Consider the following 251675-nt stretch of genomic DNA (forward strand, 5'->3'; position numbering starts at 1 on the left):
CTTAAAAAAAAACAAACAAACACCAAAACCCTTTAACTTGTGCAACACTCCATTCTTCACATACATGCAGATCAGTGATTTTCAATCATTTTTATCTTATGGCACACAAAATAATTACTAAAATTCTGCGGCACACCAAAAAATATATTTTTTGCAAGTCTGACGAAAAATATATAGCTATAATTTTGATCCATTCACACTGGATGGCTATTGTTGTGTTGGCTGTTGTCATGATTTATTTATCCATTGATTTGAGAGAGAGAGAGAGAGAAACACCAATCTTTGTTGCTCCTTTATTTATGCATTCATTGGTTGACTCCTGGCATATCAGGATGATGCTGTAACCAACTGAGCCACCCGGCCAGAGCTGTTGTCTTTTTTATTTGATGGTCTAAGGGAAAAGAGGTCACTGTCCCTGACTCAATAGTCAGGTATTGCATGCTGTAAAAACTCTTGCCGCACACCAGAGAGACAGACCATTGCCTACTCAAGAATGGGATTTGGCAAACATTTTCTGTAAAAGGACAGAGAACAAAGATTTCAGACTTTGAAGGCCAAGAGGCAAAATCAAGGATATAATATACAAGATACACCATGAGAAGAATGGATTTTTTTTAAGGAATAACACTTTACTCAATTCCTGCTCAAATCACTTGCAAATATTCATCCATTTAAACCATCTTCCCTCCTGAGGCCATGCAAAAGGCAGGCCAGATGTGGCTCTTGGACCTTTAACATCTTCCTTCAGTCCATTAAATAGATAAGAACTGCCCCAGAGCCATCCCTCTACCCTCGAGGCCAGTTCCAGGTTGCAGTTCTTCCCTGCTCTTCAGTGACACTGGCCACAAATGTACTCAGGGATTCTGTTCCAATTCCAAACCAGCTTCCAGTGATTCCTTTGTGTATTTACATAATAAAAAGGTGTCATGATAAGGCGCAGAAAATAGGAAAGTAATTTAAAATAAGTAGTAATTCCTATTTGACTGTAGTATATTTACAACTAAAGGGAGTTATAAAGAACATACTCTAGTAAATTTACATGTCTCACAAATATAATACAAAATATCAAAAACATTAAAAAATCATTTGTAGTTAGTTTTAGTATTCAAACACATTTTTTTAATCCATCACACTTGCTTTCCTCTTTTTATTCTCATTTCCTTATTATTGATTTATAGTTGTCTTTTCTAAGGATACATTGTCTGGAGAATGGTGACTTATAACATAGTAATGTGCTAACTACTTAGAAAAAGCCAATGTTTAACAAGTAAAACTCCATATGCCCAAAATACAAACTACCAATGGAGCATTTATTATATTAACATTGCATTGACTATACTGGAAAGAGCTCCAGATTGTAATCCCGGAGACCTGTCCCGAAATTCTGATGATAAAAATAATTCAGGATTCATTTTTATCAATGGCAGATAACTGCACATTTTTATTTTTTATTTTACTTTGAGAAATATTTCAGAAATAATCTCAAACATGCTGAAGAGATTAAGTACAGCGCAAACCATTCTTTTCCTCAGCTCATTTCAAACAGCAGATACAATGCCCCATCATTCCCAAACATTTCTATGTGTTTTCTACAAACAGTGATATTCTCTGAAATAACTACAGCACAACCAGCAAAAGCAGGAAATTGACAATCATACATTTCTACTACCTCAGACCCCATTGAAATTTTACCAACTACTCCAGGACTATCCTTTGTATCGAAGCGCGTTTACCATTTTAACTATTTTTAAGTGTACAGTTCAGTGGCACTGTACATCTACACCGCTGTGCAACCATCACCGCCGTGCATCTCCAAAACTTTCATCTTTCCAAAATGACACTTCATACCCATGAAACAATAAGTCTCCATATTCCCCTTTGCCCAGCCCCTGGCAGCCAGCATTTTGTTTTTTGTCTCTATGAATCTGACTGCTTCAGGTATTTCATATGAGCAGAAACATACAATATTCGTCCTTTTGTGCCTGGCTTATTTAGTTTAGCATAATGTCTTGAAGTTTCATCCATTTGGTTGCATGTGTCAGAATTTCCTTTCTTCTTAAGGCTGAATAATATACCACATTTTGTTGATCCGCTCACCAATTAATGGATGCTTGAGTTGTTTCCAGCGCTTAGATATTGTGAATGAAGGGATTCAGAACAGGTCTCATCAACATGTGCCACTTTTGGAAATTTATTTATTTATTTATTTATTTTTAGAGAGAGGGGGAGGGAAGCAGAAAGAGAGGGAGAGAAACATCTATGTGAGAGAGAAACATCGACCAGTTGCCTCTCGCACACCCCCAACCAGGAACCTGACCCACCACCCAGGCATGTGACCAGGAATCAAACCAGCGACAGTTCTCAGGCTGGCAGTTCTCAGGCTGGCACTCAGTCCCCTGAGCCGCACCAGCCAGGGCAAGATGAGCCATTTTGGCATAAGGGTTATTTTGAACTAAAAACAATTTTGTCCCTGCAGGCTCAAGAGAAACTTCACTTCTCTGTTAAAGAATTTCAGTGGAGGGCCTTGTCCATAATTAGAGTTATTGTCAGAAATACATTTTTATGACCTATGTATAACGCAGGGAAAATACCTAATTACTGAATATCTGCTCTTCCTATCATCCCGTGTGTGACCCTGATTCCTGCCTGACGCTTCAGGCCCCTGTCCTGTTCCTTGGCTTGTGATAACATGGAGGTCTCATTTTGCCTTCTGTCTTCAAACCTCTCATGTGTGTGGGATTTCCATACACATGAAGTTAAATTTCTTTTTCTTCTGTTACTCTCTCTCACGTTGATTTGATTATTAGACCAGCTGAAAGAACCTTTGTATGGTGGAGAAAAATTTTTTCTCTCCAACATGAATAATGCTGCTGTCAACATTGGTGTAAAAATACCCACTTGAGTTCCTGCTTTCAATTTTTTGGTGTACACCAGGGTGGTATTGCTGGATCACATGGTAATTTTCAGTTTAATTTTCTGAGGAACTGCCGTACTGTTTCCCAGAGTGGCTGTCCCGTTTTACCCTTCCACCAGCAATGCACAAGCGTTTCTATTGATACTCCATCGCCAACACTTCTTTTCTTTTCTTTTTTAAAGAAATCATAGCCATTTTAGATGTGCTTGGAATCTCATTGTGGTTTTGATTTGCATTTTGTCATTTCTTTTTAATCCCCTTCAATCTGGAACAGTTTCTCAGTTTTTCCTTGACATTTATGGCCTTGATACTTTTTTTTTGTTCCTCCAAAAGAATTGTGGCTCAAGCAGAAGTTTTATTATGACACCCATACATTCCAAAATCAATGTTCCTGATCAGTAGGCGGTGGGTGAGTCAGCAGCCCAGGCGCTTCCCATTGTGCAGCTTTGCCATCTTCTTTCATGGCTTCCAATTGGCCTTGAAACTTTGGAAGATGAGAAATATTTTATTTTGTAGAATATCCCTGAATTTGGTTTTGTCTGATGTTTCCTCACAGTTAGATGCAGGTTGTGCAATTTTAGCAGGAGTATAAAAGAAATGATTCTTCATTCTCATGCCATCCAAACACAGTTTTAATTTGCCTCATTACTGGTGATTTAAATCTGATTTCTTAGCCCTGGCTGGGTGGCTAAGTTGGCTGGAGCATCATGCAGATACGCCAAGGTTGCATGTTTGATCTCTGGTCAGGGCACGTGCAAGAAGCACCCAATGAATGCATCAATAAATGGAACAACAAATCAATGTTTCTCTCTCTCTCTGTCTCTCAAAATCAGTAAATTTTTAAAAAATTAAGAATTTCAAATCCTTGATTAAGGCAGTGTCTGCTAGGCTTTTCTACTATAAAGTTCACTCATTTTCCCTTTGTAATTAATAAATATTTTTTGAGTAATACTTCAACACACATGTAAGTATGTAAATGAGATAGGAAATTATGCAAATATGTAAATGTTGAGGCCATGTTAATAAAATGTCCTCAACAAACTTTTAATTTATTCACTTATTTTTATCAGATTGGCTTCATAGTTTTCTATTGTATCCAGTGGATTATAATCTATTACTATCATTATTTATTATGATACTCAAAATTGTTCCAGATTTGGCTAATGGGAGCCCAACAACCTTTTAATGTGTTGCCATCATTCTATGAGGACTCCTATACTTCCTGCAACAGCAATATATTCCAGGTTTATCTTGCATTTCCCCTGACCTTGCCTTGGATTCACCCATTTCACCAAGGGGCTTTAGTTCTTTTCAAAGAAGGTTATTTAGCCCTAGCTGGTGTGGCTCAGTGGATTGAGCACAGGCCTGCAAACCAAAGGGTTGCTTGTTCGATTCCCAGTCAGGGCACATGCTTGGGTTGCGGGCCAGGTCCCCAGCAGGGATGCACGAAATGCAACCACACATTGATGTTTCTCTCCCTCTCTCTCTCCCTCTCTCTCCCTCTCTCTCTCTCTCTCTCTCTCTCTCTCTCAAAATAAATAAAGTATTTAAAATAAATAAATAAATAAAGGAGAAGGGCATTTAAAAGCCACAATCTGGCCGGCAGTATTTGTTGCTCTTGGATTACTGTTGCTCCTGGGCCTGTCAGTGGACAAGCTTAAGAATGACATGTCTTTACATACATACACATTTATGCACACAAACATATCTTTATAAAGGGTGGCCGAATATGCCACCTCCAAATATGCCACTTTGGCATATGGATTATTTTGAACAAAAGGCATTTAAAAACAGCAGGTGCAGGAAGGGCACTCTGACTTCCCTTTTTCTTCCTGAAAACAGAAGATGAAACTCCAATGTGAAAGATGCCCCCCCATATCAGGAGGAAGAACCATTTTATCACCAGAGACAGAGAGTTAAGGCTGAGAGAATTCTATGCAAACAGATCTTGTGAAAATAACTTGTATTTTCTTTTAGCCTCCGATATATTTTCATTACTTTTCCACAGTTGCCTCTCTTTCAACCTAATACAGTAGCCTTCAGGCTTTCTCACTGCTTCGGTTCTTTATTTCCTCATAAGGGCTTCCATGTCACATAAAACTTAAATAAAACTGTATGCTCTTCTTCCATTAATCTGTCTAATGTCAATATAATTTTTGGGCTCAGCCAGACACCTTAAGAGGGTAGAGTGAAAGTTTTTCTTTCCTTTACATATACAGATATATACAAACATATTTATGCCTGTATTTATTTCTGTAACTATCCCTATATTTTGACACCCATGAGGACAAATAAATACCACAATTCCAACCGAGCATTGCAGGGTCCATTCTAGTTTTCTCTTTCCATATTTGTAGCTGAGGAAGTGTTGCGAGTAAATGTTTTGTGATACAGTCTTTCCTGTAAATCAGCCCTTGCCTTCCCTGCTTGGGTCGTCTGACCTGGGGCTTAGGAATCAAAAGTGGTGGGCCACCTATGTGGGCCACCTATATGGCCACCAGCACCACAGGTAACACTGGCACCAACGAATAACAGTGAATCAATGTTGGGGGGAGCGATGCGTTGCAGTGAGTGCGGGGTTCCTGGATCTTAGGGTTACTGTCAGGAGCCAACTGAGGAGGGAGCAGGGCTCTGAATCCCGCAGAGATGTCCCAGGGTTGTCACGGACTGGGGGAATAAACACGAGTTGTCGCAGACACTTCTCTGTTTGCCAGGAGACGGGGCATGCCTCTTCCCTCCAGTGGAGAAGGCTCTGAGCCCACATGTCCAAAGGATTTTATTGAGAACCATATGCACAAGGGTATACAACAAAGCTCATTAATCAATGTCAAAAGGCTATGTTTACAGAAAACAGAGATCATCGATGACAATTGGAGGAACACAAGAGATCTGCCTCAGGTCAGGGTCTATGAATACTGTAAATCTCCCTCCCAGTATGAGCTGGTTATCATAGCTTTTGAGGGAAGAACAAAGCATGCTTAGAGAAACTTACTTCAAGGCCTGATTGTCCCCAGGAACCACTGGATCCAGTTTAGAGCTGTACCTGCCTTTAGTATTGTTTCAAGCCTGAGCCAGGTGGGCAGGGCAGAGGCACCAAGAGATAAGGAGACTTCTTTGAGATAGAATGGGGACTCCCCGGCCAGGTCCAAGCCAAGCTGAGGGGTGTGGGCTTTTTGCCCTTTCTCTGTGTCCCCCCAAGTCCTTGTCCCACTGCCCATACTGGCCAGTGTCTGTCTTAGGTCATCTCTCCTCGCAAGAGAACTTACCTATTATCAACAACCGACCATCACAGGGCCAAGCAGGGTGATGTGAGGGAGGCAGGGGCTGCGCCCTTGCCAGGGGGACAGGTTTCGTTGCTTCAGTGGCCTGTTTTCCCAAGGCCTCCTTGATTATTTACAGCCTTGGGGCCCTCTCGCCTGTTGGCGAGGCTACAGCTCCTGAAACTAGGTGGGACAGTTCCCAGCAGGTCAACACAGGTGACTATGATATTCATTCAGCTTTTATTAATGCAGATTTGATCCAAATGTATAATAACCTAACAACACTAATAATCTGAGGGCGCGCCCTGTCCCACAGAGTCCCCCCAGCTTCCGCAGATGAAGAAATAATTTGTTCCAGACACTTTTGGTCTGCCAGGAGAAGGGGGTGGTGATTCCCTCTAATGGAGAATGGCCCGAGCCCTTGTCTGAAATGGCTTTTATTGAGAACGATATGGGTAGGGGGATACGGCATACATGCATGCAAAGCTTATCAATCTACTTCAGAGGGCTACAGATAACAACAAAAGGAACACATAGGTCAGCCTTGGGTTAGGTTCTGTCAGACATACAGATGCCAGATGTTCATTAAGTCATGGTCCAAGGACTTGGGAATTTTTTCTTTCAGCCTTGATGTCAGGCACCTGGTTTTTTCTTTATCAGGGCAGTACTAAGCAGAGCAAGCTTCAGTAAATATAATGCATTCCTTAGGCCAGATCTCCCTGTGGAATACTTGGTGCTAATATTGGGTCATGTCTGCCTCCCAGCATTCCTGGCTCTCCAGTCAAGGCTTACAGGCAGGGCCTAGCTTGCGCGGGGCTGCAATTCCCAATACCACACAAAGTGGTCCCCAATAATGATCACTCAGAAACAATCAGCCATAACACTATATGAGAGAATTGGGGGATAACGAACCCAAGTCCCAAGACTCCAGATCAGAGTCCGGGTCTGGGAGGCAGCCGGTCAGTACCTTGCAAGGCAGAGCCTGCGGCAGCTACAGAGTCAACTAGAGGAAGCGGGGGCACTCAGAGCAGCACCTGCCATTATCGCCCTCTCAGCTGTCTCAGCTGCCTGTTCAAGCCCCTTGCGTTCATATTCTTGTACTATGTAAGGCCGCATCAGCTTTCGATTAACACATGTTGCCATCTCAATAAGCACATGTTGATTATGTCACTCCACCGCGCATGCTCTGAGAGGGCGGTGTTACCCCTCAGATAAGTACGCAGTGTCCATGTCGCTCCACCGCGCATGCTCTGAGAGGGCGGTGTTACCCCTCAGATAAGTAAGCAGTGTCCATGTCGCTCCACCGCGCAGGCTCTGAGAGGGCGGTGTTACCCCTCAGATAAGTAAGCAGTGTCCATGTCGCTCCACCGCGCATGCTCTGAGAGGGCGGTGTTACCCCTCAGATAAGTACACAGTGTCCATGTCGCTCCACCGCGCATGCTCTGAGAGGGTGGTGTTACCCCTCAGATAAGTACACAGTGTCCATGTCACTCCACCGCACATGCTCTGAGAGGGTGGTGTTACCCCTCAGATAAGCACATGCTGTCTATCAGGTTGAACTGTACATGTTGAGGGGTTGCACTATCCCTCTGAGTCATTGCTCCACTGCTCATGCTCCTAAACATGGCTTCTTAGTTGACAGGGCTGACAGCACCTTAGTTCAGCCCTGCTTTCCACAGGAAGGTACTTTCTTTTTAATTGTTTGCTTCTTTGCTCAATCTTCCTGTATGTCAACAATCGCTTCTTGTGGCAGTTGCCTCTTCCACATTGTGAATGTCCTTCTTACCCTGTTAGGACTCTGCCATGTTATCAGGGATCTTGTTCCTGCACTGATACGCTCCTTAATCTCCTTGAGTTCCCTATGCTGGCATAAGCGCCCCCAACTCAAAGCTGCTCTCCTACTGGATGTCTTCCTCACCTGCTCAGGCTTTAACATCCTTAACTGGGCCTTCCTCCCACACAGATGCCTTTCTTATCCATCTTGGGCTCTGATACCAGGGCCAGGCCATCCCCTGCTGGGTCCCCCCTCGCACTCCATGTGGACATCCTCCTTACCCTGTTCTGGCTTTGACTACCTGTGCTGGACACCCCCTTCATTCTGCTTGTTTTCTAAACTCCTCGATGGCCCACTTTCCTATGCAGAAGCCTTTCTCCTCACCCTACACAGATTTGGCACCTGCATGAGGATGACCCTTCTCTTCCCAAGGACAGTCTGTTCGGTGTCGGGCTGCCTGCTCTGGGCCACAGCTGCTCTCCATCTCAGGCATGGGCAGCTACATTGTTGATCCGTGTAATGGCTTCCAGGCTGAATTGTTGGGGAAGAAAAGAGAAAAGGGAAAGAAAAAGAGCTTAGTGACTATTTTTAATATTTATCAGTTGTAACAGACAATGTTGATTATCTTCTCAATAACAGTTCTTCCCACATCTTTCATTCCTTGCAGCCAAAAGAATTCTAACTGCCCGACTGAACTTACTGATGCCTCCTTCCCCCAGCATGCACCTGGCTCTTTCTCAGACGCTGCAGCCTTTTCCTACTCTTCCTTTCCACATCTCCTAAACCACAAAATTACCTACATCTCCACAGTAGTCTCCTTTCCCAAACTTTGAGGCGGTGATATTCTTTCTCTCATCCCATCTGTGTTCTATGCAGTGTGTCTTATTTTCTCCCAGATGCTTAGGGAAATTGCTTTGTGAATAAGTTTACTTTCTTTATTTTCAAACTCTGGATTAGTGTTAGTTCTTTCCTTTAAGGAGTAACATGGTTAAGTCTCTTCCACTTATTAACAAAATAAATTCCCCTCCAAACATTTGGATAAGGATCAGAAAATATTTAATATGTGCATTTTTTTGATCCAATAATTCTACTTCTAAGGATCACTTACTAATTTATCAAATATTTATGAGCACCTTAGTACCAGGCACTGGGAATAAAATGGTAAGCAGAAACATATCATCCCTTGCTTTCATGGAACTTAATGAGAGAGACAAATATCAATCATTAATCACACTAATGAATGCATTACTGCAAACTGAGACCTTAATGATTAAATGAAATCTTATTTACTTATGTTTGCTGGTCCTCATTGAGAAGTTTTTCCTTGTATTAATCTAATCATAAAAATTTATTGTATACAGTATAATATATGTATAGTTTTATTACAGCCACCACTATTATACCTACTTGCAGACAATGAGACTGAGGCAGAGGGAGGTTGAGTAACTTACCCAGAGTCACATTGCCAATAAGTGATAGAGCTGGAACTCAAACTCAGATAGTCTGTCTTCTTACAAGTAGCTATGAAGGATAGAAACAGGGATCTATGAGAACATCTGACAAAGAAAACTGATCTAAACAGGAGCTCCCTGAGGAGGTACTGCTTGAGCTCAGACCCCAAGTTTGAGTAGGCATGAACTGTGCAAAGCACGTGGTAGTAGAGAAAATGATCATTCTAGTTAGAGGACCGAATGTCCAAAAGCCCTGAGGCAAGAGAGAACATGGCACTGTGAAGAAATTGAAAGGGAAGTATAGCTTGAAATAGAAAGCAAGGGGAAGGTGGGACATTATCCAGGCCAGGTGAAACAGGGTCTTACAGGTGCTTAAGGATTTTGTTTTCATTGTAAGAGCTGGGGAAAGGCATGGAGGTGAAGGTGGAGGGAGCAGGGATCCGTTTCCCTTTGGAAAGATCACTCCTACTGCAGTTTAGACAGAAGATTGTTGCAGGGGAGTCAGTGCAGGCAGAGGTGAGGATGGTGGTATCTGGAGGGCCATAAATTGATTAAGGGTGGTGATGGTGGAAAGAGAGACAAATGTCTTCGCCTTCCCCCCACCACATTTCCCTGCTGGGGAAGGTGGAGACAAATGTATTTGAAAAAATAAATCAATTAATTAATTAAAAAAAAAATAAAGGTTTTAGTTGCCAAAAAAAAAAAAAAAAAAAACCTCACAAAAAACCCCAACAAACCCCAAACATAAAACAAAAGCGTTTCTTTTTCAAAATATTACATTTTTAGGTTCCAGGTGGATATGTCTTTTGATGGACCAGAATGCAACTCACTTTAAGCTCTGTCAATACTCTCTCCTATTATGTCTGCTTCTTCTTACAGGCTTAATGCATTTTCATGTTTCAATATTGCCAAGTTGTGGATACAAATTTTCTAAAACAAGTTTTAGTTGTTGTTCTTGAAATAGAAAATTGTTGCTTCTTACTTTGTTTTCTAATAAATAAACAAGAAATTTCATGTAAAAAAAAGAATAGAGACAAATGGAGGGATTTGGAGAAATATTTAAAAAGTCAAATGGACAAGACTGGGTAATAGGTTGGATAGGTGGTGTGAGAAGTTTTAGGTTTCAAGGATGATATCTTCCTATATCCAACCTGGCAATCAGTTCTAGAAGGGCCCAATTTGCTTGTGGGGAGCAGGGCAAGTGACTGAAAGTAAGGAGAGAGCTGAGCAAGCAGCATTGTTCCCTCTTGGACCCATCCATGACATGCAAAGTCACAACACAGGGACCTGGGTTGCCCTGCCCTGGCGAATACCTAAGACTCTGCCCCTTCCAACATAGCAGGTGCACTGAGACAAAGAAATATGGCCCAAATGAAAGAATAGATCAAAGCTCCAAAAATAGAACTAAGCGATGAACAGATAGCAAACCTACCAGATACAGAATTCAAAACACTGGTAATCAGCATGCTCACAGAAATGGTTGAGTATGGTCACAAAATGGAGGAAAAAATAAAGGCTATGCAAAGTGAAATAAAGAAAAATATACAGGGAACCAACAGTAAAGGGAAGGAAACTGGGACTCAAATTGAGGACTTGGAGCAGAAGGAAGAGATAAACATTCAACCAGAACAGAATAAAGAAACAAGAATTCAAAAAAATGAGGAAAGGCTTAGGAACCTCTGGGACAACTTTAAACTATCCAACATCTGAATCATAAGGATGCCAGACAGAGAAGAGGAAGAGCAAGAAATTGAAAACTTAATTGAAAAAGTAATGAAGGAGAACTTCCCCAATATGGCAAAGGAAATGGACTTCCAGGAGATCCAGGAAGCTCAAAGAGTCCCAAAGAAGTTGGACCCAAGGAAGCACACACCAAGGCACATCATAATTACATCACCCAAGATTAAAGATAAGGAGAGAGTCTTAAAAGCAGGCAAGAGGAAAGGAGACAGTTACTCACCAAGGAGTTTCCATAAGACTATCAGCTGATTTCTCTAAAGAAAACTTGCAGGCAAGAAGGGGCTGGAAAGAAGTATTCAAAGTCATGAAAGGCAACGACCTATATCTGAGATTACTCTATCCAGCAAAGCTGATTGTATCAACTAAGAACAAGCAAATCTTATTTAAATAAAGACTGCCCAATAAAAATATTCTATCAGCCATACATGATATGAATTTTTGTGTATGAGGTCAATTTAAATACATTACATGTAAAAGAAGTCAAGACATTCCTGTTTTAAACAAATAAGGCAATGGCCCACTATTACTCATTAGTACTTTGAGATACGCTATCAAGTCTGCCCTTTCTGCCTCCTTAATGCCAGCTAAGAGCGTTTTTGTCCCAGGGAGATCCTTCTTGGGATTCTCCATACATTCTTCTCAGGTGATGTCTTTGTTTTTGTTGGTGCGAGTGTAAGAGAATCCAGGGGACTGACTTATCTTCTGCCCAAATGGACCATGATTTCCATTCTTTTTTTAATTTTAAAGTGTATATTTTTAACCCTCACCCAAGGATATATTTGTTGATTTTAGAGAGAGGAAGGGAGAGACAGAGAGAAACATTGATGTTAGAGAGAAACATAAATCTGTTGCCTCTTGTATGCACCCTGATGGGGGATGAAACCTGTACAACCTAGGTACTGGTATGTGCACTGACTGGGGAACCGAACCCCTAACCTTTTTGTGTACAGGACAACACTCCAACTGAGCCTCCTGGCCAGGGCCAGACCATGATTTCTCGTGCTTGCCTTTCTTTCCATGGTGTGGCACTGGCCACACTTCTAAACAAAAATCGTGCCCTTTACAACATTGCCCATTTCCAGTTGGCTCTTTCAACACGTGCTTAGGAAGATCCCTGCTCTGTAGCCAGACGTCTCCTAAGTCCAAGGACACATGCACCTATGTACCTCGTTCAGAGAAGTGAACTTGAAACCACAAAATGTCACCTTTATACCCACAGCATCATCCGCACGTGACTCTAAGTATGGCACATTAATAGAAATGCCCCATATCTCAATCGTAGCTAAACGTTCCTCTGCTGGTCCTCATGAACTCTTCCACTCCTGCTATGGACCATGGTTGCTCTGTCCAAGAGTTGCAGAACTGGCCTTCCTGCTGCAAACCTCCCATGCCCAGCTGAGGAATTACGCTCTTACCATTGCTCACCTGTATCACTTCCAGTTCTCTTTCTCTTTTCTGAATAATGGGAAAGTTCCTTCCGCTTCTGGTTACTAGCAATTTCTGGGTGTTTTTCTCCATGGCACAGCTCCTAGGTACCTACTGATAGCTCTTTCATTTCAGAAATGTGTTTTTCTCATAATGTTCAGGCAGGTGGGTGGGGGTAAAAGATAGCCTGTTAGGGGAATGGCTGGATATGGCCTCTACCTATAACTGTTGCTCAGTTCAGCCCATCTCTGAGGTACTTTTGTTTCTCCCTCCAGATGTGTCCCTTTCAGAAACCTTTGGGTCTTCTTTACATTCTTTTCATGTTTACCCTATTCCAGGTACTGATAGCATTTTATGAATATTTAATTGTCAAACTTGAGGTGGGTCCTACTAGTAACAAATGCTCTTTGACAAATGAGGAAACTAGGGCAAGTTAAATACATTAGCCTAAATCACATGGCTAGTAGGAGGTGGAACCAGGCTTCAAACTCATAATTTTGCCTTCTAAGCACAGATTCAATCTTCATGCCATTCAGTCTCTCCACCACAGATTTATCAGTATTTCAGCTACAAGAATGATTTCAGTTTCTCCTGCAAGCTTTTTGGGCTTCTATTACAAATCAGGGATGTAGCTAGTTATCTGTTTCAACATCCCCAAGTACTCCAACAGTTCAATTCCAGGCACTGCCTTCTCAGAGCACATGATAAATTGCATGGAGGAAGGGGGGACTAGTCCTCTCTATAAAATTATATAGTTTTCAAAACAACACTTTTATACTAGAGTTTATTAAAGGGAAGCAGTAGTAGGCATCAAAAGGTTAAGAAAAATCAAAAGGTTTAGGTTGAGAAGTTCAACGCATTAACTTTTTTTTTGAAGTCAATTTGGAGAAAAGTACTTGCTTTTTATTATATATGCTCCATATTTTTTCACCACCTGCCCAGAAACCACCCTGGTCCAATCAACCATTATTGGGTTAGCAGCCTAACTGGTTTTCCTTCTTCCACTTTGACACCCTGCAAGTGATTTCTCCCGGAAAGCCACAGTGATTCTTTTAGACTTTGAGTCTTTGCTCAAAACTCATCTAAGACTTCCCATCTCACTCAGCATCTTAAAACTTGGGAATGAGTACCTTGGGTACTCCAGTGGAGGAAGTTTTTCCAAGGGATACACAAGCATGTATATATCTATAGTTTTTGAATGCAGTGCTTATGTGTATAAAAATGAAATTGATACAGGACCCTGTCTCTTAGTAATTCTGTATATACCCACATCTATGTAAACAAACTGAAAACAAACCAAACTACCAGCCATTTCATTAAAACATTCCCAATAACACTTTACCCTTTATGTTTATTATTTATTTAACAAAACACCTTTTATTATGTACCTTTAAAACGGATGCTAGTGTTTGTTAAGCCACTTTCGTGTTTACTTTCCCACTGGATAGATTTAAAAGTAATGTAACAATTTAAAAATGTTAGTATTGCAAAACTATTTAGATTCATGATGAAAATTTTAGAGTCAAGTTACAATGTTTGAGAGAAGAAAATATTTTTTCAAAGTTTAAGGGCATAAAAGTTAAAAAAAAATTGAAGAGCATTTCTGTGGATGACCTGGTCCCCTTAATTGTCTTATGTTCTCCTACTCTTTCCCTTGGTCAAGCCACTACAGCCATACTGACTCCTTGCTGTTCCAACAATCCAAGAATCTCTGCCTGCCTCAGCACCTTAGTTCAGTATTTACTGTTTGTTTCTCTGCTGCAGAATGCTCTTCTGCAACACAGCCACAGGCTCATTCACCTATCAACACAACCTTTCCCTAATCATCTCTAATCTCTTACTCTGCTTATTTTTTCTTCATAGCATTTATTACTCCCTGGCACATGTTTATTTTCATTCTTCTCCCATTAGTGTTGAACGAACTAAAAAAGTTTGGAGGCTCTGGCTAGAAATAAATGACAGATTTATTCAAGGGCCTTGAGGTTTGCAAACTGGAAACACAGCTAGGCAAAAACCGGAAGTGGTTGGAAGAAGAAAGAAAAGTTGAGTTCTTATAGTAAGAAGTGCATTCTTGAGTATAATTAGTCCTGTGATTCTTAGCCCTAAATTTGGTCCAGGATGGTTATCAGTCAGATGTCAGTTAGTCCAAACTGGTAAGTTCTTCAGGGGTAATCAGAGGGTGATCTGGAGGTCTGTTGCATATCCAGGCATTGCTGCAGGGCTAGACAGTTCAAAAGTTTAAGCTCCTAGGCTAGTTAAAACAAGAACAGAATCGTTTCCTCATACCTCGACCTATTTGACTTTAGTCATTTAGTAGCTTGACCATAGGGACTCCGTTTTATTTCTTCACTCCGTTCTTCATGATCTTGAAACTCCTTGAAGGCAAGGACGTCTTTTACTCTCTGCTGTTACCCTAGAATCTCTAAAACACTATCTGATACATAGTAGAGGTCGGTATTTTTGAACAAACTAAAAATGTTTCCAAGTGGCCTCCTTTAAGGATTTATATATCAGCTCAAAGACTAAGTTTTTTGGGAACACTGTCAGAACACAAAAGGAGTTCATGATTCCAACATTAAAACAATCGTTGCATTACACAAAAATCCTCAGAGTACTTGTTTGTCAAATAGAGACAACCCTTTCTGAGAGCATCTGTTACCAACATTGCTAGGGCATTCGTAATCCTTAACACTGGTGACTCCCCAAACTGACGCACATCGCAATCAGACCAAGAGACTTTTCAACATCCTTCAGCCTCCCCATTTCCTGATGCAGGTCTCGGGTGTGGTCCTGCTATCTCGGCTTTGAAAGAGCCCTCAGTTGATTGGTTTTCTGATAGGAAGCCACGTCTGCGAATCAGTCACCTTAAGAATCTAAACAGAGCTGTTAAAGAGTTTCTTCCTCACCAGGTCTTTTCAGCTTATCTATGGTAGGCCCTCAGTTTAAAAAAGGCAAGCAAGCAAGCCCCTTAACTGCTCCCTTGAGGTACCACCACTCAAGGGCACCGGGTCGCTTAAAGCATAGACCCATGAGGTCAGCACCTCAGAGCCGGGCGGGCCCGGCGTCCGACCGTGCAACTGAGGTCTCCGCGGAGACGCGCCCTCCTCTGGGGACCGCGCCACCCGGGAGACGCTCGCTCTGCAGGAACCCGCCCCGGACTCCTACCCCTCCATCCTTTTCACTTTTCTCCCGGCTCCACCTCTGCGTCCCAGCTCATAACCAACCCCAGCCCTAGCCTAAGGTAGTGCGGCGCACACCACCCCTGGCTTTAAAAGCGAGCTGAACTGCGGCGTCGCAACGCGCAGGACCGCAGGTCCGGAGGGGCTGCGAGGACGGCTCCGAGCCCGCGCCCGGAGTTCCCGCCTCCCTCCGAGGACGTCCTGCGTACGTGCGCGCGCCGCGCCGGCCCCTCATCCACAGCACGACGCGAGGGCGGGGGTGCCGCGTGCGCGCGCGTTCTCGTCCGTTCGTTCGCTTGCTCGCTCTCGGCGGCCGCTCTCGCTGCGGCTGCGGCTGGGGCTGGGGGCGGTGGCGGCGCGGGCGGCGGGCGGCGCGGGGCGGTCCGGCGGGTTCAAAGAGGAAAACATGGCGGAAAACAAAGGCGGCGGCGAGGCTGAGAGCGGTGGCGGGGGCAGCGGCAGTGCGCCGGTAACTGCCGGGGCCGTCGGGCCCGCGGCGCAGGAGGCGGAGCCGCCTCTCGCCGCGGTGCTGGTGGAGGAGGAGGAGGAGGAAGGCGGCAGGGCCGACGCGGAGAGCGGCGCGGCCGGGCCCGACGACGGGGGGGTGGCCGCGGCCTCCTCCGGCTCGGCCCCGGCTGCTTCAGCCCCTGCGGCCTCAGTGGGCCCTGCAGTTCCCGGGGGGGCGGTATTGACGCCGGCCCCGGCTCCAGCCTCAGCTCCCGCTCCAGGTCCTTCGGCGGGGCCGCCTCTTGGACCGCCAGCCTCGCTCCTGGACACCTGCGCCGTGTGTCAGCAGAGCTTGCAGAGCCGGCGTGAGGCGGAGCCCAAGCTGCTGCCCTGCCTTCACTCCTTCTGCCTGCGCTGCCTGCCGGAGCCGGAGCGCCAGCTCAACGTGCCCATCCCGGGGGGCAGCAACGGCGACATCCAGCAAGGTGAGCGGGAGGCCCTGCCCGAGGTCTGGGCTGAAGGGGCTTGGTGGGGCCGAGGAGGAGCTGGGGACGGAGGTGCTCGGGCCCGGGGCTGCTCGGACCGGCGCCGTCTCGAGGGTTGTAAGGTGAAAGACACGGCCCCTGGGACAGTTTCCAGAGCAGCTGGACCGCCAGAGATACGGGGACGGTGGAGGGAGGGGTGCCAGCTGCGGGAGACTGGGGGAGGGGATGTTGCTCCAGGGGGGGTTTGTGCGGTGCGAATACTGGCCGCCAAGGCGTGGACTCGGGCCGGACGCAGGTTCGGGAGAGAAGGGGTCTGGGAAACGGCTGGTGGGAAGCGTTTGGGCAGGGAAGGCCCAGCGCCGGGAGAGGTGTTGAGGAGGGAGTAGGTAAGAGATGAGGGCCGTGAGGGGGAATTGTTCTAGCGGAGAGGACTTGACCTGTTCAGATCTAGAGGAAAGAAGGACTAGGATTAAATAGAGGATAAAGGGCATTGGAGAGTTTGGAGTTAAGAGAAGGCGTCTGGTAGAAAGTAATTTTAAGGTGACATTGGGAAGGAGAAACTCTGGCAAGAAAATAGCTGCGAGAGGCCTGCATGGTTAGGGAAAAACACTAAGGTTTAAGGGTGAAGGAGAAACGAACTCTGAAGGGAATTGGAAATAAGGGAGAGCCGGGCCTGAATTTCAGTTCATTGTACGTTATTGAGCCTCTGGTGTTCCAGACACTGTAGGATTGAGTAAAACACTCATTGAGGAGCTTATTCACAGCCTAAAGGAAACAAATATAGAACCTATCGCAATAGAGGTGGGTACTTGCTGCAATGGTGTGGCACAATTTAGAGGTCAGAGAGACCTCGCTAAATTGAAGACCCTTGAGCAGGTTTCTTGAAAGGTGAGTAATGCACAGGGCACCTTACACATCCCTGCGGTGAAGGGATGTGTAAGGTACTTAGTGGAAATCAAGTTGGATTCACGGGCTGAATAGGTAAGGGATCTGCAGTCCCTTATCCGAAACCCCTCAGAATAGTTAGGAAATTTTTCTTCCTTGTAACGTCTCTAATACTCCAGCACGGCCTGGGTTAACAACACATTGATATTTCTGTAGTGAAACATACAGATATCACACTAATATGGTAGACAGTAAATAGCCTTCCACAATTCAGGGTGGGTTTTGTTACAGATTTGTGAGGGAAAAAAATTCACAAAGCTTTTGAGTTTTGGAGCTGCAGGTAGTACGGGTTTCTGGATCTGCATTAAGGATTTGGGATTCATCCTGGAGGGTGTATCCTGTACAGTGTAGGCTAAAGGGATTCCTGAAGGACTTTGGCACCTTGAAGGGTAGGAGAAGGCAAGGCTGGAGGCAGGACCAGTTAGGAGGATCCTGGAAGTAATCGAGGTGAGAAATTAGCATTTGGGATGGGTAGTGAAGGGCTGATGTCACGTATTAAAGAAGGGAGCATTTTGCTGTCGGGGAACGGTATTGACTTCGGGGGACATATTTGGGTTTGGGTATTTACTTTGACACTTCCTACTTGTGACTTGGACAGATAAATTTTTCTCAGCCTAAGTTTTCTCATTTGTGAAACAGGGACAGAATCACTTTCCTCATAGGGTTATTTCATTGATAGAAGAAAGTATGTATAGTGACTAGTACATGATAGTTGCTAATGAAATGGCAGCTAGTTTATTAGTAGTAGTAACTAATTGTAAGTAGCTGTGGTAATGGAGATTGAAGCCTTGAGAGTTCCAGATTTTTTAATTTAGTTATTTATGGCTTTTTGTGAGGGGGGAGGAGAGATTTGTTGGTCCACTTATTGATGCATTCATTGGTTGCTGCTTGTATCTGCCCTGACCAGAGAGGGAACCCACAACCTTGGTGTATGGGGATGATGCTCTAACCAGCTGAGCAACCCAGCCAGAGCCCACAGTTCCAGGTTTCTTGTTTGATGGGTGGCAGTGCTGTTAGTGCAAATAAAATAATTCAGGTACAGAACGGGGGTGGGGTGTGTGTGTGTGTGTGTGTGTTGTGGGGGGCGTGGAGAGGGGTGTATAATGGTTGTGGAAGTAACTAACTGCTCATGGCCTCATGGGTGTATAAGACAAATGGGATTCAGCGTTCTTGTGGGAACCTGGATTAGGTGAGAGATTCAGAGGGCGCACAGGATAAAAATTGGGTTTGGCTGCTGTGGCTGAGGGGCTGAGGTAATGCAGTTGGCTCTCTGATATTTATGCAGACGAGAGAATAATAGTCTGTAAATTCCCTCTTCTTTTCTCTATCCTTTGTTTTGAACTAGGAGAAATAAGTAGATGGGACTAAGTACTGTTCGTCTCAAGGAAATACTGCTTTCTAACCAGTGTATGGAACAAACTAAGTCTGGCAGCCACCATGTTTTTAGGCAGGGAGTCTAGGAAATAATGTTAGTATTAACTCCTGTTTTTATCTTTCGCTTTGCTCTTTAAAGTAGTGAGCATGCTGTTCTGGAAAGAACACTGACTGGATTTGGAGTCAGGGGACAGAGGTCTACCACTTGTTTCCTAGTTCCCAAAGGTTCATAATGTTTCTGTCCTTCAGTTTCTCTCTAAAATGTAGCTAATAGTCCTTCACTTAATATCTCACTAAGTCAAATTAAATAATAAATGTGAAAATGCTTTTATAAATTGTGAAATGCTTTGCAAATGCAAGGTTTTATTGAACAACCTGTGGTTCCATATCTGGTCTTGGCAGCCATAGCTGGTAGTTTAATTCATCTTAAGTGGTTCTGAAACGATGACAGGTACATTACCCTCCCTTCTGACTGACCTTTTTTCTGTTCCTCTAACACACCAAAGTTACTCACATTCTTTAGCCGTTCCCTGTAGATTGAGGGTTCTCCAAGTGTGGCTTCTGGACCAGCAGCACCAGTATCATCTATGATCTTGTTAGGAATGGAAATTGTGTGCCCACTGAAGGCCTTCTGACCAGCAGTCTGTTTTAACAACCCTCTAGATGATTTTGATGCACACTAAGTAAATTCTTCAGTGAAGGGTTCCTCACTTCAAATGTTGCCTCCTGAGAAAGGCTTTTTCTGAGTACTCTTTTATCCCCCCCCCTTAAATGCTTTACTTTTTAAAGGAAGTATTGGGGTTATAGCAACATTAAGAGGAAGATATGGAGCTTTTAAATGAAAATTAGAATCTTGGAAAACTTTATCTGCTGCCATGAGCTTGACAACTTTTCAACATTTAAAGGCATTTATGATGAGATTGGTAGTTATATTAGCACTTTTTTTCTGGAATATTGTGCAATGAAAGGTTAACATAGTGAACTAATATTTTCCAGATGACCAAATGCATGATATTACAAAATCATGCATAGAAAAGAGATGCAAAGTGCAAAATAGGCCAATAGATAAGAGAGTAGTAAAAGTTCACCAGTATGGTTTGAAGTTCCACATTGCTGCAGATGTTTAAGAAATAAATACACTTTTTGCCCTGGCCTGTGTGGCTCGATTGGCTGTCATCCTGCACCCTGAAAGGTCTCAGGATTTGATTCCAAGTCAGGGCACATGCCTAGGTTGCAGGTTTGGTCCTTGGTCAGGGCTCCGTCAGGGCTTGTATGGAAGGCACCCCAGCGATGTTTCTCTCTCACCAGTATTTCTCTCTCTTCCTTTCTCCTTTCCCCCCTTTCTTAAGTAAGTAAATAAATACACTTTTTATATTTTTTTATTATATCAAAGAATAGCCACATATCTGTCTGAAAAGGCTACTAAAATAATTCTGTCCTTTTCTTAAATACATAGCTGTATGAGGCCAAGCTTTCGTATTTTTCGAATAAAACAACTCATCACAACAGATTTAGTCATTTTCTATTAAAGCAGACAGTAAAGAGATATTTAAAAATCTAAAGAGTGTCTCTCTTTACTAAAAGCTTTTTGTTTTGGAAAATAAAGTTACGTCTGATAATGTTATTTAAACAGGTCATGCGTTTATTTTTAAATAAATTAGTACAATATTTAATTTCAATAAAATGTTATTAGCAAATAAAAATATTAATAAAATATTTTAAAATTCTTACAGTTGCTTCTCCTACTGTACATGTTGATGGGTAAAACCCATCTAAATGAAAGCTCTTTGAGATTCTCAATAATTAAGAGTACAAGAGGGATCCTGAGACTAAAAAGTTTGAGGCCTGCTCTCTTAAAGGGACAATCAGAAAATGATAACGTAGAGTCAGTCATTGGGAGGAATGTCAGACCATGGAATAGTAGAAGATTGCAGATTCATACATTTAATATTTCTTCATTTTGGGGTACTCATTACAGTTTTTAAAGAGCACAGTAAAAAGAACATGAAGGTGAAAAAAGTACTTAATAACTGGTTGACCTTTTGCAAATTCCTCACTGTAGTTCTTATCCCCTTTCACCCCCACATGAAGACTGGTTGACTGGGTTGTATCATTTTACTTTCCTGAGCCCAAGATTGGAGGTTGGACTCATAGTATTGGATAAATTAACCTATGTCTCTTCTGTGGCCACAAACTACCTTTATCCTTAGCTTCTAGAATGGACATTGGTCATTGACAAGGGATAAGTGGGGAAAAAAGACCAAGGATGAATTAATATAAGTAGATTATTTTTAGAAAAATATTTGAAGCTTGTGGTTTAATGATGGGTAAATAGCATGAATTAATGTGGTACTAATGAATAACACTTGAATGCTGATTATATGCAATTTATGTTGCTGCTTCTGTGAATTGCTTGTCCCTGTGTCTTTTATTTTTCTTTATTTTGTTTGTATTTTTTGTTTTGATTTACAAGAATTCTTGGTAAGTTCCATATGCTAATTCTTTGTTGGTTATGTAAGTTGAAGATTTATTCTGAGCCTACCATGGCTTGGTGTGGTGGTGTGGTAGCGTGGTAGTGAGCCTCCAGATGCCCACATTCCTTTCTCTCCTATTCATGCCCTTCTGTAGTCTCAGTCTACAGTGACTTGGCTGGTCTGGGTGACCAAGAAACTACAGCAGAATTTACAGTGACTTCTGAGGCTAGGCCATTAAAAGCATACAGCTTTACTCTTAACTCTTTGGATCCTATGTTTTGGGTAAAAAACTGCTACTCTAGCAGTCCTATAAAGAGACCCATGTAGAGAAGAACTGAGATCTTCTGCCAACATCCAGCACCAACTTGCGAGCCACGTGAATGAGCCTCTTTGGAGCTGGATGGATCTTCTAGCGTGGTCAGGCTCTCAGATGACTGCAGTCCTGGCTGACACCTGACTGCAACCTCATGAGAGGCACAGGGACAGAACTGCTTGCCAAGTCACTTCCAAATTCCTGACTCTTAAGAAACTGAGAGATAATGAATTACTGTTTAAAGCCACTAGTTTTTGGGGTAATTTGTTACATAGCAATAGGTAACTAATACACATGACTTTTTTTTTTTATTCTTTAGAAAGTTGTCTTTTGATATATGGAAGATGTATTATTTTTTTAATTAAATCTCCCACCTCCAATTTTTCTGTTTTTATTGCTTATTATAAAGCTAAAGTAAACTTCGTTACAGGCGTACCTGGGAGATACTGCAGGTTTGGTTCCGGTCCACCGCAGTAAAGCGAATATCACAATAAAGTGAGCCACACAAATTTTTTGGTTTCCCAGTGCATTTAAAAGTTTTGTTTACACAATACAGTAGTCTTTTAAGTATGCAATAGCATTATGTGTAAAAAAGCAATGTATGTAGCTCAATTAAATATTGATTAAAAATGCTAATAATTATCTGAGCTTCAGTGAGTTGTAATCTTTTTGCTGGTGGAGGGCCTTAAACTTCAATTTGTAGAAAAGGCAAGATTTGTAAGGTGCAGTAAAATGAAGTCTGCTTGTGTTCATTAAGGTAATTTTATTCTCCTTCACATATACCTTGTTCATCATCAGGATTTGTCTTGACTGATTTTTTCCTCTTACACATTTTAGAGTCATATTGTAAATGTTCATTTAAAAAAATACTTGTCAGTATTTTTGTTGGATATATAGATTGCTTTGCATATATAGATAAATTTGGGAGAACATGCTTTCTTTACAATTTGGTTTCTGCCTATTCATAAACATTGTATGCCTTACCATTTACTTAAATCTTCTGGTTTTGAATATTATGTAGTTTTTTTCCTAGAAAGGTCTTTCACATCTTTTTGAGTTATTCCTATATACAGAAGGATATACTTCTACTTTACCATGGTGTAAAAATGAAACCCATTCAGTAGAAATTGGCTAGTCTAAGCTATGATGGATGGTAGGTTAAAAGCATTTTCACCTTAATATTTTATACTTACAATGGGTTTATTGGGACATAACTCCATTGTAAGCCGAGGAGCATCTGTGCCCCCTTACCAGGAATCAAACCAGCAACCTTTCAGTTACAGGATGATGCTCCTGTCTATCAACTGAGCCACACGGGCCACAGCTGTACTCTATATTTTTACTTTTAATATAAATGGTTTGTTTCAAATTACACCTAGCTGTGTTTGCTTTGTTTTCTTGTTTTTCATTCCACGTTTTATCTTTTAAATATCTAAAATATTTATTTTATATTTGTATTTGATAATTTCATTATCTGAGGTTCTTGAGGTCTTATTTTACTACTCTAGCCTCTGCCCACTCTTGATCATAATAGGGTAAATGTTGTCTTCCAATGTTTTACAGATTTTGATGGTAACCATGTTTACCAGGGCATTATGTATGAATCTGGTCAGCTGGTTTGCAGCTACAAGCTTCTGGAGAGTATTTTGATTTGCTTCTTTTGGGTGCCACCAACACAAAATCACTGAAATCAAGTTTGGTTGGTGTTTCTTAGAACTGGCAGATGTTGATTTAGGGTTTAACTTTGTAGGCTCACCTGTGTTGGGAAATTCTCAGGAGGGAAGTTCTTTCCTCGCTCTGAACTTAGGCAGTGACAATTTTTATTTCTGTGCTATTGGTCTGATTAAAAAAAATTACTACTGTTATTTGCTTATGCACCCTTCTGAGAGTGTAATTCTTGCCTGCTTTATGAAAAATCTTGGTTCCACCTACTTTGCATAAGCTCTAGTCTCTGATGTCTTCTCCATTCTTGGTACACTACCATGTTTGTACATCATAGCAGTTGCTAAGAGTAAAATTTCTGAGCCTTTGCATTTTCAAAGTTCTCTTTATTTTACTTCTACTTAAATGGTAATAGCATGACTGAATATGAAATTGTAGGCTGAATATATTTTTTTTCCTCAGAATTTTGAGGAAAACTCAAAGTGTTTCAAAGAAATTAGTGTTGCCAATAGTAGTCTGTTTTTGCTTCTTTGTACCACCTCAATTGAGGTTTGTTTTATTTACTGTTCCTGGAACCTTTTAATCTCTTTTTCCTTGTTCTGAAATACAGTGATATATCTCTATTGATTTTTCCTTTTCTATTGTTTTTAATAGTTCACTGTCCATTTTCTATTAATCTTGTGATCTTTGTTTGTAGTAACAAAACTTTAAACTTAAAAATTTTTAACCCTGGCCGGTGTGGTTCAGTGGATTGAGCCCTGGCCTGTGAACTGAAAGGTTGCCAGTTCCATTTCCAATCAGGGCACATGCCTGGGTTGTGGGCCAGCTGGGGACCTGCAAGAGGCAACTGATGGATGTGTCCCTCATACATTGATGTTTTTCTTTCCTCTCTCCCTCCCTCCCTTCCACTCTCTCTAAAAGTAGATAAATAAAATCTTTAAAAAGATTTCTTTATAAGGATACCCTCCTTCTCCCACCCTCCACATCCCCACACACACTTTTGGAACTGTTACTGTTTGGAGGTTGGCACATTTGGGTTCATACTTTCTCCTACCTCATCTCTTATGTTTTCCTTCTCTTTGCTTTCTTATTAACTGACTGACATTCTGAAAGATCTTTCTGACTTTATTTTCTAATCTTTTTTCTTTTTATGTTAATTTCTTTTTGCCCTTTTTGTTTGAGGCTTCCTCAAGTGGTGGATAATCCTTGTACTCTTCATTCAAGTGAGGCAAACAAACGCTGATTGGAGGTTTTGTTCTTGTTAATTGTTGGGCTTCATTTTAGATCAGGGGTTGGCAAACGATAGCCCATGGGCCAAATCTAGCCTGCTGCCTGGTTTTATATGGCTTATAAGCTAAGAGTGATTTTAAAATTTTTAAATGGTTGAAAAAAATCAAAAGAATATTTTGTGATGTGAGAATTATATGAAATTAAAATTTCATATTATATGAAATTTTTATTTAATTTCATATTGTATAAAATTAAAATTTCATAATTTCATATAAAACCATTTTTAAGAAAGACTGAATTTATTTTGAGAGAGGAGAAGGGAGGGAGAAGGAGAGGGAGAGAAACATCAATGTGAGAAACATCCATTGGTTGCCTCTCCTACGTGCCCTGACCGGGAGACAACTTGCAACCCAGGCATGTACTCCCTGCACGGCAGTCTAACAGACGACCCTTTGCTTTGTGTAACAACACTGACCCAACTGAGCCACACTGGTCAGGGCCATAATTACCATTTTTGGAATACACCTATGCCCATTTCTTTACGTGTCATCTATGACTGCTTTCATGCTGCAATGGCAAAATGAATAGTTGTGACAGAGACTGTATGTGGTACTCACTGCTTTGCATTGCTTTTTGGTGCCCTACAAATTGCAGTGATGCAGTTAATAACTTAATAGACGTATATGTGTATGGCTGTAGCATGACGTTTACAAAGATATTTTAATTATGGTTGCATACCTATCATTTGAAATAAGAAAAGTGGATTTCATATGTTACACTTTTAACGCACAGTGGAGTGTGGGTTATTTCTTATTTGAATTAGTTGGCAAAGTGTTTATTACTTTTACTATAGTTTTGTACAGCTATATTTATTTGCTTACATAACAGTACAGCATATGGACAATACCAGATTAAGTACTAGTCATGATATTCCCAACTCACAGGAAAGCAATGAGCAGAGAAATTAGAAAAAATTAAAAAAAATATTTTTTTTCCTTTATTTTGTGTGAGACATTGATGTGCGAGAGATACATTGGTCTCTCTCATACATACATTGAATGCTAATATCCAAATTAAACAGATTTCTCTTCCAATTACTAAAGAATGGCTTAAAAACTCATGTCATATAATAAATTTTTATGCAGAAAATTAATATCACTCAAAAAATCTCTGTTTTTTTAATTGGGAATAAAGCAGATACAAGAGTGTAGGGTATTTAGAATCATGTAACTGTTTTACTGTGTTTATCAGTCTGAGGAATTGGAAGTAATAATTCAGAGTAAACAGTGCATTTCAGCTGTCCTCTGCAAATTTGAAATCTGCTTTGTGTTGAGCATCACTTATATATGTTGTGAAGTATATAAAATGGATACAGTAAATCAACCTTGAAACCATTTAAGAAGACTCACTTTACTAGAGAATAATATTACTTTATTTTTAAAAAGATTTTATTTATTTATTTTTTAGAGAGGCGCGGGGAGAAGGGAGGGAGAAAGGAAGAGAAACATTGATGTGAGAGAGAAACATTGATCGGTCTCCTGTAGGCTGTCCCAACCAGGGACCAAACCAGCAACCCAGGCATGTGCCCTGACCACGAATCAAACCGGCAGCCTTTTGCCTTGTGAGACAACGTTCAACCAGCTGAGCTACACTGGTCAGGGCAATAATGTAAGACTTAAAAATAAATTAATAATCAAATGTTCATAGAAATATGGTTCAGAAGTAGAGAATAATTATGCCTGAAATGTACTGCTTTTGCTCTTAGTGTTGGTTTGAAGGTAATGAGCCCATTTTCTCATGTGCATATTGTGATTGATTTTGGCTCTTACAGTTTCGGCTATAATCCAGACTTTTAACATTGATCTAGTTCTTCCCCCTCCCCTGTTTTCCATCCCTAGTTTATGTTTTATAATTTCAAGTTAGATTATCTGAATTAGTAACTGATGGAGAAAATAAGATGTGGATAAATATATTTGAATCTGACTAGACTTTGTTTCTTACCTGTAAAGGAGCATGAGCTCCAAGTTAAAACTTTTTCATGTTGTCTATTTGCTTATAAAAGAGATCTCTCAGATAATATTATTCTTATTTTTTAAAACAATCGAGGCTACTAAGGCAGAGAGGTAAAATTTTACCTAAATGTGGCTGTTTCATGGAGATAATAGCAGGGCCTCAGATGGATGCTGTCAGGGTTCAGGCATATAAGACATGGAATATATGAAAGCTTGCTCAGCCTAAAAACAGTAAAATTTGAATTTAAAAATACTGCATTCTGGCTAAATACATAATACCAGATAGGCTATCGGTTTTCTACCTTTGTTGTAATCAGAATCTGATTAGTCACTTTTATTTGAGTTGGATATAATTATTTTATAGTTAGTTTGACTGGTTTCATAATTTTAAAGATTTTATTTTTTATTTAGTTTTAGAGAGAGGGGAAGGGAAGGAGAGAGAGGGAGACAAACATCAGTCTGTTGCCTCCCCCACCCTAGTCATATGACCTGACTGGGAACCAGTGACCTTTCAATTTGTGATGGGCTCTCAATCCACTGAACCACACCAACCAGGGCAATTTCATAATTTTAAAAGCTTAAATTTAAGTACTTACGTAAACTTTTTCCTTTAAATGTTTCAGTAAGCTGTTTTGTAATATTTTAGTAAGAATTAAGTATCATTAGAATTATCAGTATTGTTGGTAGACAAGAAACAAATGCAAGAGAATTTCCAGATTATCAATTTTGTAGTGCAGTTGGGTAAAGTGATTGAAATGTTGAATAAATGATGATTAGGAAGTTCACAAAAGCCTACTTAACCTATGACATAGTTGTCTTCAGAATTTTACCAATTCTCACCAAACCGTATAATATACTTCTGACATTTACCTGTTTTTCCCACCTCTTGAAACATTCAAGTTTTCACTGGAGTTAAAATTAAAATTACCACTAAAATATAGAAGAACAATCACCGAAAACTGTCAAAATCAAGTTGAATCAAGTCTGACAACTACAGAATAGAAGAAACCACATCCATTCAGACTGGTAGGAGGGGTGGAGATGCAGAATGAGCTGGTCCAACATCTGTGTGTGCTGGTTAAAAATTCTGGAGGGCCGGAGGAATATCTCAAGAGCTAGGAGTCCCAGACTGACATCAGCACCCCGCCCCCGCCCTCCCCGAGTTTCAGTGCCAGGAAGAGAAGGCCCCATAACTCTTCTGGCTGCAAAAACCAGTGAGGATTGAGTTGGTGGAAGAAACTTCTGGCTGCAAAAACCAGTGAGGATTGAGTTGGTGGAAGAAACTTCTGGAGTCCCAAGCAGTTCCTCCTAAAGAATCCACACACAGACTTCTTCAGACTCACTCCCCCGAACTACAGCACTGGAGTAACAGCTTAAAAGGCACCAGTGGCATACCAGGAGGAACGGAAGTTACTGGTATCAAGGCAGGAGCTGGGGGATAGCATTTTCCCAGACAGAAAGGCAGGCAGAGGCCACTGCCCCTTTTCTGAGCCCTCCTCCCACAGAGCTGGGGGGTGGGTACCATATCTGAGACTCCATCAAACCTGGCTATTGCTGTTTGCCCAATCCTGGAGATGCCACAAGACTTGTCCTACTCAACTTATGGAGGAACCAAACTGTTAACTGTGACTTTTCCATATGAATGACTGGCCTTGGCTCATGCTTCACAACTTCCTAAATCTTGTCAAACTAACAAAAACTGGGCTCAGTGAGCCCCTGGCCTCCATACCTCTTGCTAAGTGTCCTCAGACCTGGCACTAATAGCAGCAGGCAGCCTAGATTCATAGCTTGGCTTCACCTGGGATCTTCAAGCCCAGCACAAGTAACAGCCATCTCACATTGCTTTGTAGCTCATTCAGGGTGGCCATAGGCAGAACACAGGAGAGGGCTGACCTTGGTCTGCACTACCCAGGAAACCTCAGAGCCTATGTACCCAGTGGACAGCTACAGACCACATCACCCTTGCCCCTGCATAGCTGATCCTCCATGGAGGGTGGAGGTTGGTGGTCAGTGGATACAGCCAGTCCTTATAGCTGACTGGCCTGGGTAAATCCCTCCCATTGATCTGCCAACAGCAACCAAGGTTCAGCCACAAGAGAAGGGAGTGCTCAGCCTACATGAAGAGTGCACCACACATACTCAGTTTGGGTGGTAGGGGAAGCTGTGCCATGGACCCCACAGGACACGCACTACATTAGGCCATGCTACCAAAACAGGGAGTCGTAGCAGCTCTACCTAATACATAGAAACACAGGGAGTCTGCCAAAATGAGACAAAGAAACGTTGCCCAAATGAAGACCAGATCGAAACTCCAGAAAAAGAACTAAACAAAATGGAGATACACAATCTATCAGATGCAGAGTTCAAAACACTGGTTATAAGGATACGCAAGGCACTTAGTGAGGACCTCAGCAGCGTAAAAGATCCAGTCAGAAATGAAGGATACATTAACTGAAATAAAGAACAATTTACAGGGAAACAAAACTAGAGTGGATGAAGCTGAGAATCAGATCAATGATTTGGAACATGAGTAAGGAAAAACTAACCAATTAGAACAACAAGAAGAAAAAAGAATCTGAAAAAACAAGGATAGTGTAAGCAGCCCCTGGGACAAATCCAAGCATTTCAACATTCTCATCATGGGGTGCCAGAAGGAGAAGAGAAAGAGCAAGAAATTGGAAATCTATTTGAAAAAATAATGAAAGAAAACTTCCCTGATTTGGTGAAGGAAATAGACATGCAAGTCTAGGAAGCACAGAGAGTCCCAAATAAGATGGGTGCAAAGAGGCCCACTCCAAGACACATAATAATTAAAATGCCAAAAGTTAAAGATAGAGAATTGTAAAAGCAGCAAGAGAAAAGCAATTGCTTTGTAGTTACCTACAGGGGAGTTCCATAAGACTGTCAGCTGATTTCTCAAAAGAAACTTTGTAGGCTAGAAGGGATTGGCAAGAAATATTCAAAGTCAGGAAAAGCAGGGACCTACAGCCAAGATTTGTTCTATCCAACGAAGATACCATTTAGAATCTAAGGGCAGATAAAGAGCTTCCTAGACAAGAAGAAACTAAAGGAGTTCATCATCACAGACCATTATTATATGAAATGTTAAAGAAACTTAAGAAAAAAGAAGCTCAAAACTATGAACATTAAAATGGCAATAAATACATACCTGTCAACAATTGAATCTAAAAACAAAATAAGCCAGCAAGAAGGACAGATAGAATCACGGATACAGAGAGCATTTTGATAGTTGCCAGGTGGAAGGGGAATGTGGAGGAATGGGTGAAGAGGTTAGAGGATTAAGAAGTGCAAGTGGGTAGTTAAAGAATAGGGAATGGAGTAGTCAAAGAATTTATACGCATGACTGATGGACATGAACAGTGGTGGGGGGATTGCCTGAGGGAGTGGGGGCAAAAGGGGAAAACTGGGACAACTCTAATAGCATAATTATAATAAAATATAGTTAAAAAGTATCAACCAAAATGGAGTTAGATGAGTGGTTCTCAACTGATGTCATGATGTCATAGTAGCGTGTTACACTTGATCTTTTCACAGTCCTGTGAAATTTTGTACAATGCATGAAATTTATATTTGTTACAGTTGCGCATTTAATGCCTGTTAGACCTACTGTTGAGTCCAGTGAGTCATTTAATGTGGCACAAAACATGATGCCACTTGCTTGGGTCCTTAATGGCATAAATTCAACCTGATGGCAAGGAAAGTTGTCTGAACACTGCTCTTTTAGTAGAGTGCATGATCAAGGTAGTAAACATTTACTCATACAGAGTAGTTTTGTGAATGGGAAACTAAAATATTGGTATATTTTAAGTAATATGTGTAATTTTTAAAGTAAGCAACCTGTTGAAATATGCATAGACAAAAATGTAAAATTCTGAAGTATATAGTTCAGTGAATATGCATGAAGTAAACGTACACTTATAAATCCAGCACTCAAAATGAGAAACAGTATTATCACTAGCACCCTGTGAACTCTTTTTGTGTCCCTTTCCAGTCACTACCTATGATCTTGACTTCTAATGCCATAGGTTAATTTTGGCTTGATTTTAAACTTGATATAAATGGAATATACATAGTGTGACTGTGTGCTTTTGCTCAACATTGTGAGATTATTTATGTTGCTTATGATTGTTGTTTGTTCCATGTCTTCACAGCATTCATTCATTGTATGAATATGCTAAAATTTGTTTATTCATCAAATGTTTAGACATTTGTGATCTTTTTTTTTTTTACCATATGATTGTGTTCATCTCTACTTTAACATGTCTCTTGGTGAATATATAGACACATTTCTGTTGGTTATGTTACCTTAGAGTGGGCTTGGCGAGTCATGTTGCACGTAAGTACAGCTTTAGAAGATAATACTAGTTTTAAGTGGTTTCATCAATTTACAGTTAGTTTTACCAGTAGTGTTTCAGATTTTTAAATGCTTCATGTCCTTTCTAATACTTGATGATATTACCAGTCTTTGACATTTCAGCCATTTTGATGGACATGTAGACCTATAAAATTGAGCATCTTTTTGTATGTTTATTGGCCTTTAGGTATGTTATTGTGATGTGCCTTTAATAGTCATAGATAATAATGTAATACCTAGAATATATAAAGAATGCTTATAACGTAATAGTAAAAATAAAGACTCCAGCTTAAATGAGCTGAAGGTCTGAAGAGACAAGTCTCTGAAGAAGATATACACATGGCCAATAGCACATGAAAAGATGCTCAAGATCATTAGTTATTAGAGATGTAAATCAGAAGCACAAGACACCACTTCTAGGTTGCCTCTAATAAAAAAAATCAAAACAGTGTTAGCAAGGATGTGGAAAAATTAGAACCCTTAAACATTGCTCGTGGGAATGTAAAAAGGTGCTGCCATTGTGAAAAAACAGTTTGTGATGGTGAATGGTCGCATTACATTCTGAATGTAATTAACACTACAATAGTACATATGTGAAAATGGTAAAAATGCTAAACTTTATATTTAAACTTTATTTTGTCACAATAAAAAATACTTTAAAATTGTTTTTCCTTCCAGAGATTTTAAAACTTAATAGAATCATTTATTATTTGTGGTTCTGTGTTTTATAATTCACCTAGTCACTAAAATTAATTTGTAACTCTAAAATCGGTCACCGTGGCATTTGTTTTTTTAATTTGTGGACATGTGCAAAGTTGCAAAATACTTGAGTTGCCCAGTGCGTGTGTTAGCAGCTGAGGGGAGAGCAAGGTGATGCTCTGCCTTCCTTCAGCTCTCTTATTGGAAACTAATATCCTTTGTATCTTTATTTTGTGCCATGCCTTTCTCATTTTTGTACATTTTGTTGTTTTTACTGTTGAAAATGACCCTCAAGTGTAGAGCTGAAATGCTGTCTAGTGTTTCTAGGTTCAAGATGGCTACGTATGTTTCATGGAGAAATACATACTAGATAAGCTTTATTCAAGGCATTTATAGTGTTATTGGAGATAACACTATAACAGTGCTGATGGCTTTCTTTCATTGTTAATAAACCTAGAATACATATTAAATTGTGTTTAAAAAGAAATACACATAAAAGAAGGTTATATTTGATTGGCAGATGAAAATGTTGTGCCGGTGTCTTGCAGGAACCAACCTTGAATTTCCCCTAGTGATGGTTCAGTATCTGGCAATTTATTTTTTGTAGCAACTTCATAGAATATAACTACTGTGAATAGTGAGACTTGAATCTATGTAAATGCAAATAAACATTTTTCTCTTTTATGTAGATAGCAACATTTACTTCTTTCATTTAAAAATGTATCTTCGAGGAGACAAATGTATTTGAAAAAATAAATTAATAAAAAGTGTATCTTGGAGATACTTTGTTATTTGTTCTGAAATCTCTTTAACCTTAGTATAGCTATTCTTTAAAAAATATGAGGACTTTATTGAGGTATAATTCACAAACAATATAATTCACACAGTTGAAGTGTACAGTGGTTTTAGGTATATTCCCAGAGTTGTGCACCATCACACAGTCTATTTTAAAATGTTTTCATCACACTGAAAAGAAGTCCTGTGCTCTATTGGTGGTCACTCCGCTTTTATCCACAGTACCCTCTCCCAGACCTAGACAAGCACTGGTCCACTTTCAGTCCCTTGTAGATTTGCCTATTCTGAACCTTTCATATTAACGAGATCATAGAATATGTGGTCTTCAGTCACAGGCTTCTTTGATTTAGTACAGAACCTTTCATTTCAAGGTTTATATATGCTGTAACATGTGCTGGTACATCATTCTTTTTTTCTTTTCTTTTTTCTCAAGATTTATTTATTTTTAGAGAGAGGGAAAGAGAGGGAGAAAGAGGGGGAAACATTCATTACTTGCCTCTTGTATGCACTCGGAGTGAGCATCAAACCTGCAACCTAGGTGTGTACCCTGACTGGAAATTGAACCTGTGACCTTTTGGTTTACAGTCGATGCTGCAACCAACTGAACCACACCGGCCAGGGCAGGTCATCATTCTTTTTGGGCTTGAATAATTTTTTGTGTTGTGGTTATACCACATTTTGATTATTTGTTCATCAGTAGATGGGTGTTTGAGTTTCCCCCTTTTCTGACTGTTATAAATAAGCTGCTATGAACATTTTTACAAAAGTTTTGCATGAATATGTTTTCACTCTGTGCGTGTGTGAGAGAGAGAGAGAGAGAGAGAGAGAGAGAGAGAGAGAAAATGGAATTTCTAGTTTGTATAGTAACTATATTTACTCTTTGAGGAACTGCCAGACTGTTTGCCAAAGTGGCTGTACCATTTTATAAGTTATTCCTGTCAGCAATATGTGTGAGGGTCCCCGTTTTTCCATAATCTTGCCAGTAGTTGTTATATCTTTTTTATTGGTGCTATCCTGGTGGGTGTGAAGTATCTCATTGTGGTTTTAATTTGCTTTTTTCCTGATAGCTAGTGATGTTGGGTATCTTCTCATGTGTATTTTATTTGTATTTCTTCTTTGAGGAAATGGAACCTGACCCTCTGTAAGACTTTTGCCCATTATTGAAGGATTAAAAAAAAATTACTTATTTTTACAGAGAGGGGAAGGGAAGGAGAAAGGGAGAGAGAAACATCCATGTGAGAGAAACATCAGTCTGTTGCCTCTTGCATGTTCCCTGACTGGGGACAGAACCTGCAGCCTAGGCACATGACCCTGACCAGGAATCAAACCAGCGATCTTTTGCTTTGCGGAACGATGCCCCACCAACTGGACCACACTGGTCAGGGCCTTGCCCATTATTTAATTGGGCTATTTGACATTAACTTGTCAGAGTTCTTGTCTTGTATATTCTGAATAGTAGATCCTTATATCTGATTTGCATGTATTGTATCTTGTATTTGTGGGTGGTCTTTCATTTTTTTGATGGGTTCATGTTGCACAAATATTTTTAACATCTCGCTATTTTTAAAAACTTTATAATTGTGAAAAAATATAAGAAAATATGCCATTTAATCCATTATTAAGTGTACAAGTCATTGGCATTAATTGTATTCATAGACTTTTGTGTTCAGCACAAAAGTTGTGCTGAAGTCCAATTTCAGTTAGATGCAGTTTATTTTGTGTGTGTGCGCTTGTGCTTTTGTGTTTGATGCCATATCTAAAAATCCATTCCCTAGCCCAGGGTCATGAAGATGTACTCTTATATTTCCTTTTAAGAGCTGTACAGGTTTAGCTCTTACACTTGGATCCATGATGTAGTTGAGTTAATTTTTTATGTAAAATTTCTATGTGAGGTAAGGGTCTAGCTTCATTATTTGCATGTGGATATCTAGTGTCTCAGCATCATTTATTGAAAATACAGTTGACTGTTCAACAATATGAGGATTAGAGGCGCCAACCCCCTGCCCTTACCTTCACTCCCCCATGTGGTTGAAAATCTGGGTATAACTTTTGACTCCTCCAAAACTTAACTACTGATTGTGTTACTGATAACATAAACAGTAAATTACATGTATTTTGTATGTTAGATGTTTTACATACTGTATTCTTATAATGAATTAAGTTAGAGAAAAGGAAATGTTATAAAGAAAATCATAAAGAGAAAACACAGTTACAGCAGTAACTTACACCATAAGCTTACAGTGTCTGTACAAGGTAAATTGTCTGTCAGTATCTACGTCAATATTGTCTTATGTGTTAGAAGACCCTGTAGATGCTATACGTATTACTTAGACACCAAAAAGTGAAAAGATGATTAAAAAAGATACTCCTATTTATTTACAGGTATAATGATTGATGCATGGAAAATGAAAAAGCAGCAACATGACTGATGGTAGCCTAGTGTAATGGATATGATTGCTTCATGGTAGTAAGGAAATCTCCAAAAAAAATTTACACATATTTATTGAAAAAAGTCCACATTTAAATGGACCTGCACAGTTTAAACCTATGTTGTTCAAGGGTCAGCTGTATTATTCTTTCCCTATTGAATTGTCTTAGAACCCTAAGTGTTAACATTGAATTTTTATTTCTGGGCTCTTAATTCCATTCTGTGGATCTATATCTATATCCCTGTGACTGTAGGAAATTATCTTATTGTAGATTTGTATTAAGTTTTGAAATTGGTAGCAAGTCCCCCACCCCTTTTGGTAGTTTTTCAAGATTGGTTTAGCTATTCTTGGTCCCTTGACTTCCCTTACAAATTTTAGCATCAGCTTGTCAATTTTACAGAAAAAGCCAGCTGGGATTTTGATATCATATTGAATTTATATATCATTTTTGGGGACTATTGCTATTTTAACAATATTAAGTCTTCTTACTCATGAACATAGGATGTCTCAACATTTATTTAGGTCTTCTTTAATTTATTTCAACCGTGTTTTATAGTTTTCAGAGTATATGTGTTACACTTTAAAGTTTTATTTCTAAGTATTTTCTTTCTGATACATTGTAAATGAACTTGGTCTTTAATTTATTTCAACTGTGTTTTATAGTTTTCAGAGTATATGTGTTATACTTTAAAGTTTTATTTCTAAGTATTTTCTTTCTGATACATTGTAAATGAACTTCTCTTAATCTCATTTTTTTAGGTTATTTATTTACATTTATTATTCTTCCACTGCATAAAACTACAACTGAGTTTTGGAAATTGATCTTTTGATTCCTCAAGGATTCTGAGGATTAGGAGGTCAGGTATCTTTGGAGGGCCATTAGTCTGCCTGCTGAAATGAAGTATAGCCACTCCAGCTTTTCCCTCGTTGCTGTTTGCATATCTTTTCCCACCTGTTTACTTTGAGCCTATTTGTATGTTGAATCTAAATTGTGTCTCTTGTAGGCAGTGTATAGTTGGGTCTTTTTTTTAATTCAGCCTAACAGTCTCTTCTCTTTTGGTTGGGTAGTTTAATTCATTCACATTTAATGATATTATTTAGTTGGATTTATACCTGCCATTTTGCCTTTATCCTCCTTATATGTCTGATATCCTTTGTGCTTTCATTTTTCCATTTTCGCCTTTTGTGATACAGATCTCCCTATCCCTGGGGCTGCCAGTTTTTTGATTTTATTAGTAAGTTCACTGGGTCATTTTAGTGAGGTCAAGTTTATTTTTCACTGTAGTGTGAAGCCTCTGATGTCTCTTGTCAGAAGGCATAACCTTGGACATGTATAGTCACCCTGGAATACTATGGTTTTAGGAGGGCTCATTTCCTTGATCTGTGTTAAGCTCTCTGCCTCTGTGGGCATCACACCGAGCTGTTAGGCTCTGCTAATGGTGGTTTGGTTACTCTGTTTTTGACAGTTCTGTGGGACATAACTTTTCCAGTCTGTTGTAATTACATTCAGACCTCTTTCAAAGGTAGTTTTTGAAGTTAGTCTTTTGAGGTTTGTTATGACCCTAAGAGGGCTTCTTTTTAGATTCTTTGGGTGTGTAGTAAGCTAGCTGGCCAGCGGTTTAGCTTGTACTCAAGGAACTGCTAGCTTCCTCTTACTGTTTACCACCAAAATTTACTGTTTTTAAGAATGCCCTTAGGTTAGAACCTTTGCATACTCTTCCAAATAAAGTCAGTTCTCTTGGGAAGAGCTTCAATGCTGTCTTCCTATAATCTGCCTCTCCCCCTGGGCACATTCTCTGAGCCACTTCTCCTGGGCTGTAGGTAGGGCCAGTGAGTGACTCACTTCTTGCTGTGCTGGGGGTGCTGGCTGAGGTGCAGGAGCCTCTGGTCTTACTTGCTTGCATCTCCTTAGACATGAGATCTCTGCGCGACAAGCAAGTGAGCGAGTTGCCCCAGTATTTTTGTCCTGTGGTACCTCGGATAAAGTTGTACCCTGTGGATTAGGACTACATGAAGGAAGGAGTTTCTGATTTCTGGGCCACAATGCCTTGAATTTATTAGCTTTTGCAGTTCATAGCTGTGTGGGATCAGACATACCGGTGGCCTGCCACATCTTGGAGACTTGGAGCTGGTGGGAGAGGCCTTTTTGGCCATATATACTGGGACTGTTGCTTTCATCATGATGATTTGGTGGGGAGGGGGGGGAGTAGTGGCTTAAGTTCCACAGACATTAAAAAAAGTAGATATTATTTAGTTTTAGAGAGAGGGGAAGGAGGGGGAAAGAAGAGAAGAAACATCATGTGTGAAACACATCAATTGGGTTGCCTCTTGAACACCCCCAACCTGGGACCTCCTGGCCTGCAACCCAGGCAGGTACCCTGATTAGGAATCGAACTGGCCAGCTTTCAGTTTGCAGCCTGGTGCTCAATCCACTGAGTCATATCAGCCAGGGTGACTTTTTTTTTTTTTTTTTTAAACCAAGATGTAGATTTTCTTGAATAAATTTTCTTAGGATAATTGTCTTTTCTCATTTAATTGTAATTTTTCTGGTTTTGATTTCATGGTGATTTCTGAGTGTGTTGAATTTTGGTTATTAAATCTGATACTTGAGGTCCTATTTAATCTTTTTTTAGCAAGCAGTCTTCCCGTTGAAGACACATTGACGGGCCAGGTAGGTGTTTGTGTTCTCCTTCTCTTTGGGTCCTGCTGCTATTAACCAGCAAAAGTGGAGGCTGACTGTCACTGCCTTGTTGGAAATGGATGAGATGGAGTCGAAGCTCCCCCTTGGTTTTTCCCAACAAAAGTGGGATACCAACTCAGACAGCCACAGTTTTGTTGCAAGGAAGCTTGGTTCCACTGAGCCCCTCTGACACCAGGGATGGAGGAAGCAATGGGGATGACTCATGCCACCTTTCTGCTGCGGGATAGGGGTGGAATCCCAGCTCCCTCAGGGACCTTAGCATACCAGAGAGGGGATAGCTAGTGGAGTGACGATTTGCCCTGTCTCCCACCAGCTGTTCCTTTTTGTTATTGCTAAGGGGGGGGGAGAAGTTCTGTTCCTTGTTATTACCCATTGATATGGAGGGGCAGGAGGCTTTTTTTAGTAGTTAAGGTGTTAAAAATAATGTTAGTTTAATTAAAGTCTTTTATTTAAGATCATGGCAGTGCAGGCCCTGGCCAGGTAGCTCATTTGGTTAGTGCATAGTCGTGATAAGCCAAGGTTGTGGTGTTTGATCCCCCTTCAGGGAATGTACCAGGATCAACCAATGAATGCATAAAAAAGTAGGACAACAATTTGCACTCTCACCCCACCCCCAAATAATTTTTTAAAAAACCAACAACATGTCAGTGGAGATACTGAGGATTCCCCCCCCTTTTCTAGCTTTATTGAGGTATAATTGACAACATTTTAAGATATTTAAAATCATACATCATGATTTGGTATTCATATACATTGAGAAAGAATTCCTCCCATCTATTCAGTTGACACATCCATCACCTCACATATTTTAATATCTGTATTGGTGAGCACATTTAAGTTATACTCTTTTAGCAGATTTCAAATACACAATACAGTGTTACCAACTGTAGTCACCATGTTATGCTTTAGATCCTGAGATCTTAGTCATCTTATAGCACAAACTTTGTAACCCTCTTACCAATTCTCCCTATTTCCCCCATCCCCCAGTCCCTGGGAACCACTTTCCTACTCTGTGAGTTTGACTTTTTTTTTTTTAAACTTCCTCATGTAAGTGATACACTGCATTAATTGTCTTTGTGTGCCTTATTTCACTTAGCACAGTGTTCTAAAGATCCATCCATGTTGTTTGCAAATGGCATTATGTCACTTTATCCATTCTTCTGCTGGTGACATTTAGGCTGTTGCCATGTCTTGGCTATTGTGAATAATGCTGTCATGAGTATGGGAGTTCAGGTATCTTAATTTTAAAGATTGAAGGGATGATCAATGTAATTTACTTGTGCAAATGAAAAAATTACAGGTCAGAGTGCCTTAGTCAAGGTTATATAGCTGAGATGTTTTTCCTCCAATTCAGCTTTTATAAATAAGACATGGAAAATATAAATGTTTATATAGTGACAATTGATTTAAAATCACAAGTCTCTAAAATATGAAATGCTAGCTATATTATTTTATTAGAAAATTTAAAACAACATATTGGCTAGGAAGATTATAAAGAGTACATACAGTCTTGAAAGGTAGGCCATTACTTCATAGTAAGATGTTACATTACCTTATTCAGTCTCAGTTAAGTACAGTTTTGTTTAACATAACTGCCTCTTTAACATCCCTTCTTGAGTGGCTTGGATGCATCTCAGTTTCACCATGTCTAAAATTGAACTCATCTCAACCATTTCCATGCCTCTTTTTATAAGCTTATCTTACTGCATAATCATTGTGGTTTTTTCTAAGCCAGAAGCTTGGGAATGATCCTTGTTGCCTCTTCTAAATACATTTCTGCTCCCCAGTCTGTAATTTCTGGTAATATTTTGTTTGATTTGTCTTTTTCTTCTTATGTTTTTGGGAACAGGATAATGTTGGCCTCTTAAAATGAGCTGTGAAATGTTTCCTGCTCCCCTATTTCCTAAAGAGTTTGGGTGTAGTTCGTTATTTTTCTCTTTGAGAGAATTCACCATTGAAACCAGGTGAGCCTGGACTTTGTTTTGTAGATGTTTAATTACTAATGCAGTCTCTTTACTTAGTATCACTTTATTCAGTTTTTCTGTTTCTTGTTTAGTTTTGGTAATTAATATTGTCTAGGAATTTGACTTAAGTTGTCTAACTTATTGGCTTAAACACATTCATAATATTCCCTTAATACTTCTGATATCGGTAAGATCTATTGTATGGCCTCTGTTTTATTCTTTCACTGTTGATTTTGGTAATTTTTGTTCTCCTCTCTCCTCCCTACTCCTCCCCTCCCCTCCCTCTCCCTCCCTTTAAAAAAAGTATTTATTTATTTATTTACTTATTTTTATAGAAAGAGGAAGGAAGGGAGAAAGAGAGAAGCATCCATGTGAGAAACATCTATTGGTTGCCTCTCATACACACCCTCACCAGGGACAGATCTGCCACCCAGGCATGTGCCCTTGACTGGCAACCTTTCACTTTGCGGGATGGCGCCCGGCCAGCTGAGCTACGCTGCTCAGGGCTCCACCTTCCCTTTCTTACTTGTGCCTTCTCTTCATCAAGCTAATTGTGTGTCAGTTTGTTGGTCTTTTTGAAGAACCATCTTGGATTGCACCCCTGCCTCCCGCCCAATTCATAACTGCTCTTATCTTTATTTCATTCTATTTAATACAGGTTTGATTTGCTGTTATTGAGGTGCATATTTAGCTTATTGGTTTTAGACCTTTTTTCCTTTCGAGTTTAAATCTGTAATGCTATAAAATTTCCTCTAGTCCTGTGTTGTCATGTGTTAGCTAATATCTTATTGGTCTAAAAATTAAAGTAAAATAGAATTGCTTGAGTACCTCAGTCACTCTAGTCATATTTTAAGTGTTCTGTAATATTGCATCTAGTGACTGCCACATTGGACAGTGCAGAGGTAGAAAGTTCTGTTGACTCTAAGCACTTTGTAAACGACATGCTATGACATACATATATGTTTAATTTTTATTCAGTTCAAGATATTTCCAATGTCCTTGTGATTTCTCCTTTCACCATTTGGTTATTTAGAAAGTTTGGTTAAATTTTTAAATATTTGAAGCTTTCCAGATGTTTGTTTTGACTTTCTAATTAAATTTAATTCTGGTAGGAAAACAAACTATGTATGATTTAAAGCCTTTTCAGATTATTGAGATTTGTCTTAATTACCATAGGAGTTGGCAAACTATTTCTGGAAAAGACCAAATAATATGTATTTTAGGCTTTGTAGCGCACATAAGGTCTCTGTTGGTCTTTGTCACTGGTTCCTAACATAGAGCTTGTAAGACTGATGGGGTGCGAGGAACATCTTTTGTCATTCATAATAAGCCCCTTTTAGCTGCACTGGAGGCTCTGCTAAGAACATTACTCTTAGTGGGCCTCTGGATAGCTGCTTTTATTTTTTTTTATTTAAAACCACCAATTTATTGTTTCACTACTTTATGCATTCCTAAGTTCACTCTTGTGTGTGCCTTTACTGGGGATTGAACCTGCCACCCTGCCATATTGGGACAATGCTCTAACCCGCTGAGCTACCCAGCCAGTGCCTGGATAACCTCAGGATGGGCTCTTGGTAGAAGAAATCAACCACGTGATTAGAGGGTGGGCCTAAATGTTCCTGAACTTCTAAGGAGGGGAGAGGGGCTGGAGATTGGGTTCAGTCGTGCCTGTGTAATGGAATCTCCATAAAAAACCTTAAGCGAAGAGGTTTGGAGAGCCTTTGGGTTTGTGAAGCCATCCCTGTTTTGGGAAAGTGTGCTGTGCCTGGATAGGACACGGAAGCTGTGTGCTCTCCACTCCTCCCCATACCTCTCCCCATGGATCTCTTCCACGTGAATGTTCCTGAATTGTATCCTTTATAATAAATCAGTAATAGTAAGGAAAGCACTTTTTCTTGAATTCTATGAGTTGCTGTTGTGAATAAATGAACTTGAAGAAGGGGTTGTGGAAACCCTCTGAACTGTGACTGGCATCTTAAGTGGGGGAGGGGGACTGTCTTGTGAGACTGAGGCTTACCATGTGGAGTCTAATGCTAACTCGAAGGTAGTTAGGGTCAGAATTGAATTGTAGGACACCCAGTTGGTGTCAGAGTTAGAAAAGTTGTGTTGGAAAAGATACTAGGTATTTGGTATCAGGAGGAAAAAAACCTCTCATGGCTCTTTAAAAAAAACAAACAGTTCTTAGTTTGCAGGCCATACAGGAACACACTGTGCCTGATTTGGCCTGTGGGCCTTAGTGCGTCCTTCTCTGGACTAATAACTGATCTGTTCTTGAGAACATTCCCTTTGTGCTTGATAGAATGTGCATTGTACTGTTTTTGAATGGTGTGTTCTATATGTCAGTTACATCAGTTTGGAGAGTATGTTGTCAAACGCTTCTGTATCCTTACTAACACAGTTTTTGAAAAATAATTCCTGAGAGAGGAATATTAAAATCTTCAACTGAAATTGTTGAATTTTTCATTTCTCCTTTAATATATTAGATTTTGCTTTGTGTATTTGTTAGGTGCATAGACATTTATAGTTGTCACTCATGCCTGATGTATTGACCCTTGAACATATAAAATGTTTATCTCTGTGTGTAGTAATGTTCTTCACCTGAGAGCTCCCCTCACCTCCCCATGTCAATATAGGCAGTCCCATCTTCCTTATGGTTACTCTTTTCATGATGTATATGTCCACCTCCTTTTACTTTCAAACTGTTGTGTTTTTGAATCTAGAAATGCTTCTTTTATAAAGCATGTAGTTGAATTTTGTGTTTTATCCAGTCTGACAATGTCTTCCTTTTTATTGGAGTGCTTAGTTTATTTATATGTAACATAAGTAATGATATGGTTGCATGTAGGTTGGCCATTTTCATTTGTTTTATAGCTGTGTCATGTCAATTTTGGTTTTGGCCCTTTCCTTTACTGAGGCTTTTTTGTTAACTATTTTAGTATTCTTTAAAATTTTCTCTAATTTTGTTTTTTAGTTGTTGTTACAGCAATTAGAGTATGCCACTATCACAAGCCACTTTTGTGTAATACTTTTTTAATTTTCTTAAAATACAGCATCTTGCCCTGGCCAGCATGGCTCAGTTGGTTGAGTGTTGTCCCACAAACCACAAGGTCGCCGGCTCTGCTCCTGGTCAGGGCACATGCCTGGGTTGCAGGTTTGATCCCCAGGTGCGGTACTTGCAAGAGGCAACTGATCAGTGTTTCTCACATCAGTGATTCTGTTGCTTTCTCCCTCCCTTATCCTCTGTCTGGAATCGATTTTAAAAAATTAAAAAATATATACTATTTTTGTTCCACTATAGACCCAACCATCCTTTGTACTCTTATTGTTATATTATTCTATTTACATGTTTAAAAAGTTATCATTACATTGTTATGATTATTGCTTTAAAAAAATCTTAGGTTTCTTTTAAAGAAATTAAGAGGAAAAATAGTTTTTTATGTCTTCCATGTTTATCATTTCTGCTGCTTCTCACTTCCTTCCTGTGGATCCGAGTTACAGTCTGGTTGCGATACTTTTCAGCCTGATGGATCTCACATAGTATTTTTTGAGGTATAGATATGCTAGTGACAGTCTCAATTTTTGTTTTTCTGGGGATGTCTTTATTTTGCCTTCATTTTGAAGAATATTTTTGCTTGATAATAGAAATCTAAGTTTATAGTCTTTCAGTACTTTAATTATGTCATTTAATTGCTTTCTGGCCTCTAGTGTTTCTGATGAAAGGTCAGATGTTAATGGTATTGTTGTTACCCTTTTTGTGAATTGTTTTTCTCTTGCTTTCAGGATTTTCTTTGAAAATCTTGGTCTTTCAGTTCTTTGACTATGATATCTTTAGGTTTGATTCACTTTGCGTTTATCATATTTGGAGTTCTTCTGACTTTTGGAATCTTCAGATTAATGTATTTCATGAAGTTTGGGGCATTTTTGGCCATTCTTTCTTTATTTTCCCACCTCCTGGGACTCCAGTTATATTTATGTTGGAATTCTTGATGTGAGCCCAGTGGACTCTGAGAATCTGTTTCTTTTTCTAGATCTATTTTCCTCTTTTGGATTGGATACTTTTAATTTCTCTATTGATCCGAGATATGTAATGACATTTTTATTATGACATTATACATTTTGTCTATATAGGTATAGAACATTTTTAGTTCTTTCTTGAGACTTTCTGTATGTTGAGGTGTTGCCGTCGTATTTTGCTTTATGATTTGAAAGGTTCCTTTCATTCTTGGAAATAATAGCAGTTTTGAAATCTTTCTCTATTAACCGCAGTTTCTGGACTCAGTTGATTAGTGACTGATTGTTTTTCGCCCTGAGATTAGGTTACACTTTTTTGTTTCTTTGAATGTTTCTACAATTTGACATCTAAGATAATGTAGCAACTCTGAATTCTGTTTTGTATTTCTGTAGGTTGTTGATTATTTTTTAGTAACTTGCTTAAAGTATGGAATCTGTCTTTTGTATAATAGATAGTCACTGATATCTCTTTTCGGTATTTTTTAAAAAATTGTTTTGCCTGGCTTCCTAGGGGGGTTGCTCCTGTATCTGCATAGCTTGGTAGTCAGCCAGTGCTTTGGGCAGCAGTTGTGATCGAATACCTTGAACCTATCCTTACACTCAAAAATGACCGCTCTCTGGTTTTTTGGAATCACATTCCAAGTTGCAACCAGTTTTTAGTCTCACTTGGCCTTTAGTTTTTGCTGGGCTTTTTCTTGGGTCTCCCTTTCAGTTGGCCAGGTATGTGTGGAGAGCTTATCCCAGTCTTTCCGTGACTCTCATTTTAAGTATCTGAATTTTCTTTTGGGGTTGCTTCTTGCTCTCACTGTGACCTAACCTGAGGATAACAAAGCTGTTCTTTTCTGAGATACCTCTTTCAACTGGGAAAGCTTCTGTTTTCATATTTTCTCTCCTCCCCCCACTTGATTCTGCCTCACGTGGCAGCAAAGCTTCTGTTCTTATGGTCAGTCAACATTCTAGTGAAATTACTGATCTTGCAGACTAGACTGTCTGGGTGGAAGTAGGGAATCATAGGATCATTTTCAGGCAAAAAGTCCAGTACTGTACCTTCCACTGTTTTTACCTGAAACTCTAGCACTGTTTGTAGAATAAGCACTTACCATTTTGTCTGATAGTGGTTGTTTCCCCCTTCTCAAATAGGTGGTTGGGGGTGGGTGGGTGGGTGGGTGGAGGAGAGAGAGAGAGAGAGAGAGAGAGAGAGAGAGAGAGAGACAGCTTTGTCCAGTTTTATGCTTTGAAGACAGGATTAGCTTTTTATTCTGCCATTAGTTGAAGTTGGCTAGCTGTTAATTTCTTCTTTTGTACATGCATTTTGTTGTTAAATTATCTTTTTAATTTTAGTATTTTAGAAAATAAGTAACATCTCAATAGTCTACATTTTCTGGATCTACATTGTCCTATACTATTACCACTAGTCACTTGTGGCTAGTTAAAATATTAAGTTGCGCTAAGCCCCTTTCAGGTGTTCATTGGCCACCTGTTGTATTGGCTATTGTGTTGGATTCTGCAGATATAGTACATTTTCATTATTTTGGAAAATTCCATTCATTACAGAGTAATGTTCTAAAATCTTTGATACAAATAATAACTAATAATAATAGCTAATATTTTCTGCATACTTAACTGTGTCAGATATTGCAGTTATTAATATATGCAGTTTTCCAGTACCTCTTGAGATAGATACTATTATTATCACATCTATTTGTCTTAAGACTCCAGTTTTAAGAACTGCTAACCCAAAGCCACACAGCTCGGAAGGGGATGGGCTTGGAATTTATACCTAATTTGCCTGGTTTTAGAGGTTGTGTCATTAATTACTTTGTTGTATATGCCTCTGATAAATGGAGCTTGGGTTCTAACTTAAATTGAAAAGGTTTTTAATGTTTTGGCTGCTTTTGAATGCTGTTTAATTTTTTGGTAAGTGATTCTTTTCATATTTAAGTTGTTTGCTTCTATTTCTTAGACTTTTTATTAACATCTGAATTTTATCATACGAGGGGGAACCCAAAAAACCCCAGAATTTATTTATAAAAACTTAATGTATTTATTCTTACATGTTTAAACTTCAGTCACCTTCAAAGTACTCTTCATTTAATATAATACACCTATCAAGACTTTTTTTCCCACTGCTTAAAACAGTTTTGGAACTCATCAGTTCTGATACCTTCTAGTGCTTCTGCCATTTTTTGTTTCCCCCTTTCCACACTGGCAAAACGTTTCACTTTGAGGACTCTTCATCCAGGGAAACAAAAAATAAAGTCATTCAGGGTGAGATCTGGTGAATATGGAAGGTGGGGCATGGAGTCATGCCACTTTGGTCAAAAACTGCTGAACACTCAGATCTTGGGCAGGTGCGCTCAAAAGTCACCCATCATGAATTCGGGAAATGTATTGAAACAGTCTTTTAAAAAATTCACTGAAGCTGAATGCGCCTCTCACAGCAACGCTGGCTGGTACACTGATACAGATTGGTTCCTAGAACATGCACCTAGTTGGGGAAGCTGGTACTACAAGGGACCCCCACTCCAGAAGATGATTCTGGTTTTTTTTTGCATTCACCCCTCTTATACCACTTCAGCCTCTATTTATATAATCATGTGGTTTTCTTCTTTAGTTATTTTGATAGGATTATTATATCTGCTGTTGAATAAATGAATTCCTGATATAAAGCTTGGTTGATCATAATATTCTTTTGACAGGTTGACAGATTGATTACCAGTATTTCGTTTATAAATATAGAAATCAGTATATTAGAATATGGTCTGCACCTTTTGTCTTTTGTATTGTCTTTGGCAACTTTAAACAAATTTTTTTTAATCCTTACTAGAAGATATTTTTTCATTGCTTGGAGAGAGACAGACAGACATTGATTTGAGAGAAGCATTGATTGGTTACCTCTCATATGTGCCTCAGCTGGGGATCAAACTCAACCTGGGTATGTGCCCCGACCAGGAATTGAACCCGTGACCCCTTATCCTACGGACGACATTCCAACCAACTGAGCCACACTGGCCAGAGCAGCAGTTTCATTTTATGATGTGCTTTGACATGGTTTTATTTAGAGGTATTATCCTCAGGGATTATTGAGAGTCTTAACATCTCTGAGTTATTGTTTTTGTTCAAGTTGGAAAACATTTGGCCATTTATAAAAAAACAGTTTTCTGATTCTTCTTGGTCTTTTCCCCGGACTCCAGTTACACATACTGATGACCCTTGAACAACACAGTTTTAAACTGCACAGTTTCCTTATACATGGATCTTTTTCAATGAATACAGTTGACTCTCCAGTCCTTCCTATTCATGGGTTTCACATCCATGGATTCAACCAACTATGTATGGAAAACAGTATTTTCGCATTCTCTATTGTGGATTCCAGCTGTGATTGAAAATACTGGTTTGAATCTGTGGTTGGTTGAATCTGAGAATGCTAAGGACCGACTGTAGAGTTGAAAGTTACCTGCGATTTTCCACCCTGTGGAGAATGGCGCCTCTAGCCCTGTGCCGTTCAAGGGGCAGTTATGATTAACACTTGACGTTGCCTCACAGGCAGTGAGGCTGTGGTTTCTTCCCCCACTCTTTTGGTCATTGTCATGTTTTGTTTGATCTGTTTTCCTTAATTTTTACCAGGCTTTATGTATTTTGAAGCTGTTTTGTTAGGTTTACATATGGTTAGAATTCTATTTTCTTGGAATTAACGTTTTTATCATTATAAAATGTTCAGTTTTGTCTCTGGTAACCTTTTTTTTTTTTTAACTCCTTTATCTGACATTAGAATAACTAGTCTAGCTTTTTTGTAGTTACTGTTTTCATGACATATTTTTTCCATCCTATTTGAGTCTTTGATCTAAAGGGTGTATCTTCTAAGAAGCATGTAATTAATCTTACTTTTTCATAACCTAGTCTGGTGACCTCTGCCTTTTGATTGAAGTGTTTAAGTCATTCTAGTTTAATGTCATTATTGATATGATCAGATGTTTTTGCCATTTGTTGTTTTTGTAACTCAGGTATTTTTTGTTCTTTGGTTTTCTTATTTACCTTCTTTTGTATTAAATAGATATTTACTAGTGTTCTGTCACAGTTTTTTCCTCTAAGTTTTGAGTTAATTTCTTGGTGATTGCTCTAGGTATTTCAGTATGTATCTTAGTTTATTACTGTCTACTTCAGAATAGTACTCACTGGATTTAAGTAAAATATAGAAACTTTCTTCAATATGGCTACTGTCCCCCTTCGTCCTCTGTGCTGTTGTTTATATATATTAAATTTATGTTGTGAACCCAGCAATACTAGTATAGTCATTATTGATATACTCTTACGGTTTTTAAGGAAGTCAGGAAAAGAAAGGGAAAATATAATCTTTTATATTAACCTGCACATATTTACCACTTCTGGTACTCTTTGATTTCTGTGGATTTGAGTTACTGTTTGGTGTTATATCCTCACTCCACTATAACCCCATTTTTCCCTCTCTTCCTCTCTACTATTATTGTTCTATGCAATTTTCTTTTAAATCAATTAAAGAAAGAGAAATAATAGGCTTCTACTATGTTGTACATTTACCTGTATAATTAACCTTACCTCTACTCCTTTTTTCTTTTTCTTCTTTTAAATCTCCTTATACTCCTTATTTCCTTATATAGATTTGAGTTACTGTCTGATGTCTCTTCCTTTCAGCCTGAGATGGTTTTTTAGTCTTTCTTGTAAGGCAAGTGGACTTGCAATGAATTCTCTCAATAATGTTTTTTAGGGATGTCTTTTTTTCATTTTCATTTTTGCAGATTTCATGAACACAGAACTCTTGGTTGCTAATTTTTTCTTTCACTACTTTGAACTTTGTCGTTCTCTGTTTTCTGGCTTCTGTTGTTTCTGTTAAGTCTTTTAGTCTTGTTTTCTTGTATATCAGGAGTCACTTTTTTTACTTCTTTACACATGGTCCTGTCTTTGACTTTCATAACTGTAACTATATGTTATCTTTAAGAGATAAGTTCATGTCCGTTGATTTCTTACAGTTAACAGCCACAAAGATCAAATATTTTCCTGTTTGTATTTTGCTTTGTGATACTTTGTTATAAAATGTTAATTTACAAAATGTTTTCTATTTGTTAATTTCATTTAAAATTTTCTGTTTGAACCAGGATATTGTTAACTATTTAGCAGTTATTTCACTTTGTAGGGTGGAGAGGTCATTTATTTATTTATTTGGGTTATTTGATTATGTTCATATGTAATGGTTGGTAAAATCTTTTCTATCATGGCCAAGTTACATGATTAGTTATATGGACTTTGGAAAGTGAAATATTTTTAAATTTAAAAATTCCATTTATGGATTCAGCCTGGGATCAAAAGCATTTTGGGATGCGCAAATGTTCACATTTTAGAAAGGCAAGATGGTACCTAACCTTCCAGTAGGTCATGTGGTAGTACCATTGCAATCAAATACCTTAGTATTTCTGCTGCAATATTTACACTAAGTAGGGTAACTAAAAATACAAATAGTTTTATGCTAGTTCAGATCAGGTGCTATTGTTGTTGTTGTTTTCACTAAGTGCGTTTTGAAGCCAAACTTTTATCAAAATTTTCTGGATTTCAGAATTCAGATAAGGAAATGTGAGTTTGAGAGCCACTAAATTTTTTGTTTCAGCATTGCATTTTTGCATTTTCATATATTTTTGTTTTTTGTTTGTGGCTGACATTCTGTTTTTTTGTTTTGTTTTTTTTTAAAGATTTTATTTATTTTTAGAGAGAGGGGAAGGGAAGGAGAAAGAGAGGGAGAGAAGAAACATCAGTGTGTGGTTGCTTCTTGAATGTCCCCAAGTGGAGACCTGGCCCACAACACAGGCATGTGCCCTGACTGGGAATTGAACCTGCCAATGAAACACAAGCCTGCAATCAATCCACTCAGTGTACCAGCCAGGGTTGCCATTCTTTTTCTTATATAAAAGATTGATAGTTTGTGGATTGTATCCTTCATTGTTAAATAAAATTCCTTCTTGTCCTATTTTATACTTTTTGAGTTCAGTTGAATTTATGTCTAATGCTGATATCATTCTTCCTGTTTTGTTTTTATTTGTTCAACCCCCATCCTACTCCCCTCTGCTGGTATATATTTATCTTTTTTCTCTTTTAGCTTTTTTGGATTTTCTTGGTATGTTTCTTTTTTGAAACATTTTTTATTTATTGGTTTTAGAGGGAGAAAGAGGAAGGAAGGGAGAGAGAGGGACAGTGAGAGAGAAAAATCAGTTTGTTGTTCTATTTATTTATGCAATCACTGGTTGCTTCTTGTATGTGCTTTGACTGGAGATGGAACCTGCAACCTTGGCATAGTGGGCTGATCCTCTAATGAACTACCCCACCAGGGCTGTATGTTTGTTTGTTTCTTTTTGTATAAGTTTACCTTTTTTAAAAAAGATTTTATTTATTTATTCTTAGAGGGAGGTGAGGGAAAGAAACATGCATGTGTGAGAGAAACATTGATCAGTTGCCTCTCGCATACCAGCTGCAACCCAGGTATATGCCCTGACTGGGAATCGAACCAGTGACCTTTAGCTTTGCAGGATGATACTCAACCAACTGGGCCATGCTGGTCAGGACAGTGTATTTTTTAATTTGATCTTCCAAACTATTTGCTTCTTAGGAGTTGCCAGTTTTTCTTTTTTTCTTTTTTTCTTTTTCAGATCTTCAGTTTTTAAAAATGTGGAAATGATGTTCAATTCCAGCAGAACCCTGTTTCTTATATTTGTGATGTGTATTCTAATTGCATTTCTGAGAGTTCTTGTAACTTTTTTTTTTTTTAAACTCAAGTCCTCTTTTATTTCTGCCATTAGTTCTGCTTCATTAGGAGCCAGACAGCTGGTTCTGATTGTTCACCTTGGTCTCCTTCAAGTTACTGAACCTCTTCAAATGGGATATACCTGTTCTTTGCCTATTATGAGTATGGCTCCCTTTACAGGGTCAAGTTTGGCGGTGGTTGTGTGGTTGTTCGTGGTGAACCAGTAGACCATGGAAGACATGATAAACTTTGTTTCGGTGTCCCTGTACTGAATATGTTTTCAGATTAAATACCTTATTCCAAGAGTAGGGGAGCCTTGCTGTTTCCCGACCAGCTGGTACAGCTGCGGTTGGAGTAGTCTTCTCATGGGTCTAACTGATTGAGCTTCATCAGTGCAGAATTGAGATGACCTCCTAAAGGACAGTGAGGAAGCAGATGCAGCGGACCCAGGTAGCTATAGAATCCTGCATCTTCGTCATGGCTCCAGGCTCCCCTTGGCCTTTTCAGTTCCACACCTTTTTCACTCATAAAAAGAGAAAAGAAAACCTAATTGCGTTCAGGTTTTCTCACAATCACACATGTAGGTAACAAAAACTGAAGCCCTCTCTCCTGTGAACCTATATACCCTCTAAGATTCAGACTTCTTGTAGTTTTGGGTTTGAGTTCTTGATTTCAAGAAGTAATTGAATTCTTGAAGTTTCTGGTTATGTGGCATTGTTTTTACCTGGGTTACTGAAAAATCATTCATTTACATTAGATGTTAAATACTTTTTCTGTGAAGGACCAGAGAGTAGACACTTTAGGCCTTGTGGTCCAAATATATCTTCATCGCCTTTTCCTTCTTCCTTTCTTCTTTCCTTTAAAAATATAAACATCATTCTTAATAAACTGTTGGTTGAACTGTTTATTGTTGTTTAAAATTTCATTTTTATAGCTAGCCTGCTATAACTTGTCCATATCACCAGTGAAAACGTGTATTAAATACTTTTACACAAGTTTCTGATAATGTTAAAAAAACTTGAGTACCTTATTTCAGATAATGCTTTGTATTGGAATTAGATTGATATATTTGGTAATGAGCTTAGTCATCATTTTCTGAATAGGCAGGAGTTTTGAAATTTTTTTATTATTATTAAAGATTTTATTTATTTATTTTTTAGAGAGAGGGGAAGGGAAGGAGAAAGAGAGGGAGAGAAACATCAGTGTGTGGTTGCCTCTCAGGCACCCCCTACTGGGAACCTGGCCCACAACCAACTGAGAATCGAACCAGTGACCCTTTGGTTCGCAGGCCAGAGCTCAGTCCAGTGAGCCACACCAGCCAGGCCATGAAATTTTTAAAGACTGATATATCTTTAAGAATCAAGAAGCTTTATGATAACGTCCAAACTTAATGTATTTCCTAAATATGTTTTGTTTATATTCAATAATGTTTCAGGTCTTATATGTTTATATGTACACATAAGTGACCACATGTATTAACTAATATTTCAATTAAGTCAGTTTTGTATTTAGTGGTAAAATTGACTTTGAAAATTTCCTGAATACTTACCAGCATAATTTTAGATATATGTTACTGTATGGTGTTATTCTGTAGGAGTTAAGCTAATTTGATTATAAATTAATTAGTTTCAGTTTTCTATATTGTATCCAGTTTTTTCCTGCATAAAGCAACATTCTTCATTATTCTGCATCTGATAACAAATCATTGTCTTTGTTTTGATTGCCAACTTTTTCTAAGAGTGGGCAACATTCAACGTTCCATATCTCTGACTCCCCCATACTTAATACTAAAATCTTTCTGCTGCTATCTCCATTGCTGTAAAATTTCTGTAGAAAAGATCGGTGACCTGTTGCTTCATAATCTAGTTATTATTTTTCGCTTTCCTCTTAGCAAGTATATACTGCTTCCTAGGTGCCTGTTACTATGTGCACAGGGAAAAGGAATAGGAATGAACAGGAGACAGGTATGCAAGGTGGAAGGAGGAATTAGCCTTGGGAATGGTGGTGCTTTTCTAACTTGGGGCTCCTTGTACTACCTGATAAACATACTATTCTCTTTGGCTGCTTTTTCAGGTTCCTGGATTAGTCAGTTCAGACTTTCAACACTCAGCTCATTATTAGACTCTTTTTTGCTCTAATCACTTGATCTGGCCTCCTACTTAAGTAATCGGAAGCCATAGGTGTGAATTCCCCTCCACCCCCTCTTCCATCTGAAAGTGTATCATTATTTTTTCATTCATAATTATTTTCTAAGGCAGAGGAGAAGGGAGTTGATGATTGAAAGTTTTAGACTCACTGATCTAGAGAATGGGAAAGAGAAGCTAGAGCTGAATAAAAAGATTGTTAGGTCATACTGAGTCAACTGATGTTGAGGCGTTGTACGCATTTCTAAAAGTAAATTGGTAGAGTGATGAAAAGTCAGTCATGAGTGGTTAATGGAAAAAGTAGTTGACTCCATTTGATTCTCATTTGTTTCAGTTATGCATAGGTGTTTATGTACCATCTTTTGATGTAAAATGTGCTTGTGATTTACATTTGAAACTGTTTGAAATCTGTCTCATGAAATCCTGAGAACTTCTTTTCTGCTTGACTCATAAATGCTGGTGTACTGAAGGGTACTGTCCTTGATTCTGTCCTCACTAGTCTTAACTGCGTGTCATTTTTGAACTAGTTAACAATGCTGGTGGTTCACTCTGGAACTATGCTAAACACAATCTGTCTAAAAGTTACTATGTTCTGGCTAAAATTGCTTTTCTCTCAGTTTATGTAATTGTGTAACTGTCCATGAATTACCCACACCAGAAACTTGGTAATAGTTTAGAATTTAAAATTTTTCCCTTGATGTAACTTGCTATGTCTCCATGACTGTATAGTCATCATCAAGTCATTTGGTTTTGCCTCTAATTTATTTTCTATCTTTCTTTCAGGACTGCCTTAATTTAGTCTGTTATTTCATTGCTAATCGACCAGCCTTTTAACTAGAGAGCTAGTGTAGCATAGGTTTTAAGAGCAAGGGCTGTATATTCAGACATCTTAGTTTCTTGGCCCTTAGATCTTGACCTTTCCCCCAGCCATTATTTTCATTGTCATATGACCTTGAGAATGTTACCTGAGCTCTATGATCCTCAATTTCCTCACCTTTGAAGGAGTGATAGTAATTGAACCTACTTTATATAGCTGTTTTATGAGGACTCAATGAACTAATACATATACATTTCTCAGTAAATACCGATGGATCTCACAGTAAAACCTTACATTAATTCAGATTTAGATAATCTTTGACCATGATTATCTCCTCACCCTCAAACAGGCAGGTTCAAAATTCTTTTCGGAGTAAGGGCAGAAGAGCTGAGTTAGAACAAGGTTGAGTTGAGAAACATCAGAGAAGGGACATGGGTAACAGAGAGTCCCTGTGTCCCAGTGGTCTTCTGAGCCAATTTTTATGAATCACATGGGGGAAAATGGCCAACTAATAGATTCCTGGAATTCTTGCTGATATTTTATAGCCTGTTTTCAAAGTGTGATCCTTAGAACAATGGCTTGAGCCTGGTATCAAACTGCTGTCTTAGTTGTGTTAGTCTTACTTTGGCTGCCTAAGAAAGCTTACACACAGTTACTTTACTTCCCAACAACTGACTCTATTTAGTGCAGTTGAATTTTGGAGCCTCACTTAATTCGTTAAGGTAAGGCTTTACCTTATTTTTTCATGAACCTTTTATTTCAATTTTCCGTTAATATTGTTATTAGAATGGGTTTTATCAAGCTTTAGTTTAATTAGAACAGATTATTGTAGCTTATTATTTTAATTTCATGTTTTTCTACTTCCCAAATTAATATATATTTATTTTTAGTCCATGCATATTTAGATACCACCATATATTATTGATGCCTTTGCTAATTATTTTTAAAATTTCACTTCTAAATATTTTTCCATATTCTTAAAGTAAATACTAGATTGAGCCACGTAAAATTGCTGTATTTGCAGATGGGTTTACTTCTGTTAGGTTGGTTTGTTTTTTTTTTTTAAATCCTCATCCAAGGCTCTATTTACTGATTTGAGGAGCGGGGGAGGAGAGAGAGAGAGTGGTGGGGGGAGAGAGAAGGAAACATCGATCAATTGCCTCCCTTACATGCCTGACTTGGGATTGAACCCACAACCTTCTGTTGTACCGGATGGCATTCTGACAAACTGGGCCAGTTTTATATAGTTCAACTCAGTGCTTTATTAGATCTTATAACAATGAATAATACTTTTATAGGTCTGAAAACTTAATTTGCTTTTAGACTTGAGTAATAGTTTTATCAGGACATGGATTGCTAGGTTGACTGTTATTTTCTTTAAAAACTTTGAAGGTATCATACCTGCTATCTTTTGGTATTGTTTTTTACTGATGAGGTCTGTTTTTAGTCTTGACTGTCTTCTAGTACTAGCAGTTATGAAGAGTTTTTGCTCCATCTTTGCTTTCTTTAGATGTGGATTTATTTTCAATTATCTTGGTCAAGACTTTGGGTGGCAGTTTGAGAGCTCATTTATTCAGCTGTGAAATTCTCGGCCATTATCTCTGTAAATTGCACCTCTGCCTCATTTCCTCAGGAGCACCTAGAACATCTATTTGACACATGCTGGAGTTTCTCATCCAGTTGTTTAGCTTTCTTCTTGTTTGTAGTTTCCATCTCTCCTTATCTCTGCTAAATTCCATGTGATTTCTTCATATTTATGTTTTACCTTGGTAATTTTATTTTCATTTATCTCTTGTTTGCTGTTTAACTTGTGTTTTAGTTTATTCAATGAGTTAATTTTACTTCTCTTTGATTCTTTTTCATATTTACCCATTTTCAAAGATTGTTCCTTTATAGCCCTGAACATTTTACACATAGTTGAAAATCTTTCTCAGAGTGCTGTATTTTCTGTGATTTAGGTTGTTACTTCTTGGTTTATCAGTTTGTTGACTCACTCTAATAATACTGGGTTTCTTCATGAGCATTGTAGTTTTATTTTTTACTTGTGAGATTATCTTCATTGGGAACCCCTCTTGTGCCCTGGGTGTTCTGTTGAGATGGTTTTGTGTTTTTGTGTTTGTAAGGTTCCAGGCAAGCCGTTGCTGCTGCTTTTTATTTTTATTTTGTTGTTGAATGAATATGTGAACTCTCTTAAATAGGAATCCTAGGAAGAGAAGTAGATAGGAGGCATAGTTAATGACTTCTTCTTTATGGACATTTTGTTTGGAGTTCTGAGTTGATTAAAGATGAAATTTTATTTTATTTTTTATTTAATCTTTGCTGTATTTTTTTCCCATTACCATTTAGTTCCCTCATACCCTGCTCCCCCCTGCAGTCACCACACTGTTGTCCATGCCCATGAGCTGTTCTTACTTTTTGCTCAGTCCCTCCACCACACTAGCTGTCATCAAAGAAGAGATTTTTTTATTTTATATTTTCATTTTTAAAAAGATTTTATTTATGTTTAGAGAGAGGGGAAGGGAGAGGGAGAGGGAGAGAAACGTCAGTGTGGGAGAGATACATAGATAGTTGCCTCTTGGACACCCCCAACTGGGGACTTAGCCTGCAACCAGCTATGTGCCCTGACTAGGAATCAGACTGGCGACCTTTGGGTTCACAGGCCAGCACTTAGTCCACTGAGCCACGCCAGTCAGGGGAAAATGAGATTTTAAATTAGAACTTGAACTTAGGGTAGAAAAGTAAAGAGAAACATTGACTTCAGCCTTGGGGAAGATGACCAATAGTATGGACTGGATTCTTTGGGTTCCTTCTGGTTTATAGTAGATTTACTCCCAGTTTTCCATTCAGTGTCTCTGAAGTCTCAGCAACACTGGTGTCAGGACATGAAGATGCAGGGCTGCAGGTCACATCCTTATATGAACTTTCCCAAGTCATTAACCACTGGATAGAGTACCTGTCTGTTTGAATATTTTATTTATTTATTTATTTATCTTTATTTATATTGGAGAGAGGAAGGGGAGATGTGCACATACATACTGGTTTGTTGTTCCACTTACATATGCATTCATTGGTTGCTTCTTGTCTGTACCCTGACCGGAGATTGAACCTGCAACCTTGGTGCATCAGGACAACGTTCCAACCACCTGAGCCATCTGGCCAGGGCAGTACCTGTTTATTTGAAAAGGATATAGCTTAGAAACAGCCAGATGGAAGAGGTGCATAAGGCAAGGTATGTGGGAAAGGGCACGGAGATTTGGTGCCCTCTGAGCGTGCTGTGCCATTCTCTCCCAGTTTTCACAAGTTCACCAAACTGGAACCTCCCAGACAAGCTTCTTCTTAGTTTCTTGACTTGGCCTTCTATTCCGATAATATACACTTTGATTATATATCTGTACATAAAGCTTGTTTGGTGTTCTGACTTCTTGTGAATTACTCAAGGGATGACATGGATTTGAACCTGCTGTATGGCTTTATTAAGGGACTTCAGTTTTTTTGCCTTTAAACCTTTGTCCTGTTCCCAACAGCGGTGTACTGGTCAGCCCTGTGGCCCACCTGCATCAGTGCCTCACCACTTGGGTTTTGAGTTTTCCTTTTTTGTTTTTGGCACTTGAAAACTTTGCCTCCTTAGTTACATATTTGTCATACTACACTTTGTTATATTTTATAGCCATTTCTGTGTTTGAGTTGGAGGTCAGGTGGTCTTTCCCACATCTACTTAGTCATCCATCTTGAGTGGAAGTCCACCAGTCACTTTGCTGAAACTAAAGTCCACTTAACACTGTGGAGATAAATTAGTTTGTAAACGTGTGTATTTAGGCATTTTAAAAAGTCTCCCTCACTCCCTGCCCTTCCCTATAATTATACATTTTAGTAAATTGGCATTTAAAAGAAATTAATCTAATAGACATGAATGGGACTCTCAAAACTTGACCTTTGAAGTAGTTAAATCAGTTCTAGGAACATTATACGTAAAAGTGGTCAGAAGCTTTGGCTGTGGAGTTGGGTTTCAGTATTATATAATCATCAAAACTTACCATGACAACTAGCACCAAGAGAGGTTGACTCGGAAGCACTCTTACCTGAGCTACACTTACTACCAGGGCATACTTGCTCCTAAGTTCAAATGGTAAATGGCTCTCATTTTTAAAGCAAACTTTTGTATAACTTTAAAATTTATGGGTAGAGATGGGAGCAGATAGCAAAAAGTTCCTAAAGAAGCTTTAACTCTTTTTTTTCTTGGTGGTGAGACACCTTGATTGCTGGGTAATCTGACATAAATAGTCACCATAGGAGTGGGGTTTGCTGATGTCTACAGACTTTTTCCCTTTCTGTCTCTCACTGGGACTTATTTCATGCCTCAAATTTCTGAATTAAACTTCTCTGAAAATCTTTATGGCACATAAGAGTCTTTCTCAGATGTACTCCCCCAGTCTTGTGTACTCTGGGTTGGGTTTCTTCTGCAATGTTCAGATACCTTTTTGCATCTACATTTCTTGAAATTGCATTCAAGCAATTTCTGTGCCTTGTCCCTTCCTCCACTGAAAGTTTTGGATATTGTGTTTATCTTCCAAATTCCTTAATGTTCTTTTAATCGGTATTTGGAATGAGAAAAAGGTGAATTTGTCATTTACTGTGATGTCAGCTTGCCAGATTAAAGTAGAAGTTTTAAGACTCACAGTTAACTTACTGAGTTCAAAAATACCCCAAAACAACTGGTATGATTTGCATTAAATCACTCATTTATACAGGTATAATGCATACTTCTATAATATTGAGTCTTTTCTTGCTCAGAACAGAATGTCTCTCCATCTTTTGTATCCTGCAAAAATATTCTTTAATTTCGATGTTGCAAATTTCTTAACTTTTTAAATTACATGTATACACCAACTTATATGTAAAGTTATATTTCTTTTTTGTAGCCTCCTATATTTGTTTTTAGGATTTTATTTATTTATTTTAGAGAGAGAGGAAGGGAGGGAGAAAAAGAGGGAGAGAAATATTAATGTGTACGCTCTCCACCAGGGACCTGGCTCACAACCCAGGCGTGTGCCTTGACTGGGAATTGAACCAGTGACCATTTGGTTTGCAGGCTGGCACTCAGTCTCCTGAGCTACACCAGCCAGGGCTGTTAGCCTCCTATACTTAAAAAAAAAATAAAAAAAATTATTAAGAGAGAGGGGAAGGGAGGGAGAAGGGGAGGGAGGGAGAAGGAGAGGGAGAGAAAAATGGATGTGAGAGAGAAACATTGATAGATTGCTTCTCGCACATGCCTTCTAGGGTACCAAACCCGCAACCCAGGTATGTGCCTTGACTGGGAATCAAACTGGCAACCTTTTGCTTTGCGGGACTATGCCTGACCAACTGAGCCGTGCTGGCCAGGGCTAGCCAGGCGCCCCCCGCACGCCCCCCCCCCCCCCCCCCGGCCATTTCTGAACTCTGCACCGGCTCTTCTTGGTTTTCATGTTGTTCCTTTCCTAGTTGAGTTAGGGATCCCCAAGACCACCATCAGGGTCAATGATTGGCTAGGACTCAAAGGATTTAGAAAAACTATTAGACTCATGATTATGTTTAATTACAGTGAAAGGATACAGATTAAAGTTAGCAAAGACAAAAGGTGCATGGTGTCGAGTCCAGGAGGAAGCAGGCACAGGCTTCTAAGTATCTCCTTTCAGTGGAGTTGCACAGGGAGACACTTAATTCTCCCGGGAACAGTGTATGTCAGTATGCAGGAGTACTGCCAGCCAGGGAAGCTCACATGAGCTTCATGTCTAGGGTTTTTCTTGGGGGGTGGTGGTGGGGGTGGTTAGTCACGTAGGGTGCAGCCTTCACAGAACTGACACCACCGTACTTGGACTCCAACCATCCCCAGAGGTCATACTGAATACAGTGTGGCCCAAGGTCTCAGGCATACAAAAACAGGCTTATCAAGCATAATGTTCCAAGAGTTCAGAGGTCGTCTCCCAGAAGCCAGTCAAGGGCCAGTATTGATGACAGCCTTCCCGGGAATGTGCAGGGCTTGAGGAACGTAGGCCAGCCAAGTGAACTCTTTCTTGCATGTTAGTAAATGCATGTTAATCCCCCAAGACCGTATTTAAGTGTCGCCTCTTCAGTGAAATCTTGCCTGGTTCACGGTGTGAGAGTTAATTGCTCACTTATTTCTGCCTCTATAATTACTTACACTTATTTCCTATGTCGTTATATTGTACTCTTTATCTCTTGAAAGATTTTTAACTCAAGCCATTTCAAATGTAAAAATATTTATATTCTTTTTCCCCTTCTCACCTTTCCTTTGATTTGAAAAATTGTTTTTATGTATTTCCTTTGAGCAAGCAAGATCTTTGTATGCATTTTGTCTTATAAAAACAGATTTTGTTTTCAAATACACAATTATAAACTTGAGTTTGTTTTAACAATGTACTGGGAAACCGTGTCTACTGGGAGACTGATATTCCTACTTTTAGAATGACATTTTACTGATCTTTCCATTTTCCATGAGAATTGCTATGTAAGTTTCTGTAGTTTGTATATTCACAGCTCCTGGCGCCTCTGTTAACATCCTAGTCTCTTTATGATGCTTCCTATAGCTGTGCATGATATAAACGGTAAAAATTATGTACTAGCCTTGAACCCTTTCTTGAAAGCAAGGATGTGTCATTTATGCTGTGTCCTCAATTTTATGGCTGACACATACAGTAATCAGTGTGTTGTGTTGACTGTGGTGCTACATTTTAGTTCCTAACTTTAACTTCTGCATGTTAGTTACCTCAGCAGGTTTATCTGTTTTTGTAGGTGCTAGAACATTAGCCGATTACGGCACGGATGAGCTTTCTTCCCACACTAGCATGAATTTAAGCAGTTCTGAACCAAGTCAGAATTTATAAGATGATAGATTGTGCCATTCACTTGGGGCCTTAATACAATACATTTTATTTTCTTCCTATTCTGGAGGCTAAAAGTTTGAATTCATTTTTGGTGGGCTACAATCGGAGTGTCTTGCAGAGTCAAAGTGTCAGCAGCTCTGGTGCTTTCTGGTGGCTCTGAGGCAAGAATCTGTTTCTTTGTCTCTTTGAGCTAATAGGGCTGCCCGTATTTCTTGGCTTGTGGCTCCATCTTGAAAGCTTCCATTATCAGTTGCTTCTCCTTTTTTGTATTCTAATATTCCTCTGCTTCCTTCTTGAAAGATCACTTGTGATGGCATTTAGGGTCCATCAAGTAATCCAAGACATTTCCATCTTGAGAGCCTTAATTTAATCACATCTAACAAAGTCCCTTTGCTGTATAAAGTGACATTGATAGGTTTTCCAAGGGGTAGAACCTTCTGGATATCTTTTGGGACCGGTTGCTCAGCCAACCACATATTGTGATAAAGATTCAGTTTTAAACCTTTTTTTTTTTTTTTTTTTGCGTATACTTGCTCTCTCTTCCTAAATTGGATATAATATTTTTCCCCAATGGAATAACTCAGTGGATTATTTTACTCAGCTCTTAATGCTCATTTATTCCTTTAGTCTTGTCTGTAACATATTGAATGAGTAGTTTTCATATGGGCATCATGAACAATTTTCCTGAAAAATATTTCTTAATGTTGTCATTTTGTGTTGTAGTTGGTGTAATACGGTGCCCAGTATGCCGCCAAGAATGCAGACAGATAGACCTTGTGGATAATTATTTTGTGAAAGATACATCTGAAGCTCCTAGCAGTTCTGATGAGAAATCAGAACAGGTATGCTTCTCAATTTTTCTCTATATTCCTATCTTGATATCAAAATGTAGATTATTAGAAAAACATGTTTGGATTGTTACATAAATTAGACTAGTTCTGCTCTAGTTTCGTTTTTCAAATTGAAAATAAAGGATATCTTCTACATTCTCTGAGATCTGGCTAAATAAGACAAAAGATCATTACTGAATAATTGAAATCTTATATAGATTTTGTGTTCTGAGATTCAGATTTTTATCTACCAGAATGTTTGATCTGGAAGAAAAGGATTTGATTACAGATAAATGGTTAACAAAATAACTTTATTCTAGGTACAGTGAATTAGTATATTTGGAAGCAAGTTAGGTAGTTTTCACCTTTTTATTTTGTTGATCTCTATTTTGTAAATTTAATGTAGATTAGTATTTATTTCCTTTTTTAGGTATGTACTAGTTGTGAAGACAATGCAAGTGCAGTTGGCTTTTGTGTAGAATGTGGAGAGTGGCTATGTAAGACATGTATTGAAGCACATCAAAGAGTAAAATTCACTAAAGATCACTTGATCAGGAAGAAAGAAGATGTCTCAGGTAAGATAGAAGCAGTTTTAATGATTACTATTAATCTCCCTCTTTTGCCCCTATAGCATCTCTGCGTATTCTTTATAAGCTTTGGATACCAGTTTCAATGAAAATTTTGAAAGTTAGACAAAAGTTTTGTTTAGTTTAAAAATATATGTTTTATTTTACTACAGAGTCTGTTGGAGCATCTGGTCAGCGCCCTGTTTTCTGCCCTGTACACAAACAAGAACAGTTGAAACTTTTCTGTGAAACATGTGATAGACTGACATGTAGAGACTGTCAGCTATTGGAACACAAAGAACATAGGTACAGAAATCATAATTGCTTATCAAGAAATATTATAAAGAGTTCTTAAAAAGTTCTTATTTATTCTTCCTAAAGCAAATATGTACTCCATATTTTTGTTTGTTAGCATTTTCTCAATTTTGTATATTTCTTAAAATATGTTTTTGATAAGTTATTTAATGATTTCCACATTCATATCAAATAATAGTCTTATGATTTGTTAAAAATGTATTATAAGTGTTTGGGTTTGTAAGAATGGAGTTGTATTTCTTTGTTTTTCCTTGGTTCAGATACACTTATTTTTTCAAGCACTTGTGTCGTCCCTGTTCGGGCGCCATCTGGTGCGGGGAGCACCATGCGGGGTGCTCCTGGATCTGAGGGTTACTGTTCGGAGCCAGCTGAGGAGGGAGCTGGGCTCTGAATCCCGCAGAGCCCATCCTGGGGTTGTCATGGATGAGGGAATAAACACAAGTCATCGCAAACACTTCTCTGTTTGCCAGGAGAAGGGACATGCCTCTTCCCTCTAGTGGAGAAGGCCCCCTGAGTCCCCGTATCCGAAGGCTTTTATTGAGAACCATATGCACAGAGGTATGAGTGCAAAGCTCATCAATCAATGTCAAAAGGCTATGTTTACAGAAAACAGATAGAGATCATAGATAATAATGAAGGAACACAGGAGATATGCTTGAGGTGGGGGAGGGGTCTCTGCATAATGTAAATCTCCTTCCCAGTAAGAACCCGTTATCATAGCTTTTGAGGAAAGAACAAAGCATGCTTAGAGGAACTTACTACTAGGCCTGATCCTTTTCCTGCCCCCCAGCCACCCTATGCAGTTTCGGGCTGTACCTGCCTTAAGTATTGTTTCAAGCCTGAGCCAGGCGGGTGGGGCAGAGCCACCAAGAGACAAAGAGACTTCTTTCAGATAGAATGAGGACTCTGGCCATGTCCAAACCAAGCCGAGGGGTGTGGGCCTTTTTGCCCTTTCTCTGTGTTCCTCAAGCAAGTCCTTGTCTGCTGCCCATATCAGCTGTGTCTGTCTTAAGATTGTTTCTCCTCTTGAGGAGTCTTACCCAGCATCGACTACCAACCATCACGGGCCAAGCAGGGTGAAGTGCAACCCCTGCCAGAGGGACAGGTTTCGTCTCCTCAGTGGCCTGTTTTCCCAGGGCCTCCTTGATTATTTCCAGGCTTGGGGCCCTCTTGCTTGACGGTGAAGCTACAGTCTCTGAAACCAGACAGGGCGTTTCCCAACACTGTATTATTTAGGCTGTGAGCTGTCACCTAAAACTGTGGTATTCCCATGGGTATGGATAAATGGTACCCATTTTAACAAAACATAAATATGCTGATTTCATGTTAGATACTATACTTTGTAGAAAAACTAGAGATTCAAAGCAACTAAGTAAGAATAGTTACTGATTCCTTAAGAAATAGCTTAGTATATCAACCCTGTTATACCCTCAGAATTCAACAATCATTTATCACCACTCCATTACATTCTAACTGTTCTGGAAATGTACTGAAATTTTTAGTCAGTTGTGTAACAGAATCCTCTAGTAAATTTCCCAGTTGCTATGATGCCTATTTATTACAGTTAAAAAGATGGCCATGCTTACCTATGCAGCATTTTCTAAAGTGTTTTTCTTAGAGTAGTTCTGTTTAATTGATGAAAATCAGTTTTATGAATCTCCTGCCATAAGAAGAGTAGGTTAAGTTGAGCAACCATATTTAAATATGTTTCTTAACTGTAAGATGTCTTAGAGCTTTGAATTTGTTAGATTCATTGGAATTCATCTAGAATTCTCTTAAAGTAGAGGGGACACATTAGTCCCTAGTTTGTGCCAGGCACTTTTCTGAATGGTGCATGTTGGTTTAATTCACACCAACTATCCATGAAGTGTTGGTACTAGTATCATGACTGTAAGGAGAGGGAGTCTACTCCCACAAAGCTTTAGTGATCTGTTCCAGGTCTCATTGTAAGTGGTAGAGCCAGAATTTGAACACGGGTGCTCATACTCCAGACCTACTTTAGCTCATAGGCTTATTTTCTCCCATATGGAGTATAGAATGCAGTTTGTGAATACAATATATGGAATCTCTCAAAATTGACCATAAATAAAGGAAAAGCCCTTTGTTCAAGACTGCTCTTACTGTTTGACAGAGCATGTGTTTAGAAATCTACTTCAAGTTTTTATATCCTTAATTTGGTCCAGAATATTTCACTTTACCTGCAGGTGGGCTAACGTTTTATTTCAGGTTACTAATCTTGTGGCTGCCTTTACCTCAGGGCCAAATCTTACATTAATTGTTTTAAAATAATTTCAGTGAGACATCAGATGAACTTTCTCAAAGCTGTAGTCAGATCTTTGAGAAATCTTAAGTTTCTTGCGGCTTTTTAAATTGATGGTGATAAGCAAAAAGAACAGGAAGATGGTGTCCTTTTTCTCATGAAAGAATAGCTTCAACAGCCCCTCTCAAACTTTAACCAGGATCCTTTTCTTTGTGATTTTCCTTGACCACCTATATCCAAGTCCTGATAATCTTTTGACTATTTCCTCCCTTTTCTTTATTTCACACTTTATACATTTCCTGGATAGACTGTCGTAGAACCCATGTCACTGGAATTAAAAGCCTGGCTGTCTGTCACTGCACCACATTTATAATTGGTCTGGCTGCTTTGAGGTTTACCGTGTTAAATTCATTCTGTCCACAGTGCTGCCAGGATTGTTTTGCTAAGGTATAGAGGTCCCCCCACACTACCTTCTTTAAAGCACCCTTCAGTGGTTCCCCCATAGTCAAAGTTTAGAGTGTTCATTCAGTATAGCATACTTTATTGAGTCTTACCAGAGTCTTTCTCTTCATCCTCTGTATGAAGTTGGGAAACAGTCCACAAAACCACCCTCATTTCTTAAAACAGTTGCAGAGTTCAGTAAAAACCCAAACATAGGGGACAACAGCATGCAGTTCAGCTCATTGATATGATTTGCTCTAACATTCTTCAGTTAGAGTGGTAGATTTCCAGACAGAAGCTGAACCCTCACCTTGGAACTGCTATTCATAAATGAAGCAGTTGTCTGTTGGTTAATAGGGAGCTGTTCATAGGGCATCACCTGTGCAATGATAGGACTCAGCAGCGCCTCGAGTGGTTCCAAAGTCATGCTTAAGGGAAAAGAGGCTAGCTACCTGCTCCTAAGTGCCATAAATAGTCTTTGCATCCTCCTGGTTGCATGGTCCTGCACGGAACTATTCTGGGCACTGCCTTCCTTATTAGAGTGTACCTCCAACCAAGACATGAGTATTTCCGGTTTCAGGGTTATTTTATGTTCTTCAGTCATAGAGTCAGTCTCAATTAATGCCTAAAAGCAAGCCAGTAATTTGCTCTTAAATAGCGTATATTTACCAAAGCATCCGGAAATTTTCTGGTCAAAAATCCCAGTGGAGAGCTGCTGAGTAGCTCTCAAAGGCCTTTGCCATGAACTCCATCCAGGCTGCATAATCCATGTAGCTGACACTTCCAAAATCATGTCTGAGTGTGGACCATAGGGGCCCAAAAGCATCTGGAGAGAGACTAGTTTTTGCAGTTCAGACATGGCCTGCCCCCATTCATGTTAGTGTGGGAAGAAAGCTCATCCGTGCTGTAATCGGCTAATGTTCTAGCACCTACAAAAACAGATAAACCTGCTGAGGTAACTAACATGCAGAAGTTAAAGTTAGGAACTAAAATGTAGCACCACAGTCAACACAACACACTGATTACTGTATGTGTCAGCCATAAAATTGAGGACACAGCATAAATGACACATCCTTGCTTTCAAGAAAGGGTTCAAGGCTAGTACATAATTTTTACCGTTTATATCATGCACAGCTATAGCAAGCATCATAAAGAGACTAGGATGTTAACAGAGGCGCCAGGAGCTGTGAATATACAAACTACAGAAACTCACATAGCAATTCTCATGGAAAATGGAAAGATCAGTAAAATGTCATTCTAAAAGCAGGAATATCAGTCTCCCAGTAGACACGGTTTCCCAGTACATTGTTAAAACAAACTCAAGTTTATAATTGTGTATTTGAAAACAAAATACTGTTTTTATAAGAGAAAATGCATACAAAGATCTTGCTTGCTTCAAGTAAATACATAAAAACAATTGGGCTTCTTGTTTAGTTCTAGAAGTAGGTAGCAAAAGTGATTTTTTTTTTAACCTGTGGAATGTCAAGGGTGACTGCTGCCTAGGTTATTCCTGAGCACGTCATTGGTATTCGTAGGCTCTTGAACCTTTGCTGGATTTATTAACAGCCTCTGTTAGTCATGTGTGTCACCGATGCATTTAAGTCAGTCCTCCCTTTGTCTTCAGTTTCTGATATTGTCATGATTTCATTGATACAGTGTATTATTATACACAGGACCTACATCCAATCTAAATCCCTTTTAACCAAATTATACAAGTACACTGGTGAATGGAAATAACCCTGTGGCAGTATAGTAAATGTACTATGGCATCTTTACACAGGAAGGAAAATTGCTCTTAGCATTTTTTTGGCATTGAGGCAGAAACGAAAACATTTGCAAGATCAGTTACTGAATTCCACACTCCTTTAGCCTGCTATATATTTTTTTATTCTGTTGAAACCTTGTCAGGGACTGCTGATGCTATGGTGGCACTACTGTACCCCAGCTGTAATACTCTGGTAGTCTTGATTTGCTCTCCACTTCTTCACAATCTACAGAGGGTTATTGTATGGAGAATTCATTGGTGCTAGCAGTTTAGCCTCTGATCTGTTATTAAAGTTGTAATCTCTTTTTGTCTACCAGGTTTCCTTTATTGCCTCACGTTAACTTCTGTGAATTCAAGACACTTCTAGTGGTTCCCATTTAGCATGTCTAATCAAAACTGGCCTTCAGGTGAAATTATATACATTCTGTTTTACAGTACCATTCAGACATATTATCTGTCCCATTAATACATTTATGTAAAGGAGATGTAACTGCTTCACACAAAGTCTATTCAGACATTCCATTTTTTGTCCAAACTTTCACCTTAATCCTGTCTACCATTGCCTCGCTTCCCAATTTAACTTTAGCACCTGTTAGGATTTGAAGCATAGTGCATTGGTCTCCCATGTTAAGGAGTCCCAGAATGTTTCTTTTTCACCTCCTGGCTATTTTATCACACAAGGGCATATTGTCTCGGTTTTCCATCTTGGGGTTGAGGCAGAAAACTCTGGCCTCTCTTTCAGACTTCAGTCTGCTTAATCCATAGAATAATCACTCCATGCACGAGGTCAGGTTCCTCATTGTTGTGTTTTGTTTCCACCTTTTTAAATTGCTCCAATATAACAGAGTTGTTTAGGGCCCTTTAATATTGGGGAGCAGCAGTGGCTCCCATTGGTCCACCCAACCTTTCCATAGCACTGTGTTAAGACCTTTGTTTCAAGCCCAGCAATGTCTGCTTTATTCATACCTTTTTTTAATAGCCATCTTAAAATTTCTGTTCTACTGGGATAAATCTGTTGACTCTCCCCTTTATCTTTCCCTATTTTCTCATGAGCCATTCTAATTTTCTTAGTGTTTATAAGGCCCATAAAGGGAATTTGAGACAATAAATCTGATGCATGTCTCAGATTGTTGCTGGATTTTGCAGCAGTATGGTTACATGGGAGCATCCATGTAAAAGTGTTCCCTTTAATCACAGTATTTACTAGGGGCTAAGTAAGAGGCATACACAGTAGATGAATATCCTGATCTTCATCATGCCGATCCAGCATGGCTTGCATAAGAAACATGTCAGCCACTTCTGGTGAGTTCTGCTTGCCATTTATCAGAGAAGGCCAATCACTTGTCGTAGGGTAAACAGACTTTACAGGGTCTTTTATTCAGTCCATCAGGCTAGTTGTCCCCTCAGGTCTGACTTGCTTGTGTGTCTGAATTTTGTATAGCCTTGTCTGTGGTTGTTACCTAGTGAGCTGTGGGTCCTGCATGAACTCAGACATCGCTTTTCTATTCTGTAGCATTCAGACCAATGGTATTGCCTCTGACTAATCACTCTCACACTATTTTAGGAAAGGTTTTTCTTCAGGGAGTTGACAGTGTCAATTCACAAAATGAGACACATGCTTTACACTGTACTGTCTGGTTTCACTAGTTTCTTGGTTTTGTCTTTTCTGGACCTGGACTGCTTTCTTTTGACCAGAAGCAGTAGAGGTGCTGTTTTCAGAGCGTGATTCCTGCCTTAGGAGTAGCCCTGTGGCTGGTGGCTCTAGCTCAGATTGACTGAGATCTGAGGGGCTATGACCGGTGTCAGGGTCTGCCCTAACACATTATTTTCATTTTAGCTGCTATGGGTAACAGTGAGTAAGGGATTGTATCATTAGTTTGGTTCTTATTAGCTTGCCTTTCCTTATTTATCCAGTGATTCAGCTCCTAGGGAGTTTGGTCTACCATTTTTCTAAATTCCATTGGTAACTTTTACCTCTAGTAACTGGAGTTACGTAACATGAGTGACTAGGTGGTTAGGACCCAAAGGTTCATACACCCCCATGCATGCCCTCCTTCTTCCCCTTCCCAAAACACGTGCTTCCGCGAGTCGGGGTCATTCTAGTGAATCTCACTTAATGATGTCAAGTATGAAGTTAGACAGCAATCCACAAGTCTTCCCTTCTGACACCCACTACAGAATTTGGAAGTTCCCCAATCCACCCTCAACTTCTGGCACCAGTTGCAAGTTTAGGATTTCCCAAGACTACCCTCAGATTCAATAATTTGCTAGAATTCACTGAAAACCATTAGATTGACATTTGCATTCATTAAAGTGAAAAGATACAGATTATAATCATCCAAGGGAAGGATGCATGGGGTATAGTCTAGGAGAGTCCCAAGTGTATAGCTTTCAGTTGGCCTCTGTCATTGGAACTCTGGGTTGTAGTTAATGTCCCAGCAGTGATGTGTGACGGTGTTCATGGATATTGCCAACCTATGAGGCTCACCTGAGCTTTGATATCCAGAATATATTTTGGAGCTTTGTCATGTAGACATGGTTCACTGTCCATGTAACTGACCTGTCTGCAGCTCCTCCTGAGGCTGAACTGATACCCTGTGACCCAAAGCCCCCACTATAAATTAGATCCTTAGCAGGAGACCCAAGGGCCCCAGGTATACAAAGATACTTTTATCAGGCATTACATTTCAAGGGCCAGTAGCTGTGGTCCAAGGCTAGATCTTTCTTTGGGCAAAGTTACATTCTTTACTATGGTAGCCTGTTATCTCCAAGCTTGCACTTGGAAGTAGGAGATAACTTTCTCTGCCTTTACAAATGCTAACTTCTTAACTTATAGAACACTTTCCTTATCTGTCAGAACTATTTAACCTTAAAACCAGTTCACTTCAGTGTGTTATCTTCGTTAACACTTTCTGTTCCATCTTTCCCACCCCTTTTCCCTGTAGAGACTTAAGGCTTTTGAGGGGTAGTTCTTTAAGGGGCTTAATTTTTCCCATGCCTCTGATCAGGTCAGATTTCTCACCTCTTCTTGAGTCAATTATGGAATTGTGATATTTTCTTAGAAACTTATCTATTCAGTCGAGAATTTGTTTATTTTTTATTTTTTTAAAGATTTTATTTATGTATTTGCAGAGAGAGGGGAAGGGAGGAAGAGAGAAACAGCAATGTGTGAGAGAAACGTTGATCAGTTGCCTCTCTCACGCCCCCAACTGGAGATGTGGCCTGCAACCCAGATGTATGCCCTGACTGAGAATCTAACCAGTGACCTTTTGGTTCGCAGGTTGACACTCCAACCACTGAGCCACACCAGCCTGGGCTATTCAGTGGAGATTTTAAAAACATACAATTACAAAGCATTAAAATTTTGCAAAAATCTGTGGTTTTATTTCTTTCTTGTTCATAATGTTGTATAGCTGAATTTATTTCCTTATTTTTTATTAACCTGGCCATAGATTTGAGGCTTTTATTGGCCATTTTAGCAATAGGGCTCTTGAAGTCATTTATTGTTTAAAAGTATTCTAATTCTCACACTTCTCTCTTATCTTTATTCTTTCCTTAGTGTGGTTTTCTTTGTGCTTTTGATTCTTATGTTGACTCTTTAGTTTATCAAAAGGATATGGATTTTCTTCTCATTAAAATTTAGCCTCATTCCATAATTATTTTTCACTTAACACAGTCTGTAATTGTATTTTTGCCTCCTCTTTTAAAGATCATTACTATGTAGTATTTAGTGATAAAGATGATAAACTGTGTGTTTATTGACTTATTATTACTAACGTAGTGACCTACATTTTCTTTTGTCTCTTAAAAATTTTTTTAAATTTGCAAATATTTTTAAAAATCCTCACCCTAGGATATGTTCATTGATTTTTAAAGGGGGAGGAAGGTAGGGAGGGAGGGGAGAGGTGAGGGAGGAAAAGAGAGCGCAAAAGAAAGAGAAAGAGGAAGAGAGAAAGAGAAACATCGATGGGTTGCCTCTTGTGTGTGCCCTGACCAGGGACTGAAACTGCAGTCTAGGTGTGAGTCCTGACTGGGAATCAGACCTGCAGGCTTTCGGTGCATGGGGTGATGCTCCAGCAACTGAGCCACTTGGGCAGGGCTTTTTTCTTTTTTAAAACACTTTATTGAGGTCTTCAGTTTTTCTTCGTGGTCTTGTAAGTTCTCAAAAAATAAAGCAAGTATAGAACTTTATGAAATTTTGTACCTTAAACAATTACATGGTTTGTAAACTATGGGGTTATCTATCCCTTCATTCTCTAATGATTCTCTTCACTGTACCTGAATTAAAAAAAGTATAGACTTATAAATACCAAGAAGTCACCAGTGGAGATTTCAGTTAATTTTTCAAAAGCAGGGAAATGGATTGAATATTTAATTTTAAATATTTTATTTACTTATTTTTAGAGAGGGGGAAGGAGGGAGAAAGAGAGGGACATTAATGTGTGGTTGCCTCTTGAGTACCCACTACTGGGGACCTGGCCCACAACCTGGGCATGTGCCCTGACTAGGAATCAAACATGCAACCATTTGGTTCACAGGCTAGTACTGCATCCACTGAGCCACACCAGCCAGGGCTGGATTGAATATTTAGTGGATCCAATAATTGACATAGTTGAGTTGAATGAACCACAACCCAAGGCAAAGGACATAGAAAGGAAGCCACTTGATTTACTTCCTAGAAACCTATTACAGCTCAGGATCTGGAGGTAGTAGGTATCACAAAAGTTGGGCTTATTTGAATAAATAAAATGGAAGCTCTGGACTTGGGGATATTAGGTCTAAGTAGAGGATGGAGATGGGGGACTTGGCTGAAATTGGAAAGATTAAATGTAAATCTGCACCTTAAACTGGGGCCTTTACTCACCCTGACTTGCTTCCAGGTTGCTAGTAGTGATACCTTTTTATTTCACTGTTTCTCTTTGTTCCCCTTTCTGGAATTAGAGGCCTTTTTGTTCTCTGGAGAAAGTGAATGATCAGAAGAGGCCTCTAACTGTTGACATGTGGGGCCTATTTTAAATTAAAAAGATTGCCTTCAGTGAAGTCCACCAGTTATTAAGTTTTGCTCACTCTCACCCATGATTCTAAGCAGTTTTAAAATATATTTAAATATGAGTGGATGGAAGGATCATCTGACATTTGAAGGGAGCCACTGTCATATGCCATACATTGAGAACATATGTTGAGAATTCTCAACTCTTGTCTCTTGTCTGATGTCAAATATAGAGACTGGAAAAGCTAAATATTTCCTTTCTCAGCATTCCTGGCATTATGATAGCTCCGATCCACAGTTTATGGCCGTAAAACATAAGCAGAATTCTTTGTGGGTGATTTTTCCGAAAGCTTTTCCCTCCCTCCTTCCTCCCTCCCTCCCTTTATTTTTAGAGAAGGGAAAGGGGGGAGAAAGAGAGGGAGAGAAACTTCAGTGTGTGGTTGCATCTTGCGTGCTCCCTGCTGGGGACCTGGTCTGCAACCCACACATATGTCCTAGACTGGGAATTGAACTGGCGACCCTTTGGTTCACAGGCCAGCACTAAGTTCACTGAGCCATACTAGCTAAGGCAGCTTTTGCCTTTCTGATAAAAGGGACAAATGTGGATGTCAGTCTTTTTTCAGCTTTTCCCTTCCTTGAATTTCATTGTGATACTCTCACAGGGTATAGATTTATTTGATGTTGTTGAACTAGTGAACTAATAACATCAGCTGCCTGTGTTTGGTCTTGTCATGTCATACATTATTAGTCACTACAGCTGTACACCTTTCTGGTTGACACAGCCACCCACATGAAAGACGCCAGGGTACACTGAAAGAAAGTACACAAGATATATAGGAACAAAAGAATATGTTAAACAAAATTATGCATCCTGAAAGATAAAACAAGTTATTATTGGTTACAAAATAAGGACAAAATCTCTGGGGAAGAAGTAATTAAGAAAATGCTCTTGAACGTATGATAGCTGAAATAAAAAAATGATAGATTTGGAAGGTAAATTCTAGTTAGTCTTTTAGAAACTAGAGCAAAAAGAGAAGAAATTATCATATAAATAATACACGAAATTCTCTTAAGAACCTAGAGTTGCTAGCGTGAAGTGACCTATTTGGTGCCAAGTACACTGATTGTCAAAAAGACCTATATGAAGGCATACATCAGCATAAAATGACAGTATGTGTGGATTAAAATGATCAACAAAGTTTCCAAAGAATAGAAGTAGGTGACTTGCAACAAAATGGGAATTTAAATAGGATCTTTAAAAATAGCAATACCAGGAGATAGAGGATGCCCGAACAATGACTTCAGAAGTTGAGGGATGAGAGGGAAAGCTTTCCAACAGAGAATTCTGTAGCTTACCTATAAATCAGTGTGAGTAAGATGTAGACATTTTTCAGCATGCAATGATTCAGCAACTGCCTCGCCGGGACCTCCTTCTGGAGAGCTGTTAAGAGAACGTGATCCACAAAAACGTTAGTAAAGCAGGAAGGTGAACAGGAGTGCCGAGAACAACAGCTGTGTAGTAGCTAGTTTCGACTGATGCTGAGAACTGAGGACCCTATGAAGGATGTCTCCAGGAAAAAATGGAGCCACTTCTATTAAATTTGTTAGATTAGATGATTTGAAAAATAATATCGACAACTTCTTTATATATCTGATGGAACGTGAGAAACAGTAGGCATGTTGGAAATTAAGCAAATGAGAACAAAAGGCATTTATTAATTCCAAAAAAAGTTCTACAAGAAATTATTATACTTCTTGTCTCATTATTGGGCAATATTTACATACTCTTTTATTAACAAGCAAAGTTACTGTCCTCAAGGACATGATTTGACTGATTCTTGTTTTACAAGAATCATGCTAGCTGTGGTGAGGAGAGATTTCAGGGGAGCAAGAACTGAGTCAGGTGGTTAGTTAGTAGACTTTTCAATAATTTAGGCAAGAAATACTGGTGGTGTAGAGTGCTGGCATTGGAGATAGTAAGATATGATCAAATCCTCTATATAGTTCGAATTTGAATTTGAGTCCTGGATTTGGAATGTATGAATTTGCTGATTTATGGGTTGTATGAGAAAGAGATATCAAGAACACCAAGATTTTTGGCTTTCAAGTTGCTAAGAGTAACTGGGAGGAATGAATTGAATTTACTGAGGTGGGGAGGACTGGGGGAAGACTGTGGGAAGACGTGGTCTGTCAGCTGTATTTAAGGAACTGGTAGTTAAGTTTTGGCCATACCCGAGAGTTTATATGAGGGGACAACCCCAGAATTTATTTATAAAAAATTGTTTATTTATTCTTACATATTTAAACTTCAGTCACTTTCAAAGTACTGTCCATTTAATGCAGTACACTTACTGAGATGTTTTTTCTACTGCTCAAAACAGTTTTTGAACAAGTCCATTTTGATGCCTTTAATGGACTTCTGCTGGTTTTTGTTTCACCTCTTCCATATCACCAAAATGTTTCCGCTTGTGGACTTTTTCACTGGGTAAACAAGCTAACAAAACAGTCTTCTGGGGTTGAGATCCGGAGACTAAGGAGGGTGGGGCACTGATGTCAGGCCATTTTTGGTCAAAAACTGCTGAACACTCAGTGTGGTGTGGGCAGGTGCGCTTGTAAATCACCCATCATGAAATGGGCAAATGTGTTGAGTCTTCAAAAAAAAATCCACCAAAGCCAAACACAGTCTCTCACAACTGTGTCAGCTGGTGCACTGACACAGATGGGTTCCTCGAGCACTCACCCAGCCAGGGAAGCCTGTGCTGCGAGGGGCCCGCCCTCCGGAAGAGAATTCTGATTTTGGGGGGAGAGGTGTTTCCCCTCATGGTAGTGGAAGCACTGACTATTTTATGATAAAACTCAATTGGGCACGATAGGAGAGGTCAAGAGGATGGTAGTATGTGTTGAATTCTTAATCATCTAAAGCGGATAAAGCTTTTTACACATATTTTAGAGGCATTATTACATAGACCTGCCTCCGTCATGACAGGTAAAGAGGGTCCTCACACTCAGTCCACCTTCTCAGTTCCATTAACTGTTGTCATGGGGCAAGATGGAACCTACACATTTGGGGTGAGTTTGCTTCTCCTAAGTGAGGGTCATGAGTAAATCTGCACATTCTAAGACCATCTAGTTCTGACTCTTCTATCCTCATCTGGGGTGACGGTGTCGTTAAGTTGCTGAACTACAATTTCTTCTCCATAAACAGATGAAAAGAGGATGCCACAGGCCTCAGCCCTCGTTACCACTGACATTTGTTCTCCCTCCGTCATCATCTGCCTTCAGTCAGCTGGGGCTAATACTGAAGTTAGTATGTGCTTTATTCCTGTCCCCTGAGAGCAGTGCTGCACCCCCAGGTCTCCTCATCTGCCATACTTTAATTCCCATAAGGCTCTGCATGTGACAGTTTGTTTTGTCTCTCTCTGCCACTTTGCTCTCTGGGATTCATGGTTTGTTATCAGCAGGATCTCTATACTCAGCCTCTCCTTTGATCCTTTTCTGTACTTTGCATAATGGAAACAGAGCTCTAGGACTTTGCTTCCCCTTCAGCCCTCTTAACTGGTGGCTGGTTTTTCTTTGATATCTTATGTGTCAGTGGGCCTGGAAGCATGAAGTGGTCTTCTATTTGCTATTTTTTAGACTATACTTTCTAAAAAATTTCTGAATTTTAATCACGTCATTACTCATATACCTTGTTGGTGTTGTCATGTATTAAAAGACCTTGGGGCATCCCATTTCATCTCTTAAAGATTGTAGTTCCTAACTCAGTGGTAATCTGTGGTAATACCACTGCTGTCTTAATGCCTAGTATTTTTAATATTTGATCCATCAGACACCCTAGACTTCATGTTCTGTGAACTCCTTTCTAAGGTTGTTTCATTTACATTACCACTCACACTCATGTTCATATGCTAGACTGGCATTCCCAATAATTCTTTTCAGTTTCAAACATTCCTGTCTGTGATCACATCTATCATTCTAGCTCATACTGCTAAGTATCAGCCTTCCACAGTGACTGGAATTTTAATCCATTGCTAATATATCTTTCTTTTACTTCGTTTCTTTCTGTTCTCACTTAACCCTTTCCAGTTTAGTTTCAAGACCAATCCTGCTCACTCCCTTGGCATTTAACCTTGACTCCTGTATCCCACTTGGTTGAGCTCTCTTGGCAAAACCACATTCCTGGTGAAAACCGGCTTCCTTTGTATCATGCTTTGCTCATGAGGCTGATCATCACAGGAGGAAAAAGGGCATAATGACACCATTTAGTCTCATTTTCAACTGGTCTGCTTATCTCAAGTAGATGCCACTGTCAGCTGGCAGTCATGCTGCGCATTCACCCCTTTCCTGGCACGTGTGCCAGCACAGCATCCTCAGATACTGACACGCTTTCTATTTCATTGAAAACACTGAAGCAATCAAAAGAGAAGTTCAGCAGATTCTCTCTACCACGTCTACTTATCTGCCAAGCACTGCATCCACATTTCTATATTTCTGTTTGTTATCTTGCTTGAACTCTTTCTATAAAGTCAGTTTCTCCACTTACACACTTAGATTCCATCTCATATAGCCAAGGCCATTGCTTCAGCAGTTTGGCCTTTTCTGCTGGTGTCAGTTTTTCCATCTTTAGCAGTTATTCCTCTCAGTATTTCAGTATTCAATATCGAAATATTCTGCTATTTTTTTTCCACCTTTAAAAACAAAAGAAAACACAAAACCTTTTCTTTAGCCCACTTTCCCTGCCAACAGCTGTTCCTATTTCTCTTGGCAGCAAAACTTGAAAGGATTGCTTACAGTCATGGTCTCCAATTTTTTTCTGTCTTGTTCTCTCTTAAATATATACACATTTCACTGTTGGCATTCTACCAACATGGTGCTTTGCAAGGTCACCGACAGCGTTGCTTTACTAAATTTAGAGGTCATTTCTTGGTCATCATCTTAATACCATATATATATCAGCAACATTTGACATCGTCGATCATTCCCTTAATATATTTTTTTTAGTTGGCTACCAGGAAACCACAGTTTTTAGTTGTCTTCCTACTACACTGATTACTTCTCAGTCTGATTTGCTCATTTTTCTGGACCTCTTAGTGTTGGATGTTCCAGGTGTACTCCATTATCTACAGCTACAATCGTACGGCTTTAAATACCATTCATATGCTGGTGATGTCCAAATTTATATTTCTCTCTCAGTATTCTGTACTTTGAGATTTGTGTATTCTATATACTGTAACATCGACTTGTTTGATTTATCAAATATATTTAAAATCGAACTCATCAACTTCTCCAAACATTTTTTGCTGTCAGCCTTGCCCCATCTCAATTTGTGGCCATTGTATTTTTTTTCTGTTGCATAGGTCAGATATCCTGGCACCATTTTTGACTCCACTGTTTTTTCATACCCAAACCCAAATTCATGAGAACACTTTTTTGGCTCCATTTTTTATTCGTTGAGTCCCAAGAACCTACTAGAACAGGACAGATAGTCCCTGATTTACAGTGGTTCAACTGACAATTTTTGATTTAAAAATTTTGAATTTTGAATTCTGATCTTTTCTCGAGGTAGTTGTATGTGGTGCTGAGCAGTGGCAGTGAGGTGATTTTGCCCAACTGTAGGCAAATGCAGGTGTTCTGAGCACTTTAAGGAAGGCTAGGCTAAGCTTTGAATTCAGTATGTTAGGTGTATTAAATACATTCTTGGCATGGTATTTTCAACTTACAATGGGTTTATTGGGACGTAACTCCATTGTAACTTGAGGAATATCTGTATGACAAAGGTTTAGACCATTTCATTTACTAATAGATTTTAATTTAGATGTAGGGAAAGAAGAGGTAATAGAGCTGCTTGAATATAGGAATTACCAATTATATGTGTGTATTTTCATAGAAATCAACTTTAGTCATATAAATAGTTGAGGGCCCCCTGCTCTATCTCTTAATTGAAGGCCCTTGTTCTTTTAATTGAAATATTTTAACCCTGTTATATTTAATGTAATTATTGATATGGTTAGGTTTAAGTTTGCCATTTACCTTTTGTTTTCTGTTTTTTCTCTTTTGTGCTTTTGTTCTGTTGTTTCTTTTCTGTCCTCTTTTTAAGGTAAAACTTCTTGGCATTTCAATTTACATCCACTTTTTCCTTTTTAACTTATACCTCTTTATTATTTTTAGTGATTGTGCTAGGGCTAATGGTATGCAGCTTTAACTTAAAGTCTACTTAAAATATTGTACTGTTTTTCACTTCAGAATATAGTAACCTTACAAAAGAATAATTGTTTATCAAACCCTAATCCTTTGTACTAATGCCATATCAGTGATCCATACATACATTATAAACTTTACCTTAAAATGCTTTTTTTAGATATATATTTTTTTAATCCTCACCTGAGGACTTTTCTTTTTTTTTTTTTTAACTGATTTCTTTTTTTATGGGGGGGGGGGGGGGGGGGGGGGGAGAGAGAGAAGTATCAATCGGTTGCCTCACGAGGGAATGAACCCTCAATCTTTTGGTGTATAGGATGACGCTCTTTCAAGTGTATAAGTTACCATCTCTTACCATGTCCCTTTGTTGTGAAGCATATCCTTTGGCATTTCTTATTTTGCAGGTCTGCAAAATAATGAGTACTTTCAGCTTCTGTTCAGCAGAAAATCCTCAGTGTAGAAGAATGTTTGCACTAGACAATTTTGGATTTGACCTTTTTTTTTTTTTAAACATTTAAAAGCTGTCATTATTTTGTATTCTGGCTATTATATGTTTTTAATGATATCATTTATATTCTTCCCTGAATGTTGTATGGTGGGTTTCTGGCTGCTTTGAAGATTTACTCTGGTCTTTACCATTTTGACAATGATGTTGTTACGTAGCTATTCCATTCTATAGATTGTGTGTGTGGTTCACTGAGCTTCTTGTATCTGTACGTTTATGGTTTTTTTAATCAAATTTGGGAAGTTGGTCACTCTTTAAAAGAATTTCTTCCCCACATTCTTACTGTATTGTGGGATTCCAAGCATACATTATGTTAGATTATTTGATTTTGACACCTAGGTCTCTGAAGCTTTGTTCATTTTCCTTCTATCTGTTCTCTCGTTTTCAGACTTTGTAGCTTTTGATTTGTGTTCATTTTCAGTAACCCTTTCTTCAGCTGTCACCCATTTGCTGCCAACCCCATCCAGTAAATTTTTCCAATTATTATTGTACTTTTTTTGAATTTACATTTTTCTGTAGTTCCCTTTTTTTCTGCTGAGGTTTCCTATCAATTCACTTATTAAGAACCTGTTTTCATTTAAATTTTGAAAAAATATGTAATTTTTTCAAGTAGCCAATTTCAAGTCTTTACTAAGAAGAACATCTGAACTATCTTGGTGTCAGTTTCTGTTGAGTAGATTTTTCTTCGAGTCATACATTCCTTTTTCTTTGAATGCCTAGTGAGTCTTTACTGAGATTTGGACATTGTGGGTAATGCATTATTGAAACTCCAGATTCTGTCTTCCTCTGCAGACTCTTAACTGTCGTTCCAGCAGGCAATGAAATTAGTGGTTGATTGATTACCTTGATTATTGTAAGCCTGACTTTATACTTCGTTAAGGATGAGCTGTGAAAGCCCATTATATTGCCCAAGCAATATGTTGCTTGGGCTTGTTTGGACTCAGCTCCTAAACTGTTCCTTGAAAGATCACGTGAAAGTTTGGTTTTAGGCTTTTTTAGGACAGGGATAGGCCTAGGGTAGAACCCATTCCAACTATAGTTCTTTCCTTTAAGGTGTGGCCTTCTGGTTTCTTAGATGCCTGTAAGGTGAACAAAGTCTCTTCTGCCACTGGCTCAGTTGGAATTCAGTCGCCCAGAACTGCCTGGCCTTTAGGTTTTTGTCCTTCCATTGCCAGCTTCATAGCAGCTCATGACCTCATCCTGTGCATGAACAGCTCAGACATTGCGTATAGATTTGTGAGGAATTAACTTACTCCATATCTTCCCCTTCCCCTTAACCTCCCACTCCTCAACCTCATCCTGCACAGCTCCCTCTATCCCAGTTGGCTGCTCCATGGATCCCAGGTGCTGAGTAGTCCCAAACTCCGATTTCTGCCTCCTCAGCTCAAAGAGACTTTTGTACTTGGTTTCCAGTTCTCTTTGCCAGTTACCATGAAATTGTCTACTGACAGAGAGGCAGAGTGATTGTGATACTCTCCAAAGGACTGAAGAATTTCTCTGAAAATGTGTTTAGCAAAGTTCTCCAATGACTGAATACAGTTGGCTTATATATTTTAGTCTTGTTTTTTAGCTTTTGGTAGCAGGGCTAGCCTGGTGGTACCTGTTACTATGTCATGGCTGAGAGCGAAAGTTAGTTTTGCTTCACCTTAATATTTTTTATGCCAATTGCAATTCTGTGTATATAGTTAGAGAAGGATATTTATAGATTGTTTTCGAGCATCAGCATGGTTTAAGGGAGAGTGGTTATTTAAAACCTAATATCAGGCTCCCACCCCCTTTTTTACATTTTATTTATTTATTTATTTGTAGAGAAGGAAAGGGAGGGAGAAAAACATCAGTGTGTGGTTGCATCTCACAGGCCCCCTAGTGGGGACCTGGCCTGCAACCCAGGCATGTGCCCTGCATTGGAAATCGAATCGGCAACCCTTTGGTTCACCAGCCGGCATTCAGTCCACTGAGCCACACCAGCCAGGGCATATCAGGCATTTTTATTAAAGAGTAAGGTTTATAATGGTGGTCACTTGAATGGTACTATGTAAGTAACATTTCTCTCAAGTATTTTCCTAAAGAAACAGCTTTTCTTGGATTTAGGCCTTTAAACTAAAAAACAAGTGGGTAGATGAATATCCAGATGGATAATCCTAGATGTATATTAGAACTACCTAGAGACCTTTAAAAAAATACTGATGCTTTAGTGCTACTCCAGACTGCTGAATAAGAATCTTAAATTACATTTTGGGTATTAAAATTTTTTAATAGGGTTTTTAAAAAATAGGTTTTACTTAATATTTTTTAGAGAGAGGGAGAAAAACATCGATGTGTGAGAGAACCATTCATTTATGGGTTGCCTCCTGCACGCCCCTATTTGGGGACCTGACCCACAACCCAAGCATGTACCCTGACTGGGAATTGAACCAGTGGCTCCTCAGTGTGCAGGTTGGCACTTGATCCACTGAGCCACACCAGCTAGGGCTCAGAAATTTTTTTACAGTATTTTAAGAATACTGGTAAATCACTGTAGGTGTTTCTTGTTTTTCAGTGGAAGTTGAAAACCACTACTTTAAGAAGAACATTTGCCAAACTTATAGATATTTTTGTCCATGAATTCTTCTAAAGTTAAAAAAGGTTTTCAGATGAGATCCACATAGCTGGTAGAAATGACATATAAATTCATATCTACTATCAGTCCTCTTAGGGAGCTACTTTTAGAGCTGTGGAGACAAATCAAGGTTTCCTCTGTAAACATTTTTTTTAGAAGGTACATCTGTTGTCAGAACAAAAGCAGCTTGTTTATTGAACTTCTACTCAGTATTCATTAAGCTCAGTTCAGTAGGTATTTTAGTGCTCACTGTGTGCTAGGTGCCATACTAGCTAACGACTATATAGTAATTTAAAAAACTGAGACTTTGTTTTGCTATCTTGTACTCTTGCAGTCTGTATGAGACTTGGGATTGAGTATGTGGTTCAATAGTAGTTCATTTCATTGATGATGTCCAAAATGGAATTAATTCATTTTGGTTTTGCTGGGGGAAAAAAGCCTTGTAAATTGAAATATCATAGTTTGTGGGCCTATCAAACTGAGGAACTTATAGGCTCAGTGAGTCAGTCACCCAACAGAATGATTACTTTTATGACTAGGAAGAGGAGAATTGAGTATGGTGAAGAGCTAGCAAGAAAGAGAGGAATATCAGAAGAGAGAATTTGAGAAAGAAACATACAGAGTGGTCAGTTATCCAAGGGACTTACAGGTTGAGACTTTGTTGGTAAAATTGTGACAAAAGTAAAAACCCTGTTGGTTGGTATTTTCTATTGCAGCAATGGAAACCTGCCTCTGGTCATCTGTGGTTTATCTCTGATCTCTGCATGGTTGGTTCCTGTCTTTGAGATCTTAGTATAAATGTCATCACTCTTCCAGAATACTGTGTACCCAGTTTTTGCCACACAGGCCCTCCCTTACCACATCACTCTAAGTTTTTTCTCATTAATTAGAATGTTTAAAAAGGAAGAAAAACACCCTATTTTGTCTTTTTTACTCTGGTATCCAAGTCCTTTAATCCTTTCTGGCAAATAGAATAATTCAGTGCATATCAGTGCATACTTTTAAAAAGGTTTAAGTGAGAGAGAAAGAAGTACCTAAAAATACAATATAAGATATCTTTAAAAATCTGGATTTTTAGTAGGTTTTAAAAATTTTTACCTAACTACTTGATAAATGGAACTATTAGGTATTTCTTAGAGTTCTGTGAAAAAAAAATTGCTGGAACACTAAATGGCATCGTGATTCAAGAAAGTTTGGAACCCTGGTTGGTGTGGCTCAGGTGTTTGGAGTGTTGTCCCAGAAACCAAAGGGTCATGGGTTCAATTTCCGGTTATTTCCAGGTCTGGGTGCGAATGAGAGGCATCCAGTCAGAGTCTCTCGCATTAATGGTTCTCTCTCTCTCCTTCCCTCCCTCCCTCCCTCCCTCTCTCTACCCCCTCTCTAAAAATCAGTAAGCATATTGTCTGGTGAGGACAAAAAATAAAATATTTAAATAACAAAAAGAAAGTTTGGGAACTCCCTGGCTCTAGTTTTATCTGTTCCTTTATTGATAGTAACTTGGGTTGTTTCTAGTTTGGGGTGATGTGAAAAATCAGAATATTCCCTGTGATCTCCTGGGATACATGTACATGTGTTTCTGTGGGGTATGTATTTTAGGTAGGAATTTGTTGGGTATATTTATTTTTTATCTACAGGTTTCAGATGTTTCTGTGGTTACAGATTTTCTATTATATCAGTGTTGCAAAATTGTGTATTTCTATAAACTTGTTTATCTAAATTTTCAAATTTCTTGATATCAGGTTTCATGAATATCTTTTCAATGTCTTCAGATGTGTAATGTTGGTGACCTCTTTTAAGCCCCTGGTATTAGCCCTAGCTGGTGTGGCTCAGTGGATTGAGCGCCGGCCTGCAAACCAAAGCATTGCTGGATTGATTCCCAGTGTAGGGCACATGCCTGGGTTGCAGGCCGGGTCCTCACTAGGGGGCACGTGAGATGGAACCACACAATGATGTTCTTTCCCTCTCTTTCACCCTTCTCTAAAAATAAACAAAATATTTTAAATAAATAAATAAATCCCTAGTATTAATTATTTGTGCCTTCTTGGTCGGTGCGTGCGTGCGTGCGTGCGTGTGTTTAATCAGTCTTTTCACAGATTTGTTAATACTAGATTTTTCAAAAAACCAAGTTTTGGCTTGTTGATATCTACTAAATTTTTTTTCCAGATTATTTTCTGTATCCATCCTAATTCTTTCCTTTTACTCTTTTTGGGTTTATTTACGTTTCTTTTTTTATCCTTTTTGAGATGAATGCTTGGCTTACTAAATTTCATACTTTTAATTTAATTAATGGTAATTTCCTATTAAGTATTGCCTTAGCCCTATCTCAGATTTTGACGTAAGGTATTTTAAAAGTTCAGTTCAAAGTATTTTCTAATTTCCATTGTAATTTCTTCTTTGAGCAATGGATAGATTAAAAGAGTGCAGTTGGCCCTTGAACACCATGGGGGCAAGGGGCCTGACACCCCCCTGCCATGCATTTGGAAATCTGTGTGTAACTTTTGACTCCCCCAAAACTTTTAACCAGAGTCATCCCCTGATAGCCATGGAGACTTGGTAGAGGCTTGCTGGATACCAAAGAAAGCAACTGTTCAAGTGCTTTGTATAAAGTGGCATAGAACAATGCATACAGTCAGCCTTCCACCTCCGTGGAGACCCAGCTGAGTATCGAAAGTACTGTTTTTTAATCTGGAGTTGGTTAAATACACAGATGCAAAACCCAGGGTTATGAGTGTATATTTATTGAAAAATATCTCTGTCATAGTCAGATGCTTGCTTTCAAGGGTCAGTTGTAGGATTTTTTTTTTTTAAAGTCCAGATACAGAAAGCATCTTTTTTTAAAAAAAAAATGGACTTTGAATCTAATTGCATTGTTGTTAGAGAATGTGGCTTATATGATTTCAATCTTCTGAAATTGTTAATACCTATTTTATTAACAAATTTGTTTTGGTCTGTCTAAAAATATCTTTCTTTTACTCCCATTTTTGAGATATTTATGCTATGTATATATAGCATTTTATGTATAGGTTGTCAATTATTTTTTTGTTGTCAGCATATTGATCGTATAAGCATATTGCCTTTTTTCTCCTTAAGAAATCAGCAAACTTTCCAGTTATTCTTTTGAAGGTAACCTGTCTTTGGTTTTTGACTGCTTTTTAAGATTCCTCTTTTGGTTTGGTTTTCTCAGTCTCTGGATTGTGGCTTTATTCGGTAATCTCTCCAAATACTACATTTGTTGCCTTCTTGTCTCCTCTTCTGGAACTTTGGTGTGTGTATATGATCCCCTTGTACCATTCATTCTCCATGTCTTTTACCTTATGTATTTTTTCCATGTTTTTTAGCTCAAAATACAAAACAGAGGCATTTTCTTCTGAACAATATCAATTAATGAATATTTTCTTTAACCATGTAAAGCTTTCATTAAAACCAATTTGTTGCATTTAAAAATTTTTAAATCTGCCAATCACACTCCCCCTTGTAAAAAATGTTTCATTTTGAGATAAGAAATTATACAATAGATTCACAGGGAGTCGCCAAAGAAAGTTAGAGGCTCTTTGTATTCTTTACCTACTTTTTTAAAAAGTTGCCTGAATATTTGGCAAGTTGTGTTTCATTCTTCAAATATAGTAAGCATAGATATTTTGCTTTGTTGGTGGATCTTTATTTCCTCTTTGTTTTTCCCTTGATTTTTGCTCAGAGTGCCATGTTTCCTCATATATGTGATTATTTCAAACTGTGAACCTTTTTCCTTGAAAAATTATTTATGCAAATTTTTGTCTAGAATTACAATACTTTCCTCAATAAAGGATTGAATTTCCTTTTGCCAGTGCATAGAAGCATTACCAGGTTGGGACCATTAAATTTCTAGAATGGGGTTTGGCCATCAGATTATGTGTACTTTGTCTAAAAAAAAAAAAAAATCCACATGTGGGGTTTTTGGTGTCTGCTACTTCTATGAGTTCGTCCCACCTATCTTCCACAGCATTACTGAAACTTTCCTTAAGTCCTTTAGAGGTGGTGGAGGAGCAGTTACTCTTACTACATTCTTAAACTGAGGTCGTGAGTCTTTTAGATATCTGTCTTACAGTGGCATAGGCATACACTTGTGAAACTATCCTCACAGTCAAAAGTGGTGAACGTATTTTTTCCCAAAATTCTGCTGTCACATTGGAAAGACACTTTTGTAGATAACTAATTCTAGACCTACAGTTTTCTTTCAGTACTTGAAAGATGTTGCCGTATTCTCTATTCCTCAGTACATAATGTATCTTTTTTCCTAAAGCGACTTTCAAGATTTTTTTTCTTTATTACTGGCTTTAAGCAGTTTGGAAGTAACAATCTTTAATGTAATTTTCTTAATCTTTCTTGTGCTTGGAGATATTGAGCTTCTTAGATCTGTAGATACATAGTTTATATCAAATATGGAAAATTTTACTCCATTATAATTTTTTTTTAAAATTTCTTCCAATATAGTTTTCTTTTCCCTCTCTCTTCCCATTTGGGGATGCCAATTATATATATTAATGTTATGAAAGTAGTCCCAAAACTTACTTTTTTTGCTGTTATTCCCCGTCCCCATTTTTTCCTCTGATTTTTGTGTGGCATTAACAATAGGTCATATGCTGTGGAAGAAAAGATAAGTGAATTTGAAGACAGCAATAAAAGTAACAGCCCATCCTAACTGAAGTCTTATGTATGTGAAATAGCAGCTAATATCACCTTTGAGATATAGAGTTGATTCTTTGTTCTATTTACGTGACAATCTTAATGTCTTCCCTAAGTTTTCTTGAAATTTCCACCCTTTTTGGTTCTCATCATGGTTGCTTAGAGCTCCTACTTTCTTCAACGTTTTGTGAATTCTTAGGCTATTATCATCTTCCCTTTACATAGAACCTTAAATAAGGAACAAAACCTCATTTTAAATTATTCTCAAAAACACTTTATGTGCATAGTAGGCTTTTTGTTTTTGAAGGGTTGACGTTTTATATTGTCACAATGGAAATAATTTAAAATTACTACTAAAACTAGCAGTGATAACTAGGATTAAGCCCCTGTTTTGCTTTTGTAAGCAAAGTACTATGCTTAGTAAGTGCTTTATGTGTGTTGCTCAGCGTAATTCTTGGAACAGTCCTTTAAGATAAATAAGATTATTTCATATTTACCTGAAGAACTTAGAGGGTTATCGAAATCATCCAACTAGTACTATGAAGATAATAATATACCTAGTCATTAAGATAGTCATTAAGTTTTTCTAAAGATTAAATGAGAGTCAATGTGAGATACTTAGCACAGTGTCTGAAAACACAAGTTCTCAAAACAGGTTAGCTATTGCTAGCTATAGATGATAAATCTTTATATAAAATATGATGATTGGGGTTTTTTTCAGAGTAATCTTGAGGATATAGAGTGGGTGGATATTTTGACAAAATTGGCTATAAATGAATACTCTTTGAAAGTGGGAGAAAGGTTTAGTGGAATTGAACCTCTAATGTGTATTTGAAATTATAATGCAGTAAATTTTAAGGGGAATACCTGAATTAAAAAATAAACTGAGTTCAGAATTACTGCTTTATTTTTGGACACAGTTTGGATACAAACTAAGATGACTTATTTCCCTAGGGGTGACAGAGTTAAATCTTATCGATTGTTTGCATGCTGACAATTACTAAGAATAATACTACTGTAATTACTTGGCAAGAAGAGTAGCATTCCTGTGTAGCTCAGGACCTAATAAGATTCTAAATGTGCATTTAAAAGTTATAGTTTTAAGTTATTAACTAAGTGACTCTCAACCTTTTTAAAAACAATCCTTTTATTATTCATCTCATATTCTTGACTTTTGAGAACCAGATATTCAAAAACTTTTCAGCAAGCCGCATTAAATAATATATTTCTTAATAAGAAAAAAGCATAGAAGCATGGTGATTAATTCTATTCAAAATCAGAATAACCAGTGGTATATTTATTATACTGAGTTTTTATAATTCTAGCCAAAAGCACAAAGTCTTACTTAGCCTGTCCCAGCTAAATCATGGGCCTGCATAACTTTTACCTAGATATTTTGACACACTAAAAATAGCTCATTGTGATTAAGAAGCCTATGTTAAGAATTACTGCTTCATATGCAAGATTAAAATTTAAGAAATTGCTTTCATGTATTTATGTATTAATCAAACTTATGCTTAACCTGTTTATTGGTTATTCTTTCTCCCCACTTCTTAAGTATTTCATTTATAATTTTGATTAGTAAGAAAAGAAAATGCAGTGTTAGTGTATTCTATTAGCTAAGAAAATCAGAAGTAGGATGTAGCCAAAACTACTTTAATATTGCTCCTTTGTTTTGTAAGCTCCAGCTAGTATTTTTCTTCTAGTAATACAATTGAAATGTATTCAAGTGAGCAGAGACATACGATTATCATTTTGCAGTTAATATCTAGCTGGTTCACTATTATTTATCATCTGAATCCAACTTCAGCAAAATGGGTCTTTACTTCCCTACTCTCAGAGCTTTACCTTCTTTTCCAAGGCCTTTAAAATGATGAATGGCTTCAGAATTATGTATTTTTGCCCATTCATATTTTTTTCTAAGTGAAAGTACCTTTCTCCCAAGTTGTTTACCTAGAAAGCCCTTACTCATGTTTAACGCCCAACTCAGCTGTATACTCTTGTGCTAAGGGAGGAGATGACACATGCTCTCACCTAGATGGGTCCATAGTGTGTTCCCTGTTATTTGTTCATATGAACACAACAAAAATATTTCTAGAAAGAAGATTCTAAAACATTTACTTTGAGGGGGAAAGAGAAATGAATTTGTACAAGATTATATTTCTCAAATATTTGTGAATTATGATTCTAGTTGACCTTTCTATCCAGTGCCTTTTCATGCTGATATAATCAAACTCGGCATCAAAAGAGCTTTCTTCCTCACAACATAAAGCTTATTAAGTCAAAAGAGTTAGCATGGTAATCTCACAGTCCTACTTTATTTGTGCAGATTAAACCAAATAAAATTTTATTTTGGGCATGGAGAAATTATGGTAAAAAAAAAAAAAGTTCTTCAGTGAAGGACCAGTCTTCAGGCCACCTCTCTAACAATAGGACCTCTTTTTTAAAAGTACTTTAAGATACCCACATGCTTTTGTGCTGTTTAATATCTGATAGAAATTATAATGTGCTAGACTTTACATTATAGATAGGTTTTTTCCTTCAAAATATTCACCTTAAAAATTATAAAATGGTAAATTTTTAATGTACATTTTGTTACAATAAAAAATTCTTACTGTTCAAAATAAAAACCTCTCTTGCCAGATGTTCTCTGTAACACTAATTCCCATGGTCCTCTATACTTTACTGTTATACTACTTTTTATTTTTCCTTTACCTCTTGAACCCCACCACTAAACAAACCTCCTTTTATGTTTACAACCATATAGCCTTTCCTCCCGTATTTACCCTCACTGAGACTTTCACTGAAGACCCAAGTACCAAGATGCTCATAGTCTTCCTCTTCATCTCAGTTCCTGTCTGTAGCGATTTCAGTATCCATAGAGACAGTTATAACTTTGTCAGTACCTGGAATTCCTCAATTCCAGTGACACCTCCCTCCTTTTGACTCTGCCTTAGCTAGGCATTCAATTTTTAGGTTATACTGTGGATCTTAACTTTAGCTGGAGCCCTCTGAACTCCCAAATCACCAAAGGTGCGGATCTCTCTGACATAGTTTGTTGTTGAAGCTTGTTTGTTTAGCTATACCAGCTAGTTTTATACTTTGATATCTCATCTGAGCTACCATCTTAGATTTCTATTTCCCTTCTCTTTTCTTCAGATCTATCTTTTATATTTTTGTCCGATGATCGTCCTAGAATGTGTATCTGATTATTATTACATCTTGGTTAGAATTCTTCAAGGGTTTCCCATTACTGAGAAAACAAAAATTCAAAAATTAGCATGGTTATACTCAGCCCTTTACAGTCTGGTTCTCAAGTTTATTAGTTATTGTCTCATATTCTGACCTTTGCATGGTTTTCTTTGGCTAAACGGAATTATTTGTAGCTTCTCAGTATGCCTCTGTTGTCACTTCTCTGTGAAGCTTTCCTTTGTAGTGAGACAGAATGAGGTAGTGTTCCTGTTGCAAATTGTGTACGAGGTCTGTCCAGAAAGTGTCCAGCCATGCACTACTGAAAATAGACGCGTTTATTGAAGAAGATACAAGACACAAGGCACATTGTACAAAAGATGATGACACCTCAGTCCTCTTCAAAGCAGGCATCTTGGGACCTCACACAGTTCTCCCAATCACCAGAAGCTGCCCTGTCATATTTTCCTGAATCTTATCGATGGTCTGAAATCTCTTCCTTTCCAAAGGTGATTTTAGTTTTGGGAAAAGCCAGAAGTCACAGGATGCCACATCTGAGCTGTAGGGCTGAGTCACCTGGGTGATTCAGTGTTTAGCCGAAAAACTCTACAGGGGATGTGATGCATGAGTGGGCACATTGTTGTGATGAAGCTGCCAATCACGAGTATAGCTATGGCCTCCTGAATCATCTTAATAGTTTTCATGGTGGAATGTTCAAGCCTAAAGCAAAATTAAGTGCAGATTTGTCACTGTACTTGCTGTCACTTTGAATGCAACAGCTACACAGTGCACACGCTCACTCAACAAGGTCTGCTTGCCCGCCCCAACTAATACAATGAAGTCATTGTTCACGCATGCGTGTCCCAGTCCACACTCCTTGGCTGCTAGGTTACATTGATGTGCATACTGTTTTTGTTGTTTTAACAATGGCTGGACTTTATCCGGACAGACTTCATATACCTCCATCATAGGTCTTACCAGTTTGCTAGCTATCATTTTATATTTGTGCTGATTTATTACAAGCATATGAACAGTAATAGATTTTTTATCCATGTGTCCCTAGCATATAGAAGCCCCAAAATATCTGTTGGCTTAATAATTTACACAAAGGAAATGAAACTAGCAAAGAAAATTTCTTCTACCTTCCTAGTAATCAACGAACTGTAGTCTTTACTACCAAGTCTTAATTTTCACTATTATAATATTAGAAAATCTTAACACACATCACTCATGTTCACAGTTACAATAAAACTGATACCAATGATTTTTTTCATTGATACACTCTTTTTGGAAAAGTTTGACAATATAAAGCATCTAGAACTGAAAAATTATTTTAAGTGGTGATTGTAAAGACTAAATAAAGGCTAATAGTCGGATGCAAAATGTAATCATTGTGTGCGCATTATGATTACACTTGTACCTAAAGATGCATGATAAAAGACTAAGGAATTGTATATTACAGTGGTAGCAATTTTATGATGTTGGAAATATGGGGGGGGGGTTCTTAATTTTGAAAGTATTTTCTATAATGTGGTTATATTTTATGGTATAAAATGTATATAACATATGGCAGTATTTGGATTTTTTAAAAAATTTGATCCTGAATCAAAATTGTAATGTAAAGAGCTAGCATTTGAACAGTGTTTGAGTAATTTTTTTAACCTTATAATGGCTTTTCAGTTTTGGTTCAGATGGGGAGAGATTGTTAGTTAAAAATTGATACTGACATAAGTTATGTGTGACCAGAATGTTGATCGTTTACATAAGGTTTCTGGATTTACCCATGCAGCAATTCTTCATTTCCAAAATCTTAATCATAAATTTCCTGTTTTAAATGTAGTTTTTGTTTTGGTTTTAAGGTACCAGTTTTTGGAAGAAGCTTTTCAAAACCAGAAAGGTGCAATTGAGAATCTACTGGCTAAACTTCTTGAGAAGAAGAATTATGTTCATTTTGCAGCTACTCAGGTGCAGAATAGGTGTGTTGCCTTAAAACTATAATTTCACTTTAAGGGTTATAAACAGTGGGTCCATTTTGAATTTTTTCTTTTATATTAATATTAATCGTATTAAAATATTTTTGGAGAGGGGTAAATTGTATGAGTTTAAATTATACTTGTTAATTAAGTAAAACATAATAGACCAAAATTTTGAATAGCCTTTTAGGATCGATACATTTTTGGCTGATTTATAATTAATAAGACTCTAATCTTGATAACCCTTAGTTAAATGTAAAAAATGGAATTAATATATAGAGTTGAATTATAAAATTTTAACTACAGACTATTGAAGATACAGAATAGAGGAAAGTATGAATAGTGGTGGACAAATTTGTTTTCTCATTTGTAAAGCAAGCATTAAAAACAGTACCTCTTTTTAGTAATATTATAAGGTGAATATATAGTGGTTTATGCACATAGTAAACCCTTAAATTTTAACTGTTGCTATTGTTTTTATCAATAACACCATCAGTATTAAAAAAAATCCTATATTGGTCCACTTCTAAATAAACTAAATTTATTGATAGAGCAAGTGGGAATAAGTTCCAGAAGTGAACAAAATTAACAAAATGAGGACCTTTAATGTAGGAAGACAAACACTAGGAGCTGGCATAATTTAAACTTGTATATTCCCGGAGGTATGAATAAGGTTGATAATGTTTGTTCTTTAGATTCACAAATAATAGGGCTTTTAGTTACTTTCAGAATATTAAAAGTAATTCATGATTATTTCAAATTTCACATAACACTAAAAAAATACTAAATAGATGAATGAATGAATGGTACATTATAATGTTAGAAAATAATACATTATATATAAAACAGTAAGGTAGTAGAATTTTAATCTTAAGTTGCAGATATATGTAAATAACACATTAATCATGAATGGTTGGTTCTAGTGGATATGTCAGGATGTTTGGATATGCTGATAGATTGTGGGTGGTACTGGAGACAATAACTGTCTTCTCATAAATTACAGATGGATGTCTTTTTCAAAGAAAGGATAGTGAGTTGGTTCACATGGCAGTCTCATTTTTGTCTACTTTTTTATATATTTTGTATTTTTGTACATATTTTGTATATGCATTCCTCAATCCGTGCAGAGAACTAAAACAAGAAGTTTATGTTTTATGATTGCAGAGGATTGGGGAGATTATGGTTTCATCTTCAGAAAGCTTAAAAAAAAAAGGTGTTTAAACTCTCTTATGATACGTACCCTTTTAGACATTTTTGATGACCATCTTCAGTTTTTAATGTACATTCATTTTTTCTTCCTTCACAATTGGACATACAGTAGACATCCTTAAATCCAATGAGAGTCTGACTGTGGCTAACTATTCTCTGCTTTCAGCATGCTTAATGATTTTAGTCTTGGGTAGAATCATTTTGAGAACCCTGTGTCTTATTAGCAATCAGAATTCTCATTTTCAAAAAAATGTTCCCATTGACTTTAAGGACAGAATTGAATCAAATTTTTTAAATAACTTCCCAAATAAGCGCTGATATACGGACAAAAGAGGGAAAACTGTTATTACGATTGAGTATATTAAAGTTAATCAAATTTGATTTTGGCAAATTAAGGTCAATTTGGGGTTTGAAAGTGTGGGTTATATATATAGTTGGTACAGAAGCAGAGTGTATAAAAGTTGAAGGCTTCCTTCTTATGGTTAACATTTTATTTATTTATATTGGTGGGATTTCCCCCTTTCTATTTTGTAAATAGTAGGGTATCAGCTATTTGATATTTGCAACAAAAACTTTTCTACCATGGTGGGAGTTTATATCTATTTCTGGAACATCTAACAACTACTTTAAAAGAATGGATTAAAAATGTTTTATGCCCTTACCTATATACAATAAGAAACCATTTTGAGAAGATATATGAAGGGGGTATATTAGAATCCATATTTGAAGTGGTTTAAGTTACAAATGAAAATTACTGCTTCCAAGCTTAATTCCTGCTGTTTGAAAAGATAATTATTGTTTGCAACATTGTCTTTTTTTTGCACATAGTTCTTGAAAAGCATTAAGATTAATTAGAACCAGTGTGCCAGAATTGATACTAACCAGCAATTGTTGATGTCACATGTTTGTATATTATATTCATCATAGGAACTAAAGGAGATTGCCATCTAGGTTAATAAACTGGCCTTTATGAGTTTAATTTAAAATGACTGAATATTTAATCTATTCTTTGTCTATATACATAACTTGTTTGGACCAAATTGAGTGGTTAGGTCTGCTGAAATATGTTATACATTTTGACAAAGGTTTAATTTTAATTGCTTGGTTAAGTGCCCAGTTGGATGAATTTCTGTAATAGTTGATGATTTAGAGATAAATTGATAACCTAATGATGCATTTCTCTTATTCAGGATAAAAGAAGTAAATGAGACTAACAAGCGAGTAGAACAGGAAATTAAAGTGGCTATTTTCACCCTTATCAATGAAATAAATAAGAAAGGAAAATCTCTCTTACAGCAGCTAGAGGTACGGTTCAAAGCCAAAAACAAACAAACAACTGCTTCTGTTGCTCTTTAGCTGTTTTTTTGATGTTTATTGAAAGCTCTTTTAGATTGGTTGTGGGAGATAGGGAAATAAATTTAAAATCTTTTTTTTCATGTGCCATTGGAAAATAGGCCTTTTTTCAAGTTAGTTATTACTTTGTGCCACAATTTAATATCACTGATTTTAACTGTATAAATTAGGAAAGAGTGTTCTCTTCTTAGGAATGGAAGCATTATTACTAAAATGTGACGTAGAAGCAGGCAAGGCCAACCCATCGCATCGGTGCCCCTCCATCCCAATTTCACTTCTACATGCATATGAATGTAAATTGGGAGTCTGCTTGAGTCATTTGCATGTTTCATTTTAAAAATATCCCATAGTTTTGCAAAAATTGTTGCTCATTTTGAAATTTGTAAACTTTAAACTTGCTGATAGTTTTGTTATACCAGGTTTTTGTTTTGCATATTTGAGATTAATATGTAGATGTAAATTTCTAGATGTGATTCCAGTCAAGTTTTGAAACCCAAATTAAGTTTTACTCAGAAACTCATCTGCTAACTACAGTTGATTGGTTCTCAAAATTTTGTGCTGTTAAGTAGGCTTAGATGATACGAGGTTATGTTTTCTGCACCATTGAATAGGAACAGTTTAAACTGCTTGGTGTTTGATTACTTAACTTCATTACTGTTAACCTCAAATTTTCCGTAACAGATTTTTTTTCTCTTCCATTTCCTTGTAGAATGATCAAGAAATAGACATATAATTACATACAAATTACAGAAATTATAGTAGCTTGGTGTTATTTCTGAATTTCATCTTTTCATTGAGATATACAAGTACTCTAACACATATTGTTAAAATTGGTGATTTCTTTCTTGTTATATATCCAGCCAGTGGCACTTAAACCTGATAGATTTTTGTTTTCAAAAAGACCCTGTTAATAGAACACTGAGTATGCAACTATTTTTGATAACCTTTTAGCTTACTGTAAGTACATTTTTAACTATAGGTCTAAAATAATGTTTTTAAACCATTTCAAGAACTTTGGAATTAAAAGATGCCTCTTAATGCTGAAATATACATAAATACCTAGTAGTAAATCTGCCACACACTCCTAACATACTGATAATTTATTTATTTTTCAGAAGATTTTATTTCTTTGTTTTTAGAGAAAGGGAGAGAAACATGAATGTGTGGTTGCCTCTTACATGCCCCTAACTAAGGACCTAGCCTGCACCCCAGGCATGTGCCCTGCTTGGGAATTGAACCGGTGACCCTTCAGTTCGCAGGCTGGCATTCAATCCACTGAGCCATACCAGCCGGGGCACATGCTGATAATTGAAATAACAGATGTTTTCTAGTATAATGTGTTCCAAAACTTTGTAAAATAGAGTTTGTCCTAAGTTTTATAAGAGGCATGATTTCCAGTGAAGTTGTCAAACTTCTCTCAGTTGGATACTGTTATTCATTGATTTACGTTATAAAATGAAAAACTTGTCTCCTGAGGAAAAAATTGTCTAGTTAACCAAGGTGAATAAAGAGTATTTAAAAACGAAGTAGATAGGTTGTTTGGTATGCTGAACCAATGTCACAGTACAGAGGATATCACCTATCCTTTCTGGGAGTTTTACTTCCCAGAAAGCAGTTTATTTTTCCTTTGTAGCATTTCTTCCAAATTAGTCTTTCCTTCAACCCTCACATACTCACTTTTTCTTTATAAGCTTTTGTCAGATCAAAAGTTTCCCTAATCTCTACTCTTAGAGCTCTGGAATTCATCTTTCTCATTTTGTCTGAATATTTAAAAGAAGAGATATGAATACCACCCTCATGCCATACCAGGAGGGGGCACTGGTAACAGAAAGTTTTCTTTGGCCTGAGGAATATAGTAAGTTAAGATTATATAATATTATTTGTAAAGGTCAGCTCTTTATGCCATGTACTCCATATAATGTATTAATTAGCCCAGCGACTTTCAACTTTTTTCATCTCATGACACACATAAACTAATTACTAAAATTCTGTGGCACACCCAAAAATATTTTTGCTGATCTGACAAAAAAAAAGGCATAATTTTGAATCATTCATACTGGATGGCTATTATTGTGTTGGCTGTTGTCATTAAAATAAAATTAAAAAAAAAAATGTTATACTTACCCAAGGACATACTTACTGATTTTTTGAGAGAGGGGAAGGGAAGGAGACAGAGAAGGAGAGAAACATTAATGTGAGAGAGAAACATCCATTGGTTGCCTCTTGTACGTGCCCCAAGTGGGAAATGAACCCGCAGCCGAGGCATGTGCCCTGACGGGGAATCAAACCTACAACCTTCTGGTTTATGGGACAGTGTTCCAACCAGCTGAGCCATACCAGTGAGGGTATGTTGTCATTCTTTAATTTGACATTCTAAGGGAAAAGAGGTCAGTGCCCCTGACTAAATAGTCAGGTATTACATGCTTGAAAAATTCTTGCAGCACTCTGGTTGAAAATTGCTAGATTAGCATTAATAGAAAAACACTATTTTTAACAAAGACATTTCATCTTTTGAAGAAAAAAATATATAAGTAACAGTAATTTCTCTATATGGAATGTCCTTTTTAGCTAGAGAATTAAGTTTTAGTCCCATTTTTGTGAGTAACTTTTCCTTTGATTATTGGCTCATTGAATAATGAGGAGCTTGTTAACCCATTTTTAGCTTCTGTTTGTAACATTCGCATTTTAAAAAAGAAATAAGAGGTAATATGTTCATTTTCGATTGAAATTATGACTTGATTTTTTTTCATACAGAATTCTGTGGTGAACCTCTTGTTTTGTTTCAGAATGTTACAAAAGAAAGACAGATGAAGTTACTACAGCAGCAGAATGACATCACGGGCCTGTCCCGGCAGGTGAAGCATGTTATGAACTTCACAAACTGGGCAATTGCAAGTGGCAGCAGCACAGCCCTGCTGTACAGCAAACGACTGGTGAGACACATTGGATCTTTTTTTTAAGTTGACTTTATTATATTTTTAGTGAACTGCACCTGTTTGAAGTGTAGATTTTGAATTTTGGCAAATATATTCACTACCACATCAAGATAGAGAAATTCTCCATCACCCACGAAAGTCTTCTTGTTCCCTTCTACCCCTGGCTCTAGGCAACTCTTAGTCTGATTTCTGTCTTTTCTAGAATTTCATATAAGTGGAATCACATAGTATTCTATTTTGAAGATACCATCATCAGAACGGCAGAAATTCAAGCATGTGCATTTGATTGCTAATGTAGATAGACTTTTAAACACTGATATTGTCTCTTTTGAGACTGGCACTGTGGGGCTACATGAGCTTTTATGTCTTTATCTTGTATGTTTTTTCAAGTGATACTTAATTTTAAGACTAATGTGAATTTTTTCCCTTTAAGATTACTTTTCAATTGCGCCATATTTTGAAAGCTCGTTGTGATCCTGTCCCTGCTGCTAATGGAGCAATACGTTTCCATTGTGATCCCACCTTCTGGGCAAAGAATGTAGTCAATTTAGGTGAGAAATAATTAGTTTTATGAATATAACTTGGAACACTGAATTAGGAGGAGGAAGCATCTAAAGCAAATTTTAGATACTGAAAGTTTTTTAACTTCACTCTAACATATAAACTTCTTGGAAAATATGATTATCATTAGAAACGCACTTGAACTATGTTCATTATGTTTTTAAGAATGTTGAGTCTCCTGTATAGTTTTTAAAAATGTGTATCATTCTAAACATTTCCCCACATCTTTTAAATTGACATTGCCTGTTTCATATTGAAAACTTAGCAAACGGGTCTTGATTCTCTGGAAGAGTATGTTAGATGCTTAGTAGTTTGTATATTAATTGTACCAAATCGTCCTCTAACGGAGGATATCCAGGATGCGGATGTGTTCGAAAGTCATGTCCTGAGGAATGTTTGGAAGATAAGAGTAGCTGTTTTCACGTGGAAGAGAGATGGACTTTGCTTTTGTTACTCCACAGTGTGGACCTAAGGACCTTAGGTGATGGTTAGAGAGCCGCAGACCAATAGCTCAATGTAAAATAAGGCAAAACCCTAAAAACTTTTCTAGCAATTAGAGTTGTGTACAGATTGAGTAAACTCACTTTTAAAATAGTCAAATCCTTACCATTGGAAGCTGTAAAAGCAGAAGGATGGCCTTTTCTAAAAAAGTAATCTTTGTATATTCAAATTTGTCTGTAGCCTTAGATCAGGCATCAGCAAACTGTTTTTGTGAGACATGGTAGCAAAGTTTGTTTTTTACATTTTAAAGGGATGTAAAAACAAATAAAAAAGAATATACGACAGTTCTTATGAAGCCCAAACTATCTGGCTTGTTACAGGAAAGGTTTGCCAACTCTACCTTATATCAGACCTTCCTGAAATTTCCTTCTTTTTTTAGAGAGCAGTGACCTCTGTGAGAAGTAAGGAAAATTGTCATTTCTAAGGGCATAATTCCACAGAAGGACAATATTTCCACAGGAGACAGTTTTGTAGCAATGTAGTACTCTGCCCTGCACATTTTGGCAATTAAAAGGCAGATGGAATCAGCCATTGTAATCTTTAGTCTTGAATATTGTCAAGGGAGAATTGATTTAGATTGACTAAATGGGCCTCCTCTAATAACATCCCTTTTAGGTCTTTAATTTCCTGTACATTTATGTAAATAAAGAATATATTCTGAATAATCAAGTCAGTTATTTGGCTTTGGACTATATTAGATTTCTGATCTTTATCATCTTTAAACCTAGCTCCCATCCTTAGCACACTGTTGGAAGCTTTGAGTTCTGAGAGTTTTCAGAGGAAAGAGGAAAAGATAGTAATTAATCCACAAAGTAGATGATTTATTTGACTATATGCAAATCATTCTCATTTTTTAAATCTTTCAGGTAATCTAGTAATAGAGAGTAAACCAGCTCCTGGGTATACTCCTAATGTTGTAGTTGGGCAAGTTCCTCCAGGGACAAACCACATTAATAAAACCCCTGGACAGATTAACTTAGCACAGCTTCGACTCCAGCACATGCAGCAACAAGTGTATGCACAGAAGCATCAGCAGTTGCAGCAGATGAGAATGCAGCAACCACCTGCACCTGTACCAACAACAACAACAACAACACAGCAGCACCCACGACAAGCAGCTCCTCAGATGTTACAACAACAGGTGAGTGTTACATCACCACATTTCTGATGTACATTTTGAAGACATCAGGACTACACGCTGTCCTTGATAGATGAGCTTTGTCTTTCCCTTCTCTATAGACTAGGGAAAGAGCTTGAAGGTCAGAGTTTAACTATTTCTTCTGGGTATTACAAGGATGTTGGGGAACTGTGAGGAAGGACAGTGAATAACCGTGTAAAACAAAATTAACTCTCTAGTACGCAAGTTTTTGTTCCTCGTTACCAGATATTTTTTTGTTTTGCAAATGTGGTTTTGGGCCAAAGAGCCAGCTTATTTTTGCCTAATTTCTGATACATTCTTTTGGCATTTGTTGAAATCATTCCCATCACTGAACCTCTCCTACCCTCTCCTCCCCTGTCCAAATCAGACCTGTTAATCCAGAGCTGAGTAAGTTAATGCTTTAAATACATACATACACTGAGAGCAGATGCATAGAGCTAGAGATGAGAATGACTTAACGCTTTTTATTTTATGCTCTTATGTATCCTGACTGAATTATTTTTACCATAACATTTTATGTTTGAAATATAAATTCATAAAAATATTATTATATAAATGCAATTTCTACCTTTTGTAGCCTCCTAGACTGATCAGTGTGCAAGCAATGCAAAGAAACAACATGAACTGTGGATCTTTCCAAGCCCATCAGATGAGATTGGCTCAGAATGCTGCCCGAATATCAGGGATACCCAGGCACAGCGGCCCTCAATATTCCATGATGCAGCCACACCTCCAAAGACAAGTATGCCTAGAGTTACATTTGTAAGAACCATACAATTTTAAAACTAAAAGACACCGTTTTTCTTAATCAGTTGGTGGGAGGAGGGTAGGGTCTTTGATACCTTTGAGAATTGATTAATGCTGTATCTTCTTGTCCCAGAAAAATGCACATAGATATAACATTTTGTATTTAATTTTAAGAGCTTCTTTGATACCATTAAACCTTTTATACACTATGGGTTTAGAACCCCTGATATAGTCCAACCAGTGCATTTTATGGAATTAAACAACAAAGGAACTTGTTGTTTATCCACAACCACAGGATAGAGTAAGTTAATGCTTTAAATACATACGTATACTGAGAGCAGACGCATAGGGCTAGAGATGAGGAGAATGACTTAACGCTTTTTACTTTATTTCCTGAATTGTTTTTTTGCTCTTTTAAAGTGACATTTTGAACCTAATACATAAAGACTTTGAAAACAAAACTATGCCATTATTAATTTTATTTATGTGTATATGTATTTGCTTCTCTCTATGTATATTGTTTTTCTCAGGATACAGATATGCCTCCCCTTAAAAGTAAATATATTTAGAGACATCGTTTCTAGTATTTGCCTGAATAGTATTGTAGATTATCTTTATATAGGAGACATGATTTTAAAGATTTTATTTATTTATTTTTAGAGAAAGGGGAAGGGAGGGAGAAAGGGGGAGAAACATCAATGCGAGAAAGAAACATTGATTGGTTGCCTCCTGTTTAAGTACCCCAACCAGGGACCAAACCCGCAACCCAGGCGTGTGCCTTAACCAGGAATCAAACTGGTGACCCTTTCGCTTTGCGGGACAACACCCAACCATCTGAGCCACACTGCTCAGGGAGGAGGACATTATTTTGAATCAAGCTACTTTTACATGGGATTTTTAGTTATACAATAATGCAGTTCATTTTTTAACAGAGTGAAGTTTCTTTAAAGACATCTTTAGAGACCATCAGAATGACTCAGAGACCTTGTCAGAAATACCTTCTGAGCCATACGCACTGCATCAGAATTTCTAGGAGGGGGCACTCAGAAATGTGTAAAACTCTTAACTCTCTCAGATCAATCTGTATAGTAAAGTTGACAAATACTGTCTCAGAGCAGTGGTCCTTCAATTTTTTGGCCCAAGTACTTCTGGAAAGGGTTTTGAAAAGTACGTGCTACCTCATATTTGAAGATTGACATTTAAAAGTTTCATTTTAAGTTTAAGTGTAAATATTTGCAAAGGACATCATTTGTTTCTGGCATATTGTAAATACTGACATAAACTGAAACACGTTTTTTAAAAATTTCTTTTTTTATCTTGAGGATATTTTTTTTCATTGCTTTTACAAAGAGAAGAGGGGAAAGAGAAAGAGAGACACATGGATTGGTTGTTTTCTGTAAGCACCCCAACTGGGTATTGAACTGGAAACCTAGTGTGCTCCCTGACTGGGAATTGAACCCACAGCCTTTTAGTTCCGGGACAATGCTCCAACCAAGTCACACCAGCCAGGGCTAAAACCCTTCTTTTAGTCTAGTGAATGAATCCACTGTCCCAAATACCATGGCAGACTCTGTAATTCCTCATCTGAGGATGTGCTCATTGAATTTAGAGGGAGGACCAAGGAGGAAGAGAGAGAGGGAGAAAAACATTGATGTGAGAGGGAAACATCAATTGTTTGCCTCACAAGTGTGCCCTGACTGGGGACTGAATATGTAATGTAGGCATGTGCCCTGACTGAGAATTGAACCTGCGACCTTTTGGTTTACAGGACAACACTCCAGCCACTGAGCCACATTGGCCAGGGAGCAGAGTCTTTTTGAAATCAACATTTTACACTCCCTTCTTTCCTGGGAGTTGACTATCTTTTCTATTACTCCCCCTGTAGCTCATAATATGTATATTTATGTTTGATAAAGTTATAAATCAATCTGTTGGAATTTTTCTGTGGGAAAAATGTCTTTTAATTTAAAAATTCTTAAATTTCTAGTGATAGTAAGACTATTATTAAATTTTATGACTATCTTTGGACCCAATTTTTATTATAATTTTTCTTATACAATTGTGTAAACAACATACATGTTTACATGCTTGAAGAATATTAGAAAACATGAAAAATAAAATTCTTGAAGATCTTCATTTCTGTATGAGTTAAATGGAGCCCTTCCCCCCTTTCCAGTTATATGTTTGTACGCCTATTACTTATTGTTAGAGTAAGTCAGAATATAACATCAATTTTTATTACCAGCTTGTTTTTTGTTGTTTTTATGTGATACTTGGGAAATTTGTTCATAAAAATATGTATCTGGGAATTAAATGAATTTTTCTTAATTCTTTGGACATTTTCTAGGTTATCAAAGTTTAATCTCACAATGAGCTATGGGAACTTTAAAAAAAAATCTTACCAGTTGACTGCTTTTCACGTCTTTAATTTTTTTGCTCATCATATATCAGAACCCACTTAAAGACTAGTTGCACAGGTTTTGGAGATAGGCACTTGATCAACAGCTTGACAGCTTTGTACCTTTGCTGTTCCCTCACTCGCTTGTGTGTGCGGGTCTCCACTCCCACCCCCCAGCCCCCGGGGCTTTGTGCTAGATAAGATTAGGAATGCGTCAGAGGTTTGCTATTTTTTTTTTTTGTGGCAAAGGGTAATTGCGAAAGAAGTAGTGAAAAAGGACCCTGCAGACCACGACACATTCTTAGGTAAATTGGTTTTTCTTTAGAAAAAAGTACATAGAAAAGTTGAGGATCTAGGCATTAATTCCCTTAGAAGTGTTCACATACCCATGTATCCCTTAGTGTATGGAAAGCCTTCAAATACTGCTAGGAGGCAGGTACACCATTTGGAAGAGTGCAGAAGCTACAGAATCAGACTAACCCCTATAAGAACATTGACCTTATACTTTAGGGCCCGTACAGAAATCCCTGAATGTTAGAATTTAAATTTTTTATATTTCAAATGATTAATATGTGTAATTTACTTCCCAAAGATTTTAATCTGTGTTACCTTAAATGATCTTAATAACAGCTCTCACAATGAGACACATACTCGTTTTTATTCATTATTACCCACATTTCTATATTACTGAGTTGATGTCACACTGTATTAGAGTCAGGAATTGATGTCATATTTCTGTTTGTAGGTTTATTGTTCTAACATGCCAGTTATACAGTACACAATTACACAATTAATTACTTTTATTTTTAAAAAGACAAAAGAGTCAAAGAGGACTATAGACAGAACAGTAGTTTTCCTGGTATGCTGTATGGAAACTTGGCAGCTTCCAGATCATCTGTTTACATGCACCTTTGTTCTGAATAAGATCATGTTGGCAGACTGACAGGTTGAAAATTATTGCCAAGTCTGTTTTTCCTAAATACTACACAAAAATGAGTAGAAAAAGGAAAAGGCTAAGTTAGAATTACAATTTTTTACCTATGGAAGTTTGAGAAGGCTTCTTTGTTTCTCAGCCATAGGTATCAGACACTTGTATATCTTTCCTGAGTTAAAAACTGTTGTCAAGATTTATTCATATTAGGATTATCTTGGCTGGTTAAGTAATGACATCTTCTTTCCTAACAGCACTCAAACCCAGGGCATGCTGGACCCTTCCCTGTTGTGTCGGCACACAACACAATCAACCCAACCAGCCCTACTACAGCTACTATGGCAAGTGCAAACCGCGGTCCCACCAGCCCATCTGTTACAGCAATAGAGCTAATCCCTTCAGTTACCAATCCAGAAAACCTTCCATCGCTGCCAGATATTCCACCCATACAGGTTGGTATTTAAGTTGAATGAAAAGACTTAAAGCCGCGTGTTAATTAGGGAATTTGAGTATATTTTTCTGGTCGTTTTTAAAATTTAGGCAAACTTTTTTTTTGAATTTTCCAAAGAGTAGGTTATATTTGAATTTTTAGAAGTTACATGTACTAAAACTAGCACTCCTCAGTATTTTTAAGTTATTAGACGTAAATTGCTTATCTTTCTATCACCTGCCAACAGGTAAACCTTGTGTTAGGTGAAGCCCTCCTTGTGTGGTTTGGATCCAGAGAGGAGACCCAGGACCAAAATGTGGTCAAATCTTTGTCAATTTCTATTAGGTTTATTGTGCAAACAGGTTGGACTGAGGCAGGAAGAGGTTGGAAAGTCTAGACATCAGGACGCTGGGTATTTACCATGAGAGGACGTAATGGTGAGGAGAACGTGGGACCTGAAGGGCCTCTGAGGCATCCTGAACCTTTCACCGGTAACTTTTTACTGAAGAAAAGTCTTTTAGTGCTTTCTGAAATATCGTTAATTCATTTGATTCAAAAGCATTTTATATTTTTATTTTTAATTTATTTTTAAAATATGTATTTATTTTTAGAGAGGGGGACAAAGCGAAGGGGAAAGAGAAACATCAATGTGTGGGTGCCTCTTGCGCACCCCCTGCTGGGGACCTGGCCTACAACCCAGGCATGTGCCCTGACTGGGAACCGAACCAGCGACCCTTTGGTTCACAGGCCAGTGCTCAACCCACTGAACCACACCAGCCAGGGCAGCATTTTATAAATGTAAATATAACCTTTGAAGATATATACTGAGTCATCTCATGAGTTGCCATGGGAGCAAGTAGCAGTGGTGAAACTACTGAGACATGAGGGCCCTGATTGTCCATTGCTGCTATTTAATATTTTAATGTATTAATGGATTTCTATGATTTTTAAAGCGTGTTTCTATAATTCCAATATTGTTTCAAAACCACTAATTCACTGTAAATTCTCTTAATCTGATTGATTTCCTAATGTTAGGGGAGATCTTTATTGGCTAAGCAAATAGTTGTGTTGGTACTGAGAGTTCTTGACTATACATGAGGAAAATTTTGGAATACATCTATAAAAAAATGAAATTGTTAAGTTAAAAGCTTATAGTTTAAAAAGAATTTTCACAGACCGTTTATCAGTTTAATACTTGAAATCATTTCATATGATCGGCAGTATCTCTATTTTATGGATGAGAGTAAGAGGTTAGTGACTTTCTCAGAGTCGCTCAGTAAATGGGAAAGTTGTAATGAAAAGCCCAGCTCCTGATTACCAGTGCAGCGCTTTCCCTGCTGTTTGTAGAGAGAGCAGGAAGGTAGTGTAGTGTGGGACTGGAGACCTGGAAGGATAGCAGTATCGAGAGGCTTTGCGCACTCAGAGAGCGGCATGTGCAGTGTTCAAGGAGTCAGCCATTCATGTTTTACTAAGCATTTTCTGTGTGCTAAAGTCATTGGGCAATAACAATAAAAAGATAAACAAGACTTGGTTTCAGTTCTTAAGAAACTTTCAAAGGGAGAAGGGAAGTTGCCAATGTCAAACTTAACATAATTTGCCAGGGTCACTCTGGCCCTTGGCTCAGTTCTTTCTCACACAGACCAGATGGTGGAAGTGTAGATGCTCCATGTCCTTGAAAAGTTGGACGTCATAAGGGAAGTAGGCTCACTTTTCCTTGTCATCTTGCCCAAAAGGGCTGTGCAATCAAGAAGTTCAGGAATGTGTGCCCTCGCATGTTTCATTTTTTAAAGTGGGTAGGAGAATAGAATCCATGCCTCCTCTGATGAACTTTTTCTTCCTTGCACACATGCTAACCTAATTTTTATTTACAGATTTATTAAAGTATATACTTTTAAAAATTGAGATGTAATTCACATACCATAAAATCCAACTTTTTAAAATGTACAATTCATTGGTTTTTAGTATATTCACCATCACCACTAATTCCAGAACATTTTTCACCCCAGAGGAAACCCTGTGCTCATTAGCAGCCACTTTCCATTTCCCTCTCTCAACCCTTGGAAACCACTAATTCCCTTTCTGTTTCTATGAATTTTCCTATTCTGGACATTTTGTATGACTGGCATTATAGAATATGTGGCGTTTTGTGACTGGCATCTTTCACTTAGCATAATGTTTTCGTTGTTTTCTAGGTCCATTTATATTGTAGCATATATCAGTATTCAGTTCCTTTTTATGGCAGAATATTCCATTGTATGGATATACCACATTTGTTCATCCATTTATTAGTTGATGGACATTTGGGTCTCCAGATTTGGCTGATAGGAATAATGCTGCTTTGAACATGTGGACACAGGCAATCAGCTCTCTGTGCTGAATTTCTAGGAGTAGAAATTCGGGGTCATATTGTGAGTATGTTTATGTTTTTGAGGAACTGCCAAACTGTTTTCCACAGTGGCTGCAGCATTTTACATTCTCAGCAGCAGTGTACAAGGATTTCTGTTTCTCCACATTCTTGTTAACACTTGTTATTGTCACTTATTTTTAAAAGGAATTGGAGGAGTTACCACACAAGGCCAAACACAGTAAGAAATAGTTAACCATATGAACCAAAAATAGAAAGGGAAGCAAACCTATTATCTCTAGAAGAATCACTTTTTCTCCTGTCCTATAGTTACATGGTATAGTGAAAGGAAACCTGGGGGAAGCTCTACAGGAAGAGATGAGGTAGCATTAACCGTGTAACACAAACAGGCAATAAACACAAAGGCAATTTTGGATATTTGTTAACATATCTTAATACTGATCATTATGGCCACCCAGTACAGAATAGAATTTGATTTATGTACAATTGTCTCAACCTGAATTATTTTTTATTTTGTTCTACTACCTCATGATAATGCATGTTGTAGTTTGACTTTGAGGGAATATGTAATCAGCTTGAATACTTTTTGAATGTCTAAGTAGATATTAGATTCTGTTCAGATTATGATCAACAAGTATAATATTCTAATGATTTCTTTCATATTTTTGTAAAGAATATTTTGTATTTGGCATATTAGTAACTATTTAGATACTCTGTTGGATATTATGAAATTTGGGAGAACTGTGTTTCTGATATTTGCATGCAAATTTAAATATTTTAGAGTACTCGTTTTTATATTACATGTCCAGCATTGCCTAGATTAGTCTTCCGTCTTTGTCAGTGTAATAGATAAAAATGACATTGATTTTTATTTACATTTATTTTCATGGTTGGTTATCTTTTCTTAGGTTCACTGATTATTTGTATTTCTTTCATGGATTGTCCTTTTCCTTTTAATTCATAGAAATTATTATATCACACATGTTCTGTACAGCTATTCAGGACACTCAAAAATCATTGGTTTAGTGAGTAAATGAATTGTTTTTCTAGTTAGACTTCCAGCTTCATGGCGACTTGATCCATGTCTAATGAAATCTGGAGATGAATGCTTCAGTCAGCATCTCCCTGTTGGAGAGACAGTGGTCTCAGGGCAGCCCTTGTACTCCTGGTTTGCCTCTCCCTAATCTGTTCACCCTTCCAGCTGTAGGGGTGTCTTTCTGGCAGAGAGACAGTTGCAGGTTGGAGAGTATAAAGGAGTGGGAGTAGAGGTAGGTAACACGGGACTTCCATGTTTGTTTTGAGTCATTCCCTCTTTTATATTTAGGTGAGACGAGGCCCAACTTCCTCTGTGGCTTATATTAGTACAATAGCTGTCCCTCTTCCCAAATCCTCCAGGTGACTTTAGTTGCAGCGAGGGATTCTCCAGTAATTAGAGTTTCCAAGTAAATCATGGCTAATAGCTGTGACCACTGTGCAGGCAGAACTCCTAAAATGCCTTAATTGTCCTTCTTGTCAGCCTGTAGCCTACTCTCACAGTCAGCACTTTATGTCTCTGACATGAGGTTCTTTGAGGTGTTTAATGAAAAAGACTTCATTAATGAGAAAAGCCTATTTTTTAAAAAATTGAGGTATAATTGACATCGAACATTATATTAGTTTCAGATGTACTGCATTCATGATTTGATATTTGTATACATTTTGAAATGATAACCACAATAAGTTTAGTTAACATCTGTCACCATACATAGTTACAAAAGTTTTTCTTCTTGTGATGAGGACTTTTAAGATTAACTCTCTTAGTAACTTTCAAGTATGGTATTACTTGAGTATTATTAACTATAGTCAATATGCTCTACATACTGTCTCCCCATGACTTACTAATTTTATAACTGGAAGTTTGACTCCCTTGACCCATTTTGCCTACCCACCACCTCTTCTGTATCTGTGGATTTGTTTTTGTTTTCTTTTCTTTTCAAATTCTACATATAGGTGAGATCATGTAGTTTTTGTCTTGTTCTGTCTGATTATTTCACTTGGCATAATACCCTCGAGGTTCCTCCGTGTTGTTACAAAATGGCAAAATTTCATTTTTTATTTTTGAGTAATAATTCCATTGTGTGTAAATACACTTTTTCTTTATCCATTCCTCTGTTGATGGACACGTAGGTTGCTTCCAGCCTATTACTGGTAATGCTGCAATGAACATAGGGATTCGTATCTTTTCAAATTAGTGTTTCTGATTTCTTCAGATAAATACCCAGAAGTGGAATTGCTGGATCGTATATGGTAGCTCTGTTTTTAATTTTTTGAGGAATCTCCATAGTATTTTCCATAGTGGCTACACCAGTTTACATTCCCACCAACAGTATACCAGGGTGGGTTCCCTTTTCCTGCCAGCACTTGTTACTTACTACGAGTTATTGATGATAGACATTTTGACATGTATGCAGTGATTGATAGTTCATTATGGTTTCAATATGCATTTCTCTGGTGATTAATGTTGAAACATTTTTTTCATATGTCTGTTGGTCATTTGTATATCCTTTTTAGAGAAATGTCTATTCAGGTACTCTGCCCATTTTTCAATTGGATTGTTTTTTTGATGTTAAGTTGTATAAGCTCCTTATGTATTTTGGATATTAGCCTCTTATTGGATGTATCATTTGCAAATATCTTCTCCCATTTATTAGGTTTTCTTTTTGTGTCCTTGATGGTTTCCTTTGCTGTGCAAAAACTTTTTACTTTGATATAGTCCCATTTGTTTATTTTTTCTTTTGTTCCTCTGGCCCAGGGAGACATATCCAAAAAGAGACAAGTGGTGTCAAAGAGTTTACTGCCTATGTTCTCTTCTAGGAATTTTATGATGTTGGGTCTTACGTTTAAGTGTTTAAGTTTATTTTGAGTTTATTTTTATGTGGTGTAAGAAAGTGGTCCAGTTTTATATTTTTCTGCGTGTGTCTGTTTGGTTTTCCCAGTACCACTTACTGAAGAGACTGTCTACCCCATTGTATATCCTTGTCTCCTTTGTTGTAGGTTAGTTGACCATATATGCAAGGATTTATTTCTGGGTTCTTTATTCCATTGATCTGTATCTGTTATGCCAGTACCATACTGTTTTGATTATTACAGCTTTGTCGCATAGTTTGATATCAGGGCGTATGATACCTCTCATTTTGTTCTTTCTCAAAATTTATTTGGCTATTCAGTCTTTTGGGGTTCCACATAAATTTTAGGATTAGTTACTCTAATCCTAATTGATTTTGTATCCTGCAACTTCACTGAATTCATTTATTCTACCAGTTTTTGGGTGGAGTCTTTAGGATTTTCTATATATAATGTCATCTGCAAAATAAGGATAGTTTTATTTCTTCCTTTCCAAGTTAGATGCCTTTTATTTCTCTTTCCTAATTGCTATGGCTAGGACTTCCAACACTATGTTGAATAAAAGTGGCAAGAGTGGACATCCTTGTCTTTTTTTCCAGATCTTAAAGGAAGAGCTTTCAGCTTTTCACTGTTAAGTATGATGTTAGCCATGGACTTGTAATTTGTGGCCTTTGTTATGTTGCAGTATGTTCCCTCTGCACCCACTTTGTTGATAAATTTTATTATAAAAGGATATTGAACCTATTTACTTTTTAGGAGAGCCCTCCCTTGCCTGTAATATGTTTTGAGCCTCTTTATTCTGTTCATGTTTCTGTCAGTTCAGTTCTACGTTGGTGTATATATTTATAGTTTTTTCCAAAGTTTCTGCTTTGATGCCATGTTTTCCTGTGTTATAGTCAGGAAAATCACGATGTATTTTGGGAGGGAAGGAGAGCAAGTAGTAAATGTATGTGTTGAGTTTTCAAAAAGTGATATTGCCTCCAGTGGGAGAGAAGATTAAAAGGGACAAGTGTGGATGCAGTCCCATCAGTAAGCAAGGAGGTTAACAGTTATTTAAGAATAATTTGACCATTTCTTATATGGAAGAGTATAAATTTATACTTAAGGTGATTTTTATAATTAAATAGTATCTACTTATTGTTTCTTACATAAATATTTTCTCATCCTCATCACAGTTCTCAGGGTAGGGGAATGTTTCAAAGATAGGAAACTGGTGTTCAGTTAGAAAGCAGGTTAAAATCTCAGTGCCAGGTCCTCTTGGCCTTAGCCCACAGCCTGCTGACTACACCTTTCTGTGTAATAAGGGACCTTATAGCTCAAGCTAAGGGCTTTCTCTTGAGTATAACCACAACTCAAAGCTCTAAAGTTAGGTATTGACGATAAATTTCTGTTGAGGTGAATGATTCCAGGAGATCTTTGGATGTCGAAATAAAGGGAGGAAGATGGGACAAGGATGGAGGAAAAACAGGGTCTTGCATCACCTTTGAGAAAAGGCAAACATGTCAGAGTGTGTTAGCGCTGTTTTCATAATAGAACATAAAGAATTTAGTGGATTATTGGGTTTGTCCTGATCTGCTGGGCATTTGTTGAATACTGTTGTTACAGCTTTGTTCATAGAAACTTACACTGTGGGGTCCCTCCGGGCGCCTATGGAAGCAACAGTTAAACCAATTTAGATGCAGGATAATCTGTTTATTAGGAAACTGAGCATAAGTGATTATCCTAATAAAAATAATAACGTCTCTGTTTAATCAAAGCAAATTTATCTTTTTTTTTTCTTTAGTTGGAAGATGCTGGTTCAAGTAGTTTAGATAATCTACTAAGTAGATACATCTCAGGCAGTCACCTACCCCCACAGCCTACAAGCACCATGAATCCCTCTCCAGGCCCCTCTGCCCTATCTCCAGGATCATCAGGTAAAACCAGCGGAGGTACTGCCTCACTTCTTTTCCAAAAAGTATCTCTCAGTGTATGTATTAGTTAGGGTTCTTCAGAAAAAGAGAATCAGTAGGAAATGTGCATGTGTGTATGTGTAGGGAGAGAGAGGGAGAGAGTTTAAGGAATAAGCTCATGTGATTGTTAGGGCTGGCAAGCCCAAAGTCTGCAGAGCAGGCTGCCAGGCTGGAGACCCAGAGAAGAGTTGATGTTGCAGTCTTGAGTCTAGGGGCACAATTCTTTGTTCCTCTAGTGATCTCAGTCTTTTTCTGTTAAAGTCTTCAACGAATTTGATGAGGCCCATGCTCATTTAGGATGTTGATCATTTTTACTCAAAATCTACTAATTTAGGTGTTAATCACATCTTAAAAATACCCTCCTAACAATGTTTAGACTGGTTTTTGGCCAAACAACTGGGTACTATATTCTAGCCAGGTCGACATACAAAATTAACAGTCTTATACCGTATTTTTTCCCCGATTGCTCTTTCTAATTATTTTTCCTTCAAATACTGTTGGCAGTCTTTAGCTAACTTGAAGGGATATGGATTTCTATTTGTAGTTTATCTGTAGCTCAGGGCTCCAGCGTACTGCTCCCCCCACCCCCAGCTTTATTAATGTTCCTTTCTGATTCATGGAGGCATTTACTTCCCATGTCTTATGTTTCGTGATATAGATCATCAGTTGAAGAGTTCTTTGGTTTCAACCCAAGTTTAAAACACTTTGTAAAATAATGAAAAGTGAAAAAATTGTTTTAAAAAGTTACGGAAAGGCAAGTGAATTTTCAAATTGTAATTCTAAAACAAAAACAAATATATTGGAAACTGTTGAAATATGACTAATCAACTCCATGAAATACAGCTCTCTTCCAAAATCCTGGTGGTTTTATTGACCTTCTTGCCGTGAGTGAATGACTGAAGCAACATCCTACAAATTGATGGTGCCGAGTAGTCACAGAATATATTTTTCTGGTGAAAGTTCGCTGTTACTTTTTTCTTACTAAAACAGACCACCTCATTATTTTTAGAGTAAGAATAGTTCAAATTTCAATTAGGGTTTTGCATGAGATGCACCATTAATACATTTTTTTTGAATCATGTAATTTTTGAGGTTTAATTTAAATTATTCTAGGGCTTCTAAAATAAAGAATAAATAATAGGAATCTAAGGAGTATATTTACCAGATGTCTTGGGGCAAGACAGCAGATACCTTCCCCTTATATCGGCGTAGTTTTCATTGACCGGGTAGTGCTGCTGTGAGAATTCTGAGAAGGTGCTCAGCTGAGAGGGGCTGGTTGAGGGCTGCTAGCCGTTCCAGATACCGCACCTGGCTCTGAAGTCAAGTCTGTGTCTGATTTGTAAGAACTAATAAATTGTATTATGATTATCTTTAATTCTGTAATTAGTAGGTAGAATTCTGATTATTCTTATCTGCATTGATATTCATTTTAACTTGTTATTTGCAGGTTTATCCAATTCACACACACCTGTGAGACCCCCTAGTACCTCTAGTACTGGCAGTCGAGGCAGGTGAGTATTACATTACCAGTAGCTATATTTTTTCTTTTTTATTAAGATATTTCAAATGCATTTTTAAAAAAGCAGACTATCACAGTGAACTCTTACATACTTACCACCCAGCTTCAATAATTACCAGTCTTAATTCAACGATTATGGCCACTTTTACTCTTCTACACTCTGACACTCATTCTCTCTCGGTCTGGATTATTTTGAAACAAATCTCAGACATCTTATTTTACTTGTGACTACCTCAGAATATATCACTTAAGATACAAGGATTTTAAAAATGTATAGCTACAGAACTATTATCACACCTAGAAAAAATTTAACAGATAGTTCTTTAATATCATTAGAGATCCAGTTAATGTTCAGATTTCCCAATTTTTCCTATAAATGCCTTTAAAAAAAAGATTTCTTTGACTCAGATTCAAATAAGCTCTACATTGCCACCAACAGATATGTTGAAGTTAGAATCAGTGTTCTTTGAGGTGTACTGTTCTTCTTAGTGTTTCCCCCACTTTGCTGTTTGAACACACTGCCCGCTGTTTTTTTTCTCTATATTATTATTTAGATCAGAAGGTTTGATTAGATTTAGTTTGATTTGGGGGAAAGGGTAGGAGAGAATACTTCATTGGTGGTGGTGTGTACTCCCGCAAGGTGCACATAATGTCTGGTTCGTTTTTGTTTGTTTTGTGATAACAGCCATTAATATTCATTGTCTCTTTTAACTAGTTGAAAAATGATGTGTTTTAGATTATTGTATTATTTCTTCTTTGTTTATTATTTTAAACTATTTCTGTAAAGAGAAACTTTGCCGTCGTCTCTTCGGTTATAGGAAAGGCTGAATGAGTCAATTCTTTCTCTTTATTTACCTGTTTTTATAATGAGTTGATTTCCCAGCACCCTCCCACAGTGGTCAATGAGTTTAATTATTTTTAAATTTATCAACTCATATTTAAACATACTTTATATGTCCTAAATCATTATAGATGTTATTTTTATAGATGCTTAAAGTTTTCTATTTTTGGCTTGTCAGAGCTTTTTAAAGTTGGCCCCTTTAGTTGTTTTGTTATAACCCCAGAAGTCTCTGAAAGCTTCCTTGTTTTTTCATATGAAATGATGTTCCAGGTTCATTTTGAAAATTTCCTGCCTCAGACCTGGAATCAGCTATTTCTCTGAGAAATCTGGTCATGTTAGTGAGGAAATGGTGCTTAGAGACAATCTTCTAGGTCCTAGGGGTATTCATTATTACTGAATTGTTCAGTTTCTTCTGCCTTTTTGGTGGACAGTACTAAGAGTATGTTTAAGATAATATAATAATGTCGACTGGTTTTTACTCTTTAGTATAAATAATTTATTATAATGCAGGAAAGATTTAGGCTCTATGAATTTTTTGTATGTATATGTGTACCTGCATTTTTGAAGACTGGTCCTTTTAAACACTTGCTTGACTTTTAAGTTAATGATCAGTAGTTTTAGAAGAAAAGTATGAATTGAGTGGAAAAAAAGTTCATTATTAGAAGGAATACAGTCTTATCAGTTAATCACTTTGTCTTGCCAGTGGTTTTGCCTCATGGTCTTGATGGAACTGATTAGTCATGTATCATTACATTGATTTCAAATAAGGACTTTCTGGAGTCTTTATTATTTGTTTTCCTCTTTCCCCAATCCCCTGCCCTCAAACATTAAAGTGGCAGTTCCTTTGAGGAGGCTCCATGAACTACTGTTGATGTTATGTTCTTCAGATATTTGGGGGTAGAGAAGAATTGAAACTACTTTTATAGAGAGAAGCAATCACCAACATTCTATGCTATTAGCCTGGGGAAACTATTGTTGACTAGACTTCCTACATGATTTAGTGTAAGTGCCTCAGATCATAACGTGGTGTTTGTAAGGCCTTCTGAAAGTTTGATCTACATTTTTAAGAATTGGAAGCTAAGTTTATACCACAGTCCTCTCAACAACATTATGACGTGTCCTTATGATCTTAAAGTTAATACATTGTTTTCACATTAATGATCATTACTTTTATATACCACACAGTCAAACATATGTGGCCTTTGTTGTTTTTTTATTAGCTGTGGGTCATCAGGAAGAACTGCTGAGAAGACAAGTCTTAGTTTCAAGTCTGATCAAGTGAAGGTCAAGCAAGAACCTGGGACTGAAGATGAAATATGTAGCTTCTCAGGAGCTGTGAAACAAGAGAAGACAGAGGATGGCAGGAGGAGCGCCTGCATGGTAAAGTCCCCCGCGCCTGCCAGGGAGTCTCCGTCTGCGTGTGTTAGACGGAACAGTGCGTCTGTCAACGTTTATGTATGTTTGAATGTTTATGCCTAAGTTCAGGCCAAATATCTCTTCCTAATCAGAAAAGTCTGCACGAATTAAGGACTTATTTCAAATTGTCTTTTAGTTTGTAATTGGTCAGTATTTTTGCCATGATTCTAAATCAGGTCCTGTCTTACTCTGAATTTATTAATCATTTTAGTAGTCCCATTGAGTCTTAGGCCACAAATGGTCCTTTGCTATTTTCCACAGCATGTAAGTTCAGAATTAAGGCTGCTGACATGAAAGAAGTTTAACAATCAGAGAGTTTTGTGATGGGAAGATTGCCTTTGGCTTATGAATTATTAACCATTTTAGAGTTCCCAGGTGAAACACTACAGAATTTATAAGATAGTACGAAAGAAGGCCCAAGGACATCTTTGTTTTGATATTTCAATCTTGGTTTTTCTCTATGCCCAGACTTAAGCCTCATTTTCTGTGTGGTTGGCACATGGAAATCTCAGCTCGAGCTCCTATATATTGAAAGCAGTATATATAGATTTAGACAGCCACATATTTAGCCTTGGTTGGAGCAGTATCACCTCTTCATCCAGAACTTAGTTTGGAAAGTACCCCCAAAACAGGGTAAAAGATTTTTTTTTACATTGTTACAATCTTCCTACATTTGTAGAATGATAAGTGAGCAGAAGACTATTTCATAGTGCTTCTCAAAAGCTATGCAGCAGCTTCTTGTGTAAAAAAAATAACATACCAAAGTCAACTGTGTGGGAAAAGCATAACCCTATGCTTACTTCCAAATCAGTGTGCTTAACTGTGAAATTACTTTCCTTACTATCTGAGTGAACCAGTATTACAGAGATTGTTCCCTAAAATCATAAATTAATGTGCCTAAATAATTTGGGGGTTAATTTCATTCCTTTATGTAACTAGTGCAATTTCCAAAATAATTTTAAGTTAGTATATCTGTATGTATGTTGACGTAAGTATTAAATACACACATACTGCAAACAATAATGATTAAATGATTCTTCAAGAATTTGTCCTCGTTCTGTTTTAGCTGAGCAGTCCTGAGAGTAGTTTGACACCACCTCTCTCAACCAACCTGCACCTAGAAAGTGAGTTGGATGCATTACCAGGCCTGGAAAACCATGTGAAAACTGAGCCTACAGATACGAATGAGAGCTGCAAACAGTCAGGACTCAGCAGCCTTGTTAATGGAAAGTCCTCAATTCGAAGCCTCATGCATAGGTCGGCGAGAATGGGAGGAGACGGTAACAGCAAAGATGACGACCCCAATGAAGACTGGTGTGCTGTCTGCCAAAATGGAGGGGATCTCTTGTGCTGTGAAAAATGTCCAAAGGTCTTTCATCTAACTTGTCATGTTCCAACACTTCTTAGCTTTCCAAGGTATCAGTGAAAGAATTGATTTTTTTGTTGTCTATCTTCATATGCTAAAAAAAAAGTTATTCAGGGCCAATGGCCTTCTAAACCAATGCATACATAGTATTTCTGTAAAATGCGGGCCTTTTTATTATTCCTTTGGTGTTACCTTCTAGAGAAGCTAATAGCTGAATGATAAAATGTCCATGATCTAAATGGAGCATCAGTGATAAAAAATCATTTCTTGTCCTTCAGTTTATACTTAATATAAACAAATTAGATAAAATTCTAAATTATGAGGGGCAAGAGTGTGGGGTGTGGGAGAAAGTAGATTTCCTCTTGAAGCTGAATTTTTAAAAATCTATTGTCATTAATTTTCATATGGTCTACAATTACGATTTTATTTATGAATATTAGTTTCATGGAAACTGTTGGATCTTACCCAAACTTACTTTTGTAATGTTTGAAAGCTCTCAGAAGGCATTTTAAAGAAAAAACACCTTAAGTGTCTTGAGGTTTTTTAGCAATAACTTCCTCTTGGCCACTGGAAGCAGTTAATTGGTAGTGCCTGCCTGATGCACTGTGTGCGAATTTCTCACACCTTTCCTTTGATCTGGTTGGAATATCTTTCAGTTATCAGCTTTGGAATGGACAGTTACTGAATTACTCATTTAAAAGTGAATAATTTGGAGGATAATAATAAAGAAAGAAAGAGCATTGTCCTCAGACTGACCCCATGGCAAACTGAGATGCTAGCTAATGCAATGGAACAGATGTGTTGGGCTGGGGCTACAGAACCTGTAGTCTAGTGGTAACTGTAGTGAACTAACCTAATTCCTTTGGGCAGTTCACAAATTTTGGGGGATTATTGTCTACACCTGCAAGTGGTAGAGTTTGTTTTAGGAGAGCTCTTTTCTTCCTTCCATTTAACATTTTATGTTCACACAATTTTATCTTCAGTTGATTTCAGAGACCACAAAATAGTGGAGTCATACTTCTTTCAGCCTTTCCCCTTCCTCAGCCCTTACCCTAGGTTTCTTTTCAAGTGAAAGTAAACCGGTATTCTTGGGAAAACCCAGCTTCTTTTCTGTCTGTAGATGATTAGATTTCTTTTATTTTTTCTTCTCCCCTCCCCTTCTTTCTCACTCAAGAACATGCTTACTGATTTAAGAGAGGAGGGAAGGAAGGGAGAAAGAGAGGGAGAGAAACATTGATGTGAGTGACACATTAATCGGTTGGCTCTAGTATGTGCCCCGACCCAGGATGAAACCCACAACCTAGGCATGTGCCCTTGCTGGGAATTGAACCCATGACCTTTCAGTTTATGAGATGATACTCCAACCAACTAAGCCACACTGGCCAGAGCTCCGCTTAGATTTCTGAGAAACAGTAATTTTAGTGGAGTTATATTACCCGTTTTGAAAAATTCAATCTTGTGGCTTAAAAAAGTGGTAGATAACAGAAGTAGTACTAGAATATTTTTCTGAAGAATTGTAATTCTTACCTAAATCTTAGGAGGCATAATCATTTGCCAGAGATGCAATAATGGCCTTCTTTTTCTTTACCATTTTAGAAAAGAAAAGCATTGGCATTTTGGTCTTGAAATTAAGGCTTTTCATATTTTTTTTTTCTTTGAATAGTAACATCTGCTGGAATGTTAGAGTTCTGCCACCAAATGCTTTCTCTCAAAGGCAGATGCTTTGGAAGGAATCACAACTGTTGGCACATATTAGTAGAGTCTCTAGTCTTAGAATGAATTTATATATGGTTAGGGCAGGGGGAAGAATGAATATGAATGACTCGCTGGAGTTTATGGTTTGATAGAAATCCTGATGTAAACAATCTATAGACAGCAGATTTAGAAAGATTAGGGGTATATGTGCATGTGCTTGTACTTGTATAGAGGAGGGGGGAGAGAGAGAGATATCTAGGCTTTTGACTGGCCATGAGAAAACAATGTTTTATTTTGCATGTATTTAATACAGAACAGAATACCTGAGGAATTCCACATCCTGTATTCTTTTCTTGTTTGTGAATATGGGGTCATTATAGTTACTGGGGTCTGAGAATTGATCTTATGCTGCAAGTACTGATCATCAACTTTGTACTATGGAAAAAAACCTTTTGAATGCCAAGATACCAGTTTCATATTGCTTTCCAAAAGGTAATCAATTGAAGAATGACTGGGAAAAGTTTTCATCATACAACCTCATTTTATGAGATTTGACAAAATTAGAATACCGCGCCCCTCCCCCCCAAATAAGTAGAAAAGAAAGAAGAAAACAAATTAGTCTTAACCTCTAGGGAATTAACTTCTCTAGAGTGAGTTTTGTTATAAATATTTGAACTGATTGCTTGTTTTTTCTCTTTAGTGGGGACTGGATATGCACGTTTTGCAGAGATATTGGGAAGCCAGAGGTTGAATATGATTGTGACAATTTGCAACATAGTAAGAAGGGGAAAACTGCACAGGGATTAAGTCCTGTGGACCAAAGGGTAAGTGTCAAATAAATTGATGTATAGGGATTCTGTAGTTGTCTTGCTATACAGTTTTTTAAAGTGTAATATACATGTAACCTGACACATTTTCATTTCTTAAGCTCCCTATCTAATGGTGTATTGATGACTTCTGAAATCTTTAGCCCTCAGCTCTAGACTGTTATATCCATCTTTCTCTCATTTAACATGTCCCAACCAAAATCTTTTTTTTGCAGAGAGGGTAGGGTAAGGGAGGGAGAGAGACATGAGTGTGAGAAACATTGACCAGTTGCCAGGAATTGAACCGGTGAACTTTTGCTTTGTGGGATGACACCCAACCAATTGAGCACACCAGTGAGAGCCCCAACCAAAATGTTGATTTTTTAAAAATCATCTTCAAAAAGCAAAAGCACTAAACATGCAAATAATAGGAATAAACATGCAAATTCTCCCCCAGTATTTTACATTATTAAATATTGCCATCATTTATCTCTGTTGCTCAAATCATAAATCTGTGAGAAATAGAAGAACCAGGAATGCCTGTAATACTATTTTCTTACTTTCCCTAACCTTGACCTCTTGAGATGGCCGTCGCAACCTGCCATCTGCACAGCTGTGATAGTCTTTGCATGGGGCTTCCTGATTCTGCTCTGGGCCCTTGCAGTCCATTTCCTGTGCTGTTCATAGCGTTCTTTTTAAACCTGCACACAATGTGTTTAGAGTATACAACTTACTATTAAAAGAAGTTTAAGCAAATGAAAACTGTAAATATAAAATGCATTTCAATTTATTTCTGATTGTGTAAAAAAAAATTCTAGAATCAGATTGAGAAAGAGCTACACAGATAGTTTTTATTTAATTTTGACCCTGAGTGGAATCCTTTTAAAAAAGGGGATAACAACATATGTCCAGCCTGCCTAAGAGCATTACAATGAATAGCAACTGTGATAATTTATAGATTTCCAGGTAATTTATACATTGTTGTACAGAATGCTGTTTGTTGCTTTTCTCACTTCTTTCCATGTGTATAAATAGTTGAGTTAATAGCAGATAAGGACAAAGGCCTTCTGTCTTAGATAAGTTCATTAAAGGTAGAACAGAAGATAGTTTCAAAACTAAATGGGAAACCAGGCAGTTTTATTTGGGTGTATGTTCAGTTGAAGAGCTAGCATGTAGGAGGCTTATCGTCAGGTTGTAATGATAATACTTTATAGTGATAAAGTTCTTAAGAATATCTTATTAGGCAAAAAAAAACTTATTAGGAGTTTTCTTTTCTTTTTTGGGGCCAGAAATGTGAACGTCTTCTGCTTTACCTCTATTGTCATGAATTAAGTATTGAATTCCAGGAGCCAGTTCCTGCTTCGGTAAGTTGTTTACCTTAGTACCTCCCTGGTGAAGAAGTCAGACTCCTTGTGTTAAAACTCAGGCTTCTTGAATAATCTCCTTGACCTCTCCAAGGCTCGAATTTTCTTTTCTAATACTATTTCTTCCCTCATTGGGTCTTTAGAGGATTGTACATGATAAGCGATATAAAATGTTTAGCATAGTACCTCATCACATTTTAAGTGTTTTTTTATTAATTAGAAATTTCAGTAGGGCCAAATAGATGTGAGATGTGAGATTCCCTGGTTAAAACTGAGGTTTGTTTTTAGATGTCACTGTGATGAAAACTTAATAGATTGAATTTCCGTGTTCTCTTTTACTTTGAATATGGCTGTAAGGGATACAGGTATAATGGAAATAGTCTTAAACCTAGGAGTCAGAAGACACCTTCTTCTCTTAGTTCTGCCATTAGCCATCCTAATAACTTTGGGAAAATTACATAATTTTTTTGCCTTTTTAAACTGTACAGTGAGAGTATTGTACTAAATTATTTCTAACATTCTAGTTGCATAATACAGGCTTTGTAGGTTGGCGAGAAAACAATTTGTGCAAGTATTAATGTGAATAAACCTGTAAAATTGAATTTCACACTGGCTCTGCCTACATAAGCCCTCTTTCACGAGAAGTCAAGATTAAGAAAAGACTGGGAAAATTTTGTAAGTCAGTGCAGTTTATTTAACTTAAAGGGGACTTTTGTTAGGAATAAAGGCTCTAAAGTCCCATAACAAAAGCAATACAAGAGGTGCTCAGTGCATCATAAATGAGATGAGAATATGTTATGGCATTTATTTGTTAGCCATCAGTTGCTGAATGAAGATACTATTGAATACCAGACCGATTGTAGAATATTGACTAGTAGACTTGTATACTGTGTAGACTCAGAAATGAATTGTAAAGCACAAAAGGTCTAGACACAAGGAAGATGTTTTGTGCAAATAATAATCAGCTGATATTAGGAAATCTGTCTTTAAGTTCAGGGACTTTATAGTAGAAAATTTCTTTCAAATAATTATTTCTCATGCACTATTTAAATAGTTTCTCCATGTTCAGTTATTTTCCAAGGATACAAATGTTTGGCCAAGAGTGAGGGCCAGAAATTTCTAGCATGATCACTAAATGGTTAGTAAAAAAAATTTGGGGAGTGGCTATTACAGTTTTTTTTCTTCTGTTGCAATGTCCAAAGTACGTGTGATATAAAGTTATACCCTCTAAAAGATAATCATTGTAATAATAATACATTCTGTAATCATTTTTTCTCTCCTATTTGGAAATAACCTCTTCAGGAATCATAAAGTTCTGATGACCCAGATGGGTCCTTAACATTAGGGACTGGCTATCCTTGCTCTTTGCTTTCTTTCCAAATCTACTTATTAAAGATATAAATTTGGGGCCTTCATTAACATGGACACTGCCACACATTTTGAACATGATTTGATATTCATGATATGATTGGGGCCAAAGATTTAAAGTATATTCACTGTACCCCAGATTTGCAAGGAGCTGGTTCGATAATTAACACATTTTTTTCCTAAAATTAATATGCTATGCATTTTCAAATTAAAGTTTGACAGTTTTGGAGAATCCTTATCTAGCCATATTTGTTTTTTTGTTTTTGTTTTTTTTTTAGATACCAAACTACTATAAAATTATAAAGAAACCAATGGATTTATCCACTGTGAAAAAGAAGCTTCAAAAAAAACATTCCCAACACTACCAAGTCCCAGATGACTTTGTGGCTGACGTCCGTTTGATCTTCAAGAACTGTGAAAGGTTTAATGAAGTATGTTAGCTTCCAAACTATAGAGTTTTGGATTATTAGTTTTTGTTTGATTGTTTTGTTTGGATTTTGCTTTTCCTACCAAGTGATTTTTCTGATTTGATTTAAATTTTTTTCTGCTTCAATTCTGTCAAAAGTAAAATTTTCATCCACAGCTCCAAAGAACAGTGTTATTGTGTATAATTTGAAGTATATTCTTAAATATAATAAATTAGGAATATTATTGAATATCCCTTCCTAAACAAGTTGAGGATTGAGATAAGTATAGAAAGTAGTCTGTAGTTAAGTGTATTTTGTGGGAAATGATTACAAACAGTCTACATTTTGGGTACCTTTAGGAAAGACATTTGTAACGGTGTCCTTTGATTTTATTATTAATGATATAAAAGTAGAACCTTAAAATCATAAACTAATCTCTGGTAGCTCATTTTAAACAGTTGCCCAGAGTATATAATGTTGAATTTTTGGATTTTAGCAATGTGTGACCTTCATTAACTTGGTGTGTGTGTGTTTTTTTGTTTGTTTGTTTGTTTGTTCATTTTGAGGATAAGGATTTGGTATCCATACCTTGAAAAGAAATGTGATATATACCTCTTTAAATGAAATAATTTTGGTAATCTTTGGAAAAAGTCAAGTCTCCTATTGTTAAGGAAAATTTTCATTATAGGAGAATAAAATGAAATTGGATGACAATTCACAAAGTCTTTTAAAAGTAATACTAAAATCTCATATTTATTGCTGATAAAATTTGGGTGCCATATGACTATTACTAAAATAAATCATCGAATTATTAAAATGTACTCACAGCTACCTCTGGAAGTATCTAGGTGACTTTTTAAAATTTTAAGTTCTTATTAGGTGAAAAGTCTAGTCACCTTAAAAGCAATGTGCCACAGAGAACAGAGTAAAACTTAACACTTAATACAGTCCCAAGGTTTTGTCTTGTTTTCTAATCCACCTAGATTATTTTAAATAAATAAACTTTCATGAACTATAGCTACTGTTTGCCAGAAAGAAGGTCCATTTTATCTGCTTTAGTAATAGTTAAATAATTTATGATTAACAAATTGTCATACAGATGGAGTTCTCATTAAGTGGTTGGTTGAAAGTTGGCAGATTTTTAAAAGCAACATTTCTTCCATTATTCATTTCACAAATGTATTTCTCTTAAATAGATCGATGTATTCAGACCAGTTTTTATTCAGATTGACCTTAGTAATTCAGAATTTGAGGCATTATTAAGGTTTCTCAGTAGCTTTAGTAATATAACTTTGTAAAGAAAGTGGTTCCATGTTCTGTAGAATTTTAGAAAGCACTTATAATCTGGTTATAGCATTTATAATCTGTTTCCCCAGTATGGCTGACTTTTGTCGCCAATCCTATGCAGTTTTATAACTTTAGAAAGGATTATAATTTCCCTTTTTTTTTTTGACTCTGGTGTCCTTTTTAGATGATGAGAGTTGTTCAAGTTTATGCAGAAACACAAGAGATTAATTTGAAGGTAAGCTTTTCAGACCATGCAAACTTGGTGAAAGATTATGCATTACCAATAGGTGAATATTCCTATCTTTTGCTTGCAGGCTGATTCAGAAGTAGCTCAGGCAGGGAAAGCAGTTGCATTGTACTTTGAAGATAAACTCACAGAGATCTACTCAGACAGGACCTTCGCACCTTTGCCAGAGTTTGAGCAGGAAGAGGATGATGGTGAGGTAACTGAGGACTCTGATGAAGACTTTATACAACCCCGCAGAAAACGCCTAAAGTCAGATGACAGACCAATACATATAAAATGAAATGACATGAACTTAAATCAACTGTTTAAACAGAGAAGAGAAAACACTTTTATTTAAGTGTTTCTGGAATATCTGCCTATAGTGGGCACATCTTTGAAGAAGCTGATAGCTTTTACATAGTATTAGATTGAAATAATGGACAGAAAACACATTCTTGTCAAGAAAAGGGGAGAGAACTCTATTTGCACCATTAAAAGTAAAATAGAAAGCAAAAGTGAATTCATACAAAGATTTCTGTTACTAAAAATAAGAGTTCTGACCGTTAGAATTGGCAGGTGTTGATGCCTGTGGTATTGATTGGTACAGGATGCTGGGTATAAACACTTGAGGGTCATGTCGCTTGATCAGTTGTTTCTTTGGACCATCATGCGCAGTTACTAAAACAACGTGTATGCCTCCCCCTCCACACACACATGCACTGGCTTGTTTTCTAGTTAAAGTCAAAGTTGTTCAGATTCCATTTTTGATGTCAATGCACATGTACATTGAATCATACACTTACATTGTTTCTCATTTTGATGCCCTTGGGCCTTAGTTTTTATATTGTTTTAAAGAATTCAGCAGTAGTGTTATTTCTGTTCATACTTGGAGTCTAGGAAACATGACCATTGATCATCATTTAATCAACTTTAATGGTCTACTGAAATAAATATGGAAACTTTCCAGTAGCAGATCATATAATTACAATAATCATTTCCAGAAAACACTTCCACAGACTTGCACCTCAGCCAAATCACCGTTTCACACAGTTATTCCCATGAAAGGCAGAATGTTTGTTTTAAAATTAACCTAGTTTTCTGTGTATTTAAATTTGATTGAGAAGGTGACAGCTGGCTCTTATCCAGTCTTCCTTCGTACCAGTTTTCTGATAGACCACTATTGGCAAACAGTAAATCTGTCAACTACCAAATGTGTAAAATTTTCTGTATTTCACTTTGTCTTATTTGTAAATAGTGAACTAAAACTTCTGGCAGATCAGCAACATTTGCTGAGCCTGTTTTTTAAGCTAATGTGTATTCTTACTAATGTTCCTATCAAGAATGGATTTGTAATATATGCTGTCTATTTCTAATGTTCACATTCATATTTTGAAGTTCTATGTTATTTTAATAGAGAACAGACTTCTCAGAAAATCTTCAGAAGCAGCTTATTATTAAAATATCAAAATATTGAAATAAACCTGGTGGGGTTAGATTACTCATCTGTCCACCAAGTGGGACATTTGCATGGACTGGGAGCCTAACAGACAGAAAAGACCTGTAAGTAAATCCTGAAAATGCGCCAGTTCCCACTTAAATGGTCAGGGGAGTAATCCCACCTGTACGCCCTGACTTTGGCACCCGAGGCAGATAAACCACCTTGGCTCTGTTTCATTTTTCTCCTCTTCATTTCTAATGCTCATATTGAAGATGTGTGTTTTAGACTGCGTACCTACAGGCATCTCTTTTTTTTTTTTTTTGGATTTAAAATTTTAGTCCTACTTTTGTATGGACACATTAGAATATAAAGTGACCAAAATAGAAGACTCTCCATTAGATATTTTCAGACATCAGCAGATTTGTGGCAAATTGTTTGCCTTTTAAAAAAATCCAGTTTAAGCAGTTCAGACAGATTACTCAGAAGAAATTATTTCACATACTTGTCTAAGAGGTAAATATTTTTTAGTGCATATTGAATTAAATAAAGTGTTCTAAAGAAATTATTACGCAAACTCCTTTGGGTTGTTTTTCTTTTCTTAACAAGTGGTGGGGGTAAACAGGAATGTGATTCAAGCCTTCTGATGGTATATTTAAACAGTGTTGATTTTGTTACTGCTATTGACCTCATTCTCCAGCTTCCTTTCAGCTTCTCTTTCGGTTTTGTTGTAAGTTAAAACCATATCCCTAACTGTTTTATTACTTTACTCAAATTTCAAATTCCTATGAAGAGTTCCTTACAAGAAGGAGAAAATTGTTTAAAAATACTATTACCTAATTCTCATTCCCCCTTTCCTGCAATATCTGTGATTTCAATTTATCAGGAGACGTACCTTAAGGGCACATTTTTTTTTCCCGAAAGTGACGAGTAGCAGTATAGCTTTATTTTGTCTAACATTTAATACTCGCTCTTTCACAGTTATTAGATAAGTCATATATATATAGTTTCTACCAGTGGCGGAAGAAACAAAATTTTAAGTAAATACTTATTTCTCAATATTTGGGGCCTTAAAAGATAATGCGTTCCCTTAAAGACATTTCCATGTTAGATGGGGTTTTTCCCCTTTGTTTTAAGATTGGTTCTTAAAAAGCCACTTTATTGTCAACATTTAATGGGCTCCTTTTCTATTAACAGAAGATAATTCATACTGCTGAGGAATTACCGTTAATAAATAGCCATCAGTTAACTACCATCAAACGAAGGTGTTTACTTAGATTTCATTTAAAGCTTTTTTCTTGCACACTGATTAACTGATCTAAGCTGTTTCTAAGTTGATCTGTTCAGCGCTAATATAACTGTTGAAAAGTGTAAAAACTTGGTATCTAAGATGTCTTACGTGTTTTCCTATTAGGTTTTAAAAAGACAAACGTTGAATATCAGTTCCTGAAGGCAGTTTCTTTTGATACTCTCTGGCACTTGTATTCTTCATTAAAAGGTAGTATTTTAGATTTGGAGATGTTAATGTTTTCTTAAAGGCTTGCAAAGTTTTTGCCATATTTCAGTTTCTATCTCCTATTAGAACACTAAGAACAAAATGTTCCTTAGTCGGTTTCACTGGCCTAAATTTGTATACTTCAGCACTTACCTGAACTAATTCACTGTAGGAATTACTTTGCAAGGTAAAGCATGTGTGTGTTCCAAACGGTTAGATTGTAGGTCATGCTCTGTATAAAAACATCAAATCATGACCGCAGAGAAGTGATCAGGCATTGGATCCATTGTTGAAACTATCCTTTTTGGAATCAACAAGGTACTTTCTGACTTCTATTTCTTATCTAAAGGAATTTTAAATAAATTTTAAAGTCAGTTAATTCTCACTTTTTGTTAATGGTTTTTAAAAATTTTCGTTAATCCAAAGAAATAATGTTTTTAAATAGAAGCAACAGGTTTACAGTGTGCAAACTGTAGATTTATTAATTACCTCAGCAGGTATCCTGCCATGTAATTATTAGTGATTAGCATTAATAAGTTAATAGATTTAGGTCTTCTGACTATGCCCTTGGATTGTGGCCCACCATATATTACTAAACAGTCTCTTAGTGTCCAAAAATGGGAGCAGATGCTGTTGTTCCCTCTCCCTTGACCTTTTAAGTTCCTTACCTCCTCCCAACTCAAAATATAACACATGAAGTAATGAAATCTCACTTCTTGTTAGCACTGCTTATTTGCATAATCAGCACTGGATCAGTGAGTAGCTTCATAAAAATCTATCCACCCCAGCTCTCTTAATTAAAACAATTAAGTTCTGAATTCATACTATGAATTCTTAACTCATACCATCTGTATTAATAATCTGCTGAAGGTGATCCAAGGTTTTCAAGGTGTGTCACAGTCTGATCCTGTGCCGACCAGATGTTTTACTTCTCACAGTTATCTCCTCCTTGATAAAGCAATAACACTGCTTTAAGTCTGCTGCCTACGCATGTCATAATCCTTTCCTGGATGGTGATTTTATAGGAAAGTTTGTATGCATATCACCCAGTCTATCTTTTAAAAATTAAGAAAATTAAATGTATGCTGGAGCTAATGACAATATATTGTGGCATTTTATTTTAAAAATTGGGGAAAGTTGCATATTTTTTTAAAAGTAGGTGTTTGAGTAAAAAAAATTGAAGGTACTTTTTTAAGAAAATTTATATGCCTCAGTTTACATAGACATTTCAGATTTCAACATGTACTCTGGGATATAATGGTTTCTTTTACTTGGTCAAAATGCATGTATAGCATTTCTTCCATCTTGGTTCCTTGTGTTTGCCTTTGTGGTCTTTTATATATATTTTTTATTGTATCAGAGAAACACAGTTAACTCCATTTGGATATATTTGTCATAATCAAACTACAAAATGTACAAAATTAAGTTCAGCTATCTTGTAGCAAGTGATCTTTAAAATTAAAAAAAAGCTGTTCTTTTAAATTCACCAAATTTGTATGTGGAAGGCACAGAGATGATTTTCTGGGTGCCACTGCAATATTCCCTTTCAAGTGTGGCCTGAATTTCAATCTTAAGAACGAAATGCATGTCTGCTCCTGGTCTGAAAAATGTAGGCATTTACTATGTTTTAAATAAGCAAAAGATGTCTATAAGCCTATCAGAAAAGATTTGTGCAATCTGAAAGCCTGTTAATTTTCTATGTAGAAATAACTGACACACGAAAGGGTCAAATTCATAGCCTTACTAGTTCCTTGCTTCCAGTATTTCAACTGGTCTCCTTCCCTCATTATTTTTTTTATTACTACTACTACTACTACTACTACTACTACTACTATTACTACTACTACTACTACTACTACTACCACCACAACTCCTATTATTTTTGCACATAGTTAACTACCCTTCAGTATGATTCTTAAAGAAAAAGTGCTGTTTCTGTGGTATTGTATTCTCTAAATAATCATATTTAATTTTTTTTAAAAAGTTGCAGTTTCTAATTGTTCCGTTCCTGTGTTTTTTGCTGGTGTGTAATAAAGACAAGATTTTCTTTTCATGGTTATTTAATACATTAGCTGCCTGTAAATATTTCTTGTTATAATGCTCTGGAATGTGTTGTAGAAGTTGTACTAGATTAGTTTAAATTCTTGTTTGAAAGCCACATTGTTTTGGTTATTTCTATTAAATTAGAAAATTGAAAAAGTTTTCAAATGAATTTCTTTTTTTCTTTCTCATTGATTTGAGACTTAATCATTTAAATTCATTAAAAGTATGTGTACTGCATGCAGGCCCTGGAGACAGAGCAGCAAACAAGCATTTTGGACACTGTGAGAATGAGGAGTGCTGCGCTGGGGTTAACTCGGAGTAGCGCAGGACCACGTGGGGAAGGCCGGGGTGGGGCGGTCAGTGCTCTCTCATGAAAGGTAGAACAGTGGGCCAGGCAAAGAGTGAAGAGAGACTAAAATGCATAGAAGCCTGAAAAGAAAAGAGAATACGTTTGCATTTCAGGACCTGAAAAGTTCAGTTTGGCTGGACTCAGAGATGAAATTGGAGTAGGAAAACACTAAGCTGGGAGAAACGGAGGAGGGTGGGTCCTTTTCAGGCACTTTCTTGAAAATCCTGTTAAAGGGTTTGGCGCTTACCCTGAGGCCAGCAAGGAGCCCCTGAAGAACTGGAAGCAGAATGGGGCTTGGAGAGTTGATATAATCAGAGTTCCCTTTTTGGAAAACTGTTTGAACTGTGGAGTTAAAAGTGCTACCAAGCAGGTTGGAAATAGGCAGTTGTAGGCTGTGGGTAATGCAGGTGAGCCTAAACTAAGCTACCTGGCAGTGGAAACGGGAAATAGCAGTCAAACTTTAGGTTAAGAAAGTAAAATAGACCGATAATTGAAGCCATGGGGTTGCCCAAGCCATATTTTGTGTATGGTACCTATGAAAATAATAGAAAGGGGAGAAAGGAATAGATTGAGTGGAGCAGAGTGAGTTCAATTTGGAAATATGTGGAGTTTAAGGTACCTGTGGAGAATTGAAGAGCAGATGTCCATGGTTCTGGTATTTTTAAGAAATCCCTGAGCTGCAGAAGAGCCTGGAAGTCCTTTATTCATCACTGCGTGTGCCCAGCACACAGTAGGCCTGCGGTGGAGGTGAGCTGCCAGTGTAATAAGGAGGAACTGAAAACGGTGTAAAGGCAGTAGGACATTCACAGTAAGAGAAGAGCAGGATACTTAGGAGAGCGGAAGAAACATGTAAGGTGGACAAAAAGAAAAAAGACCATGGATTAGTCCTGGAGCAAAGCCAAAGAACTGTAATGGAAGAGAAGAGAAAAAGGTTCCAAGGAGTGTGAGGTATCAGTGATACTAAGTGTCAGGGCAAGAGATGAAGTAAAAATCCAGTGGCCACTGGACTTAGCAACATCAAGTCATGCACGACCTTGGTAAGGGCTGTTCTGCTTTGAATAGCAACAAGAGTACAGTGAATGAGTAGAGACTTTTTTTCCAAGAAATTTTACTTTGGTGTATTTTTTCTTTAGGTTATACATAAGTTGTGGCCATGAATAACCAAGTAAAACATCAGACTGGAACTTGCTAAGTGTTACCTTTCTAGATGCATTTTGTGTAGTGGAAAAAGCATAGGTTTTGCCCAGCGGGTGGACTGGTTTGAACCCTTCGGCTTGAAATGGTAAACAGGTTTACCAATTAACCTGTGTGAACTCCGAGTTTCACTTTGGTTATTTGGGAAATGAGGGCAGTCATATCCAGCTCATGGAGTTAATGTGGACACAAGACCATTTATAGTACAGGGTTGACCCATAGCCTCAACAGCTTCCTTTTTCCTATTTCTTCTTCCTACTGTTGTGAAAACGGGCAGGTTAAAAATGTAATTTTCCCCTTTTTATTGATGCAGTAAGAAAAGACTTGACTATAGGACCCCAAGACTTTAAATATCCTCAGCTCTTAAATACTTAGCTCGCCTTTCACTAATTTAATTGATCCTTAGACATCTATATTCCAACAAACACTCCTATTAGGCTCTAGATTTTTAGGGAATAACAGATTCAAAGATGAATTGGTAGGCTACAATACTTAATGCGTGGTTTTGTCTCAAGTTTCCCTTTTTCATGTTACCTGTCCTCAGGTGGTGGTAAATACATCACTATTTTACTTGTAAAGGTGTGGCTGCTGGTGACCTGGAAAGAATACAAAAGGACACCTGCTTCCAACAGTATGGCAAGAGAGCACTGAGGACCTCTCCTGATGCTGGATTAGATTAATTTTTTAAAATTGTTTTAATGTATTGCTGAGCTAGCAAGAAAGTAAGTTGCTTAATGCTCCACCTGATCACCTGTAGCATTTTTCCCAAAAGTATTTGACCTGAATCTTGTCATGTGGGATAATTAGATAAAAGTTGAATGGATTTAGGGCATTCACAAAGACACCTGATGTGAATTCTTAAACTGTAGTGTAAAACATATGGGGAGACTGTTCTAGATCAAACAACATGCAATACATGACTTAGATTTGAACTTGACTTAAATCGAGCCATTAAAGACATTTTAGGGACATCTGGACATTTGCATATGAACTCTTATGTGCTATGGAATGTGATTTTCTTAGGTATGGTAATGGACGTGGGCTTATATAGGAGAATGTCCTTTTTCTTAGGAGGTGCACACAAATACCTAGGGATGAAGGGTCATCCTGTTAACTTTGAAATGGTGAGGCAAAATTTGTGTGTGTGTGTATGTGTAAAGTATAATAGGGCAAACGAAGCAGGATAACTGGAACCTTAGTGAAAAGTAGATGGGTTTTTTCAACTTTTTGGAGACTTGAAAATCTTCAAAATAAGGTTTAGTTGGGGATGGGGTATGGAATTAAAAGCACGAAATCATGAAGTGTTAAAGAGGACAACTGCTGCTAATTCTTGTGTCCTAAACACTGGAAGGGGCTAAGCTTTATTTAAATTTTTAAAAAGATTTTATTTTGCCCTGGCTGGTGTAGCTCAGTGAGTTGAGTGCCGGCCTCGAACCAAGGGGTCGCTGGTTTGATTCCCAATGCAGGGCACATGCCTGGGTTGTGGGCAAGGTCCCCGTTTGGGGGTGTGTGAGAGAACCGATCGTTTATTCTCTCACATCGATGTTTCCCTCTCTCTCTAAAAAATAAATAAAATCTTTAAAAAAAAAACCCTTTTATTAAAAAGTCCTCCAAGGACAAATGGCTTTTATAAACTAATTCTAACCATAGGAGGAATACTTAATTTCACCCAACTCCCTCCCTATTTCCTCCCAATGAATAGTAAAAGTGAAATTACCAACCCATTTTCTATTCACTTGCCAACAGAAGAAAACCCAATTGAAATGTCTTACATAACACACTTGCAGCAATTTCTTAGCTGCCTCCATATACAGGGTGGGCAAAAATAGGCTTACAGTTATATGGAAATACAAATAAAGGACACAGCAAACAATAATACCAGAATAAACGTGTCCCCCCCGCCCATGGTAAACCCACTTCTGCCCACCATATAAGTTCTCCATCCAGCAGGCCTCATGGCCCAGTGCAGCCCACAGCTCTATTTCCCCGCCTCCATCTGCATGCACACCCCCTTTCTCTCAACTCAGCAGACAACGCAGGCTAGCACATGACTGTTCGGTGCTAATCTGCACAAGAAGTCAGCTAATGAACCTCAGTAGCAGCTAATGATACCCATTTGGGTGGAGATGCACAGACTGGCTCTATAAAGCTACCTGTCGTGATTGGAAGTCTGTCCGAGTCCTCATTCCACCCAGTTGTGTAAACTACCTGCATTGAAATAAACAGCAGAGTCTGTTCTTTGAAGGCAAGTTTCTGCCTCTTGGCATTTTCCGTTCTCCTGGGCATCAGTAGTTCTTACCACTCTGGCTATCCCTAATGTCTTAAGCCTGTCCACCTAACTCCTCTCCAATGGGACCGCTTCAGGACCCCTTCATTTCATGAAGGTTCTAAGCCATACGTTTCTTGGAGGAATGTTTTAGTTGATCATGAGGCCAGGAAATTTTCAGAAAGATACATTTGTCTTGAGAGGCAAGAGGCGAGAGGATGGATTTGGTGAAGTGATAGCCAAAGCCTTGGGGGAGGCAAGAGGGGAGCCTCCCAAAAGGGGCTGTGATGCACTTTACAAGGGACTTCGGCCGCGGGGCGTTGGTCATGCTTACGATTTACAGCCGGTTACAGTAGCATCTGGTTAGCTGGTGATGGGTCACCAGTGCCGCATCTTTGTACCTGGCAGGAGACTCCATGAAGGTGCTTAGCAAAGTCCTGCCATCTCTTTTCCTGGAATTATGAAGGGAACCTGAGCTGAGTGACCGCAGAGAGACGCAGTGGCCGGGAGGGACTGAGGACGAATGGTCCGTGACCGCAGGTGCCCTCCTGGGCTGAGGCTGCACAGGAAGCCGTCCGCATGCTGAAGTACCGGCAGTGAGAGGCCCCCTGTCACGGCTTTGGTGTCAAAGGTTCTGTCCCACTTGAGGCTGCTGAACCTAGAAAGTGGCAGCTTTCTCTTCAACTCCTCCAAATCTGCGCAGGGGAAGAGAGCATCCGCGGGCGATCCGGGACAGCCGCTCGTGATACAACCTGGCGGTGCGTTGAGCACGGTCCTCAGGCGCAGTTACACACAGCAAGGGACGGAGGCGCAGAGGGGCTGAGTGCTGGGCTCAAGCCCCGGAGCCAGGACGAGGCAAATCTTAGATTTCAGTTCCGTTAGCTTGACTTAGGTCCCTGCACGTAACCACGATGCCACCCTGCCCCTCGGCACAGGAAGGCACTGCTAAACCCTTCGGTGTGAGCGTTTCTCTGGGCCATTCCTCCACGTGACTGAAGAGTGCGTGTAGGGGCGGGAGGGTCCATGGTGCCCAGCTCCCTGCCCTCCCAGCCTGCGGGAGTCAGCACTCGCCACCACTCCCGAGAGGCGGCTCCCTGCCCGGGCTGGGAACCAGCGCCCGAAGGGCCGCCGGGGCTGCCAGGCGCGTGGGACAGCGACAGGGCTTGTGCTCGCCGTTTCTGGGACTGCGCCCTGTCCTCTGCTGCTTGCTTTGGACACAGAAGGCCGCCTCCCCGGCGGGGCCAGACGCAGAGCCAAGAGAGCTGCACAGGCGGGCGACCCGAGAGGGGCCGGCCCGAAGGCCAGCGGACCTCCACACCCTCTGCCCCCACATGGCCCCAACACCTCCTGGCCCCGTGGCAGGAAGGGGAGAGCAGGTGGTTGGGAGGAGGCTGGGGAAAGCCCTGGAGGGAGAGGCAGCGACAGCCTCAGGGCGCCCTGTGGCAGCGCCTCTTTTGGAGAGAAGGCAGGATTCTGAAATCGAATGACGAATGATGTGACTATGAGCGCTGTGACAATGGTGATGTGACAATGAGTTATGTAACAGGGCGGGCCAGGGGGCTGGGTGGTGACACCGCGGGAGGAATCTGGTGAAGCAATCCTCGTCGCCATCAGAGGCCGGGCCCCTCCCAGGGTCGCGGCCCCCTCCCCTTCTGCGTGCAGGGAGGTTTGAAACCCCTCGTTCCTCTGGCGGCCAAGGCGGGACAAGGCAGAAAGGCAGATTTTCCTCTGTGTGGCAGAGGTTGGCCTCACACAACCGTTTCTCTGAGCGTTGGGTCCCTCCGTGCCTGCCGTCCCCTTTCCCACAGCGAGAGGTTCACCCGGGCACCTGGCCGCCGAGCCGCAGACCTGGCGGCAGACCAAGTCCTGCCAGCAAGACGTGCACCGAAGGGCCTGCCTGCGTGCTCGGCCTCTCCTGCCGGTTGGCTGGGTCACTGGCAAGAGCTGCACGTGGCGACCACGTGCTAAGGAGGGCTCACTCCCCTACCTGGATCCCCTGTGTATTCCGACTGTTTCCCGAAAGACAAGAAACTTGTTTTGTCTCAGCCCTGGTCTTTGATGGCAGTTCATCCCAGACCCCGAGGCGTGGCTCTGCAGTGGAGAGGCAGAGGGAAGCAGGAGGCCGCGGGGACTGTCCGAGGCGCTGGAGCCGCGCCAGGCTGCGGGGCCAGCTCGCAGTGCTGCCGGCGGTGCCCACAGCCCGGGGGGAGGGCAGCCCGGAGAAGGCGGGCCGCGGCAGCGTCCTCCTCGCTGAGGGGTCAGCCACGGAGAGGAAGGCCCCTCTCCGCCCCCAAGGCCAGGGCTCTGAGGCTGGAGGCCTTCCTAGCAAGTCTGTGCCAGGTGACTTCAGGGTAGTTGTGCCCCAGGGGCCAAGAGTCGGTCTGCAGGACCTCAGGGATGGCGGCCCCACAGAGCACCGTTTGGTCAGGCTGCCCGTCTGTGCCCCGCCTGTCCTGGCTCAGCCTGGCAGGGGCATTTATGGGCCCAGGAGATGGGCCCCCTCAGGCTCCAAGCTTCCTCCTCAGAGCCCCTTCCTTCTGAGGATTCAGGAGACCCCCCCACCCCACCCCATCCCCACCTCCCCGAGGACAGAGAACTGCAGCACCTTTGACAAAGAGCGCGGACCAAGCTCTGAGGGAAAACCTTGGAGCCGGCTCTAGGAAAACGCAGCACATGAGAGCGCTCACACTTGTTTTTCACTTGCGAGGGTATTGTTAGGTAAGGCTTTCCGGAAACTCCATGGTCTCCCTTCCTTTAGTACAATCACTCTGATCATTACAATAGATTCATTACTGGACTTCGAAAGTGTGGCATCTGGGGAGAAATTAAACAGGGAGGGCGGAGCTCCTCCCGGTGGCCGAGGACTGAGTCCTCCCAGCCTGTGGGACGGGAGGTCCAGGAGGAAAGAGCACAGAGGCAGGGGCCACGGGGTGGCGTCTGGAACGCGGCCTCTGCAGCGCAGGGATCCCCTGAGGCGGCCGCGACACTCAGACACCTGCCCAGCTCTCAGCAGCAATCGCCGGCCGAACCAGCGAGCGTGTAGCCGGGCAGGGGGGCCCCGCAGCAGCAGAGGGGAGGCGGAGGCGGCAGAGCTGAGGGCGGCTTCGCACTTTCTTTTCGGCCCTGATCCTTTCGCTTTCCAAGCACCATTCAGAAATGGGAGAGCTGCGCGCCACGTCCTCAGAGATCAGCCTGTCTGTCCCCCGCAGCTAACAGTCCAGGGGGCCCTGTGCCCCGCAGGCGGTGGGGCTATGTCAGCGTGGCCGGCACAGAGTCTCCTCATCACGCCCGCCGTCTGTCAGCCAGCGGCCGGGACCCCGCCCGCGAGCAGGCGCGCACGTGACCGCGTGGCGCAGGAAGGAAGTGCGACGTTAGCCGGGCAAGCCCGGCCACCAGGTAAACAGAGAGCCTGGGGCTGCCGCGCAAGCCCGGCGCTGGCGGCGAGCCCGAGCTCAGGCGCTGTTTGCTGGCAGAGCGATTCTGTCCAGCAGTCACAGGGACCTCGCCAAGCCTGCGTGGTCGTCGGTGAAGAGGGCCGCACAAGATTTCTGTGAGACGTAAATGAGAGGTTTTGGAAGAGCACTTATAATAAGCCAGATGAGTAGGCAAATACAAGATATTATTGAACTTGTGCAAATACTTGAGGGAGAAGTCATAGTTTAGGAGCCCTCCCGCAGGTAATGCCTTATCGGGAGCCGCCGAGACAAGATTGTTCTGGGGCAGAAGACCCTCCCGCAAAGGGCCATTACCAATACATTATTAATATTGCTATTATTATTGTTCATTATTTTGGGAGAGGGGCTGCCACAGGAGGATGTGGTTTCGGTGTAAAACCAAGTCCCTGGGCTGCGTGTTCTGATAAACGCATGGTCCTGAAGCAGGGTGGCTACTGTGGACGTTTACGTTCGTGGCTTTCTGTATCCTCATTGCATCTCTAGATCCTTGAAGACTGCGGCGGCCTCTCTTCGGAGGAGCACTGGCGCCCTCTGGTGGACACTGCTGAGCCGACCACCGCGGCGCGATGGCTGGGAGGCCACCAGGGGCGCTGCAGACTGGCCGGTCTGGTGGAGCCACGGCCGGCCGGCCGGGAGCCATTCGCACAGAGACCACCCCCAAAACCCGGAATTGATTTATAAAAAACTATTTATTCTTACACGTTTAAATTTCAGTCACTTTCAAAGTACTCTCCATTTGACGAAATACACCTATTAAGATGTTTTTTCCACTGCTCAGAACAGTTTTTGAACTTGATTTTGATGCCTTTTAGAACTCCTGCCATTTTTTTGTTTCACCTCTTCCATGTCAGCAAAACATTTCCATGTTTCCCTTTGAGGACTTTTTTCATCCAGGGAAACAAACAAAAAAGTCGCTCAGGGCCAGATCGCGTGAATAGGGAGGGTAGGGTACAGGGGTCCTGCCAGTTTTGGTCAAAAACTACTGAACATTCTGTGTGGTGTGGGCAGGTGTGTTGTAAATCACCCATCATGAAATGGGAAAACACATTGTAAGAGTCTTCAAAAAAAAAAAATTCACTGAGGCTTAGTGCAGCCTCTCACAACACCACCAGCTGGTGCACTGATATAGATGGGTTCCCAGAACACCCACTTAGTAGGGGAAGCCTGTTCTACAAGGCACCCACCCTCCAGAAGATAATTCTGTGTTTTTTGGGGAGGGCCCCCACTGCCGGAGATGTGTAGGTTTCTTTCTGCGTGCTGTGTGTTTAGAATGGAGCCCAGAGGTTTTATAAGTCATACTGACTCTGACCTGATAATTTAAAACATGCAACAATCCCTAATGATCAAGGCACAAGCTTCTATTTGTTCCAGGAGCAGCAAAAGCATTTGCTAAAATTAAACTGATTCTTCCTTCACATTCAAGAGTCTGTGGTTCTTACAGTCCCTGAATGCCTTTAGAGGGAATTTGGAAGGAGCAGGTGGGGATGGAGGGAAGGGCACGAAGGTCAGGATGCCCATGCCCTGCCCCCTCCTGGATGCCCAGAGTAGGCTCTGGGCACCAGAGGAGGTGGTTGCCTGGAAGGTGGTCGCAGGGAGGATCTGGCTGCGTGTCCCTTCTGCATGACAGGTGACTCCTGAGGGGCAGGCCAAGCGGAGGCACTTGCTGCAGGCTGAGCCCACTGGCTGCAGCCAAGGGGAGGGTCTTTTGGGGGGAAGGCCCCTCGTTTGGCAGTCCTGGCCCATCTCTGAACCAAGGAGGCTGCTGGCCCTCACAGAGCCCTTCCTCTTCATCTGTTCACTTGGCTCCCCTGGCAACAAAGGGGTGACTTTCTTAGACAACTTTTTGGGGGCCAGTGAAGGAATTTGATCCTGTACAAGGATCAGCCTCCTCCCCAAACTCATCCCCGCTGACCCGCCCTCCTCCCTTCACGGAGCCTCACAAAGAGCCCTGCTCCCCCTTTCTCGCACAATAGACAATGGCTCAGAAAACAAAAACCAGAGCTCCAATCTATGACATCCAAAAATTAGTTCTCTTTTTCTCGGACAAAGGCAGGGCCAAGTCATCCCTGCTAGCCGCAGCGTGGGCTGAATCCTAAAGCAGTCAGGGAAAGAAATGAAAACAAGGCAGCTGATTGCCAAGTTCAACCAGATTGAAATTCCTACTAAGCTACACTAGTAATAATAAAAAAAAAATTGCTCATTTATTGTCTACTATACACCAGGCACTTGAAATTCAATATTTCTAATCCTTACAAGAGTCCTGCAAGTTAGGTGTTATTTTCTCTATTTTCTGCACAAGAAAACTGAGAATCAGAGGGGCTAAGTAACTCACCAAAGCTGCACAGCTAATAGATAGCAATCAAAATAGGCAGGTTAGCCTGCAGTCACAAACAACCCATATTCCAGGGGCTTCTGTTAAGACAGTAACGGTTTATTTCTGATAAACATTTCAAGCCCATCACTTTCCTCTGCATTGCCCTTGCTCTGAGGCCTGGACTGAAGGAACTCCAGGGGCGGGGCACTCTGGGGAGCCCGGTCAGAGCCCAAGAGCTCCGGGAGGTCCCCGCCAGCAACGGCAGGAGTGATGCAGCCCCACTGGCCACAAGGGGGCCGGAGGCGCAACTCGGCACCTGCTCCGGAGCCAGAGGCCGGAAATGCAGGGGGTCGGCAGGAAGGACAGGGATGGGGTGTGGCTGAGCCTCCTCTCCCCAGTCTGGGCCTCACTCGCTTTGCTTTCCCCTCCCTCTCTCTCCTCCCTCCCTCTCTTCCCTCCCTCCTCCCCGTGTCTCCCTGATCCCCTCTGCGTTATAAATCTGCTCATTATTTCTCATGGATTAGCCAAGACAGAATTACAAGTTCTCAGGGTGTATCCAAGTCATTCTAAATATTAATAAATAAAAGTGACAGTGGTTGAAAGTGCACTTGGTAAAATTTGTCACTGGCTGAAAGTCAACAGGAGAATAAATCTACTTGACCAAATTTACAAAAGTTGATTAGAAAACAGAAGGCACAAACTTCACAGCTGCAGGTGCTCTCACTATAGAGATTATGTAATCAGAAGCTGATGAGGAACCAGCTTTACGATGTAAAACTTAACTGGAAAAGAATTGTCAATGAAAATAATTTCCAGAATAAAAAATTGGAAGTCATTAAATTGCACAATAGGGAAAACATATTAATAAATTAAATTGGATTAAAGGAATTGGCTCTGAAAAAGGCTTGCTCAGTGGAAATTCATCAGTGCGCCTGTCTTCTGTGACCTCTCTGTCCATGCCAATGACCCTTCCTGGGTTACAGTGCCCCATGGCTTCTGGATGTCCACGACCCCCTTTGAACCTGATTTACAAGGAGAACAATTCCAGATCCAAGTGCTGAACTGGAAACTCCTTCTCTCTGCACACACTCTCTCACTTTTCCACTCCATCCCGTCTCCATCGGGTCCCTTTTGCAGATCACTTTCCTTTCCTGCCTGAAATGTTTCAGTTCTCCTTGATTCTGTCTCCAGCTTCTCAGCCCACAAACTCCCCTGGGGCAGCTTCAAACCTTCGCACATGTTTTCGTGCTCTTTTTGTGCTGCTGATGGATAAAGATGGATATCCTTAACTGTCACAGCGATGTTTTCTAACTTCAGAAAATGACAATAACAAATAGACGTAAGAGGAAAAGGAATTTATGGGAAACACGTTAAGTTTCTCAAGAACCCACAAGAAAGGAAGAGACTACAGAGGGAGCAGGCGCCCCGCCAGGGTCACACTACAGGGGTGATCTGGTGAGGACACACTGTCCCCACAGGCTGCCCGGCTCCATGGCCAGCGGGCACGGCCACACCACTGAGTTGCCTAAGGGAATTCTAATGGTTCTGCTTCATTGTGTCACTTGCCCAAGAGCTGGGCCACCCTGAGGCCAGCTGCTCAGGCTCTGGGGTGGGAAGTATCTGGTTTTGGTGAGAGGAGGGGCCCTTCCTATCCCCACGATTCACACAGTGGCAGATTCTGCAAACACAGGAAGTGGGTCCATGGCCACGGGCCCACAAAGCCTAAAACATTTACCAGCTGGCTTTTTTCATAAAAGTTATGTCGATCCTTGCTTTAGAGGTTGAATGGTCACAGGCAGCTCAGCTTTAAGAGGTTGTCCAGGGCCCAGACTCTTTCTTGTGGCTCCAGATGACTGTCCCCAGTGTCAGTGCTCCACACAGTAGGAAAGAGGGTGTGAACCTGGCAAACTCCCCGCCCCCTTGGAAGGCGTGCCCTCCTCACATCTTTTTGGCCAGTCCGGTCCAGGCTCGCGTGTTAACTTTGGCTTTCTACTTATTTGCTTCTGGCTGGTTCCCAGTGTAAGTACCAAAGGCTGACTATAGGAGATTTTCAAGCCGAGGCTCCAGCCATTTGGCTCACTGACCTCTGCGCTCAACTCAGTTTTCACCCCACATCCAACTTAATGGCAGCGCTCTTGAGGCTTGTGCGGGGAAGCAGTGTCCTTAATCCGTTCCTGGCCGCTGGGGTGCTTCTCTTGTTTTGGAGAGAGATTGTGAAGGGAGAGGCTAAAGAAAGGTCAGGGCTGTGTCACAGTTATTTCCCGCGCCGGGCCATCCCCTACTTGATAAATGCTCCCCTTCAGTGGCTAGAGTCTGCTGGCTTAGCTTTTTGACCTGCAGAAGCTCCGCAGTTTTGGACTCTCAGGCAGTGTGGGTGGCAGGCTGCAGAGAAAGCCGCTGGTTCCGCAGAGCTGGGGTCCCTCCACCCGTCAGAGCAGGCAGCCTGGCTTCCTCTAGAGCAGAGAGGCAAAGACGGTCCGACATTCTGATTTGTTTCTCAGCCATGTCCTCCAGCACCACAGGCTTGTTTCACACCTGCCAATGTATTGCAGGTGACAATTTGGCCATGTGTTTTGCCATTACATGCCTCACCGGATTGCCAGCATGCGGCGATTCTTTCCTGCCACCTGCGACATCAGTGCCATACTTTCAGGTACCGGCTCCTAAGTAACGTAGGATGTAGGTTTGTGGGTGTAAGAGAGACCCCGAAGAACAGTGACTTAAAGAGAAGTGACCCTTCTCTGGTGGCTGCAGGCAGTCTGGGGCTAGCATGGCAGCTCAGTTTTAAGAGGTTGTCCAGGGCCAAGACTTTTTCCTGTGGCTCCAGATGACTGTCCCCAGTGTCCATACTCCACACAGTAGGAAAGAGGGTGTGAACCTGGCAAACTCCCTGCCCCCTTGGAAGGCGTGCCCTTCTCACATCTCATTGGCCAGGAGTTGTCTTGTGACCACGCACAGCAGGAAGGAGGCCAAAGGAGCAAGAGAGTGGATGTTTTGGACAACTTCAGTCTCTGCCCTGGAATGCACAGTCAATTAGCCCCTGAGGACCAAATCCGAGCACTTTGGTTGCCATGGCAGCGTTCCTGCCCATCATCACTACCATGATTATCTTGCCTTTGGCAATGAAGTGCCTGAAATCAGCTTCTTCCATTGCTTCTCCATCAATAGCAAGGATCTCATTTCAGCTGCTTCCAACTGCATCATTGGTCTCTGGAAATCAGTCACAGATTGATGATCTGAGATGCTGCTGGCCTCCTCACCAATGCTTCTGGTCTCCCAGGCCCCTCGGAGGACAGGATTAACAGATGCACGGGCAGCTCACACATGATATATCCTCCACAGCTTTTCTTCATCCCTGTTTTTGGACTCTTTCCTCCATTATTCACTGGAACTTCATTTTGCATGAGTCACTGTGGAGTCCCAACAACTGACCTGGCCATGAGGCCCACCCACACCACCTCCTGCTCTCTGGTGAGTGTGCCCACGGTGAACACTGTGGTGTGCCACCCATCCCCCTTTGGGAACGACGGACCCACTCCCTCAGTTGGCGGAGTGGTGGTGGCAGTGCGCCCCCAGCTGGCAGCCCAGTCTGCGCTGCTCAGGGGGAGACAACTGCACTGCCGAGGGCCACACCCTTCCTGGAGCAGCCACATCCGACTGGTCAAAGCTCGGCTCTAAAGGCCTGGCCCCTTAGCCCTAACTTGAATGACTCTCAGCGGTCATCCCCGCTCCAGAGCTCGCGGTGGGGCCAGCAGAAGCCTCTGCCCAAGTGTGCTTCTCCTCCTGTTCCACAGGCGTGGTCCCAAGGGCTCCTCCTAATAAGGGCGCTGCCTGCTAATCTATGCCTCGGAGTCCGCGTCTCTGAAATTCCTTTGATGAGGATGTAACTACAGTAATCTTGCCTGCCCCCCGCCTCTACCCCCAGGTCATGCTGGCACTAATTCTACAGTAGTTATAGACCTACAGGCAACAAGCAGCAGAGTGGGGGCGAGGGCCCTGAGTAGAATCGGCTTCCTCCAGCAAGGAAATGTGTGACGGGAGTTCCGGCATCTTCACCGGAGGGGATTGTGTCAGCTGGCTCACAGAAGGTGGCCAGCAAATGCTGATCTGGGCTCAACTGCCTCACACCTACTCACTTTTTATCCTCCAGACTGCCTGTCCTATTTTTTTTTGAGACCACTACGCCTGGAAAGGAAGAAATGGAGTTTTGTGGTGTCTTCAACGAGAAAGGAAGAGAGGAACCCTAGGGTGGCTGGAAATAACTCATTGGAAAAGTCAGGGCTAGTTGTATGGCGGTGTGATCATGAACTTTGATTTGGAAAGTTGAGTTTCAGCTAATCATAGCCTAGTGGGAATAGCCATCTGGAAGCCAGAGATAGAAAATGCATTGTTCGTAAAAATAGGTCAGGGCTGGAGACTGGGCGTCATCTGTTTGGGGTGATAATGGAAAGTTGCCACCTAGAAGAGCAGAGCTCAGAAGAGAGGCCTTTGCAGGCAAGAGCTCTGGGCAGTGTGGTGGGAACTGGAGCCTAGTGAACTGACAGCCAATCAGATGAACAAATGTGTTCCAGCCCATTAGTAAATCTCGGTGTTGCCTGGGCATAGGTAGCAGGTGAGCTGTCACGTGAACCTTCTGAAGAAAATGTCTCACTCAAAGCAGTGACTGAGGGCAGACAACCTGCTCCTGTGGCACGGACTCTGTGGCCCTCCCAAGTCATCGCCTCGGTAGCTGCTGGTCATTAGCATTCATGGAGGTCCCTACAATCATAGGGTGTAACATTTAAAGCCCATGCCATGTGGAAATGGGTGTTGATTTATTTTTAATGACCTTAGATATGCAGTACAGGGATTGGAGACATCCAAGAAGGCTGAAAACAATCTAAGACAAGAAATAGTTTCCTCCAGCAATTGAACCATAGTAATTTACTGAAAAAAAAAATCCCCCAAACTTTTTATTAACATGAACGTTTAGGGTAACCCCTGTAAACCCATTGTATTATAGCCCAAAGATCTATATTGCCAGGTGTTTCCCATAACAAGGATAGAGATACTCTGAAAAGTTCAAGCAAAGAAAAACCTCAGTTGACCCTGAACTTGATTTCCTTGGAGTGCCATGAAATTCACCCCTGAATCAATATGAGACAGAATAGCTTGTTAAAGTTGTAACAATTGTGTTCACAGTTAGATTTTCGAGAAAAAAAGGTGTCTGCCAACCCTGCTTTATTAGTCTTGAAATGATTTTCTCTTCATTCATTATTGAAAGTCCCACATTTAACAGTTAAAAGCATAAAAATGTTAGAAACAGAGAAAGCTGGTTTTTGTGATTCAAGAGAGAAACTTTCGGAGCCAAATGTGGGAAGCATGGGGAGGCTGCACAGCTAGTCTCTTTGGTGAGTGATTATACACCAGGGGCGCAGGGGAGGGGCCGGCCGACCTCTCGGTTACACCTCTCCTTTCTGCATTAGAAGAAATAATCATTTTGGTTCATGCCACCTTTCTAATTTGTTTCAGCTTAGCACTGAGATTGGAGAATAAGAGAGAGATAAAAATGTAAGAAATGTTAGAAAGTTGGAGTTTATTTTATTATTTTTTAAAGATTTTATCTATTTACTTTTTAGAGAGGAGAAGGGAGGGAGAGAAATGTCAATGTGTGGTTGCCTCTCATGCGCCCCTTACTGGAGACCTGGCCTGCAGCCCAGGCACGTGCCCTGACTGGAAATCAAACCAGTGACCTTTTGGTTCGCAGGCTGGCACTCAATCCTCTGAGCCACATCAGGCAGGGCAGAAAGCTGGAGTTTAAATGGTGCTATTTTACTTTAATTTTAAGAGAGAGAAAAATATCAGGTAATACAGACTTGAAGACAAAAAGTATTATTACCAGAGATAAAGGAGGGACATTTCATAATGATAAGGAGATCAACTTGCCAGGAAGGCTTAACCATCATAAATGTTTCTGTACCTAGTAACAGAGCTTCAAAGTACACGAAGCATAACCCTTCTCTAAACAACTGATAGAACCACGAGACAAAAAATCAGTAAAGATATAAGGGACCTGAAGAACATTCTCAATCACTTGCACCTAACTGGTACAAGCCTCAATAAATGTCAAAGTATTGAAATCATATAGAGTGTGTTCCCTGACTGCCCTGTAATTATATTAGAAATCAACGGTTATACAATACCTAGGAAAACTCAAGATATTTAAAATTAAACCACATGTTTCTAAAAAGCTATGCATTACTGAAGAAATCATGAGCGAAGTTAAACAATGCTTAAGGTGAAATGAAAATGAAAACAAAATATCAGAATTTGTGTGTACCTTAAAGCAGTTTTTAGAGGAAAATTTATAGCTTTACATAGTTACATTAGGATAAAAAGGTCTAAAAACAGTAGTACATGTATTTCTATCCTCATTAACTTATGTAATAAATTAACACTGAGCACTCAGTTGTGGGCAAAACAGACATGGGTCCTGCCCTTTTGTTTGGTTACCGTGAACTGAGAGAAACAAGTGATACATAAACAAACACAGATAATATAAAGTTAAAATGATGATAAATGCTATGAAGGGGAAATTGGGTGCTCTGTGGGGAGATATCCTTATTTAGATTGAGACATAAAAGAAAGCCTCTTTGAGAAAGTATCATTTAAGCTCAGCGGGACTTGAGTTAAAAGAAGAGAGTCAAGCATTGAGTGAGAGGCTGTTCCAGGTAGGAGGAGCTGTATAAGGAATAGGCAGCTGGATGTATGGGTCAGGGGCTCAGAGGAGAGTCCATTGCAAGTATAGCTAAGAATTATGTAAAATATTAATTTGTTTTCTGTGCATTTCCCCACTCCTCTGTTCTGGGTTCCCCAGAGAGCTGTTTCTCTTCCTCCAGCCCACCTAAAGTAGAAGCAAAGACTCAAAGATGCAGTAGAGCTAAGGGCCAGGCAAAACTGCCTGGTGAGTGCTTGCAGAATGAGGTTTTCTGCTCTCAAAGACTGAGTAAGACCAGGGCAGGGGGAAGAGCAAGCAGAAGGTGAGAAGTCTATTTGGATGGGAGAGAAAAGAGCAGAGGGACCAAGGGTCTTTGTCAAAGGGAGAAAGCTTGGCTTACAAGGATCAGGTAGTGAAAACACAGAGCGGTCTAGAGTGTGGCCCCTCCATTGATTCAGGGGACCACCAATGATCCACAGTAGTGGAATCTTGTAAACCCTATGAACAGTGGGTTGGGGGACTTGGGCAGAACGCCAATGCTTGGACAGCAGTCCTTAAACTTTTGGTCTCCAGACCCTTTTACACACTTAAAAAGTGTTAGGAATCCCAAAGAGCTTTTCTTTGTAAATTATATGTGTAGCAGGGTTACAAGATAAGATACAGAACACCGAGTTACATTTGAATTTCAGATGAATAATTTTTTAGTATACGTATATGCAATATTTGTATTTCTATTTGCTGACTCTGGCAACCCTAATCTGGAGATATTTCCTGAGTCAGAAATTAAAGCTGAGGCCCTGGCTGGTATGGCTCAGTTGGTTGGAGCGTCGTCCCATACACTGAACGGTCATGGGTTTGATTCCTGGTCAGAGCACATGCCTGATTTGTGGGTTCAGTCCCCCGTCAGGGCTCATACGAGAAGCAATTGATCAATGTTTCTCCCTCTCTCTTTCTCCCTCCCTTCCCCTCTCTCTAAAAGTAAATAAATAAAATCTTTAAAATAAAATCAATAAGCATGTCCTTGAGTGAGGATAAAAAATTAAAACTGAGAAATTTGAAAAGTTATTAATGTATTAGCTAAAAGTAACAATAGTAATCCCACTACATGTCAATGTAAGTAACATTTTAATTAAAATTTTCATATTTCCTAAACAGAAAGTTATGGAGGAGAACAGCCATATTTTTACATTTTTGCAAATCTCTTTCATGTTTAACTTGATAAAAAGACTATGGGATATCTGCTTCTGCATTCAATCTATTGTGATATGTTGTTTTGGTTGAAGTATGTGAAGAAAATCCCCTTTTGCTCAGGGAAAATGGAGGAAATAATTATGGATACTCTTCTCTGATCCAATATTGAAGCTTGCTAGGGGGCAGTATGTTAAAGATTATTTGCCGTGTGGAATCTGAATTTGTATCAATGAACTTTTTGTACATAGTCAGTTACATTAAAAGCAATTGCTATCTTGCATTTTGAATAGATCTTTTGCTCATTCATGATTTGAAAACATCATGCATTGGCCATTTGGAAAATATTTATTCACGGAATCATGTGGTTTTCCCAGCATTAGCACATTTCATTTTACAATATCCAAAAAATCCTATCCATTAACATGACCAACAATTTCATTAGAAAGGTCATCAGTACCAGGAAGCTCTCAAATTCAAGGTCGAGGGCACAAGTTTTTTAAAATTTTAATTTTTGCTTGAAAGCTCAGTTTTTGTCAATGAATAAAAAAATTGTTCTTACTGAAAGGACGTGTTTTTGGGGGTTCTTCCCCAAAAGACTAGAATAGAATTTTAAAAGAAAGTGCATTGAAGGGTCAAGATTTAATAAAATCAATGATTCTTACTCTTTCAAAAAAGATATTCTGGAGTGAAACTGGCTGTGCTTCTTTGCCAGGGCGCGGGGCGAGAGCACAGTGCCCCTGCCACAGTCTGGAGCCACGCGCCATTCCAGCTCAGTCACCAGCCGTTGGCTCGCCACTGCTATTGTATGGTCCGTGAAAATGTCCATGTTGTGAAAAAGCGGACGTCTCAGTAACCTTGTGAAAATAACGTTGACCTTGCAGACCTTCTGAAAGCATCTCAGCAACTTGCAGGTGTCTGGGGGCGACCCCTTGGAGCTCCGCGAAAGCTGGGCCGCTGACTGCTGCGCAGGGTGAGGGGAGGAACAGAACCAGTTGGATCAGCTCCTCTGAGTTAAGCCAGGGGACGCACCCCCATCAGAGCGGAAACCTGTTCCGGCTTTTACTCAAGAGACACGGAATTTACTGACCGATACAGGGAGCTCACAGAATCGCCCGAAGGCCGGGTTTTATAAATTGGGCAGCAAGAACCAAAAGGAGGCTACCTGTCCAGGACCTGGGCCAGCATCTCCCCCTCAGGCAGGTGAGGGGCAGCTGCGGTTGAGCCGGGGATGTTGCGTTTGCATCACTGATGGCCCGGCCCTGGTCCCCGGAGGCCGCTGCCACAGCTGTCCCTTCTCACCTTTGGCACCTGGAGAGATTTCTGCCAAGCCGCTGAACGAACGAGCCCCTGAGTGGCTGAACCTGGGTCCCTTGCCTGCATCCTGGCTGCTCAGTGAGCCGTGGATGCTATTACCACCCAACATCTCCACTTCTTTTTTAAAAAAATTTTAAAATCATGTTTATTCATTACAGTTGTCTCAATTTTCCTCCTTTGCCCTCCTCCACCCATCCACCCTCCACCCCCTGCTCCCACAGTCAGTTCCCACTCTGTTGTCCATGTCTATGGGTCATTCATACATGTTCTTTGTTTAGCCCCTTCCCCTTCTTTCCACCATTGTCCTCCTTCCCCATCCCCTCTGGTTACTTTCAGTCTGCTCCATGTTTTCATGCCTGTGGTTTATTTTGTTTGTTTTGTTGAATAGATTCCACTTACAGGTGAGGTCATACAGTATTTGTCTTTCGCCCACTGGCTTATTTCACTTAGCATAATATTCTCCAGTTCTGTCCATGTTGTCGCAAAAGGCAGGAGTTCCTTCTTTCTTTTTCTCTTTTTTAAATGCAGATTGATTTTTATTTATTTTTTAAATGTCACAATCCATTATAAAATATTAAAAATTTTAAGTCCATTATAAAGTTGCAGCAATTAAAACAACATGGCACCAGCACAAAAATAATCAAGTAGATCAATGAAATAAAATGAAGATTCTAGAAACAAACGTATATATCTAACAGTGTAATATATGATTAAATTGATATTTCAGATCCATGGGGAAAAGAAGGCTTATTCAACAAATAAGGTGCATGGACCACTATGACTTGAAATAAAACAAATATAGGGCCCTATTTCACACATTATACAAAAAATATTCAGGTGAGTTAAAAATCAGTATGTAAAAACAAAGGAGTTTTAAGAGAAAATACGAAATAATATTTTTCTTACCCTGAAGTAAAATATTCAAACCCAGAAGCTATAAAGTAAAATATTGACAACATGACTATATTAAACATTTAAGACTATACAATAATATACAAATAAAAAAGTTAAAGGACAAGTAGTAGAATAAGAAAGTATTTGCAACACATCTAAAAAAGGGTTAATAGTTTCTTTTTTTGAGGGAAAAAATCTACAAACATTTAGTCAAAAAATGGATAAAGAATACTAAAAAGTCATTTAAAGCTTTTTAAAAAATATTAGAAGTAGGCAGGAAATATACAAAAACAGGTTTAGTTTCACAAATAATAAAGTGACAATTAAAATAACACAGCATTGTCACAATCAGATTAATAAGTATTAAAAATATTGGTAATGTCACGTATTGGTGACTGTGAAAGGAACTGGGTATTCATAGACTCTTTTTCTTCATCTTCTTAAAGCAGTCTCTTTAGCATATCTTGCAATACTGGTTTGGTGGAAGTGTATTCTTTTAGCCTTCTTTTGTCTGGGAAACTCCTTATTTCACCTTCCATTTTAATAGAGAACCTTGCTGGTAGAGTAGTGTTGGTTGTCATGACTTGGAATATTTCTTGCCATTCTCTTCTGGCTTGCAGTGTTTCTGTTGAGAAGTCAGCTACTAGCTGTTATCGGGGCTCCCTTATATGTTACTACCTGATCCTCCCTTGCCACCTTTAGGATTCTCTCTGTCTTTGATATTTGCCATTTTAATTATGCTTTGTCTTGGAGTGGGCCTCATTGGGTTCCTCTTGAGTGGGACTGTGTGCTTTCTGGACTTGTGTGACTTTTTATCTCCTCCAATTAGGGAAGTTTTCCATCATTACTTTTTCAAACAGGTTCTCTTTCCCTTGCTCCTCTTCTTCTTCTGGTATCCCTATTATACGGATATTATTACGTTTCAGGTTGTCCAGCATTTTCCTAAAGACCTCTTCATTCTTTTGGAGTCTTTTTTCATTTTCTTGCTCTTTCTGGGAGCTTTTTTCTACCTTACTCTCTAGTTCACTGATTCGCTCCTCTGCCTCATGTAGCCTGCTTTTAATTCCTTCTACTGTGTTCTTCAATTCAGAAATTGTATTCTTCATTTCCTCTTGTCTCTTATTGATAGTTTCTATGTCCTTTTTCATGCTGATATAGTTTGTAGTACATTCCTCGTAGTTTCCCTGTAGTTTTGGTAATTTTCTCTGAGCTCACTGAGCTTCCTTAGAACTGTTGTTTTGAACTCAATATCTGATAGTTTACTTGCCTCTATTTCATTTAGTTCTCTTTCTGGGGATTCCTCCTTTCCCTTTGATGGGCGGGGTGTTTCTTTGTCTTCTCATTATTTGTGAGACTCTTTTGCTTCTGCTTCTTAAATTGGTCTGTCTTGATTTCCTTACTTTGTGGTGTGAACTTATATGGTAGGGAAAAACCACTATTTTTTCTTTCTGGATCTGCTTCTGATAATGTCAGATGTTGACCCTGTCTGATCTTAGGCAGCCTGTTCCAGACTTCCAGGAATCTACTATCTGTGGCTGTCTCCTTCAGTTGTTAATCTAGTCACTGGGCACTCAGCAGTCAGGCTTAGGCACCACACAGGGTGGGGCAGAGTTCCTCTGGGGGGCAGGGCTATTGGGTCCTCTCATACTGTTGCGCTCAGGGGAGTGGTCTGCTTGAACAAGATGGCTGCTGCCGCATGGGTGATGAGTCAGCACCAGGATCCCGCTGGCTACTCTCTCAGTTCTCTCCCCAAAGCCTCCTTCCCCAGTCTCTCTTCAGGCATCTCTAGCCCACCCTCCCCCAACTTTTGTCAGAGATCATGGTAAGTGGCTGCTAATAAAAATTCATGCGTTGACCCTTTAAAAGGCTCTTTGCATCTCCAGCGGCCCATCTCTGGCAGAGAGCAACCCTGTTGCTCTTTGCAGCTGGCTGTTATCTGTGTACTTTTTGGGCTCTGGTGCTGTAGGCTGGAGATCCCCACTTGTGGTTTAGACCCCGTCCTTCTCAGGGGGATCCAACTGGCCATTTCAATATCCCTCTGGCACTGCTGCCCGTGGGCTCCCTGCTCACCTTCTCAAGTCTCTACTGCACTCTGTACCAGTTAGCCTGTGCTAATGCTGATTCTTCTGTCTGTCTGAGGTTATAAGGCTCCTCTCTCGCTATTGTTCAGTTGTTTGTTCCAGGTGATTTCTTCACAATTTAGTTGTAATTCCAGATTCATCCTGGGAGGTCAGTGTGACTTCCTTTCACTCCTCCCTCATCTTGATTCTCTCCCAACATCTCCACTTCTCTGGCGAGTGCTCCTCTGCTTCCTACTAAGACTTACAGGGAGGGGAATTCTTCATGAATAGGAAAGAGGTTTGGATGCTAGGCAGCCCCAAAATAACAACTGCTAGAGCCCATTTCAGCTGGAGCTGGACATTTGGTAGTGCTCAGTCAGGTGCTGATCACAGGACAGAAGAAATCTCCAAGGAAGACTTCACTGAGTGAGATGGGTGGGGCCTGAGGATGAGCCTGGAGCCCTCCCACTCCCAAAGGCTGAGTGAAGCACAGAACCCTACAAAGAACTGAGAAGGAGGAGCAAGAGGGGAGCCAAGAGCTGTGTTTCAGAAGCCCAGGGGGAGGGGCACTTTGAGATGGATGGAATGGTTACTGTGTTGTGTCCCACCCACAGGCCCAGAAAGCTGAGGCCTGAGAAATGACCGTTGAAGAATCGTAGGATGTTAGTAAATCTGCTCTTTCCTCGTCCCTCCCTTCTCTAGTCCACTGGAATGTGAATCGGTACCTCTCAAAACAGTCAAGGAGCTCGGATGTCACTTATTTCATAGATGTAGTTATTCTAGAAACAGGGATGTGGGCACCTGCTGACATCATCCCTAAGCACTAGGCCATCCCCGTGCAGCCAGGGCCCCGGTGGAGTCTGTTAGGGATAGAAAGCCTCATGGATGGCACAGGGGAGCTCAGAAAGCTCGTTCTGCCTTAACAAGTTTTGCATGTAGTTATAATCTATTTGACAACACTATGGAGACCAAGCTCTGTGTTAAGAATTGGGTATTTCATAGATGGTCAAACAATAATATATTCCTGCTTTTTGTGAGAGCATGGATGGAACTGGAGACTATCATGCTAAGTGAGATAAGCCAGTTGGTGAAAGACAAATACCATATGATCTCACTAATAAGAGGAATCTAATCAACAAAATAAACTCATGACTAAAATAGAACCAGAAGCATAGAAGCATGGAACAGACTGACAGCGATAAGGTGGGAGGGGGAGGTGGGAACTAGATGAAAAAAGGTGAAGGGGTTAGTTGAAGAACATACCTGAAGGACCCATGGACACAGACAATGGTGTGGGGATTGACTATGGAAGTAGGGGGCACTCTGGGTGAAGGCGGGCAAAGGGGGAAAATTGGGACAACTGTCATAGCATAAAAAATAAAATATTAAAAAAAGATAAAAATATATGAGACAGGACACAAACATAAACTTAAAAGCACATAAAAAGCAAAAGAAAAAAAGGTACAAATGATTATAGTCCCACCTCCTACTTGGTTCTTGTTTTCATTCTCTAGACATGGTCTCCAGGGCCTCAGGGCCTCTCTGCAAGGGACACACCTTACTGCACCCACACTCCCTGCCACGGGGACCTGCCAAAGGCCTACCCACTTTTCGCTTTCCACTTAGACATCAGTTCTCTCAGTAACAAGGCTCTGACTCACAATTCTGCTTAGGAATCGTTCTGTGTGCCCCGGTGACATTTCGATTTCTCTATCTCACCATGTATGTGCCTGTTTACGGATCTTCCTGAGTAGAAAGTCTTAGATCCACCAATCCCACTTGTGGGCATTTATCCAAAGAAAACCAAAACATTAATTCAAGAAGATATATGCACCCCTATATTTATTACAGCATTACTAGTAATAGCCAAACATGGAAGAAACCTAGGTGTTCATCAGTAAATGAATAGATAAAGGAGATGTGATATATATGAGGTCTGTCCAGGTAAAGTCCAACCATTGTTAAAATAATAAGAACGGTTCGCACAACATCGATGTAACCTGGCAGCCAAGGACAGAGGACTGGAATGTGCACGCATGAACAATGACAACTTCACTGTACTAGTCAGTGAGGGCGGTAGATGCCATTAAGGATGCGTGTGTACTGTGTGGCCGTGGCATTCAAACTGACTAAGCGAGTACAGCAGCAAGTCTACATCAGATTTTGGTTTAAGCTTGAACATTCCTCCACAGAAACTATTTGGATGACTCAGAAGGCTGCTGCTACGGGCAACTGGTCATTCGTAGCTTCAGTATAACAATGTGCCCACTCAGCAATCACATCTTGTGAAGAGTTTTTTGGTGAAACATCAAGTCACTTAGGTGACCCAGCCCCTCTACAGCCTAGATTTGGTGCCCTGAGACTTCTGGCTTTTCCTAAAACTAAAATCACCCTTGAAAGGGAAGAGATTTCAGACCATTGATGAGATTCAGAAAAATATGACAGGGCAGCTGATGGCGATTGGGAGAACTGTGCCAGGTTCCAAGGTGCCTGCTTTGAAGGAGACTGAGGTGTCATTGTCCTGTGTACAATGTTTCTTGTATCTTCTTCAATAAATGTCTCTATTTTTCACAGTATGTGGCTGGATACTTTCTGGACACCCCTGTGTATGTAGATGTGATATGCATGTATATATACTATGGAATATTATTCAGCAGTAAAAAAAAAAAAAAGAAAACATTGCCACTTGTAACAATATGGATGAACCTTGAGGGCCTTATGCAAAGAAATATAAATCAGAGAAAGACAAATGCCCTATGATTTCACTTATAGGAATGATCTAATGAAACAAAACAAATGAATAAACAAAAAACCAGAAACAGGCCATCGATATAGAGAACAAGCTGATGGTTTGCCAAAGGGGAAGAGTATAGGGGGATCGGAATAAAATTTAAAAAGAAAAAATAATGGAAGTCCTGTTTATCTTATTTACCAGTGTGGGTCTTTCTCGCAATTGCTTCCCCAGCGCCTGGCATGCAGTAGGTGCTCTAAAAATGTTTAAGTGGCTTGATGACAGGTGAATAAATCAAGAGCCTGGCGCTGCTGGTAAACCGTGGCCTGGAGGAGCAGCCTGAGCTGCGTGAGGGCAGAGGAGCTCGTTGCGGGAGGAGCTCGGCGCAGGCTCATGGAGGCCGGTGGACCCAGATCAGCTGGGGCCAGGGCGCCACATTAGACAGTGATACCATTTGCATGGGACGGATAAGGATTTGCATTGCTGGAGGCAGCCATATATTTTGAGTGGTAACTTTGAGTTTTCTATGTGCTCTAGGTGCGACTAAGAGGGCATGCTCTCTCCAAATCCACGCCTTCAAGATGGGGTGGCGGCGCTGTGGCAAATGTAGGGGATGAGCAAGTCCGACCCTTCTCTGCCACCACGCCTGTGCCAGAGCCGCAGCCCTGCCAGGCAGCTGTGGCGACTGGAGTGGGGGGGCAGGTGCCCTACAAGAAGGGCCCAGCTCCGCTGGCTGAAGGGCTGTGTGATGTGAGGGACTCAGCCAACCCTTGGCCACGCGTCAAGAATGCCATCTGCGCCCTGAGAGCCTCGATTTTGCAGCTGCCGCAGCCAACTCAGGCAGATTTGACACGAGCTTAGCAAATAGCTTTTCCAGAAGGTTTGTAAATTTCCGATCTGCTATGCTACATTTCCCCCTACAACTGCCACCGACCAAATGTTAATTTGGATCCAAGACGGATGGACGATCAGCAAATGTATGGACTCATCACAGAATTGGAAAGGAGCCCTCTGAACGGACTGTTCCTAGAATATATGTGTATACATGAATTATAGATACATGATTGTCAAATATTTACTAGTGAGTCAGTCTTTACACATAGATGTATTCCTCAGACATTGCATGTAAAGGGAATTTTTGTTATTTTCATTTTAATTTTTAGTACAAAATCAAAGTATTCTTTAAGGTTATTTTAAAGAATTCTGCAACAAGAATTCCTTTTGCCAAAGTAGAATAATGATCTTTAATCCTCCTGTTACACAAACTGTATATAAATATGCATATGTTTATATCTATGTGTCTGTAGCTTTCATGTACCTGTGTTGAGGATCCTATCTCTTCGGGAAAATGCGGAAAATGTTGATTCCAGACTAGCTTTAAGATTTTCATGCTTAATTTAACAGACAGGGGAAAAGGTTGAGTTACATACATAGCGTAGTTGGCACCAAGATTTCATCTTCATTGTTATCCAAAAACATCATCCACACAACAAAAAACAGAAATGCAAAATTGTACAGCATGCTGGGATGAATACATTGCAGCTCAGAGCTGCATTTCAAATACAGCTTTTTGATATCTTAGTAACTACGGAGGTGAAGAGTATTTACTAATTGAAGAACTGGGCACGGACAAGACAAGTTTACTAACATACAATAGAAATTATTTGGGATGACTGGAGTGTGCTCAGTTCCTTTTTGTTTGATGGCAATTCCTCTCCACATGTTCATATTCATTAACAGGCACCTTTTGCTGTAACTAGTTTTTCAAATGATCTTGAGAGTAACTTTGGGAATCAGAACAGTAATACTTCATAGAGCGAAGTAAATAACTAACCATCCAAGTTCACACGGCTGTGGGGAGGCAGGGAGACCAGTTAATTTGGACTCCGGGGAGTCTAGGGGCACCCTTATTGTGAGCCGAGAGAAAAGTGAATGTACTTTGAAATTCTTAGATGTATTTGTGCAAGTGAGTATTTTTTCTTGAGGATTCCCCTCCATAGCGGCTCTCCTGGTGGCCCTGTGGGAGTGCCTCTAATGGTAGAATTTCCTTTAACCAGAGGACGGCCCCCTTGCTCAGCGGCTTAGGTAGGGGTTGTGTCTAACCTTTCGCCCTCACAGGCCGGCTGCTTGCTGAGTAAATGAATGGAAGACCATATGAAGACATGGGAAGGCCGGCGTAGGGGTGGCAGCGCAGTGCAAGGCTCTCTAGCAGGGAGAGGCCATGGGCATGTAAATTCTATCCCCTCACCACGCAGGAGAGCACACTGGTTTGTAATTGGCCTTTTCATACCCGTGGCAGCAGAGAAGAATCAAGGCACTTGACGCAGGCAGGGTTGATCGTTCGTTTTCTTGGCCAGATATGCAAACTTTGGGAGAAGGTTTTGCCTTTTCACTCCTGAGTTGCTAAATGGAGAGATGTGACTCTTGGGTGACTGTCCTTCCTGGCTGCCTGGGGGAAGCAGAGGGTAACAGGTAAAAGGGTAGCGGGCCCACAGAATGAGGGCTGTAGAGCTGATAGTGGAGAGCGACGGAACCTGGACATGCCACCTGGGCCTCGAATCCAGGTGTTCTTAAAGCCATCATGCTTCAGGCTGAGCAAGTGAGAGGGCCCAAAAATCTTTTGACTACATTTTTTGAACTAAGTTACTGTCACTTGCACCCAATAAACTCTGGATAATTGATTTGCTTTTACTGATTGTTAAGTAACGAACGTACACTGCTTCTATAAAATAAGAAAAAAGAAAAGAAACACAAAAGTGCGCACACACATACCCACAGACCCACACTTAGATCGAGGTGTCCATTTCCTTGATTTCTGAGACAAGCCAAGCGAGATCAGGGGTCATCCTCTCTCTGCCTCGTTCCCCAGCTGTGTACAGTCCAGTCTGGGGACCAGGCAGGACTCAAGTTATTGCTGCCCAATGCCACTATCCCTTTGTAAAGAGATAGTGCCCAGTCTTCAGTGAAATTGAGACTGAACAAAGTCAGAGAAAAACAAGCTATGAAACCAGCATATAGAATCTTTCACCACTGAATGGGAACTTCCCATTCAAGGCAGTGCTCATCTTTTTATTTTCTGAGTGGAGTCTTTTGAGGAGCACAAGTTTTAAATTCGATCAAGTCCAATTTTTAATTTGTTTATTTTAAGGTTGGTGCTTTTTGAGTCCTATCTGAGAAATTTTTTTCTACTCCAAGACTGAGATTTTTCTCCTATGGTTATCTTTAGACATTTCACTGTTTAAGTTTTTACATTTCGGTCTATGATCCATTTCAGGATGATTTTTTTTTGTATGGTGGGATGTAAGAGTCAAGGTCATTTTCCCTCCGTATGGATGTCTATTAGTTCTAAAACCATTTGTTGAAAAAGATTTTCTTTTCCCACTGTATATTCTTTGCTACTTTGTTATAAATTAATCGACTATACATGCTTGGGATTATTACTGGGCTTGCTATTCTATTTCATTGACCTATGTGTCTGTTTTTATGACAATACCATAGTGTTTTGATTATTGTAGCTTTGTAATATAGTTTGAAATCAGGACGCCTACTGCATCCAGCTTTGTTCTTCATTCTATAGATTATTTGGGCTATATGGGTTTTTTTTTTTTGTCATTCTACTCAAATTTTAGTTGTTCTGTGTCTGTGAAAAATGTCATTGAAATTTTGAGAAGGATTGAATTGAATCTGTAGATTGTTCTGGGTAGAATGGACATTTTAACAATATTAATTTTTCCAATCCACGAGCACAGTATATTCTTCCACTTCTTCATGTCTTCTTCAATTTCTTTCATCAATGTCTTATTTCCAGTCCACAGATCTTTTATCTCCTTAGTTAAATTTATTCTCTGGTATCTTATTCTTTTTGATGCAATTGAATTATTTTCTTAATTTCTCTTTCTGATAGTTTATTATTAATATATACAAATGCTACAATTTTTTGTATATTGATTTTGTATCCTACAACTTTACTGAATTTGTTTATTAGTTCTAACAGCTCTTTGGTGAAGTCTTTAGGGTTGTCTGTATATAATAGCATCTCACCTGCAAATAGTGACACTTTTATTTCTTCTTTCCAAGTTGGATGCCTTTTATTTCCTTTTCTTTATTAACTGGTCTGGCTAGGACTTCCAATATTATGTTGGATAAAAGTGGCAAGAGTGGGCATCTTTGCTGTCTTTCCCACTCTTATCACTTAGGAAATTTCAAGGGTTTTAGGAGCTCTGTGCCAAGAAAGGGAACAAAGACCAAACATATTTATTTATTATAAATCACAATATCACAGGTCTTGAACTGAGAAGTATGATTAACTCAACCTGTGTACTAAGAACCAGAAGAGAACCCTAGCATCCAAGAAACAACCCTCTGGTCTACCCCGATTGCGTGTTCTAACTTCATTCTCTGCAGCACACTTGTCCTCATACATTGAAGCAATGTGTCCAGGGTTCACTTGATAAGCCAGTGGTCCTAGCTATGTTCTCAGGACACTAAGTCTAGGTTAAGCAAAGCAAATTCAGAGGGACTTTTTCTAGTCTTGGGTATGTTGCCCATCTCCAGGAAGATCACACAATATGAAGCATTTCTGAAATGATGTATCTTAGAAGGTTTATTTCTGTATCACTCTAGCATTTTGGGAATCACAGTTTGAAGGCCACTGTGCTGGCTGGGGGCAAGGCATCACACAGAGTGAGCGATAAGACCCTGGGTCATAGTGGAGGGACTTCCAAAATTCATGTGGCCAATCCTCAAGTTTCATTTATAACACAATTCAAGACATATAGAAAGACCAAACTAAGACCTTGTTCTTCTGTAATATAGGATAACATTCTGTTTTCTAGTGATGTTTTCTTTAAATGCTTAATAAGCATCATGATAACTTATTGACTACATCTTATTAAAGCTACTATATGATCTGTAGAATTGCATTTTATGGTGCATTCATGGCAAAAGTTTCTAATTTTTGTTACAATAACTACAAGCTGCTTAGCTTTTATGGTTACAAGTTAGCCTGTTTTTATACAAATTTCCAAAGCTACAAGTTCTATCAGAGTTAAATATTTACTTATCGGGACACTTTTTTTTTTTGGTCATTTCTCTACTGATATTGATCCCGAAATCATATTTTAAAGGTTAACTGTCTGTTTTTCTTCATTTGTAGCTTCTTGGTATAATCATTAAGGAGAAAAAAACTCAAATGGAAATATTAGTCCTACCCATACCAATAGCTCATTGTTATCTTAAGTTTGGGGGAAAAGAAGAAATTATCAGGAAAATCTTACATGAGTACCATGAAGATTAATGGAGTTAATATACCGGGTCCGGCAGAGGCAACGCCTGCTGGAGTGGGGTTGATAAGGTCATAACATGGGTGCAATAATTTATGGTTTTAATGTGAACATTTCACCTAAAATGTCATACGGTGTGCTTGAGTGTGATACTGTTATGTTACAGATTTACATGCTTATGATTTTGTAATGAAAGATTTTATGATAAAAAAGGGGCGTTATCTGTGCCAGACCTTGCATGTAAAATGCTTGGAACAATGCTTAGCACAAATTAGACAGTATATATAAATGTTTGTCTAGTAAGTGAAAAAAGAAATTTAAAAGCAGTTTAGACATTGGTGAAGTAATGACAATTTCTTACCTGGTCTCCAGTGAATACAGGTTCCCCAGAGGACTCTGGGAATAAGTAGTGTTCTTTTTATAGTAAAGAAAGAAGTCAGAATCTCTTGCTGCTGGCTTTCTTTTTTTTCCAGCCAAGGAAAACATTTCCAACAATCTCAAAGCTTTAAATAAAACCAGTTTCTTTGAACAAGACTTGTTACTTGGACAGAAAAACCAAAAGGTTTTCATTACTCACCAGCAAAGAAACCACATGATTTGAGGGTCTAACTATTACCTATTAATAGTGAGTTGCCAACAGCCTCTCTTATTTTGAAGACGTTGGCTCAACCAGCTTCAGAGGCCACATCTTCATTTTCCAAAGAGCCTACACTTTCTTCATTTGTCACAGTGGCATTAGATGAAGAGCTTTTGGGACTCTGTCAAATACCTTGGAAGCTACATCCTAAACTATTTTCTACAGTGAATTCTAGTCCAAGACTCAAGAGTTCTTGAATATTGCACGTTCGTGGCATAACTAGTCATTGAGAAGGAAGAAAACTCTGGAGGTTATTTTCCAGACAAACATGAAGATTCGTGGAATGTTAGAAAACTGGACTGGGAATGTAAAAATCATAATGTAACCCCATTATTTCTGCCATCACCTGGGACATTTTTTTGGTCACCATGAGACTTTTAATGGTAAGTTTTCATACATAGGTGCTGGGAGATGGGGGGGCAAGATTTGATGAATATTTTATTCTGTACTCAAAAAAGACATTTTTAAACTGCCAATTCTTTCTGTGAGAAATGGTTCTGCTCTACTAAAAATAATGGATTTCAGAGAGAATATTTTAGGGATCCTAGGGACCTCAGAAGCCATCAAAAGGGGCAAAACAGAGTTTTATAGTGACCACAAATCCCCTCACTGCCTTGGAGAGAAAGCAGCAAATGAATTTTATAAACAAAATTAATTTTAAGTTTTACCTCAGTGCATCTTGCTTCTTTTCTCATGTTAAAGGTTTTATGAAGCCAGTCCTTCAAGAAAGCCTTTCCAATGTACACAATACTTCCAAGGCCTTTAAGGAGAGAAACATCTTCTGACCCATGACTCTATTTCTCATATGACACCAAATGTGTTTTGTAATTTAAGGAAGTTTATTGAACTTGGAAAGTTTGACAAGAGATAAGAAGGTAAAGAATTTGGTAGCTTTTCTTAAATACAAATGAATATGGCCTTAAAAATAGGGATTCTCAATCTTTGCAGAGATGGTATGCCCAATTGGTTGATTGATCTCTGCCTTTTCCACTTAAATCCTTCAGAGAGTCCTCTGATGTTTTTTCAAGATCATTGCAGCGGTTGAGTAAGTCCTGAGTAGTTGCCAAGATTAAACCTGGATGTGACTGGAATCCTTACACTGGTGCTTGCCCTACGTACTCACATGGGGGATCTCAGATTTCCTCAGCCCCTGCACCTCCAATCGCGGGCATTTTGCTCCTTCATTAGCAAAGCTATTTCAACTGGACCTTTGAGTGAAGAGCCACTCTGTCTGAGCGTTGCTGCTGTACTAAAGACTTTTCCTTTAAAACCCCATGGTACTATTTTGATTTTTTAACAGCAACAGCAAATGTGTATTACTTTTAAAGCTCTATGCAGTTAAGAGATGTGATGTTTCCTTGATTCCAGGATACCATACTCATTTAATAAAATCTTTCGAGGAACTGTACCTCCCATATATGAGATCTCTTCCAACTTTAAAAAAGTTAAATTATGGGGAAAAAGGTATGTTGTAAATAAAATACAGTGTATGTAGTGATGTGGGAAAATGTTTGAAATATATTTTTAAGTGAAAGAAGCAAGTTACACAGCAATTGTTAGCGATAGTCATGTAACAAATAGGCCCCAAATGCACACAGAGGAAGTATATTTCTTGTTCATACAACAGTCTTGAGCAGGTGAACAGGTTCTCGGGGCGACTCTCCTCCAAGAACTCATGCAGAGCTCAGGCTGGAGAAAGCTCCATCATCTTTGACATGCGGCTACTTCTGCCCCACCAGCTAGAAGGAGGAAAGAGCTTGGAGCAGCATGTGTGGGAGGTTTTCACTGCCGAGCCTAGAAGATGCTCACGGCACTTCTACTCATGTTCCATTGGGTAGACTCAGTCATGTGACCACGTCTGACTTCAGGGCAGGCGGGGAGATGTATTCCACACGTCTTCTCAGGAGGGAGAGGGGAATGTGTATTGTTCTCTAGCAGTCCCTGACTGTGTGTGTTTGTGTGTGCATGTGTGTATGTATATACAGGGGTGAGCAAAAGTAGGTTTACAGTTGTTCATATGGAAAATAATACAATAATTAATAAATAGTAACACCAGAATAAACTGTTTCATGCACTCACAACTGTAAACCTACTCTTGCCCCCCCCTGTATATCTTATCTTAGAGAAAATACAGAAAGTATTAGCATTGTCCAGAGAAACAGAACCAACAGTAGCTATCTTTAGATAGATGGTAGACAGATGATTGATATCTCCTGTATGCGTAATTTATTATAAGGAAGTGGCCTTGGTGACTATGGCATCTGAGAAGACCCATGACCTTCCACCTCTAAGCTGGAGACTCCGGAAAGCCTGGGGTGCCACTCAATCTGAGTGAGTCTGGAGGCTGAGACCCCAGGGGCCCGGACACGGTGCAGATCTCAGTCTGGGGACGGGAGGACATGAAGGAAATGTCCCAGCTCAACAGTGGGGCCTGGGAAAAGGGGCAGATGCCTCCTTCCTCCACCTTTGGTTCTCCCCAGGCCCTCAGGAGACTGGATGCTGCCATCCACACACAAAGGACCGTTTCCCATGTCCGTGGGTTCAGATGCTCCCCTCGTAGGAAGACACCCTCACAGACTCACTGCAAATGCTGTTCAATCTGGGTACCCTGTGGCTTGTCAGGTTGACACACGAAATTAACCGTCACATTAGCATGTCCATAGAAATAAATATGGAAGAACATGAACAAAATTACTTCTCATGGGTTCCTTGAGCAGGTAGAACATAGGAAATTTTTAATTTATTTTTTATTAACATCTTAAAGAACAAACATCCTACCTTTGAAAGCAGAAAAGTGGATTTTGGGGGGATAATGTAGAAGGCTGCAAAGACCCTAACAGGGAAAGACAAACACCTCCTCTCTAAAGTTTCTCAGGCTTGGCATCCGGTTGAGACTGCAAACGTGTTTACCTGTTTTCAAGCAATATCCCGGTCCCTGGTGATTCGGTAGGAAACCCCAGTGGCGGTCTTCCACAAACCGCGCTCAGATTTGTGTGGAGGGGTGTTTATCACCCCAGGAGTGAACTTCCCTCCAGACCTGGGTGAAGCAGCGACACAGGGACGCTGGGCCTGACACAGGATATCGTGGCAGCTCAGCCACAAGTTCTCCGTAAAGAGACACCCTGACACCGAGGAAGGACCGAAGACGAGCCACCTGCTAGTTCTAGTTCAGGGGCCCCAGACAGTTGACTTACCCCCGGCTTTCTCACCCTCAGCACAATTGACCTTCTGGGTCAGAGAGCTCTCTGCGGTGGGCTGTCCGGCGCCCTGTGGGGAGTGTGGCAGCAGCCCTGGCCTCTGCGCCTTAGGGGCCAGCAGCACACACAACCCTCTCCCTGAGATGGGACAATAAAAATGTCTCCAGGCATTGCGAAATGTCCCCTGGGGTCAAAACCACTGCTGGTTGGGAACCACTGACTTAACCCTTATGAATTTCTATTTCCTCATTTATAGGTTAGGGATAATAATGCTTTTATGGTATAATACATAAGATAAGCAACATTAGCTTTTATAATAAATAATCCCCAAGTCTCAGTGGCTTGGAACAATAAAGTTTCCATTTTGCAGTGTTTCACCAGTGTGGGTATTTATGGTCTGGTGTCGTTTTCTCATTGAAAATTAAGGAACTGGATTCCTTCCATTTTTTAAAAAAGACTTAATTTATTTATTTTGGGAGAAGGGGAAGGGAGGGAGAAAGAGAGGAAGCGAAACATCAACGTGAGAGAGAAACATCAATAGGTTGCCTCTTGCGAGCCCCTCGCTGGGGACTTGGCCTGCAACCCAGGCATGTGCCCTGACTGGGGATCCAACTGGCGACCTTTTGGTTGGGTTCACAGGTCAGCGCTCCATCCACTGGGCCACAGCAGCCAGGGCTGGGTTCCTTCCATTTTGTGAACCTCTGTCTAGGTCCTTGGCATTCTCTCTACTTAGCTGAGAGATGGAAAAAGATGGCCCATAACAAGTGGAACATTATTATGGGTCAGGCCTGGAAGTGGCACATATTTTTCCTGCTTATATTCCATTTGCCAGGGGCTCAGTCACGTGGAGACACCTGACTCCAAGGTAGGCTGGGCCATGTAGTTCCCAGGAGCCAGCTAGTCTCAGCATTCAGGTCTGGATAAGTTATGAACTGACTGTGGAGGCGTGTGCATGTGTATCTGGATGTCTCAGGTGTCACGGGGCAGATGGAACAGCGAGATGACATTGACCCTGGAATTGGAACCTCTCTAGGAGAAAAAACGGATTTCGATCCTATAGCCATTCCGACTCTCCTCCACGTGTTTCTGTGAGTCTCCAGAAAGAACTCATGCATAGTCAGGAAGAGTCTGCTCAAGTTCTTGTGCTTGACCTTCTCGTGGAAGCCCACGGCATGCAGCGCTTGAGGACTCTACTGGCCTTGGCTGCTGCCGCTGATGGACCTTGTGAGGCCAGGTTCTCCTCCAGAGTTGCCTTGTAGCTGCTCTCTGCAGCCACAGCCCCTGCCAGACCCTGCTGCTCTGCTGTGGTACTGAATCAGGGCCGTGGTCCCTGTCCCCCAGCTTGGCTGTGCTTGGGCTCCTCAGTCTCAGCGGCACCCAGCACCTCGCCTGGACTTTCACTAAAGCTGCTCCTTTGACTTTCTCTCCTGACCCCGCTCTCCCCGGGAGATCAGCTCCGGTCGCTTAGCCTGCATAGTTGGCAGGAGCCAGTCAAGGGGAGGAGATTGTGGCAGGGGCAGAAACTGCCCTTTCTCTTCGTTTCCTCTGCTACCCTTGTACCTCTGGCCTCCTCAAGACTCTCACAATCAGCTCCTGCAGAGAGATGCCACAGGAGTCACCAGGCCACCGGTTCTGCCACAGTAACCCCAGGGGGGCTCAGCCAGCACTGCTCCGTACATATTAGATTTATGAATGTCTTAGGTTTCTCTGCATGTTAGATTTAACAGCATCCTTCTTGAGACTCCCGGGGCCCACTCAAAAAGGATGACGCTGCCGCAGGAAGCATCTCAGGGAAGTGGGAGGCATGGCGGGGAAGGAGGCAGAGTCCGCTCTGTCTGCCCAGTGACACAGACTGATGGCTGATTTAGTGCCCGGGAACTTGGGGCTCTTGAGCACACTGCTACTTCAGTTACTGTGTATTTGGCACAGATGATACATCAGATGCTATTCGAACTTAATTAAAGATGTTCTTTCTAAAATGAATTACCGCCGGTGGTGGATCTCAGGGAACTGAAGCACCCACCCCATCTGCCTGCTCACTCACCCGTCCTCCAAGTTAGAATGGGCTCTTAGCGCCAACGCCTAATTAGGTTAACAAGTATTCTTAATGAACTCGGCTTCGACTTGGGATAAAGATCATAACTGAGATTTATGAAACTCAAATAGAAAATTGGGGATTTGGTTTGGTAACAGTTCAAATGTTTTTAGTGGGCTGTACATTTAGTGATTGGGTGAGAAAAAAAATGAATGTAATCAGTGAGGCTCCTATTCTCACCCCAGTGGCTTTTTTGATCTCTGGAATCGCTGTCCCTGCATTTTAATTGAGTTGGCTACTTCCCAGGCCACTGTGATAACAAATACGATAGCATTTTTTTTCTAAAAAAATATATAATCTTTATTATATTTTTTCCATTACCATTTAGTCCCCATATGTCCGCCTTCCCCCAGCAACCACCCCGTTGTTGCCCAGGTCCATGAGTCCTCTTTCCTCTTCGCTCAGTCCCTCCAACTCCTAACCTCCCCTCCATTAACTGTCATCTGCTCTCCATCTATGGGTCTGTCTCTGTTTTGCTTGTTAATTCTGTTTGTTCATTAGATTCCACACATGAGTGAAGTCATATGGTATTCGTCTTTCTCTGACTGGCTTATTTCACTTAGCATAATGTTCTCCAGGTCCATTCTTGCTGTTGCAAAGGGTGAAATTTCCTTCTTTTTTACGGCCGAGTAGAATCCCATCGTGTAAATGTCCCATAGTTGTTTTATCCACTCATCACACTGATGGACACTTGGGCTGCTCCATACCTTGACGACTGTAAATAATGCTGCAATGACCATAGGGATGCTTATGTTCTTTCGAATTAGTGTTTTGGATTCCTTGGGATAGATCCCCCAAAATGGGATTGCAGGGAGCCCTGGAGTCAGCTGTCCCTGCATTTCAGTCCAGTTGGCTACTTCCCAGGCCACTGTGATAACACACAGGATAACATTTCAGAGTATTCCTGTGACTGAGGAGATACAGTTTCTGGATGCTTAAGAGCAGGAGTGATTTTTTTTTCTTTTAACAGAGAGAAGAGTTTAATAGGACTGTGTGTATGAGTGATTGAGGATGTGCATGTGTGTGCATGTAGTGTGTGCGTGGGAATGTATGTGTACACATGTGAGTGTGGATCTGCACGTGTGAAAGTGAGTGTGGATGTCTATGTGTCTATCTCTGTGTTATGTGCGTGAGTGCTTGTATATGTGTAAATTTGCATGTCAATGCACATATATGTGTAAAACATGTGTATGCTTGTGTGAGTGTGTGTATGTCTGTGAGTGTGACAGAGAGAGAGGTAAGTGTCCTGAGAAGTTCAAAACAGATCGGAGAGCCGACGGGCCTCTGCAGGGTCAGTCAGGGCTCCGTTGGGAATTGCCCATCAAAGGTTCAATCTTCTCTCTCACCTTTGACTCAATTTCCTCATTTTCTTGGGAGGAAAATGAAGTCTACTCCCTCTCAGAGGGCTCTTGGGTCTGTCTGACTCTCAGGGCTCTTTAAGAGAAACAAGTAGCTGCTTCTTTGTCCTTGGATCAACCTGGGTTCAGATCAACCCTTCCACTCATTCCTGCATCGTTTGCCCCTTGAATAAACAGAGAAAGCTGGCTTTCACTGGCCCTGACTCTAACTGGTCCTAACACCAAGGAAGCTTAGAAGAAAAGAAGGAAGAAGAAAAGGGACCTAAACATTCGCTGAATATTTATTGTTTGATAGGCACCATGGTAGTCACTTTACAGGTGAAGAAACTGAGGCTGGATGAGGTTAAGTACCTTGTCCTGTCACACAGCTAGGAAATGCTGGGGCTGGGATTCAAGTCTAGTCTACATCCTTCCCACTAATCATGGTGCCTCGCAGCACCCTGCGGAGGCTCAGGGATTTTCTGTTTTGATTGTGTCCCAAAATCTTGGCCAACACTTTGATTAGATCAAATGTCGCTCAAGCAATCATAAAGAGGAAAGGAAGGAAGGAAGGAAGGGAGGTGGGGAAAGAAAGAAAAAAGAAAAAGGAAAGAAGGAAGGAAAGAAGGGGGGAAGGGAGGGAGGGAAGGAAGGAAATTTAAAAACAAAGATAAAAGACTCTTCTTCCAAAAAAATTAAATGTAAAAAGCAGGAGAAACTATAGTAACAAAACAACTAACACCAACTAAAAAATAATGGGGTTACAGATTCATGCCACAGATGTCAAGATCAGCGGGCCAGATAAAGAAGTGGAAGGCTGTGGCGCTCAGCAAGGCTCAGTGCCAACCGGCCAGCATTGCTTCTGGGAGAGTGGGAGTCAGCATCACCCGGGGAGGTGTCTAGTCCCATTGTCACCTGCCCAAGGTGACCTTAAAGCCAACTCTCTTTGTTAGAAAGGAAGATCCAATACCTTTGGAGAGATGTTGTAGATATACTGGCACTGAATTGAGGCTTTTTCTTTGATTTAAACAGAACTGAAAGAGAATGAAAAGAAAGTAACTTTCTCAGTATGTGATTCAGTGTGATTTAATTCTATCTCTATGTACCAATCAATATTTGATAGCGCCCATAAACTTTTTTTTTTTTTTAGGGAGTTGGGGCACTTGAGGTTAAAATTTATCAACCAACTGATGAACCCAAATAATAGAAACGAGAAAGTGCGAGGATGTGGTGAAAACCTCATGGTAAACATTTTACCACTTATATGTGGAACTGAGACTAAATAACACTGGGATCTTTTTCTTTTAGTAGCTACAGTCAATTGCGACTTCCTAAATGTGAAAGACATAATTGAGGAACCCCATTTCTTAAGTATTTCATCTTTTTTTCTCTCAACCACAGTGGAGAGATTTTGTTTCAGTTATATATAGTTGCATAACAAGCCATCTCAAAAGTTAGTGGCTTAAAGTAACAACGCCTATGTTCGATCACAATTTTGGCAGTTTGGGCAAGGCTCAGAGTAGGGGCGGTTTATCTTTATTATAGTTGGTGTCAATGGGGGCTGGAGGAGTCACTTCCAGGATGGCTTGCTCATCTGGTCAGCGAGGTTGAGTCTGGATGTTGCTGCGAGTTCAGCTGTGGCTTCAATTTTCTTTCTTCTAGACTTTGCTCTATAGCTGCTTGAGCTTCCTGGCGGCATGGTGGCTGGATTCCAAGAGGGAGGAAGTAGAAATTTCTAGTGCTCTTACAGGTGAGGCCCAGGATTAAAACAGCTTCACTTCCATTGTATTCCCTTGGTCAAAGCAGTCCCAAGCCCAGCTCAGGTTCAAGGCCATGGGGAAAGAGATCCTACCTCTCAGTGGGAGGAATGATCAAGAACTTGTGACCATTTGCCACTACATCTGTTGCCACATGTTTCTTGGGATAGGGCATTTTCAATTTCCCTGCAATTTCTTTTTCATATTAAAGTTAAAAATAATATTAAATTTGACACTTTAGACAGAAATGAACATATAGACTATAACCCCATTTTTGGAAAATTATTTTCACCTATCTACCCTTCTATTTAACTACATGCACAAAGAGATGTCTAGAATAATGTTTAACAATATTAATGATGCTTGTATCTACACAATGGTATTTAGAATGATTTTTTTAAAAACTTTCTTTTCTGACTATTCTGTTTTGCCTGAATTGCTCGTATGTATCATTTCTTAAGACTAATTTTTTAGAGAAGTTTTAGGTAGGTTCACAAGCAAAGTTGAGAGGCAGGTGCAGAGATTTTATATCAAATCAGTAAAGTCATTATTTTAATAAAACCTAGAAAAAAGCAAGTTGTTTGAAAGTAAATTTGCTGCCAGTCAGAGGAGCAACAGTTACGACCGACGTGAGTAGGCCGTGCAGAAGAGGAGACAGGGTCCAGAGGGCGCCTTTCTCGGGCTCACACAGCTGACGCCCCGCGCGGAGTGTGCCAGGCTGACTGGCTGTCACTGAGCTGTGCGCCACATCCTTTTCCAAAACGGGAAGGAGCAGACTGGCTTGGATTTTCTCTAATGTGAATCTGTGCATTTGGATGTAACATGTGGGACCCATAAGGATGTTGAGTGTGAGACAAGAACAGAGAAAGACTCCAGTTACCAGCTTGATTTCTGGGTACCTCAGGGAAAACTTAGAAGGGTTTCTCCTGACCCTTTCCATCTGAAATCCATTTCTGGATGTCCCCGAAATGCATGCCCTCTCCGGAGAGATGGTCTCCCTGTGGACCGAAGACCTATGTCACACACAGAGCTTTCCCGGGGGGAAGAACTTAAAAGTCCCTTATGATGGAAGGCCCTGAGTGGGGAGGTGTGGCCGGACCCTGCTGTCCCCCCACAAAGGGAAGGTATTCCCCAGGACGTCGCTTAAGATGGGCAGGGGTCAGGCTCCACGGTGCAAACGGCTGCTGCTCCTCTTCCACCACCGACCACCCAGGCCTTGGATTTTCCTGTGATTTCTGTGAGCAAAGAGCACACAGGACGTCCAGGGCTCCTGCTGCAGCTGGCTTGCCGGTGGCAGGGGCGACCCGGCAGGAGCAAGATGGACTCTGTCGCTGCTGGAGCTCCCAGGAAACCACTCCTTGCCCAATGGGACTTGGCCGTCAGGGCCCGGGCCCGCCTGCCCTTGTCTTTGCCACCCAAGCCGCTCTGGGATCCACGTGTATGGGCTCGGCTGTCTGTTCCTTACCCACGGCCAGGCGCAGAGTTCCCTTCAACTAAATCTTCCCTGACATTTTGCTGAAGTTACTACTTCCCAGCATTCAGCAGCTCTCGGGTGACCTTCATGGGAACAGGGCTAGCCTCCAGCAAATCTCTTTTGGAGGAGAGAGGAACGTGACCTCAACGCCGGCAATAAATAAGGGCCCGTTGCGGCGAGGGCGGCGGCCGAGGGAACCTGCTGTTCTGTCCAGTTGCCTCAGGAGATGAAAACACCCAGAAATCTATCTTGTCCAACCTTGGTTGCCATTTCTTTCTGAGGACATTTCCCCAGCGAGGCTAATTCTCCTGTTTTCACTCTTGCTTCCTTAGGCTGCCACTGGAGGGGTGGAGAGCTTTGGGCTGGCAATCCGTTCACCTCTCCCCTCTCCTTCAGTGGGTGACACAGGTTCCTCCTTCAGGAGCTAACGTGCTGTCTTTTGAAAACTCACACCTCGTTCAGAACATCTCTGAAAAGCATAGCAAGGGACGGCAGCGAGGAAGGGTTTTATACATTTGGGGAAATGACCCATCCTTTGAACGCCCAACATCCCGGATGCTTGAATCTAGGGCACTTTACACACCAGGTTTTGTCCTGGGGGCCGCACCCCAGAGGAGGGCAAGGCGCTGTGGAGAGCTCACTGCGTCTGGGGAATTGGACGTCCTTCCAAACCGCTAGAACATAGGCTGCGGATGTTGTTTCTTCATTGTTTTCGAAGATGAAAAAGATAAAAACATTTTTTTCTCATAGAGTTCCCACTTTAATGAAAAGGACACAGAGAACAAAACAACCAATATACTGCGTTAATAAAAGTATGCGTGTGGTGCTGAGCGAGCTTAGAAGGAAAGGAGACTGAGTTGAGCCGGCTGGGAGGGGGTACCTGGGGGAGGGCTGGGCGGGGACCGCAGAGGAAGCTGGGACTGGGTGTTGAGGGTCCAGGAGGTTTCTCTCAAGTCAGCAATGGCTGGGAGGGAAGTCCGGACGGTGGAAAGGGGTCATGCAAAGCTTGAGGCGTGAGGAAACACTGCTGTGGGGAATTGCAGATACAATGGGAGGTTCTAAGCAGCCAGCAGGGGCTCTGGTGCGTCAGAGGAGAGGAAAAGCCACGCTCCAGGACAGCAGGGAGCTCACACCCTGAGCTGCGTAGCTGTGTGACCTCAGGCAAGTGACTTTCTCTGAACCTTGATTTCAGCCTTTAGAAAATGGGGACACTAATGTCTCTGTCACAGGTGCTGTAAGGAGTGAATGGATGCTGTGAAGTGATTGGCACTGTGTCCACCCTCAAAGCGTGACGTCCCTTCCCCCGCGCTTTTCCTGGTAGAGGTGGGGGGCTGCCCTGGTTGGGTAGGATCCGGACTGGCCCTGGGGAAGGTCTGGGCTGGGGGCGAGCTTCCCCCATGGTCAAAAAGGGCCCCGGGATGGGCCGACAGTGGGGAGCCCGGGGAGGCAGAAGGAGGCTGGGCTGACACCTTGCACCTCGGGCTTCTAGGGGGCTGTGCACTGACCACGGCTCACGGCCACCCCGCGCACCGGTCTCCCGGGGCTGTGCTGCTTTTCGGTCTGGTGATAGTCCAGGCAACCCAGAGGGGAGGCTGCCCGCCCTTCACGGCAATGCCATGTGTGCAGAGAGAAGGCTGGTCTGTACGTCGGAGGGGGCCACCCGCCGCTGCCCGAGCACCTGCACTCACAGCCACGCTGGCAGACTGCGTCAGGGAGTGTGCAGGCCCCTCTGAAGCCCATTCCGGCCCCCAGAAGAAGACCCCCGCTTGAGGCAGCCTCTGCTAACTTCACAAGCAAGCAAAGAATTGTCCCCTAGGGAGCGCAGGAGTGCTCCCTGTCTGCCACACCTTCCCAGGCGGCCATTGCCCTTCTAATCTCACATTTTCTTGCGCTTGGTCACCCCGGGAATGCAGCTCCGGAGAGCACTGGTTCTCCTGGGCTTGCATGCGGTTGCTTCTGCGCCTCTTCATTCAGTTCCCAGAGTGGCAGAAGTGCACATTAGGTCAGCGGACGTGGCTTCGTCTGTGCACAGCAAGTGACGGACAGGAAATCGCTGAGCCAGCCCTACACAGGCGCCCTCGCCGCGCGCATTGATCCAGAAGAGCGGGAGGGACCGGCTGCCTTCATGGGCCCAGACGCTGCCCTGGAAGAGGTTTTAATTATAACGCTGAAGTGTATTTGTCTTATAAAGCACATCGGGGATAAAATATTAAAAGAGCAAGTACTCTTTTCCAAGAGAATGAGTTTTACTGCCAGTGTATTTTATTGGAACAATAATGCTGACAAAATCAGAGTAACACCAAACTCTGGCCGGGGGAGTTGATGCAGGAAAAGGCATCTTCGTCCGAGCAACAAATGCCCTTTATTCGGCCCTGGCCCTAGGCCAGCTGCATTCCCCATTTATCGGTTTCTCTAAACCCTCTGGATGACCTTGGGGACCCATCATACCCCTGGGGAGACACCCACTCACAGAGATGTGTCCAAGGTCGTAGAGCCAGCGAGTGATGGAGATAAATTTATACCAAGGCCGCCGGATTATAAAACACATCTTTTTCTTTTTAAATTTAATCCTTCCCCCCCCCCCCCCAAGGGGATAAGTATACATAATCTAAAAGATAAAAAAATCAATCGGGTTCATGACAGAGCCCGGATATCTTGTGCCGGGTAGCACCCCACCTTCAGGCCCACTGCAGGTGACCCCATGAGTTAGCGGTCAGGTTCCCCAGGGGGTGGGGGGAGGGATTTTAAGGAATTGACCATGTGATCATGGAGGTTGGCAAGTTCAAAATCTGTGGGGTAGGCTGATGGGCTGGACACCCAGGGAAGAGCAGATGGTGCAGTTCAAATCTGAAGGTTGCCTGCTGGCAGCACTCCTTGCTTGTGGTGGGGGAAGTCTTTGTTTTATTAAAACATTCAACTGATTGGATGAGGCCCACCCACCTTATGGATCTCCTTTACTCAAGGCGCACTGGCTTGAGTATCAATCTCATCCAAAAAACTCCCTCACACAAATACTGTTTGTCTAAATGTCTGGGTACCATGACCAAGTCAAGCTGACATAAAATTATCTATCACACCCACTTTCAAACTCTCTTGTTACGTGTCCTTGAGTCACCTCTGACTCCTGGCAACGCCGTGAACGAGTGATGTTCACAATGTCCTGTCCCCAGCAGCCCTGCTTGGCTCCTGTAGACTCAGACCCATGGCTTCTTTTATGGAGTCTGTCCTTCTCATACTTGGCCTTCCTCTCTTTCTTCTGCCTTCCACTTTCCCAGCATTTCTGCCTTTTCCAAAGAACCTGCCTTCTCATGATGTGCCCAACGTGAGCTTCCGTTTGTCCTTTTTTTCTCAAGTGATGTGTCAGGCTTACTTTGCTCTAGGACCCATGTGTCCCTCTCTGTTGGGCCAGGGATCTCCAAAGCTCCCCTCCAACACCACATTTCGAATAAACGGATTTGTTCTCTTTTATTTTTCAACTTTCTTTTAACTATCTTTCAACTTTCAACCTATCAAGTAGTTAATCTGATACTTCCATATATCTTAAACCCCCATTTTTATTGTTATGTCTTGCTTTATTTATTTATTTTTCATTTCTTTCTTTAACTACTATCTGTTGACTTTTTGCTGTGGCGCCTGTAGGCTCAGCTCGCTAATGCTCCACCCCAGAAGGCCGGTCCCAGCACCGGTCACCCTTTAGGTCACTTCGCAGAGTTTCCGTTATGATGGCTGTGAGTCGCAGCTGAGTCACACGGTGTATTCCAATTACATTTCCCTCCGTGTTCTTTTTGTTCTTTTCTGGAGTTAAAAATCACCTCCTGCTTAGTATGCTTTGTTTATGGCTTAGTACCTACCACTGATTAACCCCCGTACTTGGTCAGAACAGAGAAATCTCTCAGTTCACCGACCAATGGCAAGGACTCCATCCACTCCTCCCTCCCTCCCCCCACCCCCAGCCTCTCCTTCCTTCCTTCTGACTGAGCCCATGTGCAGCCCATCTCTGCATTGGTTTCTTTCTAGGTCCCCACAGTGTGGCCTGAAAATTCCCAGCATCCGGGCACTCCCTTTGCCTCCTTTCTGTGTGTTCATCCCCTGCTTTCTGGATCCCATGTTTTTATTGATTTGAGAGAGAGAGAGAGAGAGAGAGAGAGAGAGAGATCTGTGTGAGAGAGAAACATTGATCGGATGCCTCCTGTATGCTCTCTGACTGGGGACTGAACCCCCCAAGCCAGGCATGTGCCCTGACCAGGAATTGAACCAGTGACCTTTTGTGTTGGGGACAACACTCCAACCAATTGAGTCACTCAGCCAGGGCCCATGTTTTCTTCTTTATTCTGGTGGAACATATTTTCCAGTAGCTTCTTGAGAAAAGCGACATGGAAGTTTCTTTTTTTTCCTTTTATTCTTTTTTGAGACTTCACGTGTCTGAAAATGTCTTCTGCCCTCACACTTTACTGATAACTTGGATAGACAGAGACTTCAATATTGAAAATAATTTTCCTTCTGAATTTTGAAATCTGTGTCCCATTGTGGAGAGGACCATTGCCCTATGACTCCTTATCAGCTTTGGGAATTTATATGTGAGCTGCTTGAGGTTCCCCTCTCTGGGAGCTTTTAGGGTTTTTCTGTATCTTCAGTGGACTGAAACTTCATGATTCTGAAACTTGCTGTGGGCTTTTTTTTTTTCTTCATTCATTAGACACTTGATGGGCCCTTTCAGACTGGAGGCTTACATCTTTCTAGTTTGTGAAATTTCCTTGTATTACTTCTTTAGTAATTTTTCCTCTTTATCTTCTCTGATTTCTTTTTCTGGAATGTCTGTTATTCAAATGTTTTTCCTCTTTGATGGATTCTGTCATTTTTTTTAATCTTTCCTATCTATCATTCATTATCACTTTTTAAATTCTACTTTATGGGAAATGTCCTCAATTTTATCTTCTCATCTATCTACTGAGTTAAAAAAATTTAATCATTTTTTTAAGATTTTATTTATTTGAAAGAGAGGAAGAGAGAGAAAAACAGAGAGAGAGAGAGAGAGAGTGAGAGAGAGAGAGAGATGGATGTACTTATTTGTTGTTCCATTTATTTATGCACTCATTAGTTGATTCTTGTATGTGCCCTGACCGGGGATCAAACCCACAATTTGGGCATATCAGGATGACCAACTGAGCTACCTGGCCAGGGCTTAATCATATTTTTAACTTCATTATTATTTGCTGAATTTTTTTCTGGAGTTTCTTATTCTCAAATTCAAATGATCTTACCTAGCGCTGAGGATAGTCACAGATTTTAGAATGTTTTCTCTTCTCTTTACTGTCTCTTCTTCTTCTAAGTTTCTTTCATCTACTGGTTTGTTTTGATCTTGTTCACTTTATAGGAATTCTTCAAATGTTTGGTGTTTCTTGATTATCCATTTTTCAGACGCTAAGACATCAAGACCTTATCAGCATCTTCAGGCACTAAAATACTGATATTGATATATATATATATATATATACACACACACACACACAGACACACACAAACTGATATATATATATATGATGCTGATATATATATATAAAATACTGATATACATATAGTACTGATGTATATAATACTGATGTGATATATATATCCATGTACATACTAGGGGCTTTTTGTCCAGTGGCCTTTACTGTGCGCTGGTGATCAGGGGGGACCAGGCTGCTTCTGTGGAGGTCTCCCAAAGTCAGCATCTGCAGGCATTTTCTCTTGAGCAGTTTCTCCCCAGAGGAAGCCTGGTCTGAGGGATGCTGGATAAGCCTGGCCCTGGCTTTCTGGAGCCGAGCGGAAGTGGGCTGGGGCTTCCAGTTTGCTGGCTTTCGCACAATCCTCTTTTCAGCAGAGAGGCTGCTGATAGCCACCATGAGTTTGACCAGTATCTTCAGGTTTGGAGCCTGATTGGCTCACCTCTCCAGAGAGTAAACCCCCATCCGCCTCCTGAGGTGGCTAAGAGGTAACTATGTGGATGGGCACGGTGGGAGCAAGGAGGGGGCGAGCCTAATTGCTTCTTCGGGTCCTTTCGTCACTGGTCCTCTTCCAGTCCCGACACCTGGCGCCTCCAACTCCTGATCCTTTCTAAGGCCTGCAGCCCAGGCAGCCCTGCTTTTCCCTGACCTCCGCTCTGTTCCTCTCTCCTTCGTTCCCATTCCTTCTTGTCCATCTGCTTCTTAGCTTCTCAAATTCTGTAGACATTTATTATCTGCTGAATTTCCTTCCCTATGCTCTTAGTTTTTGTAAGTATAGAAAAACCTTTTAAAATGCTGTCAGCTTAGTGGACTTTTGGTAGGAAACAGAGACAAAAGCGTGTGTTCTGGTTGCCAGATTTAACTGGAAGTTCCCCCGAGCAGCTGCTCTGAACTCTTGGGTTTCAGAGAGGCTGGTGGGGACCAGCTGCGGGTTGCAGAAGCTGAGCCCACTGCATGCCCAGGCTGGCCAGCACCGCTCTGTCTTACAGTACATGTGGGGCGGACTCTGGTAACTACCCTTTCAGTGATGTTCTCTGTGGCTCTCTCCCTGGGGAGGTTCGAGAAGCCAGATTTTAAGCACCAGGTGGAACATCCTTAGTGGAAGAGGCGTCACTTGGCCCAAATTGGCTGTAAAGCGAATCTCCTTTCCCATAATTCTGGTGCCAGCTGGCTGGGCTCACCAGATACGTGACTGAACAGCTGAAGAGGTCGGCCGGCTGTGAATGGCCAGCAACAGGGGCAACCTGTGTTTAACTGGTCTGAGTACAGCTTTATCCCTGATAGTGTCAAGACACCTCCAGTGCCTGTCTAAAGGTTCCCCTCTCCTTCCCTGGTTGCTTGGGCAGCTCCCCCTTTTTAAGGGCTCAGGTGAAATGCCAGCCTCTTCGTAGCACCTCCTCGAGCCCTCATCTCCACATCTTCAGGGCGCTTTTTGCGGAGGGTTGGGATGACTCTATTGTTTTAATTTTTAAATTAAAAAAAACTTTATTTTATTTATTTTTAGAGAGAGGGGAAGGGAGGGAGAAAGAGAAAGGAGCAAGACATCAATCAACTGGGGGACCAGACCAGCAACCCAAGCATGTACCCTGACCGGGAACTGAACCTTGGACCTTTTGCTCTACGGGATGATGCCCAACCCACTGAGCCACACCAGTCAGGGAGAGGTAACCCTTTCTAGATGACCGCACTCACGTGCTGGTCAGTCACTCTCTCCTATTGGACAGCAGGCTCATTGAGGCCAGATACTCTGTCTCACTCTGCCCAAGTGCCTGTCAGGGCGTCTGACTTGTATACAGTGGCCAGCAGGGCCTATTTGTTGACCGACAGTGAAGGAGCCTCCATCAGCAGAGTCTGCGTGTCCTTTTACCAGGAACAGTGATGGGTTTCTATTGATCTACCTTTAAGCTCTACATGTAACCGCCAGAGTCAGCTCAAGGCTCTGTTTGGCAAGACCCCTCCCCTCACCCCACCCCTCCCACCAGGAGAAGGACTTGGGTGCGAGTCAGGAGGAGATAGAATACCACGACGATTAGCTTCTTCACTGGGGTGCACATCCAGAGGAAGGATGGGAACGGGAGTCCACAGCGGGCTTTCTCGCTGGATGCTCTCTTTTGGAATGCGGCCAGCTCCCCTGCTGCTGGGGGGATGAGATGGGCCCTCGTCCCCGGGTCCCCTTGCCCTGGTCCCTCTTGTGATCAGCAGTGATGGACTGTGACCCGCGACCATCTTGTGCTCAGAGGAGGTTATCGGCCCTGTACTCTATTCCAGGTGGATGATCCCGTTATTGTGAGGCAGCAGGTACCGGGGAAAGAATGATTTCTCTGCTTTGACATTCGGGTTCACCTCTTGCGCGGTAAGCCCGCGCACAGGCTCAGAATGAGCTCTTCACCGTTACGTTGGGAGAGGCTGTGCTTTCACAGAGGCCTTGCAGAACGTGTTTCAAAGGGCCTGGTCTATTGCAAAGGAATATTTCTGGTAAAGATGAACAAAGAACATCTTCAAAAAAGCGGGATCAATCTCTTTCACTTGGAACATTTTTAAAAAGAAGACACAGAACAATCCCAATGTTTACCAGCTGATAAGTGGATAGATGCAATGTGTTATATCTGTATAACAGATCACAAAATAGCAATAAGAAAGAGCTACCACTGATAAATGCAACAACGTGGGTGAACCTCAAAAACATTATGCTCAGTGAAAGGAGCCAGACACAGGAGACTACATTGCGAGGGATTCCATTTATATGAACTTTCTACAAAAGACAAACCTGGGGCCGAGGGGAGAGTGGGCGTTGACTGCACACGGGCACAGCATTTCCATTTGGAGTGATGGATGGAATCGTCCTAAAACTGGATGGTGCTGTGGCTATGCAGCTATATAGGTTAACCAAGAATCGTCACACTGTCCACTTACAGTGGGGAATGTGTATGATACGTAAGCAATATCTCATTGAAGCTGCTAAATGTCAGGGGAAAAGAAGGCAGACCAAAAACGACAGAAAAACTCCTTTCCAACTTAGAAAATGGATGGAAAAGAATGCTGGGGGTTCCACAGCTCTCAGTGGCTCTAGAGTGTGCACTAGGCTTACCACCTTCTTCCTTTTCATTGAGGTACTCTGTCTTCCTGCCCTTGGAGAGGAGGAAATGGCTCGGAGTCCTCCCGCTAGAGACAGTGAAACCAGAACAGCAGGGCCTGAGGAACACATCTGTCCCCCGAGCTGCCTCCCCAACACGCAACCTCTGCAGCTCACGGTGCCCAGCAGCCTCGTCAGCGCCGCTTTTAGCTGTTACTTTAGTCATCCGAGCACGGAGCACAAAGACCTCAATAGTCAGCGTGAGAAAGTGCAGCCTACACATGTCAGCCCCCGTCTCGGGAAGACCCTTGTGTTCCTTGCGAGACAGTCCTGAAGGGTCAGCTCTGAAGGAGGACATGAGGCCCTGACCGGTCACTGCTGTGACTGACCGCCCACAGGCCCAGGACCCAGGTCAAAAATTCCAGACCCCAGAGAGTTAGACCCACCAGGGTGGAGAGGCGGAGAGTACTAAAGGAAGAGCGGAACAGAGAATACCCTCATGATAGCAGCTTACTCCTGTCTATACCTGGTCACACTGCAGAAAGTTGTCACCTTGTCTTATTGAACCCTAACAAGTTCTAGGCAAGACTGTCATTAATATCCCCAGGATACCGAGGGAAAGAGGTACGGCAATCAATGGCAGAGCAGGGGACTCAAAGTCAATCCTTTTTAACTTAAATTAACTACATATACCATACTATTCTATACCCTATGTGTGTATGGAGTATTATACTATATTACACTATAAATACGGCATATATAGTGCATATATAGTATATACGCTATGTACGTGTATACATAGATGTATATTTGTGTATATTCATTAGATGTCTGTATATGTATGTATAGATGGAGATCTGTCGAGACAGGGTGGGGAAGAAGTAGGTTTACAATTGTAGATATGTAAAACACAGAGTTCATTCTTGTATTATTATTTATTAATTGTTGTGCTATTCTCCATATGAACGGCTGTAAACCTACCCTGCCCCACCCTGTACCCGCATCTGTCTCTCACCTATCTGGGCCCTGTATTCACTACCCAGTACCAGTCGTGTCGTTGGCCTTGTTTTAAACCTCTTACCCCACGTCCTCGCCACAACCCTGCGAAGCTTTCAAACACACGAGGAAAGTGAGGCACAGAGAGATTCCCACGCCTGAGGTCACACAGCTCTCAGACGGCAGAGCCGGGAGCGGAGCCCGCGCCCTCCAGTGCGACTCTCTGGGCCCCGCTCGGCTGCCTCCAGGCGGGCCACGTGGAGGGAGGGTCCAGCCTGCCCTGGGTCCCGCCGACGCAGCCCAGCCCTTCGCCCACAGCCTCCGTCTGCCGGGACTCCTCCCCCTGCTCCCGGGGCCTCCCTCCTGCCCGTCTCCCCAGCGCTCAGCGCGCCCTCTGGCTCCCAGGCTGGGCCTCTGTCTCCGCGCCGCCGCCAGCCTCGGGTACCGACCCAGGAGGAACTGGGGAACGATGTGGATGTTATGAGCCTATGGATTTTTGAAGAGACACAGTTGATTTATTACCTTCTCTCTGTGTTAAAAATGGTTTTCTAAAACCTTTATGATGTATTTACATGGAAATCTTCCAACTACAGAATGTACTATAATATGAAGAAATTAGCTGCCAATGTTGTTTCATTACAAAGTGACTTTAACCCAGGTCTGAGTAAATATTTATGATTTCTCTTGAAATGTGGCAGACTCATGATATGGTAATTAATTTTACTGTAGGCTGAATTCAGAATGACTGTGGTAATAGGTGAGTAGGTGTGTAAAGTGTTTATAGGGCTTTCAAAAATAAGCCCAAGGGGCAAACGAGCCCATGAGACCTTAATCAGACAACTGAGGAAAAATAAAATTACAATTCTAATCTTGCTGATAGAATTTCTGGAAGCAAGTTTTCACGGCTGATATTCATTGCGGAGGATGAGCGCACATCATATATTTTATGTACTGTTAGACCATTTGGAAACTTCAAATACACTCACTTTTCCAGAAGTGGATGCCTTGAGCAATGGTTAAAACAGAAAGGCTAAATTTAGAGAATTGGCTTTGATTTAGGGCAAAAGCTGCAAGGAACACGTCTTTCATGCCTCCCTTACAAGAGGATAAGCGTAGTCTCACCCGAGCCCTCTGCTTTCCGGTGCCTCTTTCTCCCACCCTCACGTTCAATCCATCAGCAAATTCTGCATTTTCCGCCCTCAGGAGATACTCCAAAACCCGTTACTTCTCCCCATCTCCACTTTGCCACCTGGTCCGAGTCTCATCATCCCTTACCTGGGTTACTGTAACATCCCCCCCCTGCTTCCTCCCTCCCACGGAGTCTGCAATCACACGGCAGCCAGCACGACCCGGTGACAATGTTTATGAGTTCATGTCACTCTGCTTCCACTGGCTTCCTATCTCTCTGGATCCCTGATGTACGCCCCGCCCCTGGCCTTAGGGCCCCTGCGCTCTCCTCCCTGTCACAGGCGCCTCCCCCCCCCCCCCCCGCCACATCGCAGGTCTCTGCACAGGCTGTTCCCTGGGTCCACAAGCTCATCCTCCAGTGTCCGCTGGCTGCATCCTCTCCCCCAGGGTTCACACGCATGTGGTCTTCTCGGGGAGTCTGCACCTGACCTTCCTTTTAACATGTGCAACCCCCCCCCCCCCCCCCCCCCCCCCGCAGAACTCTCTGTCCTCCTTGCCTGCTTTACTTTTTTGTTCAGGACTTATCACCCTCTGACACTATCTAGTTTACTTTTTTATTTAGAATGCAAGCATCGTGAGGTCAGGAATTTATGTCTGTCTCTTTACTGCTGTATACCCAGCTCATACAACAATGCCGGGTACCTAGTGGGAATAAGAGGGCACGTGTTATTTCTTGGTTGGCTGGGTGGATGGATGATGGATGGATGGAAAGGGATTTTTATCACCGCTGTGTGAGGGACAGGGCTTCTGAGAGAAGAACCATACTTTAGTGGATGTTCTAGAAAGGACTGCTGAAGGGATGTGGAGACGCCTGGGAGGAATCTCAGTAATAATGGGCCACTGGTTAGACTCTATCTATTAAATATTAACAGGTGTAGAAGCCTTGAATGAACTAGGAAGGATGCTGTAAAGGTGATCCCAGAAACGGGGTGCAAGAGTGGAGGGAATACACTTACCCAGACCTGGGGATCATGCATTCTAATTAAAAATGGCTTTTCAGGTACAGAATCAAGCCCCTGGCCAAAGCCTTCTGACTTTCTCCGGAGATTAGATTCTGCAATGGAAACCTGGAGTTCAAAACCACAAATTAATGTACCATTTTGCAGTTTACAAAGGACTATTGAAAAATATAATAAAATTGCTCTCACTGATTGAGCAATTATCTTATGCAATAAAAATGTATATTTATTGAGCAATTACCCTATGCTAAGTGCTTTACTTATAGGCTCGCCTTTGGGCCTCAGAGGTTGTTATGATTACCCCCAGGAGTGTGTTCACTTAACAGCAGTTACTGGCACCTGCTCTCCCAGACTCCACGCTGGGCACCCAGGCTGCACAGCTGTAGGCTCCTGTCTCAAGGGACCTACAACCTGGTGAAGGAGACAAACACAAAAACATCACTGTTGCGGGTCATGGTGATTTGTGCCGTGGAGTAGGATAAGGCGCAACCTCGTCGCAAGACCCGGAGAGAAAATGAATGGCTTTTTTAGAAAATCCCATTATTACTGTCTTCAATCATGTTTGGCCCTTTGTTAATCATGTTAATTTCCCTCTTTGCCTGATGAATGGGCTTTCCCAGGGACGTCATTTAGTCTATAAGCACGGTTTTTATTTACAATGACCAGAAATGGGGTTAGAAGCGGTCCTGGGGCTGGTTCACGGGAGGGGTGATAGAAAACCTTGCACATCACCCCCTTTCCCTTCTAGAGTCTTTCCGAAGGGAGCTTTGCTACCACGATGCCAGGTGTGAGGTCTCTTTGTAGGGGGGTGGCTCAGAGGGGGATTCAGACCCCACCAATCCACCTGCAGATGTGAACCCCAAGAACACCTGAGTCTATGAGGACACACCCCTGATGGCCCAGGGTGGAGAGAGGGCAGGTCAGGAAGTGCCAAATGATATATTGGGGATACAGGAAGAAAATACTGAGAAGGCTGCTAGTATCTAGAAATAGGAAAGAAGTCAGGCTTCACTGAAATTTAATATACAGACTGAAGGATGCATGTTTGTTTGGTCTGTACGTCTTGTCTGTTGGTCCCTTATCACATACAGACCCCAAGGGTGTCCTGAGGCAGGCTGAGTGTAACACACACTCACGCGCACACGCATGCACACGCCCACAGCATGATGGTTGTGCCTTCCTTCACTCTCTGGCTTTCAGGGTGTCGTAGCTCATTTGTGCTACTTGGGGGGCAGTACAGATCGTATTGTTTTGTGTGTCCTCAACCCTCACAAAATGGAGGAACAGCTTAGGAGAACCCTGCAAAGAAGGAAGAGTGCGTGGAAGATAACACCAATGACTCGCCTCCAGGTAAACAAGAAAATGGCGCTGTCCCTGCCTGAAAAATGCTCATTATCAGAAACACGGTATCATGAGGTTAGAAACAATGGACAACTAATCAGATTAGACAAGAAGTTGGCAAAAACAAATATAGAAATTATCGGGAAGTCAGCACCTTTATCTCCATTGGCGTTTATGATAAATCTCATGCAAAGGGTATATTAAGCCTTGAGATGTTAATTAGTGTGTGATAGAGGTACATTTATCTATAATTCATAAATAAAGAAATATACTTATATTGGGTCCATGTCCAAAAATGTTTACTGTTGGGGTTGTGTGACTGAGCAAACTTGATGGCCACTGTATTAGGGAACTGGATCCGCTTTAACGAGCCCTGGCCCTTTAAGACAACATTCTCTGCCATTTGGGCAGAACCTAATGGCTAGTCTCTGTAGCTCCGAGATCAAGGTTTTGCTTTGTATTCACTTCCAAGGCTCATTTCTTAAACAATTCTATTTGCATGCTGTTGATCCCTGAAGAAACTTCTGGTGTGCTGGGAGCCTCTGGAAAACTAATTTCGTATGTTATAACAGATAACTATTTTATACTGTATAGTAATAAGAACTACTGAAGTGTGGTTTTATATAATCTTTTCTCCATCTTGTAAAATTTAATTTATATGCTTAAGCCTCCCGTCTCCCCTACGTATTATTTTTGTTTGTGTCTTTTCTTAGTCAGATAATGATTTTTCTTTTTGTGGAAGAAAATTTGCATAACCTCTCCACATGTAAAACAGTGTTGCTTGGTGAGTCATCCTCACAAAAAACGTCCTTTAAGAGAATGTGACTAAGTCTCTGCTTCATCCAGATTCTCTTTCCTGCGACCCTCTCTGACACCCCCAGCTCAGAGGCTCCCAGTGGCCTGGCCCCTGCTCGTCTCTTCAGGCCAAGGCCAAGGGGCCGGGCTCCTCCTCACGAGTTAGAGCCTCCAGGCCTGAGAGGGTGAGAACTGAGAGCAGACCTCTGAGGACAAGGCCTGATGTCACCCTTTCAGCCTTCCCTGGGCCCTGAGAAGAGAGCGGTGCTGCTCAGTTCTCGAAGCTGTGGGCTGGCCAGTCTCCTCGCCTCTGTGGGCTCCTGACCAGGCCATGGTGCTTCGCGGCCAGCCTGCCCACGATGTAGCCTTCCATGGGGTCGGGTGTTCAGTGGTGAGTCAGCCTCGGTGACTTTGCACAACGTTACTTAGCGTCATTGTGTGTCAGTTTTCTCATCTGTAAAATGGGTGTAAGAATGTCTACTCCACACACTTGCTGTGCAAAATGAAATGAGAATCTGTTTACTCCATATAATACCCTTAACTCGATACGTGGTAAGTTGTCAAAAACTCTGAGCCACTGTTATGTATTATATATCCAGACTCAGTCCCTAGCTGAATAACTGGGGAGCTTCATGGTTGAAGTAAAATTTGACTATAAATAAACCCATTTAGGGAGACGACTCTCCCCACCCCCAAAATAACAGGATAACAGGATCTTGTCCTATTTCTCCCACTTAAAACATCCTAAATGCAGTTTACAGTTTTACAGTAATGCTCTTTGAGAGCCATCAACTTGGAGTCAAACAGCAGCTCTGTCACTTCCATGCTTTTGGGCGAGTCACCCATCCTCCGGGGCCTCATCTGTGCAGTGGAGATTTGTCACAGTGACACTGAGTTGTGAGAACAGGGCACAAGCCTGGCAACCAGGGTAAGTCTGGCGCTTAGTGGGAGCTCAGTGCTTTCTGTGTAGCCACTGAATAAATCAAGTAATAAATATTCAGGCCATGAGAAATTAGGATAACTTTATGGTCCACGGCCTGAGGCCCACAGTGATATTGTGATATAATAAGAAATATACATTTGGTTTTCGTCCCTCGTGAAGTGTTTCCCTGAGCTCTGTGAGCCATTATAGCAAATTATCGAACTGGAGAAGGAGGTGTGGGAACGCCTGATGTGTAGCTCTGTTGAGAAGAACGGTGGGCAACCTGGGGACCCACTGCTTGCAACTGGCATCTGAAGTGAGGACAGTCTAGGGGGACTGAGCCCGTAACCTGTGGGGTCTGCACTAACTCTGGGTAGTTAGTGTCTGAATGGAATTAAATGATAAGGCACCCACTTGGTCTGCTGAGAACTGGCGAATTAGCTGGTATGGAAAACCCTTGTGTTCGGCGTCCAACTGTTGTGAGTAGAGAAAGAGTTTCCATTTACCTGTGGAGGAGTCCTCCATCAGATGGGGACACGTGTAGTCATCGACAGAAGGATAAACATTTATTGGTCCCCTACTACGTGCCATGCATTGGTTAGGCATTTTGGAATCTCACGGATGCTTTAAAACGGTGTGACGTGCATATTAATAACACAACTTTATATTGATTGAACCGAAGTTCAGAGGATTTAAGAACTTGTTCCAGGTTGATCTGACTAGGAAAGTACGCATTATTCCTCCCTGTGCCCTGGGACCACACCAGGTCTCTGGGCCAGTAGATACTGTATCTCTACAGTAAAATGCCTGAGTTGCCCCCCAGTTACAGGTGTTGATAATTGAACCAGAACCAGCACGACAAAGTAGGTGTTTGGGACTCTTACACCAAGCCTAGGGGACACTTAGTGTCACCAGCAGAGTCCTGGGGGCCTTGGGTAAAAGGAATATGCTGTAGGTTCCCCCAGCCCCCAACTACTGTGACTTCCAAGGCCCATTCACTCAGCTGAAGCGTCGCTGCAGCTCTTATGTTACCGGCCAGCCATGGCCGCGTCTCTGTCATCCTTTAGGGGTGGGGTTTGGGGCCAGTTCTCCTTCTGGGGCACAGGATCCTGCCCTGGGGACCTGAGGCAGCTCTTCCTGAGGATTTCATTGGTGAACGTTCAGTTGGCAACTCAGGACCGTCTTCGTCAAGAAAGAGGATGGGGAGAGAAACCTCCGTGATGACCGCAGGCTGTTAAATTCAACCACCATCTGAATCAATACCCCCACAAGCTGATCCCAGACTGCCCGGATCAGTTACAGTCAACTACAGGGTATGTCCCCGGGGAGGTTTGGAGAAGCGGTGTGGGCGGTGACGGGCACAGGCCCACGCCAGGACCCACGCGGAGCATTTCTCCACTCCGGGGACGGCTGCAGGAGGCTTCTTTTTAAAAACGAAAATACCTTGTCTCTTCCAACTTGAAAATGATGCATGCATGTTATTATTATTATGGTCTCAAAATCAGACAGTATGAAAAGGCATAAAGAAGAAATGAAAAGCCCACCATTAATGCCGCAGCTGGTGAGAGCATGCAGACATTTTTCTGTTCCTGGGCCTCTAGCCCCCCAGAGCTGCTTTAAAAACAGAACCATATTTTGTGATTTTATTTGATCACTTCTCACATAGCATGAACATCTTTCCAAAAGAACGTAGATCTGTGTCGCTGCTTTAATGCATTTATGATATCCACTACAGAGGTGTCCCGTGATTTGCTTAGCTATCCTTCTCTTTTAAATGGTTTCCAATTTGCGATGATTGTAAACAAAGCTGCAATGACACCCGGGCGCTTTTTTGTTGCGTATTTCATGCAGTGGTTGTTAACGCCGCACCTGAAAGTCCACAGGACTCCAGGAAGCACAGTCTCACCTATGTGCATCCCACCGATAAATTATGGCTAAAATGCTCATTCATTTACTCATTCGGCAAATATTTATCCGGTGACCAAGATGACCCAGACACAAGCCTATTCTCTGTGGATACGCAGAGGATGAAACAGACAGAATCTCTGCCCTCAGAAAGCTCACCTTTAGTGGAGGGATGTAAGTGACGAACAAAATAAATAACAGTGTGTCAGAAGGTGGTAAGTGCTAGGGGAAGAATAAGGCAGGGCAAGGCAGCTTTCTTCTCTAGTCACTCAGCGTTTATTCTTGCTATAATCACATTATCCGGGTTAATTCGCTACCACCTGTTGAGCCCCTATGTCGTGCAATAAACGAGGTATTGGAATGGGGGCTGTGGAGCCGAGTGAGTTAGGAGCTCTAGTGTGATAACCTCACACTTGTTTTCCTGCTCGTGACTTGATGTCATGTCTCTATGCTTTGTCTTCACAACTAGATTAGAGAGTCTTTGACACTTTATACTTCCCTTCTGTTCTCCTGAGCTTTTAGTGTTCTTTTTTTTTCAGAGTTAATGGTCAATAAATGCTTGTTGTGTACTTGTGAAATAGAAACGATGTTGGTGGTTTGGGGAGATGAGAAACTGGGTATTGATACCCCAACAAAGATTTCTGATCAGTTAGTTCTGCTTAAGCTTTAGGTGAAAAAAGCACCAATTAATACTCAAACTTAATGAGAAAACTACTTACTTAGATCACGGTATTGACATTTAAAAACGACTTGCTTTAAATCATGTGGCATCCAGTGAAATATAATTAAATAGATGTATTAACATTCATGTATAATTTTAACATTGTTGTGAAAAGCTGAGTGAATAATTAATTCTTTTTTTTTAATAGAAAAACAAACCAAGCCAGAGCAGCATACTGGGTTTTCGTCTGACTCTGGTTTACCTAAGCTGCCCTGACATTTTACCAATATACACTAAACTCTACCTGTAGGGGGAGCTCTAACACTCACTGTGGTTCAAGGACATCAATCTTCTCACACACCCTGATTTTGTGCACCTTTCTGCCTTCTTGGCTATCAGCTTGCTGTTCCTTCTCCCATTTAAAAAAAAAAAATCCTAGCTATAAAAATGTAGGTAACTCTGAAAGAATGAAGTGGCTTTACATCTACCGTGATCAAATGACTCATGTTCATCAGGGATTGCACCCTGCATGCTACATATATTATTTCTAATTCTCAGAAAAACCCTTGCAAGATGAGTGGTATTATCCCCATTTCGCAGGCAAGGGCTCTGAGGCTAAGGGAGGTCAGGGTGTGAATGGCGGAGGCCCCTCTGCACCCTGTTCTCTGTTGCTGCCTCTATGTATCTGTCTTTTCACTTATTAGCAGTATTACCATATTATTGTCATAGTTGATGTCATTCTAGCAGAAGTTGTAGAATTTAAAGTACGCCTCTTCAAATTTAACCCTCAGTTCTTCCCCTGCCACCCTCCCGCCCCCAACCCATGGCTCCTCTCAACTAAGACTCTGCATCCAGGTGTGGAAGGTTCTAGTGAGGACCTGCAGGCTCTTTCTGGCATTTCCCGGCCCAGGGCCCTTTGAGCTGAGCAAGGCCTGGAGCACGAAAGCTCCCACCCGCAGACCCCAGCTGCCCATGGGACCCGGCGGGGCTTGGGACTCAGTTAATTCTCATCTGAGCTCAGCCTTCTTTTTAAAACGTTTGTCCCGCTTTATTGAGAGATAATTAACATATTGTATAAGTTTCAGGCATACAATCTGATGATCTGATACATAGATATGTTTTGAAATGATTACCACAATAAAGTTAGTTAACACCTTCACCTTTCACATTATTACACCTTTGTGTGTGTGTGTGTGTGTGTGTGTGTGTGTGTGTGTGAACAACCTTAAGACTTCTTCCCTTAGCAACTTTCAAGCGCATACAACAGTATTGTTGACTATAATCACTATGCTACACATTGGCTCTCCAGAACTTACTCATCTTATAACTGGGAGTTTGTAACCCCTCCCGTTTCCCCTACCCTCCCGCCCCTGGGAACTGCCATTTTACTCTCTGTTTGTAAGAGTCTGGCTTTGTAAAATTTAAATGGGAATGAGATCAGGTAGTATTTGCCTTCCTCTGCCTGCCTTCCTTCACTTAGCCTAATGCTCTCAAGGTGCGTCCGTGTTGCAAACAGCGGGACTTGGCGAGCCTTCCTTTCAGGCTGCCGCTCCTTTGGCGCAGCCCAGGCTGCCAGGAGCCCCTGGGAGGGAAGAAACAAAGAGCTCGCCTGTCACGCCCCTGTCAGCAGAGCGATGGAAAGACCTCAGGATGAAACGGGCCTTTTCCAAGTGCCCGCCGCGGCACCTGGGGCCCAGTAGGTGAACCACGATTTTGAGTAACTGACACTATTTACAGAAGTGCGTTTTCCTAACGGTGGGCACACCTTAGGAAAATGCACACACGGTTTTATATCCTGCCCTCTTCACTGAAAATTATATAGCATTTCCCCATGTCATGAAATATCCTTAAAATCCTGATTTTAGTGGGTGTAGAGTATTACGTTGTATGAATGTCACTTAAGTTATTATCTACAGTCATTATTTCTATTTCTTGACTACAGCAATACCACACGCCTCAATGGATTGCTCTGTACGGAGTTACTGCATACATCCATGATTATTTTCTATATCTTCCTCTCATTTTCAGACTCCAGACTTGGCTACTTCTAAGGCAGTAATTTTTAACCAGCGGGGGCATGGCCCCTCCGAGGGAGATGTCAAAGTGTAGGATATGTGTAATTCAAAAAGCCTTATTCCAAATTTCCATTATATGAATTTTTGTTAAGATATAAAGACTTTGTTTTTCTGAAAGGGGAGTGGATTAAAATGTACACTCATTCAAAAATATTGACTGAGCACCTTCTGCATGTGAGCCCTGGGTTTGGCCCTGGGGCTCCAGCCACAAACAAGGCCGACAGGCTGAGAATCACATACTAAGGTTCATACGTAAACGTCCAAAGCCTCTGATGGACAGGTCATTTTTCCTTTCTCGATCTTGCTTGGAGCAAATCATATCTATGCTGAGATTAAAAGGGACCACATATGTTCGGTGTCTGACAGTACATGGGAGACAGTCGGTCTTCAACACAAAAACCGCCCTCCCCCTCCCTGTCCCCTCAAAACCAAGTTCTCATTCATGCCGATGGTTGTGCCGAACCAGTCTGCTCGCCAGAGACCCAGCACGCGTGTGACAGCCACTGACCCGAGTCCTTCTCTGTGGACCAAGAATCTTGGCGTCATTAACACCGGCCTCTCTAAGTAAAACCAATAAGATTTGGTTTGACGGGTCAATGATTTAGACTTTGGGGTCTAATGCCATCCTATGAAGCTGAGGGGTAGGCTGATGTGAAATGTCCTCTTTGAGACTGTGATAGACATTGGGGGGGGTCATTCGATGTCACCTTTGCATTTTACATCACTATTAACTGTCCCTCCAAACCTCAGAGTTGGCTGGTGCTTGGTTCTCAAGAACTGCTTCTTGGTTTGGGAACCACTTCTCATGACCTTGAGAGTGGCTTGGCCTCGTCGAGGGAGATGTAAAGGTGATGTGCTGGGAAAATGAAACACGCCAGCTGTCTTTCTGGAACAGGCCCCCTCCTCCCCCCAACCCCACAGAGCCCCGGGGGAGAAACACAAGATTATTTGGCAGAGTCAGGTTCTGACTGTGAACTTTATTTTTTCTTCTCTGTGAGCATAGAACCTATCCATTTCCTCAGAAGAAACCTTGTCTCTCATGAACATTACCTTCCAGCAGGGTCAGCTGCCAATCTGGTTGGATGGCTCCCACAGAAGTTCATATAGTAGCTCAGTGGCTTATTCTGTGAAAGGCCTGGGGGGTTCTGGTGACCCATAACTTCTGGAGGACATTGTCCTCAGAGACTGACACTTTGAAAGCTGATTTTCTGGCCTGAATGAAGTGAACCAAAGACATACACCGCGTGTATTTAGAGAGACTGGGTAGAACTCCGAGCTGGGTTCTAGGTAAGAAATAATGGTTTCTACTTTTTATCGCCTACACTACAATTAGTATCTTTTCTTAGATATATTTTTCTCTCTCTCCAGGGCATTTAAAAATTTTTAAAAATCTTTTTGAAAGCCCATTAAAACACCATGTTTCCTAAAGTTAATATAACCCAGTATGAGAAATTATTAGCCAAGTTTCTTTTATCCGCATTAAAGAGTATTTGAAATATTGATCTTCTGACCAGCCCGCTGGATCACGGCCATCCAATGAGTCTCCGGGGTGAATACAAGTCAAATCCACAGTGTGCGCTGTTCTCCGATAGATCAAAGTTGGGCACACACATAATTGTAATGGGAGATGATGAGGGGGAATTTATTTTATATGCCTAATCAAAAGTAGCAAACTCTCAAATACAGATCCATACATTGATTTTTTAGCGTTCTGATTGCTGAAAGAGTTGCAAATGAAAGCGCTTTGAGGTGAGAGTTTATTTTTCCCTGAACCAGGTGAGCCCGGTGCTTTAAAAATGGAAAGCTTTCACTTGATAAACCTCATTTACAGTGAGAGTTCAGATGTACCCTGAATTCTATGAATCTAGTCTATGAACATCTGTCAGAGAAATCACAGTCTCTCCGGGTCAGTGGCAGATGCAGTTGGAGACAGAGAATCGTAAGATTATTTAGCTAATAAGCCCTGGAGTGTAGAACACATATAATTTAAAATTTGTTGTGTTTGGATACAGTTATATATAAATTAAAAAAAAGAATGTGGAAAAGTACTGGATCTCAACCAAGAGTAAGAAGCTGAATTCACTGGTGCCATCCACACAAGGCCATAATAAATCTGTTTTCTTTCCATTTGATGTTCTGAAAATATTTTTCTAAGTTGATAGCTTGTTACCATGTCCTGTGTCGCTCCATTTTATTATCACCCTGGGCCCTTCAAAGGACCTAAATTGCTTTTTAATCACATCGGTAACATAAACCATAATGACGTATTTTTTTTTTTCCCCTCACAAATGCCTAAGACCGTGAGAATCTCGATAGCCCGCGAGCTCCCTGAGGAGGGACCGTGCCAGCCTGCCATGTCCCGGCTCCGGCCGCAGTGTGCGGCCCAGAGGGCCCCATCAACACCGGTTCACGTGAATCAGGGGCCCCAATGCATTTAGCCCTTAGTCGTCCATGAGCTCAAGGAAAGCACCCAATTGGGTTACCCCATCGTCTGGGACATACCAGAAACTGTGCTGTGTTGTGGCATTTGCGGGGTTCAGGCCTTCGGTATCACACAGAGATTTGGAAGGAGGGACCCTGAATATAGGCCAAAAAATAGAACAGAGGAAAGATTCCTAAAGAGGCTTTATAGCAGGAAAGAAATGGGATTCTTATCCGACAGCTGGACATCTTCAGTTGCTCTTCAAGGTTGAGCGATTCCCCGCCTGCTGGAGGGGGCAAGGACGACCAGGGGAGCTAATGGGCTCCCTATTATCGGCCGTAAACGAAACGCTGTATTCGCTGCTATAAATATTTGGCACATGAGTAGTAAGCAGGGAATAATGATCGGGTCCGAATTACTCATTTGTTCCTCTGTAAGTGGCAGATTTGGCGTCAGCTGATGCAGCCAGCTAAAATCAAGTCTGATACAATCAGCAGGGGGCAAACCCTCAGTGATGCCAACAAACAGTTCAAGGCAGCCTGTCTAGGGTGAGAAGAATCCATCCGAGGTTGCCCTCTTGCCCTCCAGGCTAACGCTCACACCCGCTCCTGCCGCCTGCAGCTCTTTAAGCCGCTCAACCTCCTCTGTAGGACGAGATGGCTACTTCTCATCATGCTGGCCACCATCCACAGGGGCCACCCTCTGGGCTGTGCCCGGGCCTTGGGCAGCGTGTCCTGGGCAAGCCTGCTTCCTGTCTCTCCAAAGCTCCAATCCGTCCTGTTAATACACAAGTTTCATACTCTACACAGGTTTGGATTTGAATTTGTAAGACAAGCTGGAGAAGGTGACCGATCTCTGAGACTGAGCATCCTCATCTGAAAAGGTACAGCAAACAACCGTCCTGGGTTTGCCTGGGAGGCAGGGTTTTCAGTGTCCCAAGCAAACCCGGACAAGTTGGTTGCCTCACTAAAACAGAAACAACAGCAGCTCATTGCTCATGTAGCTGAAATGTGCTATTGTTAGTTAGTATGGTGCCTGACAGGGAGGAAAGAGTCCACCAGCGCTAGCTCCCTCCTTTCTTAATGATTCAAATGAGAAATAAGGAATTGTGGAACACCTTCCTTCCTTCCAGGTGTCTTTCTAGGTGTTGGGCCTGAGACTGAATGAAGTCTAAAATACAATATTCCTGTGTTCAAGGTGCTCACAGTGCAGCTGGGGATGTAACAGAATGCACATGGTATTTATTTATACTTTTAGATCCCATTTTCCCCCTGAAGCAGATTGGAAGACGCTCAGAATAAATGATGCACATACATGGAAATTAGAGTTGAAAGACAACAGCCACATAATTAGGGAGACAGTGGTGGAATAATTATACCAGAAACTCAAGGCTAAGGAAAGCTACTCCAATTGAACACAAAACAGCCAAGAACAAAGCAAGAATAACCCAGGGCAGGCTAAACGAAACAGAAAATTATCTGGTGTCAGTTTCAGAAGTTCAAGGTAGCGCTCTAGAAGGTCAAGGCGGAGTTCAAGTGATGACTTTCCTAAACCAGCTGCTTGATCGCAGGCAGGTTAACTGCTGCCTGCTTCAGTTTCTTCATCTAGAAAACAGGGGCCATACTTGTTGTTACAAAACATCAACTATTAATGCGCTATTAATGTATTTCCCAACTCTCCCTGTCCTGCCCAAGTTTCTCACAGGGAAAAAGAAGAACAGCAAGGGCTTGCACTCGGGAAGGAGTTTAGAAGATATTTTCCAAGCAATTGGGAGCAGAGAGAGGACGGGGAGGGCTGTGGTGGATGAAGCAAATTAGATGGATATGCCCCCTCATCCACCACATATTTTACCCCCCGCCGTGACCCATGTCCTCAAAGACCTCATGCCATCAATCAGCTCAGATTTCTTTATCAAATTTCACCCTATTCCAGTTCATTGGCCCTGATTTGCAGTGTGTAAATGTGCTCACATTTTTCTCCTCAAAACAATTCCTTTCGCATTGCCTACCCTTATTTCCAGTTACTCTGTTATGGGACAGGAGCAAACATATGCTCAAGTGAATATCCATAAACTCTTCCCTTAATCCACCCTCTACTGAGAATTCTGTCCTTGTCATCTTGGCCTTCCCTCTTCCCTCCTTTGAGAGGGGAAGGCTTTTCTTGTCTTCCATGCTGTGTAGAATCTGGGCAATGAGGCAAGAGGAAAATGGAAAAGTCCGAGTAGCTGAGTGGATCTACATAATAAGGAGCTGTACCTTCTCAAGGATGAAAAGGAAGATAAGAGAGTGTGTGTATGGAGGCTTTAAAAAATGTAGACTCTCAGGTATCACAGTAAACTTACTGAACCAGAATATGTTATTTTTTTTTCAGGGTATGGATTTAACAAGATCCCTGGGTGATTTGTACATTAAAGTTTGAGATGCATAGGAAAATTAAAATGAATCACAGGCATAAATGTGAAAACCTAAGACTATAGGAAAAAATTTGTGACCTTGGACTGGAAAGGTGTTCTTAGGTACCACACACACACACACACACACACACACACACACACACACAGCATGATCCATAAAGGAAAAAAATACATAAATTGGACTTGATCAATATTAAAAACTTTTATAGTTCAAAAGACATGATTAAGAAAAGACAAGCCGCAGACTGGGGGAAAACATTTGCAAATAATGTACATGATAAAGGACTTCTATCCAGAATAAAGAACTCTTAAAGCTCAAGAAGAAGATAAACAATCCAATTTAAAAATGGGCAAACAATTTGAATATACAGTTCATTAAGAAAGATATAGAAATGGCTAACAAATGCATAAAAACATGGTCAACATCATTAGCCATCAGGAAATGCAAATTAAACCACAACGAGACACCCTCTACAATAGCTATACTCAAAACAATGGACAATACCAAGTTTGATGCTAATCAGAATATAAAATGGTACTGCAACCTTGGAAAATAGTTTGACAGGTTCTTAAAAAGTTAAACATAAACTTATCATGGAACTCAGGAATTACCCTCCTGAGATTCTACCCAAGGGAAGCAAAAACATATACCCACACAAAGATATGGATGGGATTGTTCATAGCAACATTATTCGTAAGTCAAAACATTAAAACAATCAATAGTTTATCAAGGCAGAAATTAATGGACAGCTATTACTTTAGAGGTCACTGTAGTTACTAGTCAGTCAGGACAGGTCAACAGGTGCTCAGAAGTTTCTAGTATGCCTTCACTCTCCTCCTTCCCACGTTCAGATCTTCTCTCCAAGTGCTGACCCTACTGACCAATAGCGGCCCCCGGCTTCAGGCTCACCAACAGACACTTGATTGGATTCATGGAAGTACTAGCTCCAGCAAGGCCAAAGCTCCCCATAGACCAAGGCACTGGTCTCCTTCACAGGTGGCCTGGACATGCCTGGCTGCTGAGATTGATTGAGTGACTGATCCCCGGATCATTCAATGCCATTTTTAGACCTTAACTTCCTCAGCTCCTTCCACAATTGTGAAAGGTTTGATTCCTATAGTAAACCCCTCATCCAGTAACACCCATAGTAACTCTGCGTCCTCAGGGGGACCCTGACTGATATGGTTATTGGTACCCAAAGCGGTTCTAGGGGAGCAGAACCTTCAGGATGGGAATATAAAATCAGTTCACTGACCTGACTCGATTTGAAGGCATTTGAGATTCTGTTACTTTACTAAGATCTATTTTTAGGATATAATTTAGTTCAACAAGAAAAGAATGAAGACTCTGTTGTTAACAGTAAATTGGACACTGGTAGTCCATGACACTTACATGGCAAACTTGATTTAAATGACCACCTCTGGTCACCTGTAATCAAGCTCTTATAGAAAGCAAGGCATTGAGTACCAAGTGGTTATTACCTCATAAGACTTCAGTGCAAAAAAAAAAAAAAAGATGAAAAATTTGATTGCTTCTAAGTACATTGGAGAGCTTGGGTAAAGAAAATGAGGGGCTTAATGCCTTACTCGCCCAGATCAATGTCCATGAGATAAGCCTGAAACTTCTATGACTAACCTGAAAGAAACCCTTATTTTCTGCAGGTGCAGGGTCAAGATTTCTGAAATCCAGACCCAAGACCTAGTCTTTTTTTAAAAAAGCAGATTGATTTTATTTATTTATTTTTTAATGTCAAAATCCGTTATAAAATATTAAAAAATTTAAATCCATCATAAAGCCTCAGCAATGAAACCAACATGACACCAGCACAGAAGTAATCTAGTAGATCAATGAAATAAAATGAGGATTCTAGAAATAAATGTATGTAGCTGTCTAACAATGTAATATATGATTAAATTGATATTTCAAATCCAGGGGGAAAATATGGCTTATTCAACAAATAAAGTGCATGGACCACTATTACTTGAAATAAAACAAATACAGAGCTCTATTTCACACATTATACAGAAAATATTCAGGTGAGTTAAAAATCAATATGTAAAAATCTAAGGAGCTTTAGGAGAAAATACAAAATAATATTTTTCTCACCCTGAAGTAAAATATTCAAACCTAGAAGCTATAAAGTAAAATATTAACAACATGACTATAGTAAACATTTAAGACTATACAGTAATATACATACAAAAAAAGTTAAAAGACAAGTAATAGAATAAGAAAGTATTTGCAACACATCTAAAAAAGGGTTAATAGTTTCTCTTTTTTTAGGGAAAAAATTCTACAAAAATTTAGTCAAAAAATGGATAAAGAATACCAAGAGTCATTTAAAGCTTTTTAAAAATAATAGAAATAGGCAAGAACTATGCAAAAACAGGTTTAGTTTCAACAGATAATAAAGTTACAATTAAAATAACACATAATTGTCACAATCAGATTAATAAGTATTAAAATAATTGGTAATGTCAAGTATTGGTGACTGTGAAAGGAACTGGGTACTCATAGACTCTTTTTCTTCATCTTCTTAAAGCAGTTCTTTTAGCATATCTTGCAATGCTGGTTTGGTGGAGGTGTATTCTTTTAGCATTTTTTTATCTAGGAAGCTCCTTATTTCACCTTCCATTTTGAGGGCCTTGCTGGCTAGAGCAGTCTTGGTTGCAGGCATTTGCTTTTCATGACTTGGAATATTTCTTGCCATTCCCTTCTGGCTTGCAGTGTTTCTGTTGAGAAGTCAGCTACTAGCTGTTATCGGGGTTCCCTTATATGTTACTACCTGATCCTCCCTTGCCACCTTTAGGATTCTCTCTGTCTTTGATATTGGCCATTTTAAATTATGATGTGTCTTGCAGTGGGCCTCATTGGGTTCTTCTTGAATGGGATCCTCTGTGCTTCCTGAACTTGTGTGACTTTTTATCTCCTCCAATTAGGGAAGTTTTCCACTGTTACTTTTTCAAACAGGTTCTCTATCCCTTCCTCCTCTTCTTCCCCTTCTGGTATCTCTGTTATACAGATATTATTATGTTTCAGGTTGTCCTGCATTTCCCTAAATGCCTCTTCATTCTTTTTTTTTTTTTTTTTTCATATTCTTGCTCTTTCTGGTAGCTTTTTTCTACATTATCCTCAAGCTTGCTGATTCAATCCACTGCTTCATCTAGCCTGCTTTTGATTCCTTCTACCATGTTCTTCAATTCAGAAACTGTATTCTTCATTTCCTCTTGTCTCTTATGGATAGTTTTGATGTCCTTTTTCATGCTGATATAGTTTGTAGTAAGTTCCTCATAGTTTCCCTGTAGTTTTTGATAATTCTCTCTGAACTCATTGAGCTTCCTTCGAACCATTGTTTTGAACTCAATATCTGATAGTTTACTTGCCTCTGTTTCATTTAGTTCTCTTTCTGGGGATTCCTCCTTTCCCTTCAGTGGGGGTGGGGGGGCACGTGTTTCTTTGTCTTCCAATTATTTATGAGACACTTCTTTTTTGCTTCTGCTTCTTAAATTGATCTGTCTTGATTTCCTGGCTTTGTGGTGTGAACTTCTATGGTAGGGAAAAACCACTGTTTCTCTTTCTGGATCTGCCTCTGATTATGTCAGATTATGACCCTGTCTGACCTTAGGCAATCTGATCGAGACTTCCAGGAATCTACTGTCTGTGGCTGTCTCCTTCAGTTGTTAATCTAGTGACTCTGCACTCAACAGTCATGCTTAGACACCTCAGGGTGTGGAAGATGACTCCTGGGTGTGGGGTTTTTGGGTCCTCTCCCGCTGCTGCTGCTCAGGGGAGTGGTCTGCCTGAGCCAGATGGCTGCTGCCATATTGGGGAGGAGTCAGCACCAGGATCCTGCCGGCTACTCTCTCCATTCTCTCCCCAAAGCCTCCGTTTCCACTCTCTCCTCAAGTGCCTCTAGACTAGTCTACACCCCCTTTAGCCAGGGATCTACTATCTTTGGCTGCCACTCTGTACTCAGCAGTCAGGCTTTAGCACCACTGGGCCAGGGCAGAGTCCCTCCTGGGGGCGGGGCTATTGGGTCCTCTCACGCTGTTGCACTCAGGGGAGTGATCTGCCTGCGCAAGATGGTTGCTGCCGTGTGGGGGATGAGTCAGCACCGGGATCCTGCTGACTACTCTCTCAGTTCTCCTCCCAGAGCCTCCGTCCCCAGTCTCTCCTCTGGTGTCTCCAACCCACTCTGCTCCCACCTTTGCTGGAGAACAAGGTAAGTGGCTGCAAATAAATATGTATGTGTTGGTCCTTTAAGTGCCTCTTTGCATCTTCAGCTACCTGTCTCTGGCAGAGAGCAACCCTGCCGCTCTTCGCAGCTGACTGTTATCTATGTACTTTTTGGGCTCTGGTGCTGTAGGCTGGAGATACCTGCTTATGGTTCAGACCCCACTCTTCTCAGGGGGATCCAACTGGCCATTTCAATATCCTTCTGGTGCTGCTGCCTGTGGGCACCCTGCCCACTTTCTTGAGTCTCTACTGCATTCCTTACCAGTTAGGTTGTGCTAAAGCTGATTCTTCTCTCTGTCCGAGGTTATAAGTCTCCTTTCTCACTATTGTTCAGTCATTTTTTCTAGGTGATTTCTCCACAATTTAGTTGTAATTCCAGATTGGTCCTGGAAGGAGGTCAGTGTTACTTCCACTCACTCCTCTGAAATCTTGATTTCTGTTCCCAAGATCTAGTCTTAAAGATGGTTGAATTGCAATGCAAAAAGAATTTACATCTGTGCATATACTAAAGACTACTAAATTGTACACTTTAAAAGGATGAATTGTACAGAATGTAAATTATATCTTTAAAAAGCTGTTACCAAAAAAGACATTCACAACCTTGTAGAGTTTTATGTTCAAGTCAGGGCATTGACTGGGAAGAAGTGGAATGGGGACAGGTGGGCAGTTCCAATGACACTGAGGACATCAGACTGCAGCTGCTGCCGAGTATCCTTTGTCAGTAGAAGCAATCCTTCCTCTCCTGTCTGAGGGTAGTCTGTCCTCATCTCAGAATCCATAACAACCTCTCCTAAAGGGGGTGACTTGCAAGGGACTGTTGATTTCCCCCAGGACCTACCCCTTACTTTAGACCCTTTCCCTGTCCCATCTGCAGTCACCAATGAGCTCATCCAGGCTCATGGCTTTAAGTGCCATCTCTTTGCTGATGACTCAGATTTACAGCTTCAGTTCAAACCTCTCTCCTGAGCTCCAGACTCATACATTCAATTGCTCTCTTTAATTTTCTGCTTGAATGCCTAATAAGGGTCTCAAAATTAACGTGTCACAAATGAGCCCTTTTTGTTTCCTTCCCCCAACTTGCTCCCTTGTGGCTCAACTTGGTATCATGGAAGTCTTCTTTGTCTCTTATAGCCACATCTAAAGCATTAGCCAATCCTTCAAAAACCTATCCAGAATTCACTACTTCTCACGGTTGCCACTGCCACCATCCAGGTCTAAAACTTTACCTGTGTTGTTTACCTGTGTGTTAATCTCTCACCTGTGTTGTTGGCGTGGCCTCCTAGCTGGTCTGTTGCTTCTAACATTGTCCCCCACTTCAGTCTCTTTCCAGCACAGTTGCCACAGTGACCCTCTTCAAATGCAAGTCAGGTCACATCACTACTTGAGAGTCAATACAATGGCCAGCATGACCCTGGTGATCTGTACCCCACTCTGCTTCTCTGGCCTCATCTCTTCCTACTTACCCCCTTCTTACTCCTCCCAGCCACATGGGCTCTTTCTGGGGCCCTTGAACTTGCTGGGTTCACTCTACCTCAGGGCCTCTTCTGAGAACGTCCTCCCTCATGTAGCCACGGACCTCGGTGTGGCTCAGTCACTTTTCCAGTGAGGTTTCCCCTGGCCACCCCATTTAACATTTCCAGTCACCTCCCCCTGCTTCAAGTTTCTCCCCTAGTACTTATCTCTCTCCTACATACTACATATAGGCAGGAATTTTTGTCTTTTTCCCCCTGCACTACTGTATCCTCATTGTCTAAAACTGTGCCTGACACATATTTGGCTCTTGATAAAAATTGTATAATGAAAGTATGCAAAGCATCTAATATGTCCTCAGCTAACACTTAGCTAGTAGGTACTCAATTAAGTTAGCTGTTAGGATATGGCTGATTCTTTCAACCACGAAATGGGGAGGTATTCTAGACTTTCTTTTTCTTCCTCCCATCCCCATATCTAAATAGTCACAAAATTCTATAATATGTACCTTAGGTGAACCCCTCATCAGTTCCCACCTGGATAATTGTTACAGGCTCCAGACTGAATTCTATCCTTTTTCCCCTCCTTCTTTTCTTTTTTAATAGAAATATTTTGCTGCTAGAGTTTTGAAATCAGCCATCTGATCCTGTCAATCCCCTGCTTAAAATTCTTCAGTGGCTTCCCAGACCTCTCAGGCTAAAGTTGAGACTCTTTCACTCAGTACGCAAATCCTTTCCTGATCTGGCCCTCTGACCCCCTTTCTGGCCTCTTCTGAGACTCTTCCTCACACTCTTTGTTCCAACCAAATAGAGCCACTTGGTTCCTCAAAGAACAAGACTCTTTCACACCTCCTTCCCTGCTCACTGCCTGCGATGACCTTCCTCCTCTTCCTCTCTCTTTTTAAAAAATAGAGCAAATCATACTCATCTTTTATGTCTCATCTCAAGCATGACAGACTAGAAATTCTTCCTGGACCTCTCAGTCTGATTTACATAGCACTTTGTGTGTCTGTCCTTGCCATAGCATACAATCTTGCAGTTGAGTTGGAAGTATGTGGATCTTCCTCCCACACAGGTGAATACAGGCCTGGAGGGAATGAGTGGTATCACACTGTGCTTACACCTCCGCTCTTAATACAGAAATGAAGGGCAGGGAGGGCTTGCTGAATTGATGATGGTATAAGGCTAAGGCTCTGCCAGCTTCTTGAGGCTGCCTTGTCTAGAAGAAGTGAAGTAGGCTGGAAGCCCAGAATCAAGACATTCACTCAAGGGGCATTTAGAGTTAGACTTCTCTTGGGGTTAGAAAATAACCTCTTCAGAGAGAATAGGGAATGGGTGAGCTCTATAAAATAATAATAACATAAGCAATTCTACTTTGCTCTTGATTTGAAATGTTTCTGATATTTTCTTTGTGCATTTCCTTTTTATTATCCCGTAGTATTAAACAAAGTCTAATGGAAAATTCCGGCCTGTGTTAGCTGTTTTAAAATAATCCATGGGTGTGGATCCATGATGAAGCCATATATTAAAAGGGTAGCCAGGTCCCTCCTGCTGTGGAAGCAAGAATCTTTTCCTAATAGAAAAGAATTTTAAGTGCTTGATTGCTTTGAAGGGCTTATATTCCTTCTATGCCTCCCCCAAAGAGAAGGTAAATTTTACAATATGTATTCTTCTCCACCTACAGATCCTCTTTCCTTAGGCCAAAAGCTGGAAGCTTCTGTGTTTTCTTCTAAGAGAGCAGCTTTCCCCAGAGATGCTTAATAACCGCTTGGACTGAGGACGTTTTCTGATTGGTTGTCTAGACAAAGAGGCGCTCTGATTGGTCGGTGCAGAGGTGGGAGGGTGGCAACGGAAAAGGGCAGGAAAGGCCGAGAAAGCCCCTCTCTGCTCAGAGCCGAACACGAAGGCATAACCAATGTGAGCTCATAAACGTTATGCAAATGCGAGAATTTCATGCCTTTGAAATAAACTGTTGTAGAAAAGGGGCAAATATTTAAGCAACAGTTGGAGTACTTGCAATGACAACTCGCTGATGAATTTAAGATGGTGAGAGGGTGACAGGGGACACTGGCTCAGAACAGAGCGCTAAGACTGCGGTGATAGAAAGCAGACTGTTCAAGGTGAGGTCTTGGTCTTGGAGGGCATGGGAAACAAAAATAAAACGCACCAAGCGACATGGATAAATAATGCAGAGAGCAGCAACAGCCGCTTTATAACGGCTGGGAAGATAGCAACGTTGCCAGCTCTGGCAACACAGACACAGGATGGTGAAGGCGGAGGGGGAACGGTGGGTGACGACCGGGAAAAGTGAGGGTGTTAGAGGAGGGCAAAGTGTGATAGAAACACTAACGGGTACGATCCTGCTATTTGTTTCATGTGGTCATAAATGAGCACATTTCTACAGTCTCCTTTAAAAACTGTGAACCACAGCTGTAAGCCTTCACCTTCCTCTCGCTAGGAGAGCATGATTTCAGACTCATCAAGTTTTAGTGTGAGGCTCGGAGGCCTTCTCATCCACACCTACAGAGAAGTGAGGATCCTGAGGCCCAGGGAGGGGAGGTGACTTACGCCGGCCACACCCCCAGGCAACCCACCTGCCTTCCCTCCCAGCCTTGTTCTCAGGACTGCAGGAGTTTCCAGCTTTTTAAAGTAAAACGACCTCCTTTTAAATGTCAAATATTTGAATTTTCTCGTATGATCAAAGCTGAGCTTTTAGTACCTACTGATTACAAAATATGATGTGCAGCAATGCTACAAGGTGCCATGTGTGGATTCAGTGGAGCTTAGAGATCACCTGGTATTGTAGCGATGACAAGAGCATCCACATGTGCTTGACAGTCCATGGCTGATCTAGAGTTTTGGTTGTAGGCAGCCTGGGGCTCGCAGGGACCATGACCCCGAGGCCTCCCAGAGCCGGCCACCCTCAGGTGGGAAGCAGGGCCCTGCCCCGCCGTGAGCCGGCTCTTTCCAAACCAAGAATAAAAAGAAACAATTGCATTTTTTTAAGAATGAAGAAGGTACTAAGGATATTGAGTGCCTTAATTTAAAAGGAATTTCATAAGGACTGTGAGTAATTGCAGAGCACAGAAGAAGAAGGCCCTGTTCTGTGAGCCCGGGCTTTGAGCTTGGCAGGGCCATTGTCAGAGGCTCTAACAGCAGGGGAGTGTTGACCAAAGCAGAGCAGAGCGGTGGGAGCTGCCCTTCTATCCTCGTAGGTAGGAAGGGAGTCCAGACTGAGGCGGGAGAGACTCCGAGGCTTGCAGCTCGGCTCTGGGAGCTGAAAGAGGGCTGCGGTCCAGAGAAAGGCTAAGGGCAGCCGTGGCCTCTGGACCAGGCCACTGCTGAGCCTGGGGACACTCCCGGGAGAGACCTGGGTCAGATGCCATTGCTGAACACCTACTGCGTGCTGGGCACTCCACGAGGTGCTTCACATGCACCATTTCATTTACTAATAGTCCCCTGAGGTAGAGGCTATTAATAGCCCCATTTTGTGGTTAAGGAAAGAAAGGCTTAAAGAGGCTTTGTAACTTGCCTAAGATCTCAGGGCTGGACTTGGAACCAGGCAGCTTGATTCCAAAGCGCCTGTTCCTAGCCACCACCTTATCAAGCAAGCAGGTTGCAACTTGTTGTCTACGTCCATGGAGAAAATCCCCAAGAAGGACTTTAATACCATGTCTGGACATCTAAAAGGGGCGTATTACATGGTCATGGTGCTTATCAATATTTTCAGTATTATTACACTGGGAATGAAAATCACATAAAAATGTCGAACATAGTGGGGCACTGTGAGAACATTTGAGTGTGAAATCTCCTAAGATAGGGTCTTAAAAAACCAAAAAACGATCATGCCGCTGGGTAAAAGAAGGAAGCCTCTGCCACCTCATTGTGGTGACTGTGAGCCCAGAGGACAGATGTGCAGCGTGGTACCTGCTGGCGTGACCAGGCTGCCTCCACCTGGACGAGCCCGGGAATGGGCAGAATAAGGAGGGACCTTGTGTGGTGTGTGTGGCCTTGTGTGGGAGTGGGGCTCCTGGAACTCGGTTGGCGGAGTTCAGAGACGAGAGTATTTTATCACCACTGACTCTTATTTATTATTACCCATTCTTTATGTCCAGGTGGGTGGGAAGGGGACATTTGCCAGCAAATGACATCATAATGGAAAAATATAGATATGACCCGGATCTGACAAAGTTGAGCTTCAATGGTAGAAAGGGTTTGAAGTGTTACATTTAGTTAATCCACTTATTAAATCGGGAATGGTCTTTAGGGATGTTATTCAAAATCTCTTTTGAAAAACATAGAGCGCTTCAAAGAGAGTTCTGACATGGTGAGTAAGAAAGAGGGCGTGGTTTGATAGCTTGAATTTTCAACAATTGTAAGTTTCATGTTAGAGAATTAAAATCGTATGCCTGTAACAAAAAATAACTTTCTTTAAAATTTCAAGCAAAGCTTTAAAAATCTCTCAGCTAGCTGAGTTTATTCATTCTCCAGGGAGAAAAGTTGTTTTGCAGAGAATGGTTTAATCCCCAATACAGACTGGTTCAGTCCCAGTTAGAGGGTAAGATTTGCTACTTCAGTTGCCCAAACGATTGAACGTGTTTTGTGGAATTTAGCAATTTTTCCTCTGGCAGTTGCCATTTTTCTTTCTGTTAATTGAAAACAGGAAGGTATATATGACAATATGCACACACGGAAAAAGCATTGTTTGTAGTGTTTGGTTAATTTGAGGAGGCTCAGATGGTATGTTCTCCAGAAATTGATCCAAGTTGAGACCAGGCCACCTTGAGAAGCCCAGGCAGAGAGTAAGGATGGCATTTTGGTGCACTGAGTCCAAGGTTTATTGCGAGAAGGAAGAAACATGTTGACACATGGGTATCTTCTTATGACATCAATATCATGTGGAGAGAATAAGACTCAGCATATCCTATAAAAAGAGCGTCCCTCTGATGACGAGACTCCCAAGCAGACATGTATCTCAATCAGGATAAATAGGCCTTAAGAACATCAATGGTTTGGGACAGCCAGTCCACGGTGAATAGGGTTATCACAAAGCCTGATCGGGATGTCCGACTGGTGAGGACAGAATGTTTCTAGACCTCCCACCTCATACTGTGGAAGGAAAGCTGACCCCAGGGGGAATTTGCTGTGGGAAGAATCTGCGCATCGCTCTCACCAGCTGACACTCTCACACTTTGCAGTTCGAGGTCTGCTCAGCAGAGCAAGAGCTTCTCCCATGACTCAGCTCATCCTTAGCTACGAGGCCACTGCAGGCCTCAGGGGTTCTGTGTTGCCCGGGAGGCCTGGCCACTGAGTCAACCAAAGGTCGATCAGCCTAAAAAATGCTCTTGCTTTAAGCCACTGAGTTTTGGAGCAGTTCGTTGTACAGCAATAGCTAACAGATACAGAGATGTTTTCGTATCTGTACACTAACTAAGTTGACATGGGCAAAGCACTCAGAACAGTGCCTGGCTCACAGTAAGTTTTACAAAATGTAAGCTGTAATTATGACTACATACAAGTAATGCCTTAGAGTATTCTGTTGTGTGGTGTACCATTATTTCTTTGAGCCTTTGTTTGATGAACATTTATGTTGTTTTAATTGTTTTCAACTATAAAGAATGCTATTAATGGAAAAAAATTCTTAACATTTTAATTGCTGAGTCAAAGTATAAGCATGATTTAAATAATGTTGGGTAATAAGTATTTGCCTTCCAAAGTTAATTTGTTTCTACCAACAGTGTATGAAATGACTGTTTCTCCTCATCATCAACAGATCTGATATTATTATTATTATTTTATATTTTTATTTATTGATTTTACAGAGAGAGAAAGACAGACAGGCAGGTAGACAGACATCAATTTGTTGTTGTGCTTATTTATGCACTCATTAGTTGATTCTTGTATGTGCTCTGATCGGGGATCGAACCCATAACCTTGGCATCTTGGGATGATGCTCTAACCAACTGAGCTACTCAGCCAGGGAGACCCTATGTTATTTTAATGACTGCATAATAGTCTAGCCTAACAAATCAGGTTGTTTCCTTTTTCTTCCTGTTATAAACAGGACTGTGGTGAACATGCTGGTAGATAAATCTTTTCACACATTCATGATTATTTCCTCAAGATAAGTTCCTGGAAGTAGAATTTCTGAGTCACAAGATTTACACATTTTAAAGGATTTTGAATATAGAAAACCAAATTATTCCTCAAAAACTTTTACCAGATTATCCTCAAATGCAACATTCACAAAAATTATTATGGAAAAATTTCAAAAACATACAAAAGAACAGAGACTGTTACAATGGCTCCCCCATACTCTAATCACACAGATTCAATGGGGATTAATTAATGGCCAGTCTGCTTCATTTGCAGCTCCCCAATTTGGCAAGATTATTTTGAATCTGATCCAAAGGGGACATTTTCAGTGTACTTTTCCTTGAGCAGCTGAGGGCTCAGAAGGCACGTCCAAGTCTCCCCTTTCAGAGGGTAACCTGCTGTGAATCTCTGTGATCACAGCCCGGGGCTGTGGGAGACCTGTGTGAATTGTTCTTATGTCTTGCCCTGGTGGAGCCAGTGACCCTGCAGGAACGGAGCCAACCAGCCCACTCCGGAAGCTTTCCAGGGCTCTTGAGGCATCTCTGCATCTGCCAGCTGCTTGTCAATCTCCATCTGAATAGAGCCGAGGTAGGTAATGTAATTCATCTGCGGCTCATGGAAGTGCAAGCATTGTGATGTGTGTTTACAGTGACTGTTGCTGAGAAGGAGGCTCCTCTTTGGCCTCTGTTGAAATTTTCCAGGCTGATTGAATTTTGTAATACCAGTTGGTCACATTGCATCAACAACAGGTCGGCACAATCTTGGGACAGAAAGACAAGCAATTTCCTCTAATAGGAAAGTACAGTCGTGGCTCACTCTCTGCCCAGCTCTTGGGGAATATTGCAGAGGGACCCGGAAGGAAACTGCACTCTTGCTGAGGCATTGCTGTGAAGGGGAAGAAGAAGTGACTTGAAGATGAAAGTCAGCCAGTTTTCAGATAAAGAGCAAGACAAGACCTGTCTTCCAGACCAGAATAGTAAGTGGACAGACGATGGATACTCAAAGTGATTTCCAAATGTCAGATTCAAAACACCCTCAAGAGTTCACTGCACTTTTCCCCAAGATACTGTATTAGCCTCAGAGGTCATATAACTTTGCTTTAAATAATCTGCATGATGACATGTGTCATCAAAGTGCCAAGGAAAGGCCACAGGCTTTGAGGCAAACAAGACTGGGTTTGAATCCCAATTCCACTCTCTGATGGCTGAGCAACTCTGGGCAAGTTACTCATTCAATTCTTCATTCATTCACCGACTCAACACAATGTTTTGAGCACCTGCTGTGTGCCAGATGTTGTGCCTGGCACTCACGACTCCATGGTGAGCAAGACATTGTTTTTGTGCCTATGGAGTTCACAGTCCAGTGGGAGACAATGCCAGGGACAAGGGTGAGAACAGAGGAAGACTTCTGGCAGAGGAAAGAGGCAAGAAGGCGTCCTAGAGGAAGTGGCTTCTCAGCTGGAACCAGAGACCCAGTGAGAGTCAGCCAACCCTGTGTGAGAAGAGGCTCACCATTTGAGAAAGGAGGGAGCAGCTTCCAAAGGTTTGGAGAAAGAAATAAGAACATGCTCTGGGAATTAAAGTCGTCAGGTATAGCTGGAGTGTGGGGTGCCAGGGCTGGAGAGGGAGGGGACAGTGAAGAGGTAGCAGGAACCAGAGATTGGAGGGACATCCAAGGCAGAGTCAGGACCATTCAGGACACTTGCAGAGTTTCCCGGTAGACAGCAAGGTCTAGGTGGTCGAGGCCAACCCCTGGCTGCAGTGCGGGGGCTGGAGGTGCAGTCCGCCAGGAGGCGGGGCCGTGGGGAGGTAGCCATAGTGCGCCCTGATGGGTATTTTGCAGGTAAACCACTGGATTTGGTGACTGTGGACAAGGTTCCCTCGTTCCTGCCTTGGCCTCTGGTGGATGATGGTGCCATTTGTAGAGAGAGGGACAGTCACAGGGGGCGGTGCAGGAGAAGGTGAGGGCTTTGTGCTGAGTTTGAGGCTAGAAAGCGTCCCTGGGTGATGGTGAACAGGCACTGGGGACTCAGAAAATGATGAAGCTTGACTCTGAGTCACCAACACATGGAGGTCATTGAAGCCACATGAGCAGAGATGGTGGCCAGGAAGAGTGCTCAGCGAAGAGAAAAATGTCCTTATCGATGACATGGCTAAGGTCAGAGATGCAAGAAATAAGCCAGCTCACGTACATAAAATGCCTAGGAGGGCACTGGGTACAAGACAGGGAGGCAGCCCTGGCCGCGTGGCTCAGTTGGATGGAGCATCGTCCTGTACACGAAAAGGTTGTGGGTTCTATCCCTGGTCAATGTTTCTCTCATATTGATGCTTCCCCTCTCTCTCTTTCTCTCACACTCTCTCTCTTTCTCTCACTTTCTCTTTCTTTCTCTCTTCTTCCCTCCCTTCCTTCTTCTCTCTCTAAAATCAATAAACATATCCTCAGGTGAGGATAAAAAAAAGATAGGGAGGCAGTTGATAGCAGGACTCTTCTCTTTGTCTCCCGATGGTGTGAGGGGACAGCCTTGTCCCATGCCAGTGCCATGTGCAGATGTACCGGATCTCATTCTCCTCTGCTGCTTCTCTCTCGGACTTAAAACCAGCTGTGAAAATCCAGCTGCCCTCCTTCCCTCCCTCCTTCCCTATGTCCCAGACAATGGAAATGTGCTGCTTACTACACAGGCCTGACCTGAATCCTGCAGCGTCCAGGCGTGTTCCGCCCAAGCAGGACTGAGTCAGAGACTATGACCGCCTGCCCCTCCAGGGGTGAATCTTAAAGTCATGATTTGCTTCATGAGACACAGGAGACAAATCTGGTCTGGAAACTCAAGAATATCATTTCTCGGCCATCTGTCTTCCCCTGAACCGCAGCCAGAGATCGCTCACCGAGTCACGGACGGCAGCTCGGCGGCTCGGCTGGACATGGACCAGAGCCGAGGGGCCAGGGTGGCTTGGGCTCTGTGTTTGGTGATGGCAGCCGGCTGGCAGGCGACTCCCAGGGCCAGCAGGACCAGATTGTCCGAGGACAGGAAAATTAGTTCCCTAAGCCTGCCCAGATAGCTCATTATCGAAAGGAACTTTCCATCTGATGGAATGTAGCTGGCCCCCATTGACGCCAAGCCCTGACTCCGGGTACTGGCAGACCCCGCTGGTGCGATCTTTCAACTTCATGCTGTTGGAAAAGGACTGTGAGCTGGAAATAGATTCTTCCTGGGGCCGGAGCAGCCGCGGAGAGGTTCCCCTCGGCCCAGCTGCCCTGAGGGTCTCAAAGCCGGAGTTAACTGTTCTTCCTTGGAGTCTCTTGAAAGCGGGCTGACTCAGTGGAAAGCTGGAATCAATGAACTGTGCTTTCAAGCAAGTAAAAGGGAAGAAAAGGACACATAGGTGGTGCCTGCCCTCCAGGAGAGGCAAAATGTTTGCATTTATAAGAAGAAAGCTTTGTGACTTCCTCCTCCCGACTCTGCCTGCCTTCCCCACCACCGACTGCAGCTTTGCTGACTCTGTTCTTGGCATCCTACATGCCCTCAATTAAGAACAATGTGGAGAAGGCAGGCATCCTGGGTTTATCTAACCGGACTATTGGTCTGTGTCAAGGGGCGGTGCTGGCTGAGCCAGAACCTGCTTATTGCAAGTGCTGTTATCCCCCTCTGTAAGGCAGAGCCCATCGTGTGCATGGGGCTTAGATTTTGTAGCTGGCAGAGGAAGAGAGCAGGGGGTTATGGATCTGGCTTCCACCTGCCCCCTTTGGCCTGGGTTTGGTCTCTAGAAACCAAACTGATGGAATTATTTGGGAGGTTCTGGGTGCAAGCTGGGATTCTTAGGGCCCAGGTGACAAAGGATGGCCCTAAAGTGGGGGAAGGGGCCTTCTCCTCCCCCTGCGTAGAGTTCAGTGCTAGTGCTGAGGGCTGGTGGCCTTGGCAGGCTTCTTCAAGCAGCTTAGTGGGTGGGTGAGTGGAAGCCAGGCTCAGGGCAGCCCCTGAGCAGTAGCTGTAGCTGGAAGCCAGGCCTGTGGCCCAACACGAGGCTCTCCTATGGTGGCTTCTAGAATTTACCAAGGGTCCCATGAAAGGGGCTAGATTCTGCTTGGGCAAGTGAAGGGCTTGCTCAGGATCATTGCATCTGGGACATCAGCATGAGTGGGGCCCTGTTTTATATTCTGTCACTGGGAGGCCACGGGTCACTTGGGAGAGTTAATGTAGGCACAGTGTTGGCGTCACTCTTTCTTGCCACCTCTCTGGCTCCAGCTGAACTTGGTGATGACTGTCCAGGACCTATTCTGGAAGAGTGGGGGGCATTTTCTCAAATCACTCAAAGGAGGGTTTCTTCTTTTAAAAAATTATTTTTATCCTCATCTGAAGACTTTTTTTTTCATTGCTTTTAGAGGGTCAGGGAGAGAGAGAAATGTGGATGTGAGAGACATCAATTGGCTGCCTCCTATATGTGCCTGGATGGGATCTTATGATCCCAGACCAGGGATCGAACCCACAACCCAGGTAGAGCCCTGACTGGGAATTGAACCCACAGCCTTTCTGTTACAGAACGATGCTCCAGCTGAGTCACAGCAGCCAGGACAGAGGAGGATTTCTTAACCAAGGAGTGGACCCAGAGGCTTGCTGTCTCCATGGGAAGGTTGAGGATGTGGGGTGGGGTAGGAACAGAGAGGTTGGTACTGGAGGTGAGGTCAGCCTGGGGCAGGAGGAAAGGCAGAGGAAAGAAGAATGGTCTCAGGTGGTTACTTTGAGGAACAACTGTTGCCACAGACAGAATTTCATTTTCTTGCTAGCAGAGCAAATTGACAGGGACAGATCTCTGAGCTTCCAAGGAGAAATCAGCAAAGCCAGAAAGTCTACCTCCAGAAATTGCTTCTTTTATCTCAGCATATCAATAGTATGAGATTTAACATGGCAAGTTCTAGCTTAGGGACCAAAATATATTAAGTCAGAAATGGCCTAAGATGAGAAACTCCAAGATGCCCTAACACACATCTTAATAATATCTGTCACTCTCTGAATGGGGTCCCAATGCCAACCCATAAGATGAGCTCCTGGGTGCTGGTTAAAAATGAAACTTCCTCGGCCCCGCCAGACCCCCTGGATCAGATGCCCTCGGGCAGAGACTGGGAATCTGTTTTTGTGACGAGTACCCAGGTAATTGCTATGTGCCCTACAATTTAAGAACGCGTTGTCTACACCTGCACAGTCCAGCACAGTAGCTGCTAGCCCCCTGTGACTATTTCAGTTAATTAAAATGAAATAAAAATTCAGAACACTGGAAGATGGGCAGGTGGGAGGGTAGGCCTAGCGTATAGGCCACTTCAGGGACGTGGCAGGACAGGAAGAAGGGGCTCGGCTCTCATGGGAAGTGGAAAGTCAGGGCCCTAAGCCTCCTTCTCTGTCTCCCAACGGCCTCTTCTTTTTGTCTTTCTCTCATTTCTCCTGCCCTCCATTTCCTCTGTTATCTTTTTTTTGGCCCAAAAGTAGCCTCCTCAACTCCTAAGTCAGTCTGAGCCTTCAGCTCCAGGACATTCCATCAAAGAGGCGATACCCTCTGGGTCTCTCAAATCCAGTTCCTGAAGGAGAGAAGCCAATTGGCCTAGAACGTCTATGGACAGTCCATGCCTCTGGGCCAAGGGAGCAGCCCTGTTCCCTCACTCATAGGCAGCCACTGGGGGGACAGATGAGTCACGTGGCACATAGGGCTGCAGGCTCGGAGCAGAGCTGCTGTGGTCGGTTACAGAACATTCAAAGCGGGAAAAGCACCTCACTTTCTCTTTTAAGACAGCCTCACTTGGCCCACAAGACCAAACCTGGGGAAAGGTCCGAAAGAGAGACGGGCCAAGGCTCGTTTGGGCACCCAGGAAGGTGTGTGGGAGCAGCAAGAGCGCTGGGCTGGGAGCCCAAGGACCCGGGTCCGAATCCTGCCTGGCTGCCCTGGTAGCTGGGTCTGGGACCACGTAGTCACCTCTCACAGACTCCATTCCTCATCTGTGAAAAGCAGATCCTACTGCCTTTCCAGACAGGGGCTGAGAGTAAAATTATATCGTGTACATGAAAATCAATTTTAAATTGCAAACCCTAACCTCGCCTGTTGCCTCCTTAAAGTAGAGGTTAGTAGCTCTCGGTGGCTGTAACCTCTCCACGCTCCCTGGAGAAGCAGAGGAAGGCAGGTATAACTTGTTCTCTATCAGAGAGGTTCTCAAAATTCACAGTCACATGACCCTCTTATAACTTAAAAATCAAAGGCTTCTTTGAGTTTATTTATAAAGGTCATGGTTCCTCAATATGTTCAAAGTTAAAGGACTAAAAAAAACCTTACTTATTAACTTATTGTAAGAAAATAATAATCCATTACATGTTAATATAAGTTTACATTTTTATTTTAAAAATAGTTATATTTTCCAAAACAAAAACATATCAAGTGAGAGAAATGGCATTATTTTACATTTTTGCAATTCTCTTCAATGTCTGACTTATTACATTAGATCTTTTGGGATATGTTGTTTTGGGTGAAGTATATGAAGAAAATCTGGCCTCTATACATGGGTAGTTGAAAAAGAGAAAATGTATTTTAATAGCTTTTTCAGATATTTATGAATGTTCTTTGGTACCACACCCACTCAACAAGTGACAGTTAAAGAGAAATTGCAATGTGGAATCTGAAATCATATCAATGAACCATTGCTCTTTCTTGTACTTTGAATGGATCTTTTACCCATGCATGGATTTGCGATGGCATGCATTGGTCATTTGGAAAATATTGGTTCAATGAACTATGCAGGTCTTCTAAATGCTGACACATTTCCTTTTATCATTGAAAAAAATCCATTCATGAATTTTACCACCAGTCTCATCAGAAAAGCCTTAAAATATTGGGAAGCTGTCAAACTTAAAGTGGTGGATGCAGTTTTCCAAAAATTTAAAAAAAATTTTTTAAAGCTCAAATTCTATCATTGGCAATAAATACTGTTGGTTGATTTCTTTGACATGACAGGCTCACTTTGTTCATTTTAGAAAATTGTTGCCAAATACAAAAGTCTGAATAACCACATTTTGTCTTTTGGTGATTCTTTTAAGTAAAAATGGTGTCCTTTTTTTTTTTTAATAAAAGCCTAGTTCAGCTCACAGCTCAAACCCACCACACAATGCCTTTCTTCAATCACGCCTCAGCAGACAGCAACACTCTTTGCCTACTTCCAAGTTTGCAACACAGAATACTAAAATACATGTACTCAGTTGTCAAGATTAGTAAAATCAAGAATTTTTAGTGCTGCATGGAGAATTCTTCAGTGAGACTGGCCATCGTTTCCCCATGCGGGTGGCGGCCAGAATGCAGACAGCGGGTGCAGTGGGGACCTTGAACTTGAATCACTTTAAGGGACCTGTTTCATTGTCCACGGCTTTTCACTATCAGTGAAACTGTCAGCACAGTGACACAGGAAAAGGACATCTTGATATATTAGGAAAATAATTTTGACCTCAAGGGCTTCCTGAAAGGGTCTCAGGGAACTTCAGGTGTCTGTAAGCCAAAATTTAAGAATCACTGTTCAAGAGCTTTTGGGTGGAAAGAATGACACATTTCTTTATTTTTAAAATGAGATTACCAGCTCAAGGAAGCTCAGTGGGCTTAATTTTCTGGGGTTCTTTCTTCCTCTCTTTTGTTGTACAACGGCCCCGGCACAGAAAACAGGCAAGCGCCTTGGTCCCTCCTGCTTGATGCGGACGTTGCTCCTGCCTCAGGCCAGCCGGGTCAGTGCAGAGGCAGGTGGCCCCGCTGGCAGTTCTACATCCGGGAGTCCTGCCGGTAGTGGGATCTTCCCCGGTTCTTCCTGGCTCTGGTGCCTGGGGCCCTGTCCTCACGGGCCCTGTCCTCACAGACCCTGTCCTTACAGACCCTGTCCCAAGACCCTGCCTCCCCAAGGTGCTGTGCTATGTGTTGGCTGGGGTTCTTATCGCTCTGGAACCTCCCACCCTCTCCGTCTTCCTACCTCCCTGTTTCCAGCCACGCCCTCGGTCAGGCCCTCCCCTTTTCAATCCCTGAAGTCCGAAGCCTTCAAAACTCTTCTATCTCCAACAGTCTGGCTTAACTCACCGAATGGACCGAAACCAGAAGTCCAGGGCCCCCACATTCTGCATGAGTTTGACTGCAAATGTTTCTGTTTCTTTTAAGTTTAAACTCATTGCCAATATTTAAAAATCAAGATATGTGCAGACAGTTGTGATATCTGTCTTCTCCAGGAGCATCAGAGGGTCTGGCGACCTTAGGCCTGCGTTTTCCCACGGTGACACGTGGCTGAAGGTGAGAAAAATGCACACTCCATTTTGTCAAAGGCTCTACCACTCCCTATAGCCTCACAGCACCCTTCTTGGCTCATTCCCTTACCTGCCTGCCTTCGTTAAGATTTGAGTTTGTCATCCCTGTCCAGCTTGTTGAAGAACAAGGGCTTCAAGGTTTATCTTTTCCTACCTGGCAACCAATAATGAGTTAGTTGTTTAATAACCAGCTGTGGCCAAGAAGAGAGAGACAAGCTTACCCGATACAATTATATGGAAGGATTGTCTTAAGTCTAGCAGAGAATTGCCTGCTCAGGGGCCCTTGCGCTCGCCGCACACAGCCCATAATGCTCCACAGAGCCCCACTGAGCAACCACAGATGATGTGCGGCTTATGCAAAGCTCATAAGAGGAATCACGGTGTTCTTGCTGAAGCCCGGCCACAGCTGAGGGTATTAGGTGGCTGACATGGCACTGCTGAGAAAGACCACAGCTTGATGAATGTGGAGTAAGGGCTGGAAACAGCCCTTGACTTTGGGTCTCTGCCTCACCAACTGGGTGCCTGGGTAGGTCACCCCAGTCTTGCCTGAGCACGTCCTGTATGAAGCCTTCTCAACACCAACCATCGCTCACAGTGGAAACTGCTCTGGCTACTGAGATAGAGCTGGAGGGAAGCCCTACCTTATCATTCTGACCAGCTCGTCCCTCACTGGGAGCAGGCCCTGTCTGGGAGGTTGCGTGCTATGCTCGCTGTCTGTGAAACCACAGGGCGAGTCTCAAGCCCCTGCCGTGGTCCGCACCCGGGTCAGGGCCAGAGGTCAGGCCTGACTAAGCCATGGGATGGGGGAACTCAGGGAAGCTGGGCAGGGCGGGGGAGGGGTGAGTTCAAATTCAGTATCACTGTTGCTTTTCTCTCTTCTTTTGTATAAAAAGATCAATCTCATGTCTAATTCATTTGAAAATTCTCCACTTCTCTCTGTGTGTTTTTGGTAAAAATAGAAGTCTCTGAGGATTACAGGCTCCTGCTGAATTTTATGAGCAACTTTGCAAAGCTTGGTAACCAGGTTCTTCTAATCTTTCCTTGAGTGAATTAAGCACCAGTGGGAGGCTAGCTTTCCGGGTGACTGGCTTGAATAAAAGACTTTCGGGGTTGGAGGTAGGAGGCTTTTAAGGTCATTTCATCAATTTGCAGGTCACAGAAAACGGCCAAATGAACAAGTTGGGAAGAAGTGGGTCTCATGATCCCCTGCTCCTATCCCTCCCTCCCTCCTTCTTTCCCTCCCTCCCTGCCTCCCTCCTGCCTCACGGCCCCTTTCCTGGTCCCAGCCATCACTGTCTCTGCTGCAGACTCCCGGCTCACCTCCCTGCCTACAGTCTTGCCTTCTTCTAAGCCAGGGGATGCTTTCCAAAGGACAAATAGGATAATATTTCCTCCCTGCTTTAAACTTTCGGTGCTTCTTCGGTTCAAAAACCAGAGAAGCACTAAAGGATAAACATTACCTTTGAGGAGGAGAGCAGGGTTGGTAATAGAGAAGGGCGTGAGAGAGGTTTCTCGAAGGCTGGTGACGCGCCGTTTCTTTGCTTGGGTGGGGTTACGTGGCTCGTCATATTGAGCTAATTTACCAAGCTGTGCCATTATATTTGCGTTTCTGTACATGTTATGCAACTATAACGTTTTAAAGTGTTGATATGTTTAATATCACCCTCCTGGGCTGTCCATGGTGTCCATGAGGAATGACTTTGAATGCTGGGGAAGGGGACTCCTGGGATCCCTGACCAGGGTCCCTGAATCTGGTCGCAGCCTTGGAGATGCAGTATCAAAATGCACTGATTTCAATGACTGCTGGTGGGACAGACTGGGAGACGGTCTGACGAATGGCGCCATGTAACTGCAGAACTCTGGGATAATGAGGATTCAAAGAAGTCTCCAGAATCCTGCATAAAACGTCTTGCTTTGGTGCGGAGCAGGGAGAATTAATCCTGGCCTGGCTCCCACCCAAGAAAGGGTCGTTCCAGATAACGGCTGATCAGGCGTGAGCCTTGTATAGCTCTTGGCAGGGGTGTGAGTTTGCTCTACAGGAAGGCCGTCCTGAAGTTTGTGATCAGGACTCCAAGGGGACAGGAGTCCATATGGCCTGGGAGAGATGCCAAGCTCTGCAACACGGTCCATGAGAAGTGACCCTAAGAGATGGGCCAGTAAAGGGGCCCTGGAGGGACCCTGGGCATGCTGGCCCCTCCAGCTGGTCCTGCGGGGAAGCTGCGGGAACGCTGCGGGAACGTGGCAGCTTAGGCCCCCGAGCGAAGAAGGAAGTAGCATGTGGCGCGTGGTGGGGACAGACTCCTCTGCCCCTACCGAGTCACCAACTTGCTGAGCTCTTGTAACCGCTGGGCTTTTTGTTCATTGAGTCATTTTAAAACACCACTCTTTGTAGCCTGGGTCTGTCTCCACTGAGCATGTTGCACATGACGCAGACACTTGTCTTCTTGTGCCCTGGCCTGCGTGGTGGACACATAGGCACGGCCTTTCTAAGGAAAGCTCCTTCAGCCAGCATTTCAGCCTCTTCCCAACCTGGATTCTCCCCTCTCCGCCCTTTGCTCCTGCAGTCGTCAGCCTCGCCCCTTGCCCTTCAGCACAGCGGCCCTCCCTTGGTGGCCTCCATCGTGCCCCTCGCTGCCCTGGTACGTCGCCTGCCTAGAACCCCGTGGCCCCTTTCCGGCCAGTCCTCACATGTCTTGTCTAGGTGGACATTTGATTAACCTCCCACCGTGTCACTCTCTTCCTTCTGTGACCCTCTAGCCCTTGGGGACTCTCTCCATGTGATTTAACTCCCGTTGTTTTGTTTGCAAATCTTCCAAGTTCCAAGTCACTCGTCATACATTTCACAGGCATGTTCTGCTCCCACACAAGGGTATTTGTTCCTTGACAAGAGTGATGTCTTCTCACTCATTGACAGCTGTGGGAACAACAGGCCTCACCTGTCTCACACACACACACACACACACACACACACACACACGCACGCACGCACTCACACTCCTTATCTCTTCTGATCTCCACAGCCACCCTGAGACGGCAGGCGGCCGATCAACGCCACCAATGAACTAATCAGCCCAGTGTCCTCAGCGCGGCCTCTCGCCCTTGCCTTCACCTCTGTTTGCAGGGGGGCCACTGCCCCCATACACCGAAGGTTGTGGAAAGGCGCAGCTCCGGCGTCTAGGGCCAGAACCTAGAAGCAATTGCTTTTGGGGGCTAGGGGTCTATGGGCCTAGGAATAATGCAACCCCTATGGTGTACGGCACATGATCCAAGGAAACTGGAACCCGTAGAGCACTTTCGGTGTGCCACATGCTGGTTCCCTGTCTTAGATGTTTGTCCCTTTTGGTGGTGCTCTGCCCGTCCTTCTGCGCCTGCCTGGAGGGTTCTAATGTCCTGCAAGGCCAAGCTCAGATAACACCTCTCCTGTCATTACATCTTGTACAAATCCTTTGCGTGGCCCTTGCGCAGCATTAGGTGGTTCATTTCTCACCTGCCTACCTCCCAGCTGGTACGGGAAGTCTTTAAAGTCAGGAACCTATTTTTTTCTGGATCGTCGCATCCTCTGAGGACAAGTCCACACCTGTCAGGTAAAAGTAAGTCCCTGTTGAGTTAAATTAAATGAGAATTGTTTAAAAGAGCAGGAAGTAAGATCCTGACGGGTGAATGTGGACCTTAATAGATACAATGACGTAAATATGTTTTTCTCTACTGTACTGTGGCTCACAGAGGAGAAAGAACAGGAAAGAGAGAGGGAGATGGAAGAAGGGAAGAAGGATAAGGCCTCTCCTTCTCTCTAGATGAGCTTAAGAGCAAGAGCTATTTGATCTCTCCTGGCCCAGCCCAGGCCTGGCGCATAGGAGGTGATCGTAAATACTTGTTGATCAATAAATGCGAGGTGGGTCAAGTTGCATTTGACTTGGTTGATTCTGAGCACCCACTGTGGGGCGGGGGGCAGGTAAAACCTGGAGTCTCAGGTTGGAGAGGGGCGCCCCCATGAAGGAATCATCAACTCTGCCTACTTTTCTGGGGGCCCACCTGTGCCTCAGACCTGTGGGGGATCAACCAGCCGCCCCCTTAACCTCCTCCATCCCCTGTTGTCACCCAGCCCCTGGCTCCCCCCACCCCCCACCCCCAGCTCCAGCTCCGGCACCTGCACAGCCCCGTTTCAGGCTCTGAGCTGAGGCCCCAGGTCAAGAGGGGAGACCAGGCCTGTCCCTCACGTGTGCCAGACCCCCTGGCAAAAGGGTAAGAGGAGGCCCAAGGGCCATGTGCCTAAATAGTTTAAAGTTCTAAACCAAGTGAATAAAGTGTTCAATGAAATATAGTCTCTCATCCTACTTTGACAAATATATCTTAAAAACAACAAGATGAAAATACATATATAAAGGTACAGTTCTGATATGACTGAAATCTAGTTGAATATCAAAGATGACTGACAAGTTATTGTTATGCAAGTCTTGGTTGATGGGCCAGTGATATTGCAATGAGCAATAAAAAAGCATCCATAATTAATTATTATGTATTCCATTAATTTTATTTTTTATGTTTTTATTTCAGCAAAATCACTAACTATGCTGTTACACAACTGAAATATTCACATCATGTGTGTTCTCTTGATGATAATGATCTGGACTGAAAAAACAAAATGTGCCCTGGCTGGTGTGGCTCAGTGGATTGAGTGCCAGCCTGTGAACCAAAGGGTTACTAGTTCGATGCCCAGTCAGGGCACATGCCTGGGTTGTGGGCCAGTAAGGGGCCTGTGAGAGGCAACCACACATTGATGTTTTTCTCTCTCTCTCTCTCTTTCTCCCTCCCTCCCCCTCTGTCTAAAAATAAATAAATAAAATCTTAAATAAATAAAAAACCAAAATGTGATCGTATTCAAAGTATCCAAAATCTCCCCATATTTTCCATCATCGAGCATAAATCAAACTAAATGTAGACTTTTTAAACATTTATTTTTCCAAAAAGAAATATTGCTTTTAATCAGTTAAGGGTAAAATACAACTTACAATTAACAAATATGAAAAAGGTTTTTATCAAAATTACTTAAATCAAGCAAAATAAAACTATTCCCACAAATCTACTATGCAAAAATCCATATAGTTGCCATTGTAAAAAAAAAAAAATAGTGTCACTCTTGCCCTGGCTGGTGTGGCTCAGTTAGTTGGAGCATCATCCTGTAACCAAGGGGCCATTGGCTTGATTCCCAGTCAGGGCACATGCCCAGATCTCAGGCTTGATCCCTCGTTGGGGCATGTGCGGGATGTAGCTGATCAGTGTTTCTCTCTCTCTTCTTTCTCTCTCTCTCTCGAATGACAATTTTTTAAAAAACCTTAAAAAAAACCCAGTATCACTTTATATGCATTATGTCTAGAGCAATGGTTTTCCACAGAGGTGATTTTGTCCCCTTGAGCACTTGACAATGTCTGGAAATCATCTCGGCTGAAGCGGCTTGCTACAGGTGTCTCGTGGGCAGAGGCCAGGGATGCAGCTGACCATCCTACAATGCAGAGGACAGTCCCCACACAAAGAATCAATGAGTTTGAGATGTCCCTAGTGCCACGGCTGAGAAACGCTGGTTAGACACACATCCACATCCACACGAGAGTCACAGGAGCTGTTTAACATTGCAGAATGTTCTTGCCTGCTGCTATGTGCAATTGTTGTGAACACTACACTAATTATAGGTAACTCCAGAATTACAGATTGGAACACGAAGAGAAGCAGGAAAACGGACATGCGACACATAATGTATTATGCAAGAACCTACTGCGCTCTTGCTTTGTGAGAAGAAGGTTTGACATTTTAATTAGTCGTTTACCTGAGCGCTTCTGCCAATCAATCCCCCGCCTTCCCCAGTCAAGACACGTTCTGAAATAATGTCCATCTCTAACATCAGAAGCAACACAACCCACCAATCATGACATTTACACACAGCCACATTTTGTTTCAAGGACAAAAGGCAGAGATGTGGAGAAGGATTGCCCTGGAGCCTGAATGGTGTCCTTCAAGGGAGGGAGTTCAAGGTTATGGGTCATGCCGTACCAGAGTCAAGCAGCAGATCCCGAGTGACAGAGGTGGCCACATTTTCCTATTTTTCTTCGTGTAGTTTCTGGGGCTTTGGGGGTGGGGCTCTGGAGCGTGAGGCCCAGGGTAGGGGCAAGGAGAGGGCACGGACCCTTGTCAACCATGGGTTCTGAGCAGGAACAGGGGAGAGCTGAGGGGATGTTAATATTGGATCATTAGTGGTTTCCCAACTCTTTCGCAGAAGAGCATAGAGCTTGGCTGCCAAAATATTAGGACTGAAAGCAGCTGGCAAAAATGCTCAGTGATGAAGTGAGCCTGCTTGGAGAAGCTAAAGGAAAAGCTCTGCAGAGACTGTGACTGGAGAAGAAACCTGGTTCTCAGGTCCCTTTTGGGAAGCCGCCACCCCAACAGGTGGGGCTCCCTCTGACCTCAGGCCCTCGGGGCTCCTTTGAAGCAGGTATAATCCAGAACCTGTGCTTATGGCAGGTCCTGGCTGGGGCTGGGAACTAGGGAGACCTTGTCACTGCCCTAAAGAAATTCCCAGCTTAATAGTAAATTTAGTCTCAATAGTAATATTCTTAATATTAGTTTCATTAATGAAATTGGAAAGTAAAGAGTAGACAGAGAAACCCACCTCTGTATAACCTCAGCTAATATTTCTAAAGAGACAGGTCCAAGGGGAGGTTAGGTGACAGCCACGTGTGTGGGGGAGTGTTGAGGGGAGAGGGGAGATGCGGGGGTTCATTAGTCCTCATCCCGTGTCCCTCCACAAACAGCCTCCCGTTGGTCCCCGCCGCACCTCTGCACAGGAAGCCAGGCAGTTTTCCTGTTTCCATTTCACAGGTGAGGACACTGACTTTAAAACACAGAGTAACTTGCTCAGGGCGGCACAGCCAGTAGGTGCAGAACCAAAAGTGAGACCTGGTCTTCTGGTTCGAAGAAAATGCTCTTTCCCGTGATAGCAGCGTTTCAGTGTGTGACGCCAGCAACTTCAATTATTGTAAGGGGTTCATGAACGCAAACGTGCAGTAAGAGCCATTCATAGCTTCAACCAATAGATTATCACCACCATCCTGGGAAGAGGGCCCAGAAGCTTTTGACTCTTCCAGGGAAGAGTCTGGGAACCACTATGTCACCCCATGCCGTATCATGGCCTCCTGGAAGACAGGTGACATGCTGAGCCCATCCTGAGGCAGGAGACACTGAGCACAGCCATTTCTGGGAGTGGAGATACTAGGATTGTGGCACAAATGTTTGCTCTATGTTTTGTGGTGTACAACAGACCTACAACTCAGACAGAGAACTAGAGAACCCTACATACAGTAGGTGCTCAAAAAATTGTGTCACCTGACCAAGTGACCGGCTGAATCTGAGAAGAAGAGAAGTCAAACAACAAATGGGGAACCAGCCTTCTGGTGGTGTTTAGGGTGGGGAAATCGGCAGGCACATCCCCTCACCTATTAGGGGAAAAGGAACGGAAACAGACAGCGAAAGCATTTAGCAGTTTGGTAAACACAGCAAAGCTGTTGTTTTTGGAATAACACAACTGTGCAGTCTCATTAGAGGTTCTAATGGGAACGGAAAAGAAATACTCATGGCCAATTTCCTTTCTCTTCTTGCCATTAGGAATGCATTTTTAAAACACCCAGTAGGGTGTTAAGTTCTCAATCACTATGAGTTTGATCATTCATTCCTTCATTTGTTCATTCAACAAATGTTCACTGTGCCTTACATGCCAGGCACAGATCTGGGTGTTGGGGTTGTAACGGTGAACAAAGCAGAAAAGAGGCTCGGCCCGCATGCAGCTTACATTCTAGACAACAAAGGCATTCAATATAAACTAAGTGAGCGGGGTATCAGATGGAGACAAGGAGGCGGGGAAAGCGGGCATGGAGGGAAATTGCAGTTTTAAACCGGATGATCAGGACAAAAAGCCTCACTGGGAAGGTGAAATCTGAACCAAAGCCTGAGGATAAGAGGAAACAAGCCAGGCAGGTGTGTTCTGGGAGCAGCCAGGACCCCACTGTGGAGCGACCAGAGTGAGCCACCGGGAAGGGGTGGTCTGAGGGGCAGGTGGAAACCAGGAGAGCACAGAGGACGGGGAGCCCCGCGAAGTCCCAAAAAGCCTCAACTACTTCAACTGCCTCAATGACTGCTAGAGACTGAGCAAGATGAGGACAGAGAATTGACTGTTGTTGAGTAACATGGAGTTAACCTTGAGTTTGATACAAACAGTTGCAAAGTCATGGGGTGGAGTGACTGACAGCCTGACTTTGGAGGTTTAAGAGAAGAGGGGAGGAAACGTGTTCAGTGAATACAGACAACTCTTTGGAGGAGCTGGATTCAAAAGGGGGTGTAGGAAGGGGTGAGCGTAGCTGGAGGTGGCTGTTTCTATGCTGATAGGATGGTCCCACACAGGAGGAATGGATGATATGAGACGGGGAAGGAGTGCTGGAGGAAGGGAGCAGGTGAATGGAGCTTTGATCAGAGCCCAGGTGCGTCCTTCGTAACAATAGGAGAGCAGGTACCCAGGCTCGGAAGCAGGGAGGATGGGATGCGCTGGTGGGAGATGGTGGGCGTTCCCTTCTTACTGCTTCACCCTTCCCAGTGAAGTAGGAAGTGAGGTCAGGGGCTAAAGTGGGGGGAGGGGAGGGGTATTGCAGGCTCGAGAGGAGACATGCCTCCCAGGTCTGTAGGGAGGGTTCACTGAGATGCCGCAAGCCCAGGGCCTGGCACAGAGAAGGTAATTATGAATATTAGCGCCTTTCCCTGGACCTGAAAGGAATCCCTCTACTGTCTGTGTGAGAGTTGTTAATAACAGATTTTTAAATTATGCTTATTATTATTATTATTATAGTTTTTGTTCAATAGTAAACATTACAGAAAATGCAGAAAAGTATAAAGAAAAAATCACTTATACTCTCTCTCCGAAGATGGATGTACATCTTTCCAGCCCTTTTTCTAGGAGTATATATTATATATACTTTTTGTTGCCTGAAACTGTTTTCACCTCACACTGTATTTCACTATTTTCCCATGTCATTTGTTAGCGTCCAGAAGTGTGATTTTCAATAGCTCTGCAGCATTCCATCATGTGGTTGTTCCATGATGTATCTTAAAACGTTCCCTATTTGGGCCATTAGCGTTAAAACCAATTTTTCACAGGTGTAAGTAACAATGCAAGGGACATCTCTTGCAGAGAATCTTTTCACTCTGGTGAGCTCTTCAGGATAAAAGTTCTTAGCAGCTGGGTCAAAGGATAGGGACATTTTTGAGGCTTCTGATCCGTACTGCCCGACGGCCTTCCAGAAAGGTCGCCCCGATGGATGTCTCCGCTGGCAGCACAGGAGAGCGCCCTGGCATGGTCATTTTTAAAACCTTTGCCAAGCCTTCATGCATTGATTATTTTAATTTGCTTTCTCCTGATAACCTGTAAAGTTAAACTTCTTTTCGTATGTTCACATCATTTGCAATTTCCCTGAAATGCCTCTGTGCAGGGGAGTTTGAGGAAAAGCCTCTTAGTGGAAATCCTTCTTCTTCTTTTGTTTTTTTAATTAAATGCATTGGGGCAATGTTGGTTCACGTGACATAAGTCTCAGGTGTATGCCTTTATGATACCATACCTGTGTGCTCCACGGCGCGCTGACCACCGGAAGCCCGGTCTCCTCTGTCCCCCGTCTTTGACACCCCCTGCCCTTTCCTGCAGCTGCTGGAGTTGTCTGGCTGGTCTGTTTCTATGATGCTCCCCCGGACAAGACCCCGGTGCTCCGGAGGCCAGTGTGTGGGCGATGCAATCCTTCAACCCCTTCCTGCCCTTCGAGGGCACCTCCCTATCAGGGTGACTTGAGCGGTGTCTGCAGGATTCGTTCCAAGCCCCAGGAGACCCAAAGTCCTTTTTAAGATTCCACAGACAATTTCATCCCGCCCGCGACCCAGCCAGCAGGAGCCTCGGGGCGAGCTGAGCCCACAGACAGGGCGCTGAGCCCCGCTCCGCCTTCCTGCCCGTGTGGCGCCCGGGACAGGCCGCTGAAATGTCCCTCCTCTCCCGGGGCAGCTGCAGCATTAACGCCATTTTTGTTTCAGTGCTTTTCCCCAAAATATCCTTCACACTCATTTTATTTGGTTGAGACTCAGCTTGTCCTTTTTCATCCAGAGCATCAGAGACCCTACGAACAGAAGCTTCAGTCAAAAGGGAAGCTATTCCAGCAAATGTCTGGGAAATAGAAAAACTCCTTTTTCAAACAGCTCATTTGGTTAGAGACGCCTTCACACTCACTGTCTCTTTTTATACACACACACACCCCTCTACACACACTTAACCTATACAGCACACGACATCATACTACAGATAGACACACACATGAACACCCCCCCCATCACGGCCACCACACCCTCAGCCCCCTCGCGCGCACACCCCCCTTTCCACGCCCTCCCATTCCAGCCCTCCATCTTCCTCCCTCCAAACCACGTGTGGCCGCGTGACCTCTGTGAGGATGAGGGACCCGTGCTGCCTGCATTTCCTATCACAACAGGCCCTGAAGCTGCCCCCACCATGAGGAGAGGGGAGGGGAGGGAAGGGGCAGAATGTGCCCAAGCTGGGGCCCTGGGATGGATCAGAGGAATAATTAGAAATTTGTGAGCCGTGAGCGAGGCAATAACTCCAGTCCAGAGCAGCCCTGGGACGCGGCCTTCCACCTGCGTGCTCATGCACGTGGCTCAGGGGACCTGCCGTCGGGAATAAGTCTAGTCCCCAGCAGATGGTCAGGCCGAGACAACAAGAACCTGGAAGCATCCACCCTTCTAATTTTCTTCCACTTTCCTCATTTAAAGATAAAGAAAAATGTGAAAAATAAAGCCTCAGAGGTATGAGGACCTACAACCGCATAGCTCTGCTAATTGGAAAGAGCAAATTTAATCAACATTGGTGATCAGCTTTATGGGTTTTCTGTGGTAAAATTTTCACGCTGCATCAGTCACTCCCTCTCCTCCTTACCCAGAGTATTCTCGGAGACCAGCGCTATTTTTAATACCTGCCTTGGAAAAACATCATTCAGAAAGCAAATCTGCTACAAGCTCTCCCAGTGAGCGGCCGAGCCAAATCCAGACGACTCCCCGCGTGACTGAGCTTTGGGATTATCCACACCTCCGCTGGACTTCCCTTCCGTTTGGATGATTGAAAATGGTTCCCTCTTGACTGGAGCTGTCAAGGTTCCGTGACTTATCCCAAGCAAATTACTTCCACCATCGAGAGTTTTCCGAGTGGCGGTAGAGGTGTTGGAGGGTAGCGGTTGAGCTCGTGGGCTCTGGGTTCAAATATAAGACTATGTGAGTCCTAATAGCACTGGGCACTAGGCACTGAGCGTTAGGTCTGTCTCCTGGAGCCTGAGCCTGAACTCGATGGATCACAACAGGGCTGAGCTCATGGGGCAGGCGGAGGGTAGTCAGTGACGAGATGCACAGCACCCAGCACACAGTGGAGCTGCAGCAAATGGCGCTACCATTGTTAGGAACGCGCCCAAGCTTCCACCGCCCTGCTGTCCAGCAGGTGGGCACATCCGGTTGGAGCTCTTCTTGGGCTGCAACAGGAAACTAAGGAGGGAGCTTTTAGCTGCCTCATTTCAAAAAGGCGAACTGTCATTTGTCAGTTGTAGTGACAGACCAGCAGGATGCACCCGTATTTAATTCTACCTGTTCCCAGGTGTCAGTGGCCCAAAGCCATCACGTTCCCAGCCTTCCCAGAGTTCCCTCTAAGGAGACCCTCTTTGTCTAGTTCAGCTCATTCTCCTATTTGGAAAGAAGTCTTCCTTTCCTTTATACTAAATTGGCAACTCATTATTGTAGTAATAATACCTGCTATAACCAGTCAATCTGCCTTTCACTAGTAAATTATTATTATGTACTTGGCTAAAGAGGCCCGTGCTGTTGTAATTTGTAATTTGTAAGTGCCAGATGAAGCACGACAATAAAACTGGAAGCAATAATAATGACACCTTATGTTTCCACGGTGCATTTATTTTTCAAGTACGCAGCTGCTCCCTGCCCCCCTTGGCCAAGAAGTCCTCACATCATGCTTTTATCCCATTTGGAACCCTAAGTTTTTGGGTCACATGTCCTTTTTGAAATCTTCATGAGTCTGCAAGCTCTGGTGACAGGCACAGCAGGCAGAGCCAAACCTGGTGGGGGTCGGGGGGCTGTATTTTTACAAACGTGTGCCCCTGACCCCAAAGAGGCAGCTTCTTTATTACGGCCATTTATTGTTTACAAAGCACTGCAGGCGTACATGGCATTTTCTGAGACACAAAGACAAGGTCCCTGCCCCACGTGGGGGAGGCTGATCCAGCGTTTCATCTGTCTGAGCTGAGCCGCGGGGATGCAGGGCAAGCAGGCAGAAGAGGCGGGAGCAAGGCCTGAGGGGTCAGGTGGAAGGAAGGCTCTCTGAGGAGTTTTAAAGGAGAAAGTCAGGGGCATGAAGCCTGAAGCATCACTCCAGGACCCAGAAGGGGTTCAATGATGTCCTGCATGGCAGCTCGGGGAAGAGAGATCCTGCCCGCGTGCCTTGGAACAGCTGGGGACAAGTAAGTGGAAAAACTAAGAAGAGACAAATGCTCTGTTGGTCCCAGGAGCCTCTATACCAGCCTGTACCTGCCTGTGCCCTACCCTCCTGCAAATTGTCTTGTTTTCTTCTGTTTTGTTTTGGAGAGTGATCATGGCAGGGAGACGCATGAGTCAGTTTTGTTTTGTTTTTTAATGTGTTGTTATTAATTCACTGTGTAGCTAAAGCAGATTCATTTTCCTCCTCAAGAAGGGTAATTTTTCAGGTATATGGACCCCCAATCTTTAGCCACCCTCTGCCGCTGGTCAATTATTCCTCTTCTGTGGTGTCTGCCTGGGCCAGGCCAGCCCTGATGATGCCTCCCAGGGCCTGTGCGCTGCCCTCACCTGCCTGCGTCATCCGCAGCAGCTGTGTACTTGAAAATCCCAAGAGATGAGCAAAGCCCCCGGATGACGGACCAACAGGGAAAAGGATGTGAAAAAGCAGGGAGGTTGGGGCCGAAGCTGCCCTCTCCCCTGAGAGGAGACAGAAGGGCTGGTGATGTGAGCCGTTTCTGGGTTCCCACCTTCTGGAACAAGAGCTCAGATTCTGGGAAGGCTCAGAGGTGTAGACTTGCCCTGGGCTCAGAAGAAGCTGATCACGTCCTTGGCGTGGGATTCTTCTGGCTTAGAGCGCAGGGCTTAGTCCAATACCAGGCAAGTTTTGCAGCCAGAAACAGATATAAATTTGGCTGAGCGGCATTAGCAAAAGTGAAATAAATTCTGTAATGTGCAGAATATGCACCAGATGGCTCTGCTTCCTACCAGCCATTTAAGGCTGGTTCACAAAGCCTGCTGCCCTCCACCATCCCCAGCATCCCCATCATTCCCATCCCCATCGTTCCCAGCATCTCCATCCCCAGCATCCTCATCATCCCATCATCCTAATGAACCCCATCACCAGCACCCCCAGAATCCCTACCCCCATCATCCCCAGCATCCCCATCCCCGTCATCCCCAGCAGCCCCGTCATCCCCAGCAGCCCCATCATCCCCAGCAGCCCCAGCAGCCCCGTCATCCCCAGGAGCCCCAGCAGCCCCATCATCACCAGCAGCCCCGTCAGCCCCATCATCACCAGCAGCCCCGTCAGCCCCATCCCCAGCAGCCCCAGCAGCCCCGTCATCCCCAGCAGCCCCAGCAGCCCCGTCATATCCAGCAGCCCCAGCAGCCCCGTCATATCCAGGAGCCCCAGCAGCCCCGTCATCCCCAGCACCCCCAGCAGCCCCATCCCCGTCATCCCCAGCAGCCCCAGCACCCCCAGCATCCCCATCAAACCTTATTAAAAGCTCTCTGGTACACAGCATTCTGCAAAGCACTCTGAGACTGGATGTTTAGTTGAGAACATTCCTGCCTTCCTCCCCGCTTTCCCTCCCTCAGCCTCCATGTCTCAGTGCTGTTTGTGGTCTGGGTCATGGTCTCCTCCATGATCTCCCTCTCTCCCCTGGCCTCCCCATTCCCACCACCACCCTCGTCCTGCTCCTTCTTCATATTTCCTTCCATTCTCCAACCGGAGCCTCTCAAAGAGTGGACCTCAACCCCACCCCCACCCCCACCCCCTTCAGCATCAGAAACTCCTAGGAGTGTGTTCATAGTGTAGCAGCCAGGGAGCCCCTCCCCCCGTGCTAATACAGCACGTCTAATGGTGGTTCATAGTCATTTGAACTTTAAAAAGCTCTCTCGGTGCTTCTTCTATGCCCCAGGCTTTGAGAAATGTTGCTCTACACTCTCTCCTTCCTATAAGAGCCAAATACTTAGTTTTTCAATTTCCTCATTCTCAGGGGGCACAGAAGTGATACCTGTCACCCGCAGACCCGCCCCACGAGTTTCTCCCATTCCCTCCCATTCCCGTCCTTCCTGTCAGCTGGAAAGGGTGACCAGAGAGCAACCGAAGCCACAGGACTGACTCTAATAAACTCCCCGGGCTGAGCGTAATGCTTACGTTTCTCACTTCAAAACACCCAGTGCTGCAGCCTGGTCCAAGGAGCTCAGAACTGCTCAAAGAGAAATGGTAAACAACCCATGCGATTAATTTAATTTTGATGTCGAGTTCCTTTAGTTTTTGCTTGGCCCTTCCCTGAAACTCCTGGTCTTGGAATCTCATTTAACTTCATTTAAAATTCCACTGTGTTCCTGTATTCTCCTTTACATTTCTTCCTCACACTGATTAATGGGAGGATTAAATGAATTTCACTGCCCGAAATGTAAAATCATTCTTCAGAGACAGTGCGGGCCACCTGTGTGTCATTTTCTTATAAGCAGAGTGCCGGACGCCTTTGATTTCATGAGGCTTTCGGTAGAGTCTTGTTTTATTTCCTTGAGGACGAGATAAAAGACGTGGGCTGAATGATAATGCATTCAGTGCGTCGGGGGGAGGATGGCTGGCAGCCCACCAGACCCCTCTCTGCACGGGGACGCGAGCAGACTGCGCCCCGGCTGCGCTGCACTTTGTGCCTCTGCGCAGCGAGGTGCACCTGCGTCGAAGGCCCTGCCGCGGCAGCGAGTGGAGGTTGTGCTTGCCGCATCCAGGCCCACACACCTCTCCCACATGCTCCTCCAGGCTCCCGTGGCCCCTGCTGGCTGGAGAGGTGACCAGGGGAGCAACAGAAGCCACCGGCTGAAGCCAGAAGAGTGGCCCTCAGCCTGGATCCCTGGCTGGCGGTGGGAGGGCGTCCTGCTTCCTGCGGAGGTGGAGCCTCTCTAGACTATTACATGCAGGGAAACAAACACGCATGCAGGGGTGGGCAAAAGGAGTTTCTAGTTGTAATACAAATACATAATACAATAATTAAGAAATAATAATGCAAGAATAAACTGCATTTTGTGCACTTACAACTGTAGCCTTACCTTCGGCCGCCCTGTGCATGCTTAACCTCTGCGTTTTTGTGGGGTCTCGACGCTGAACTCCCTTTCCTCTAAGGCACTGGGGTAGCTGGTTTAAGAGTCACATCCAGGGAACAGTGACCAAAGCACCAACAGTGACCTGGAAGAACACCTGGGCTTCGCCACAAGCTCTGCCTTGGATGCCGACGCAGGTTATTTCAAGATAAAGCTGTGGAACCACACTTACCAGGTTTAAAGACGACACAGTACTGAGCGAGATAGCTGGTCAAATTCAACAAGATCTCAAGAAGCTAAAAATAGTAGGTGATATTTCCTGAGCACTTAATGTGAGCCAGGCTCTGGGTTAAATGTTTTCTATACACGATCTCATTTTACCCTTTGGATAATCCTGTGACGTAGGAATGTGGTCTCCCTTTCCCAGTTGGCAAAACAAACTTCGAGAAAGTAAGTACAGAGCTGGTGAACGATAGCACTTAGATTTGAACTGGGACTCTGTGGTCTAACTACTAGGCTGAGGGTGGCCTTGTGTCCAGCTCTCTGGGAGGGTCCTGAGTATGCCTGTTGCCACAATGTGATTATTAATAGCAGTAATAGCACCTCCTGATTTGGATGATAAATACTATAGTCAGCTTATTGATTCTGCCCAGTCTATAAAACTGACAGGATGAGATTTGGGGGAAATCAATGTAGTGCTCCACACATCAGATGTTTAAAAAGGGAAAACCCAATGGATTTTTTTTTCTCGATTACATTCCATTGAGCCTATAGTACGATGAGGCTGTAAAAATGGCATTGGAAACTCACATGTCATCATCAGTAGGTATGGTGAGTCCAGAACAAAATTCGAGATGGTTCTATTGTTTGTGGTGCCAGACTCTCCAGGAACTGCATTTTCAGAGGGACACCCTACAGCGGAGCCTGTCCCGAGGCCGGCGTGCTGATGCAGCATCAGGAGGCTCAGTCATCTGAGGACAGGGCAAGGGCGCGGGGAAGCGCTGCCTGGAGTCGGGCAGACGTTACGGATGTGCGAGCTGTCCTCATATATCCCAATGCCTGCCACATGGGGGAGGGATCAGGCTGATGCCAGGGACTCCAGATGGCAGATCCAGGACTAGGTGGAATGACAAGGAAGCAGATTCCAGCTCAATTTCAGGAAGAACTTTCTAACAATCTGAGCTGTCTGATAATATGCCTGCTTCGCAAAGGATGGAGCTGCCGGTCCCTCTGGTCTTGTCCAAGCCAAGGCAGGCTAGGCCCCGGCTAGAAACAAAGCAGTGGTAGCACGCACCCTGGGGGTGTGGTTGAACCAGATGACCTCATGCCTCAGCTTCTGTGACTCCAACAACAGGAATAGAAACAGATTGGAAGCAAGACACTGTACACAATGCATTCAGAGTGTGAGTAGAGGAACAAATTACAGCCTGGATTTTTTTTTTAAAGGCAAATGGGCAATGTCCTAAGTCCATGTTTTGAGTGGCTCCCTGGCCCTAACCAGCTCTGAGTTACTGGGACTTCCAAGGCAGGTTGGGGGCTGGTCATAAGTGGTTCTGTGGGTGGGAGCAGGGTCTGGGGCTTGTGCTTTAGCCAGACAGAGGGGCTCCTGGGTCTGAAGGGCCCAGGGGTGCTGAGGCAGGGGGGTCTGACCAGCCCTTGAGTAGGAAGACAGCAAAGAGTAGAACGAGCCTTTCTAGGGACCAGACTAGAGAGAGAGAGGTGAGTCGGGGTGAATAGAGAAGTTTCTTTGTTTGGATTAAGAAATCTGGAGACTGGCAACTCTGAGGGCATGGGATGGTCACCCATGCCCAGCCCCAGATGTGGACCTTAAACTACCTGTCATCCCCTACCTCCATTCTCCTTGTCACCATGGTGGGCTCAGAGTTGACACGTGACTTAGGCCGGTCCAACCAGACTGAAGCTCAGGGCTCTGCACCCTGGTCTTTCTCCCTACTTGGCATGTTAGCCTCTTCACACACTGGAAGCCACCCAAGACGGATGGGGTGAGGCTTATGATGGGAGAGTCTGGCCGGCTACGGAGCTGAGCAGAGCTCAGAAATGGAAAGACACGGAGTCCTGGCTACATTACCTGAGCCCATGGATCAAGCGTTGCCCAAAGCGAGAGCTACCCATGGACGTATCCACTGCATGGAACAACAAATTCCCTTTGTATTTGAACCAGCTTGGGAGATTTTATTGTTATTTTGTTTGCAACTGAGAGACATCCTTATTTATTTGTTTGTTTGTTTATTTATAAAGATTTTATTTATTTATTTTTAGAGAGAGGGAAAGGGAAGGAGAAAGAGAGGGAGAGAAACATCAATGTGTGGTTGTCTGTCACATGCCCCCTACTCGGCACCTGGCCGGCAACCCAGGCATGTGCCCTGACTGGGAATTGAACCAGTGACCCTTTGGTTCGCAGGCTGGCCCTCAATCTACTGAGCCACACGAGCCAGGGCTGAAAAATACCCTAATTTCAAATCCTGCCTTATCACCACAATATCCTCAGCCCTCAGCGGTGCAAGGGCAGGGTGGGTCGGGCACATGTGGGCAAGCGCCGGAAGGCTCCTGTGTGTCGAGGCACGAGTCCCGTGGGTGCGGGATGAGGGGGGAGAGTGAGGCAGAGGGGGACACGAAGTGATGGAGGGTTTGCAGGGGTTAATAATATGCCCTCACCTACATTTTATAAGGACCATGGGGCCTGCTCCAAGGAAAACCGACGCAGAGGTGCGGCCCGGGCGACTATGAGGGGATGTGCGTGCCTTCGTTCCATTCCCGGGGCTGTAGGCGACTCCTGGGGTGCTCGCAGCGAAACTCCCCTTGAATGTAGGCTGGGCCTAAGGACTCACTTCCGTCAAATATAAAGTGAAAAAAAAATGATAAGACCTCACTTCTGAGATTAGGTTATAAACAGGCTGACTTCTGTCTCATTTACACCCTTGCTGCCTTGCTCCGTTGTGAGCTCCCGGGGGAAGGGTCTGGTGTCTTCATCTAACACACAGTGAGGGCCTGACACCGACCCAGAACCCCCCAAATGATCTTGGAGGTGGGTCTTCTTCAACCCAGGCCTTGGGATGACGGCAGCCCTGGACGACACCTCCCACGCAGCCTCGTGGGGGACCCAGAGCCACGGGCACCAAGCCACGCCTCATGGGCATTCCTGACCATGGTAACTGGAAGGTGATAAAAAACTGTTGTGTAAAGTCACTATGTTTTGCAGTGATTTGTTACATAGCAACTGATAACTAATACACTTGGTAGGAGTTAATGAAATATAAACCCGACATAGCCCATCAGAATTTTGTGAGAATTACCAAAGGATCGCAGTGAGCTCTTCTATTAGATATGTCACGGCTCAGTCAATGCCTTCAGATCTTGAGTTCAATGTCATCTCCACACCGAGGGCCCTCTTGGTCGCCCTTTAGAAAATGGCGCCCCCTCACCTCCACACTCATTTCACTTTAACGCTTGTCACCCTCTGACACACCAGATGCTTTTCTCTCTCCCACAGCCCAGCCCCTCTAGAAGGGAGCAGGGACCTGCGGTGTTTGGCTCACTGCTCTATCCCCAGTGCCTGGGATGCCGTATCCCACCTGGAGTGCGGTAGGCGCTCAGAAATAGCGGTTCCCACATTGGCTCTGTGCCTGAGCAGTGAGGGTAGGAAGAAGAGGAGTGACTAGAGTAGACAGTATCATTCTCTTCAGCGGCACTCCACTCACACGGAGCACACAGAGCATCCATCAAAGCGAACCGCGGTGTCTGGAGGCGGTGAGAGCCCCGGAGCCTGGAAAACGAGCAGCAGGAGAGGATGTGCCAAAGACGGGGACTGGCGGGGAGCCTGGAGAAGCAAGACTGGAGGACATCAACCACCCCGAACAACACTCTCTTCTGCTGCGTGTGACCTGGCGCGGGGGGCCCCTGGCCACCTGCAACGTGGCAGAGTGGGATCAAGCCTGAGTGTCACTCCGCTGGCTAAGTGGGCGGGGTGGAGGGCTATGGCAATTAACGCATCTTTGAGTTGCTACTATGCTCCGCGGTATTTCTTGCATCGTCTAAGACCCCATCCTCCCAATTCCACATAGAGAAATCGGCTCTTGTTCAAAATAATGTAGAGGGCGAGGGAGCAGAGCTAAACTGAAGCAGGGACGCATAACCCAATGGACAGTCCACTGGGCAGCAGGGCTGTAGGCTCTTAATCTTTGGTCTTTTGACTAAACGCTGTCAGCTTCCATTTGGGGGATCATTGCACTGACTTTCCCTCCATTCAAAATCCTAGTAAATTCCTCCCTAGGCTCCTTTAACACCCAGTTACCCCATCCCACAGCGTCTGCTGCAGCCTGTAGAGCATGCAAATTCTAAAAAGGTATCACTTCTGTATGGACACGCTCCACCAGCACATGGTTGGGCTGGGAGCTGTTGCTTTTGTGCAAAAAACAAAACAAAACAAAACAAAACAAAACAAAGCAAAAATCCCCTTTCCTGCAAGACTGCCATTCAGCCCTCCTTGCCTCCTTGACTTGGCACCTTTGCACAGTGAATAAATTCGCATCCACATACAATGGCTCTGTCTTTAAGTTCTTTATTAAGTCATCTACAAGGATGACATCTCCAAGAGTAAAACCCCAAATCATCTGAAGCCAAGGGGAATGTTGCATGGGGTTGTCCAAGATGTGGCTTGGAATCACAATAAATTTAACTTAAAAAACCGATGACATAAAGAAAGTCACCGAGATACCCATACATGTCATAGAAAACACCTTAAATTAGTCACTGCGGGTGCTTCTGAGAGGGGGGCCAGTAAGACAGGACTGTTTGTGTTTTTATCATGTACATCTATGACTAATGAAAAATAAAATTAAAACTTGTCAGCCTTACCTTGGATGCAGTGGGAGTCGACATCAGAACCTGGCTGCCGTGTTAGCAGCGCAGTCAATTCTAGGCGCTGCTTGTTGCAGAGCGCAAGGCTCAGCCCTTCTCAATTAACGTAGGTCTGAGCGTTGTTGAAGCCTGAACGACAGAACACTTCCCTGTGCAGATTCCATAAATGCAGTCTGTTGGGGAGCAGAGCCCCACGCAACCACTGCTGAGAGGATCCGGGTGGCCAGAGTGGGCCGTGCAGGCAACACGGCCTCGCTCAGGGACGGCTGCCTTAGCCAGCCTTCTCCCAGCCCAGAGGGCTCTGCCCCTGGAAATGACATGGTGCGGCTGCTGGCCAAGCCGGTTTTCCAGTGGCCCTCTGTGCGACGGAGTTTGCACCCAGCTGCCTTTGTGCACGTGGCCTCGGGGCACAGATAAGACTGCACATCCCCTGCGGCTGGCCTCGGGCAAGCCCTGGGGTCTCGGGCTGCTCCTGAGCCAGCTCCCATGGCAGGGAGGAGGCAGGACCAACTTTCAGCAGATTTTTTGTTTCCTACTGATATACAACGTCTGTGGCCGTCCTCTCGCCTCCCTTTCTTTGGCGTGCCCCTCCTTCCTCCGGTCGGCCGTCCTGTTCCCTTTCACGCTCGTCCACACAGGCCACCCTTGACTTCCCAGGACCCCCGGCCTTGTCCTCTGTAGCTCCCCAGGCTTCCACGCCTTCCACTTGCTCTGGCTCTCCCTCTCGTTTTTCTGACACTAGGTGTGGGGAAAGCAGTCTGATCAGACTCCCAAACCCTCGCCATTGCAACTGGGCAGATTTTATTGTACTGAGTCATAAGCCCTCCTCGCGGGCTCGGCCAGCAGCGTCAAGGGCTCCAGCGCGAAGGGCTCCGTGACTGCCACAGTCACACACTGTGCCCTGGGGCTGGGGTGGCATCGCTGCCTTAGTGCGTGAATGTGCTGTTGAAATTTCAGGCTACAACTTCATGCAGCCTTGCTTCTTCCTTTCCTCTCCCCTCTTCCTTCTACCCCTGAGTGTTCCCTTTCTGAAATAAATTACTCCACATAGATTTTTCTTTTGACATTTATTTTACCAGAGAGGGAATCACTGTCACTTTCAACTTCCAAAGGTTACCTGGATCGAGTTCAGGAACCAATTACTGCCTCCCACTCCCTCCTTTTCTTGTTTCAAATGACTGAATAACTCAGCCCTAATTTTCTGGCTCTTTTCTTTTTTTTTAACATTCAAAAATCTATGTAGAAAATGCATAGTATAAAATTAACCATCTTACCGTTTTAAAATTTATGGGTTAGCAGTGTTGACTATATTCACTTTGTTGTGCAACAGATTTCAAGAATTTTTCCACCTTTCAACACAAATTCTACACGCATTAAGCAGCTCCCCCAACTCCCCTCTCCCTCAAGCCACCGGCAAGCACCGTTCTGCTTCCTGTCTCTAAGAGTTTGACTACTTGAGGTACTTCATAGAACTGATGTCATGGAGTGTTTGTCTTTCTGTGACTGGCTTATTTAACTGAGTACAATGTCCTCGGGGTTCATGTATGTTGTAGCATGTGACTGGATTTCCTTCCTTTTTAAGGCCGAATAATATTCCATTGCATGTATACATCACATTTTCTTTACCTATCCATCCATGAATGGACACTTGGGTTGCTTCTTCCTCTTGGCCATTACGAATGATGCTGCAATGAATGTGGGTGTGCGACCCGGCTCTCTCTTATACTGTAAGTACATGAAAAATATCCAGAGGGCACAAGAGCTGAAAGGAAGGTGCTCCATTTTGCCACAACGACAAGAAGATCTGCGGCTGCCTACCTTGTCGCTCTGGAAGCTGCTTGCTAGTGTGGGAGCTATTTTGCATAAAATAATCTATCAACTCAAAGCTTTCAACTCTATTTAAAGCTCCTGTTTCAAGTTTGACTTTTTTTAGTCCTTAAGAAGTTTTTGTTGCCTGAAAGTACTCAGAAACGTCTCCATTCATCTCGAATCTCTAGAATACTTTATTCTTGAGTAAAGTCATCCTATAATTCGCAATAATAGGCCAGTGACTGTTGAACGCTCTCCCTACCCAGCTTTAGCTTTTAAAACTAACATATTTTTATTTAGTGGAATGAAAAGTTAGGTATGAACTTAAGGTATTTGGGGGCAGGAGTCTCCTTAGAATAATTCCCAACACCTTCCTGCCTGCTGCTTTACCTGCACCCTCTCCCACTCGCAAATGCGAAAAAGTGTGGGAGGGACTGTGACGACGTAAGGAAAACCTTGCATTTTCTCTGGTTTATTTTTTTTATAAAGGCAAATCATTTGCAAACTCCAGTGTTTCAATTATTAATGAAACAGATCACTTGCAAGACCCCTTACAAATGCTTCCCTACGCCAGTGTGAACATACTGTGGCTGGGAACTTTGGTGACAAACCAGTCTCTGTATTGTGTATTCAGCCCTGGGAGGAGGACTGAGGGGTGTGTTTGGGGTTTCCAGGTCCTTCCTTCCCATGGGGAAAGGAAGAGGAACAGACGGAGCAGCAAGGTCCCTGTGGCCCCGGTCCCGGGGGGGTCTGGGACTTATTGTCATGCTCGCTGCGACCCCAGGCACTGGGGAAGCTCCGAGGGGGAAGCCCCAGGGATTTGGAGGTGGAGTAAGGGAGCGCTGGGTGATGCTGGGTCAGTGTAGTTAGGAGAGCTTAGTGGTTAAAACGGGCACTTCAGAGGCAGACAAATGTGGCTTCAAGTCCAAGGTATGCTACTTCCTAGTTTTGTGAATATGGATGAGTCGTTTAACCAGCCTGGTCCTCAATTTTCTCATCTGTGAAATGAGCTTAAAAGCAATCTACTTGAGGAAGTCTGATATTTTTACCTGTCTAGAGTTCCCTCTTTACCCCCTTCTTTCCTGTAACTGATTCCATGGGGTTCGAGGGGCCTGACCCCCATTTCGTCCTCACAGGCACAGGGAAGGCACGTGACCCATGTCTGTCCCTCAATTTCATCCCCTGGCCACAGAGTTGCATTCAGGGAAGAGCATATGACTGAAACTAGCCAATCAGATCTTTCTGGTGGGGCTACTGAGACAGATAGTTGTTTTTCTGCTGGACCTCCTAATGGGAGGATAGGAGTTGGTGGGGGGCAGTAGCCATCTAGCCTATCCTGTGGGGTACACTGACTGCCAAATGGAGCCAAATAGAAATAGGCAGAGAAAGTCCTAATGCAATTGCTTCATTCCTGGTTCCAGCTACGTCTGACGGCAGATGCAGCCCTGGATTTCCCAATGGATTCCCTTTTTCATTTAAACCAGCCCGAGTTGGGTTTCCGACATTTGCAACCCAAAGTCTTGACTACGTCAGGGCGGTCATGGGAATAATTTCTGTAGGGATTCAAGGCTAAATCAGGCATCACCTCTTCCTCCTCTAGGAAAAGGTTGGGCAGGCTGGGCTCAGTCATCAGCCCTAAAGCCCTCAGAAGCAGAGGTTCCTCCTCCTCCTGTGTGTGCGGGGTAGGGGCAGGTGCAGAGCCCAGACTCCTGTCGCCTCTCACCAACATGCAGGTGACCCCGGAAACAGCTTTCCTGGAGGAAAAGCACCGGTAATGGGTATGGCTCTTTGGCTTAACTGCGCCCTTACCTTCTCCCTCACCCCCCTCTTTCTCTCTCTCCCTCTCCTCTCCTCCTCTCTCCCGCTCTTGTCCTTCTGACTTGGTCTAGGTGGCCCCTTGTTTTGGGGACATTAAGTTCTAGATGTGGAGGCTCATATTGTGAAATCAGAATTCCCCAAAATGTAATCAGTGACCATACTGGTTAATGTAGTTTTGTGGGTTGAAAAAGATTTCTGTGGGCATTTCTGTGGGCAAATCAGGAGTTACTGAGTTTAATGGACTGTGGAGTTACTTTATTTTCTTAAAATCAAATTGACTGTGAACTGAGCCTCCGACCCAGCAGGCTGATAAAAAGCCACGCTCTCGCCCAGCGGTCCTGCTGGCTGGGCTCTCCGCCCTCAGGATTGTGACAATGCCCTGAGGCGACGCACAGAGCAGGGCCCTCCGGGCTCAGGATGAAGCACCATCAACAAAGGGCTGGGGGTGCCAGCGCCCCTGACCCCGTGTGGGGCGGTGGCTCCGTGTGGGGTTCAGGCCCAGGGAGCTCAGCTGGGGCCGGAGCCTCTGCCTGGAGCCGGCCTTCCCATGGGCCCCTCTCAGGCCCTGGCAGCCCCGTCGGGAACTGGCTTACCTTTCCCGCCTCCCCGACACTTTGCACAGGGCTCGGCCCTTCCAACACCCCTGTAAGTGGGTGCCGAGGGGCGGGAATAGCCCCTGCTCCTCCTGGCTCTTGTCCCCAGAGCTGCAGGGCTGATGGGCAGGGCTCAGGCCAGAAAGGATAAGACAGAATACAGTCCCTTGACACAACACAGCCCCCATTGTCCCCTCCACCCCCTCCACATCTGGCCAGGGGGCTGGGAAAGGTGCAAGACCTCGGAATCAGGGGCAGAGGGCTGCTCCTGCCCCCTTCCACCCGCCCTCCTCTCCACTCACGTTTCCGTCCCCTCTGTCCCTCTGTAGCCCAGATTAATGGCCATTGGAAGAGAACTTCGCTTCCAACATGAAGCCATTTTCGCAGGCACAGCTGGCTGTGTTCCTGCTCCTCCTAACATGGCTTTGGGAACAAAGCGGTTTTGGCGGTGGCCGCGCCAGCTGTCGAGTAGTAACGGCACGTTAATTCTGAGCGTGTAAGAGAGTCACAAGTGGCAATGCCGAGCTTAGACATTTTATTTGTAGGGAACTGAGGCCGTGACAACTTTCCCTGCCTCGGCCTTCACTCACCTTTGGTTCTCGGAGCTCGATGTGAGCTGTCACCAACAGCTCGGCGCCTGTGACAGGGTCTGCCCGACACGGGCCTCTGCCGGGTGGGAATGCGGCTGCCTCGGAGCCCTCCAATCGCAGACTGAGGCGGGGCCGTGGATATCGGTCTCACCCCAGAGCCTTGTTTTGGGGGGTGGCTGGCTTTGAAACCCAAAGATGCCATGGAAGTCAGGAAAGGACACAGGGTTCGTGGAGCAAGGAGAAGCCAGGGCTTCTGTCCGCCCCACACCTCTAGCCCCCAAGAGCTTCCTCTGCACAGAATCCCTCCTGAGGACCAGAACGGTCTAGAATCTTTGACCTGAACTCGTCCTGCAGAAGCAACAGGGCCCCCGTGAGTCAGCTTCTCCTCAGGCAGGGCTGTGCCCAGCTTCCAGGATCCGGGCCCCAATGACTCAGCGGCTCTGTGGCATCTTGGGCAGCCCTGTGTGTGTGGCCTTGCTCCCTGGGTGGCAGGACCACCTCTGTCGATCCACCCGCCTCTCTCCTCAGCTGCCTCTCCAGCCCCCTCCCCAGCTTTCTGCCTTTAAGAAAACCACAGCTCCTCTCCTGATGGGCTGGATCACAGTTCTGCCTCAGAAGCCTCCTCTCTAGAGCCTCAGGGATCTCCCTTTCCAGTGCCCAGGAGGAAACTGAGGCCAGAGAGACCAATCTAAGGCCACACGGCTGGGGAGCAGCCAGCTGAGATTGGAACCCAGGACTCTGGACCCGGCATACTCCAGGGGGGTTCTTCTGAGTGGGGCGCATGGACCCATTGGCTGCAGAATCACCTGGGAGATTTGTTCCCCATGCAGGTGTCTGAGGCCCATCCAACCGACTAGAACAGAATCCGGGGGGGCAGAGGCAGGGGGGCGCACCAGGAATCTGCTCTGGCATACCCCTTCCTGTGAGAGCCACCGAAGGAGGCATCGTCTGGGTCAGTCATAAATAATTTGTTGCTAATAATAATCAAAATACTCAGTGTGGGGAAATGTGCTTTTTGAATAGACCAGACACAATGGCACGGCTCTTGCACTCTTGCATAATGATTAGCTTCCTTGACCAGCAGAGGAGGTTACGGAGCTCCAGCCGACCCCCAGGGAGGGCACGTGCACCCCCGTGACCAGCCCCTCCATTCGTGTTGGGGCCTCTCCTCAGTGGCTCTCCTGGAGGAGGGACTTGAGGACACGACTTTGGGGACAGGCAGAGCTCTACCCTCTATTGACTATTCATCAAATCCCAGACTCTGTCAATTTTAGTTTTCTCTCGCGTAAATTGGGAATAATAGTTCCTACCCCTCAGGGTTGCTGGGAAGATTAACTTAAAACATCCTAATGCATATCGGAGCAAAATCAATGGGGAGGGGTCCACATCTCCCCGCAGCCTGCAGTAGGACCTCGGGCCTTCCTGCCTGGCTTTCCCTTTTTCCACTCTGATGGGGAAACACCCTCGTGGGTGGGGTTCTTGAAGAACTGCATGCCCCAGGGGGCTGTGCTGAACCAGTGCCTGCCCCGCTCCCATGCCTGCCACCGAGTCAGAGTGCAGTAAGCAGAAGTGATGGTATTATCCCCAACACTGCCATCTGTGTCACCTCTTGGCCTTCAGGGACCTTGGCTGAGGCTGGGATCCTCTCCCTTCTCCCTTTTCCATTGCAGAAGTTTCTGCCCCAGCCCCAAGTCCACTTTAGAGAGAGCAGAAGGGCAGGGCACCAGACAGGAGACCAGCTTTGGAACAAATAAAGACACACACTTGGCTCTTGAGAAGCTTCCAGCAAGGAGAGAAAAAGTGCTAAGCCCAATCATTTCTCGCATCATCGTTTTAACGCAATTCCACCCACTCTCTGGGACACTGCCCGCTCCCCTCGGGGCAGATGGCAAGGAGACTTCGAGGAGCCACACATTTGGGGAGCCCAGAGGGCTGGTGACTTAGGTTCCCACACAGACTCCCCAGCCCGCCCCCACATCCCAAGCCACAGTGTGGTTACTTCCTGATCTAAGTCCCTTAATGGGCTGTCTATTTCAGGGTATGAATAGGCAAGCATTTGCCAATAATGACATACGGCAAGAAACTAATTTCTTAATCACTGCACATCAGCCTCATTAAGGCCTGCAACGCATGTGACATCTGAGGAGGAAACTAACCACCTCTGGTCTGGGAGGCCTTTCTCCACGGGTCACCTCCCAGTAAAGGACAGGTGGTCGCCCAGCGGGCGGCCGTTCTCCCTGCCGACCCACTTCCCCACTTCCCTGGCCACCCGACCAAGACGCAAATTCCAGACAAGCCAAGAAATGGAAATAATGCAAGAGAGCTCAGCAACAGATCGATGCTCCTCAGGGCGCGTGGGAAGAGGCAACCAGAGCTCTGCGCACACGCTGGGTTTCGGGAGGGGCTTGGTCACTAGGGAGCCCCTGGCTTTGGCTTCTGATGGCAGCCCCCAGAGAGAAGCCTTTGAAAGCGTGTCTATCCCCCACGCCCCCACCTTTCGCAAACAGTGCCGGGGTTCCCGTGTCTGCGGCCCTCTCCCCGCCTGTCAGCAAAGGGGCTCGTTAAGGCTGCCCAGCGCACATCAAAGGCGGCTCTGGTTGTGATTTGTCGGAATCAGGCTGCCTTTAATAATCCATGACCTCGGGGCGGGCAGGGGGAGGTCCCTGGGGCATGGACAATTTTCTAAACTGCAGTTTATCTAGAAATGACTGGATCGAAGGAGAAAGCCTGTGCGGGGATGAAAGACAATTCTGGCAGTGGGAGGCAGCGGTGGGGGGTGAGGTAAAGAATTGTTGGATTTCCTACTGGCTTGAGCTTATTAATTTCTTAATCCCTTGGGTGTATACAGAGTTATAGAGCAACTCCGATAGGCGCTGGGTCACCATGGGTGGCTGCACTCAGAGGACCGTCTTGCGCCTGACCTTGTGTTAGCAAGGGTCAGGCCATCTTACTTTCCGGCAGAAGCAGGCTTCACAGGAAGGGGCTCAGGCGGGGCTGTGCCTGGGCCAGCTTCCCCCACTGTGCCTGCAGGAAGAGTGGGGGGCCCATTCCATAGGAGCCAGGCCACCATCCCATCGCCAATGACATGCCACGAGAGCCCCGTGACCTTTTGATGCCCCCCCCCCCACAGCCTCCATCGAGTTACAATCAGACTCCAGGAAGCATCCTTGGCTGTCCCTTAAACTCCTAAATCCTGCTTAGGTCTCTCTCTTCTTAGCACCCTGTGTTTCCTTTTTTAAAAAAATCCTCACCCAAGAATATAGGATATGTTTATTGATTTGAGAGAGAGAGAGAGAGGGAGAAACATCAACATGAGAGAGATACATTGATCTGTTGTCTCCCGTATGCACCCTAACCCGGAAGCAGCCTAGGTTTGTGCCCTGACCGGGGGTAAAACCTTCAACCTTTTGGTGCACAGGACAATGCTCCAACTAGCTGAGCCACCCGGCCAGGGCTGGAGTTTACTTTTCATGGTTTTATTTAACAAACACTCATATAGTGTTTGCCCACACTTTTAGGAATATTCACTCATAGAATCCTCATAACAACCAATGAAGTAGTTACTAATAGTGTGCTTATTTTATAGCTGAGGAAACAAAGGCACAGAAAGGCTGGGCAACTTGCTCAAGATCACACAGCTTCTAGGTGGTCGGGCCAGAATTCAAGTGCAGTTTGGTAGCAGACTCTGGGCTCTTCACCACTCTGTTATACCGCACCAAACATGCACCAAATGCGTTGTACAATGAACTTCTGTTTACAAGCCTTCCTCGCTCACCAGCCTGTGAGGTCCGGTAGGGCTGGAATTCACAGCTGGCTCACTGACGTTCCAAAAGCTCCTGGAAATGACATGCCCTGTATGCAGTCTGCTCCCAAGTCAAGGGAGAGCATACGCCAGCCATTTTGTCACACTCCAGAAATTTCTTCTGGCGCCAAGGAAGGGGGCTGTGATGGGTTGGATTGTGTCCCCCGCAAATTCATATGTTGAGATCCTAACCCCCAGTGCCTCAGAATGTGACCTTATTTGAAAACAAAGTATCTTTTTAAAATTTTATTTTATTAATTTTTGTTCAATTACAGTAGTCTCCTGAAAACACGGTTTGATAGAGGTGATTAAGTTAAAACGAGATCGTTAGGGTGGGCTCTAATCGAATATGACTGATGTCCATATAAAAAAAGAAAATTTGGACACAGAGATACTCATAAAGGGAAAACAATGTGAAGAGACTCAGGGAGAAGCCAGCCACCCACAAGCCAAGAGGGGGTGCCTGGGGCGACCCTTTCCTCACAGCGCATGGAAGGAACCGACCCTACCAATGCCCTGGTTTTGGACTCTAGCCTCCAAAACCACGAGACAACACATTTCTGTTATTTAAGCCACCCAGTCCGTAGTACTTGGTTATAGGACTCTGGAAAAGTAATGCAAGTGCTTAAAACAGGAGCAGAGCACGGCAGTCCCCAGGGCCGGCAGGGGGACCTGGCCGTGAGGACTGTCATCTGACTTACGGGCCCCTCCCTGCGGCCTCCCATCTCCCCCAGCTCCCACCAGCAGCCTCAGCCTGGGTCTCATCCTGCCAGAGGGAGTGCGGGGACTCCTGTGTCACCCCCAGCATGGGCTCTGCTTCTGATCTTGCCCTGACCACGCGCCTCAGTTCTAGGCACTAGACTCCCGCCAGACCACGCGCTGCCCGGCTGAGAGCAGCACCTGCTGCACGGGGCCACCCTGCGCCAGCCCTCGCTGTCTGTGCAGAGTTGGAGAGAACTTTCCAACCAACCCGTCCTCAGCTCTCGTGTGGAACATGGAGGTGGCACTGCCTGCCCACAGTGGACACGTCCTGGTTTTGACTGCGCGTTCCTGTCAGCGCTCTGATTCCCTTTGGGAGAGCTGCCTGCTGGGTACAATTTTGACAGGGTTGTACATGGAGGTGACCCCCTGTCCATGCCCAACCGAGGAGGGCACGGGCCCCGCGGCAGGCCAGCCAGACTCCCTTTCCCCAGACTCTGAATTGGGCATAGAGCGGACTGCGAGTAGAAGCACCAGTGGGCGGAGGCACGCAGGCCGCCTGCTCCCTCTTGCTTTGTCTTGGCCTCCGCGTCGGCCTCTCTCCCTCTGCCCAGCTGCCCCCTCTGTACCTTGACCTCGCTTTGTATTGGGCCTATTTGGTCTGGTGCCTTGGACTCCAGGGAACTTGAACTGCTCTTTGTCTGTACACCTGCCCCTCAGAAGGGGCCCCCGCTGTGGCTCACAGGGCCCCGTTGACTGCTCTTGCTCGGGACCTTCTGTCTCCAGCACCCTGTTTAGGCCTCCCTGTCCCTCCTCTCGCCGGTGTCCTGCTGTGTCTCTGAGCTCCAGGGTGTCCCCATGGAGGGGCCTCAGAGGCCAAGGGAGAGGCTGAGCATGAGAAATCTATTGACGCCACTTTTGTCTGTCCTATATACTCAAGGTGTGCATAAGGCTTCAATGAAAAGAAAAAAAAGCTCCTCTCCTTTAAAAAAAAGAGTTTGAAAACTGCCATCTTAGATTTTTCTGAAACCATCTGTTTCTTTCTGTCTTGCTCTAGCATTGAAGGTCTCTGTTGGTTCCGAACTCAGTTATCCATCCCCTTAATATTTACTTAGTGTCTCCCCTGCCAGGCGCTGGGCTGCAAGCTTGAAATACCAGGCGAGGAAGCAGCCCCTGTCCTTCAAATGCCCGTGAGCTAGAGCAGTGCCCCTCAGATTTAACGTCTACACGGTCATCTGAGGATTGTGTTAAAATGCAGAATTTGGTACTGTAGAGCTGAGGTAGGGCCTGCAATTCTGCGGTTCTAACAAACAAGTTCTCAGCCACAGAATCAGGAGCCCAGTCCTCCCTCCGGCCCCCGGGATGCTTTTAAAAATCCGAATGTGTGGGCCATGATGGAATCAGCATCTGTAACTTTTATATATCCTTAGTGATTCCAGGGCGTAGCCAAGGTTGAGAACCACTGACCCACAGGGAGAGATAGACTGTATGAGCTTTCTGCAGCTGCTGCAACAAATTCGCACAAACTGAGTTATTTAAAACAGCACAAATAGGGTTGTCTTACAGTTCTGCAGGTCAGAAGCTCAAAGTGGGTCTCCCTGTCAATCTCACCAAAATCAAGGAGTTGCAGGGCTGTGTTTCCTTCTGGAGACTCAATAGAAAATCTGTTTTCTTGCCTTTTCCAGCTTCTGGAGGCTGCTGCTTTCCTTGGCTCACAGCCTCCTTCATCAGCTCTGAGTTTTTCTGTCTAAATCTGCTCTCATCAAATGCAGTGTAAGCTCCCACTGGACAATTTTCAAATTTCAATGCTCCTGGAGCAGGGATTCTCAAATCTTAACATGCACACAGATTACCTTGGGATCTTGTTAAAATACAGATCTGAGGTAGCAGGATCAGATATTACCCATGGTGCTGATCCAAAAAGCGCACTTTGAATAGCAAGACTCCAGAGTAGTGGTCTTTAAAAGTGTTCACAAAACAATCCATTTGGGTCTAAAGAAGATGATTCCAGAATTTCTATTTACTGAAGATGCTGCTGATTACCACTATTTTATGTACATTAGAAAAATTTCAAGAAGCTACCAATTAAACTATGACATGCTGTGGAGTATAAGATGCATTCTAATTTCAGAGATATTAAAATGTGACCAAATGTTTCTGTTTGAATCCATAATATGCAGCATTTGGATTCCATCATTAAAAAAAAAATAGGAGAGAAATTACGCTGAACACTGTTTAATACTTAATGACCCTGGAGCCCTGCCTTGGCCCCATGTTAGATGGTTCTGAACTCTGTACGGTCCAGAGAGACCCAGAGGTGAAGGGGGGGTCCCGCCCCGGGAGGTCCCATACCAAAGGGGTTAGCCTGGTGTCCTCACTTGTCAACGCACTTTTTTTTTGTTTCCCAAGAATCTTTAGTTTTTATTGAGTATGTTTTCTAGTTTGTACTAAAATAGCCTTCATAAACTAGACAAATGGTTTAAAAGGAATCTAGCGAGGGTGAGCCTGAGCGAGCAACAAAGGTAGAGGCCAGCCTGACAGCTTTGCTCCCAATCTGAGTTCTGCATCCGCCCCATTATTCAGGATGACAACGGCCATCTAATCTAGCTGGACAAGACACTGGCAAAAAGGAAAAAGAAAAGGAATAATCAAAAACTCATTTTGAAATGTGGATTCACACTGATTTTGTGAGGGAAGCAGGTCTCCCTCGAGACCCCGAGGCATGCGTTAATTGTGGCCGTGCATGTACATCACTCAGGGAGCCGGGACAGTCTGCTCGTTGCAGATGCCACGGACCCTTGGTGACGGAGCTTCTACCATCTCAAATGCTCTGTGGGCTCTCCCACTAGCAATTAAATTCTCTAGTCTGGAAGTGTCATGTAGTTCTTTTGTTTACAAGTCATTGGCCCAAAGCAATCGTATGGGCCCAAACACAAGGAGGCCCAGAAGCGGCACGTGACAGACAAAACTAATGACTGCAAGACTCCTAATCCTTTCTCCGCCCCAGTCGTGCTGTCTCCTGCCCATCTGGAGTCACGATCGTTGCAAAACACAAGCGGTGCTTGATGTCCTCTGCCAGAGGAAACTGCCCAGATAAGCCTGTTTAGCTTAGAAAAATCCTATCTGAGCTTTGAAATGCTTTTACAGATGAAGATGTCTAATATTCAGAGATAGTGCAAAGCTTCTGAACAGATGTCCAAGTCCAACCATGAAGAAATAACCTACAAGGCCTTGAAAACATACTTAATTCTCCCAAGTCAGTCCTGCCTTGTGCCAGGAAATGGCTGCGCCCCTCTAAGCTCTTTACCCAAGGACGGAGCTAAGGAGGCCTTTTCTCACCCTCCCCTCCCTGGCTGCCGGGACAGGGTGGTAAATGACATTGGTCATTATCACACTGAAGGGTGGATTTAGTCAGTGGAGGGGAGCATGCCAATGACAACCTGGGAGCAAGGCTCAGTGGGAAAAAAATTCCAGCACACATCAACTATCAATTATGGGGAAGTTTTCCGCCTGCAAAGGTTATATATACATCATGATTTTAAAAAGAGCACCAGGAGGGAAATAGCTTCTTGGTGACTCCATCGGAATGCGTCAGAGCGGAGCCGCTCATGTAGCAAACTTCATTCACATTTCATGCTGAGTAAACGCGTGGGAAACACAGCGCTGCGCTCAATCAGGAGCGGGCTCCCAGCACCAGGTCCTGCGTCCCTCAGAGGAACATCTTCCCTCCATCAGCTGAAGTTGGGTCTTAGGGGCACTAGGGAGGGTTGGAAGGGACAGCAGCTGGCAGCAGTCCCAGCCACATGTCTCCAGGGGGAGACAGCAGGGCAGGCAAGGGGAAGTGGTTCTTGGAGCATTTACTTGGGTGGGGGTGGGGCATCGCAGCCTCGGAGCAGACAAACAAGAGAGTTTTTGCTGTGCTGAGCGTGCACAGTTTGGCCTAGTGACTTAGTACCAAAGCTGAGATGTTGAAAAAAATAATTTTCTAAATATAAAACTTCATCAGGACTCAGCCATCTCTTCTGAAAAATCTTCCTGGAACCTCCCAGGCTGGGTTAGGTACCTCTCCTCTGTGCATGCCGTGTCCTTGTCCCCATTACAGGCTGCCATTATATTAACGTAATTGTGCAAGTGTGGCTGCTTCCCACCACTGGCTGCAGCTCCTTGAGAACGGGGGCTGAGTGTCTTGTTCGGTGCCTTCCTTGGGGTGAGACGGGTAACACGTGCTTGGTCTGCTTGCTCGAGAGGATAGGTGGATGGGGTGACTCATCGCCAGCCCTCCACTGAAAACCCTTTTGAAATCCGTAGAGTGTGTGTTGGCTCTGTTTATAGCCGAGTCCATGCACTTAACTTTGAGTCTATGTGCCCCGTGGGAAGAGTACGGTTCACGCATGGGGCTCGGGGGTGAGTGAGTAAGTCGGGTGAAACTGAATGCAATAGTTCATGTGCACGTTCATTTCTCCGGAAAGGGTGACCAGAGTGCTTTAGCAGCTTTTCAAAATGACTCATGACTCCCCGAAAGCATAAGAAATCCATGCGCTTGTGTAATGTTTGGCCTTAGTCCTAGTGGGGGAGAAGAGACAGTTTTATGGGGCAGCACCAGCCATCTGCTGGAGACACTGAGTGGAGGACAGTCGTGTGCCAGCCCTTTGCCTGGGCCAATCGTGTGTCACTCTGCGCGGCATTTCCTAAACCTTGAGATAAGCATGTGTCTGAATCTGAGCTGCAGTCTTGGAGTCTTACCATTTGAGAAGGCCAAGGAGGCAGAGGAGACGTCAGAAAGCGGTAACCTCAAAGAGAAGGGATCAGACGTGGACGCTGATTCCAAGGAGAAGGGATGATTCCAGGTGATGAAGACCCTCTGTGCGCAGGCTCTGGAGGACAAAGCTGGGATAAGCAGGTGAATGGTTCAGACAGCTCACTTCTGCTCTTAGACACAACCTTCTCCCAGTTGAAACTGCTTAGAAATGGGACAATCCAATGAGATTCTGAGCAAAATCGCTTTGGATAATGTACTGAAATATATTCTTCTAAAATATGAAACAGATAAGCAAAATAGCTTTTATTTCTATGTGCTCTGTTTCCCTGAACTTCTCAGAAGCAACTGCTCTTGAAGATTGAGCTGTCGTAGGCAAAGGCTCTAAAATTAATGGAATGCAATTTTCTGACATATGTGATAAATTTCTGCATTTTAAAATGCATATGAAAGTGTCAGGGATGAGCAGAAGCAAAACTACTAACCAGGAGGTTATTTCAACAAGTTTCATCAAGCCATCTCCTGTTTTCTTTTTTTCTGATTACAGCTTTTTGTTTTGCACTGAATCACAATAAAAGAAAAAAATAAGGACAAGTGAGAGAGAAAACCAATGATGCAATGTTCAGCCAACAATGCAGACAGCATAAAAAAATGTTCTTCGATTTTAGACAAAGGAGAGGAATTTAGTTAAGGGCAAAAAAATCCCCACAAAAAACCACCCACAAAACCCTGTGGAAATTTATAAAAACAAAGTATTGGGAATACTGTAACTTTTCTGAGCCACAAAGAGATTCATCTAGAATGTTACATTCAGTTCTAACAGTCTTGGGCACTGTGGATGAACAATTTCAGTTCAGAGCTTTGTTTCTTGAGGGCTTTGTTCAGCCTGGCTCCTCTCAGACGTGGAGCCCAGTCCCATAAGTTGGGAGGAATCCTGATCTTTCCCGATCTTGCTTGAAGCATCCCATGCACTTGAACTTGTCTTTGCACTTTCTTTCTTTCCGCTCTGCCTGGGACATCTGGTCCCCATGGCGGACTCCTTGACCTGGACCAGATCAGCTCCACTCCCACCCTCACGGCCAGGCTATCAATAACACCACCCTTTTCATGTTCATCCAAACACTTCTCATGATCTGATATTACCTCTTATATTTATTTATTTACCTGTTTATTGTCTACCATCCTCAAATGCAATACAGTCTCCATACAATCAGCATCCTTGTCTGCCTGGTTCGCAGCTCTCAGCACCGGGAGTCCCACCCCATGTCCCCCTCCCCGGACCTGGACTTAGGGTTGGAATCCTCACTCTTGGTCACGTTTAGATGATTTTCTCTCCTTCCTGCCTAAATTCCTCAGCTGCTTTGAAGTGCAGGCTGTCAGATTATACCACCAACTATCCCCTTATTTTGGGGGGGAGGGGCGACCATCTCCCTTATTCCTAAAAACTCCTCACTCACTGACCACTTCATCACCTGGTTTCCTTTTCTCTCCCTGTCAATGACTTGTGGTGCCTTCCGCAGCCACATAAAAGTCCCTGGCTTTTCAGTTTCTTGGCTTGTCGACTGCCCCAGTCCTGTCCTTCTCCTTTGCGACCTGCCCATCCATTCGTCCCCGTCTCTGATGTCGTTCTGCATGTATCAGGACCTCCAAACCGTTGACCGATCCCCCCTCGCTCTTCACCCCCTGCTCACCCTCCTCCCTCCTTACTCATTTAAATCCCCATGTTTACCCACAGAATCACTGGCCTTGCAAGATAATAACCTATCTTGCTCTTGTCTCATTCTTGCTCTTTGCCTGGCAAAATTTCAGTCCTGATTAAACCCAACTGGGCCTACTCCTCATGGGCAATCATGGCTGGAAGAAAAATACAAACTGACTTGTCTCACTTTAAATTCATGACCACAGACCTTAGTGAGCCCTCAGTGCTGCCCTGCAGGGCTCCTGCATTCACCTGGTTAATTCGCTCTCCTGCTTACCAGGAGGACTGTGCCACGCTTTCTCCTCTCTCCTTAAGCCCCTCTGTACCCAGAATCCCCTCCTCACTCTCAGCTGCTGACCTGGCATGTTATTCCACTGAGAAATAGAAATGTCCACTGCCATCGACCTGCCTACACACTGAACCCACAGAGGCCGCCTCCCTCCTGTTACAAGGATGTGGCATTGTCTGCCATCAAAGGCCAAACCCTCTACCTCAGTGCTGGGTCTCCTCTCCCTCCCGGTTCAAGGTCATTGTCCTGTATGAGCTCCCCTTTCTTCTGCGCTATCACTTTCCCTCCCTACTGGATCACCCTTATTGTCATGCAAACATTTGGTGATATCTCTCATCCTAAAATTAAAAATATCCCTTGACACCACAATCTTCTCCTGCAATGGCCTCAGGTGTTCTTGTGGACTCCTCTCTCTCACCACACACCGCACAGCTAATCACGCAGCCAGCTCTTTTGATTCTACCATTAAAATGTACCCAAAATCCAGCCCAGTCTCACCACCTCCAGCACCACCACGCTGGTCCATGTCGCCATCAATGGCCTCTGGGATTATTACAGTAGCCCCCTAACCGGTCGCTGTGCTTTCAGTTTTGCTCTCCTACAGCATAGTCTCCACACAGCCCGAGTGATCCTCTAAAATGTAAATCAGATCGTGGCTACTCTTGTCGCCAATCTCCCAGAGCTTCCCATCACTCTTAGACTGAAGTCCAGAATCCTTACTGAGATCAACAAGGTTCTCCATCAGCTCTATCCCATGATGGGAACGTGTGGTTCAATATGTGCGCTGCCCAATGGGGCAGCCACAAGCCACACGTGGCTAATGCCACTAGAAGTGTGGCTGCAGCAACTGAGAAACTGAATTTTAAAGTTTGTTCCTTTTTCATTCATTTAAATTTAAACAGGGACATGTGGCGAGTGCCTACCATATTGGACAGTGCCACCTGCACAACTTCTCCAACTTTGCCTGCTGCCCTCTTCCCTCCTGTCACTAGCCTCCAGCTACATTGGCCTTCCTGGTGCTCCTTGAACTTCTAAGCACATGCTCACCTCATGGCCTTTGCCCCTGCTGTTCTCTCTCTCTCTTTCTCTGGAATTTACTTCCCCTGGATATTCAAAAGCCTCACTTCCTCATTTTCTTCTGGTCAAATATCATCTCCTGGGAAAAGGTTTTCTGAGCACCCTGTGGACAAGCACCGCTTCTTTCTCTCCATCACTTTCTTTCCCTCCATCACTTTCTTTCCCTCACTGAATTGTCCTTCTTGTCACTTCTTGCCTCCTGATACGCTTCTATGTACTCGTTTATTTTTTCTTTCTCTCAGGTTTGTAAGCTTCATAAGGTGGAGCGTTTGTTTTTTGCTCACTATTGAATCTCATGTGCTTAGTTGGTGGTTTGATCATTACCTGAACCAATTAATTAATGAAACAGACTCTGGCCCAGAGTGAGCACCTATGCTAAGTATCGTGGGGATTCAAAGGAAACCCAAGGCAGGGAGAGGTCTCTGCCCAAAAGTCCACAGGCGATGACTTTGCCGGGGCCCAAGGGTTTGCGTAGTGGGGAAGGGCCGCGTGGCGTGCTGGGGCCTCGCTGGGTCTGTAAGTGCGGTGTGCATGGGCAGCTCTGCAAAGACCGCTATGGAGCGCGGAAGGCGATGGCGGCGTTTCCGGAAGAAGAGCGCATGAGGGAGGTAATCGGCTGAGAGGATTTGGGCAGGGGCCCACGCAAGGGCAGACTTCTGATTCCACCTTCCAGGATCCGCTGTAACAAAGCTCTGACCTGGTCATGGCGACGTTTTACAAACAGTTTGGTGTTTTGAATGTTGCATTTTGTTGCCTGCATCCCCCCACGCTTTTCTATTTCATTTAATTGAAAACCACTCAGGAGAAAAGCAGGGAGACCCTTTGGGCCTTGGTTCTACGTGGTTTTCTCCAATTCAGCTTCACCTATAATAAAGCAAATGCTGGATCTCACTCTCTGATTTCTGGGTCCATTTCTGGTTCAAGATCTGTACGTTGGATTCACCGGCTCTCCCACCCCCAGGATCGGCCCAGGCTATGGCCTCTTCTCCAGCCTTCCCTGACTCCCAGCAGAGTCAGTGGCGCCCTCCTCTGGCTTCTGCTGCTCTTTACCCAAACGTGACAAGGAACTTGAGCACAAGGTCTGAGACAGGCTGCACAAAGGCTCTGGCAAAGCCCCAAGCCCAGCTATGCAGTGATCACGCGAGATCTGTCCCAGAGGGGCTATTAGACCCCGCGAAAGGGATATCTCTGTTCCCAAGCTTCAAGCACGTTCCTCAAAAGCCCAAACTTAAAATGATTTTCGGGGGCTCAAGCCTTGTCTTGGGAAAAGCGTAATTTTTTCCCCATGTCCCCATCCCCACCCTACACTACTGACTGCTCATGTCTGGCTGCTCCTTAGGTCATTCCATTGAGTCACCCACTTTGGATAGAGAGAGCCAGAAGCTACTATTAAAAACCAACCGATATGGATCCTGAATGAAAAAAGCCAATTATAAAAAGAAATTTTTCAGACAACTGGGTTAATTTGAATACGGATTGGGTAATATTAGAGAATTCCTATTTTGCTACTTTTGTTGGGGGATGATAAATGCTTGTGTAAGGTCACGTATATTTTTAAAGTTTTTACCAGTTAAAAGTACATGCAGAAGAATTGACAGGAGCAATGATATAATATCTGGGATTTGCTTTAAACTACTTTAGAAAAATAAAGAGATGGGGGAAGAGTTAAAACAAGACCAGGAGGGTACTGATGATTTTTGAAGGCAGGTGATAGGTACATGGGATTTCCCTCTCTCTTATATGTATTTAAAATTTGTTATTAATAACAAAAGTCAACCTCTTGGTTTCTCCTCTCTGGATGCTGCAAACTGACCCTCCCTCAGACCCCAGAAGGTCACCCCATCACGGAGGACCCTGAGCACTGCTTTGTCTGAATGTGTTTATTTCTATGTATCAGTTTGAGAACCCACAGATCTAGTAGTATGTCAGCTTTATTAATGACCCTCAGGTTCAATGAAAAAAAAAAGAGCTGGCGATGATATCAGGCTTAGAAGTACACGGTGATTCTGCAAAGGTCGCGGGGATTAGGGGAGTCCAGAGGGGGCCGGCCCGGGGCTAGGGCGTGCCCTTCATCACAGTGAGAGAGCTCTCCTGCGACGGAAAGAGCCGGGCAAACAGGGGGATGAAAGCAGATGCCCCAGGCCCTGGATTTGCTGGCTGTGAGCAGAATTTGCCCCCCGGGGCCTCGCTCTGGAGCCTGGACCACCCAGCGGTGGGAGTAATTAGGCTAGAGAAGGTCACTGATTCATAATTCATGTCCAAATGGCGCCATTTAACCAGCAGCCCCTTCCTCCCCTTGTGCCCATCTCAGCGCTGAGGGAAAGGGGTCCTCTGACTACTTCCAGGCCAGCAAAGATGCCTGCCTACCTTAC

The 251675-nt window shown here is 42.4% G+C and overlaps 1 protein-coding gene across 2 annotated transcripts; it reads left to right on the top strand.

The window, feature by feature from the left end:
- Positions 1 to 16149: 16149 nt before the first annotated feature.
- Positions 16150 to 127367, top strand: TRIM33 (tripartite motif containing 33). 2 transcript variants are annotated; one of them, XM_054564897.1, is made up of 20 exons: positions 16150 to 16675; positions 60991 to 61109; positions 61528 to 61672; positions 61837 to 61969; positions 90447 to 90563; positions 92960 to 93074; positions 95909 to 96055; positions 96492 to 96609; positions 97987 to 98261; positions 98857 to 99021; positions 102610 to 102807; positions 109817 to 109949; positions 111433 to 111496; positions 113566 to 113725; positions 114828 to 115177; positions 117523 to 117646; positions 118918 to 118992; positions 120639 to 120791; positions 122239 to 122289; positions 122369 to 127367. In XM_054564897.1, the coding sequence occupies exons 1-20, from the start codon at positions 16150 to 16152 to the stop codon at positions 122579 to 122581; spliced, it is 3381 nt and encodes a 1126-aa protein (XP_054420872.1). In that variant the 3' UTR covers positions 122582 to 127367. The 2 variants fall into 2 exon arrangements, with proteins under 2 accessions (XP_054420872.1, XP_054420873.1); XM_054564898.1 differs by lacking the exon at positions 122239 to 122289.
- The last annotated feature ends 124308 nt before the right edge of the window (positions 127368 to 251675 follow it).

The sequence above is a fragment of the Pteronotus mesoamericanus genome, unplaced genomic scaffold (genome assembly GCF_021234165.1).
Source record: "Pteronotus mesoamericanus isolate MK-2021 breed Mesoamerican mustached bat unplaced genomic scaffold, CSHL_Meso_final scaffold_99, whole genome shotgun sequence".
Taxonomy (NCBI): domain Eukaryota; kingdom Metazoa; phylum Chordata; class Mammalia; order Chiroptera; family Mormoopidae; genus Pteronotus; species Pteronotus mesoamericanus.

Coding starts and splice junctions, on each gene's coding strand:
- TRIM33 (XM_054564897.1), top strand. CDS start 16,150: ATGGCGGAAAACAAAGGCGGCGGCGAGGCTGAGAGCGGTGGCGGGGGC. Junction 61,110..61,527: donor CTGATGAGAAATCAGAACAG/GTATGCTTCTCA, acceptor TTCCTTTTTTAG/GTATGTACTAGTTGTGAAGA. Junction 122,290..122,368: donor CACAAGAGATTAATTTGAAG/GTAAGCTTTTCA, acceptor TTTTGCTTGCAG/GCTGATTCAGAAGTAGCTCA.